Genomic DNA, 274,735 nt, shown 5'->3' with positions numbered 1-274,735 from the left:
CTCTGGAAGATTGGTGTCTCTGGATTTTCATATGGTCAATGATACTGCTGCAGCACCCCCCCTGGATTGGCAGATGTCAACAAATGTTTCTGCAAATTATATATTCATCTAATCCCTTAAGGAGAAAAATAAAGTGAGAGACTTTATTTTCTTGGGCTCCAAAATCACTGCAGATGGTGACTGTAGCCATGAAATTAAGAGACACTTTCTCTTTGGAAGAAAAGATATGACCAACCTAGACAGCATATTAAAAAGCAGAGACATTACTTTGCCAACAAAGGTCCATCTAGTCGATGCTATAGTTTTTCTAGTAATCATGTATGGATGTGAGTGTTGGTCTATAAAGAAAGCTGAGCACTGAAGAATTGATGCTTTTGAACTGTGGTGTTGGAGAAGACTTTTGAGAGTCACTTGAACTGCAAGGAGATCAAACCAGTCAATCCCAAAAAGTACTGAATATTCATTGGAAGGACTGATGCTGAAGCTGAAACTCCAATACTTTGGCCACCTGATGGGAAGAACTGACTCATTGGAAAAGACCCTGATGCTGGGAGGGATTGGAGGCGGGAGGAGAAGGGCATGACAGAGGATGAGATGGTTGGATGGCATCACTGATTCAATGGACATGACTTTGAGCAAGCTCTGGGAACTGGTGAAGAACAGGGAAGCCTGGTGTGCTGCAGTCCATGGGGTTGCAAAGAGTCGGACAGGACTGAGTGACTGAAGTGACTGTCTGAATTCCTTAAGAGAGGGCTTCCCAGGTGGCTCATTGGTAAAGAATCTGCCTGCCAATGCAGGAGTCACAGAAGACGTGGGTTTGATCACTGAGTTGGGAAGATCCCTTGGAGGAGGAAATGGCAATTTACTCCAGTATTCTTGCCTGGAAAATCCTGTGGACAGAGGAGGCTGGTGGGCTACAGTTCATGAGCTTGCAAAGAGTCAGACATGATTGAGCAACTAAGCACTAGCACTAATTCATTAAGGAATGAAAATTCAGTACCTACACATACAGTCGTGTCTGACTCTTTGCGACCCCAAGGACTGTAGCCTACCAGGCTCCTCCGTCCATGGGATTCTCCAGGCAAGAATACTGGAGTGGGCTGCCATTTTCTTCTCCAATACATATCATTAAAAACATACTTCCATTGTTTTTTAGGTCATTGCTGGTAGAAAGGTTTATTATAAGTAAAAAGCATTACCAACTAATAATAGTTGTCGGTTTATATCATATAATAAGCAACAATACCACCACAGCAAAAAATTTCCCATAAAATTTAATGGACATGAAATGCTTAAATGCTCTCTAGCAGGATCACAGCTTCTCTTTTCTGCACGTATTTCTTCTCTTGCACCTAAACTATGATTTCCCACATTACGCTAACTCTGGCAGGGAAGCCTGGCAGCTTGTGACTCAATCCAGACCATAGGAGAGCTGGCTGATAGACCAAGTGGCCCGGCAGCATTGATTATTTTCCTTCTGCAAACAGCGGAAGGAGCCACATCCCCAAATGCTTGTGTGTGAGCAGACTGTGCTATTAGAGCTACCATTCTACATGCAGTCACTGAAGGGAGGTGTTAGTTACCTTGAGGCTAGAAGGGTTGGGAAAAAATGAGTTGCACTCAACTTTAAGTTTTCACTTCATGTTGAAGTGAAAGCTCTTTTCACGGTGCATGAGTCTTGCATGCTTCTAGTAGAGATGTTAAAAGAACAGAGAAGGACCAATAGAGACCTACCAAAGTCATTCACTTCCACGAAACTGTTAATAATAATTCTTTATTAAAAATGGGAAATCTAGGAGAGATGCTAACAAGGGCAAGATGCCAGGACAACAGGCATAAACTGGGACTGTTCTAGGCAATTCCTGATGCGTGATCACTCTGTCCTCAGCTGCTTGAACAGAAGATAGCTTTGAATGACCATGCAAAAGTTGACTATGTCTTGGCCTGGATGCTTTTGCTCTGTAATTTACAGTCTCCATTGCTTGTTGTTGTTCTTCAGTCACTCAGTCCTGTCCAATTGTTTGCGACCCCATGGACTGCAGCACGCCAGGCCTCCCTGTCCCTCACCATCTCCCAGAGCCTGCTCAAATTCATGTCCATTGAGCTGGTGATGCCATCCAACCATCTCATCCTCTGTTGTCCCCTTCTCCTGCCTTCATCTTGCCCAGCATCAGGGTCTTTTCTAATGAGTCAGCTCTTCACATCAGGTTGCCCAATTGTTGGAGCTTCAGCTTCAGCATCAGTCCTTCCAATGAATATTCAAGACTGATTTCCTTCAGGATTGACTGGTTTGATCTCCTTGCTGTCCAAGGGACTCTCAAGAGTCTTCTCCAACACCACAGTTCAAAAGCATCAATTCTTTGGCACTCAGGTTTCTTTATAGTCCAACTCTCACATCCATACATGACAACTGGAAAAACCATAGCTTTGACTAGACGGACCTTTGTTGGCAAAGTAATGTCTCTGCTTTTTAACATGCTCTCTAGGTTGGTCATATCTGTTCTTCCAAGGAGCAAGCGTCTTTTAATTTCATGGCTACAGTCACCATCTGCAAAATAAAGTCTTGCATTGTTTCCACTGTTTCCCCATCTACTGCTTAAGAAAGCAGAGAGGTATGGGCATGAGAAGGCTTCCTGGGAGAAAAACAAGCAGGATAAACCTACCTAGCCATGATGTAATTCCAATGAGCAACAAAGGATGAAAATGAGCTTTCTTCAGACGGGAGTTCTGTAACTGCCCACTGCCCACATGACATAGGGGAGGATATGGGATCAGAATGAATATAATTTACTTTAAAGAGAACCTCTCACTATATGCCCCCCACCCCCACCGTTTCATTTTCCTGGGTAGGTGCACTAGGCTGGCGTTTGTTATTTACTTATTTGGCTGCCTCAGGTCAAAGTTGCAGCCCGTGGGAGCTTTCCTTGCAGTGTGCAGGCTCCCTAGCTGTGGCGTACCGGCGCAGTAGTTGCGGCTCCCAGGTTTAGCTGCCCATGACTTATGGGATCTGTTTCCCAAGCAGAGATCAAACCTGCATCCCTTTCATTGCAAGGTGGATTCTTAACCACTGGACCACCAGGGAATTCCCTCATGTTTATTACTACAGTTTTAACTGCTTTACCCTTCTTGTGTTCAAATTGAAGTGTCATCTAGTCAACTTGGTATGGGATTATAATGATATGGGAGTTATTTTTTTTTAAGGAGGCTTATTTTTCTAATATCATGCAACAAACTAGTCATTGGGTGACTATTGTTCTTCAAAGGAGGGCATTTAAAACCTTGGATGACTACACATCTAATGACATCATCTGGAATGATGTCATTAATAATGACATCATTAATATCATTAATGCTGATATTAATAAAAATGTGAACAATGATAGCTAATATGTATTAAGAACTATAAGTGGCAACCTGTGTGCTGGGTGCATTTTCCAGGTTGTTTCATTTAATCCTCATAACAAACTTGTAAGGCAGGTGCTAGTGTTACTTCACCGATGAGGAAACAGGCCTGGAAAGGATATTAAAAGTAAAGCTTTCAAACGTATAGTAAAGATGAATTCTTCTCAGTGGTTAAGGCACCCAGCTGAGATTCAGAGTCCTGCCTGTGGTTTTAAAGACTGGGATGGTAATCCTGGCCTATGCTGCCTCCCGCCCAGGCCAGTGGAGAAAAGAAGAGGTGGGAAACAGAGACAAACCCGAGGCAGATGAGGACAAAGTGCTAAGCAGAGCCCTGAGGGCCCAACACACTCAGCAGCGGTGAAGGAACGCTCGCACACTGCGCTCGGCGTCTTGGCGGTGCGCCTCGGTCTGCGGTGGCCGCGCACCCCTCGGTGGGATATTCTGGCAGGAGCCTGGGTTTGTGTTTCGTCTCCGAGGTGGCTGCCTGTCTGCGGTCACACCACGGCTCATTGACCTGGGCTCTGAGCAGCCCTTTTTGATTCCGAGATGAAAAGAGCCATGAAGGGAACTTTCATTCACTCCCGGGTTTGCCTGCCCATCAGGTCTGAGGGCAGAGCTGCAAAGGGCCCCTGTGTGCCCAGGGAGGCCACAGCCAGACCAGCACCCTGCCTCCAGAGCCCCGGCCTTCACCCTGCCTCTCCTCCTCCTTCTGCAGGGCTGTGTGTCGACTGCCATTCCTACCCCCTCAACGAAGATCCTTCAGAGATACTGTTGCTTCTACCAATTCTTCGCACTTTTCATCCTTGGGGAAAAAGAAAAGTTAACAAGCAAGTTTAAATATCTCAATATTTATTTGCTTCTTAACTACTGATTCTCTTTTAAAAACATAAGGCTAACAATTATTTGTTTCTCTGAGGGACAGAATAAAATACATTGTGTACGCCAAGTCATCTTAGACTGATGATAGTATATTTTAAATCATACAATGTCTAAGTTGTCAAATATCAGATCAAACCACAGTTGGTTAAAGGTAAAATGTGATGACTTTTAAGGCAGTTCCATAAATAAATTATATTAATTTACTTCTATATCATAAGTTAATTGAACTCTTAAAAATAGATAACTTTTTTTGACCTATCTTTGGCTGTGCTGGGTATTCGCTGCTGCGTGGGCTCTTCTCTAGCTGCGGCGAGGCAAGGTCACTCTTTCTGCGTGTGCTGGCTTCTCATTGCGGGGGCATCTCTTGTTGCTGAGCATGGGCTTTAGGGTGCACAGCCTTCAGTAGTTGCGGCCCATGGGCTCAATAGCTGCAATTCCCTGGCTCTAGAGCACAGGCTAGATAGCTGTGGCCCACGAGCTTAGTTGCTTTGCAGCATGTGGGATCTTCCCAGACTAGGGATTGAACCTGAGTCTCCCGCATTGGCAGGTAGATTCTTTACAACTGAGCCACCAAGGAAGCCCAAGATAACTTTTTGAAGACAGTAGAAACTCAGTATGCCCTAACCTGGAAAAGCAGAGTGTTGTGTAATACAAGGAATAAATCCTTGCAGCAAGGCCTCGGGATAGTCCATGTGAATTAAAATAAGTAGTTAGCAAATAGAAACTTTTGGAACCAGTTGCCAGAGCAATCTGCTCCAAGATGGAGGCCCGCCATCCTCGGGGGCGTGGGCTGAAGCCTTGAGGCCCTTGACCAGAGCAGAACTTCCGACCCCCACGTCAGGCCCGGCTACCCTCACCACTCCAAGCACCTGGGAGAGCTTTGCGCTTTGCAGAGACCACCGAGGTGGGTCAGTTTTAATTTGCTGGGCAAGAACTATATCGCACCCTGATAGCTCATGTGCTCTGAGAGCTTACTGCATCCACTTCACAATTATGTACATTTTACAAGCACGGTTTCACCCAGATTTCACACGTTCCTATGAGGAATGTGTTGTTAGGTAGGAAAACTGGGCTGAAAGACATTAAGGGACTAGCCAAAGTAACACAGATAAGAGAGGGGATTTCATGAAAAGATTTTCGTGAGGCTCTGGCCTAAGTAGTCCCGCTTCTGGGCTCTGGGGTTCAATTAGTAACAATAACAACTCACTGAATCCTCAGCCAGCCCTGTGGATTCCATATCCTTATCAGCCCCCACTGAACAGATAATGTTGTTCAGGCACAGGGAACTGGGCCAAACTCACACAGTTGTTAAGTGTTAATCTGGGATTGGACTACGGCTGTCCTGGCTCCGCAAAGCATGCTGCCAGCCACTACACCACACTGCCTCCAGGTGACGAACGTCCCTTCTGTTGCACCGTTCTGGGCCAGCTTTGGGAGCACCAGGGCGCAGCGTCATGGTGCAGACGTCCCTTCTCATAAAGGGCACTTCACCATCACCAAGATGATTGCCTCAAGCTGCTGCAGCTGCTCTGCCTTTGCAGGGCTGGGGCAAGGCCTGCAGGTGCAGGCAGGACAGCAGTCTGCCCTCACCACGCGACAGGACAGAGGAGGAGCACTTGGGAGCACCTGAGTCAGTGCACATGTGGCAAAGGAAGGACTGGGCCATTGGCAGCAAAGAAAAAAAACTGGAAAAGCAATATTTCAAATGCTTATTTGGAGATACGAAATGTCTTTCCATTTTACAAAGTTTATTTTCTTAATGTATTAGGAACTTTGGGTTGGAAGTGACAGAGACACAGCTCAGAACAGTTTAAATATCCAAAGGGGATTTCACCCAACTAAAATGCCCCAGAGTCTTACTGATGCTAATCTCAGCTTCATCCCAGGGCGCAGATAATGACTTCAGATCCCTCTGCCTCCCCATTCACCCTCCCCTTCCCCGCGCCAGGGCGCCATTCTTTCCTACCCTAGACAGGACCCTCCTGTGGCCAGGTGAGATGGCCCAGCTTAACTGTTCCAGGAGGAAGCACATCTCTTTTCAAATTAACCTGCATCCATTTCCCAAGGGCACTCATTTTACGCTTGTTTGGGTCACACGTTCTTCCTAGACCAGTCACCACGTCTGCCCTGGGTCATATGCCCATTGTTCTGGAGGGAGGGGAGAGTCCCTTGACTGACATACAGCAGGATCACACAGAGGAGGGGGGGGTGTTCCCTAAAGAAAGGGGAGTTGGGGAGACAACATGACCGTGACGCTTCGGGCTTCCAACTGCAGGAATTTACTAAGGAAATTATTACTGATGCAGCTACCCATGTTCTGGGGGAAAGTCAATGCAGAAAAGTAACAAGAACTGCAAGAAGAGTTTGCAAGTTCTCTCAAGGAGCACATACGAAAATCTGTCTAAGACTTAGACGCTAAGCTAAAGCCCTTATGAGAGTGTTAGGGGTTTTAAAATAAATCCTAAAAGAGAAGGAGTAAAAGCTTGCCTTGCTGATCTTTGCAGGTGAAATGAAGTGCAAGCTAGGTGGAAAAATCAGAAGTCGCTCCCAGGCTCTGGGGATGGCGGTGGGAGCCCAGGGCCAGTCCCCTCTGCAGGCCTCTGCCCAAGCCGTTGGCCCCTAGAAGCAGCCTGCAGGGCCACAGCCAAGCCCACCTGCACCTCTGGGGCCGAGTTAAGGACTTCTGCTTCCAGACCTTTCCTCTGCTTCTCACAAGCACTAAATTCACATCTTTTTATGCCCATTTTCCAAAAAAAGGCAGCAGACTTTCCTCCCCCACAAAGCAAACAGAAAACAGTACGTTCTAGGAGGCCTCCTTGACCAATATTTGTGCCCATGTCATTACTAAATACTCCCGCTTCCAACGGCCGCTCACCTCTCCTTAATGACCGCTCTATTTCAGCAGGCGGCCCTCCATAAATCCTTCCGGGCCTTCTACTCTAAACAGGCCTCTTCTCACGCTGAGACCAGCCTCCCTGCCAGCCGTGTAAACACTCCCCAGCTCCCAGGGGAGGCTCTGACGTGCCCAGCCTGGCCTGGGCATTTACGATCAGATCATGGCAGCCAGCGACTGGGGTGGGGTGGGGGGGCCCTCCTGCCCAGGGTTTAGAGAGAAGCCTGGCATGGTCCAGATGGGAAGAGTGCCCCAGGCACAGCTGTAATGAGGCATTTATGGTGTGGAGCCGGCCCCAGGCAAAACCGGGCAAAAGGTGTGGCCTGAGACATTTCTGAGGTATTAATGTATGTTTCCTTCTCTGGGTTTTTCCCTCCCTCATTTCCAAGCAAGTAGTCAGGCCTTCTGTAAGTCTTCACCTCAGGGATTTTCGCTCCACTGAAAGCTCCAAGTATGTGTATCTGGGGGAGGGGGATCTTGTCATGTAACCCTCCCAGCTCCCAGGACAGCTTCTGTTGGAGGTCTTCACACAGAAGCAGGAGGAAACGGAAGACGGTGGGGGTCTCAGGGAAGCTGGACCGCCTTCACCGAGGTTTCTGACTAGACAGTGCTACTGAAACCAAAAGCCCCCCTGCAGGGACCTCACAGCTTGAGTGATGCAACCATTAGGATGGACGGGAGAGTATGGCCCTTCCGCCATGCCCCTGAGGACCTCCCTGACCTTTGTGAGGCAACAGGAGGGAGCTTCAGTTCTGAGTGAGTTTAAATGTCCCCTCAACTCCACCAGCTTGGAGTTCAGAACTGTCTGTAAGTTTACTTAATAAACTTAAGTAAGGTGTGGGCAGAGTTATGCCTCCTCCAAAGATGTCCTCTTCCTAATCCTTGGGCCCTATGAATATTCTGTTTTACTTAGCAAAAGTAAATTAAGGTTGCAGATGGAATTAAAATTGCTCATCAGCTGACCTGGAGGATCTCAATGGGCTTAATGTAATCTTGCACTTAAGAGAGTGGAAGAGGCCTTCAGAAAAACAGAACCCTAAAAAGATTTAAAGCTGTTTTGTGTTGCTGCCTGTGAAGCAGGAAGGGAAGTAACCACAAGCCAAGGAATGCAGGTGGCCTCCAAGAGCTGAAGGAGGCAGGGAGAGGATCCTCCCCCAGAATCTCCAGAAGGGACACAGCCCTGCCAACCCCTCCATTTTTGCCCAGTGAGAGGCCTGTTGGATTTCTAACCTAGAAAAGTTGTAAGAAAATAAAGCTATTGTTAGCATCACCAGCTCAATGGACAGAAATTTGAGCAAACTCCAGGAAATAGTGAAGGGCAGGGAAGCCTGGTGTGCTGCAATCCATGGGGTTACAAAGAGTTGGACATGACTTAGTGACTGAACAACAGCAAAAAAAAAAACTATTGTTTTGAGCCACCAAGTTTGCAGTGACTTATTACAGCAGCCATAGAAAACTAATACAAAAGACAATAAGCAGAACTGATGTTTATTACACCCTGGGGCTCTGACTTGGTCCCCTCCCTGCAGGTTCTCCTCACCTTTGCTATGATCCCTCTGGACTTGCCAGGTTGCTCAGGTCTCTTGCAGGGGCCCCACCAAAATCCAGTTCCAAGTATTTCAATTCCACAAACCTTGTCTGTGTGCCAGTGGCATGCAGAACACCACGAGAGAGCACTGCGGATGGAAACCAGGATATGACGTGGCCACTGTGCTCGGGATAGTGAGCAAGAAGAAGAGATAGACACACGTGGAACTGGTTCGGGTCTGGGGCAGGCTGTGGCAAGCGCAGTTCCAGAAGTATGAGCCAGGTGCTATGAGTATAGAGGGAAGAATGAGATAAATATCAGCAGAGAGAATCTGAATTACTCATCTCATTGAAGAAAAAGCCGAAGGCAGGATTGAACTCAAGCCCAGATGAGAACTACCTGGCATCCATACCTATACCTTGTCCATTCAGACATCACTAATCAATCGTTAATTCCTTTTTTTTTTTTTTTTCCCCGGCAGAGCTCAGATTTTGTCTTGGGATTTTTCTCAGTTTAGTGTAATAGCAGTTGAATGGGTTGGGTACTTGTGGTGAAACCTATTTGCCACATCTATAGTTCAGGTATTTATCACCCTGAGATAGCCAAGCCAATGTGCATGATCAGTCATGTCATGTTCGACTCTTTGCAACCCCATGGACAGTAGCCGGCCAAGCTCCTCTGTTTATGGGATTTTTCAGGCAAAGAATACTGGAGTGGCTTGTCGTTTCCTCCTCCAGGGGATCTTCCCAACTAGGGGACTGAACCCACGTCTCCTACATTGCAAGTAGAAGATGGTGTCAGGCAAATAATCTAGAAAAGGAAATGTCTGAACTTCAATCACTCTTCTCCTCTTTATTACTGCATGGAGATGCCCCTTCTGGGTTACCTGTAGTCTCTAGCCATCCTTAGTCATCCAAGATTGTCTGGTATCTGGGATTTCTACCCCTAAAATGCTTCTGGTTGGTACTGTACTCCATCAGAGCAAGACAATCAGGAATGTCCCTCCTGGGGAAATAATGAAAGAATTCAATGACCTCTCTCTACACTTCATGTCCCAATCTGGGGCCAACAGAGATTGGTGTGAGGTATGAGCAAGAAGATTCAGGAGCTAAATTTTCAAAACTGAGCTTCCAAAGTTGAGATTCTTGCCAGCCACCGAGGTACCCATGGCTGCTACCCATAGCTACTCTTACTGACCCTGGGGAACCAGAGGGAAAGTGACCCAGCGTTCTAAAAATTCCACAGGGGTGGCAAGGTGGACCATGGATGCTGGCACACCCCTGCCTGTACTACCTAGCTTTAATATTTTAATTGTAAATCAATACTGTCTTACATTTTTAAAATCTAAGCAGCAGAAGGATATGAAATTTAAAATGAAAATTTCCTTTTCCTCTAGCTTCTTTCCAATTCCCCAAAGGTAATCTTGAAGTTTTTCTTTTCAAATCCTTCTAGAAAAACTGAATGCGCAGAATGTATGTATGAATAAGTTTGTGGTTAAGTGCCTTTTCTCCTGTGAATATAAGTGGAGTTGTGATCACACTGAACCCACTGTTCTGTAGTTTATTCAACTTTACTGACTGATCTTTCCATAAGATTTGGGGTGGGGACCAGCCTGGTTCTGGAGACAGACCTCCTGGGATAAAATCCTGGCTGAGCACTTATCCCTTGGGTGACTTGGGGTAAGCTCTTTTACATCCCTGTGTTCCCCCTACAAGTGGAGAGACAACTCCAGGAATACTACTGAAAATACACTTTCCTTTACAGAGTTCTTATTTGGCGCCAATATAATATGTTAATATGTTTGTTCACATAATAATTTTTAAGACTCTATGATATCCAGTACACATCACTATCTCAGCTTGGTTCAGATTCAAAAGTAATGCCAGGAACTGGGGTTCAATGGCTCTGCATGAGGGTCACACACCTTCCCCCTCCTCCCTCCAGCATTGGACTACAGACTCCACCCTTGAATGGCCACTGTCTCCAGTGCCCTGGGAAAGTCCCCTTACTGGTTAGCTCATTGGTTGTTGTCACCACCCCTCAAGATGCAGCTCAAGAGCTCCCCTCTCCTAAGCATCAGCATGCCTCCCCTCCCAGGAGAAGTGGTCCCCCTTTGGTTCGGCTGGTCCGTCAGCACACCTCTATTATGTCACTGATCACCTCTGTGTGTGTGTGTTCAGTCGCTGAGTCGTGTCCAACTCTTTGCGACCGCTATGGACTATAGCCTGTCAGGCTCCTCTGTCCATGGAATTATCCAGACAAGAATACTGGAATGGGTTGCCGTGCCCTCCTCCAGAGATCTTCCCAACCCAGGGATTGAACCCACGTCTCCTGCATCTGCTGCATTGCAGGTGGATTCTTTACCATTGAGCCACTGGGGAGGCCCTGGTCACCCTTGTCATGACCCTTTTCCTGGATGTCTTCTTCCTCTACTAGACTATGAATGCCTACAAATCAGGGACTCTGGCTCGTTTACCTTGAGGACCCGCGCATAAACACTTGCTATCTAGAACAGAGGGCCATTCTAGGGGAGTTGAATGAATGAGTGAATGAATGATGGGCTGAATAGATATCTGAGATCTAATATGTACAAAATAGAACTCTTTTTTACCCACACCTGCTCATTCTCCCTCCTCCCCACCCTGGTAAGCAGCACCCCTATTCACCCAGTTGTCCAGATCAAGGACTTTGGGTCAGATTTGACTCCTCTCTGTCACCACCCCACCACATCCCACCCACCACTACATCCTGGGGCTCTCACTCCATACTATGTCCCCAGTCCCACTTCTTCCTGCCATCTGCCTCACCAACATCCAACTGAGAGCCACCGCCACCTCTTACCTCCACTACGCAGCACCTCCCTGACCTGTGACCTTTACCTCCACTACGCAGCACCTCCCTGACCTGTGACCTTTACCTCCACTACGCAGCACCTCCCTGACCTGTGACCTCTTACCTCCACTATGCAGCAGCTCCCTGACCTGTGACCCTGCCTCCGCTCCGCCCTGCTCCCAGGCCCACCTTCATGCAACTGCCGGGAGACTCACCTACAAAGCAAAGGGCATCTTCCTACTCGCCTGCTTCATGCCCAGCTCCCACCCCCAGTGACTTTCCATAGCTTTTACAACAGAATCCAAATGTTTTGCTAGGGGCTACAGGTGAGCTGTTTCCCCCCTTGTTGCAGGAAACTAGTTACATGGGACAGAAGCTGTTCCATATCCTGCCCAGCGGTCAACCCAGCACATAGTACTCTTCCCCCAGATCACAATTCTGCAGACCCCTAGCCTCCTTGAAGAGCCTTCAGCATGCCAAGCTGTGTTCTCTCTTACGCCCTCTGCCTGGAATTGTCCTCCTCCTGACCTCGTGCGCCCCCTTCCCTCCGTCTGGGGCTCAGTGTAAATTCACCTTCTCTAGAAGGCCTCCCTGATGCCCTTCTAAGATAACTCTCCCCAGGTCACTCACCAGCATATCACCCTTTACTTACTTTTGAAGTGTGGTGTTAGAGAAGACTCTTGAGAGTTCCTTGGACGGCAAGGAAATCCAACCAGTCCGTCCCAAAGGAAATCAGTCCTGAATATTCATTGGAAGGACTGATGCTAAAGTTGACACTTCAACACTTTGGCCTCCTGATGGAAAGAGCTGACTCATTAGAAAAGACCCAGATGCTGGGAAAGATTGAAGGTGGGAGAAGGGGACGACAGAATGAGATGTTTGGATGGCATCACTGACTCAATGCACATGGTTTTGAGTACACTCCCAGAGCTGGTGATGGACAGGGAGGCCTGGCGTGCTGTAGTCCATGGGGTTCCAGAGAGTCTGACATGACTGAGTGACTGAACTGAACTGAACTGAACTACTACTTTGAAATCATCCAGAAGGTCAGCCCAGACAGTAGAGACCTCTCCTGTCCTGTTCCATGCTGAATCTTCTCTGCCCAGCACAGGACCTGGCACATAGTAGGTGCTCAAAAATACTTGTGGGATAAAGGAATCATGGTAACATGTTTGGGCCACATTTCCAGAGAGGTTGTGAGGTTATGCCCTGATTTCAATGAGCTTCAATTCCAGTGCTGCTAGGTAGAAGGAACATTGAATTTGAAGAATATTTGATATGATGGTTTTTAAAGCTTGCGGTTTCTGCGGCACTTAGTATCACTTTTCCTATCTTTGCAAGTGACAGAAAGATCGGAGGAGGTTAAAACAGTGGAGAAGGCTCTTTCAAGGATGGAAATGTGTTGGAGCCATGGTGCTGTCCAAAAGCCATTTTGAACTGAGACAATCAAGGAAGCAAAAAAGTGCCTGCCTAATTCTCATTTCTAAATCAGTCATCTTCATAGCGTTGATGTGGTTAACAGCCAATTAAGAAATCTTGACATTATTCAAGATAGATAAAATTGAAATGGAGTCTGAGAGAATTTAGATATCTATAACAAGCTGAAATTCAAGAACCAAGAAAAAGTCTTCCTGATTGAACAGTCTTCCTGAGGAAAACCACAGGACATTCAGACTGATGCGCCCTCAAACCATCTCAATAGGGATTGCATTGCCACTAAAAATAAGAGTCATCTTGTCTACTTTTAAGTGTGGAATTATTCACAGCCAAAAAAATATGTTTCTGGTATCAAGGGAGGCTGGGGCACCCCTCGGGTTTGTAAATTGCGGGCCTGCGCTTGACAAACTTTGTCAAGGGAGCAGCGACCGGGCTTCATGCCTCAGTACCGTTGAGACAGTGTTTGTGGGAAAAGCAGGGGGTGATCCTGTAAACTGCACGTTATATAAAGTGTCCTCTGAAGCACCATCTCATCTGGTGTTTGGAACATAACCAAAATGACTTCTCTCTAGATAACTGCCAAAACAGCCCGTTGAAAATAACAAAATACAGTATCTAATAAGCTAATTATTTAAAAACCAACAAGTTTAGACGTTTCCTACCGTTTTCTGCCCTAAAATACTTGAAAACTATCCCCTATCCCCGACTCTAACCCATTGTGAGGCAGGGTTAGAGGCAGAAGGCAGACTAACCCTTGAAGGGGTGCAGGCTGAAAAGCCTCATAATTTTGCATCCTCTCCTGGGGGTTCATGGCCTTGCCTGCCTTTGCTCCTTGACTCCCCACCAGGGGATAACACCATGAACTCACATTTTTAAAAGGGGATCTGACAGAAAGCAAATCAGTGATTCCCTGCAGCTAGGAGTAGGAGGGAACTGACTATAAATGGTCATGGGGGAACTTTCTGGTACTGTGGAAGCCTTCCAAAGCTGAATAATGGTTGCACAACTATGTAAATTTACTAAAACTCACCCAACTGTACACTTAAAATGGATGAGTTTTATGGTCTATAAATTACACCGGAACAATGCTGCTAAAAAAGTGGATCAAGCCAAACTGTGTATGCAGATACAGTGTTTGGGACAATGCGTCCAAACCAAGCTCAGCTTCTCCACCCGGTTTCTCCAGCAGTTGCTGTCCTCTCAAGGAGCAGCAGGCTCCTGGGTGTCTGCCATCTTTAGCCTTCTCTCTTACCAGCTCCATATGACCAGTTTTACCACTCCAATATCTTTTGCATCAGTTCACGTCTTCCCATCTCTGATACCACTGCCTCGCTGAGCCTGTCATGGTGTCTCCTGAAAGGCTGTCATCGCCCCTTCATGACGGCCTGCCCTCACCTCCCAGTGCATTTCTCCCTCTATCTCAAGGATGAAGTTCTTTCATCGGCTGCCCACAGCCCTCAGGAGAGCACTCCAGATCCTTAGCAGGGTACAGTTTACAAGATCTCCCACAGCCTCACATCTGTTTATTTCTGTAGTCTTATCTCGACAAACCAGATTCTAAGCCAAAGTGACCCACTTATCTTTATTGATTCCCTTGAAACAAGATAAGGTTCCCTTCCCTCCTTTGCTCACACAACCTGCTCTCCACCCACAAGTACTGCTCTGGCAGAGACAACTGGTGGTTGCTCCCAGTAGCGCCTTCTCGTCCTTACTAACAACCCTGAATTTACCAGGACATATTGCTAGATATGGTTAAAGACCTCATTCCCTAGCCTCCCTTGCAGCTATGTGGAACAGTGCGATACATTTTGAGCAATGAGGAAAGTATGGCATAGCAAGAGGCTGCCTTAAAAGGAACAGGCCTTCCTTCCTTCTACCTTTATTCGACCTAGAATGAAGCTGTCATGACTGGAGCTCCTGCAGCCATCCTGGCCCAAGAAATCATGCGTGGCAGTGCAATAAGATAGAAGGGCCTTGAGTTAAGAACACCATTGAGCTTCCCTTTCACCGCTGAACTTTATGTGTGAGAGAAACTAACTTCCTCCTGCTTTGGCCACTATTTGGAGGGGGGGGTAATTTTTGGTTATTTGTAGACAAGATTATTAACTTATATTAAAAAAAAATGCTTTCAAGCCCCAACTTAACTGACTGACCCACTTTACTGTCCATCAAGCTCTTGTTTCTCCTCTAACACTCAGCGGAGGTGCCGCCCACACTCGGAAGCTACTCTGACCTCCCAAAGGCAGGTTGGATGCCCCTCCTCAGGCCTCCACAGCCCTTGGCACTGTTTCCCATCATGACATTGTTAGATCAAATCTGTTCACATTTTGACAGCATCACTGGATTCCTGAAGGAGCACTAGGTCTGGCAGAGTAGAGTGTCAGGGTGCTTGCTAGATGAGAAATTATTTAACACCCAAGTGATTAACCCACAAGAAACAATCATGCTGCTGCTTTGAAAGGGAGTCAGGTGGGCAGTTATTTCAGTTTTATATCAACACCACCTCTCTGGATAGATCTGTAAACAACAGGTCTGGATATATTACATACATCAATAATTGTCACAAAAACAATCAAAACTTCACTTGCAATATTAAGAAACACAAGCTGTGCCTTTGAATTTGTTAATGGTTAGATAAGTCCAAATCTTTCTATCTGAGTACCTAAGGACACGTTAAAAAAAAAACTGTTACTGACTCAGGAAGAAAATATCAAGATGAAAAGAGAAAATAAGTGACCACTCTCTGACGATAACTTGCAAAAACACAGAATAAATATTCAGACACCATATTGATTTAAAATAGATTCCTATTCAGTTACAGACGCCACCTACCTAAAAACACATTAGGCACATGAATCTCAGTATGCCTGATTGGATTTTAAAACCAGACTTATGGTTTCATAACCCTACTAGCTTTTGGAAGCAAAGTGGAAATTAAAGATCTTAAAGGCCAAGCAAATCTAAGATGGAGGTGGGAGAAGCATTTAAAAACAAAAGCAATTATGAAATAAAACTGAAGGCTGAATCAGAGTCAGGTTGGAAAAGGGGGGAAAAAAAGAAACAATGTTGAAAAGACAAATTCTGAGAATTAATATCACCAGCTCAAAACTCACTCTGTATATACTTCAGCAGTTAAGAAACCTCAGACGTCACAGTGCTGCTCACAGTAACAGGGATCTCATTTTAAAAACTGCCTGTTGATACTGACCTGCAGTTGGATTTTGTGGGAAAGAAGTTTTTCTTCCTTATAGAATTTCAGCATCAACATCGAGAGTGTGAGCGGATGCCTCACGTATAAGTTTATGTTGTGATATTTTAACGCACCTAAACTCTAGTGAACATCCTGGAAGGCATCGCAGCAGGGAACCAAACATCAGGGGGCTATTAGCAATTTAGCATCTCATTTCATGTGGGAATGTGAATACCATGTTGTCACTCTGGGCCATGTTGGAGTCTATACTTTCAATTATCTACCCTCATTATTTGACTGCTTCCCCCCATCCCAAAGCCCTTTTCCTTTCTGTGACTCTGCAAGCATCAGGGAGTCTCTTGGGGGGCTTGGTTAAAGCAGATGCAATGGTGTGACTCGCAGTCCTGTTTGCTCAAAGTACAGGGGAAGCTCTTAAGTCAGGAAAATCACCCATTCGAGGGGACAACGTTAAGCCTCAGACTGAAGTTTCAAAGATCCATTTGTTCTAGGGATATCTTTCCTGGGCCAATAGGGGGCCGGGGCTACAGAGGAATTCTAAAAAGCTTTAAAGTTGCATCTCGAATCCTTCTGGTTCTTGGGCTATGACTGTTAGTTCACCATTAGGCTCATAAGAAACCAGAAAGTCCAATATACTTCACTTCTGGAGTCATTTGGAGAAAATGCTTCAGAAAAGCTTTTCAGAGAAAAGCTTGAGGTATACGTGCCAATATTAAACAAATATATTTCCTGCACACTAGGGTGATGAAAAAATTGTTTTGCATTAGAAGTCAGAGGTCTTGGGCTTGAGTCCTAGCATGTCAGTCAGTGGTGTCCCACTCTTTGTGACCCCATGGACTGTAGCCTTCCAGGCTCCTCTGTCCATGGGATTCTCCAGGCAAGAATACTGGAGTGGGTAGCCATTCCCTTCTCCAGGTGATCTTCCCTGCCCAGGGACTGAACCCAGGTCTCCCACATTGCAGGCAAATCCCCTCTCTGTCATGGGGGAAGCCCCCTGAGTCCTAGTCCACCTGCTAAATAGCATGGTGTCCTTGGCCATTAACAGCACTGGCACTAGCATATGCAAGCCTGAATCATGTGACTTTCATACATTGTACATCGTTTTCACAACACTGCAGCAAAACAGACCTTGATGCCATTTCAGATTAGGAAACTGAGAGAAAATTGAGATCTGTAGCTAACCAGTGGTCCAGCTGGGGTTTGGACGCATTCAGACAGTTACACCTGCTTACAGGAATACTGGCCTTGCCCACGCTCCACACAAATCTACCCACCTTGCAGAACTTCGTTTATCACCTGTTAGGTTTTGGCCTGTCTCTGGGGTCACCTCTTGCTGTAAAATGCTTGATTTCCAAATTCCTGGAGTGAACCACCGTCCGTTATTAATTTTTGGTGCTCACGTGTTTCATCGTGCACAGGGATGGATGCTATGGTTTCTAATGAACAGGTTTGTTTGTAAATGCGTGCTTCTACAATTCCAGAGCATTCTTGAGAGGAGGTTGGTCCTCCCGACATCTTGTTCACCCTGTTCATTTGTTTGGCAAACCTTTTTGAATGGAGGAAAAAAATATGATTTGCCATCCCACTGCCGTCTATAACTGTGGCTGGACAACATGAGCAAAAAAACTTAGTAACGTGTGAAATGCGCTCAGTCGGTGGGACTGCCTGTGACCCCAAGGGCTGTAGCCCTCCAGGCTCCTCTGTCCATGGGATTCTCCAGGCAAGAATACCGGAGTGGGTAGCCATTCCACTCTCCAGATGATCTTCCCAACCCAGGGATCGAACCCAGGTCTTCCACATCGCAGGTGAATTCTTTACTCTCTGAGCCACCAGGGAAACCCACGTGGTAACGCAAATCCCAAGGCCCCCTGCAGACCGACGGAGCAGGATTCTGGGGGTGGGGCTCCGGCGCTTGGAGTTTAACATCCTCCGCCCCCACCTCCTTCGAAGAACTCGCGAGGCGCACTCAAAGAAGTTTGAGGACCACGGGTCTAGGACCACTTATTTTTCCACCTGAGTTACCTGTTCCTAAGAGGTGCAGGCGGGGCGGGCAGGCCGGGCGTACGTTAATTTAATAATCAAATGCCATTTTCAAATAGTAGTGCCTTTCTGGGTGCCCTCCGTGAAGCAGGGGAGGACTGGGAGGCGAGGGAAATTGGGGTAGACTCGGGGAAGGTCGGGGTAGGGGTGGGGTTGCGCCGCGAGGCGAAGGTGGGAGGAAGAGGAGGATGCTGCCTAGCCTGGCAATCCAGCCGGTCGGAAACGGCGTGCAGGGCCCCGAGCCGCAGGAGCCAGAGCCAATTACAAGTTTACGTAAGAGACCCGGACCCTCCCGCCTCCGCGGCTCCGCCCCGCGCCCCCGCCCCGGTGGATGCGGGGGGGATCGCCCTCGGAAGCGGGCTGGGATGGAGAGCGTCTTGTCGACCCAGGATGGAGGCTGTCTTTTCTGCCTGCTTGCGGGAGAAACTTCTTGGGCGGCGCTTCGGTGCTCTGGAATCCTCGGGCGCCCCCAGACCTTCCTGCGAATCCGGGGCGGGAGCCGGAGGCGGAGGCGTGCCGGGCGCAGTGAGCTCGTCGGCGTTTATGTAACCGCGGCCCCTCGCGGAGGACCGTGCGAGGCACCGAGTCACGGGCGCGGCGGGGCCGGCCCGGCCTCGCCCGCCCGCGGGACCCGTCGGAGGACGCGCGCGGAGTCGGCGCGGGCCCGTTTACCCGGAGGCGAGAGGCTCGTGATCGGCGTCCGACGTTATCACCCCCGGGTGACATCTGATGCGGGCCAACCAGCTCGGCCCTCCGGGACGCGGCCGTCTGGATGGCGGAGGACCCGAGTGAAAGCCGCCCCGGCCGCCTCCGGATTTTGGTGGAACCGAAGGCGTCTGTGCCGAATCAGGGAAAGCTAGTGCGAAAATGCCAGGGCAGGACGAGCCACGCTTCTAGACAGAGATTCCGGGGTTCTTCTGGACTAGCAGCAGAGGGGCCCGGGAGAAACTATGGGGCGGCCGACAGGCAGCGGGCCACGCAAGCCGCTCCGCAGGTTTCTGGGTGTGTTTCAGAGCTTGAGGGGCCCGACCCCGTTTAAAGGCTGCGACGACCACGTGGGTTACCGCTCACAGCTTCTGCAGCCCCGAGTCTGGCCCAGGGACCAGCCTCGCCCTCACCCAGGCCTCCAGAATCTGCGTTTGAACGAAAACCCAAAACTCGCGTAGGGGTCCGAGGAGCACGTGAATGCGAAGAACACAGGCGTCCTCCTGCGGAGAGTGCGCGGCGGGTCAGCGCGCAGGGCCCCGCGCTCCACGCTCAGCGTTTGTGGGAATGCAGTCAGGGTCTTTGGCCTTTAGTTGATGCAATGAAGATTTTATCAGATCCTGACGTCTACTCAAAACTGTGAAACAATCATCTGTTCATTAAGGTCTGGGGTGGGGAATGGGGAACACCTCAATTCTAGAGAGGACCCAGTGGGAAAAGGGGACTGCGTATAAACTCTTCTGGTTTATATGGTGACCCCGCCCTTGATGGCAAGCACACTCTAGATTATGTACGATTTATTTGTGCGAAAGGATAGAAGAAAAAGAAGACAAGGTGTTTCTTCACCGTTGTGAGGAAGCAAAACAAAACAAAAGAGCCAACTTGTTGCTTTCACTGGCAACAGTTAGCTCCAAAAGCAATTTCCTCACTTAAAAGGAAAACAAATGAAATCAGGTGGTAGGCTTTGGAAAGGAGGAGCAGAGGGTTCAGAGGAGTGGAAACCTGGCTTTATTTACCTGTAGGGCCTTGTTAAGACACATTTGCCTTGAGATAAAAGGTTTTTCTTTTGGGACAATCCCAAAATGACTTAGCTTGATTCAATTAAGCAAGGCCTAATGAAAGAGAATTCCAGCTTGGAGATATGCATCATCTCACCAGGTGAATTGTAAATACATTCTGACCAGGTTTAAGAGGCAAGCTCTTGAAAATTTAATCTATTTTAAAAATGCATATCCTTGCCACAAATTGCTTTGAAGAAGATCACTGTGCTGATTGCATGCTGAGATAATTATTCTGTATCACCACTTAGGGAACAAGATTTTTTTGATAAAGACTACAGTGTCAGTCTTTGTTAATGACTTGGGAGGGGAAGGAGAGAATCAGATACAGCTAGGGCTGAAGGTCTTTTTTTTTCTTTTTTTAAAAATTCTTCTGCCTCCTTTTCACAAACTCCTTTTCAAACTCAGGCTGTGGGAAGCTGGGAGAGGCTTGGGTTATGAACTTTGAACCTCATTGAATACCCATTTCTCACCTGAGTTCCCGTAAAGGTGTGAATCTTGGTGAAATCAAAGCCTTCACAGTCTTGAATCTGAGTAGAGCTGGCTAGAGCAACACTCACTCCATCCTCAAGGACCAGCTCTGGTGTGCACCCCTGAGGGCCTAGCTCTCCATCTCCAGAGAGAGAGCTGAGGATCCCTGCTCGCAAATGTGCTAGTGGATGGATGAGTCTTGACAAGGGGAGAACCTGAGCCTGTCCCCCCTTTTTTTTGAGTGCCGTGGCAACCGGGGCTCACACACACAGGTGCCACCCCTTCCAACATCCTGTGTAGGCAGGCATGGCTCATCTCTCACGCTGCTCTGTTCCGTAGAGCCTGGATGTGGGACCTCAGAATCTTTATGAACACAGCATTACTAACCTTTCATGTGATCATTATTTTCATAACTTAACAATAGTTATTAGGAACCTATTATCACTGCAGATGGTGACTGCAGCCATGAAATTAAAAGATATTTGCTCCTGGAAGAAAAGTTGTGACCAACCTAGACAGCATATTAAAAAGCAGAGACATTATTTTGCCAAGAAAGGTCCATCTAGTCAAAGCTATGGTTTTTCCAGTAGTCATGTGTGGATGTGAGAATTGGACTATAAAGACAGCTGAGCACCGAAGAATTGATGCTTTTGAACTGTGGTGTTGGAGTAGATTCTTGAGAGTCCCTTGGACTGCAAGGAGATCCAATCAGTCACTCCTAAAGGAAATCAGTCCTGAATATTCCTTGGAAGGACTGATGCTGAAGCTGAAACTCAAATACTTTGGCCACCTGATGGGAAGAACTGACTCACTGGAAAAGACCCTGATGCTGGAAAAGATTGAAGGCAGGAGGAGAAGGGGACAACAGGATGGGACGGTTGAATGGCATCAGTGACTCGATGGACATGAATTTGAGCAAGCTCTGGGAGTTGGTGATGGACAGGGAAGCCTGGCATGCTGCATTCCATAGGGTCACAAAGAATCAGACACGACTGAGTGACTGAACTGAACTGAGACCTATTGTATGCCTGGCAGTGATATGAAAAGGGAAGGAAGACAGGAAGGAAGGAAGAGAAGGAAGAAATCACAAAGAGGATAGGTAAATAGATAGACATAGATGATGAAGAAAATTGGTGCTATAAAGTAAATGAAACGGGGCAGTGGTTAGTGATTGGTTAGTTGGAAAGGGTAACTTTGGGTATGATAATTAGGGAGGGCTTCTTAGAGGAGGTAGCCTGAGAGTTATTTCCAGTAGAGGGTGGGGAGCCAAACAAAACAACAGTGGGTACCAAGATCCTGAAGCAGGAATGACATGGCATAGTCCAGGACCAAGCCTGGGGGAGGATAAACCCAATGAACTGTCCTGAAAGCAGGTCTTTGCCGTTTTCGGTGTTGCCTGCTTATCATCCCTAATCCTTGGTGATGTGGTGAAGTGTAAGTTTGATTCACAGATGTGTAGGTCAGGGTTCTGTCTCCCCACTTGACCATCTTCACTTAGGCAGCATTTCTAGTGAAAGTGCAATTGGATTGCATTTCATGGATAACTTCAGTTTTAGCAGTAAGTGTGCAAAGAAGCAATATGGTATCATGGCTGAGAGAGTGAGTTGTCCCATTAGCAGTTTCTGAGGCAGATCCCTCCTCCCCTTACCTGCGCTCTGACTGCAGATGAATCCTTTCACATTCTCTACACCTCAGTTTTCCCATGGAGATAAGTGGAGATGACACTGTCCGTCTCATAGGAATGAAGATAACTCCCTGAGTGCCCAAGTCACTGAAGAGTTGATTCACAAATTTAGCAATTTACCACAGCCCAGCATTGAAGAATATTTCTCCTATATGTTTTAAATGAAAATGAATATTCTTCAGAAATACGTATCCTTATTATATATTTGACATACATTCAGAATATTTAGGAATATAGTAAAAAAAAAAAGGGTTGCTCATTAATATATCCTTCATGAATATCATTATTTAATCAAATAGAATGAGGAATATTAAAAAGTAATTCCCTCCTCTCTATGACTAAATTACTTTCAGCAGTAATCACAGAATCAGGTGAATAACAAAATGGCCAGCAAAGAAGTACAAACACTGAAGATTTTCCTGTATACAATATTTGTTTACATAATCTTGCCAGTACAGAAGAATAAAAATAAAGTAGATATTGGGCAAAGAAGAAAAATATAGTTATGCTTTAGTTTTATATCTTGAGGTTAAACTTTGATTCTTTGGTTATAGACTCTAATATTATTTTATGTAAATAATTGTTTTGTAACTAATAAGTGAATTTTAATAAAGCCATAATGTCTGTAAAAGGTATGATTTAGGCAACTACCATATGGTAGCTTGTAACCATTTAATTTTCTTGATTTGTTCTTTCATTTAAAACAAACAACAATTAGAAATGAAGAATACATCTCGGTGTCAAATTCAGTATAGTGTTTCATGTATGAACTAAAATTTGTACTCACCAGATGAAAATATTGCACCTTGCACTTTTCACTTTGTTTCATTGTTTTAAATTTTAAAACACAAATAAAAACTTCAATGGAATTGAAGTACTGCAAGTTCTGTTTCTGTCTTTGTAATCAGTGTGCTATCTGTGTTTGCTTTTAATTTACAGTTTAAAGGTAGGTATTGGTGTAACACAGGGCTGGAAACACCAGCTGAGCCACTTCAACTATTACAGTGAAAAATTTATCTCAAAGGAAGCCCTGTAGCTGGGCTCACCTGTGGGGAACTGGCTGTAATCAGCAGTTCTCTATATTAACTTTCTCCTAGAATACAATGTTTACTAAAGGACAAGTTAATAAGAATGTGTTCATTTGAAGCTTACACATGTATCACTTAAACTCAATAGTAATCCCTGATTGTTCAGAACTTAGGCAAAAAAAAATTTTTTTGAGGGGAATGTATTTTATCATTGACATTATTTAGAACTGCTAGGATATGGCATGATAAAGAGATTAACTTTCAATTGGTGTTATCACTTTTGAGTTCTCTGTAGACAATGTGGGGCTTCCCTGGTGGCTCAGAAGGTAAAGAATCCACCTGCAGTGCAGGAGACCCAGCTTTGATCCCTGGGTTGGGAGGATCCCCTGGAGAAGGTTATGGCAACCCACTCCAGTGTTCTTGCTTAGAGAATTCCACGGACGAAGGAGCCTGTTGGGCTATGGTCCATGGGGTGCAGAGTTGGACATGACTGAGTGACTTTCACTTTCATAGACAGTGGACCCCTCCTACCACCTTGCCCTCAAGTAAACCATTGCATTTATAAACAGTGACACAATTACTCTTTTAAATTGTGATACCTGTCACAGGCATCAAAGGGTTCTCTGAAGCAGTAGGTGTCTGACTGTAACCAGGAAGACTTCCTTGAAGAAGCCTCTTTAAAAAAAAAAAAGTTATTGAGTATAATTCACATGCCATAAGATTGACCCTTTAAAGTGTACATATCAGTGGCTTAGGATTTTCATGAAGTTTTGCAACCATCCCCTCTAACTCGAGAACTGTTTCGGTAACCCTAAAAGACACCCCGTGCCATAAGCAGTCACCCTTGGTCCCCCACCCCCAGCTCCTGGCAGCTACGGATCCGCTTTGTGTGGTCAGTTCTTGGGTTGTGACCCTGATGGATGAGTACAAGTCACTTTATCGAGCAGTTAGGGCGAGAGGATTTCCGGCAGACAGCTGTATGGACAGCGACCAGCAGAGGGACGACGCACAGTCAAGGAACTCATGGGGGATGTGTGCTGTCAGCACGGAGGGTGCCGGGCTGGCCGTGCAGACCCCTGGAGGACCTGCCTTCTCCTCTAGTGCAGAGGGGCCTGCCGGCTCACATAGAAACTCCCACCCAATACTTGCCCCGAAAATGCTGAGTGAGCAGACAAGTGACTTTAACTCTCACACCCTTTTAAAACATCATAAAGCATCGTCTTATATTAAAGATTTGTAACATAAAGCCAGGCATAAAAGAGACATATATATGTGTATTCCTATAGTCATGGTGTATTCTCACTGTATTTTGTAGCAATCTGGACTTTTATACTAAGCAAATAAATGAACTAAACTTGGAAATCCGCTGTAACTTATGTTCTCAGGAAACACTAACTGCAGAATTGGAATTTCTTACTGAGATTTGACAGAATGGAGGGTGGAATTCAGACTAAGGAATTGGGCTAGGTGGAGATTCAGAGCAAGTTTTTTCTCATTTGAATTTCTTCCTTTTACCTTAAAAAAATGCTTTTATTGAATACCTCTACTTGATTTCCCTGGGAAAGTTTTGTACAGCCCTCATTTGGGGGGCTGGACCCGGACTAAAAGGCTCTGTCCTCCCTGCTCTGACCATTCTACTCCATGTCCCCCATAAACACATTTATTAGTTTCCCAAGTAACCTTCCAATGTTGTTTATGCAAATACATGCCAACATGGATACACATTCTTAATCACTTACCTTCTTCTTTCAGGAAAGGTAGCATGCTATTCTAAAATTTGCTTTCCCCACTTACTATGTTACAAAGAATTTATCCTTCTAAAATATAAAGAACCCCTCATTTTTTAAAAACAGCTGCATGATGGGCCCATGAAACTGGTTTATCTAACCACTTTCCTCTTGATGGACGCCTGAGATGTTTCTAATTCTGCCCACCTCCACCCCCTGCCCCCCTTGCAAACGATGCCACCATGAGACATCTTGTTCAAATATAATTTTGCACAAGTGTCACTGTGCTGAAATTCCCAGAGGTGGTATTGCTGGGTGAAGATAGCACATTAGTCCTTTTGATAGATTTTGAGCACCAAGTTGCCCTCCAGGAGAGATGAGTCATTTTATTTCCACAAGCTGTGTTTGCCCGCAGCATCACCAGCAAAGTGTGTTCTCAAACTTTTGGGTTTTTCCAACTGATGGGTGAAAAGTGGTATCACTGTAGTTTTATTTTGCCTTTCCTTCAGTGAAAATTTTTCATAAATTTAAGAGCCATTTTTGTTTGTTTTGGTGAGCTCTATTTCAAATCCTTTGCCTATTTTCCATTAGGTATTTATTTTTTCATAGTCTCAATTTCTAACAGCTCTGTATTTTAGGAAGGTATGAGTTGCAAATATTTTTCCATTTGTTATTTGTTTTTTCTCTTTGCTATGTCATTTTTTCCTCTCTAGAAATTTTTTGTTGTATATAATAATTTTTAAAATGACTTTAGTTCTTCATATCATAGGCAAGCCTTTTCTACTTCAAGATTCTAAAGAAATTTGTTCATGCTTTTTTCTTATGCTTTTATTATTTCATTTTCACACCTAAATTTTGAACCATTTGGAGCTTATCCTCATGTACAATGTGAAGTATGGGTCCAGGAATATCTTTTTAAATGTTTACCCATTTGTACAAGACCAGTTATTAAAGTGATACCATTTACCTCTGCTGAAATGAGATGTCCCTGTTATCAGAAATGAATTGTGTGTATGTCTCTGAGTCTATTTCTATTATTCTTCTGGTATGTCTGACTCCTTGGTCATTTCCATACTATTTTAACTATTGAGACTTTGCAGTATGTTTTATCTGGAGGACTCGTTCCCTCTCACTGCATTTCTTTTTGGCAATTTTCCTGTCCAGTCTCGCTAGTTTGCTTTTCCCGCATAAATGTTAGAACCAACTTGTCCGATAGCAGGATAAAGAAGTAGCTATCTTTTTCAGGCTTCTATTAAATTCTACTGGTTTTGCTTGATTCATTCACCCCTTGTTGCAGCTGTCTGCACACTGGTGCTCTCCTTCTGCTCTGGTGAGCCTCTTTTCCAAACCAAATCATTTAGGACAGGTCTGCAGAGGTCTGCCTCGACCCCTCCATCTGCCAATTTACCATATTCAGGGATATTGGCATCTGCAAAGCCTGGGGACACAGACATTGTGCTTGGTGTGCTCCTGGCATCCTCTTTAAGATGCTCTCTGCTTTGAGAGAGAATTTTTGCCACTCTTTGCCTCTGTTTTGCCACTGCTTGCCACTCTGTAACGTGGGTTAACTACATTGAGCACAACAGATGGAGAGAGGAACCAGGCAGTGTGTTCTAAGGACCAACTCCGCATATAGACAGTATCCAAAGGATTTTGGACTTGAGGCCCAAGGTAGAGAAGAAATAGCAAATTAATCAACAGCATTGGTCCCTCCACTAACCATTTTGGGGAAAGTATATAAATGGTTAACACGGTAGCCTTCCACTAGGAAGACTTGGGATCTTTCCCCTCTTAAAAGAGGGATCAGACCTGGGAAAGCAAATAAGAAAAGGGGCGTCTTCTGCTCGGCTTTCACTATGTTTCATGTTTTCTGCCTGCTAGACACCCTCGCCCTCTGCTGCACCCCTGACCCCCCATCCCCCCATGAATCAGTGCAGAGCAGATTCTCCTGAGGAGCTGACATTGCGAATTCCGGTGCCCGCCTCTAAGTCACCAGTTAGACCATGATGAAGACATTTCCTCCTTTCTTGCCAGAGCAAAGATGACACACAAGTCATATGTGATTGGGAAACCTTAAATGGAGAAGTGTGTGGGGAAAAAATTATTATGAGATTCCTTTGATGACAGAAATCTTATAGCAATTTTTTTTTCCCAGCAACTACTTTTCTTTTTCTCTTTTTAAATATCCACTTGGGTCCCTAGACAAGGTGACACCTCAGGAAAAGTGGCAGCTGAGAATCCAGGCAAGGAGAGTTTGATCACAGACGCTCTGGGTTTTTTTGTGCACAGTCATTGCCTGGACAAGCACGTTTTCGTAAGCCCTTATAGGCAGGATCTGGTTACCTTACCTCTCCATCCCCCCAACTAGCCCAGTGCTCAGGGCTTTACAAGTCCTTCTTTGATTGATCTGTAGATGACAACTCATTTTAGGCAGGCTTTTTCTTGATTTAGGAGGAATCTCATCAGTACTGAAGAGAGCCCATGTGGTCTGTTGCTTGCTGACTTGGTTCAGAAACTTCTGATACAGACACGTCCTGAGCCCGCAGCGGTAAATCACCTCATGCCTTGGCATATTCCCCTCCGTCTGTGATGTCACTTCCACCTGACGGCTCTGCTTTCTCCACAGAGATCTTGCCACATCTCTCTGCCTCCCCTCAAATCCTGTTTTCAGAATCATCTGATGCTTAAGTCCTTCCTGGGAGTAATCAGCTCAGAGACCTTGGGCATCTGCCAAAGCCTGCCCCCCTTGGCAGGATAGGGGTGCGAGGCCCAAGGAACACGGGACAGGTGTCTGCCTCCCACCCCTGGAGATCGACTGGTTTATTTCAGTGAACACATTGTAACACTTGCAATTTTAGTTTTCTGAAGTTCACATTGCTTCAAAGTTCTACCAGCCTGATGTTTGCAGGTAGCTCTTCCTTCTGGGAAATGGGGGCATAAAAGGGCTGAGCAGGGCAATCACAACGGCTCTCTTCTGCCTTTTGCAGCCAAGAGGATGAAACAGCTGACATCTGTTTAGGGCGTGGGAATCCCACGATACTGGAAGCTTTCGATAAAGTAAACCAAAACATTTCATTAAAATTCATTTCCTTTTCTCACATCTTGCTGAAAACAGAAAAATATTTCAACCTTGGCATAGCCACTGAATTATTCATCTGAAAATTAAAAACAAAAAACAAAAACCAAACTTTTATCCAACTCGGACTGGATCCCCCCACCCCGCCTCTTGTTCCTGGTCACCCTTCCTCTGAAAGGAGGCAGGAGCCCTTGTTCTTCCCTGGGGTCAGTGCCGAGGGGTATCTATCCTCTCTTGTCCTTCTGTGGGGGCAGTACCCGAGGGCCGGGCGTGACCACATCCTGCCCTGAACCCTGGACCCGTGAAGCTTAGGGCCTGGGGTCATGGAGCGCACAGGCTGGGACCTGCCAGGAAGAGGCGAGCATCAGTCAGAGGAGAAAGCTGCTCACGGCTCCCCAGAGCAAGACCCGGGCCAGAAGGAAGACACGGGGCCAGTGGGGCTCTGTTGCTAGCTTTCAGCCCCTGGGCCAGCCCCCCACAGGGCCTATGCCCCCCACTCTCCCTGGAGCTGGATGCTGACATGCCGGAGACCTGGGATGCTGTTTCCAGAGCCGACGCTCGATCGTGTAGGGAGCAGGCAGCTGGGACAGACAGCTGACCTCTGGATGACCTCTCGGGTTATCTGTTAGGACTTCTCTTCCACTTCAAGGCTCACTCTGACCATAAGGCACTTGCCTGGCAGTGCAGAGGAGGAGACTCTGGCCTTTGCTCAGGGGGCCTTTGGGATGGCTGCCCGCCCCAGGCCTGGCTTTCCCCTGGGCTGTGAGCCTTCCTCAGATCTTTGGGAGCACCTGTCGTACTCCACCCCGCACTGTGTCCTCTGGGAAGCTCCCCCCCAAACTCCTCCTTGAGTTTTGCTTCTATGGCAGCCATATTTTCTGAACCTCGAATCAAAACATGAGGTATAAGCCTTCCTAGGTTACTCAGGGAGGTGGACCTTCGAAGTCAAGGCTGCCCTGGGGAGCTGGGACCTGGTGGCTCCCTCCCTGTGTGGAAGGTCTGGGAGCTTCCCAGTGATGGGGACTCCTTTTTGGAGAAGGTCTGCCTTTTCATTTCACTTGCTTCTTAAGTGTCTCCCTCAGGAAATTCAATGATTTCTGTTCTCAGAAATGACTTTGTAAGTAGCAACTGAAGCTTCATGCATGGATGGCCCAGACGCCTTGGAAGTTCTGGCTTACCTGGCTGACATACACAGCCACATCCACGTGTCCTCAAGATGAGGACGGACAAACCACCCCTCACTCTGTCTCCAGCAAACACTCCGCCCCCAAACAGAAAACAGCTGCCTAATTATTCAATGTGACTGTCAGCGTTAATCAGATTATCTGGAAGATACTCAACTCTGTTTCATTTTGTTGCACAAATAAAGCCTAAGGGGAGGAGAGTTCTCTTTCCGGCTCTCCCTTTTTGTGAGAGAAGGAGTCTTAAAGTGCACGTGGGGTCCTTGAATCCTGAGATCAGCAGCAGCTGGATCAGCAGCAATGCCTGAGGACTTTCAGGGGCAGAGACCTGGGCAGTGGGGGGCATGCAGATAGTGGGTTGGGGGGTACAGCTGGATGGGGAAACCAAGGCTGGGACCAGCAGAAAGGGCCTGGCCCAGATGCTTGGAGCAAGGCTTGGCTCAAGCCCTGACAGTGAGCTGGGGTGAGAGCAGGTGTATTTGTTTACTTAGAGCAAGTACCCAAGCTGGTAGGTTTAAGCAACAGGCAGTTATCATCTCATATTTCTGGAAGCTACAAGAATAAGACCCAGATGCCGGCAGGGTCAGCTCCTTCTGAGGGCTAAGAGGGAGAATCTATCCAGGCCTCTCCCCCAGCTTCTGAGAGTTTGCTGGCAGTCTTTGGCATCCCTTGGCTTGGAGACACATCCGCTCATTTCTGCCTTTATGTTCACACGGCCTTTTTTCCTGTGTGTGTCCATTTCCAGATTTCCCCCTTCTATAAGGACAGCAGTTTTTAGGAGTCCATCTGGCTCAATCTTACCTCCTCTCAACTAATTACATCTGCAATGACCTGAATTCCAAAAAAAAAAAAAGAAAGCCATCTTCCCAGGCACTGGGGTTAGGACCTCAACATTCAGATTTGGAGAGAATGCAGTTCACCCTGTAACACCAGGTGCAGGGGTGAGGGGAGCCTGGATGCAGCCTGGACAGTCAGGCACTAATGGGACCTGGGGTGGGGGTCCCAGTAGCAGTCAGGAACCCGGGGTTCTCAGGGGCTGAAGGGTCAAGAGACAGGAGGGAGTGTTCAGATGGATCCCTATACAGTGTAGGGCCATCCCAGCTGAGTTAGACTCAGTCCTGGAGTCCCCCGATGGCGGGGACCCAGTTCCTCTGACGATGAACTCATGGGGACAGTGATGAAGCCAGTGTGCCTGTAAGTAAGGCTGAGACCACAAACTGACGCTCACTTCACCGTCCCAGCTGGGGACTGTGTCTCTGACTGCTCTTGTGTCTTTCAAACCAGGGGGTTCTGCCCCACTACCTGGGAGCTTAGTTCATGAAAAATGAATTTGGTCCAGACTGTTAGTGAGTGTGGCAGAAACTATTAGTTATCCCCCAATATCCATTCTCCTTTTCTTCCATAGTAATAAACCTCTGGTTTTTAGCCAGTCATATGAGTCTCTGGAATAAAAAAAATACATTTCCTAGCTTCCCTTGCAGCTTTGTGACCATGTGGCTAAGTTTTGACCAGTAGGAAGTAAGCAGAAGCTTCTGGGAATTTTATGCTTTGGAGAACCTTCTGCTTCAAGGAACTTTTTTTTCCCTCCTGACTCCTCTTCCTCCAGCTCGCTCATTTAGTTTGACCCAGGCACTCTTCTAAGCATTTTACATACATCAACTCCTTTGTTTCTTACAACCCTATCACAGGACCTCTTTCTCCATCCTCTGGCCATGTGTGGAGGATTCTGAGGCTTTAGGAAAGGGCAGGACCACAGGACGGAAGCCACCTGTGTACCTGACTCCTTGGATACATTTCTTAAATAGGTTTCTTTAACAAATACTAGAGCCTACAATGGGGCTTCCCAGGTGGTGCTAGTGGTGAAGAACCTGCCTGCCAATGCAGGAGATGTGAGAGACGCAGGTTCGATCCCTGGGTCGGGAAGATCCCCTGGAGGAGGGCGTGACAACAGGAAGCTGTGGGCTACAGTCCATGGGGTTGCACAGTCAGACATGACTGAAGTGACTTAGCACACACAGAGCCTGCAATACACTGGACCCACATGGAGGAAAGATGCCTGCAGATCAGGAATACTTAGACTGGACTGTCACATGACCAGGGTAAACAGCCTTTATTGTGTTAAGATGTTAACACCGGGGGGGTGGGGGGGGGTGGGGGGGGCTTACCTGTCACTGCAGCTAGACCTGACCCTAACTAAGTTAGTCCTCAAGACCAGGATGGACCAGCTTGGCCGTACTAACAAACCCCACTTTGTGCTCTTTCCCTGATTTCTGTAAGTCCCATAACTCCTATTGTTAATCGGGATTTTCTGCTAAACACTTGTGAGTCTAATCTTATCAGAGAACATGGCGATTGCCTGGTCCTCTAGATGGCCTCCTATCTTTTTCCCTTGTTTAGTTTCAGTGTGTATCTGACTTTAACCTTTGGGGTTTCTGACCATTTTAGTTTGGCCAGTTTTGACCCTCAGTGCTTCCAAAGTGCCACTCGCTCCACAATTGTACCTTGGTGCCTTCAGCCCAGGTTATTTTGGGTCCTTCTGCCTAGAAGAGCTGGGCACCTTGACTTGCAAAAATCCACACTAACCTGACAGATGACTCAGTTAGCAAGAGGGTGATGACTTATATTCAGCATCTATCATAGCAGCCTCTCCTCTTGTGATCTTTCAGTAGACAATTTAAAACCTGATCTCCGCAAATTCCTAGGACTCCACCTGGCCCATTTGGACTAAAAAGCAAATGAACTAATCTCAGAATGACTCTCATGGAGTCCTCAACATTCCATATGGTTGAAAGGTGGTCTTGCTAGTGGTACTGTGGCTCAACAATTGGTATGAAGCGGGCTAATTCTCACATCCAGGCCTTAAAAACCTCACCATTTCTTTATCTTCTGGGGATCATAGAAAGAAACTAGGAGCTGGCAGCTTGGACTGGGCTCTTCAGTGGTCTTATGACCCCCACTTAGCACTAACACCACAGAAACAGCTGTTAACCATCTACCAGCTTCTGGACGGTTATGATGATAAGACCTCAACTCTTAAGAAACCTTACCTGGCCCATTTGTGGGAATAAATGCTCAGAACTCTAGAAATCTCCCAGCAATAAGACATCAAGAAACCCCAGCAGGGTTAAGAGTGTTTCTTCATTCTCTAATAGTTGGAGAGGTGGGAAAAAAAGAAAAAAAAAAGGCTGCAAATCAGACAGATCTGAGTTCATACAGTGACTTTGCCGACTGCTAGATATGTGAGTGTTTTCAAGGTGTATTATTCCCCAACACTCAGTTTTCTCATGTGCAAAATGGGACACATTCTTATCTTTTGAGAACCAGATGTATTGACTGTAAAGCCTCTCTAAATGTAATTATTTTGGGAGGCGATGGAAACGCTCTTGCCTTGCAGAGTTCCATATGTTCTGACGCTGGGGGAATCTTCATTCTCCTTCGTTCTCATTCCCTCTCTGATATCATCAGTCTCAGAATCCCAGCCCTGTCTTTTAACAAAGTGTGTAGCTTGTCCACATGACTTAACCTCTTCATATGATTCCCTCATCTTTAACATGGGGATAGTGACAGTCCCACAGCACTGTTGTGAGTATTGAATGAGTGAAAGCGTGTGAAGCACATTAAAGGATCAGTTAAATTATCACTCTTATAGGAAGGAATTCCTTGCCAGCTCATCACGTCTCCCCTTTAGGACAGAAAGCTCCTTGGGGCTTGAAACCTTGTCTCTTCACCTGCCACAAACTCCCATTTGCTGTTAAACCTCGTCTTCAGGATGCTCAGCCACCTCTCAAGGACTCACTGGCTGGGAAAGGACAGGATGTGACCAGTCCCTGGGCTGGTGAACTTTGGGGCACAGACTTCGCCCCCGAGCCTCAGATCCCATCTCTAGTGTGGATGCAGCCCTGTAGCACTGGTTTGTTATCAGAAAGAAATCTTGCTGCCAGAGTCTTTTTAGAGGGGGTGAGGGGTCTATTCGTAAATGTTTCTTATTGAGTTGGTGTTAGTCCAGGGTTTGCCTCACACGTGCATCCAGGGATCCCTCTCATTTTCCTTCTCCATGTCCTCTCCCTGGTCCCTCCCTGTTAACCCGACACCACACCATCCCTTTCCCACAAAAAATTCCCAGTCTGAGGGCAGTTGCAGTCAACAGGTTTTCCTCTTCCAGAAATAAGAGGGAGATGGTTTCAGATGCCTGAGAATGGAACCCGACCCAGACACAAAACTCTCTTCTCATAGCTTTGGTGTGAGTACATCACATGGGTCTTTAGCTCATCTTCTCTCTGAAGCCGGCCTCCCAGGAAAAGGATGCTGGGAGGAAAGCATCCTCCCTGGGGTGTGAGTAAAGCTGCTGTCAGAGTCTCATGACACGCGTGACACAAGGCGCTCACTGCCACGCCCAGAGCAGGGTTGGTACTCTGTGGATGTTAGGTCTCCTCCTCGCCCCAGACCCCTACCCAGCTGGCTCTGGTGTCCAGACCACAGACAGGTGCTCCTCTGCCTCCTGTAAAGGGGTAGGTAGGATGCTCACCACGGGTTGCCCCAAGGAACGTGTGGGCAGTACTAGGCGTGGCTGTCAGAGGCGCCCAGCATTGAACCATGAAGCTGGAGGGGGTGACGAGTTCCTCGTGCCTGCTCGGGCTTTTCCCTCTATGCAGGCAGGGCCTTCCCGGGGGTCTGCAGCCACCGCTGCCTGTTCTCCCAGCGCTCACAGCATCAGGAGCTGGAATCTCGCCCCTCCTTCCCCAGTGTGAGGACCACCAGCCAGTGCTGTGTCAGGGGCCTGGACATCCGGAGGGATTTTCCCATCGCGTGCATTCTGCTTTCAAAGAAGGAAACGCGGGCAGATCCACACAGTGTTTTTTCAACCTGACGGTTAAACATGTTTTTTCTCACAATCTCAGATAAGCACCTGAAGCTGCATCGTCTGAGACTGCGTCACTTAGAGAACTACTTGATAGCTAATTATAAGTCAACACCCAATGTCACCAACTGCTAACCAGCCATCAGATGTCAGCAAGGAGACCTGATTTAGCCTTTTCATATGCACCGGGAGAGCAAAGGAACAAGGAGTTAGGGAAAAATGCTAGAAACAAGAACGACACATATGATTAAATAAAGCTGTGACCAGCCTTCAGCGCTGCCAGCTTCTCTGAACGGGCCACACCCGCACTCTCATTAACCTCAGGATGCTGAAAGCAGCTTGTCCAGCGAGGCGCTGGGCATGTAGTTGGAACCGCCACCGTAATGAACAAGGCAGGGCCACCTAGCCCGAACCTTTCTCTCTGACTTCACTCTTCAGCCGTGCTCGGTGTAAATAAACTTGTTTACCAAGTCCAGAATGCGGATGGCAATGAAGTCTTATTTGTGACACTGCAGTGACAAGACTTTGTGCACAGTGGCCCTCGGGAGAGTGGAAAAAATAACCAGAGACTGTATTTCTGGTCAATGGCGGCCATGCAGACGTCTTGGGCCAAAGCTACTAGTCAGTATTCTCTTTTTCTTCTGATTGTGTGTCTGTAACAGAGGAAAACCTTGTTACTGTGCCTGATGTGGTAAACAAGATTATACCGTGTGCAACGAGAAGAAAAGTGAAACAAGAAGCATTGATGACTGTTCCAACGGGTATAATCTTAGTGGCCAGTATGTGGTTTTTTATGGAACGAAGGCATGAATACGAGGACCCTAATTATTGCTTTCAGTTGACAAAGTGTGGTGAATTGGAGAATGTGGCAGGACAGCTCTGGCTGGGTCTCAAGGCAGCTTTAGAAGTAAATATAGAAATTCTTGTGTACACGGCGTTACATAAAAAAGTCGCCTTACAAAAATACCGGAGTGGGTTGCCATGCCCTCCTTCAGGGGATCTTCCCGACCCAGGGATCAAAAGAGACACGTGCACCCCAATGTTCATCGCAGCACTGTTTATAATAGCCAGGACATGGAAGCAGCCTAGATGCCCATCCGCAGATGAATGGATAAGGAAGCTGTGGTACATATACACCATGGAATATTACTCAGCCGTTAAAAAGAATTCATTTGAATCAGTTCTAATGAGATGGATGAAACTGGAGCCCATTATACAGAGTGAAGTAAGCCAGAAAGATAAAGAACATTACAGCATACTAACACATATATACGGAATTTAGAAAGATGGTAACGATAACCCTATATGCAAAACAGAAAAAGAGACACAGAAGTACAGAACAGACTTTTGAACTCCATGGGAGAAGGTGAGGGTGGGATGTTTCGAAAGAACAGCATGTATATTATCTATGGTGAATCAGATCACTAGCCCAGGTGGGATGCATGAGACGAGTGCTTGGGCCTGGTGCACTGGGAGGACCCAGAGGAGTCGGGAGGAGAGGGAGGTGGGAGGGCGGATCGGGATGGGGAATACGTGTAACTCAATGGCTGATTCGTGTCAATGTATGACAAAACCCACTGAAATGTTGTGAAGTAATTGGCCTCCAACTAATAAAATAAAATTAAAAAAAAAAAAAAAAAAAAAAAAAAAAAAAAAGTCGCCTTAAAAAGCAAGGTCAGTTTTTCATACCTTACTGAGTGGTTCTGGCAGATGACTAATTTTGTTTGCTTTTGTTGTTCTGTAGCAGGGACCCACAAACTCCAGCCCATGGGCCAAGTCTGGCCCACGGCCTGTTTTTATAAATAAAGTTTTATTGGGAAAAACTACATTCATTGGTTTATGTGTTGTCTGTGGCTCTTTCATGATACAACAGCAGAGTTGAGTAGTACGACAGAGGCCCTACAGCCACAAAACCTAAAATATTTGTAATTTGGCCTTTTGTAGAAAAAGATCACTGACTCCTGCTCTTTTGGAAACTGTTATTTCAGAGAAGGTCCACAGTCTGTTGGTGAGGTGGTGGCCAGAAGGAGGGGGAATGAAAAAGTCACAGGGGAAGAAAGAAGCAGAAAGAGTATATGCAGGGGAAACTGGGGCCTTCAACTAGGATCTGGGTTCCCACATGAACAGGGAGAGGAATGGATTCTGTGTGTTTTGATTCCATTTTAAAAATAAGCAGTCTATGCAGAGCATAAATCTAAATGGAACAGCTTGGGTACAAAGAGAAATTACCACATAGGCTTTTATAGAGGTATTAAACATTTTATCAAGTTATGGGATCTCTGGCTCACAAATAAATTATGTAAATATGAGAACTACGGTAAAGCCAAACATTTCTTTGGACGCTCACAAATGTAAGGGAAGGATCCTAACTTCCTCTTGCCCACTGCCTGGGGAACCTAAAGCGGCTGAGTTCTCTCATTGTTAGGACTTTGTATGAAGGTCATCACCTACATTTGTTGCTGCATACTGAGAGAAAACAAACATGCAACATTTTTCTCATGCCGGAGGGACCTCTTGCCCAATAGGGCTCATTACATTAGGCCAGTGCCTACCTGTTTAATAATTCTGTCTGGGCTCAGAAGCCAAGCAGGTCCTAAGGCAGGTGCCGGCTGTGGCTTTTACTGGAGGTGCAGATCTTTGAACCCCAGAGCTGGAGGTGTGGGCTCGCTCTGGGTCGACACTAAGTGACGTGACTGTTAATAGACTAAGAACACGTTAGTCCAGACGGCCCAATGTCTGGGCTTCTTAGACAAAAGACGACTTCTAGTTCCGAAAGTCCTAGTAAAACTTTTACTGCTGATTCCCTTTCCTGTTCTCTCTGTGAGAAAGACAAAGCTTGTGTACACAGTCTGGCAGTAGCCACATACTCAGCAGGAACAACAGACAACAGAGGTAGTGGGTAACCCTCAGGGCACAGAGGGGATAAGTAACTTGCCAAAGGTCACATAGAAAGCGCAGGAGCCCAGCAGTCTGACTCCAAAGTCAAAAAGTTTCAAAGGACTTCAGGCACATAGAGTTGGCTTGATTCTAATCTTTGTATGATACACGCTCTCATGCACAGACTCTGGTCTACTTATTTAATTAATGAAGTTACAAATCACAAAAGACACAGAGACATAAGGTCTTAGTCTGGGCTCCCACAGGAGCAGACCCTGAAGGCAGTTGGGGGCAGGTGGCTTATCTGGAAGGTGCAGGGGAGTCAGCAGGAGAATGAAGGAATGAGGCAGGAAAAGAGGCAGCGTATAAAGGGCATGTCCTTACGCAGCAGCCCAAAAGGAGCTGGATCCTACCCTGTGGGCACAGAGCTCGGAATCGCCCCTGCACCTGAGGGGCGCGAGTCTGGGGCCGTTTACACCACTCAGTTAGTGGTTTACAGATGCTGAAGAATGCGGGGCGGGGCTGGGGGGTGCGGGAGGAGGCTTTAAGGACAGAAGCGCACACCTTGGTAGTTGGAAGGTATCTGGGGCATGTGAAAAAAGCAGAATCCAATGCAATGTTTTTCAATTGAAAAAAAAAAATTACTTCCACTCTAAGGAGACTTTTAAAGCAATTTTTCCTAATTGCCCCTGCCCCATCAAATTTTACTACTGTAAATATATTATTGTTATGTACAATTGCCCTTTATGTGTGTGTGGGGTGGGGGGCAAATTGCAAACCAATAAAATACACAAGACTTTTTTTTTTTTGTCCCTGGTATTAATCAAGGTTCTCCAGAGGAACAGAACCAACAGGGTGTGTGTGTGTGTGTGTGTGTGACTTCATTCAAAAGCATGTGTGAAAGTTGCTCAGTCGTGTCCAACTCTTCGCTACCCCATGGAATATGCAGTCCATGGAATTCTCCAGGCCAGAATACTGGAGTGGGTTGCCTTTCCCTTCTCAAGGGGATCTTCCCAACCCAGGGATTGAACCCAGGTCTCCTACAATGAGGGCAGATTCTTTACCAGCTGAGCCACCAGGGAAGCCCAAGAATACTGGAGTGTCCCTTCTCCAGCAGATCTTCCTGACCCAGGAATCAAACTGGGGTTTCCTGCCTTGGAGGTGGATTATTTACAAACTAAACTATTAGGAATTGGCTCCTATGATTATAGAGAATGATGAGTCCCAAGATCTGCTGTCTATAAGACCCAGGATGGTATACTTTCAGTCCTAAGTCTTGAGACACAAGGAAAGCTGATGTTTCAGTTCAAATCCTGAGGAAGGAAAGAACTTCCCAACTCAGGGTAGTCTGGCAGAAGAGAAAGTCAGCCTTTCTGTTCTATTTAGGCCTTCAACTGATGGAGGTTCCCCCCACATTAGGGAGGACAATCTGCTTTACCAAGTCTACCAATTCAATCGTTACTCTCACCCAGAAACACTCTCAACAGACACATTCAGAGTAATAGCTCATCATAACACTGGTCCAAATGTCTGGACAGCCAGTGGTCCAATCAAGATGAAACAAAATTAACCATCACTTGCTACCACCCCTCGTCCTGTATCAGATTTCTCCCAGTTGAAGGCGCTGCTGCCCATGTTGAAGATCCACGGTCCAAGAGACCTGGACAAACTATACACAGCACCTGTTCCCGCCTGCTCTTTTGGTGACCGGGCCTGCGCTGGAGTGATGGGGAGTCCACAGGAGCTGAGAAAGGAGCATAACACATCAGCTCATCCTTCTAGGCTAAGGGGTCCCCAGAAAAGAGAGAGAGAGAGACGGGAGAGGGTAGGACAGATTGGAAGCAAATGATGGACTTTGATAACCCATCCCAGCAGAAGTGAATCTCTGGTTTTCATTATTTTCCAGGATTCTTCAGAACTTCTGATTTTCCCCGAAAGAGCTCCGGTACAAACCAATTAGGCCCTACCTTGGTATTTCGGCGCTGTTGAAATCAGATCCTAGAGAGGATGCGAACATCCTTCTCAGAGCCCGAGTCCCACCACCATCTCGCACCAGTGTCAAGCTAGCTCTCATGTTCCCGACTTGAAAAGCAGTTGAACAGATGGTGGCTGACACCTTTCTCAGGAATCCTGGAAACCCACCAGTCTACCCACTGAGGTATGAAAAAAAAAAAAAAAAAAAAAGAGGGGTTATGGAGGGAAATCCAAAAATGTGGTGAAGAGAGAGAAAGACTGGAGCGGAGTGAGCCCAGGAGAAGACCCCACAGCATGGGGCGATGCAGGCGGAGCGCCCTCCGCCAGCGGGGAGCTGGTGAGCAGGGTGGGCGCTAGCCCCTTCCAAGGGGGGACGTGAGGCACCGGGGAAGCTGAGAGCAACCAGCCTCCTGACCGAGCCTGTCCACTGGCGACGCTCCTTCCCCCGAAGATTCCGAAGACCGGTTAGAGTTAAAGCATTCCAAATCTTTATGATTGCCTTAAAATAACAGAATTTCTTCCAGATTCTAAATGAAAGCTCAAGTTGTGAAAGCTAGATCATAGGAAATGTGAAGGGAAGGAAAAGCAGTGCAGTGTGGCACCTACTTTTTTCTTGAGCGAACACAGCACGCTGCAAACTTGTGTCTAGACCTCATCCCTGAAGGGCAAGCAAGGAAAGTGTTCTGCTATTTCATTGATAGGATAAGAAAAAGAAATTTAAGCAAAGATGGTCTTTTGCGGGGAAAGGAAAAGAGCAGCTTTAACATTAAGTAATACTTTGATAAGCTTCCCTGGTTGCTCAGTGGTAAAGAATTCGCCTGCCAATGCAGGAGATGCTGGTTTGATCCCTGGGTCAGGAAGGTCTCCTGGAGAAGGAAACAGCAACCCGCTCCAGTATTCTTGCTTGGAAAGAGAGGCCTGGATGGCCACAGTCCGTGGGGTTGCAAAAGAGTCAGACACGACTCAGTGATCAAACAACAGCAACAACACCTGGATAGAGTGTATATACCTGTTATTTTTGACAAATGATTTCAGAGTTTTTAAAATGGAGCAGTGAGTTTTGGATATAACCCAAGACATGATGCCAAATTCTTTCCCCTTTTATTAAAACTAAGATGTAATAGCTGTGTGACATTCGTCCTGGTAGCGCACTCATCTCGCAGCCTCAGTGACAACTTTGTGGCTGGCCACGTAAAACTTACTAGAAATTAATCTAGCAGAGTTGCCCTGATTTTTCAGTTCCTACACAATTAAGGCATTATAGAAACCTTCTCAGGAGTGGGGGAGAATCCTAGAACATGGGACATATCACTGTGTGAAGACTAGAGTCTTAAAGAGCGTCACCCCCTTCACTTTACAGAGGTGGGAGCCGCATCCGAACAGCTTGAATAATTTACTGAAGGTTACCAGCAGATCCGCAACAGAGGGTGGGGAGAACCCAGATTTCCTGCCTCAGAGCTAGCCTGCTTACTCCTCTTGACACAGAAAGAGGGAACTACACACAGGTTCACTGGGAAGCCCACTAAATGGAAAGCTAGGACCACTGCTTGACATCTGAGAAGCTTTAAGATGGGACAGTTGCTTGGCAGCACAAGGAAGGTAAACAGTTCGATGGTGGCAGCATGGAGATTAACTTTCCATCTGCCTTGGAAAGAACTGTCCTGTGGAGTCGTCAGAAGGCTATTGGGAAATCCCTATGCTAAAACCTTCAAAAAAAAAAAAAAAGAAAGAAAAACAACCACTCAAATCCCACATACCTGTTTTCAGATGCCTGAAGACCAGGAATAAGCATTTTCTTTCATTTCACAAATAAAAGGAGCTTTTTACACCCATGAAAGTGACATGTTCATCCTCAGTCAAGTCAAATTGTAAACACACTGGAAGCAAGGTTAAATGTGCTGGCCAAGACTCCTGTAGCAAAAGAAAGAGCTAGAAGGACGACCGAACATGACTGACAACAGGTCAGTTCCTGGAGCAGGTTTTGACAGAGCCAGAGGATTCCCAGGCTGACAGAACCCAAATTCAATGAGGGATATACAAGATGATCTTTTGGGCCCATAGAAAGGAAATATTAGACTTTTTGCTTTTTATTTGTTATGTGAAAATGAAAGAAGAAATTAACTTTAATGATCATCTAATATGTGGATACTGGAGAAGGCAATGGCAACCCACTCCAGTGTTCTTGCCTGGAGAATCCCAGGGACGGCGGAGCCTGGTGGGCTGCCGTCTTTGGGGTCGCACAGAGTCGGACACGACTGAAGCAACTTAGCAGCGACAGCAGCAGCTGTGTGGATAACACTACTGCTCTCTTTTGGCCAAACATCCCCAGTGAGTTAGGTACTAGGAATCCTGAGGGCTAAGACAGTCTTCTCATTCTAACACACTGCAGTCTAAGTACCAGATTAAGTGGCTTCTTATATTATAGTATCTAGTTTACATAAACTAGCTCTAATGAAAGGGACAAGTGGAATCTTTGGATGTGTTAGTGATGAGCTATTTGGACTAATGTTCCTACTTTCATAGCTAAAAATGCTAGATAGAGTGGATTTTAAAACATCTTCTTAAAATATTGAGGAATTGGCAACATAGTTAGGAATTACAATGTAATTGAAAATTGATGGAGACATGAAACCCTGAAAACTCGTGTTCTTAAAGTGCTCACTGATCTAGGCATATACAAGCATTAGATTTTACAACCTCTTGGGCAAAGAAGTAAAAAAAAATCAAACCATAATAAACCCTCCCCCGAATAAACTGGGACTCCAAAGGATACTCTCTCTCTGGATCGCCTGGAAATGAACCAACCCTTGCAAAGTAACATCATTTTGGAGGATCAAAACACTGATTTGAATCTCATCTGAAAGAAACTCAGACTGAGGGGCTATAAGGTATACGCAGCGGAAACAAATGAAATGCTCTTGTAAAAGAATGCTTCTTCCTTCTAGATTTCAAGCTATTCATTCAAATAATTCTTAATGCTAGAAAGCAGTACATAATGAAGAATAATCAAGTACATAAGAAAATAAACACTGTGAATGAGAACAATCAAAAACAATATAAAATAGGAACATTTCAAGGTTTTATGTATTGAAACTATCAAACAGATTATAAATCAAGTATGCTTACTTATACTCACTGTCTTTAAAGATAGTCTAAAATATGTATACAAAGAATGAGAAACTGTAAAAGTGACATAGATGATCCAGGAAAACAAATAAGATTTCTACAAGTGAAAATTTGAAGAATTGAAGAACTCAGTAGATGTACACAGAAACAGACTAGATAAGGCCAAGAAAAGAGTTGACAAAATGGAAGATATGTTACAGGACATTTTCCAGGATGCAGTACAAAGAAGCAAAAAAAATGGAAAATACAGAATAGTGGTTACTAGATATGGATAATAAACTAGGAAGGTCTCACATCCATTTTAGCAGAGTCCTTGAAGGAGAAAACAGAGAGATGATCCAAGGAAGTATTTGAAGAGATAATAGACTGAGAATTCAACATTGAATCACTCCATAATTAATTCAATAACGAATTTTAAGTGGTATAAATAAAAAGAGATGCAAATGTAGATATATCAGAGTGAAATTGCAACACATGAAAGATAAGTAGAAAAATTATAAAAGAAGCCAGAGTGAAAAAGATACACTGCCTTCAAAAGAGTAACAGACTTACAGCTAACTTATCAATTCTAACAAAGGAAGTCATGAGGTGGTTGAATATCTTCAATGCAATGAACAAAAATCCTAGCCAGCCTAGGATTCCATACTCAGATATGCTATCTTTCAAGGGCAAAATATGCATACTTTCAGAAACAAATAAACAAACACAGTGACTTTTCCACGGGTAGACTCTCAAAAGAAATTCTAAAGGCAGAAAGAAACTGGTCCCAGAATGAAGAGAAAGAAGGAATGAAGAGCCAAGAAATTTAGAAAATATGTGGCTAATTCTAAGCAAACATTGACTGTATAAGAGAGTCTTGTGAAGTTTAAGAAAGAGACAGAGATTAAGGGGAAATGTAGTGGCGGCCCCTCTTTACTTGATCTGAATCTCTATGTAACAACAGACCATGTTTATAGCAAAACTGGTGACATGACATCCCCTCAAACCCTGAAACAGAAGTGGGTGGGGGAAAACCACAAATAATTCCAACATCTTTATGATTTTGGAGTCTGTGTGAAAAGAAAAAGGGAAGCAACAGAAGAGCATTTGAAATACCTGAGAACAGCAGACCCCAACTGGAAGCTGCAGAAAAGCTTGAAAAACCAGCTGAGAACAGCATCTGAAACTGAGAGGGGCCATCCCGGGCGAGTATAAGACTCGTGAACTCTGAAAGCTGACTTTCTAGGGCTCCTTCCAAGCCCCATGCCAGGAAAATGCACTCCAAGTCCAATTACAATTAAGCCAGATGAGGACAATATAGATGAAGAAAAGAGAAGGCCCAGACCATATAGATGAAGGAAAAAGAAGATAAGCCATCTGGTTTTTGACTCCACACGAAAACAGCGGAAGAGGGAACTTCATGATGTTAGAAAAAATTTTCTGAACGCCGTGTCCTACGTTGGAATGCTATAGCGAAACACCAGAAAGTGGGTGGCTTATTGCTCACAGTTCTGGAGGCTGGAAGGCTGAGGTCAGGGTGCTGAGCCTGTTCAGGGCCGTCCTATAGGCTGCAGACTGCTTGCTGTGTCCTCGGGTGGTGGAATGGGGAGGGATTTCTGCGGTATGTCTACGGGAGCACTGATCATGGGGGCTGAGCCTTCGAGACCCAAAGGCTCAGACCAGAGGCTGTACCTCCTGATACCCCTGCGCTGGGATTTAGGATTTCATCATATCAACTGGGGGTAGAGGAGCAGAAATATGCAGTCTATAACATCCTGCTTGATTCTCAAAGTCAGGAAAATGAATTTCACTGAAAAGTTAGCAACTAAAAAATACGATCAACTTCTGGACAGAGTTAGAATTTAAAAAGCAAAAATAAGAAACAAAGAAATTTAAAAACATAAAAAGGTGTGCTCAGAAAATAGATAAAAATATAATTTCCTATTTCACATGAAGCGAAAATATTTAAGAAAATGATAAAAGATAGGAGAACACATAGAATGACAAAAATTTAGACATGAAGTGACAGAAATAGTTAAGAAATAATTAGAAATAAAAGAAAAAAATCATTTCAGAAATGAAGACTAAACTAGATGGAACATGAGAAAAAATGAGTAACAAATAATGCCTTAAGAGAAACATAAGGTTAAAAAAAAGTTTTCAAATTAAAAATGAAGAAAGGGATTAAAAGGATTTGGGAGAAAGTGACAGATATTAAGGATAAAAAAGAAGACTGAACAAATTAATAATAGAAGATCTGAAGAAGCAAGCCATGCAAGGGAACAAAACAAATACTGACGACTGTAATCCAAAACACTTGTCTAAAATTAGGGAAAAAACAATTTAAATTATATAGTCAATAGAAGATACCATGTACCTATGAACATCAACCAAATGTTACTAACACCTAGAGATATTCTGCTGTAATTATTGGTCTTTAAAGAAAAGATTCAAAAATTATTTGAACATCAGTAAAGAGAGATTGGAATTTTTCAGAGATAATACTAGATTACCATCAGACTTTTTGACAGCAGCACTTTAAGCCAGAATAAAAAAAGTCACATGTTTCTGAAAATGTACACCCAGCATTTGATATCCAGCAAAACTGAATTTCAAATATAAAAGCAAACTGTCATCAACATGCAAGACCTCAGTGAATATTGTTCCCATGAGCATTTTGTGAGATATTTACTAAAGAATAAGCTTCAGACAACCAAAATAACCTTCATGGATGTCAGAGTAGATGGAAAGGATTAAATTTGCAGTAACCTGTAGAACTAAACCTCAGTGATGGCTTAGAGGGGGTGAGTATAGGCTGTAATGTCGTAGGCTCTGACAACTATAGTTATAGTACAACTGCAAACAATAGAGATACGATGGAAAGGGCATACGCAAAAGGATTTATTTTAGTGTTCTAAATAATCATTAAATTCTATTAATTAATTAGGATATAATTATATATCCTAGTTAATATAATTAGGATAAAACAAATGACCTATTATGGGAAATCTTAAATATGTCATCCTTTGTATTTTTTAAAATCAGGATTCATGGTATAGAGGAGAGGAGGTCAGAGTGTAATGGAGAAGTTGAAGAAAATCTTGTTTTGAATTAGATTAGAAGTGTCAATATTGACTCGTGATATTCTATCTTTAAATATATATTTGTACATCTGTGTACAGGACATGAAAAGAATGATATGCACCCGAATTAGAACTCAGAAGTGTGTGTGTCTGTTATATTTAGTTCCATTGGTAAGAAAACCGTGACCAATCTAGAGCAACAGTTATTCCCAGTGCTGAGTTGTGGCCTTGAAGTTCTTTGTTGTTGTTGTTCAGTCTTTCAGTCGTGTCTCTTTGTGACCCTGTGGACTGCAACATGCCAGGCTTCCCTGTCCTTCACTATCTCTCGGAGTTTGCTCAAACTCATGTCCATTGAGTCAGTGAGGCCATCCAACCAGCTCATCCTCTGTCATCCCCTTCTTGTCCTGCCCTCAATCTTTCCCAGCATCGGGGTCTTTTCCAATGGGTTGGCTCTTCGCATCAGGTGGCCAAAGTATCAGAGCTTCAACTTCAACATCAGTTCTTCCAATGAATATTCGGGGTGGATTTCCTTTAGGATTAACTGGTTTGATCTCCGTGCTGTCCAAGGGACTCTCAAGAATCTTCTGCAGCACCACAGTTTGAAATCATCAGTCCTTCAGTGCTCAGCCTTCTTTATGGTCCAACTCACATCTGTACATGACCACTGAAAAACCATAGCTTCTTACTAAGAGGAAACAGAGGACTTGCAGAAGTGCCTGAATCTGAATCTGGGGCAGGAAATACACAAGCTGAACCTGGAGCATCTTATCATACCAGGTTGCAAGGAGTCTTTAAAGACTCATGTTAAAAGGACCCAGGAATCAACCCGAAGAGGCTCCCACGGGAACAATTTGAGCTTCAGTAAAAATAATGTTTAAATTCATGAGTTTAAAATAATATTGAGGAAAAAAAGAATCAGTCTCCCTTGGACAAAGACTGGAAACTAATTCATTATCTTGAAAACCGCCGAATAAAGGAAAACATTTCAGGATTTGCTGCCTTTTCTAAATGAATTATACCATTCTGGGGTAACCAGATAGTAGATGGAGAAGTGTGTTCTTATAATGGTATTATAGCTATCAAGCAGCAAGAACAAAAATTATAGGATACCATCACTTTGCAACCCCCCCAACAAATTACTAGGTTTAAGCATTAAACATCAATAATTGCTAGCATCAAAAAGAGTGATAACTGGACATTATTTACCTCCTATAATCTTGCCAAACTCTAACTAGAGTCTTGCCAAAGGGATCAAACCCAAATCTGACCCCACTACCCAATTTTCTGGAAATATAGAGGAAAGAGAAACATGCTGAACCACGAGGATGTGATTTTTAAAACTCCTGTGAAGCTAAACTACTCATCACACAGCCCAGGTTTTTTGAGACTGTAAGGAAAAGAAAAAGATGGAAAAGAGAACTTACGGATTGAAAGGAATATAAAAACAATTTAATGGGCAATGCAATGTTCTAGTGTGTGGGAGTGTGCATTTGGTTGATAAAACTACTTTAAAAGAAATGCAAGAAAATTATAAGCATTGAAATGAAGGTAGTAACCATGGAAGTAGTGAGGAGGGGGTTATAAGTGAGAAGGAGCATACAAAGCTGCTTCTGGGAGGTCAACAAAATTTTATTTCTGAACTGAATGGTCTTTTCTCAAAAGTTTCGTTAGCCACATATTTGATTCATGTGGCTTTCTGTCTTCTGAATTTTATTTTACAGTAAGAGTACTTAAAAATAGGTTGAACACATGGTAATAACGTTATATAAGGTTGGGAGAAGGGCAAGTAGTGATAAAGTGGTCTAAGGTCCCTATGATGTCTGGGAAGAGGGTAAAAGTGATTAACTCTACACTTAAGTATCCATATTGTGGGTTCGATCCCTGGGTTGGGAAGATCCCCTGGAGAAGGGAAAGGCTGCCCACTCCAGTATTCTAGCCTAGAGAATTCCATGGACTTATAGTACATGGGGTCACAAAGAGTCGGATACGACTGAGCGACTTTCACTTTTTCACTTCACATACATATTGTAATTCTTAGAATAACAACTAAAGAAGTAGAAATAGAATATAGAACTTAGAAAGCAGTAGAAGGAAAAAAATGGAATGATGAAATTAATCCAAAAGAAGGCAAGAAAGGAGAGGAAAGAAGGCATGCCACAGAGGTGTTGTCTGTGTCCCCCAAAAGGTGTGCTGCAGTCCTAACTGCTGCTTGTGAGCAGGACATTATTTGGAAATAAGGGCTTTGCAGACATAATTAAGATGAGGTAATGCTGAAGCAGCATGGGTCTTAATCCGATATGATTGGTTTCCTTATAAGAAGAAAAAAGACACAGACACAGAGGTAACAAGAGAGGCAGAGATGAGAGTGATGCAGCCAGAAACCAAGAAATGCCGAGGATCCACAGCCACTAGCAGAAGTGAGGAGGATCTGAGTAAAGATTCTACCAGGAATCCCAGACGGAGTGTGGTCCTGCCAGCACCTGCATCTTGGAATTCTGGCTTCCAGAACTATGAAACAATAAATGTCTATTGTTTTAAGTCAACCAGTTTGTGATGCTTTGTTATGTAATGTGATGGTAAATTTTATGTGTCAACTTGACTAGGTCATGGGATAACTAGATATGTGGTCAAATATTACTCTAAGTGTTCTGGGTGAGATTTACGTTTGAATTAGATCAGTAGATCAAGCAGAGCAGATTGCCCTCCCCCCTATGGGGGGAGACTCATCCAATCCATGCAGATTACCCTCTCCACTGTGGTGGGGGACTCATCCGACCCATGCAGATTGCCCTCTCCCCTGTGGGGGGGGACTCATCCAATCCATGCAGATTGCCCTCTCCACTGTGGTGGGGAGACTCATCCAACCCATGCAGATTGCCCTCTCCCCTGTGGTGGGGGGACTCATCCAATCCATGCAGATTGCCCTCTCCACTGTAGGGGGAGGGGGCTCATCCAACCCATTCAAGGTCGGAACAGAATAAAAAGCTAGGTAATAAAGAATTCTTTCTCTTTGACTGTCTTTGAGCTGGGTCATGGCTCTTCTGCCTTTGGACTTGGACTCAGGCTGAAATTTAGACCATTGCCTCTCCTAGGTCTCCAGCCTTCTGACTGCAGATCTTAGACTCTCAGTCTCCATAACTGCACAAGTCATTCACTACAGTAAATATAAATACTAACATATTGTTCAGGTTCTTTTTCTCTGAAGAACCCAGACTAATAATGGCAGCCCTAGGAAACCAATACAAGATAGAATTATCAGCACAAAATAAGGGGCCAGATTTAACACAAAAATATCATAAAATATAACTGGTTAAACACTTTAGTTAACTGACAAAGGTAGACTGTTATTTTTCTCTATTTCAACATATGCCGCTTTTAAAAAAATGTTGAAAACAAAAGGTCACAAAAATTGAAAAAGATTACAGCAATGACAAAAAGAAGTTGATGTGGCCATATTAATAGCAGAAAAGATATGCAGTAAGTCCTAGCAGAGCTAAGATGATCACTTCATAGTGATAAAAGGCTAAATTCATCAGAAAGATGCAATAATTTAAAATGTATATGAACCTTATACATGAACGATTATATAGTGGAAGTGACAAATAGACTCAAGAAGCTGATGTGGCCATATTAAGGGACTAGATCTGATAGAGTGCCTGAAGAACTATGGAAGGAGGTTCGTGACATTGTGGCAGTGATCAAGACCATCCCCAAGAAAAAGAAATGCAAAAGGGCAAAATGGTTGTCTGAGGAGGCCTTACAAATAGCTGAGAAAAGAAGAGAAGCAAGAGGCAAAGGAGAAAAGGAAAGATATTCCCATCTGAATGTAGAGTTCCAAAGAATAGTAAGGAAAGATAAGAAAGCCTTCCTCAAATCCAGATCTGAAAGAGACACGTGCACTCCAATGTTCATCGCAGCACTGTTTATAATAGCCAGGACATGGAAGCAACCTGGATGCCCATCAGCAGATGAATGGATAAGAAAGCTGTGGTACATATACACCATGGAATATTACTCAGCCGTTAAAAAGAATTCATTTGAATCAGTTCTAATGAGATGGATGAAACTGGAGCCCATTATACAGAGTGAAGTAAGCCAGAAAGATAAAGAATATTACAGTATACTGACACATATATATGGAATTTAGAAAGATGGTAACGATGGCCCTATATGCAGGGCAGAAGAAGAGACGCAGAAGTACAGAACAGACTTTTGAACTCTGGGGGAGAACGGGAGGGTGGGATGTTTTGAAAGAACAGCATGTATATTATCTATGGTGAAACAGACCACCAGCCCAGGTGGGATGCATGAGTCAAGTGCTCGGGCCTGGTGCACTGGGAGGACCCTGAGGAGTCGGGTGGAGAGGGAGGTGGGAGGGGGGATCGGGATGGGGAATACGTGTAACTCTATGGCTGATTCATGTCAATGTATGACAAAACCCACTGAAATGTTGTGAAGTGATTGGCCTCCAACTAATAAAATAATATTAAAAAATAAAAAAAAAGAAAAAAAAAAAAAAGAAAGCCTTCCTCAGTGATCAGTGCAAAGAAATGGAGGAAAACAACAGAATGGGAAAGACTAGCGATCTCTTCAAGAAAATTCGAGATACCAAGGGAACATTTCATGCAAAGATGGGCTCAATAAAGGACAAAAATAGTATGGACCTAACAGAAGCAGAAGATATTAAGAAGAGGTGGCAAAAATACACAGAACTATCCAAAAAAGATCTTCATGACCCAGATAACCATGATGGTGTGGTCACTCACCTAGAGCTGGACATCCTGGAATGCGAAGTCAAGTGGGCCTTAAGAAGCATCACTACAAACAAAGCTAGTGGAGGTGATGGAATTCCAGTTGAGCTATTTCAAATCCTAAAAGAGGATGCTGTGAAAGTGCTGCACTCAATATGCCAGCAAATTTGGAAAACTCAGCAGTGGCCACAGGACTGGGAAAGGTCAGTCTTCATTCCAATTGCAAAGAAAGGCAATGCCAAAGAATGCTCAAACTACCGCACAATTGCACTCATCTCTCACGCTAGTAAAGTAGTGCTCAAAATTCTCCAAGCCAGGTTTTAATAGTACATGAACTGTAAACTTCCAGATGTCCAAGCTGGATTTAGAAAAGGAAGAGGAACCAGAGATCAAATTACTAACATCTGTTGGATCATCGAGAAAGCAAGAGAGTTCCAGAAAAACTGGTCTGCTTTATTGACTATGTCAAAGCCTTTGGCTGTGTGAAGCACAACAAACTGGAAAATTCTTCAAGAGATGAGAATACTAGACCACCTCATCTGCCTCCTGAGAAATCTGTATGCAGGTCAAGAAGCAACAGTTAGAACTGGACGTGGAACAACAGACTGGCTCCAAATCAAGAAAGGGGTACATCAAGTCTGTATATTGTCATCCTGTTTATTTAACTTATATGCAGAGTACATCATGAGAAATACTCGGTTGGATGAAGCACAAGCTGGAATCAAGATTGCCGGGAGAAATATCAATAATCTCAGATATGCAGATGATGGCACCCTTATGGCAGAACGTGAAGAAGAACTAAAGAGCCTCTTGTTGAAAGTGAAAGAGGAGAGTGAAAATGTTTGCTTAAAACTCAAGATTCAGAAAACTAAGATCATGGCATCTGGTCCCATCACTTCATGGCAAATAGATGGGGAAACAACGGAAACAGGGAGAGACTTAATTTTCTTGGGCTCCAAAATCACTGCAGATGGTGACTGCAGCCATGAAACTAAAAGACACTTGCTCCTTGGAAGAAAAGCTATGACCAACCTAGACAGCATATTAAAAAGCAGAGATATTACTTTGCAAACAAAGTACATCTAGTCAATGCTATAGTTTTTCCAGTAGTCATGTATGGATGTGAGAATTGGACTATAAAGACAGCTGAGCACCGAAGAATTGATGCTTTTGAACTGTGGTGTTGAAGAAGACTCTTGAGAGTCCCTTGGACTGCAAGGAGATTCAACCAGTCAATCCTAAAGGAAATCAGTCCTGAATATTCATTGGAAGGAGTGATGCTGAAGCTGAAACTCCACTACTTTGGCCAGCTGATGTGAAGAATTGACTCACTGGAAAAGACTCTGATGCTGGGAAAGATTGAAGGCAGGAGGAGAAGGGGATGACAGAGGATGAGATGGTTGGATGGCATCACCAACTCTATGGACATGAGTTTGAGCAAGCTCTGGGAGTTGGTGATGGACAGGGAAGCCTGATGTGCTTCAATCCATGGGGTTGCAAAGAAGCGGACATGACTGAATGAATGAACTGAACTGAACTAATATGAACCTAGTATTATACTCCCAAAATGCAAACAGTAAAAATTAACACATTTTATAGAGAAAGAGACAAACCCTCAAATCATGTTGGGGAATTTTTAGCAAAATGAAAAAGCAGGTTTAAAAGATTCTTAGAATATATTAAAATGTTATACTATACACTATATTTGGCATACATTATAATAATGCAAGTATGAGCAAATTAAAGAAATGTGCAGAATTGATCTCTTTCCTACCCTCTGTATGATCTCTTAGTCATAATGCACATTAAAAATAATGATGAGATAATGAGATCAGAGAAGATGTTCAAATAATGTTACAATTTCCAAGAACAGTCTTTTAAACAGGGATTTATAACCACTGTCCTACAAGATAAACATCACCATAAGTGTGCATTGCTCCTGGAGACACTGACTAATGGTAAAATGAAGCCACTGTGATTCATTTGAAACTTTGAAACTTACATCCACTTTTCCGAAAATGGTGCTGGAACAGCTGAACATCAACATTAAGGGGACGGGAAAGAACCCTGACCCCTGCCTCAAAAAATGAATGTCAGAGGGATCCTAGACCTAATGTAGAAGCTACAACTGGAAAGTGTGAAACTAGAAAACACGGAAGGCCATCCTCATAACCAGGAAATAGGATATATTTCCTAAATAGGTCACAAGAGACAACCCATGTAATAAAACCTTTAGTAAATTGAATTTTATCAAAATTTAAAACTGCCTATCAAAAGGCACCATTAAGGAAATGCAGAGGCAAACTGTAGAGTGAGATAAAATATTTGCAGTGCATTCTAAAAATAGACCCAAAATATATAAAGAACTCCTTTGTCAATAATTAAAAAATCAATTTTTCTTTTTAAAACAAATTTTATTGGAAGGTAGTTGATTTACAGCATTATGAGTTTCTGCTGTATAGCAAAATGAATCAGTTTCACACACACATATATATACTCTTTTTTAGATTCTATTCTCCAGAATGCAGAATAATTGAGTAGTAATACAGAGTCCTGAGTACAGTCCTCTGCACTATACAGCAGGCTCTTATTAGCTACGTGTTTTATTTATAGCAGTGTATTTATGGCAATCCCCATCTCCCAATTTATCTCACCCCTTTTCCCCCTTGGTAATCAGTTTGTTTTCTACTTCTGTCACTCCATTTCTGTTTTGTAAATAGATTCATTTGTACCATTTTTTAGGTTCCACATATAAGTGACATGTGACATTCGTCTCTGTCTTACTTCACTTAGTATGACAATCTCTAGGTCTATTCATGTCACTGAAAATGGCATTATTTCACTCTTTTTTATGGCATAATATATATATATATACACACACATAAGAATGAAACAATATATGTATATAATGTGTATATGTACATATATATATATATATATATATATATATACCACATCTTCTTTATCCTTTCCCCTATGGATGGACACATTTAGGATGCTTCCATGTCCTGGCTATTGCATTCAATAAATAGTGCTGCAGTGAACATTAGGGTACAAGTATCCTTTAGAGTTATGGTTTTCTGTGGATATATGCCCAGGAGTGGGATTGCTGGATCATGTGGTAACTCTATTTTTAGTTTTTTAAGGAACCACCATACTGTTCTCCACAGTGGCGGTACCAATTTAGTTTACATTCCCGCCAACAGTGTAGGAAGGTTCCCTTTTCTCCACACCCTCTTTGGTATTTATTGTTTTGATGACGGTTGTTTTGACCAGTGTGAGATGATACCTTATTGTAGTTTTGATTTGTATTTCTCTGATAATTAGTGATGTTGTGCATCTTTTCATGTGCCTCTAGGCCATCTGTATGAAAAAGACAGTCAATATTTTAAAAGGGGCAAAATATGTGAACAAATACTTCACAAAAGAAGATACGGAAATGATCAATAAATATATGTGCCATATTACTCAACAGGGAAATGCAAGTTAAAATTTAATGTGATACCAACAGACACCAACTAGAATGATTAAAATTTAAAAGACCAAGCTCAAGTGTTAGTGGGGATTTGGGCAACTGAACTCATCCATCTCTGGTGGGAGTATAAACAGGAAAGCTGTTTGGCAGTTTCTAATAAAATTAAACATATACCTACTCTGTTAAACTTATTCAACAACCTTTATAACGACGTTATTTATAATTTCCTACAACTGGAAACCAAACGTCTAACCAGAAGAATGGTTAAACAAATGTGATTTATTTATATATGTGTACGTTGGAATAATACAATGCAGCAAAGACAAAGGATGAAGTGTTGATACATGCAACAACCTGAATTTATCTAAAAAACATTGAGTAAAGGAAGGCAGACATAGAAGAGGTATGATTAGTTTAACTAATCCGTGATAGTAGAGGTCAGAACAGCAATTACCTCTGCAAGTTTTTTGACAGGAAAGAGGAACAGTGGAGCTTTCTGAGGCTCAGAAGATGTTCTGAATCTTGATCTGGGTCACAGGTACACTGGCAGGCATGTAGGTAAAACTTCATTCTGCGGTACAAGTAAAACTTGTATGTTTTAGTGGACATAAACAAAATCTAGAACACAAAGGTACACTTTTACAACTTCCGCAGCAATCTTTAATAAAGTAACCTATCCAAACTTGAAAATATTTTGCTAGGTGTAATAGTTTAGAACTGTCTCCTGAAGTTTTTTTGGTGCAAATGATCAAAACTCACATGCCATGTATGAATATTTGTTCTTCTCACATAAAAATATCGGGAACAAAACAAAGAAAAATAAAGACAAACTAAAATACATTCATTTGTCAGCAAACACTGCTGAAAGTCATAGAGCATATTGCTGAAGATTTGAAAGTACAAGTATTTGAAAATATGCAATATGGGACATTTGTTGTACAGTTGGATGAAAGTACTGTGGTTAATTTTACGTGTATCAGTTCATGGTATTTGCTAAATTCTGTTTCAATGATGAAAACATACAGAATTGAGTTGTTTGAAGCTATTAAAAGTAAGATGTAGCAGAGAAGACATGCTGTCAATAGCATTATGACTTTAGTAAAAATGATGTTTTGTGGGAAAATCGTATAGATGTAACCATATCAGGAATGGTTACATTGATTGTAATTTTTAAATCAAAGTTCCAGGGTCGGGTTTCAGAGCTAGCACTGCAAATGAAGATCATTCATTGCATCACCCACAGGCAAAGCATTGCATGAGAGAAGTGAACGGCAAAGGTGTACAAAGTGATTCAAGGTGTCATCACTGTGGTTAATTTTATGAAAAGGAGTTTAAATGTAGTCAAATCTTTATACAAAGGTACAATACCAGGTAGTGACCTTAAGAAACAGGTGTTGTCTTTTTTAACAAAAGGAAAAATATTTCAGATTTTCTGACCTTTCCTGGGATGACAAGTGGCTTTAAATAATACAGATAGATAACAGGTAAAATTGAAGAAAGAAATGGATTACATCTGTATCTTCAAGAAAAGGTGCCACTTGGAACAATGAGTTAGAAATTAACTGCTTTTTGAAAGAAACATGGTAAAAGGAGATCATTTTGAAACAGATATTTTAAAATATTTTCAACATGTTGTGATTTCAAATTTGTTACCAAAAAAAATATCTGTGGTCACAATAAATTTGTCTAGGTATGTATTTTAAAATGTTTATTTTTCAAATGAAATATTTAATTGGGTTTTGTGCTGAATTATTCAAATATAAAACTGCATTATCGTTTAACAGGTATAGAATTTCAGTTTTGCAAGATGGAATATTCGGGAGATTGGTTGCAAAGCATGTAAATGTATTTAACGTTACTGCACTGTACCCTTGAAAGTGGTTAAGGTGGTGGATTTTAGGTTTTGTGTATTCCATCACAATTAAAACAACATAAAAGTGCAATACCTTCCAAGTCTGTTTCAAGAAAAACTGATGAACATCAAAGGAGAATCACTAAATACATTTCACTTAAAAGTTTTGAACAGACTGACGGGTGGGGCTGAAAATGGAAATCATGATTCGCTAACTGCTGACTATGACCAATGCTGTTTGTCATATGACCAATGTTATGACCATGCTGTTTGGCTTGGAATTAGGCATCTTTCAAAACTGTCTTGTACAACTCAACCATTATTAAAACCCAGTATATGTGACTCATACGGTAAAGAATTCATCTGCAATTCGGGAGACCTGGGTTCTATCCCTGGGTTGGGAAGATCCCCTGGAGGAAAGCATGACAAGCCACTTCAGTACTTTTGCCTGGAGAATCCCCACGGACAGAGGAGCCTGGCGGGCTACAGTCCACGGGATCACAGTCGGACATGACCGAGTGACTAAGCACAGGTCAGAACATACAATAAACTAAATTTAGAAGCAGACTTTCACCTTACAGAGTAGGAAACCAATAAAACAAATTATGAAATGTTTTCAATCACATGGCTTTGAAATATTAATAATTAATCTAATATTTTACTGATAAAAGATTTTTAGTTTTGCTAATAAAATGAAAATTAATTTAAACAGGTTTATTCCATCTGTTGCTCATCCTTTTAAAAGTCTATTACTGCAGGCAGAGTTATGATTATTATGGTAGAACATGATATATGTTGGAATGAATGAGCACAGACATGTAGATATTGGCGGTGCAGCCTCAAAGTATTTTCCTGATGGGAGTGCTCAGTCAAAACACAGACTGCCCTTCCAAAGGCTGGCAGACCCTGCCCTTATCCTCAGACTCATCTTCTTAGAGGAAATTCTCCCTCATTTTGGATTGTGTAACACCCCACCCCATTCTTAATAGCACTGACTCTCTTCTAGGGTGTTCCTTGGGTGGTCTTTCTCTGGGAGGGGGCAGCCAGTGCCCAAAAGCTGGACCTCTCTGTCCAGCCTGGGGTCAGCCAGGGAACAAGCGAATGGGATCTAGGACTTTGGATCTTGAGGAGAGAACACAGAGATGTGGGCTAGTTGGAGTATATATCTAACCCCAGGGATCCTCCCAAAGGTCTGCCGTGTCTTAACCCAACACCAACACCTATACTCACAACTCTCGATTCCCCAGCTGTTCCAAGACCTCCCCATCTCAGTAAATGGCATCTCATTTGGCCAAACACCTAGGTGTTCTTCCTGACTCCTCTCTTTCCCTTCAAACACGAATCCCATTAGTACTGTCAGCTCAGCCTCCAAAGATAGTCTCGAGTCTGGTCACTTCTGACTTCTGGCTGTAATGGCTCCCTACCCCCATAACCCGCTGCTGGGACCCCTAGAGTAACCTCTTACCGGGGCATTTTCCCTGGGCCTCTACGATCCATCCTCCACACAGAAGTCAGAGTGACCCTTCCAATAAGTAAACCAGATTGCATCAGTCCCCCTCTTCAAATCCTTGTCAGAGGCTCGCCATTTCACTCAGAGTCCACCATCCCCACCATTAGGCCAGCAAGAGAGCACCCTCCTCTGCCCGTCTGCTGGGACGCTCTTCCACCAGGCTATCTGCCTCCTCCCTGACTTCACTCAGGGTCTCCTCCAAGGGCTCCACTGGAAAGGACTCCCCTGTCCCCCCATCTTAAATGGAACCCATGCTCGACACATCCCTGTGCCCTCCTCAACTCCTTTCATGGGCCCTCCTCACTCGTCACGTTTAGGAGCACTGTCCACAGTGCTCATACTATGTGTGGCACATTGTGGGCACTCAGTAAGCGCTTGAGGGATGAAAGAACAGGGATTCCTGCTGCCTGGAGCCCTCGGGGTCCCAGTCCAGTTCTCAAATCTGTTCCCCCCACCTGCGGGGCTCGGAGAGCATCCCAGTGACTGTCCTTCTTGCTGAAGAGGGCTAGCGTTCCAGTCTGGTATTTGCTCCCAGGAACCCTCATGCACAGCCTCTTGAAAACAAACGCCCTTGTTTCTTCCTCGTGTTCTTCATATGCTTCAACCTCCTCTTGGGCTGGGAGGGCAACAGCAGCAGGCCCAGCGAGGGTCCCCTCATTCTGTCCTTGGCGGAGGTGTGGGGGGATACGGGGTAGGGAGGCCGAGAGCAGAGGTCCCGCTGACTTTAATCCCTGCTCACTCAAATACCACCTCATCAGGCCCAGCTAGCACCTTCTCTCATCTGGACCACCCTTCCTGGGCAAGAACCCCCTACCCAATCTTGTCTTGTGACTCTGACCCTCTCCACATCACACTTCACACTGCAGCCAGGGACTCCTAATGATGGGAGCCGCCCACCTCTGGAAAGCCCTCCCAGGCTCCAGGTAGCTCTCAGCCTCTCATCTCCTCCGTCCGCCCAGAGCAACGCACCAGCAGGGCAGTGCTCTCACCTCCTCCTCGTTCTCAGAGCCCAGGCTTTCTCCAGCCTCTGCACCTTTGCATGCTCTGTTCCCTCTGGCCCACCTCTTTGCCCTTAACTCAGGTAGTGGGTTAGGGCAGCAGATCAGCGCCACCAAGTGGAGTCCCAGGGCTTTGGAGAAGTGGTCCCTATGGGCTGAGAGCTCCCTTTCTGCAGCGCCTACTTCCGTCTGCCTGAAGATCCCCTCTGGCTGCTTTAAGACTCAGCTGGCTCCCCAGGCAAGCTGGAAGTGCTGGGGAGTCAACACCCCTACGAATGCCCTTCGTCAGTGAGGCACCGGAGCTGGTGACGAACACTCAGTCCCGGGGTGCTGGAGCTCTACCCTGTCTCTCAGAGCATGCCCGGGCACCCTGAGCTCAGCTACCCGCAGGCAGCCAGGTCCCACGGATGTGTCCTTTACTGGCTTCCTGTCCTGTCCCACTTCCTCTCGATGTTCACCTTCGAATAAACCACTCACACCCAAACTCAGTCCTAGGGTCAGCTTGTAGGAGAGCCCAGGTGAAGACAGAGCTCCCATGGCAGGCATCACCCCCCTGCTACCCCACCTTCACAGCGCCGCACTTAGTTTGATACATAACACGCTTTACAATGGCCCTAGGAAGTCTGTCTCCCAGTAGATCCTAACCTCCCCGAGGCAGCCTGCTCTGCTCCTTAAGGCATTCACAAGCCCCAGCACCCTGCCCGGCACCTGCGTGCATGCTCAGGTGCTCAGTCACATTCGACTCTTTGCAACCCTACGGACCACCAGGCTTCTCTGTCCACGGGATTCTCCAGGCAAGAATACTGGAGTGGGCTGCCATTTCCTGCTCCAGGGGATCTTCCCAACCCAGGGATCTAACCCGGGGTTAGATGTCATAGATGTATGCATTGGCAGGTGGATTCTTTACCACTGAGCCACCTGGGAAGCCTTGCACCTAGAAAGTGCCCAATAATGACTTGATAAGGGAATGCACAGATGACTCGGGCCAGGACTAAATCTGGTCTCATTTTCTTTCTTTCTGTGTGATTTGGGGCAAGTAACAGAAGAACCTCTTGAAGCCCCAGTTCGCTCTGTGAAAAAAAATGAAGCTAATAATGTTGGCAGCCAGAGAACCAGGAGACAATAGGCTTTCGGGAGAGACTTTCTGTTCGGGGTGGTTTTATCTGCTCCCTGTTCTTGTAGATATGAAACTGAAGTACCCCTGGACCAACCCACACCCTGATTGACATTGAGGGCAATTTTGCTCCTCTGAATGGTGTCCGGAGTCTGTACCCCAGTGATGGGGACAGTGCAGGATGGGGAGTGGGGATAAGGCCCAGAAGGGGATCATGGGGGGCAGGAAACCCCCTTCCCCAGGCAGAAGGTGGGAAGCCTGCCCACTTTCCACTCCTGTCCCTGGGTGCCCAGAAGCACCCTCAGGCCAGAACCTATGGGCCTCAGCAGCCTCGCCCATGGCTCAGGACACATTCAGGGGCAGGAAAGCAGCACATTGGACTTATCCAGTGAACATAATCAAGTTTGACAGTTTGAGAAGTGACCAAAGGTCCGTGACATCTAATAATTTGCCAGTTTGCTCAGGCACTAGTTTGAATTACATCAGATTGGTGCAAGGGACAAATCATCACGCAGCTTGTGACCAACCTAGTCAACAGCCCGGCATCCACCCTGTGGATTGTAATGTTTTATTTATAGTTGTGTGTCTGCTGACTCTCATTAAGGGTCTGCAAGGATCTCTAGTGCAGCTAGTTCAGTAGGACTTTACTGCATTTTTACATTAATTTATATATGATTATAAAAGTACGTATGTACACACAAACTTTTACATATATCTGTATACATTTGTATTATGATAGCATTTTATTATGTACTATATTTATATTATTATATGTTATATTTTTAAAGCATTTTACTGCAGTAGGACACTGAGGAGTTCTAAAGATCTCCCAACACAAGTCTTTGTGACATTAAGGTTTTATTCTATCTTTTAGAATCACCTAGCCTGACTTGAAACTGGAGGCTCCTGTGTGCTCTTGGGTCCTCTGTGTGACTGGAAACAGTTGTAATTACCCTTCCCTTGTCTGTTTGACTTATGAGTGTCCTTTACATCAGAAATGTTCATTATTAACATTTTTTTCTCTATCATATTTCTGATTGATAGGTAGGTAGGGTGGAGTGGACATCGATTATTCCATCCTGTCAACACCCCTAACCTCTTTTAATAAACAGAACCATGATTTTTTTAAGAACCCAAGTTTACTTGGGCCTGACCGATGAGGGTCAAAAAGGGTCAGTGAGAGAGCCAACGTGAGGATAAGTCAACATGGAAAGAAACTAGAACTGAGATATTGAGAAGGCCAAGTCCAGATAATATTATTGAACACCTGGATCGAGCCATGCCTGAAGCTAAACCTTTCCATTATTAGTTTCACAAGCCAATTATATCTCTATTTTGCTTAAACTAGTTTGGGTTGGGTTTCTATCTTTTGCAAAAACAGAGAATTCTGATCAGTACATAGACCCATCTCTAGGCTGGGCTTACAAGGGCCCCAAGAGGCTTTGGGAATTTAGGTAGAGGGCAATCAAGAGACCCAACAGTGGCTGCTGTCCACTGAAAAACCATTTATGATTTTTTCCTTCTCCCTAGATTGTCCATAATCAAAAGGACACACACTTTGGAGTCAGATCCTGGTCCTGCTACATACTATTTGTGTGACTTTGGGAAGTTTACTAAAGCCACCCGAACATGCAATAATTTTATCTACATCTTAGGTTTTCCATGGGATTCAAGTGCATATGTAGAGAGCCTTAAAATAGTTTGCAGCAGACAGCTTACTCTCAGAAAGAGGTAGTTGATTATACTACTCATCAAACATCTATTGAGCCCTTTTCAGGTGCCAGGCCCTGGCTAAGGGTTTTATAGACATCATTTCATTTGATCCTCCCACACGACCCTGGGAGGTGTGCCCTGCTCTGCTCCCGAAGTCCTACATATGAAGAATCATTAAATCTTCATACAGCTGAAGCACAGGAGTTAAGAAGCATGGTTAAATCTGCATAGCTCTGTCCCCCAAGTCCACTCTGGGTGGCTGGATGCCATTGCCCCTCCAGACAGGGCAACCCCTGAGATGACCGGGAGGTGGACTCCACCTGCCACAAGGCATAGGCAGGGAGCAGAATCCAGGCAACCAAATGGAACCAAATCAAGATGTTGGAGAGGGTGAAGTGCAGAGTGAGGTGCAGAGCCAGGGTTCAGAGGACACCACACTCTGGTTTGCCAGCATTTCTGGGAAGGACAAGGCAGCAGCCACGGCTGCCATGTTCTTCATCCTGAGAAGGACCTGTCCCCAGATAGGGACCTGGACTCTGGAATGTCAGGGCAAACCCAGACAGTGCTGGTTCTCGTGGAATCTGGGAACCCATAAAACTATGACTGGAAAGCAACGATCTGAAAGATATTCTTGCTATAATTTTTCCACAGAAATATACTATGTAGCAAGCTAAGTAAATTCTTGGAAACCTGGAAACCCCCCAAAACTGGTAGAAGCAGCCTTTTTTTTTTTTTTTTTTTTACTATTTCATAAGAGAGAGATAGAGAAAAACCACATTTCTTGGATTTAACTTTGTTCGCACAAATCTTTTTTTTTTTTTTTAAAGAAAATCTGGCATTAGTTAATCTAAGTATGAAACTGTCATTCTTGAAACTCTTTTAAAAGTTGCATATAATTGTGTGGCTTGAAAAATTAATTTCTTTCCAGATGAGGAAACATGAAGCAGGTCTCCTAAGTGAAAATTATTGGCACACCCCCCACTCCCTTCCTCAGGAGGCAGATGGAACAATGGGCAGAGGAGGGGAGCCTGTGGGACCTCAGCCAAACAAAAGGACTGCCTGCAACTTGCCTAAAATAGAAAATAAAAGTTAGCACAGCTTCCCCCGTGGCGGGCCCCTCTTTGGAGCCCTCTGTGGAATAGCAGGTACCTCACGGGATGCTGCCCCAGAGGCTCCCTGAAGCACAGCGCACCCAAAGCAGTAAAAGCAGAAGGCTCCAGCCCCCGCCTGGGTCTCCCTCCCACCTGGGGGTGCAGGTTCACCCACCCGAGTCACCTACGCATGATGATGCCTTTTGCTTTGTTCTGGTGAAGAAATTCAAATCATGTTAATCTTTTGGTTCTTTTTACAGAACTCGGGAGAATGATACATATTACAGGAGCTTTATTTGGAATGAACGAGGCAAAGAATCTGCCTGCAATACAGGAGACCTGGGTTCGATCCCTGGGTTGGTAAGATCCCCTGGAGAAGGGAAAGGCTGCCCCCTCCAGTATTCCTGCCTGGAGAATGTCTATCAACAGAGGAGCCTGGTGTACTACAGTGCATGGGTTCCCAAAGAGTCGGTCACGACCGAGCGACGAACACTTTCCGTTTCTTTCTGGAGAGGTGAAACGCCCTTCACTGTGGGGCGGCTCTGGCTCTGGAGTGGAGGACAGGGTTCCGATCCCGGCTGTGCCATCTGTGCCCTGACCCCCGCCTCTCAGAACCACGTGTACGGCGAAGAGATGAGCCCTGGCTTGCGGGTGTGGTGTGAGGGTCCGCAACGAGGAGTAGCGAGCGCGGCGTCGCTCTCCCGGCGCTTCCGGGCCTCGGCTTCCGCCCCTCTCAAACCGCAGAGAATCGGCCTGTGATGCAGGAGACCCGGGTTCGACCCCTGGGTCGTGAAGTTCCTGCGGAGAAGGGCATGGCCACCCACTGCCGTGTTCTTGTGTGGAGAATCCCACGGACAGAGGGAGCCTGACGGGCCATAGTCCGCGGAGTCACAGAGTCGGACACCAGTGAGCGACTAACACACAGCGACCAAGAGAAGGCGTGGCCGGCTCCGCGCGCACAGCTCACCTGCGGCGCGGCCGGGGGGCCCGAGGCCGGCGGGACCGGGAGAGAGCGGCCCTCCGGCCGCGCCAGGCGCCTCACTGAGGCCCCGCAGCAGGCGGCCTCCCCACCGCGCGCCCCTCGTGCGCTCCAGGGTTCGCCGGGAGGCCGCCCGCAAAGTCACACCCTGCGACCGCGGCCGGCTCCCCGGCACTGAGGGCTTGACGGTCGCCGCAGACAGGGGCTTTGTCTCCTTGTCGAGCCGGCCCCCCCGTCACCGTCCTCGCCCCCCTCACCCCCTCTCCCCTCGTCAGCCCCTCCCCCGTCCCCCGGCCCCCCATCACCGCCCCCGCCCCCCTCACCCCTCTCCCCCCGCCAGCCCCTCTCCCCCCGCCAGCCCCGCCCCCCGTCACCGCCCCCTCCCCCCCAAGTCATCCCCGCCCCGCCCCCCGAGGCGCACACAAAAGGCCGCGGGCCGGTGCAGCGGGAGCCGGGGGCTTGTTTACCGGGCGGCCCGGCGCGGCTCGGCGCCGCCACCTCCCGGCGGGACCGGGCACTGCTCCCGGGCGCGGGCCCAGGACCGCGGGCCGATGACCCAACGCCGCAGGCATCTGGGGATAACCTTTCCCCTTTCTTTCCAAGACCAAATAAGGGGGCTCTTCCCTCCGCGCCGGGCCCGCGGCGGCGGGGCCGAGGGGCGTGGAGGGGCGGGGCCGGGGCCGGCGGGCGGTGGAACACCGGCCGCATTGTTCCCGCGGCGGCGGCCCCTCCTCCCCGGCCCGGGCGGCGCGCTCCCTGCCCCGCCGCGGGCGCGCGGAGCCGGGCGGGCGGGGACGGGGCACCCAGCCCCGCCGCAGCCGCGCGGAGCCGCTCCCGGCCCCAAGCGACGGAGGGCAGGAACCCCGGGCCCGCCCCCGCCGCGCTCCCCGCAGACCCCCGGCCCGCGGCACTCGCACTTGGAGCGGGCGGGCCCCTGCGCCTGCGGCGGGCGCAGACCGAGGGGAGCCGGGTCTGGCTGCCAGGCCTCGGAACCCTGGCATCGCCCCCGAGGAGGGAGTCACTGGTGGCTGACAGTGTTTGGTAACCACAGAAACCAAGATTTGACCTATATTTTTGAATATGGCCTCAACCCTAGTTTTCCTTCTAGAAATCAAAGGGAGTCTGACCTGACTTGTTGTTAATTTTCCTCTTGCTTTGTATTCCAGAATGCCACCCAGAAGGCTGGGCGAGTCAGGAGATCTCATCGGCTGGTTTGCCGGTGACTCGTGAGGGTGACAAAGCTCCAGGCCAAGAGGCCGGGACTGCCTCTCTCACTGCCTCCTGCCAACACCAGGTCTCCTGCCCTGCGACGCTGGGGACATTTCTGGAGGGCACTTGGGTGATGCTTATTAGGATTTTAAATATGTTTACCGTTTATCTGTTTCATTCCTCTTGTAAGTTTTATCCTAAGTAGGTAATGGGGGTAGCTCAGCTGGTAAAGAATCCGCCTGCAGTGCTGGAGACCTGGGTTCGATCCCTGGGTTGGGAAGATTCCCTGGAGAAGGGAATGGCTACCCGCTCCAGTGTTCTGGCCTGAATTCCATGGACTCTATAGTCCATGGGGTCGCAAAGAGTCTGATGAGTGACTTTCACTTTATAAGTTTTATCCTAAGTAGGTAGTGGTGGGGAGGGGCTTCCTTGGTGGCTCAGATGGTAAAGACTCCTCCTACAGTGAAGGAGACCTGGGTTCCATCCCTGGGTTGGGACGATCCCCTGGAGGAAGGCATGGCAACCCACTCCGGCTTTCTGGAGAATCCCCATGGACAGAGGAACCTGGCAGGCTACAGCCCATGGGGTTGCAAAGAGTCAGACACAACTGAATGATTAAGCACAGCAGCACAGGTTGTAGGGAATTATGTACTCAGATGATGGTCACAACCCTGCTATATGATGGCAACAACAGTTGGTTTTAATTGAGTGTTTACTATGTCCTGGAAGCCATTACAAAGTTTGACAAATACCTACTCATGACATTTCTCTGCAGTGGGTATTCTTAGTATCCCTATTTTATAGAAAGGGAACCTGTAGTCAGAGGTTAGTTTTCCTCTCAAGAACAGCCAGTTGGGCAGTGGCAGAGCCAAGATGCTTGCTTGGACTGTGGGGCTCCTAACTCCCTGCTCTTGCCTGCAACACTGAATGTTTATCAATGGGGATTTGATTAATTTAGAGTACATCCATATAAGGGAATACTCTCCAGCTACTTAAATATGATGTAGATTGGGAATAATTGGCATGGAGAAACGTCCATGACATATTGTTGAGTGAAAACAGCTGGTTGCACAACAGCATGCAGAGCAGAGTTGCGCGGCTGGGCTGAAGGGCGCCGGTGGCCCTGCTCCGTGTGGTCACCTGGGGCTGGTGGGGCTGCAGGCAGCTCCCTTCACAGGTTATGTTCTCTGTATGTTGCTGAACCCTTTCTGGAAATGAATGTATGGGATTTTCCAGTAGAAAACTATTTTACTTAAAAAAAAAAAAAGAAACAGATAAAGGAAATAACATTCTTCACACACACACACACACACACACACACACACACACACACGTGCCCGCGGTAGAGGCTCTGCTCAAATCCCACTTTCTCCAGAAAGCCTCCCCTGATTCCCAAAATTGGAAGTTGCAGCTCCCCATACTCCTTACAAGTGAGAACTTGTGTCCAGACAGACATTCAGCTTTGTGAGCACATACCAATGTCACCAGCTAAACCGTAAATTCCGGAAGGGTGGTACAGATTGTTCAACTTTGTCAGTACGTCCCGTAGTTTCTTGCACAGCACTTTACCCATTGTGGGGTTCCAATATTGATCAATAGATTGGTATGAATTCATGACAGTGGAACAATCCACAGAAGAATTAATGGCATATTTAGTTGTTGTATAGCTGCTGCTTGGCACACAGTAGTTACTCCATAAATGAAAGTTGCTTCTCCTCCTTTGGGGACCTTTGTGTATAGGTGATTAGCCGTCTATCCCTGGCAGACCCCTCGGGAGGAACTGACTCTGGTTCACTTAGCAGGAAAGGAAAACTCTTGGAATTGATGGGAAGGCAGGGAAAAGAGGTTTGGAGGCTGAGTAGAAACAAAGGAAATCAGGCAGAAGGAAGACCTGGGCGAGGTCATGCCAGGGCTCCCCAGGCACTGCCACCCCCCGAGTAGATACTCCTACTATGGCTAGAGGCTGCTGCAGGAAGTGGGTTCTGTCTGTCCTTTCATCTCAGATAACTTTCTCCAGATTCAGAGCCTCAGATGGGATCAACTGGCTCAGCCTTGGTGATGTGGTTAGTGCCTAGCGATGGGTTGGTAGATTTTTAACCGTCTCTTCTCCAGTGGGAAAAACTCTGATCTGTGGCAACTTGCTGACTTCCATGGTGTCAAAATTCCCACCATGACTGATTTTTATCTGACAACCACTTAACACCCAGCTTAAAAGACTCCTGAGAATTTAGGAATCTCTGCTCTGATGGGCTGGTGAATGTCCCTCCAGCACAGCCCTGCCTGTGCTCTGTCAACTGAGGTTCCCATGGTGGGGCACCCCAACCATGGGATGGAAGGAGGTAAGGTGCCAGGCAGCACGAAGGAAAATGGCAGAAAATAGCCGAGAGCAATCCAAGGCCCTAAACCATAGGTCAATGTGCTGTGTCCTCTGTGGTCAAGAGCAGCTTTTAGGGTAATATCCAAAGGAAGGTGAATGATGGAACTTACGAAGGTGGTGGGGGAGGATGTTTAGAGGCAGAGATGGGTTGTGGAAGAGATGTCTAGATCTGTTCCCTTCAGATCTCACAGAGTGCCCCTGCTATGCTTGTAATGACAGCTATCCAAGAACCAAGAGAGAGTGAATGAGGTCTCTCAGTCGTGTCTGACTCTTTGCAACCCCATGGACTGTAGCCTACCAGTCTCCTCCATCCATGGAATTTTCCAAGCAAGAGTACTGGAGTGGGTTGCCATTTCCTTCTCCAGGGGATCTTCCCGACCTGGCAGTTGAACCTGGGTCTCCCACGTTGCAGGCAGACACTTTACCGTCTTAGTGACCAGGGAAGTTCAAGAACCAAGACCCAGTCCCAAATTATCCAATAAGCAGTCATGAAGCAGTGAAACCTTCTCCCGGAGGGGTTTACCCCTTTACCAAGCCTCACGTCCAAGGGCAAGAATAATTTCAAAGACTACTATGGTGGACAGAGAGCATCCTGTATGCGCCAGGCACTGTGCTGAACTTAATCCTTTTTCTAGGTAGTTTTTCCAAGGATAGATCATTAATTAAACAATCCTACCGGAGTTTGGTTTCTTGTCCTCAAGATTTCCTGAGCAGTCAGTCCACTGGGTCCCCTTTATGGCAAGGGACTCATGTCAAGCACTCCGCTTGGTCTCTTGGAAGCCTGTCTCTTGATGGAAGGAAGGAAGAAGCAGCTCCGCTTCCCTTTCTTGGGTGGGGGAGTGGGTACTGTCAGCTAAGTCTTCTCCAAAGAGACCCTCTTTACAGATCTTTTTTAATATCCAACAGCTCATTCCTTCTAGACTCTCAAGTGGCTCCGGGTTTTGAGAGTCATGTGACTGGTTTTGTGCTCATTACTGAGGAATACAGCCTCCATGGACCTCTGGGTCTCAGCTGGAAGTTACAACAATGTAGCATCCTGCAAGAACTTACCAAGGGCTCCCGGGTGGCTCAGCCGGTAAAGAATTCGTGGGTCCGATCCCTGGATTGGGAAGATCCCCTGGTGGAGGGCATGGCAACTGAGTGATAATTATAGGAGTCTTGGCCTGCTGATCATTTGCTAAATTGTACACTTAGAATTTCGGCATCTTTCTCTATGTGAGTTTATAAAAATACAGACCAAAAGCATTTGAAAATTTATGTATTTTCCACCACATGAGAGGTGGAAGGCACTGGTAGAAAGGGGAATGGATTAACTCTTGGATAAATAGGGCAATACATGTTAATACTAGTTTGAATCAGGCTTCCCTGGTGGATCAGATGGTGAAGAATTCGCCTGCCATGCAGGAGACCTGGGTTCAATCCCTGGGTGGGGAAGATCCCCCGGAGAAGGGAATGGCATTCTTCAGCATTCTTGAATGAATTCTCCAGCATTCTTGCCTGGAGAATCCCATGGACAGAGGAGCCTAAGTAGGCTGCAGTCCGTGGGGGTCATAAAGAGTCAGGCAGGAGTGAGTGGCTCACACAGTTTCAATCATGATCTGGACTCTTAAAGGATTAGCCGAGTTCCTGCGTGGGGGTGGGTGGGGGCTGCTGTGAGTCTGGGAGCACACCCCAAGGGCAGGTAGGGAAGGGGGACCTTGGCTGGTGGAGGAAAGTTGAAATGAAGCCAGCCTGTCTCACAGCCTGGCCATGTTCAGTCTCATGTCCACATTGCCTCCTCTGAAATCTTTCCTCCAGGGTGGTGACAGCTGTTGAAGAGGCCCCCGACCGTGAGGCTATGCTTCTCTGCTCTCCACCTCTGCTGCTCTGTCTCATAAGCTCCTGGAGGGGAAGCTCAGTCGACAGCCATTAGCCATGACCTCTGCTCTTCCAATCGCCTGTCCACTCTCGAAATCTCGTCTGCGTCAGTCAGTTCGGGACAGGCCCTGCCTTGGTAACAAACAGTCCCCAAACCTCAGGGGCACAAAAGAAAAAGGGTTTATCTCTCAATCATGCTCATCCACACTGTTGGGAGTCTGGGGGCTCCACCCCACATCGGTCAGCCTCACTCCAGGACACAGGTCAACAGAGGAGCTGCAGCTGATGCTGCCAGCTGTATGACCGAGGGGAAGAGCTTGGCTCGTGGTTTGCTGGCTCTTAAAGCTCCTGCCTGGAAGTGACACACTTCATCTTCACTCATGTTTTATCAGCAAAAACAAGTTACATAGCTAACCCCGTGTCACAAGGCGAGTCACGGGGCTAACTCCAATCCTATCATCACCTCGAAAAGAATGAACAGCACGAAGCGCGAGCCCAGAGCCCTCCTGCGAGTCCGGTCAGGTGCCTGTGAATGGCCATCTGGGCCAGCAGAGATGGGACAGACCCCAGAAATGGATGAAATATTTGGGGTCAAGAAGTAAAGAACCAAGGAGAAAGTCATGCCTGCAGGAGGTGATGGCCGTGGGTCCTGTGGGTCAGGGGGTCTGAGAGCCGGTGGCTTGGGTAAGTGGGTGGGGATGAAAGAACGCGTTATGAATCCAGGCGGGATAGGAGATGAATGAGGACATTCTCATTATCAGACTCTTGGCTTTTCTGGATTCTCAACAATGGGGCTTTCATTGTTGGTTTAGTGGATTCAGCTTGCAGCCTTAAGGCAGGACTTCTGTTTGCGGAGAACTTGATAAACCTCTTGGGCTCAGGGAGGAAACAGTGGCTTTTCTGCAGGACTCCACACACCACCCTCTCCAGCCCTTCCAGACATGCCGGAGCCCTTGGGGGTGTCCACCTCCTTTTCCCTTAGAAACAAGTGGTAATGCATCCTTGAGGTACTTGTATGGGTCCCTTTATTTAAAAAATAGTATAAAACTTCCAAATACTCAAAAGTAGAGAGACTGGCACAGAGGACCCCCTCACACATTCTGTGACATTTCCTGCAATTGCACTGTTGTTGTGACAGGATCACCGTGCTAAACCCCATGGAAACCTGGGCTCATCCAGTCTGCACAGTAGGCTGTATTATTTGTCCCATTTTACAGATGAGGAAGTGGAGACTCAGAGACTTGGTCAAGGACACCCAGCCAGTGAGGACAGAGCTGATGCCACACCCTTTGTGCCAGGGCGACTGGAACCTCAGGGGTGAAGGGGGCTTGAGTGGAGGCCATGGTGGGGAAGGAGGGATATCGTTCTTAGCCAAGGGCATGGTGCTATGTGAGCTTGGCTCTCCTGCCAGCCTGCTTTGTTCTGGGCTGCTCAATTATCAGGGACTGGAAGAGGAGGCAAAATATGAGAAATCAAAAGGGCCCTTATTCCCCGAGAAGGCATCACCATGAAATGGAGTAGTGTGGGCCCTTGGACAATCATTCACTCTTTTGTTCATTCACCCGGGAACTGTTTACTGAGCGCTCCCCCTGTGCCAGGGAACACAAAGATGAGCAAGTCAGCCTGGAATCGTGCCTCCCACAGGAGAATCCTCCCTATCTAGCTGGTTGACTGATCTCAAATGATGTAATTGGAGCCTCAGTTTCCTCACTTGTGAAATGGGGCATATTAACAGTTCCTACAGAGGGAAACTATATGAAGATGAATGAACTCATGCACATGGATGACTGGGACCCATGAGCTTCTTCCTTGCCCATTGCCATGAAAATATTGAATAACCCAGAAGGCACAGGCACCAACCAATCAGAGGGGACGTCTGACCACAGAGCTGGGTTGGCTACTGGACTATTGTGTTTTCATTAACCAATGTCTGGGGAGCCCCAGTGGCTGGTTACCATGACCTAATGAAGGATGATTGCCCAGAGTTGGCTGGCCTCTGGACCCCTGCTGCCTGAGGCCCGCCTCTGTACTCATGGTCACCAGGGGCTGGGAAGCACGTGTGGATGGACACTATGCCTAACTCCTATGCCGCTCCCCACCATGCCCTCACTCTTGTAAATGTAGGGCCAAGAATATTTGGAGAGTAACAAAAGAATATAGAATAACCAGATCCTCAGCTTGTGCCTAATGCCTATGTCTTTTGCTTCTGTGAGTGCCTAGAGGAGATGGGAGAATACCTTGCTTCTTTCTTCCTGGGGGTCATGAGCCCCTGTCTTGCCTTCAGATTCCCACAGGAGGAAGAGTCAGTCCCAGTGTACCTGCTGGAAGGGTGGACGTATAACTAAGAGTTTCCCCTGGCCGCTGTTAGGAACTCACCTGCAATAAATTAATTTGTTCTGCACTAGTTACAGACGCGTTACAAAGCTTCATCTCTTAAAGTGGCAGCAAAAGTCTTTTAATATTAATGAAGATTACTCCGGGAAAAAAAAGTCTTTAGAAAGGTTTTTTGTTCTTCCAGAACGTTAGGTTCTCCACATTTCCATACTTGGTGAAGACCCTCTGTTCTCCTTCTACATGATTAAAAACCAATTCGTTCCCATGTTTGTGAAGTTATGTGTTTAGACCACATGCAAGAAACCAGACAAAGGCTGGAATTGGAATTGAGGTTGGACTGGGGAGCAAAAAAATCTGCCAGCTCTGTTTGGAGAAACCCACATGGAAAGATAAATTGCAGTGAGACACACTGACAGTTGTGTGAAGTATTAATGCTTCATCGTGAAGTATTTTAAAGCACGTTTCTCAAAAGCATTTCTCCCATTCTGCTACCAGAAAATGGAGACATTCATGTAGGGGGATCAGGGTCATATGGAGTGGTGCAGGGTGGAGGGTGGGGTAAGCCATCTCGCCCCCTAAGAAGCTCACCAGGTTTTAGAAATGCTAATGAATTATGTGACACATGACTCTCTGAAGATGCTATTATTACACCTACGGTACAGATAAGAGACTGAATCATCAAAAAAAAAAAAAAAAAATTCAGTGATCTGCCTGGTGTCAACTCAGAAGTCACTGGTAACAGCTTGAAGGATCCCACTGCTTTACTGATGTGAAATTATGGTCACCCCAGGCCAAGGGTAACAGGCAAGAAGGGGAGGAGGAAGCTTCCTACACTCCAACCGTTCTCCATCATTGGCAGGGCAGGGAAGGAGTAGAAGGCCCCCACCCCTGCGCCCGAACCCGAGCCCACCTGCTGTTGGCTGCCTACTGGTGGGGGAGGGACGTGGACACATTCCCAACTCCCATCCACATTCCCATCCCATGCGGATGGCAGGCAGCATAGCTCCCGGGCTGCAGTGGGGACCACTTCCTCAAAGTTGCCTCAGACGGCTACACCTTCCAAGTATTGGTCCGGAGAGGTTTGTGGAGCTGGTGGGGACGCCAGGCTGGCTCGAACTGCCCCCCTTTCCACTTCAGACCCCCTGTTGAGGCCTGGAGCCCGGACCAGCTGCTTTCCCCAAAGACTGCCAAGTGTTTGCAGCCACATCACTCATATTGATTTGAACTCAGACTGAGACAGAGACCACAATCTGGGTGACCTGGACACGGTGGTGGACCCTGAAAATATTGCCATTTCAGAAATGGGAGTGATTTTGTTTGCAGGAGGTGGAGGCCTAAGTGGATCTTTGGGGAGGTGCTACCTAGGTTCTGGAGAAGCCATTTAAACAACCCAAACATTTAGTGATGCAAATATCTGAACATCTGCCCCATGCAAGAGCAGGGCCTTGAGAACAGGAGATGCAAAGCACAGACTGCAACTTTCTCATATGAGGGGTTGGCCCTGCACAATGTTGTAAGTGAGTTCACGTTTTAAAAGCCGAATCTCCTATTAAAACAAAACTAGCTAAAAATCTAGCATTACTGTCCCTGCATTCTTGTGGGGTCCCAGTTGCCCCTTTGAATGGGGGATGCCCTCTTCCATGTTCCTCTACCTGCATAGCACCCGCATTACCCATGGCCCCCAGCACAGAGGGCTTCCCTTGTGGCTCAGCTGGTAAAGAATCCACTGCAATGCGGGAGACGTGGGTTCGATCCCTGGGTCGGGAAGATCCATGTATGACTATGGGGTCACAAGGAGTCAGACACGACTGAGCGACCTTCAGTTTCATTTTTACCCAGCACAGAAACTGAATATCAACTATCACTTGCCACGTCATTTGCATCACTGTTTTTGTTACAGCTGTGTGCTGTGCTTAGCCGCTGAGTCTTGTCCGACTCTTTGCAACCCGGTGGACTTCACTGTCCATGGGATTCTCCAGGCAATAATACTGGAGTGGGTTGTCATCCCCTCCTCCAGGGGATCTTCCCAACCCAGGGATCAAACCTGGGTCTCCCACACTGCAGGCAGATTCTTTACCATCTGAGTCACAGGGAAGCCCAAGAATACTGGAGTGGGTAGCCTTACCTACTCCAGGGGAACTTCCTGACCTGGAAATCGAACCAGGGTCTCCTGCACTGCAAGCGGATTCTCTACCAGCTGAGCTACCTTTTCCCAGTACCCTGGCCTCTATCAAACAAGAAAAAAAAGTGCTAAACATGTTGATGCTGCTGCCCCTCCTTGGAGACATTTGAGTTTGCCTACAGAGAGTTGCCCCTTCTGAAGGCCTGATGCCAGTGAGGTTTCCTTTGGATAATATTTTTCCTAAGGAAGGATCTGGGCCACCTGCGGCATCCAACTGCTGTTTGTTTTTTAAAGAAATGTTAATATTAAAGCTAATATTTATTGAGCACTTACTCTGTGCCTGGCAATTTTCCAAGCTCTTTACATGAATGAACTTACATAATTCTCTCAAGAATATGTAGTAAATACAATCATTACTATTTTATAGATGAAGACACAGAAGCACAGAGAGCTAGAGCAACTAGCCCGGGGTCTCTCGTTGAGAAGGCGGCAGAGCCAGGTCTCTGGGGGTGGTGCAGTAACCACTGTGCAACCCCGCCTGTGTGTGCTCCGAGTGTCTTCCCCGGAGTAGTTTTCACAGGTATGGTTGTCAGGGTTGACTGGACCGTGCCACAGCAGGAGCCCTCAAATCTCAGTCGCTTAAAGCAACAAAGGTTTATTTCTTGCTTATGCTACATGATTACTGAGGGTCAGCTGACGTGTCACAGTCCTCTAGACAGACAGGGCTGGCCCGTCTGGAACACTTCCAGTTGCCATGGCAGAGGGTAAGGAGCACCGCAGTTGTGCCTCGGCTCATAAAGACCTGCTCTAGGAAGTGGACTTTATCACTTCTGCTCGAATTTTATTGGCCAAAGCAAGGCCATGTCCAAGGGACCCGGGGAATGCAATTCTCAACAGAGAGGGGCTGGTGGCCTCCCCAGTCTGTGGGGGAGACATCCGTGAGCCACCACGGGGCCCCAGGGTACTGAGTTTGGCACAGAGTTAGGAGGGGGGCTCTGCCAGCCCTGCCTCGGCTCCTGCCCTCTGGATGGCTCTGATGGCTTCGGGAACCCTGGGAGGTCCACAGTCAGACAGCTGGCGTGGAAAGGCGCGCGCTCCTCTCCCCAGGGACTTTGCAGAGCTGTTCCCTCTGCCCGACCTGTCTTCCCCACCTCCCCCAGGGCCTGTACACCCTGTCTCAGCCGGCAGGTTAGCTGGATTAGGCCCTCTTGTTATTCTCCTCCATGGCACCCCATGGTTCTGCTTTTCAGCACTCGCTAAGGATTATCACTGCGCGGTGATTTGTGTGGTAATGTGATTTGTGCTTGTCTTCTGTAAAAGCGTGGGAGTGCCCTGAGGGCTGGCTCCGAGCCCGTCTCACCTTTGTGCCCCCAGCACCCACTCTGGCCCAGGACGGGGCACCTTCCCAGGTCTCCCCTTCACACCAACTGAACGCATGACTGGGGTATGCCCTGGGATGGCTGCAGCTGCACCGTGGGGCTGTGAGCTGACAGGGCGGTCCCCTTTGGGAACTAGTTTAGGCGGGATTTCCAGAGGTTCCGAGGTCCTCCATGGAAAGGCGAGTGCTGTCATTGTAGGGGTCCCCCAGAAACAGAATATGAGCTAAGGATCAGAAGCAGGTAATGCAAGTAAGAGGGGATTCCTGGGATGCTCGCAGGGATGGGAGGGTGGGGAAGTGAGGCAAGGATATGCCCAACCAGTGCATCATCAAGCTGCTACTGTGAAGCACTCTGTGCTGCATGCTTAGTCGCTCAGTCATGTCTGACTCTTTGCAACTCTTTGGATTGTAGCCCTTCAAGCTCCTGTGTCCATGGGATTTTTCAGGCAAGAATACTGGAGTGGGTAGCCATTTCCTTCTCCAGGGGATCTTCCCGACCCAGGGATCGAACCCACGTTTCCCGTGTCTCCTGCATTACAGGTGGATTCTTCACCCACTGAGCCGTGAGTGATGAAACACACAAGGCTGAGTTAGCCCATCTGTGGGGTGGGGAGCTGGGGTATTGATACACCAGCTCCAGCTCATCATTGATGAGAGCTGCTCCCGGGGCCTGTTGAATGGACAGCAAACTGGCTCTTGCAGCATAAAGAAAACCTCAGACAGAAATGCAGATGCCTGCAGTTGGGAGGAACAGAGGTTATGGGCAGGACATAGGAGGCATCTGCTTCACTAAGAAAGAGCAAATTCACCTTGTCCTCCCTGTGGCATCTACCATAATGGTGAGAGCTTAGGCTCTGACTCCAGCATCCTTAAAATCTTTTTCAGATTTTCTGGCCTTCTAGGGTGGACTAAGAAGTCCTTGCCATAGTCTCAGGCTGCTGCTGTTGCTAAGTCACTTCAGTCGTGTCAGACTCTGTGCGACCCCACAGATGGCAGCCCACCAGGCTCCCCCGTCCCTGGGATTCTCTAGGCAAGAGTACTGGACTGGGTTGCCATTGCCTTCTCCAAGCCTCAGGCTAGTCTTGTGTAAAATTTGTTTATTGCGTGGCCATATCTCTACTACCCTTTCATCCATCATTCACCATTTGTTGACTAGAACTTCAAACATTTATCTGGTCTCTTCTGTCTGGCAGGCACTGAGCTAGAGGCTGGGGTACAAAATCAGATAAAATGTGGTTTCTGCTCTGTAGTACTTTATTACCAGGATTTGGAGAGGTGCTAATGCCAAACGAGATACTGTGTTAAGTAAGTCTGGAAAGCTTTACAAAGTATCACCTCTTCTTAGATAATCACAAAGTGCATGGACATATTAAAGACTTTGAGAAGGATAGCAGAGAGGAAATCTGCTTAACTATTTTGCCCAGGATTTTCCAGACTTATTTGACATTGGGACCCTTTTATGCCAAATTGCTTGTATTAACAATTTCTAATTTCTGTTCCAAGGAACTAAAATTCTGTGAACACACTTTGAGAAAGCTATTGGATTTCCACCCAACCCACTGAAGGCCCGAACAGAAGAAGAAAAGGCGGAGGAAGGGAGAATTCACTCTCCCGTCTCCTAACTGAGGCACTGATCTTCTGCCTTTGGACTGGAATGTACACCATCAGTTCTGTCAGGCCTCCAACTTGCTGACCTCAAATCTGGGAACTTCTCAGCTTCCATATTACAGAGAAATTTATTATAAGGAATTGCCAGTTCCTCAAAATAAATCATATATATGTGTACACACACACACACACACATGTATGATTGTATAAATACATTCCCTATTGGTTCTGTTACTCTGGGGAACCATGACTAATAGAGATTTTGGTACAGATTTTTGGTAGGATGGTCCACAGGGCCTCATAGTCTATAGACCGCTTTGTGAATGAATAGCTATGACAGAAACCTCAAAGCCTTCATATTAATTTCCTGCTCTGGGATATAGCTACCATCTCCTCCTTGTTCTTTGTTCTGAGAAACATGTAAATTGTACATTCACTAAGAACATTATTTATAAATTCCAATGGGAAAACGTCCAAATAGTGGAAACACCGATACAGTAATTACACTTCATTTTCAGGCTAATTTTATTGCAAAATTTCCCCTTAAATTATGTTTCTTGACTTTGCCCATAATCATTATGAGTTAAGCATTTATAGGAAATCAGCATACAGCTCTTTAATGAATCAACAGTGCATGACCAAGAAGTATGCAGGTTGGTGTTTATTTTGAGATCAAAGGGAGAAAAATCAAGCTCAGAGATACTTGTTTTTTAGAAAAGTCAGACTCTTTTGTGTTAGGGGGATGAGAATCTTAATTTAACAGTTTTCTCCTGATTGTCCTATTTATTCCCACCACTAATCTGAATCTATAAGTAGATTTTAAATACTGCCCTCCTGGCTATTTACTACACAGTCAATTATGTACTTTTAATTAGGAAATTTCCGAAGAGCCTCATTCCATTTTACCCTTGCAGCCAAACAACAGAGGGTGTGGCCTTTCCACAAAGAATGACTTTCTGTAATTCATATCCAAGAAAAGACACAGATACAGGAAGAAACTAAGGAAATGTGTCTCTCTGACTTGAGGGAAAATCAGGCTTAAAAGGTAAAAAGAATTTCTCCCCAGAACTTTACAAAGATGTATGCTGACTACATAATATAGTGTGAGGCCAAAGCCTGGCGAAATACCTAATCACAGATCTGGTCCCTGCAATCTCTCCTTACTTCCTGGATGTTTTCTGCTTCTCCTACCAAAAAGAGTTCTGCAGAAACCTGGTTGCTGAATTACTGTCATGTGCACAATACCCCATCTAGTGGTTAACAGGACAATTGCAAAAACAGCTTCACAGATCCCAAGCCAAACTGTTCCAAAACTGGGCATCAGGTCTAAGTTATCTATGCCAGTGGTTCTTGGACTTTGCTACACACTAAAAATCACCCCAGGAGCCTGGAAAAACCCGATTCACAGGCAACACTCACACCAATTAAATCAGAATCTCTGGGAGTGGGACATAGGCATCAGCATTCCAGAGAGAACAGTGATCTCTGTAAACCGAAAGCATGCATTAATAGGTAGGAAAACTTGTTGCAGTAGTTTCATATCACATGATTCATTTAAAAGTATTTCATATATACAGGTTTCTTTTTTCTTTCTTTTCCTCTAAAATTGGGTCATTTTAAAAAATGGAATCAACATGCAACATTCCAAAGAGGTTACAGATACAGGTGTGATCAGAGGCTTGGTTTCCAACACCAGCTTCACCACACCTGCTGTGTGACCTGTCCGTGCTATATCAATAAACTAGGACTGATGGGGGCACAGCCTCTTTGGTCCTGGTGTTTCCATGTGAATCACTTACAACTGATCCTACTGCCTGATAAATGTTATTACATGTATGTTCAGCCCAGTTCACTCTCAGTTGTATCTGACTCTTTACGACCCCATGGACTGCAGCATGCCAGGCTTTCCTGTCCATCACCAACTCCTGGGGCTTGTCAAAGTCATGTCCATTGACTAGGTGATGCCAAGCAACCATCTCATCCTCCGTCATCCCCTTCTCCTGCCTTCAATCTTTCCCAGCATCAGGGTCTTTTCCAATGAATCAGTTCTTCGCATCAGGTGGCCAAAGTATTGGAGTTTCAGCATCAGTCCTTCCAATGAATATTTAGGACTGATTTCCTTCAGGATGGACTGGTTGGGTCTCCTTGCTGTCCAAGGGACTCTCAAGAGTCTTCTCCAACACCACAGTTCAAAAACAATTCTTTGGTGTTCAGCCTTCTTTATGGTCCAACTCTCACATCCATACATTACTACTGGAAAACCCACAGCTTTGACTATACAGGCTTCCCTGATAGTTCAGTTGATAAGGAATCTGCCTGCAATGCAGGAGATCCCGGTTCAATTCCTGGGTTGGGAAGATCTGCTGGAGAAGGGATAGGATACCCACTCCAGTACTGTTGGGCTTCTCTTGCAGCACAGCTGGTAAAGAATTAGCCTGCAATGTGGGAGACCTGGGTTCAGTCCCTGGGTTGGGAAGATCCCCTGGAGAAGAGAAAAGCTACCCACTCCAGTATTCTAGCCTGAAGAATTCCATGGGCTATCCATGGGGTCGCAGATAGTCAGACACGACTGAGCAACTTTCACTTTCTTAGACTATGTGGACCTTTGTTGGTAAAGTAATGTCTCCCCTTTTTAATATGTGGTCTAGGTTTGTCATAGCTTTTCTTTCAAGGAGCAAGCATCTTTTAATTTCATGGCTGCAGTCACCATCTGCAGTGATTCTGGAACCCAAGAAAATGTATGTTACTTTTCAGTTTGCTTTTTCAATGTAAATATCAATATAATTCATGCAGTAGATCTAAACTCTTCTTCAATAACTGCAAGATGCCATCTGTGAACATAGATTCTTTGAAGTTTGACATCCACCAAGTGAATTTGCTGGATTCAAGATATATATACATTTGACATCTTAACCTATGCTGCCAGTTAGCTTCCTTTACCAAAAGGAAGTAATTCACCCACCTAATAGCATAGTATTAGAGGGTCTGTTTCCTCTATGCCTTCATGAACACTGAATGTGCTTCTGAAGTCTTTCAATCCTTACCAATATAAATGGTGGGAAAAAATGTGATCACATTTGTATAAACTGTAAGTTCTCTGTCTACTAAAGAGTCTGGAGAGATTTTCAACATTTTGTTGGCTATTTAAATTTCCTTTTCCTTGTATTACCAGTCGCACTCTTTGCTCATGTGTCTACTAGGTTGAAATTTTTTAAAAAATTCATTCGCAGGAGCTCCTTGTATTTATATTTTAGGGACATTCACTTATGAGTGAAGAGAAGAGTTGCAAATACTTTCTCCAGTTGGTTTTTGCATCTTAACTTTTGTACTCAAACTCAGTAGTCTTTTCTCTTGCCTATTCTAGATTGCCTGTACTGACTAAGTTTTTCTCCCTTCCCTAGTTGTGAGGCTACTCAAGTTTCCTTTTAAATTGATTCTATTATTTTTTGTTTTATGTTTCAAGTTGTAATCCATTCATAATGATTTTACTCATGGTTGGAGGTGGGATTTTTTGCAGATCAATAGCCAGTTATGCCAATTGCATTAATTAAATAAACCATCTTCTCTGCATGGAGCAAAAAAGCTCTTTATTGTGTGGTAGCTTTTAATATATACACAGATCTTTTTGGCTTTTTGGTCTTCTGATCTGTAAGCTTATTTGTGAGTCAAACTATACAGTTTAAAAAAATTATTACATTTGCATTTTGGAAAGTAATATCTGGTAAGACAATCCTACCTTAATATTCTTTTTTTCAAATTAAAACTTTTTGTTGTCAATTCTAAAACATTTAGAATTTTAAAAATATAAGTGCTAAAACACTTTTGTACAGCTCTAGAAAAATATCACTGATACTTTGATTAGAATTAGCTTAAGGTAAATATTTCTTTGAAAATCACTGACACATTAATGATGATTAATTCTTTCCACCCAAGGACATGCTGTGTATCATGATTTGTTCAGATATTGTTTTTATGCCTTTAACAAAATGTTATGGCTTTTTTCAAGGAACTCTTATAATTTTTGGTAAATTTTTTTATGATAAAGTAAGATAAAACCCATAATGCATTAGCCCAGGCATCTAGCATATAGGAATTATTTAAAATGTCATTTTTATTATTATTTTATTTATTCTCATTAATAAAATCTATCTTTCTATGATTTTATTCTCACAAAAATCATAGAAAAGACAAGGCTTAAAAAACTCCTTATTAATGAGCACAAATGGATCCTCAGTCTCTCTAAAAATGTCAAAAATTGATCTATAGACTCATTGTAATCACAATAAAAGTTCCAGATTTTGTGTGTGTGTGTAAGTCTATAATTGTGTGTGTAAATTCAAAAATTGATTGCAAAATTTATATAACAATATAATGTGCCCCAAATAGTCAAGCTAACCTTGAAGAAAAATATCAAAATAGAGGACTTATACTGAGGCATTATCAAGCCTTGTTATAAAGCTCAATCATTAAGACAATGTGGCTTTGGTGCCAGATTAGACACGTGATCGATGAAACAGAATAGAGAGTCTAGAAGTAAACACACGCTCAGTTTGTGACAAGAGTGACCTTTTTGTCATCAGAGCAATGGGAAAGGATAATCATTTCAATAAGAAGCGCTGGGTCAACTGGAAATCAATATGGGCAAAATTTATGTTGATTTCTATAAACACTTACACAAAAAATCGATTCGAGATGGATTGTGGATCTAAATGTGAAAGATAAAACAGCAAGACATGTAAAATATATTTAGGAGAGTAACTTCATGATCTTGGGATAGCCAAAGATTTCTTATACAGGACACAAAAACACAAAACCTAAAATAAAAGATCGATAAATTGATCTGTATTTAGATGAAGAACTTCTATGGATCAAAGGACACGTTGGTTCAAAGTGAGACCCTCCATCAGTGTAGTATGCCATATTACACCATAATACACCACGTGCTCTGAGCTAGTCGCTCAGGCCTGTCCTACTCTTTTCGACCCCATGGACTGTAGCCCACCAGGTTCGTCTGTCTTTGGGGAGTCTCCAGGCAAGAACACGAGTGGGTTGCCAGGCTCTCCTCCAGGGGATCTTCCCAACCCAGAGACTGAACCCAGGTCTCCCGCATTGCAGGCAGATTCTTTATCGTCTGAGCCACCGAGGAAAGCCCAGCATACCATATTAATAGATTCAAAAATAAAATAGCATGATTATCTCAATAGATGCAGAGAAAATATTAGAAAAAAACCCAATACCTTTCATAATAAAAATGCTCAACAAACTAGGAAAAGAAGGGAATCGTCTCATTCTCATAAAAAGTATCTATGAAAATCTCACAACTCATGCTATGCTTAATGTAGGAAGACTTAATGATGGAATGCTGTGATATGGAACAAGCCAAGAACGTCTGCTCTCATCACTTCTATTCAACATTGTTCTGGAGGTTCTAGCCAGGACAATTAGAAATATAGTGAAATAAAATGCACCTAGATTGGAAAGCAAGAAGTAAAATTATCTTTTTTTTTCTTTTGCAGATGACATGGTCTTGTACATAGAAAATCTTAAGGCGTGCATACCAAGGAAACTTCATAGAGATAATAAATGACTTCAGCAAGGCTGTGGGGTATAGGATCGACATATACAATTCAGTGTATTTCTATATACCAGCAATGACTAATCTAGAAGCAAAATTAAGAAAGCAACTCCATTTACAAAAATAGCATCACGGGGAATAACATACTTGAGATTAAACTTAACAAGAGAAATATAAGATTTGCATGCTGTTAACTACAAAATTTCATTGAAAGAAACTACAGAAGACCTAAATGAAAGGATAGACATCCTCTGTTAATCAATTGGAATATTAAATATTGTTAAGAGGGCAATACTCCTCAATTGATCAACAAATTCTACATAGTCCCTATCAAAATCCTAGCTGTTTTTTGCAACAATCGATAAAAAGATAAAAAATTTGACATAGAAACACAAGAGATGCAGAATAGCCTGAACAATCTTGGAAAAAAAAAAAAAACAAAGCTATAACAATTAAGACAACGTGGTATCCAAAAGGATAGTCATAAAGGTCAATGAAATGGAACTGAGTCCTGAAATAAATCCTTACATTTTTGGATCAAGGATTCCAAGACAATTCAATGGAAAAATTGGTAGTCTTTTCAACAAATAGTGAGGGGACAGCTAAATATCCATATGCAAAGGAATGAAATTGGATCCCTACCTCATACTAAGGCCCCCAGATTCACTCAAAATGAATCATAGATCAAAGCTAAAACTATAAAACTCTTCGGAGGAAACACAGGTGCACACCTTTATGACCTTGGATTAGGCAGTGTTTCCCTAGATATCATACCACAACACAAGCAACCAAAGAAAAAATAGATAAATTAGACTTCAACAAAACTGTAAAAATTTGTGCTTCAAAGGATGCTATCAATAAAATGAGAAGACAACCCACAGAATGGGAGAAAATCTTTGCAAATCATGCGTGGGTAAGGAACTTGCATCCAGAATATATAAATAACTCTTGCAACTCGACAATGAAAAATCAACTCAGTTTAAAAAATGGGCAAGGGATTTGAATAAACATTTCTCAAAGAAGATAGGCAAATGGCCAACAAGCAGATGAAAAGATGCTAAATATCATTAGTTATTAGGAAAATGCAAATCAAAAACCACAAGAAATTACCACTTCACATCCTCTAATAATGAATCTAAAAAGTCAGACAGTAAGTAGATGTTGGCAAGGATGTGGAGAAATTGGAATCCTCATATCTTGCTAATGAGGATGTAAAATGGTGAGACTGTTTTTGAGAAATTTGGCCATTTCTCAAAAAGTTAAACACTCAGTTACCATATATCTCAGCAATTTCACCCCTACCTTTAAATTCCAGAGAATTGAAAACATTTGTTCATACGAAAACTTGTACATGAATGTTCATAGCAGCATTATTTACATTAGCCAAAAAGTGGAAACAACTCAAATGTCCATCAACTGATTTACTGGTAAACAAAATTTGTTATACCCATGCAGTGAAATAGTGTTCAGCCATAGAAAGGAGTGAAGTATTGACACATGTTACAACATGGCTGAACCTTGAAAACATCGTGCAAAGATAAAAAAAAGTCAGACACAAAAAAATGTATTATATGATTCTATTTCTATGAAGTGTTCAGAAGGGGCAAATTGAAAGAGAAAAAAGTAGTTTAGTGGTTGCTAAGGATAGGAGGAGAGAATGCAAAGTGGCAGTAAGCGGGAATGGGGTTTCTCATTGGGCTGGTGAAAATGCTCTGAAATTAGGTTGAGGACATACAACCTTGTGAATGTTCTAATGACCACTGAATTGTATACTTTAAGTAGCTTTATTTTATGGAATGTGCATTATATCTCAGTTTTAAAAAGACACCGTTAAGAAGAGGCAAGACTCAGATTGGGAGAAGAGATTTGTAATACATATAACCAGAGAGGTAGAACCACAGATACAAGAGAGGACTTGTGTCTGAAATATGTAAAAAATGAATCAGTGAGCAAAAGACACAGAACCCTAAAGCAAAATGGGCAGAAGATGTGAACAGACATGTCACAAAAGAGTAGCTAATATGCAAAAATGCTCAACTTCGTTGGTAATCAGGACAATGTAAAACCCTAACGCTACTCTCTGTCCTAACCATAAACCTTAACTCATTATCATAGCCACAGTTTAAAATACTGAACAATCTCCTGGGACACTGCCTTTTTCATAATCCCCAAAGGGAACTGTAGCTCTGACTTCTAACTCCACAGCTAGATTTGTCTGTCTTTGATTGTGCATTCTTTGGAGTCTGGATTCTTTCACTCAGCCTTCTGTTTGTGAAAGCAATCCATGCTACTGCAGGTAGTAACAGGTCACTTGTTTTGGTTGCTGTGTTGTATTACGTTGTATGAATAGATCACAGTTTACTTACTCGTTAGTTCTGTCCTTGAGCACTTAGGGTGCTTCCAGTTAGGAAGTCGGATACATAAGAATGTGTATTGTGTGACTCCATTGTAATGGCTATAGCAGCCTATGGCTTTGAATGGAGAAGGGAGTGCCTGGGATGGGAGATGAGGAATGCTCTGGGTGCTAGCTGTATTCTATTTGTTGATCTTGATACTGACACGGGATGTGTTCACTTTGTGATAACCTGAGGGTTTGTGCTCTTCCACATTGGAATTAAAATCTACTTCAGAAACTCTTAATTTACTTAGAACCAAATTGAGCAATGTATTTCTTTTGCTATTCACAAGCTATTAAAGCCACTTTATAAAGACAGGCAAGCTGGAGCTGCTCCAGATAGAGGTCAGCCCCAGGAGCACATATCTTGGGAATGTGTAGGCTTGAATCTCCCTGCTAGGCTGCCATGACTTTTGGTTTGGTTCCTGGACACCCCACGTTTCCCTGATTCACCAGCTGTGTACCGTGCTGCTTTGGATCTTGGCTCCATTCTCAAAGATGGTGACGGTGGCTTTTCCACCCTTGACTGTAAGTACTAGGAGCTGATCATGTGAAAGGCAGTAGAATCTAGCCATTCTCTTATGGGCTTCCTTTACTGTCAATAAAGTAAATAACTAGCAATGATGGAAGGTTGGGTGAAATGATCGTAAGAAAGGTATATTTAATTGCTCCCAATTCTGTTATATGACATAAACAAAGACATCTGTTCCACTGTCAATTGCTACATAAATCTAAATGAAAGGCCACATGCTAGTATTATTTCAATGGCCCCTAAAGAAATGTATTGGTGGAGCATCTTGGAAGAACTAACACTTATACACATGGACTTTCCTTTGTCTGCATCTTCACTCAGCTTTCTATAGTTAGAGTTTTATAGTTATACATCATGTTAGAATGTGTCTTTTTAAAGCAGTGAGCTGGAAATCTGACATATGTACTGATTTTTATTTCATTGTCACATAAATGTGTTTCTAAATTCAATGCCTTTCAGAAGAGAAGATAGCTGCCTGGAAATTGATATTCAGTTGATTTAATAATATGAACTAAATTGGTATTTCATGAGACAAAAACTTTAATTTGAAAAGATACAAGCACCAAATGCTCATAATGGCGCTATTTACAATAGCTACAAGGAAGCAACTTAAGTATCCATCAACAGAGGAATGGGTAAAGAAAATATGGTGGATAGCATAAATATATGATGGAATGGTACTCAGCCCTAAAAAAGAATGAAATATTGCTATTTGCAGCAACATGGATGGACCTATAGATTTTTCTAAATTGTTTTATTTTGTACTGACATGTAACCAGTTAACAATGTTATGATAGTTCTAGGTGAACAGCAAAGGGACACCATCATACCTATACACGTATCCACTCTCTCCCAAACTGCCCTCCCATCCAGGCTGCCGCATAACACTGAGCAGAGCTCCTTGTGCTATGTAGTAGGTCCTTGTTAGTTACCCGTTTTAATCATAGCAGTGTGTACATGTCCATCCCAAACTCCCTAACTATCCCTTCCCCCATCCTTCCCCCCAGCAACCCGAAGTTTGTTCTCTGTGAGTCTCTGTTTTTAAAGGGATTGTTTTCTGTAAGTCTGTCTCCTTACTTTCTGCAAGCAAGTTCATTTGTATCATTTCCTTTTAGATTCCACATATAAGGGATGTCATATGGATATTTCTCGTCTGACTAACTTCACTGAGAATGACAATCTCTAGATCCACCCATGTTGCAAATGGCATTATTTCATTCTTTTTAATGACTGAGCAATATTCCATTGTGTGTGTATATATATATACATATATACAACACAGCTTTTTTATCCATTTCTCTGTCGATGGACATTTGGGTTGCTTCCATGCCTTAGCTACTGTAAATAATGCTGCAGTGAGTATGGGATTGCATGTATCCTTTCGGATTGTGCTTTTCCCTGGATATATGCCCAGGAGTGGGATTGCATGGTCTGTATGGTAGCTCTATTTTTAGTTTTTTAAAGGAGCCTCCATGCTGTTCTACATAGTGACTGTACTAATTTACACTCCCCCCAACAGTGTAGGAGGGTTCCCTTCTCTCTAGGCATTTATTGTTGGTGGAGTTTTTGATGATAACCAATCTGGCTGGTGTGAGGTGATATCTCATTGTAGTTTTGATTTGCATTTCTCTAATAATTAGTGATGTCGAACATCTTTCCATGTGCCTCTTAGCCATTTGTATATCTTCTTTGGAGAAATGTCTGTTTAGGTCTTCCGCCCATTTTTTAAATTGGATTGTTTGTTTGGATATTGTTAAGCATCATGAGTTGCTCGTACATTTTGGAGACTAATCCCTTGTCAGTCACATCATTTACAAATATTTTCTCCCAATCTGTGGGTTGTCTTTTCATTTTATTGTTTTCTCTGTCATGCAAAACCTTTTAAGTAGGTCCCATTTGTTTATTTTTGTTTTTATTTCCATTATTCTGGGAGACAGATTGAAAAAGATACTGCTGTGATTTAGGTCAGAGGATGTTCTGCTTATGTTTTCCTCTAGGAGTTTTATAGCGTCCTGTCTCATATTCAGGCCTTTAATCCATTTTGAGTTTATTTTTGTATATGGACCTATAGATTATCATACTGAGTGAAGTCAGAAAGACAAATATTATGTGGTATCACTTATACATAGAATCTAAAAAAAATAACACAAACGAATTAATTTGCAAAACAGAAACACACTCACAGACATAGAAAACAAATTTATGCTTACTAAGTGAAAAGGGGGAGGAATAAATTAGGAGTATGGAATTAACAGTTACACATCACTATATAAAAATATTACACATATTTTATATAAAATATTACACATCACTATATATAAAATACATCAAGGGTTTATTGTATAGCACAGGGAACTGTATTCAATATCTTGCAATAACCTATAATGGAAAAGATTCTGAAAAAAACATATGTAAAACTGAATCATTTTGCTGTACATATAAAACAAAACATTGTAAATAAACTTCAATTTTGAAAAACTGGTACTTCATAATACAACCAAGATTCACTTATCTCTAGTGGGAGTGTACATTTAAAAGCAGCTACCCTACCATATTTTTAACCCGCAAGTGACTGCAGTTCCTTGAAGCCACCTGCATCTCGCCCTGCCAGCTCATTCTCCTTACTGCGTGTTCTGATCCTCGATCACCTCCAGGCTAACTCCCTCTCTGCCGCACCGCATCGCACCAGGGTGGCTCCCAGGACGTCCGTCAGATTGGCTGTGCCAACTGCAGGAATTGGAAGCCAGCCTGGACCGCCTTGTGTCCAGGGGCCAAACATCTGGGATGAGCAGACCCCTAACTTAGCAATACAAGCTTTCTCTTGCCCTTCTAGAAAATTCCCCAGGTGTTTCAATAACTAGACCTTTTGCTTTGGTCTCCACATCCCAGTTTTCCAGTCCTTTTCACTCCTGGTATTTGAGAGAGGATGAAATGGCAAACACTAGCAAGCTTGTTCCTTTCCTACACATGAGGCCAACCTCACACTTGATTATCACACTTTGTTTTGCTGAGTGCAGACACAGCCTCATGAAGACGACTATCCATGATGGGTTAGTACAAAGTTTTTGCCAAAATGGGGGAAAGGAGTAAAAAGGGCATCAACAAGGCCTGGAGTAGATAGACCTTTGTCATCACCGGAGGGGCCAGTGTGAAACCCCAGCCCTGAGCTGAACTGTGCCCATTCCCTGGGTGTCCTAGTCTTCTGACATAATCTACAAACTCAGGTGTGCAGGAAAAGAAACTTCCCCGATTTTCTATAAAATCATCTGAGCCTTTTTCACGGTAGATGTGCAATCTCACCAATCTGGGGAGATCCTTGGACTCTTTCTGGCATTGCACCTGTATTTCAGAGGGTTTGCCTGGTGCCCAAGAGTTGGGGGTAAGGAAGGGCATGTGGCGAGGTGAGGCTGGGTAGAGGAAGCCACGGAGAGAGACCCTCTCAGGGACCTTGGTAAGACATTGGTTTTTGTCTGCTCTTCTGTCCAGGTTGACCCAGGACATGCTAATTCCTCCTTGACCCTTTCAAGTTCAGCTTCTTTCTCTGTCTTCTTCCTATCGCCCTGATACATACAGGAAACATACAGGGCTGCCCGTAAGCATTTCTGTCTAGATTCACTGCATATGGGAATCTTGTCACTTTCCCAGACCAGTCATCTGTCCTTCAGGATGCCCCAAGCTCCCTGGCAGAGCCCAGAAGCCCTTCTCTGGGAACCACCGACTCCTAGCCTTCTTAGCAACTCTTCTAATACACCAAGTGTGGGGTATATGTTCTAGTCTGCGGCTGAGGTTGGAAGGCAAAACCCCGTGTTTTTCCTCATGAAGAGCTTTCCCCAATCTGCTGCTTACATCACAGTTCCTTCTGTAACCCCAGAGACCATTAGAAAAGCTAAGGCCTACACCCGAGTCTTTGCTTCTCCTTATTTTCTGCAGTCAGCTCTTCTCTGAGCACTTCTCTAGCAGCTGGAATGGGGAAGGGGCGTTTCACTGTCATTGTAAATATCATCCACTCCCTTCCCTGGGATCTGCCCTGGGTCTCTGTGAATCACATCTCCTCAAACCCCAGGCAACGACCGAGTCTCTACCTGACCCCACAGTCATGTCTTCCCAGGCCTCCTAACAATGTGCCCTGCTTTACAAGGTTCAGCATGACTCAATCCTGGGTGTATGTGTTATCCTGGGTTATCTTTGCTCCATGACCCACCACTAAATAGGCAAGCAAAGAGTTAACTCTCTGCATCTGCTGCCCATCACTGAGATCCCTGTGCCAAACCTTAAGAGGGTCCCCGTGGAAAAGCATATTTACAGTTCAAGACATCTCCTGGTACTTAGTACCCAGCGAATCACTATGACCCATCCTATCACACTGAGCAAGTTGTTAAAAACTCCATGGCTTGGTCTTGTTGCTGCAAAACATCAATGACATTTACTTCCCCCTTTCTGACAGGTATGTTGTGAGGAGTACAGCAGCTTATTGAATACAAGATGCTTTCATTCTATTATCACATCTATCCCGAGACTCAGTTTCAGAATAATTAATCCTCATGTTGTGTGCAAATATCAGTGGGAGAAATTGCTTTTAATACACGAAAAAGTTCCTTTATCTCTCAGAATTCCATTCCCTAGTATTTCCATTTGATAGGCTTTTCTGTTATTCATTCCCCAAACACATCTTTATTCCATTAACAAAGGAAAAACTCATACAGAAGAGCAAAAAAATATGTTCAGCTGCAAGTGGTCTACGATTTTGAAAGGGATCTGTTGAGAGGAGCAAGGAATCTGCAAGGGTGATCTTGGTGAAACAGCCAGATTTTCTTGAATCCTTTGCAGCCCAAAGTCAACCAGACCCCCTTGGGGTCTTAAGTCTCCTGAAAGATTTGACCAACAGTCCTGGGATCCCATCAGCTTCTCCCTCTGCCTTCTCACCTCGTATTTTTGGTCCAACCTCCCACTTTATTTGGTAGCAACACTAAAAGGTCCAAAAATTCCCATCCAATTAAGACCATTAAAACATTTTGTTTTCTTTAAACTTTTTATTTTGTATTGAAAGTGAAAGTGAAGCCGCTCAGTCGTGTCTGACTGAGCAACCCCGTGGGCTGTAGCCCACCAGGCTCCTCCGTCCATGGGATCCTCCAGGCAAGAATACTGGAGTGGGTTGCCATTTCCTTCTCCAGGGGATCTTCCTGATCCAGGGATCAAACCCAGGTTTCCCCCATTTCAGGCAGATGCTTCAACCTCTGAGTCACCAGGGAAGCCCTTGGGGTATAGCCAATTAAGAAACAATGTTGTGATAGTTTCAGGGGAACAGCAAAGGGACTCAGCCATACAAGTACAAGTATCCAGTCTCCCCCAGACTCCCCTCCCATCCAGGCTGCTGCATAACGCTGAGCAGAGTTCCATGTGCTGTACAGTAGGTAAGACCATTTAGATCTTTTTGATCCAAAAGGCAATTAACAAGTTCAAGAAAGGGTTTCTCTAATTGTAGTATTATTTAAATCAGAAAATACTGCAATGATATTCTGTTTGGTGAAGTAGATGCTTTCAGAGGAGCAAACTTCTGTTCTCCCACTGATCCATGCCCCTTTTCCTCATTTCATTTCCCCATTTACTTTTGTCCTTTCAATAAATCTTTGTTGGTGGTCATCTCCAGGAGTCACCAAATCTTGGAATACACAAGTGAGTAAAACAGAGCCATGAGCTTTGTCAGCGTCAGGCATCCTCCTTTGCCTCTTGGCCACTTTTCCCACTCTTCTCAAGCTCATTACTACACTTACTGACTCAGATTTCTGAGGCCATTGGCTATATGTTTTCATTTGGGGGGCTACGTGGGCTCATGCCCTCGACCAGAGGAGACACAATCTCCCTCTACGAACCTTCCACATCCTTAATTTCCTTCCCATCCTTGTTTATCAGGGGGGGTTGCTGCTGCTGCTGCTAAGTTGCTTCAGTCATGTCCAACTCTGTGTGACCCCATAGACAGCAGCCCACTAGGCTCCCCCGTCCCTGGGATTCTCCAGGCAAGAACACTGGACTGGGTTGCCATTTCCTTCTCCAGTGCATGAAAGGAAAAGTGAAAGTGAAGTCGCTCAGTCGTGTCCGACTCTTAGCAACCCCATCGACTGCAGCCTACCAGGCTCGTCCGTCCATGGGATTTTCCAGGCAAGAGTACTGGAGTGGGGTGCAATTGCCTTCTCTGTTTATCAGGGGACCACGGCCTTATTTTTTTTTATCTTCCCAGGTGGCACTAGTGGTAAAGAATCTGCCTGCCAATGCATCAGACACAAGAGACCTGGGTTCAATCCCTGGGTCAGGAAGATCCCGTAAAAGGTAACCCACTCCAGTATTCTTGCCTGAAAAATCCATGAACAGGGGAGTCTGGCGGACTACAGTCCATGTGGTTGCCAAGAGTCAGACAGGGCTGAGCACTTGTGTACTGTGTGGCCTCATTTTAAATAGAAAATCCCTTCCTGCCATTTGCTGTCCTGTCAGAAGTCTTTCCTTAACCCAGGCTGAGGGGGCAGCCCCACTGCCAGCTGTCCCTCTTTCTGAACTTCAGTCGTGCCTCGGGGGGCACGTAGCACGCTGCAGGGTCCCTTCTTGTAATGGCTGCCTTGCCTTAGCCGACACCCCCCGCCCTCCCAGCCCCCAGGATTTCTCTGGGTCCTTTGCTGCCTGGGAATATACGTGCCAGTGTCACCACGGCTCATGACATGTATCTCAAGATGAAGCCGGAGCAAAACAAAGCCAGCCTGCACCTCATTCTTATTCACCACTGGAGGGATGCAAATGTTATGAAGTGAAGAACATTTGCATTATTCCAATCACCTAATTTATCTGTATTTCCACCTTCATTTGTGAAATAAAGGGTTCAGTGAAGCAAAATCAACAAAGCTTTGGGAATGCTTACAAACACAAATAAAATAAATACTGTTACTCCAAAATATATTTTGACACATTTTGCATTCTCTCTTTATGGATTCTGGCTGGGGGGTGGGGTGGGAGGGGGAAGATTGACAATTGTTATAAATCAGGCTTTTCCTGAAAGTGATAAGTTTATTCCGGGGACTTTAGGCTTACAGGATTTTAGAGCCAGAAATGGTCTGGATTAGTTGTATGGCTGTGTCACAGACAACCTCAAATTAACAAATACTTATTACTTCAGTGTCTGAGAGTCAGGCACTGCAAAGCGGCTTAGCAGTGTGGTTCTGGCTCAGGGTTTTCCATGAGGTCCAGTCAAGAAGCAACCATCTTAAGGATGAGTTCACTCCCAGGGCTGTTTCTTGAAGGCTGTTGACTGAGACTGTGTTCCTCACTGCCTCAGCTTTTCAAAGGGGCTGCCCGGGATGAGGCGTCAGACTTTTCTAGAGTGAGGGATCCAAAGGCGAGAAAGAGCGACAAAGAAGGAAGCTGCTGTGTCTTCCAGAACCTGGGCTCTAGGGTGTCACACCGCCTCCCCCTGGCAGGCGAGGGAAGGACTGACAGGAGCTGGGGTCGAGGGGCCACTTGGAGATCAGCTGCAGAGGACAGAGGTGCTCAGAGACGACACCGTCTGATTCCCTCAGTTATGGCCGAGGAAGCTGTGGCCCGGAGAGGTGGAATGAGCTGGCCAAGCTCAAACCAAGACTTGAACCTGGGCTTGCTGTATATTATGACATTTCAGTTTAGCAGTTGTGTATTTTATCTATTAGATGCTTGCCCAAAAGCAACGCCGGGCCAAGCAGCCTGGATTCCGGGGTGAGAAACCAACCAGGGTGCCTGCCCAGGAGGTTACAGGAGCGCTGAGGGGCAGGGTGCCTGACTTGGATTTCGCAGGAGAAGGGAGCACATTTCCTTAGAGACTTCCAAGTGATGACCCCGAGAGTTCAAGAGAGGGCCCGACGTCCATAGGCGCCGTGGGGGAGGCTCATGGACCTGGGGACATGTCAGCTTGGCCTCAAAGCAGAACTTGAGGAATGATGACTAGGGGTCCTGGGCTGGGAGGCCATGATTCGACCTGAGAGCTCCAAACTAACTCTCTGATGCTCAAACACAGCCGTATCAGTCAGAGGTTCACCCTCTGAATCACTGCTTGCCCACTGATGGTTAACCGTTGGGGCTGTCTGGAAGGAGGGCTCTGGCAGAGAGCTCCACTCGCCTTAGCTGCCACTGCTATTTTTAGTGGCAGAGCTGATACTTTGCAATCAAGAAATTAAGGAGCTTCTCTGCTCCCCCCCATGCCCCTTCTCTGGCTCCTAGCCACCACCTTCATTCTCATCGCCCTAAAGCAACCTGACAATGGCTATCTACATCATCAAAACCATCCCCAAAGTCACTGGGAAAAAAACTTAAGTACTGTCGGTAAGTTGATGCCTGATCATTTTGGAGAATCATCCTTGCCCATTGATTTAGCTGCTTGTGAGTCGGTGATTAACTATTGAGGAGGTGGTAAGAGATTGGAAAGAGTGGACTAAGCCTACATTTCCCTGACACAGGCCAGGAACCTTCAGGAAGGGGGTTGCAGAAGGATGATCAGCAAAGGTCAGTGACAGTATGTGTTCATAACAGATCCATTACCTATTGCATTTAGAAAACACATGTGTTGATGAATGCCAGGCCAATGTTATTGATTAACATTGCAGATGACATCATTTAGATGAGGAGCTTTGAAGTTATTAGTTGACTCATTAATTAGTCATAATATTAAATTTGTAGATCCAAATTGGCATTTGAAAAAAGATGAAAATATTAAGGGGATAAGTAACAACTTGTAGTATTGGGCTGGCCAAAAATTTCATTGGGGTTTTTCTGTTGGCCATCCTGATACTTCTGTTTCTGTGACTTGGATGTGTGTTCAATTTAAACAATGCTTCCTTTTCATTGTGGCCAATGCCAGAACAGCTTGAAAGCCACTGATGGATAAAATTTTTGCTCAATATGAGAGGAGAGAAAGGTGGTCAAATCCAACCAATTATGTTGAATCCTTGCTAAACCCAACAGTGTTCACCACAGGAAACAAACGATGGTGAAAGGGGACATAATTTTAGGTAGAAGTGAATGAAAGCATGGAAAACTTACCAGTTACATTTTTTAAAAAAAACTATTTGAGAAACATAGCAAACATTTCAAATGGGTGATGTCACAGATTTTATTGCTTGGTATAAAGGTCTTTATTTTACTTTTTAAAAAAAAGATCAACTTTATTGAGGGGTATTTAACATTCAGTAAGATTCAGTATTTTTAAGTGTATAGTTCAAGGAATAATGACAAATGTATACAGTCATGTTACCACCTCCAATGCCAAAGTATGGAATAGTTCTACCCCCATGAGTTCCCTTACTTCCTGGTTTTAAGTCCATTCCCTTCCCATCACCCCAGCCTCTGGTGCAGCAAGGAAGCCAAGGTGTCTGGAGCAGAAACACAAAGGAAAAGAGGTCTTATGAGTCTATGTAAGATAAGACTCTAAGAGATAGGTCTCAGGGGTCAATGAGGTAGTGCCCTGGAGGCCACAGGGGATCAAGGGCTAGAGTTTACTCTGAGTGAAATGGGAAGGTGTGGGAGGGTTTTGAGCAGAGGAGTGATCTGACTTGGGCTTTAAAAAGATTATGGAGGGACTTCCCTGGTGGTCCAGTGATTAAGAATCTGCCTTGTATTGCAGGGGACCTGGGTTTGATCCCTGGTCAAGGATCAAGGATCCTACATGATGTGGATCAACTAAGCCTTGACTCTGCAACTACTGAGGCCAAGCACCACAAGTAGAGAGTCCTAAGACCCAATGCAGCCAAATACATAAACGTTAAAAAGAAAGAGACTACGGAGAAGCTACTTTACGTGTGCACTAGGGTGGACAAACAAGTGGAAGTACTGCAGAGGATGCGGGCCAGGCTTCCCACTGTTGGAGAAAGAAGTCACAGACAAACGAAGGGAGAAGGGAGGGTAGAATGAACCTGGGATTCTGGAGGGATCTGGAGGCATTCATACGCACTCATGCTTGAGGGCAGATAGAAAAAAAACTATGGATACATGTGTACATGAGTTATGTGTGTGTGTGTGTATGATGCCATCTTAACAGTATGAAATCCTCCAACCCATGAACATGGGATGTCTTTCCATTTATTATACTAAAATCTTACTTAACCTGTGTCAGTGATATTTTGTAGCTTTCAGAGTGTAAGCCTTGTACTTCTTTCATTAACTTTAGTCCTAAGTATTTTATCCTTTTTTTTAATGCCACTGTAAATGAAGTTGTTTTCTCAATTTTGTTTTTGATTGAGCAGGAGGAGTTCCCACTGTGGTGTCATGGTGTGACTGCTAAGACTTTCCCCCTTGGTGAGTTAGGACAGGATATTGGCAGAGGGGATGCACTACTGGTGCATGGACTTTAGAGAAGTCTGAAAAAATGGCAAGTAGAGAGACTGTGGAACCAGATAGCTCTTTGCCAAGTGCCCCTGACTCATTAAGAAAGAAAGTGTCCTCGGCCCTACTGCTAAGCAATTTCAAGCAAAGTGTGAGAGTCAGAGCCACTACTTGGTTGTTTTTCTGCAGGTGAAGTCAGAGGGGATGGGAGGCCAGGCACGGTACTTCCTAAGGGTAAAAGGCAGTACTTCTGGGAAGGCTGAGTTCTCACACCAGCCAAGCCTATGTTGAACTCAGTTCCTGATGGGGAAGGAGTGGGGCTCAGAGACTAGGGACAGGGGTATCTGGGTACCGTAGGTGAGAACCTTGCGCCTCCGTGTTCCCCGGGACCATAGAAGTGACCTTCTCCCCTGTTGGATTATAGAGCCTGCCTCCGGCAAGAAGACCATGCAGAGGCCACAGAAGGAGCAGGTGCCTTCCAGAATTGAGCACCATCTTCTTCCTGGCTCCCAGGACTGTATCTGGGTGGAAACCTCAAAAAAGCCAACTGGAAAATGTTGGAGGAAGGAAAGGATGAACACAGGATGGACAAGAGTGAGTTACCCATCGAAGGTGCTGCAGAGCCTGGCCACGAGCAGTCGCCTGGAGCAGCAGGCCTTGGTGGTCCTGCGGGGCCGGTCCGGGAGCCTGTGGGGTGGGGACACTCCTGTGATGGCCCCGGTGACTCTGCTGGTGTGCTGCTGGGCCAGCCCACACTAACGGAAGCAGAGACACCAAACCTTCCATAGAAAACCATGGAGGAAGGGAGAAAATATTTCAGAAGTGGTGTTAAGACAGAAACCACTGTGGCTGGCCTGGTTCCTTGGGAGGCCGTGTGGACACTCCCATCTGCTGACTTGATGAGGCACCCATGGGGGGAGGGGACGAGGCGTCACTGAGCAGCTCCGTGGTGGCTTCTGCAGGAGGAGGGGCTGACGGTAGACAGGGACCTCTCTGGCGGGGGGTGGTGACAAGGTGGTCGTGGTTCTCAAACTTTAGTGGGCATTAAACTCAATCACAGGGCTTGTCAAAAGCCAAAGGTTTTGACTCAGAGGTTTGGGTTTGGGGCTGGGAAATGTACATTTCTAAAAAGTTCTAGGTCATGCTTGGCACTAGTCTGAGCACCCCTGATACAGTGGTGAGACCCGCTGGGTACAAGCCCGGCGGAGAGCAGATGGCAGCCTACAGGTATCAGGAGCAAGAAGAGAAGAGTCACTGTGACGAGCAGCCACCTGGGAATGGTAACCTGGGGGAAGTGAAGACCCCAGGGATCTACAGGGATGACTCACAGAACACGATGTTCTGGGGGAAAGAAACGGGGCTGGTGACAAAACCATCACAAATAAACAGAGTCATGGAAGATCACGGCCTGATTTCCAGGCCTGAGTCAGCCCTCAGACCTGATCCCGTCGACAGCAGGCAGGACCTAACCTAAGAAGTACATGCGATCTCCAGGGCCTTCCCCAAAGGGAGGACAGCCATTTACACCGGGGAAAGGGGAATAGCTATTTCTTTCCAGAGTGGTGGGGTGCCCACGACCAGGTTCAAATTAACTCTGACACGTAGGGATACAAAGCATCTTCCTGACTCTCCTGTAGGAGGAGGGACGTACCAGAGTTATGTTCTAAACAGTGCCCTGGCCCAGGACACAGTGCATTCAGAGGGGCAATCTGGGACTGAGTCACATGTTTGAGGGTCACTGGTAAATGGTCGGTATTCAAAGCCACGAGATTAGAGCATCCAAGGGTAGACAGGGAATAGAAGTCTCGATGAATGACTGGTGATCTTGCAGAGAGGAGGAAACACAGATTTGAGGCAGCGCTGAGGAAATATGACATTCATCTGAAGCCTCCTGTGCCCCCGGGAGCCCAAGTCCGTGAGGAAAGGGGCTGTGTCTCGCTCCATCCTGTGTCCGCAGTGCCCAGGCCTGTCCTTGGCACACAGGAGGGACTCAAGAGCTGGTTCTGAATTATCGACCATGGAAAATATGTTCAGGGCAGTAGCAGCAAACATGCTGTTCTTTGATGGAAGATTCTTCTTTTTTTAGTTCCTAAGATGAAATATGAGTCCTGCTCCTGTTGGGAAGATTAACCAGGGGATGTCTCTTTCCCACTTGGGACCCTTCCCAAGTTCATTTGCAATGTATATGTCATGGATTTCCAAATTAAGAGAGGGAGGTTGTGCAGGTTAAGTTACTGCACTTTTTTTTTTTTAAAATACGACAAATGCTATTTTTGCACCTTTAAAAAAGGCAACCCCTACTCCAACAAACACCTGTTGTGCTCCTATGAGACAGAGATAAACAAACTAGCTGCCCTCTCGAAATAGCAAGAAGAGCCGTGACAGAGTGGGGAACTTTCTGGTCTCCAAGCAAGTGTGTCTGGATTCAGTTTTCCAAATGAGGTAGGGCATAAGCACGTTGTGTCCTGAAGGCCTTGGTTTCTCTGGTAGTTCAGTGGTAAAGAATCCGTCTGCAATGTAGGAGACGTGGGTTTGATCATTGGGTCAGGAAGATCCACTGGAGAAAGAAACGGCAACCCACCTCAGTATTCTTGCCTGGGAAATTGCACGGACAGAGGAGCCTGGAGGGCTGCAGTCCATGCAGTTGAAACAGTCGGACATGACTTGGTGACTAAACCACCACCATCACCTAAAGGCCTTGCCTTCTCTTCTTTAGTTCTTGCAACGAAGTAGGAGTTTTCTCCACTTTACCAAGCAGGATGTGGACGGTTCAAGGTCTAGTCCAGGCCTCCCTCCTGCTCACTAGCCTCACTCTTCCTGGGGGCCCCACTGAGCCGCCTGCCATCTGCATCGGTCCCCTGGGTCCTCAGCATCTCCTCCAACTCGCCTGAGCCCGTGTGACTCCTGGGCTTCACCTGTGAGGATGACCGACACTTCCTGGGCACTGTGTCCAGGCACTGCACGCTGAGCTTCACACAGTACGATGTGGGGAGTGGGTGAGACCAGGGTGGGCCCACATCCTGTCACTTGCTACTTGCCTGGCCCTGGGCAAGCAGAACACACTGCAGCTCCTTTTCCTCATCACTAAAGCAGAGGTGCTGGAACCTGCTTCCTGGGTGGTGCTGGTGATGTGAGTAAATCCACAGCAAGAGCTCGGAACAGCACCTGGCATGGAGAGGGCTGGCAAGGACACAGCAAGCACCCCAACCCCACCCATGTGCGACTTGGCCTTCACTGTCACACGGATGAGGACACTGCTCGGAGGGGTGGCTGTGTTCACGGCCACGCGACTGGTAGGTGCCAGGCACAAGGCAGCTCTGTCCCCTCGCGTCTCCGTGCCCGGCTCGGACCTCCCAGGCACCCCTGCGTCCTCTTGCTTCATCTGCTCGCTGGCCAGACCTGCCGGGTGGCACGCGTGCCTCCCAGCTCGCAAACCTGGGTGTGCAAGGAGTCACGGCAGATGGATTCATTCTGTGTCTCAACCTATTTTCCATTCAGGGCCCCAAGTCCCAGCAGGGTGATGGAGAGTCAACGTCTATCAGCTGAAGGTTCTCAGTCTCTTTGGGGCTGCACCAGAGACTTACTCAGGGCCAAGGCACAGGGCACTGGGGACCTCCCTGGACCCTGTGGCACCTGTCTGTGCTGGCATCCAAGCCCGGCGTCTTCACGCACGCAGGCAAAGGCTGGGACGGTGGGTCCACAGTTAAGCGGGTGGTCCACTGTACAAATGTAACTGAGGGAGGGGACTGAACCCCCGCCTGTGTTGACCCGCTAAGCTGCAGGTGCAGGGCAGGGCCGCCTCTGAGCAAGGACCACCCGTAGACTAGTTATGGGCCTGGGCGCCTCCGTGCCCCTCTTCCTCACTTGCACGCAGGCACCTGAGAGCTGGCTCTGTTGGCATCACCCTGTCCCTCAGAGGCCCTCCCTCAGGTCCTCTGCCCCTTCTGAAGGGTGCTGTCCTCACCCACATTGGAGGCGGGCACTTCAGAAATGCCCCCATTCCCCTCAGCCTGCCAGCTTCCCAGGGCATGGGGCAGGCGGCCGCGGCTGTTCCTGGACCCACGATGGAGCGTGGCCTGTGCTGTCTCCGTGCGGCTCTGCCCGGGAAGGGGCACGGGGCTCCCCTCCCTAGAGCCCCTCAGGAGCTACCGCGCTCTCATCACTCCCGTCATCGCTCTCCCCTGTCCCCCACCTGAGGGGACCTTTCCTCATCTCTCTGGAAACCCCGTCTCTCCAGCCGCCTGCTCTGCTGTCCCTCCTGCTCTGCTGTCCCTCCGAGCTGTCTCTACTGTCGCATCTCCAAGCCTCTAGAATCTGCGTGTTTAAGATCAAAAGTCAGGAATACCTTTCTGGCCTGCTTTCTGTCTGCCTCCCCTTTCTCTGGTGGATAGGGGGTGGGGGTGGGGCAATCTATTAATTGTCCCCCCCCCCAATTGTTCCACCATGCCTGGGAGGCCCCCCGGCCGTTGGCCACCAGGTTCCAGGTTCTCCATGTAAAGACCAGCTGTTCCCATTTCCCAGCTCAGCCCAGGGGCTGGTGGAAAAGGCATGTCCTCCAGCCCCATGCAGCTTCTGGGGCTTCCAGGGAAGTGGCCTGGGCGCCTGCTCTGCCACAATCTGCCTCGCATAGGGCAGAAGAACAGGCAGAGGAGGGCAAAGGTGAGCAGAGGGGGGCAGAAGAGGGCAGAGCAGGGCAGAGGGGGGCAGAGGAAGACAGAGGGGGACAGAGCAGGGCAGAGGTGGGCAGAGCAGGGCAGGGGAGGGCAGAGCAGGGCAGAGGAGGGCAGAGGTGGGTAGAGCAGGGCAGAGCTGGGCAGAGGAGGGCAAAGCAGAGGTGGGCAGAGGTGAGCAGAGCAGAGGAGGGCAAAGCAGAGCAGAGGAGGGCAAAGCAGGGCAGAGGAGGGCAGAGGAGGGCAGAGCAGGGCACAGTAGGGCAGAGGAGGGCAGAGGCGGGCAGAGCAGGGCAGAGGCGGGAAGAGCAGGGCAGAGGAGGGCAGAGGTAGGCAGAGGAGGGAAGGGCAGAGCAGGGCAGAGGTGGGCAGAGCACGGCAGAGGAGGGCAGAGGACGGCAGAGCAGGGCAGAAGAGAGTAGAGCAGGGCAGGGGAGGGCAGAGCAGGGCAGAGGTGGGCAGAGCAGGGCAGAGGAGGGGAGAGCAGGGCAGAAGGGGGCAGAGTGGGGCAGAGCGGGGCAGAGGAGGGCAGAGGGGGCAGAAGAGGGCAGAGGAGGGCAGAGCAGGGCAGAGGCGGGCAGAGGAGAGCAGAGGAGGGCAGAGGTGGGTAGAGCAGGCAGAGGTGGGCAGAGCAGGGCAGGGGAGGGCAGGGGAGGGCAGAGGGGGGCAGAGGAGAGCAGAGGAGGGCAGAGGAGGGCAAGGGAGGGCAGAGGAGGGCAAGGGAGGGCAGAGTAGGGCAGAGGAGGGCAGAGCAGGGCAGAGGAGGGCAGAGCAGGGCAGAGGAGGGCAGAGCAGGGCAGAAGTGGGCAGAGCAGGGCAGAGGTGGGCAGAGGAGAGCAGAGGAGGGCAGAGCAGGGCAGAAGTGGGCAGAGCAGGGCAGGGGAGGGCAGAGCAGGGCAGAGGAGGGCAGAGCAGGGCAGAGGTGGGCAGAGCAGGGCAGAGGAGGGGAGAGCAGGGCAGAGGGGGGCAGAGCGGGACAGAGGAGGGCAGAGGGGGCAGAGGAGGGCAGAGCAGGGCAGAGGCGGGCAGAGAAGAGCAAAGGAGGGCAGAGGTGGGCAGAGCAGGGCAGAGGAGGGGAGAGCAGGGCAGAGGGGGGCAGAGCGGGGCAGAGGAGGGCAGAGGGGGCAGAGGAAGGCAGAGAAGGGCAGAGCAGGGCAGAGGCGGGCAGAGGAGAGCAGAGGAGAGCAGAAGAGGGCAGAGGTGGGCAGGGGAGGGCAGAGCAGGGCAGGGGAGGACAGAGCAGGGCAGGGGAGGACAGAGCAGGGCAGAGGAGGGCAGAGCAGGGCAGAGAGGGGCAGAGGAGGGGAGAGCAGGGCAGAGGCGGGCAGAGGAGGACAGAGGAGGGCAGAGGGCAGAGGGCAGAGGTGGGCAGAGCAGAGCAGGGGAGGGCAGAGCAGGGCATCCTACCAGGAGCAGCCTTGGAGACCGGTCTGCGCCCGCCATCCTTAGGCAGTGCCACCTGCCGGGAAGTCGAGAAAATTCCCGCTTCTCTGGACTCAAGGCTCAAGGGTAGCGGACAGAGAGAGGGCATCCCACCACTGTGCATTTATACAGCTGGTGACAAGCATCTATTAGTCTACTGAAATCAGTAAGTGAGGCTAAAACGGAACGTTCTTCTCTCCAGTTCTCTGATATCCCTGAGTCCCGTTTTCACCGAAAATCAGTAAAAGGCGAGGTAGATAATTCTGGAGGTGTTTGGCCTGTCAGAGGGGGCTGTGGTTAAAAGAAAAATCTAAACCATCATTTTACCGCAGTGGGGAGCAATTTCTTCTGTATTGCGCCAATTTTAGAGAAAATGTTTACAGGCGATTTTAAAACCCCAAGGTAAAAATGATTTTATTAACCACATACACTTACAGGTAGGTACAAAAAATATATATGCATGTATATATTCTTTCCTACAGCTTAGATTTCCCACTATTTTGAACAGAAGGATGTCAAAAACAAAACGAGGACTGCAGGTCTTTTTTATTAGCTTTAAACTGTTAATATAAAAGTGTATTTGTTTATTATGGCAGCTACATTGGGGCAATTTTACATTTTTATTACAAACAATAATGACATATACTATACTCCTTATCATAAATTCCATATAACAAATTGATTCCTGCAGAATGCGTTCATTGATTTTTTAGAGAACTCTGGTGTCCCTCATCAATCTGCGATTGTAACTGATAAACAAGTGTAGCATGACATGAATGTTGGTTGATATTTTTGTTTACCTCAACAAAAAAAACAAAGGTGAAATAAACAAGAAACGTCATTCTTAACTGGAAGCAACTTCTTTGCTAACTCAGATAATAGTTTTGAAACACTGGAAAGATATTTCCTCAAATTTTTGTGCTATCGAAATTCAGTACTTTCAGACACAACACACGAATTTCATATGCATTATTAACATGTTTTCCATCACTTCTTTAAGTCTAGACAATCGACAGAATAATAAATCAAGTTGACAATTAGCAAACCATTTACTGATTTCTGCAGTCTGAATACTCAAGTACCAAAATGAAGGCAGTGAATGTGGAACTGGGTAGAGACACTCAGTAGCGGGTTATATAGCATTTCTGTCCTGCAGACAGAATAACTTCAATAACTTCAAGACATCAGTAACTTCAAGAACAGATAATAGTAAAATGCACTAAGCTAATTAGGAAGTGATTTTCAAATATTTCAGTTTTGTATAATTAATGGTAAACATATACAATTTAATTTTTAATAATACCTCGCTATTATTTCTGTGTTTGTTCAGTCACCAACTTGTGTCTGACTCTTTGTGATCCCATGGACTGTAGCACGCCAGGCTTCCCTGTCCATCACCATCTCTCGGAGTTTGTCCAAGTTCATGTCCATTGAATTGGTGATGCCATCCAACCATCTCATCCTCTGTCATCCCCTTCTCCTCCTGCCTTCAATCCTTCCCAGCATCAGGGTCTTTTCCAGTGAGTCAGCTCTTCCCATCAGGTAGCCAAAGTATCGGAGCTTCAGCTTCATCATCAGTCCTTCCAATGAATATTCAGGACTGATTTCCTTTAGGATGGACTGGTTTGATCTCCTTGCTGTCCAAGGGACTCTCAAGAGTCTTCTCCAACACCACAGTTCAAAAGCATCAATTCTTTGGCACTCAGCCATCTTTATGGTCTAGCTCTCACATCTGTACATGACTACTGGAATTATTTCCTAACAATAGCTTTTAACAACAGGCTCACAACATTCCTGATAATTTAACAGTTGGGTCTCACAAGCCGTTAGGATCTGCCCCCAACATACGGCACGACGTCTGGGTTCCACACTGACAGGCATTGGCAGGATACCGGAGAGGAGGAAGGTGGAAGGTTTGGGTTTTCCTCCTGCTCCTCTAGGCTCAGCCATCACAGTTCCCTCCCTCTGCCTCTAGGGGGCTAAAGGCTTCTTGCTCTTGCTGGTTCCTGAGCTTCCCCATCACATCCACGCCTTTGCAAGTCGTTTCTTACATCCCACTCATCACTCCCTTCTCTTTGAGTGTGCATCTCTTTTCTGGCTGGACCCTTCTTGCTCAAGTCTGCCCCTGGGATCACAACTGCTAACACTTCTATTCCCAAATGTAGAAACTGTGTGTCTTTAGGCAAGCCGCTCAGCTTCTCTGAGCTACAGTTTTGTGAGGATTACTTATGACGCAGGATGGTATGATTTTGAAAGATTAGCCAGCGGTACTTCATTTTTTCCACCTGTTATTTCCCATAACTTTCCCCAAACTGGGCAGCTATAGTAGTGGATGTTTCTCAGGGAGAAGATTTAAAGAGTAAGTAGGGGAAAAGTTTCAAAATCCAAGACCCCGAGGGCATTGGGGGGAGGAAAAGCTGGTGAATCAGAGCAACGCGTCCTGCTGGAGATCCCCCGGTCCCCGAGAAGCCCCTCCTATCCTGCGAAGCCAGAAGAGGTGGGATAGAAGACGCCCTGATAACGTGGAGAGTTGAAGAAATGAGAACCAATGGCTGCAGGCTGAGAGCCGCTCCACAGTGCCCCAGTGTGGCCCAGCAGAGATGCTCGTGCTGGTGGGACTTCCGGAGTGGTCTGGGTGCTGATATCACAGAAGCCGTGCAGCCCGACAAGCAACGGCCAGGTGGCGATGTGCACCTGGGTGAATGGAGGACCATAACCGGGAGCCCTGCAGAAATCAGTCCTGAATGTTCATTGGAAGGGCTGATGCTGAAACTCCAACACTTTGTCCACCTGATGTGAAGAACTGATTTTTTGAAAAGACCCTGATGCTGGGAAAAATTGAAGGGGGGAGGAGAAGGGGACGACAGAGGATGAGATGGTTGGATGGCATCACTGACTCAATGGACACGAGTTTGGGTAAACTCCGGGAGTTGGTGATGGACAGGGAGGCCTGGCGTGCTGTGGTTCATGGGGTCGCAAAGAATCGGACACGACTGAGAAGCTGCACTGACCTGAGCTCCCGGGCATTCCTTCTGCGAGCCCGCGCAGACTGTCCCCGGGTGGGATGGCTGCGCGGGGCCACGATCATGCCGGCAGGGGGCGCCGCGCGGCCACGGTGCACACTCGAGCCGCGCCCTGATTGGCTGGAGGCCGCACCCACTCCCGCCCTCCGGGCGGACCAGGAGCTGCGGCGCGCCGGCTCGCGCCCCAGTCTGCGGGCCTCCGGAGAGGCGGCGGGGCCGGGGCGGCGCGGCGGAGGGGACAAGACCAGGTTCGGAGTGAAGCAGGCGGCCGGGGGAGCCCCGCACCCCAGCAAGATGCTGTCCTGGCGGCTGCACACGGGTGCTGAGAAGGCCGAGCTGCAGGAGCTGAACGCCCGGCTGTATGAGTACGTGTGCCGGGTGCGGGAGCTGGAGCGCGAGAACCTGCTCCTGGAGGAGGAGCTGCGCAGCCGGCGCGGCCAGGAGGGGCTGTGGGCCGAGGCGGAGGCCCGCTGCGTGGAGGAGGCGCGCGGCCTGCGGCGGCAACTGGACGAGCTGAGCTGGGCCACGGCTCTGGCGCAGGGCGAGCGCGACGCCCTGCGGCGCGAGCTGCGGGAGCTGCAGCTGCTGGGCGAGGAGGCGCGCGCCGCCCGCGGCCGCCTGGACGCCGAGCTCGACTCGCAGCGCCGCGAGCTGCAGGAGGAGCTGGCCGCGCGCGCCGCCCTCGAGGCGCTGCTGGGCCGCCTGCAGGCCGAACGCCGGGGCCTGGACGCGGCCCGCGAGCGCGACGTGCGGGAGCTGCGCGCGCGCGCCGCCGGCGTGACCCTGCGCTACCGCGGCCGCGTCGCTGGCCCCGCCGCGCCCCCGCCGCGCCTGCGGGAGCTGCACGAGGACTGCGCGCTGCTGGTGGCCGAGGCCTGGCGGGAGACCGTGCAGCGGTACGAGGATGAGGTGCGCGAGCTGGAGGAGGCGCTGCGGCGCGGCCGGGAGAGCCAGCGCGAGGCCGAGGAGGAGACGCGGCTGTGCGCGCAGGAGGCGGAGGCGCTGAGGCGCGAGGCGCTCGAGCTGGAGCAGCTGCGGGCGCTGCTGGAGGAGGAGCTGTTGCGGGTGCGCGAGGCGTCCGAGCTGCAGGCCGAGGAGCGGCAGGTCAGTGAGCCGCAACGCCCCCGTCCCGGCCCCGGGCGCCCGGCGGGTGGGGGTCCCCGGACCGCGCAGCGTTCCCCGCCGGGCGGGCCCGGCCCAGGGGGTGCCGCTTGTGGACCCCGGCGCCGAAGGGACCGCCCTACTCCGCGGCGCGGCCTCAGGATCCCGGCCTCCCGCCCGCGCAGCGGGGTCCTGGTCCGCTTGTCAGTTTCCGCAGCCCTCGGCGGGCCTGGGTGCATCCTGACCGATGACTCTCTAGGCTCCAGATTCTTTTTGCAATTTCCTGTACTTCAAGGACTAAGTTCACTGTAAAGTCGGCCAGGAAGCCCCCCGAGGTGACTTCCAGAGGTGACAGCTGCTTCCTCCTCGGCCCCAGCGTTGGGAAGTTTCTAGGCAATGCCAAGCCCTTATCGTGAGTCGTTCAAAGTGGCAGCACCGTTGCGCGCTAGGACGCCTCTGGGGAAAACGTAAATTGTCTTACAAATCGGATTTTTATTTTGGCAGAATGGTTTCCCCGAGGGAAGAAGCTGGTCGGGGCTCCCTGGGCCGCCGCCTTGTTTGTTCTTGGGAGGGGCAGCGGTCTTGATGCAGGGAAGAACTTGATCAGAGATGTTTTCCGCACAGTACACGCTGATGCCAGATCTCTGGGGTAAGGCAGCTCTCTGGCAGGATGTTATTACAAGTGCAGGTACTGTAAACAGTTTCTGGTCCAGAGACGCGAAGCTCAGGCTTCTCACGCTGACAGGGTGGCACTTTATAACCTGTGGGTTATAAAGTGTGGATTTTCCCAGCCCACTCCTACGGTTAGCCCTGGTTCTCCCCAGACTGCGCTAGAATGGAAAATATTCCCAAATCCTGCTATCGTCATTAGTTCCTAGGATGACAGTTTAAGACCACATCCACACAAATTCAGAAATATTTGAAAAGGAAACCGTTTACAGCTTCGAGTTAACAATTTGTCTTGGAGGGATTTTGTGCCTTTTGAAAACAAGTAAAGGAAACACGGCTGTGGCGTGGGGGCCTGTGGTGACGTCATGGGTGTTCACAGTTAATCAGCAGGTATCTGTTGATTGCGCCTGCCCTTAGCGCTGCCCCGGGGCTTCCCTCCAAGAGCTGGAGTCTGGATGGCAAATCATGAAGTGAAATAGTACTCAGTTGTTCGGAACTTAGTCTTTTGAATCGTGGGGTTTTTTGGCCTTTGCCTCCTGATTTTCAAAAGCCAGGGTTGTAACTGGGGTGAGGACAGGACTAGCAAAGTGTGTGCTGGTTTCCAGAACCTACCCTGCACTCACAGCCCTTCCCTTTCCAATGATGCTGGCCAGGGACATCAGTTCCAGAGGGCCCTATGTTCTGTGTTGAGCGAAAGCTAGAAAGTGTCTTTAATGCAGGCTTTCACAGAGCTTTTAACCAAAGGGAAGTGTCTGCCAAGCTCCCTGCCCACTGAACCCCTTTGTAGGGAGCCCCTGCTACACGTCAAGGGTCCCTGCTGTGCAAGCAGGTTTGGAAAAGCTTTCTTTGAGGCGTGTTTCGTGGGCTCACTCCTCACCATTCATTTGCAGTCAGAGCCCACTGGGCTCATTTTGGACCTGGAAGCTCTGGTTGCAGTGTTCCTTTTAGCAGCAGAACCCTTTCGCTCCCTGTTAACTCTTAAGTGCGCCCCAGATATGAAACAGATAGAAGTGGAGTTCCTCTGATTCCAGGAGATGTGGGCGTCTGACATGCAGTTCAGATTACCTTCTTTGACACTGGGACTCCAAAGCCTTTTCCTGGGGTCACACCTGACCCAGAACCAGGACCCCACCCTCCTGTCCCGGTAGTACCTCTCTTACTGGAATTTGCTTCATTCCGCTAGAAGTAAATGAAGATCAAGGAAAACGTTGATAAGGACTTGCAGGTTCTATTGCACTCTGTGTTTCCTTATCCATACCCTGAAGCTTTCATCAGTTAGCTTAAAGCAATCAATCATATTTCAAGTTGCATTCCAAAAAAACTCAACACCAAGCATTAGTGTTTTATTTTTAAAGAGTGTAAAAATGCTAGAAATTTTGTTTAATACTGAGTATTGATGATTTAACCCCAAGTTCCTGACGTTTTCAAATCTAAAGAAGCTACCCTGGGGAGACTGAAAATATAAGACCTGATTTAACTAATTTACTGTAATAAAAGTTTCATTACTAGGAATTAGCTTCTTGTATGCCAGGTACCACAGGTATGAAGCCGATCACATGTGTATTCACTCTCAGTCCTCATGCCAGTCTTAGAAAGTGGGTACCAATCTTTGCTCCATCTTGCAGATGATGAAACTGAGGCCTGTAGGTCACCCAGTTAGTAAGTAGCTAAGCCTGGGTTTGATTGAGGCTTCATTGCTTGAGCAACTAACCACTGGGCAGTGTTCCCTCTCTTCTGTCTGTTCTGTTAAAGATGGACTTTAAATCAGTGTTTGTTTTGCTTTCATAGAATGATGACCCCTGTTCTTCCTAAGGACTAGCAAGAGGTGCCTGTTAATCTAAAATTCTAAAATGCTTTCAGACCCTTCCAGCTGGCTGTTGTCAGAATAGTTTTAGAGTTAAGTCATTCATTTACTGCCTTCTGTTTCCCGTATGGTTTAATGGAAACCCCTGTTTGGAGGCAGGAACCCCCACACCGTATCCAGGCTCTGGGCTGCGTCTGCAGCTCGAGGGGGAAACCTGCTTGCCAGGACTCTCTGGGAAAAGTGGGCCTTCCCAGATAGCCTGCCTGCCTCAGGCCTGTCTGGTAGGCCCCTTGCCTCAGATTTGCCAGAGAACTTTGATGAACTGACATCCAAGTCCCCAGCATTTTTGTATAGTTCAGATTTCTTGAAGCTTCCCAGGTGGCGTGGTGGTAAAGAATCTGCCAGCCTACGCAGGAGATGTAAGATATGAGCTTTTGATCCTGGGTTGGGAAGATCCCTTGGAGAAGGAAATGGCAACCCCCTCCAGTATTCTTGCCTGGAAAATTCCATGGACAGAGGAGCCTGGCAGGCTGTAGTCCATGGGGCTGCAAAGAGTTGGTCACAACTGAGCGACTGAGCTCAGATCACTTGAACCCTGCCTCCCAGTCTGCAGGAAGGGACTTCAGGCAAAAACTGGAAGACATTTATGCTTTACACCAGCCTTACCCATAAACACAGATAAAAGTGTGCTTTTAGCCTCGAGGCCGGCCCTGGACAGCTTCCACAACCACCGAGGTGTGAATGACTGAGAACTTTCTTTCGATTGTAATGGAGTCAGTTTCGCTGCCCTGCGTGGGTCTCATTTCTGGCTCTGCCACTGTTTGTGTCTCCGTTTCCCCATCTGTGAGCTGGGGGTGATGAAAGTAGCCCACATTGAGCACTTGGTGTACCAAGCTGGCCTCTAAAGTCCTGGGGGTGCAGCAGGGAACATAACAGACACAATGGACAAGTCCTTGACCTCAGAGGTTGGAGGTGGAAACAGTGCGGTTTTCAGGGGCGGGTGAGGGGGTGACAGCAGGACCTGGCCTTTGCTCTGAGCATGCGGAAAGCCGCTGGAGGGCTCTGTGCAGAGAGGAGTGGTGACCTGTGTCTTCACGGAGTCTCCTTGGCTGCTGTGTTGCACATGACTTCTTTGCAAAGAAGTTTGTGCGTGCTAAGTCGTATCGGTCATGTCCAACTCTTTGTGGCCTCACGTACTGTAGCAGAGAAGTTTAATTATTGTTAAAATGCTTAGAAAAAATAGCAGACACATTCAGTGCTCTAACTGCAAATCTGCTAAGCAGGTCAGGCTCTCTGAGCCATGCCAAGGAGGTAACACAAAAATTCTCTCCCTCCCGGAACAGTTCTGCGCCCCGCAAAATAAGAGGAGGAAAATCAGACTGTAAGTTAAGATAAATGCAGTTCCAACCACACAGGTGGGAGCAAGGCGATCTCTTTTGGAAACTTTGCCATCAAGACAGGAGGTGCTTGGGGATTGGGCCATGGGCAGCAGTGAAAGGCAGAGGTTGGACTTCACCCTGAAGTTGAAGCCCATAGGCTTTGCAGATGGATTGGATATAGATAGAGGGAGAGAGGGAGAAATCAAGTCCTTTCCAGGGCTTGGGGCCAGAGATGCTGGAGGAACGGGGTTGGTGCAGGAAGGCAGGCTTGGGTGGGAGAGCAGAGCTGGGTTTGAAATGCCTCCGAGATAGCCACGTGGTCTCGTAACATAACATGATGAGCCTGGAGTTCAGAGTGTGGCCTGGGTCAGAGCTGCAAATACTTAGCATCCAGTCAATGCATTGTTATTAGCATTTGCTTTTAGTTCTTGCATCTAAATGAGGTTATCACAGGATTTAAATTCCCTTGAGCTCCAGCATTCAAGGTGACATTTATAGACTCTTCTTCCTCTTGTGTCTGAGTGATGAGCTTCACTAGGAGCTGCTCAAGTTTGGTTAAGAGAAAGGGACTTCTTTGGACACTGAATGAGGCATACTTTCCCTTGTGTAGCTTGCATTTCATCATCCGTTGTGAGGCACCCAGCAGCTCTCTAAAATAGCAACTGGAAAGGTGACCTTTTTCCTCAGCTCTTGTATCACTCGGCAAAACTGCTCTGCCTGGGTTAGAATCTGCTGCTCTGTGTCAGGCTCAAGTGCCTTGGCCTGGTCCAGGGTCTGAAAACTTCTGGAGAACTGGAGGCCAAGTCTGATGCTTTATTCAACCAGCAGGATGGGTTACAATTCCTGTGGAGACTGCTGGGAGCCAGTAATTCTTATGTTCCTGCTTCCAAAAGTCAATGAGTTTTCCTTTGACGGTTTCGGAAGACTTGACTCATGTGGGAATGTGGTTGGAACTGCTCTCATTGTAACTTAGACACAGTTTGATTTTCCTCTTCTTGTTTTGTGGGTACAGAACTGCTCTGGGCCCCTGGGAGGGAGAAGAATCTTTGTGCTACCTCCTTGGCATGACTGGGAGATCTTGACTTGCTGAGGAGGTTTGTGGTTAGAGAACTGAATATGTCTGGTTCTTTTCCTAAGCATTTTAGCAATAACTGAACTTCTCTGCAAAGAAGACATTACTGTATGTCATCAAATTTTAATATTCAGGTAGAATTTCCTCTAGTAGGAAGGATTCGTATGCTACCTTTACACAACATTTCATACTGTAACCTCGTACCTGAGTTTATACTTCCTCTAAAATGGGGGAACATAGGGTTTTAACACTAAGACTTAACTACAGAATATGTGAATGTCATGCATGACCAAATTCTGGTAGCTGTCAATTAAATCAAAACTGGCCAATGGTCTGCTTTGATAAACCTCTTTATTTATAATGCCAGTTTTGGAGGATGTTTACACTTATCTACCCTCAGATACTACCTGCTGCTGCTAAGTCGCTTCAGTCATGTCTGACTCTGTGCAACGCATAGACAGCAGCCCACCAGGCTCTGCCATCCCTGGGATTCTCCAGGCAAGAATACTGGAGTGGGTTGCCATTTCCTTCTCCAATGCGTGAAAGTGAAAAGTGAAAGTGAAGTCGCTCAGTCGTGTCCGACTCTGTGCGACCCCATGGACTGCAGCCTACCAGGCTCCTCCGTCCATGGGATTTTCCAGGCAAGAGTACTGGAGTGGGGTACCATTGCCTTCTCCTCAGATACTACCTAGCACTTCTTAAATTTACTGCTTTGCTTTAAAATTACTCCTTCAGCAGACGAATGGATAAGAAAGCTGTGGTACATATACACAATGGAATATTACTCAGCCATTAAAAAGAATACATTTGAATCAGTTCTAATGAGATGGATAAAACTGGAGCCCATTATACAGAGTGAAGTAAGCCAGAAAGATAAACACCAATACAGTATACTAATGCATATATATGGAATTTAGAAAGATGGTAGCGATAACCCTATATGCAAGACAGAAAAAGAGACACAGATGTATAGAACAGACTTTTGGACTCTATGGGAGAAGGTGAGGGTGGGATGATCTGAGAGAACAGTATCAAAACATGTATATTATCAAGTGTGAAACAGATCACCAGTCCAAGTTGGATGCATGAGACAAGTGCTCGGGGCTGGTGCACTGGGAAGACCCAGAGGGATGGGATGGGGAGGGAGGTGGGAGGGGGGTTCAGGATGGGGAACACATGTAAATCCATGGCTGATTCATGTCAATGTATGGCAAAAACCACTACAATATTGTAAAGTAATTAGCCTCCAACTAATAAAAATAAATGGGAGGGAAAAAAATTTTTTTTAAAAATTGTAAGGAATTAAAAAACTACTCCTTTGCTTTCAAAGCGAAGTAGCTTCAGTTTTTGTTTTTAGCATACTTTATATAGACAAAAAGAACATAACAGCAATTATTAGTTTAGATGTGTAGAACTGCTATGAGAAGCAGAATTATTTACATGCTGATCATGCTTCTTTTTAGGTGGTAAATCTAGTGTGAGACCTTAGTTGCATTCATTCCTTAGTTTCATAGACACTGTTGATTTCGGACGGTCAGCATATTGCCAGGTGCCTTTGATGGAGGGATTATGTGATAAATGAAAATAGATTTCCTTCTCTCAGTAGTCTTACAATTTTTAAATTCCACAAAGATAATTGTCTAAGAATGTAAGCTTTTTAGTTAATTATATTCAGAAATAATTGCAAACCAGAAGTTAGTCTGTGAACTTACTCAAAGTTCTAAAGATTTGTTCAGCTGATTATTCCCCAGCATAGTTATAAAATGCTATGGAAGACTGTTAATGCAGAGTAGCACAGAACTGTGAAATGGTGTAAATGAAACCATTGTGTTTATTAAAATATATTGTTGATTTAAACTGGGACATTTTGAGGAAGGTAATATTACCTTGGTCATTTCATTTTAAATCCAGTTCACCAGTTGTGTGTTGTATGACTCATATGTAAAGGACATTTTTCTAGAGACGGGGTGGGGATGGGGGGAGGCAGGGGAGTGGGGAGTGCATGAGGCTGCAGGCGTCCCTGCGATATCTCCCAGCCGCGGGACATGGACAGATGCAGGTAACCCTGCGGGAGCGGAACTGCCGTGGGGGCGATGTGAACACGTGCCCGGGAGCTCCTATTAACCATGTGCTATGAGAACAGTCATAAAGGTTTATATCCAGGTCTGACTTTTGACATTTATGTCCTGAATATTTTCTTGTCTCATTAATGTAACTTTTCTCCCAGATGATTTTAAAGTAGCTTGTCTAGGTAAAGCAAAGAGGTCTGTATCAGCTTATACAACTGGGGAAATTGTGAGTGTGGGGGAAATTCTATTTCAGATCTGAGTGACTTCTGTTTTAAATATAGTAAAATCCCTGCTTTCTAGTCTTGGCTTATTTTAAATAGCACGTTACTTCGCCAGTGTCAATGTGTTTACTTACCTGTGCTGACTGATGTCTAAGGTGTAGAAATGCTTTACAAGCTTTCATTATTATTAGGGGGTATGAACAGAAAATTCTGTGTGTTATTTATATCTTCCTTATGTGATTAAAAAAAAACAAACAAACCTCTCCAGGTGGGAGAAATACAGTATTTAAAAATTGTCCCTGCAATGATGGTGTTTTTAATCTGGAAATTTTTCATCTCTGTCTGTGTCCTGAGCTGCTGAGCTGAACCCCGCAGAGCTCCAGCCCCCTGACCCCCAAACCTTCTGTTCTCTTTAGAGAGAGATCGCCTACCTGGAGGATGAGAAGGCAGCTCTCACCTTGGCCATGGCCGACCGCCTGCGGGACTACCAGGAGCTCGTGCAGGTGAAGACTGGCCTCAGCCTGGAGGTGGCAACCTACAGGTAAGGGCGTTGCGCTGAGCCCGCCGAGCTGGAGCCAGCAGCACTTTAAGCCCCTGCAGGCTCCGCGCAGTGGCGGTGGCTTTGTCACAGCTGGGAGCAGCCCCCAGGGTGGCCAAGGCAGGTGTCCAGGGCCAGAGCGGGGAGGGGGGCAGGGCCCACTCAGATCACAGAGCGGGTACCCCCTGGTGCTGGGAGTAGCTGAGTTTTGCCCCCTTGCCTGCCCTTTGCGTGTCTAGGGAATCAGTGAAGGGTTGTACACACGCCAGCTCCCTGGATCGTCGGGATTAGGCACCGTGTTAGTCACAGACCTAGGAAGGACAGGACCAGGACTCGGACCCAGAAAGTCTGAGTCCGTCTGCCTGTCGTGCTGTTGCTTCAAACCCCGGGGCTCTGACTGTCTCCAGGGGTCCAGCCTTGAAGACCCTCGTCTCTGCCTGAAGATCATCAGGGAGCTCCAGGTGCCTGGCTTTGTTTATCAAGATGTTGGCCTGAATTCAATCAACCCAGATCAAACAGTCACGGAGCCCTCAGAGGGGCGGAGGCCGTGGCTGCGTGTCCCTGGCGTGACAGAGTGGTGTTTGCCCTCCGCACCCACCTGCCACCAGGGATGCGCCATCACTGGCCGAGGTGGCACCTCCCACCGCTTGCAGCTTTCCTAGCCAATGAGGACTGGACCGGGGGGCCCAGATCACAGATGCTTACAGGGGAAGGACTTTTAGGGACCCAGCTCCCCACTTGTGGGATGACTCTGGGTACTGAGCCCTTCCTGCCTGCCCGACACAGTGCTAAGTCCTTTGAGGCTGCTCACTGCCTGTGTCACCCCTCAGGTGGTGGACGCCATGCACCCCTTTTGCACGTGAGGGAAGGGTCTAGAAGCCGGCATCCAGGCTGGTGTGGGGCCTGTGCCGTACCCACCAAGTCAAGTAAAGGGGACTTGATACCCCCTCACTCCTGGTTGCTGTGAGCGTGAGTCACTTGTGAGTGTGGGTGAGCTTTGGAGCCTGGGCCCTGGCTGATCCCAGGAGGCCTGGTCGTCAGAGCCACATTGTCAGCAGAGGGGAAGTTAGACCTGGAGCGAGGAGGAGGCGACCGAGGTTCACGCCCCGGCTGGGGCACGTGGCCGGGTTGGAGCCCAGCCCGCATTGGCACGAGCTGGGGTTGCCTGTGGGTCTCCTGATCTTACCCTCACTCTGAGTATCAGAGCGACCCTGCTGCTTTGGTGTGCATCTAGAAGCAGCTTTCTTTCTGGCCAGTGTAAGCTGGGCGTCCACACTGGAGCCTGGAGCCAGCCTCACCGATTCTTCACCATCTGGAGGACCTGCCTCAGCCAGCCTTTGGCCAGGGTGCTTGTTACCATCGTGAGGAGGGAGCAGTCTGTCGGGCAGGCCCTGGGCTGGACCACAGGGGTCACTAAGGGGCCAGGCCTGCCCAGGGGCACGGAATTGAGGGATGGTCCCGGGGCCCAGCGGGTGGGGGGTCAGGGCACCGGGTAGGGCAGAGGCGGCACTGGCCAGTCTGTGCTTGCCAAGGTCCATCTCCCCGCGTTCTCCTCGGAAACCTCATGGGGTGAGCAACTGCAAAATCAGATCGGCAGGCTGTTCGAACACACGCTGAGTGAGATAAGCTAAACTTTACTAAGAAGGAAAACGTCAAAATGGTTGGGCTTTGTTTGGGGGAGGGAAGCATTAATTAGGATTTTTGTCACTTGCCAGTGACAGAAGCCCTTCTGAGACTGGCCCAAGTCAAAAGAGGCTCTTGTTCCTCATAGAACTGAACAAGCCCTCTGCCCAGCACGGCGGGTTCGATGCCCGGGTGGCGCCGCTGGCGGTCTGGCCCTGTGTTTCTGGCCCCTTCCTTTCTTGCTCTGCCGCCGCCACGGCAGGAGGGCCCCCAGTGGCTGCAGGCTTTCATTCCTGCAGCCCCCAGTCGCATGGGCAGAGGAGGGGCTCCTTTCTCAGCAGGACTCCCGGGGCCCCTCTGGCTCTGCTGGGCCCCCTGCCTGCCCTTGGCCTGGGGAACAGAGTGATTGGAGGGTCGGCTTCCCCGAGTCCCATGGGCTGAGACGGGGCGGAGGCCCAGCCTTCCAGGGCAGACGCCAGGCTGCCTAGAAAACTCGCACCTGTGCCGTGTTAGCTGAGGCCTGAGGTCGAGGGAGCCTCTTCTCTACAGAGCATGTTGGATCTTCCTGTTTCCTTCCTGTAAAACTCCTGGGTTGGAGTCCAGAGACTCTGACTTTATGCCTCACCTTTCCGGGTTTTGCGTCCTTGCCTCCCCTCCGTGTCCTGTCCCCACTTCCCTGTCGTGGGAAGTCAGCATGTACAGGTGGGCCTTCCCTCCCTGGGAGGTATTCACAGCCCTCCCAGCTCAGCTGTCCTCAAGGCTTAGTGTGTTTCCAGCTTTTCTTTTGGTGGTGAGTGAACTTCTTTCGCTCACATCCGCAGGGACAGAGCTTACTCCTGTCTGTGGCTGGGCGTCCGTTTTTCTCACCCATTAGGGACTGATGTGGCCATCTCCTAGGAGTGTAGGAGGCATCAGTCCTTCCCAGGAGGCAGGTGACTGATGTCACTGTGCCTTTCTGAAGTTCAGGTGAGCTTGGGGGAGATGGGGAGCCCAGCCCTGTGGTTAGAACTGCCGCCACCCCTGCCCCCCAGGGCTCAGCTCTGAGACCGGAGCCGCCTGCAGACCTAGAAGGCATGCAGGCAGCTGAATCTGACCCGGTCCTTTGTAGCAGCCCAGAGCCTGGCATTTCCCATCACTGGTAAGTGTCCTGAAGATAAATCCTTGTCACGTCTCCCGTGACTGTCTCGGTACTTCGTGCTCCTGCTCAAATTCTGAGCCCAGGTCTGAAAACTCCTCTTCACAAGCTCCCGTTTGGTCTTTGTGAACCTTGACTCGCCGTCCCTAGGAGGTTGACCTTCCCCCCGCTGCCTCCCGGAGGGCGGCAGGGACCACGTTGCAGGGGCCCGCGCGGCACAGCTGCTCGCCAGCCCGTCCAGGGGGCTGAGGTGGGCGACGGCTGCGGCCAGCGTTGCTCCCCCTCGCGGCTGGACTGTTCCCGGCCGCAGCCGCCCCCCAGCGCTGCTCGCGAACTGACACCCCGACCACACGCTTCCCACGGGAGGGGCGAGCTGGTCTCCAGGAAGCTGGAAGCGCAGCCCAGCACGGCTGACTCTGCGCTGTGGAGAGGCCAGCTCGCAAGTGCCGCGAACCCTTCCAAACCCAGGTGTCTGACCCTTCACCATAATTTTCACCGTGAAGAAGAAACGTTAAAGTAGTAACAGAATGGCGTAATGCATAATTAATAGATAAAAGCTTATAGTTTATAGCCTCCATCATGGTTCAGTGGTAAAAGAATCTGCCTGCAACCTGACCTGGGTTTGATCCCTGGGTTGGGAAGACCCCCTGGAGGAGGAAATAGCAACCCACTCCAGGATTCTTGCTTGGAGAATCCCATGGACAGGGGAACCTGGCAGGCTACAGTCAATGGGGTTGCAATGAGTTGGGCATGACTGAACAGCTAACACAAAGCAAATATGTAATTTAATAAAATAATAAAATTAAAACAAAATAAACCTCAGAGTCCAAGACTGGAGGATTTCACCAAAGCCAAGTTGGTCAGTTGGTGTCCAGGGAGACCCTGGAGCCTGGCCTGGCAGGTGGACCGAGAATGAGCCCTTTGCCCCAGGTGGCTGGTGATGGTGGGCAGGAACCCCGGGCTGAGCCAGGCCGGGTCGAGGATGCTGGGAGAAGGGGGTGCACACCCGGGAGAAGGGGGTGCGGAGGAGGCAGGTGGGCATAGCTGTGCTTGCTCTCGTCTGCCTGTCGCTAGTCGTGCACAGCTGGAGATGCTTGTCCACCATCACTCAAGGTTTTCCCTGAAGTGGGGGTGTTTGTTTACAAGGGGCTGAGTGATGATGGGGAGATGCTTAGAAACAGGCCAGGGCTTGGTTCTCAGCTGTGTCTGCACACGGGCATCACCTGGAGAAGCTGATGAAGCGTTGGCTTCCGGGCCCAGTCCTAGATGTTCCCATTGACTGGCACAGGGTTGGCCCAAGCGTCGTGCTTCAGCTGCAAGGATGGTTGTCAGGTACACCCAGGGCAGAGAAATGCTGTTCCGGAGCCCTGCCCCGGAGGCCTGCAGACCCACAGTGTTGGCATCACTCGGCATCTCAGGCTTCTGGGAAGCCTTGGGCCCACCCTGATCAGAGTTTCCTATCACAGGATCCCAGGTGATCTGTGCCCACCTTGCTGTTTGCAGAGCTCCCAGGGGCATCCGGAAAGCTCTCAGCCTGTCTCGCAGCAGGCTAGAGGACACGACAAAGAACCGGCAGACCTCGTGAGGGGCTGCTGGAGCATGCAGAGCGGGCTTCCTGGAAGAGGCAGCGCGGAGCCTTGCTGGAGGGGCAGCCAGGAAGAGACCATCAGGAAAGGGCCTTTCAGGCTGAGGGGGCAGCTGAAGCAAGGACCTGAGAACTGAGCTAACATGTCTGTAGCAAGGCCAAGCATTTGGGCAGCTTGGTTTTAGGGGCTGTCCAAGAAGGGCCATGTGTGATGGGTGGGTGAGAACCTCGCCCGTGAAGCTGTGTTCTGTGAGATGGCGTCTGTGCGCTCAGGCTGTTCTGGAGACGGTCCACATGCAGGGAATGATGCCTGCTCAGGGGGGTCACAAGGGTGTGGCCGGGTCCTGAGGATAAGGCCGCGTGGACAGAGGTAGCCTCCTACACCGCGGGACATAAGACACGTCCCCAAGTGCAGGGCTTCTGGAGTCTGAAGGGAGTTGTGAGAATTAGGGGAGGTTTCTCGAGGGAGGTGACGTTGATCTGGGTCTTGAAGGATGGCAGAGATTTGAACATCATATGCAGAAGAGGTGGAGATGGGAGGTGAGGGGGTGTCACAGGAAGGGAGAAGTGTGCTTTGGTGAAAAGTCAAAGATGTTAAAATAATAGAACGCACGTTCCAAGAAAATACTGCACATGGTTTCCTGTTAGTGAATAGGGTCTGGTAACGATGGTTCAGAGAGGGGATGGCGAGCTTCAAGCCAAGGTAGCCTGAGAGCTTTTCAAGGTTTGTGGGATTTGAGTTGGGCCTTGAAGGGCAGGGAACGTGGTGGGTAGGAATACGACAGTATTCAGAACCCACCGTGTCCTGAGCCCCTCGCTGCTGACATAAAGATCAGGCCTACAAGCTACAGATTGAGAATTTGTAGAAACACAGTCGAAAATAGAGAATCCCCTCTCCCCATCCTGCACCAAGAGAGGACAGAACCCCATCATTAGGAGTAGGCTGTTGGAAAACATATTGGGGGGAGAAAAAAGATAGTCAAAATTGAAACAAAAGGTGCAGAACTACCCAGAGAAAGCGGAGTCCAGAAAGGACAAAACTGAGGGTAGGCAGGGGCCCCTTTTGGATTTCTGATCCAGGGTACAGATAATGAAATCTCCATCAGAATTTACAAAGAAGGTTTTGTTTTGGGAGTGGAGAGTATAACAGTTCTAAGTTTCCCCTGGAAAAATGGAGAGCAGGGCCAAAGGATTTCTCAAGTGAGAAACACTAAAGGTAGTCTTGCCTGGCCACATACCGAAGTGTTGTGCAAAGATTTCCTGTCTGGGGACTTCATGGCAAAGTCCTTTAGGGTCTTTGTGTTGATATGTCTGTGCTGGGGGAGGGCGGATAGAACCCCCTTTATCTGATCGCAGTGGGCAGAGTTGCTGGGTTTAAACTGAGAATATCCAGTGTCTAGGTTTACAATACAGATAGCGCCTAATGTTGGTAACTTTATCATTTTAATGATGTTTCTGGTTGCTCCATTATTTTTAAGACCACCTGTACCTTTTTATGTATCTGTTCAAGTGAAAACATTTCTTGGAAATTATCAAGTTCTTGGAGAAATACATTTTGTTATTTTAAAAGTTGAATCCTGCTTTGGGAAAACTTATAAAAATGTGTTAACACTGAGACTTATCTGCTTATTAGGTGGAAAACTTGAAGTTAATAAAATCTTGTAGTTTTAGGGATAGACAGTTAGGATCAATGGATGCAGCTGGTTGTTAGCCCCACATCATTGTGTGAATGAATTAGCCCTCAGTTAACTGTGACTTTAGGTTATCCAGAATCTCTTCCCTTCTTGAATTATTTTGGTTAATGGAAAATCAGCTTTTTTTTGAGGTCAGTAGAAAGTGATGTAGGTGACGACGAAGATGGCTGACCTTTACTGAGCACGATTCTGTGACAACCATTGTTGGGAGAACTTTCTAGTCACTTTATTAATTAGCACCTAGTCACTTTATTAATTAGCACCACAAACCTGTTCCCTGTCAATTACACCACAAACAGTGCTCCCTATTTCATAAATGGGGAAACTGAGCCACAGAGGGTTGAGCAGCTTGCCTGAGTCACAGGACTAGACAGTGGCAGGGTTAAATCCAGGCAACCTGCTTCTGGAAGTTTCTCTGCTCACCACTCCCAGTGCTTTCTCTCTCTGCTTTATTTGTAATCTTGTTCTTTATGTCTGCTTTTTCTGTCTGTCTCTGGATTTGACAAACTTTCCACGTGTGCGTTCATCCCTAGCGCAGAGGCAATGACCAGGTCTTCCACCCGCCCTGCCAGGGGCAGACCTTCTCAAATCCGATGGTGATGCCGGTCCTACAGATGGACTTCCGCCCCCCTTCCTCCAGTACCCTCCGGTTCCCAGTCCCCATCTAGAGTGCCAGGCGGTCCCCTAGCCTCTTTGGAGCGTGGGGAGGGGGGCGGTCAGGGAAGTGCCTTCTCCCAGCCCCGCCCCTCCCCTCCCACCCACCACGTGTGCTTTGCCAGGAAGCACGTGGGGAACCTTCCCTCCACCAGGACCAGGCGGGCCCCCCGGAAACAGCCTCTGCCTGCCGGGCTCTTCTCCGTGCCTAGTGGGCGGCCGACAGCGTGTGTGCCCAGGGCTGTCTGCAGGGTCAGCTATCGCGGGGGTCTGTCGGTGCCGGGCCCGCATCAGTGCTCGCTTCCACCCGTGGGCCTGCCTCAGCGGCCTTGATGAGGCCAGGGACCTGGTTTTCCCGCACACGTTTGCTTGTTTTCCTGCCCCTCGAGGCTGCCAACCTGAGGGCCTTATGAAACGCTCGCTAATAGCCCATGATTCAGGCGGTTGGCATCTCTCACCAGCGCGGTGGCTCTGAGCAGCTTATTCCTCCGCTCCCAAAATAACCAGAGAATGCTTGACCTGCTGCTTAAAGCTGTACGCGTCTATTCCTAAAAAACCGTTCCTTTGAACGCTCTTTTGAGGGGCCGACCCTTCGTGGCCTCGCCCCGCAGTTTTGGTTCTGCCTCTGCCGTAGTCCTGTGGGCAGCCCTGGAGGCGGGGCGGGGCGTGTCTGGGGCTTCACTCAGGCGGGGCGCTGCGTGTCTGGGGGGCTTCACGGAGGCGGGGCGCCGCGTGTGGGGGGGCTTCACGGAGGCGGGGCGGGGCGTGTGGGGGGGGGGCTTCACGGAGGCGGGGCGGGGCATGTCTGGGGGCCTTCACGGAGGCGGGGCGCCGTGTGTCTGGGGGGCTTCACGGAGGCGGGGCGCCGCGTGTGTGGGGTCTTCACGCAGGCGGGGCGCCGCGTGTCTGGGGGGCTTCACGGAGGCGGGGCGGGGCGTGTCTGGGGGGCTTCACGGAGGCGGGGCGCCGCGTGTCTGGGGGGGCTTCACGGAGGCGGGGCGGGGCGTGTCTGGGGGGCTTCACGGAGGCGGGGCGCTGCGTGTCTGGGGGGCTTCACGGAGGCGGGGCGCTGCGTGTCTGGGGGGCTTCACGGAGGCGGGGCGGGGCGTGTCTGGGGGGCTTCACGGAGGCGGGGCGCCGCGTGTCTGGGGGGGCTTCACGGAGGCGGGGCGGGGCGTGTCTGGGGGGCCTTCACGGAGGCGGGGCGCCGCGTTTCTGGGGGGGCTTCACGGAGGCGGGGCGGGGCGTGTCTGGGGGGCCTTCACGGAGGCGGGGCGCCGCGTTTCTGGGGGGGCTTCACGGAGGCGGGGTGGGGCGTGTGTGGGGGGCTTCACGGAGGCGGGGCGCTGCGTGTCTGGGGGGCTTCACGGAGGCGGGGCGCTGCGTGTCTGGGGGGCTTCACGGAGGCGGGGCGGGGCGTGTCTGGGGGGCTTCACGGAGGCGGGGCGCCGCGTGTCTGGGGGGGCTTCACGGAGGCGGGGCGGGGCGTGTCTGGGGGGCTTCACGGAGGCGGGGCGCCGCGTGTCTGGGGGGGCTTCACGGAGGCGGGGTGGGGCGTGGGGGGGTGGGCTTCACGGAGGCGTGGGTTCAGCACCAGCGGCCCCGCCTGTGAGGCCCGTGCTGGGCGGCTGCGGGGTGAAGGTAGCAGCCCGCAGGTCGGGCCAGCGGTCGGGAGGGGCGTCGCCGCGGGCCCGAGTCCTCAGGGAGTGTCCCTCCCCTGTAGGGGCATTGGGACTGAAATCACAAGCGACGTCGGCTGTGCTTCATTAGTGTGGTCTGGAGGCTCTGTCTGCAGGGTTAGATGTACCGTGTGTGAGGCGGCGCCATCTCCGCCCCCGCGGGGCGGCCCAGGCGGCCTGGCCAAGGTCTCTGCCGCTCTGCTCACCATGCGCCACGACACGCGCCATCGACCCAGCATGGGGTTGCCGGGGCTCGGCGAGACAGACGGCAGGGTCGGAGCCTGCTTAGGGTGCCCCATCTCAAGGCTGGCAAAAGCGTTGGGGGCGGAAGTGTTAGGGCTCTGTCACCCCTCGAGGTCTGGTGCCCCTCCTAGGAACCACAGTACCCAACTTAGGGTCCTGCACTCTAGAAGTCTGGTGATGAGTTGGATTTTCCCTGAAAGAGGAACAAAGCCATGGCCCTATGAGGGGAGAAGGAAGGTGTTTTTACCGTGGGGGCATCATTATCCTGAGCACCCCACCCACCTGTCATCTGTTCTCTGTTGGCCGGGACACCCTGCAGGCCCTTTCTGCCTGCCGTGGGCAGCCAGCGGGAGCACCCTGTGGTACCCGAGGCTTCCTCCCGAGCAGGCGGAGGGAAGAGCTGAAATAGGACTTGGCTTCTCGGCACTCCCTGGCCCCTTGGCTATAGGACATTGCCTTTCCTGTTGGTGCCATTCCGGGCGCACCCGGCCCCGCCCCAAGGCTGACTTTCCCGTCAACGTGTGCCTTTTTATCCTATAGGGACCTCGGCATTTTCTATTTGTGGTCGGGGAACCCAACACGCCAGGTCAGAAGGGTGTGGGATTAGCAGGCCGGTGTCCAGTTTCCTGGTCCCTGGGTGTGGAGCGTGGGGCTCTGGGCATGGCCCTGGGGCGGCTGGTGAACCCTCCCGCGCAGCTGAGCTGGAACCCCTCACCCTCGTCTCTGCTTCTCCCTGCGCTGCGGGGTGGGGGCCTCCTGCCCTCTTCCAGCCACCCACGGGGCTCTCGCATGTGGGGGAATGACCTTTGAGTGATTCGCCTTTGAGTCCGTGGAAACAGGACCTGGCACTGCTCTGCCTGACCGCAGAGTCCCCGCTGGCGTCTCTCCCGTTTGGCTGCCTGGCTCTCCGTGGTCAGTCAGCATTTCCAAGTGGGCTCCACTTCTGCTTGCCCTTTGCCCTATGCAGTGTATTTCTTGGAACTGATATTTGTGACCTCACACATTGCTCTGGCAACCGAGCGACTGTTGTGCCCACGGCAGCCCACATCCTAGGGTCTCGGGGCCCTGGGTCTGGCTGACCCACCGTGGAGCACAGAGCCCCTGGGGCCTGCGTCTGCTCTTTCTTCAGGGCTTCGAGTCCTAGATGTGGATAACAATGAAGACTCTACAGTTTTACACTTTTGGAGATAGACATGGCCAAAGAAAGAAACCCCCTAGTCTAGTGCATTTTGCCATTTTTATCAGAGGAGGTAACTGGATGCCGCCTGGAAATGAGGCCCCTGGGGGCTGTGGTGGTGATGGAGGGGGCGTCTGAAGTTCTTCTTTCTCCTCTTCTGCCTGCCCCTTCCATCTCTCCTCCATTGTTTTCATCTCTAAGATGTCCCCATGGAACCCAGTTTGAAAAGTGCACATGCAGTCTGATTGCCTTATTTACAGACAAGTGTCAGCCCTTCCTCTGCCCCTAGTTAACCCCTGACCTGTGACTCCAGGGAGACCCTGGTGGGGTAGTAGTACCTGTTCTGGGGCTCTGTGACCCCGAGTGGCCTGCCAGGCATGGGTCCCTCGCCGCATCCCAGGGAAGCCAGGTCCCCGGCCTCCCCACCTGGGTCCACATCCCTTGTCTCCTCCTCCTCGCCCTGGGTTTGGAAGGGTTTTCTAGAAGGCCTTGGCTCTCCAGTCTTTCTGGAGGCCCAACTCCCTCATTTGTTTGGCTGATAGGCACGCTCTCAAGCCAGGTCTGGCATGCCCTGCATCGTCTGCAGACCTGTGACCCTGTGCCAATGTGTCATCGACAGATCGACAGCTTAGAAGAGGCACTTCTCATCTTTTATTTCCTAATGAGCTTTTTAAAAATAATTTTTACAGAGCCTTACTGGAAGGAGAAAGTAATCCGGAGATACTGATCGTTACTGAGTGCATTGAAAACGTGCCACAAGGTAAATTTAAGGGAAGCTTATCATTTAACATTAAGATGCTGTCCATCTGCGCAGGTTCATTCTATGGATAAAGAGTAAAGTGTCATTTATCTGGAAGAGTTGGGGTTAGATAAGAGTTTTCAGAAAACTCTCATTTCATACTTCTCAAGCACCAAATAGAATTTACTTTAGTTTCAATGGCTCAGGGTAAAGAATCTGCCTGTAATCCAGGAGACACGGGAGGCATGGGTTTGATCCTTGGGTTGGGAAGATTCCCTGGAGAAGGAAATGGCAACCGACTCCAGTATTCTTGCCTGGGAAATCTCATGGACAGAGGAGCCTGGTGGGCTACAGTCCAAACGGTCACAAAGAGTCAGACATGACTGAGTAATTTAGTGTGTGTATGTGCACAGGCATACATACACACACATGTATACACATGCATACACACAGTTTCAATAATAATGCAAATGAGATTGTATAGGAAAGGGCTTCATTAACTCATTTGTTCATCTAGCTAGTGTTTTGAGGGTTCATCCTACCCAGCGTGGTGAGGGAGGAGAGGGCTGATGAAGAGCCGGTGAGAAGGTGGACATGGATTTGCTCATCACACACTTTGGCAGGAACACCCTTTACAGAACAAAGATGTACAGCCTTCACAGGCTCAGCACTGGAAGTCTCGACAGAGGTAAAAGGATTATACCGTTTCCACCAGCTTGTGTCTGCGTGGGCAGCTCAGGGCTATGTGAGCAGCAGTGTCAGCTAGTGCCCTGAGGTTGACCTCTATCCTGGCCAAAAGCTGCAGCATGAAGTCCAAACTTCCTGTGGCTGTAGAACCAACTATTAGAGTTAGTGTTCATTAAAAAGACCCAGAGAACCTGTAGGATAACTGAGAAAAAGAAAACTTCCCTGGACTTGTACAACCTTTAAGAGCTTGCTTTCTTAAGTGAGGGCAGATTCCATTAGGTACAATGTGTTGGGTGTACACCCTACTCGGTAGTTCAGCTCCATGAGTGTTGTCATATTCAGAATCATGGTGCGTTGGGCATACATGTATGTATTGGTTACCACTATCAGGAGAGTGTTTGATTATAACAGCCAATCTGTATAGGTGGTAGATTTAAAAAAAAAAAAAAACCAGCATCCTCCATCTTTATTTTTCAAAAGCAACATCCCAGGTTAGATACTTCACAGGTTGACAGGTCACTGGGTTCAGAATAATTTTGGTTCAAGTCATCTGTGATTGGATGGAATTTGGTCTTAGACAATGTCCAGCAAGTTTGCTGTTGAATTTGAGAGGAAGCTGGTTGGCTGCAGTGGGGGAGACCCAGAGGGTGAGAAGGCTGTATGCATATCAGCAGATGGGTGTGGGTAGGCATGAGTGGGTACCCCCAGGGTAGATGGTCCTGCTAGCCAGGCTACATTCCTACCACTAGAGGCCACTCGTAAAAGCAGTTACCCTGGGGTGTGTGGCCATCCCCAAGGGTAGCATCTCTGTGGATGGGCCAGAGCAAAGCAGGAAGCCCCACAGACAGCCTTCCAATCCTATGACCATGACATTAAGACAGATTGTAGTAGTGGTGACTGGCTGACTTTCTACTTTGGCACCTTTTCAAATGAGATGTTTGAAAAAGGAAAAAAAGTATAAAAGTCGAAATCAGGAAGTTTAAAAAAAAAGTTAAATTCTTCAGTGTTTGTTGACCCAACATGGAAGTCAGTGAAGAAGAAGAAAAAAGAGCATAGTTAAAGGTGGTGGGGTAATACCATTCAATGTTTAATAGTTATATACTCTATCTTTGGTAATTATGAAGCTCTTCTCTGCTCATCAGTAAAATAAAGTTACCTCAACAAAGTGGAAATGAAGGATTCCAAACTGTGAAATTTGTGCCACACAAATACACCCCTAACCTCACTGGCACAAGGTGCTATGCTTTATGATCACGTTTGATATGTTTAAGATGGATGAGTATTTTAAGATCAGTAACTGGAGAAAAGTGTTGTGTGGAAGCATTTGTAGAGCTGTATTTTATTGTCATGTGATTCTTTAAACTACCAGAAAAAGTAATTTGGGAACTGAACATACCTCATTTATAATGACCCTTCTGTGGTAATGGTATATATTATGACGGGATAAGATCTGATCTGTGGTGATGCTTTTAAGATGAAAAAAGGTAATGATGACTATCATTTTAATGTACTGTTCAATTTCTACAGAATTCAGAGACAAGTCCTATCAATATACCACCTCAGTATTACAGAAAGAAAATGAGAGAAATCTGTTTCCAAGGCAAAAAGCACCTCCTGCGAGCTTCCGGCAGAGCCTGGCACCACGTTCTCAGACACCCGTCGGAAGCGATGCCAGAAGAGACGTCCTGCGTTCCGGATACTCTTCCTTCACCACTGCCTGGCAGGAGAATGCTTACGAGAAAACTGCCAGCGGTCAGACCAACTTCAGAGCGTTCTCTCCAACCCCCGGTCTTTTAAGAAATACTGAAGCTCAAGTGAAAACATTCCCTGAGAGGCCAAGAACTGAAGGAACAAAGGCTCCACCCACTAGTTCAGCCAAAGAGTCCGCCGCTGCCCCAGAGTCCTACCGAGAACGCCGGGACAAGATGGCAGCAGCCAAGTCCGAGGGCACGTGGTCAAATGAGAGGACCGTCATTTTGGGCAAGAAAATGGAAGCTAAAGCCACAAAGGAGCAGGAGAGAAACAGACCAGAAACCATTCAAACAAAGCGAGAAGAGAAAATGTTCGATTCCAAAGAGAAAGCTTCAGAGGAGAGAAACTTAAGGTGGGAAGAACTGACAAAGTTAGATAAAGAAGCAAGAAAGAGAGAAAGCGAGCAGATGAGGGAAAAGGCCAGAGAGAAGGAGTCGCTGAAGGAGGCAAGTGTGAAGGGGAGAGAGATACCGATCAGGCTAGAGGTGTCCCAGGACAGCACAGCAAAGGTGGCCCCCCAGGGTCTCCAGACACCCCTAAAGAAGGATGCTGCTGACGGGATAGGGAGAGGGGCGCAAACCAGAGAGGCAGCGTTCTCGCTGGGCGCCAGCGACACAGCCTCTCTGAAAGGCGGTTCCATGACTGAAACCATAGCTGAGAATATAGTTTCCAGTATCCTGAAGCAGTTTACCCACTCTCCAGAGGCGGAAGCGTCCGCTGAATCCTTTCCAGACACAAAAGTCACTTATGTGGACAGGAAAGAAGTTCCCGGTGACAGAAAAGCAAAGACTGAGATAGTCGTGGAGTCGAAACTGACTGAAGAGATCGACATTTCGGATGAAGCCGGCTTGGACTACCTGTTAAGCAAGGATGCTAAAGAGGTGGAGCTGAAAGGAAAATCGGCGGAGCGTTTGATCGGAGACGTGATCCGTCTCGGTCTGAAGGGGAGAGAAGGGCGAGCAAAAGTCGTCAACGTGGAGATCATAGAAGAGCCCATGAGCTATGTCAGCAGCGAGAAGGCAGATGAGTTTTCTACCCTGTTCGAAGTGGAGGAGGTTGACGACGTGTCTCCGGGCTCCAGGGGGCTTGTTGAGGAGAGAGAGGAGGCGGTTTACAGGGAATCAGATGTCACGTGCTCAGGGAACACAGGTCAGGAGGCCAGGCGGCCCCAGGAGAGTGTAACTCACGTGGAAGAAGTGACGGAGGCAGGTGACTTGGAGGGAGAGCAGAGTTACTTTGTGTCGACTCCGGACGAACACCCTGGGGCCCATGAGCGAGAAGAAGGCTCCGTGTATGGGCAGATCCACATTGAAGAGGAATCCACCATCAGGTACTCCTGGCAGGATGAGATCGTGCCGGGGTCTCGGAGAAGAACGCAGAGGGATGACGTCCCAGGAGAGAAGGTCGTGAAGCCGGAGGATGTTCCAGAAGCGTCTCTGGAGGGGGACACGGCATCTGCTCCCTGGAAAGAACAAACTAGAAGTGGCGAGTTTCATGCCAAGCCCATAGTCATTGAGAAGGAAATCAAAATACCCCATGAGTTCCACACATCCATTAAGCAAGGCTCCAAGGAGCCCAGGCACCAGCTGGTGGAGGTGATCGAGCAGCTGGAGGAGACCCTTCCGGAGCGCATGAAGGAAGAGCTGTCCGCCCTCACCAGAGAGGGCCAGGGCGGGCCTGCGGGTGTTTCCTTTGACGTGAAGAAAGTTCAGAGCGCGGGCAGCGGGGCCGTGACCCTAGTGGCCGAAGTCAACCTCTCGCAGACGGTGGACGCCGACCAGTTAGACCTGGAGGAGCTGAGCCGGGACGAAGCGGGGGAGATCGAGAAGGCCGTGGAGTCGGTGGTGCGAGACAGCTTAGCGCGGCGGCACAGCCCGGGCCCGGGCAGCCCGGAGGCGGAGGCCGGCCGCGGCTTCAGGCGCTGGGCCACCCAGGAGCTGTACAGCGCCTCTGCGGGGGAGGTTGACGCGGGCCTGGCCTCGCCCCCAGGCCCCGTGTCGGCCACCGTGGAAGTCACCAGCCCCACGGGCTTTGTCCACGCTCACGTGCTGGAGGACGTCAGCCAGTCTGGGGGGCGCGTCCGGATAGCGTCCCCTGGAACGTGGAGGACTGAGCAGGTCTCGGCTGAGGGCCGCGCGGCCCAGGCCGTGGAGGTAAGTGGGGAGGGCAAAGCTAGTTGGGCAGCCGGCTCGGAGGGAGCCAGCCAGTCTGCCAGGCTCTTTACGTTGGGTCCCCATCAGAGCCCAGTGTCCACAGAAGTCGTCTTCCCAGTGCCTGACGCTGCCTGTCTGGAGGCTGGGGGCACAGAGGAGCCTGGCCCTGTAGAGCTACCCACAAAGCTTCCCAGATCTGGGAGGCACAGCCCATTTGGCTCCCAACAGTTTTATGCTCAGAGGGAAGTTATTTTTCAGGCCCCCGTTTCTGGGGCGGGGAAAGCGGGTGATTCTTCTCAAGCAGAAGGGTCAGCGGGCACCCAGACTTCCATAAAGCACCTCCGATTAGGTGCCCAGGAGGGGCTCGGTGAGCGGACCCAGCTCACAGCCCCCCTCTCAGGCACAGTGGAGCTGGGCGTCAGGGAAGCTTCTGTGCACATGGAAGCGTGGTCAGGGGACGGCTCGTCCATCAGGCATGTCACCATTGGGCCTCAGACGCATCAAACCACCGAGCAGATCGTTCCCCCACCCTTGGAATTCAGCGACTCAGAAAGCAGCACCCACAGGGAGGGCTCAGCCGACGAGACCCTGGCCACCCGTAGTTATACTGTGGGTCGGAACATCTTGATGACTGAAAAGAGCACCTTCCAAAGGGCCGTTTCTGAGTCTCCCCAGGAAGCTAGTGCAGGAGACATGTCAGGGGCAGAAGTGATATCAGGCATGAGCAGATCCTTTAGGCATATTCAGCTGGGTCCTGCGGAAGCCAAGACCTCTGAACACATTGTCTTCCACGGACCCATTTCCAAAACGTTTCCACTTGCTGGTTCGGTAGACTCCCCTGAGGTAGGCGAGGTTGCAGACAGTGGCAGAACACTAAGGCACGTTGCCCTGGGGCCCAAAGAAACTTCGTTTACCTTTCAGATGGACGTGAGTAACATAGAGGCGACTCCCCGCTGGACACAAGAGGCCACAGTCCTCTTCCCTGCAGGGACGGAAGCAGAAGCTCCTAGTGTGTCTGAGCATGGTGCTTGGAGAGATGCCAGCAGTAGGAATGACCTGGCTGCTGGCGTGAGCTTTCAGGGCTCTGCTGGGGACAGACACCAGGCTTCCGGGGAAAGGGGCAAGGAGCAGGCTGAATTTGATAAGACGGTGCAGCTGCAGAGGATGGTAGATCAGAGGTCAGTGATTTCGGACGAAAAGAAGGTTGCCCTCCTCTATCTAGACAGTCAGGAGGAGGAAAATGAGGGACACTGGTTTTGATAAACAGATAATTTGATTTTAAATGCCATCTTGTTTGGTAACATACCAACACAAAGGCCTTTAAGGGAGGGAGGTGAACTCTTTATTAAAGCCTCCCTCCTTTTTTTGTTTTACTTCAAGTACTCTAGGCAGTGTCTTTTTACTTTATAATCTGTAAAGATTTCAAACTAAGTCATGCCTTAAAAGGCATTGGAATTTTATTGAGTTGGGACTTTGACAAGAAATACTTTTATCTTTTTCGTCTTAAAAGTTCCTTTTTCTGGAGTTTTCTTTCCAATCCTAGAGATGATTTCTCCCATCTTTGCACATGGTCACAGAAGTGCCTGGCATCTGTTTGAAAGTATAATTGCCTAGGTAAGACACCTAAATGGTAATGGGATTAAAGTAATATATTTAAGAGTAAATTTTATTCACATGTGCTAACATGAAATAGTAAACTATCATTTTAAGGGAAGAATGAATTCATTTGTCTATTTACAAGGTCTTTTCAAAAAGAAATCATAGGAAGTAAGCAGATTAAAAAAAATTAAATGATTTCTTCTTAGGAAAAAGTTATTCATCTTAGAGATAAATTCATTTTAAGACTTGAATGAATTGCCTTCTATGTGTAGAACTTTTAAAAATATAGTACTTTATTTATGGAGAAGACAGCTCCAGCCTCCTGCAGTGTATCAGATCAGCACACTTGCTACATTTGCACAAGCTCCTGGAACCCTCCACTGGGTCCAGGTGGGGGCAAGGGGTTGGGGAAGGATTACTGGGAATGGCTTATAATACCAGCTTTTCGTGGTACTAGGTCACTAAGTAGTACGCAGTCTAAATACTCTTTTTGGTTTTAACAAGTTCTGGAGTAGCCAGCTCCTACCAGAGTGTACTTGAGCTTTTCTGCACCTTAGCTCTTAGGATCTAAACATTTAATTTTACTGGTGGGAGGTAGACCCTAAAGATAGTAGAAAGGACGCTGAAGCTCAGACTTGTGGGGTGGTCATGCATAGTACGGTTGGAAGCCCAGGTGGGTTGTGCCTCCCAGAGAAGCCCCTCCTAACCCACTGATAATGGGGGTGGAGGCCTTTCTGAGCACAAAGGGTTCGAGATGGAAGATGGCAACCAACCTCATGGAGGCTTTTGCACTTTAGACAGAAATCATGACAGTTGGGGTGTTTTATCCAGGGAAACAAACAATACATTAAACAGAATGAGATGTTTTGGGGAAGGAGCTGGATGCTTCTGTTGCTGCCTAGCCCGGAAGCACCCAGGAGGGGCCCTGGAGGAAGCAAAGGCCTTATTCTCCCAGGCCACGAGTATAGCCCTGCAGATATACACCACTGAATTGAAGATACTAGAATGGATGTGCTCTGTTGGGTGTGTTTTGCACAAAGGTATTGTTTTTAAAGCTTGTTCCTTTAAAGCTGTAGCATCACATAAAAAGAGTATCTCTAGCAGCACAATATTATTTTAATCCAAACTAGTTTCTTTCACTTAATGTTGTCTAAACTGTACCTCCCCCTAACACAGTAGCACAGACCTAACTGCCTGTAGCGCACTGAGGAATGATGGTCCCCGCTTTGTCATCCTCAGGTGGGACGTGGTTACGGGGGCAGCTATGGAAGTTGAGGGTCTTCCCTCTGGGTTCACAAGATGGCCCTCACACCTCCACAGCACACATCTCAGCTGCCAGGAATGGCTACAGCAGGTAGTTTAGAGAGAGTGTGTTTTCCTAATCAGGAAGTGGAGGAGCATCGCAGTACAGCTTTCAGGATGATCTATTTTTAAAACACCATGAAGCAGGGCATAGAAGGAAAGTTGATTTGAATTACAAGTGTAAACTTTTGTTGTCTGCCAGATGAACTGGTGATTGTCAGAAACTGCCAGGGGAGGCTTTTCCACCAAAGACTCCTCATTTCTAATATAAAGATGAGTTGATTTTATGTTGATTGTAATTGGTAATGGTATTTGTATAGGTTATTTATTGGTGAGAATTGGTCAAGGTGACAGCCTGTTGTCTGATGGCAAGACAGACAGATGATGGGGGGTGTCTGTTATGTGTATCTTAAGTGTGGGCTGAGCTCAATGTCACTCTCCTAGCTTGTGACCCTGGGAATGAGTGCTAAGGTGAACAGATAATGTCCTGACCCACCTCCATTGGAAAATAAGTGTCTTAGGTCTTAATTTGTGTCTCCATGTTGGAGTGCACATCTTCAAGAAGTGTCCTGCCAAGAGTGTTTGCCAATATGGAGTCATGAGCTGTGGTTGGTTACTAAGTCTCTGGAACAGCCCAGAGCAGGGCGTGCCCTTGACCCCGTGACAGGTCATCCCTGGTTCCATGTCCTTTAAAACCAGAGACAGTAGTAGTCAGCTTTATGGCGAGACAGGATGAGGACACAGCCAGTCCTTTTGCATTTATTGTTGTGTAGACAGAATGGTGTTAATGGAATGTTTTTCACCTCCCCACTGGTTGTTTTGATATTGTTTGTTTAAAATGTATATTTAGAATGGAATCATCTAAAAAGCTGATCTTGCTGACCTCCTGTTCCGTTTGAAGGGATATATCATAAGAATGTGTAAAAATAAAAGTCTAAGAAAAAACCCCCATGTTGTTCCTGAAGAGAATGAATGTTTTCCAGTAGGTGTTTGTGGTTTTTATTTAAGTTCTAATTAAAGGATATATGTGTTTATGTGCATGTTTTTATGGTGGCAGAGAATCACTGGGGAGAATATATATATGAAAAGGCTCATTTAATTACTCACTTGAATCAGAACTCGATATTGTTAGCACAGAGTGAGAAGGCATGGCATATAGAGCATAAACCACTGGTTCATATTAAAATATAGACTAGACTGTTTGTGGTAAGAATGTCATCATGACAGCCTGCAATGCTAGTGACAACAGTGTGACCAACCATCCCATTTGGCCTTGAATGAGGGGTCTCTCCTGGGACATGAAACTTTCAGTGCTAAAATGAAAACAATCCTGAGCACACCAAGGTGGTTCATTATTAACCTTAAGTGCAAATTGGAGTGGTTAATCATGGCCATTTCTTAGGAGCTTGAAAAAAATTGCATTAGTTTGAGATAAAGGAGTAGATATGCTTACCTGTTTGTAGCCTTTTACAAAAACAAACCAAAACATAAATAGCTAGAGTCTTCCTTTTGTTCTGAAGTTAACACATTTAATAGATGGGAGACATTTGATAGAGAATATTCCCAAATTCATTTTTTCCCCAGAGTGGGGGGCTAAATTAAAAAAGTATTTTAGTTCTTGTGATTCCAAGATACTATTCTATGAGAAATAGAGGAATAAATAACATCAGAATTGGCGGTTTGTTTTTTCAAAAACCCAGCATGGGCTTTCAGTCTGCTCAGGCTGCTACAATAGAATACCATAACAGGACAGAACACCACAGGCTGGGAGACTTAAACAGTAAACACTTAACTCCTCGCAGGTCCGGTGAGTGGGAACCCCAGGTCACAGTGCTGGTGGAGTCCGTTCCTGGTGGGTGTTGTCTTCTGGTTTGCACACGGCTGCCTTCTTGCTGTGCCCTCACAGGGTAGAAAGATCATCTCTCTTGTCTCTTTTTATAAGGGCACTAATCTCATTCTGGGGGCTTGACCTTCATGTATTAATTACTTCCCGGAGACCCTACTTTAAATACTTTCACAGTGGTGTTGAGGGCCTCAACAAAGGAATTTTTGAGTTGCACAAACATTTCTGAGGCAGACTCCAGTGTGGTATGTATTTAAAATGCTTTCCCATCATATGCATCAAAGTCCATGTCTTCACCAAATGGGACACTCGTGACCACATTTCCCACCTTTGGATGTGGCCTTCATCCCACAAGCCTACCTGGGATGGGTGAGTACAAGCAGGGGTGGTCTCTGTCGTCAGCTGCCACGCTGTCAAGGACGGGGGCCCCACCTCCCTCCATGCTGTCCCAGAACTTGGGTTCATTTCCCGTACTCATTCTCAGTGTGGTGCCCAGCACACATGGAGCCAGACTGGTTTTGTGTTTCCTCCTGGGTGTTGAAGTGAGAGGGGACCATGTTGCAACCTGTTGCCATCTCAGCGCCTGCCTGCAGCCCTGCTGGGCCACAGGCCCAAGGGATGAGAGAGGGGCTGCGAAGGGCCAGTGAGAAGGGATAAAAGCCCACTGCCACCCTCTGCATGCTCAACCTGGTCCTGACTCTGGATCTCACCTGGGGAAAGGTGCTCAAAACGAGCCACTCCTGTTCTCAACTGACGACAGCCTCCTGCCAGGGCACTGAAGACGACCGTGGACCTGAGCGCTCATCGAGCCCCACCCTCCACACCCCTGCATGCTGAACCCAGAACAGGGTCAGGAGAGTAGGGGCCAAGGGCCGTGCCAACTCAAAGCAGCGCTCCAGAGCTGCAGCCACGTCCCCCTGACTGGAGTGGAGGCCGCAGGAAGCAGCAGCTGGGCATCGGCAGTCCTTTGTGCCTGCCTTTCTCCTGCCCGGCTCTTTTACACCACCTCCCCCGACCTCTAGGCACATTCAGGGCCATTTATCAACCACCCACTGTGCCGGGCTCTTTCCCTCTGCTGTCCCTCAACCAGCTGCACCGTGATGTGTCAGTGACTCGTGGCCCTGTTGGGTGGCACGCTCTGAGAGGACGGGGACAGGGTCCCGTTTATCGTGCCCTCGGTTCTTAGCACCCGCCTGGTGCCCTGACAAATTCAGTGAGTGGTGGCGTGAACCAGGGAGGAGACACTTCCTCAGGGCCCTTTCTAGGCTCCCAGGAGCTCTGGGGCGGCTTCATTTCACAAACGCATACTGATGTCAACACTGCCAGGTTTCCTTTTACTAGCATTTTCTTCTCAATCCCTATTACCTTCCTATAAGAAAGAGCTCTTTGCCCACAATCTTCCTGCTCCAAATCTGACTCCAGAGCCTGCACAAGGCACAGAGCCTACACCAAATACACATACACGATCAGATGGTGGAGCAAAGCCTGCAACCGCAGCAGTGCTGATGGGTAAGAACTCTTGTCGGCCAGAAGAAACCACTAAGATAGCAGAAAGAAAAATGCTTTATAGAAGGGCAGGTCACCAGGAGGGGCGCCCACTGTCCACACGGGGCCCACGGGAGGTGTGGGGTGGCTTTGCATTCGGAGCACACAGTCGGCCTGGAAACCGGAGCAGCGGCTGTCGAAGGCCCCTTTCCGGAGGGAAAGATGTACTGGGCACCCGGGGGCGCACCCCGGGGGGGCGGTGGGGCCGGCTCAGTCGGCAGCGCTGGGCTCAGTCGGCAGCGCTGGGCCTGGCGCGCCCGGGCACGCTGTGCGGCCGCCCGCCGGCGCAGAAGGCCGCTTTGGCTCCAGGGGACGGCCGCGGCCTCGCGGGCACCTCGGGGGCCCTGCGGACAAGCAGAGGAGTCAGTGCGGCGGCCCCGGCCCCCGCGCGCCTGGCGTGGCGCCGGCCTCGGCGGCAGTGAAGACCAGCGTGGCGCTTGCTGAGCTGCGCTTCACGAGGGAGCCTCAGGAGGGCAGGCAAAGGAGAGGGGGCTCCGCAGGAGCAGAAAGCCCAGCGTTTCTCCTCCCTTTTCTGATTCCCGCGGCCGTGCTCACCAAGCGGACAGTGGACCCTCAGCGACTCAAGGGGCCTGGCCTTGCGGGCGGGGCCTGAGCGGAGGGGCCTGGGACGGCGCCCCCTGCAAGTGGGGCCTGAGTGGCGCCCCCTGCCGGCCAACCCCGCCCGCGGTGCGTCCTGGAGCCTGGGGACCAGGCTCTGCGCCCTCCAGGCTGGAAGGCCGGTGCCGGGGTGAGATCAGAGCGCCTGCAGGCCGCGTAGGACCCTGTGCCCTAGCCCTCCAGCAGGTGATATGACCAGCAGGCAGCCGGTCTGAAGGAGGATGAACCCTAGCCTGTGCTTCTGACGTTCTCCAAGAGCTGATTTCTTCCTGATATCGGACAAGAAGATATTTTACAATTGAGTGTTCAAAGGAACTGGGCTTGCATCGTTTATGAGTAATGGGAAGACAGTCAGTAGACTGTCCTTTCCACGGAAGGTTCCACTGAACCTTACAGAACCAGCTTTCTCTGAGATTCTGACGGCAAAGTAAATAGTGTCGGGAGAGGTTGACTCACTTGGACAGGATGTCCATGGTCTGCTGGGTGGCCAGAGTCCTCTTGTCCTGGGGTCCGTATAAGAGGGTCTGGATCTGAAGACACTGCAGAACACCAAGTAGTAATCCTGAGGTTATGAAAATGTCACAGAGCATTTTTTGGGAAAATCATGCCTCCCTTGAATGAGAGAAAGAATAGCTCATTCACACACCCCTGCTCTGAAGGAATGAGTGCATTCTTAAGGTTTCTCCCAGGAACAGTCTGACCTTCAGTGTAGATATTCTGTGTAATTGGTTCACTTTGTTGTATAGCAGAAACTAACACAACATTGTAAAGTAATTACACTCCAATAACAAAATTGGGGGGTGCGGGGGGGAATTCTCTGAGGGATCTAGGCAACGTGTGCCCAGCTTTAGCACTGTTTCATTGAACTCACTGTGACTGTTCTGTGCTGTGCGTAGTCCCAAAGTCATGTCCAACTCTGCGACCCCATGGACTGTAGCCCGCCAGGCTTCTCTGTCCATGGGGATTTTCCAGGCAAGAGTACTGGAGTGGGTTGCCATGCCCTCCTCCAGGGATCCTCCTGACCCAGGAATCGAACCAGGGTCTCCTGTATTGCAGGTGGATTCTTTACCAGCTGAGCTACCAGGGAGGCCCTACTGTGACTATCTGTATGTTTAAACTATTTTTAAAAGTTGTATTTTTAGAAAATATAGGCAATAACATTGCTATTGCCCAGAGGAAGGGTTTCTAATTTTAAACGACCCTTGCTACAGCTCAAAAAAGCTTTTAAAATGTTTTTGCTTTTTTGTAAACAAATGCTTTATATGGGCTTTCTATATTCATTATACACAGCAATTTCCTAGAAGCTAATTTGTTTGGGAGTTAAATATTCAGCTGTATATTATCCAGGAGTGGCTTGTCTTGATTTCTCCCTACTGTATTGCTCAACAGAGATGAGAGTTGTGCCCCAAATGGTCAAAATAATATTGAAGAATGACATGGAGGGTCTTGCTTTGCTGAATGTCAAGACCTTTTAAAAAACTACAGTAATTAATACAGTGTGGTTTTCATCCAGATAAATCAACAGAACATGGTAGAATCTAACACTTGATAGATGACAGAAGTGGCCCTAAAGAGTCTGTAAGGAAGAGCTGAACTAGTCAGTAAATGGAACTATGAAAGCAGTGGGTTTTCCAAATTGAAGGAAATGGATCCCTTCCCCATATCAAACACAAAAGTTAACTCCAGATAGTTTTGGGAACTAACTGTAAAATGAAAACTTGTAACTTACAGATGAAAATTTTGAAGGATATCTTTCTATGATCTTGAGGTAGGGAGGTATTTCTTAGACAAGATCCAGACACACCAAAAGTAAAAAGCTGATGAAATTTAACTATATTAAAATTCAAAACATCTGTGCTCCAAAATGTACCCTAGGCAAGGTACAGACAAACCAGACTGAGGGAAAATACTTGCACAAAACTGAATAAGGATTAACATTCAGAATACATAATGAACTCTTATTAGGTAATTAGAAAAAAAAAGCTACTAATAGCAAACTGATCAAAAGATAGAAACAGATTATTCAAAGAAGTTGAAAACAGACTGGCTAATAAACACACCTAAGTTCACTACTAACCAGTAATGCAAACGAAAACTTCAGTGAGATTACCCTTTCTCCTAACAAATTGCAAAAATTATAGTCTGATGATAACACCAAGCTTCATCAAAATATGAGGCAACAAGAACTCTTTTATATATTGACAGTGGGTACTAAAATTGGTACAACCAATTTGGGAATATTTTGTAGAATGATTTGGGAATATTTAGTAGTGGATAAGTAAATTGTGATATAGTCTATAGACGACACATACAAATTTTTATTGTATGTAACCACACAGATGAATCTCATGATTATAGAGAGGAAAAAGCAAATTGCAGATGAATGCATGTAATATGTGTGTGCATATTTGAATGTAAAATAAAACTATAGTAAAATAATAAAGATGAAATGATATCTAATTCAGGATAGTAGTTATTTGGAAATGGAGTGGGGCACAGGCTTCAACTGTATGGGTCATGTTTTATTTTTCACACTGAACAGTAAACTCAGAAGTGCTTGTTATATTATTCATAATTTTTCTTATATATGAAATATTTCATAATATATTTTTAAAAGACTGAATTTCTTTTTTACATGGTAATAGTTTGAGTCAGAAAAAAAAAAAAAGTGTGAGGATTTGAGGACTCCATACTAAAGACTGTATTCATTCTTATGGGTCAATCAGAATTTTTTAGGTCTTGGAGAAAATTAAAATGCAGGCAACCAAAAGGCTTTGTTTTTATGAACTGTGGAAAACAGCAAGCCCATCTGAAGGTTTGGTTCCATCTGAGGAACTGAGAATGTGGTTCTGGAATCTGAGAATGTGGTTGTCTTTTGGAGGAAAGGAATACCATTAGATGAAAATATGGGAGACCTTTTTAAATAACAGAAAATATTCCCTATTTCTTAGCTGAATTATATAACACCAAAAAGGAGGACACATTTCCCTGTTATTCTATTTAGTATATAATCCAAATTCCATAAAGGCAGCTCTCCCGAGCAGCAAACCTCACATTTTCTCAGTCTGCATGGAGGCCCTGACCCGGGCTAGGCAACATGCGGCTCACTCCCCGGGATTGAGCTAACCCTGCTTTAATTCACATGGAGATGGCTGTGACCTTGGAAACTTGGGAACCTTGAGAAAGCTCTGTGTTGCTTTGAGGGGAAGGAGATGGGGACACGCTGTAAGCTCTTCCAGCTCTCCTCCCTGTTTGACTCAAGGCTACTGGAAGCCCGGGTGCTTGCTACCGGGACCTGCAGAGGAGGCTCACTCAGGGACAGTGGGTGAGAAGCAATTGAGAAGCTAGAGTGTTCTCCTTCATCCATGTGGGGCTCCAGGGCGAGCGCATCTTGCCAGACAGACTTCATTGCCTCCTACCTGGCCAGGGATACCTTCACTCAGTGTAAAAGATCAGGTCGAGTTTTAAGCCCCCTGCACACTTCCCTGTTTACATATGTATGAGTGCCTCAGATGCAGCTCATTTTGAGATGGGCTGATTATTGACAAATTCAGACTTAAATTGAAGAAAGTAGGGAAAACCACTAGACCATTCAGGTATGACCTAAATCAAGTCCCTTATGCCTATACAGTGGAAGTGAGAAATAGATTTAAGGGACTAGATTTGATAGACAGAGTGCCTGATGAACTATGGATGGAGGTTCATGACATTGTACAGGAGACAGGGATCAAGACCATCCCCATGGAAAAGAAATGCAAAAAGGCAAAATGGTTGTCTAAGGAGGGCTTACAAATAGTTGTGAAAAGAAGAGAAGTGAAAAGCAAAGGAGAAAAGAGATATATCCATCTGAATGCAGAGTTCCAAAGAATAGCAAGGAGAGATAAGAAAGCCTTCCTCAGCAATCAGTGCAAAGAAATAGAGGAAAACAACAGAATGGGAAAGACTAGAGATCTCTTAAAAAAATTAGAGATACCAAGGGAACATTTCTTGCAAAGATGGGTTCGATAAAGGACAGAAATAGTATGGACCTAACAGAAGCAGAAGATATTAAGAAGAGGTGGCAAGAATACACAAAAGAACTATACAAAAAAGATCTTGATGACCCAGATAATCACAATGGTGTGATCATTGACCTAGAGCCAGACATCCTGGAATGTGAAGTCAAGGGGGCCTTAGAAAGCATCACTATGAACAAAGCTAGTGGAGGTGATGGAATTCCAGTTGAGCTATTTCAAATCCTGAAAGATGATGCTGTGAAAGTGCTGCATTCAATATGCCAGCAAATTTGGAAAACTCAGCAGTGGCCACAGGACTGGAAAAGGTCAGTTTTCATTCCAATTGCAAAGAAAGGCAATGCCAAAGAATGCTCAAACTACTGCACAATTGCACTCATCTCACACGCTACTAAAGTAATGCTCAAAATTCTCCAAGCCAGGCTTCAGCAATACGTGAACTGTGAACTTCCAGATGTTCAAGCTGGTTTTAGAAAAGGCAGAGGAACCAGAGATCAAATTGCCAGCATCTGCTGGATCATCAAAAAATCAAGAGAGTTCCAGAAAAACATCTATTTCTACTTTATTGACTATGCCAAAGCCTTTGACTGTGTGGATCACAATAAACTGTGGAAAATTCTGAAAGAGATGGGAATACCAGACCACCTGACCTGCCTCTTGAGAAACCTATATGCAGGTCAGGAAGCAATAGTTATAATTGGACATGGACCAACAGACTGGTTCCAAATAGGAAAAGGAGTACGTCAAGGCTGTATATTGTCACCCTGCTTATTTAACTTATATGCAGAGTACATCATGAGAAATGCTAGGCTGGAAGAAGCACAAGCTGGAATCAAGATTGCCGGGAGAAATATCAATAAACTCAGATATGCAGATGACACCACCCTTATGGCAGAAAGTGAAGAGGAACTAAAAAGCCTCTTGATGAAAGTGAAAGAGGAGAGTGAAAAAGTTGGCTTAAAGCTCAACATTCAGAAAACTAAGATCATGGCATCTGGTCCCATCACTTCATGGGAAATAGGTGGGGAAACAGTGGAAACAGTGTCAGACTTTATTTTGGGGGGCTCCAAAATCACTGCAGATGGTGATTGAAGCCATGAAATTAAAAGACGCTTACTCCTTGGAAGGAAAGTTATGACCAACATAGATAGCATATTAAAAAGCAGAGACATTACTTTGCCAACAAAGGTCCATCTAGTCAAGGCTATGGTTTTTCCAGTGGTCATGTATGGATGTGGGAGCTGGACTGTGAAGAAAGCTGAGTGCCGAAAAATTGATGCTTTTGAATTGTGGTGTTGGAGAAGACTCTTGAGAGTCCCTTGGACTGCAAGGAGATCAAACCGGCCCATCCTAGAGGAGATCAGTCCTGGATGTTCACTGGAAGGTTTGATGCTGAAACTGAAACTCCAGGACTTTGGCCACCTGATGCAAAGAGCTGACTCATTTGAAAAGACCCTGATGTTGGGAGAGATTGAAGGCAGGAGGAGAAGGGGATGACAGGGGATGAGATGGTTGGATGGCGTCACTGACTCAATGGACATGAGTTTGAGTAAACTCCGGGAGTTGGTGATGAACAGGGAGACCTGGCGTGCTGCCATTCATGGGGTCTCAAAGAGTCAGACACGACTGAGCGACTGAACTGAACTGAACTGAACTGATGTTGACATGCACTGGTGTTAACTCATTCACTGAAGCATTAGAATTTTACTGACATATTACAACAATTATTTGAGAAAACCTGAGGTCTCAGGTCAGTCTGCCCTAAGATGGGGCCTGCAGAATCTAAAACTCAGGAGGAATTTACATTCTTCTTTGGTTATTGGGGTTTCTTCTCCCTGGCCTCCCATTCTCTGTGGAAGAAGATATATTAGCTGAATCTTCATGATTCCTGGAAGAAGGACATGGCAACTGACAGTGCAGAGGCGGATCCTCACTGGTTCTACTAGACACCTCTGTCCCAGAGCCTGCGGCTCATTTTTACTGGGGTGTTCTGTAGAGAGAGCGGGGTTAGGACAGAGGGCCACGGTTGGGTAAAGTGACCCTCTTCACTAATCAAGTCTAGAGGGAGGTGAGCCCATCCCGTCCTACCCCCTAAGTCCCAGGAGTCAAGACTCTCCTCTTTCTGGTGTTAATAGGTTTTATTTTTAGGCCATTTATACTCACTAATGGGCTTCCCTTGGCTCAGCTGGTAAAGAATCCGCCTGCAATGCGGGAAACCTGGGTTCAATCCCTGGGTTGGGAAGGTCCCCTGGAGAAGGGAAAGGCTACCCACTCCAGTATTCTGGCCTGGAGAAGTCTATGGACTGTATAGTCCATGGGGTTACAAAGAGTTGGAGACGACTGAACGACTTCATTTTCACATACTCACTAATGAAATTTGCCCAAAACTCTAGCTGAAGAGGGAAGAGGTGTGAAAGGATGTCCACTGGGAGGGAAGCAGACCCTCGGCCGCAGTCTCTTTTGTGATGACAGTCCCAGGGAGGACAAAGCAGGACAGACAGGGAAGAGTGGGTCGTCCAGTAGCTGAAATGGTCTCCAACAGCTAACGCTTCTTAAGCAGTGAAATAATCCATTACTGACTTTAACTAGAAAACACCTTACCTAGCCATACACATATGTACACACATATATTTTTTATATATGTAATTAGCTATATATTTTTATCTAGAAACATAAATTCAATTTTTCAGTGTTCTGTGGCTCTTAGCTAAATTTGCTGAAACACTTTTGTGTGAGGTATTTCCATTCTTTTGTTAAAAATATTGATAGAGATTAAGCCCGAGTATTGTAAATATCTCACTGAACCAAGTAAAGAACTCCTCAGGCCTCAATAAGAGAACTTTCTCCACCAGTAAAGGTATTCTGTACTCTCCCAATTCTCCCAAGGAGTCCAGTACACTGTGATCTGAAATCAGCCTCCAAAGGGTGTTTCTCATTTTTCTTTTAAGTGGACAAAAGAACCCCCAAATTGTGAGGTTCCAGATGAGTTTCAGGAAGCCATACATCTTTTGTGTTCTCTTGATTTTATCTGCAGGGACTGGGAGAAGTCATTTGTGTTTTCATTGTTCGCTAAATACTAAAGAGCTTTTCTGCTCCAGGAAGGCAGAAGGGGACTCAAGCTTTACATTCATCTATGAGCTGTCCCCAAAGGGGCCGTGTCTGTCTTCCTCACCTCTGTGTCCCAGGGCCTTGCACAGTCCTCGGTGCCTAAGTAGATGCAGTATTTGCTAAATTAATGAATGACTAAATAAGTTGAATAAAAGATCCACGTATGAAGTTCTTATATGGGTCTGTAAGACGTGTTTAGACCACAGGACTCCAGTGACACGTCAGCTGCTGAGACGTCTGGTGAGGAAGCTCCATGTGAATGCAGTGTCACAAACTTCTCCCTCAGAATCCAGGCACTCAACAGCAGAAAGTGTGTCCCCCAGGTACCACTTTCTCTTAGGGGCATCCATAATGCCAGGGGGGTTAAGACACAATCTTAAGCATTTGATGAGAACCTTAAAAAGTATATTTGACACGACTTTGAGTTTTGAAAGTTAGGTTTCTAAGGAACCCGGGGCCAAGGAATCTGGGATCAGAGGCACCGACTTGCCTGCTCTGGCCCACCTCCGAGCCCCCTGGCCGGCATCCTTCCCTGTGTGCACACACGGGTGGCTCAGTGGCAGCTGCGGCACGGAGGTTAGCTGACTCAGTCTACTCTGGCTTTAGAAAACTACAACAGTTAAAGACCTGAACTCATAAAGAAGCGTATTTTCTGATTTTGAGGGGATCTCTGCAACTAGTACTCAGGGCCACGTATTTTCATGGCAGCTCCTCTGCAGAAGTGGCCTGATCTCTCCTTTTCTCTCTCAACCTCCAGTCTTAAGTCCTGAAACCATATCAGCATTTCTATTGGGAAATTTCTGACAACTGAAGTGCTGCTGGGACATATCCTTTTTAATAACAGAGGCGATGCAGCTAGGGCTGCAGTTAAGCAGCCATCTCAGTTGCAAGGTACGAGACTCAGTGATGGAAAATGGAGAAAGACATGCTTTTCTTGCCTGGGAGGGGTCTGTACCAAACCTTCAAGCGAGCACATGTATTTTATCTTTACATGAAATGAAAAACAAAGCCTGAGAAAGATAAAATATTTTAAAAGACTCTAACGCTCAGAATCTAAAATCACTGCTCTTCTTTACTCGTATTATCTGATGTGAGAGTGTGTCTGTGGAGGAGAGATTACCCAGGAACACATGGACTGTGCTTCTCATTTTATGTCAGTTCTCAAGGTTAGTATTAAGAAGAAAAGAAGACATCAGAAGTCAAAATACGTGGAAGTAAGAAATGCCTTAAATGTTTAGAAAATCACAATTATGCTTTCATTTAGTAAGCTTTACAAGGCAAGCAGAAGTGATTCCTTAAGTGATGAACGTGGGGAAATGAAAGGACAAACTGAGACACAGCTCCTCAGACAGCTTTTCCTATAAAAACAGGGTCACGCGGGGGCGGGGCTTGGTCTCCCCAGCCCCTCAGACAGTAGCCTCACCCGGATGTTTGCTGAGTACCCGCCACATGCCCACCCTGCGTCCACCTCGGGGTGGGAGCAGCGGAGGGAGGTTTCCAGTGTTGTGCGGGAGCCAGGTATTTAAAAACGTGTAAACAAACATGGCATGACTGCTCGTAAGAGATATGGTAGAGAAAAAAGGATGCGGGCTATGAAAGAATGAGGGGGGGAGAGGTCAGCAGTGGTAGAGGAGGCTTGGGTCAGTGAAAGCCTTTCTGAGCTGACATTCGAATTGAAACCTGCAGGATGGGGAATCAGCCATGCAAAGAGGGTCAGGTCGGGGGCAGGGAGGTGGGGTTCCGGGCAGAAGGAACGGCAAGTGTCTGAGGCAGCATACCCTGCTCCTCTCTGTCTCTCTGTCTCTCTCTCTCTCTCACACACACACATACTCAGACACACACACACACACACACACACACACACACACACACACACTCAGACACACTCCCTTCCTTGGAAGGCCAATGAGTCAGAGACCTGTGGGTTACTGCACAGATGGGTAGGAAGCCTCCCATGAGAGAAACAGATGGAGCGGGCCCAGGGGCCCTGGACAAGGGGACAGGAGAGGAGGAAGAAGGGAGGCCAGGCCTGCCCTCCCCCGGCTGCCTGGACAGCGGCTGAGCAGCACCCTCCCTGAGCGTCTCGAGTGCCCCGCTCGGCGTCCTGCTCTCCCTGCTGTCTCCCTCACTCCCCACCTCGGGGTTGCCCAGGGCCGTGGGTTCTACATCCTTATTGACACCCCCCAACTCCCCCACAACCCTGCTCTAGCCCCTTGCCACTGTCTCGGAGCCAGCTATCACATCTTTCTCCAGGACGACTGCAACACAGATATGCAGAGAACACGGGCGTCGGCCGACTGTGGGCCGACTCGACCACAGACAGGCTTGGGCTTTCTCTCCAGAGGGCGTGGCCAGCTGTTGGGAGAAAAGCTGGGTCCACCTACTTCTGAGCCAGAGAGAGCAAGAAATCCAGCTCCCTTTTAAAACTAAGTTTTCCAAGCTGCTTTCTCTTGGCCGGGCTCCCTCCTGATGTGGACCTCAGCCGTCCCGCCCCGTCCTTCCGGAGTGTGGTAACACTCCTGGCACTCCGTCTTTCCACTTGTTTAAGGTCACACTGAATTTATGTGGTAGGAGATTTTTGCCTTTCTCTCTGTTCTTGGCTGTCTCCCCGAAACCCACAGTTCTCCTGCATCCGGTAAGGTTTTGACAATCCCCAGAAGCTCCCAGGCCAGGATGGTCCGTCCAGACCCAGTCCTGCACCCTGCAGACCATGATGCCAATTTAGGAAGGTCTGAGACATCATGCATCCACCACAAGCCACAGTAAGCATTCCCATATTAGAGGAACTTTGCACAGCAAATGTGGCCTTGTCCTGGGCAGTCTGTGTTCAGAGCTTATACATGTTTTCAAAGGGACAGGGAAGATGGGGGGCTGTGTCTAGGCTGCTATAGTTAGGGGGCTGACCCCGAGCAGAGGAACTCTGCCTGGCAGCTGACGACATAGGGCAGCCTGTGACCAGGAGACCTGGATTCTGATTCCCACTCAGCCTGAGTCAGGCAACGGAGGCTCCACATTTTCCCCACAAAAGGTCAAGCCCTTGACCACTTTAACCACCAGCTCCCATTCTTATACTATATCAACCAATCTACAAACACCTCCAGTAATAAGGAGTGCCTCAAGTGATTTTAAGCACACTTCTCAAACCAAGAACAGGATTCTGTATATGAAATCAATGTCAGTATGACCCTCTTTTCTTTCAGAAGGGATCTGAGGTGGACTGCTGCAGCCCAACAGTGGGTTAGTCAAAGATGATTAGAAAAATCAGGATTAAGGGATCAAGGACAAATCAGACTCTGCCCATGAAAGCAGGATGGGCGAACACGGGGCTCTACGGGACTCCAACCTAGGCTCTGGATTGTCCAGTATCCAGGGCAATGGGGAAAACACCACAAAAGCTAAAGGGAAAGTGAAACTAGGTGGGCCGCTGGTGGAATGACAGGACATTCCATGAATGAATGAATGAATCATGTAGAAGTCTCTGTGTGTTTAGCAGGATGGAGAACAGCAAGGACTTGACCTGTGACCACATAAGACCTGTCCAGGGTTGGCTTTCTCACATACAAGCTATGAATAAGAAACATCTCCTTTCCCTTCTTCAGATGATTCATCATGGTGGGCTTTGAATTTCTTGGCGAGAGAGGTCACATAAAATCGTTATTTTGTGGAAAAGGTTTAATGTCCCCATCTATAAAATCATCAGGTGGTGGACGGAACCCTGATGATGTCAGTACCTAGCAGGGAGACCAGGTCACGATGGGACCCAATTCAACTCCACACAGTACTGGGTCCGGGATTAGTCTGGAGATGCTCCTGACCTAGGAAACAATCTTTGTGAATCCCATTTGCAGCCTTTTACCTGGATGAAAATCTAGGTCTCCATGTAGATAAACGTGAATTTTGTGGTGGAAATTTCCACCTGGAGCCAACAGAGTTCTCCAGTGTTCCCCTGCAGATGCCTTTGAAAGAAAGGCCCACAATGCGGCTTTGTTTCAGTAACTTACTCCCGCTGTCTGCTTTGCTTCTTGTGCCTTCCTGTTCTTCCTGTGCACGGGGCCACGCCTGGGCCTGCAGCGCGGGAGGCACATCTGGAAACCGAATCAATGGATTCCTGCTCCAGAGCTGAAAACTCGGGGCGGGGGGCAGCTGTTGTGGTGGTGAAATAACAGGAACACTGGGCCAGGAGCTTTAGAGAGCTGCTGCTGGCTCCAGAGAGCCCCGCGCTAAATATGGCATCTGAGAAAGTCCAGCTCAGCAAAGCCTGTGTGTGCCCTGGTGTTTGTGGAGCAACCAGTCCTGTCCTCAGGTGGGTGGGAGTGGAAATGAGAGCTGTGTGTACCACAACCGGCAAAACGTGCAACATACGTTTCTGCCCTTTCTCTCTGACTCTGGCATGTGGCAGACAGCTTTAAAATGTCAAAGTCATTGTATTCAGAACTGATGGTTAATGAGGTAAAACTAAAGGAAAACACGTAGGCAACTTCCACTGCAGACTCTGGGAATGATGAAGCCTGGAGTTTCCTGACGCTGAGCTGATTTCCAGCCCTGTGGGTGAGCCTGAGCATGGAGCAGTGATTCTCAACTTAAGCTAAACTGCAGGTCCCTGGGCCCCTCGTGCTTTGCCCCAGATTCTGCTTCAGAAGATGACCCTGATGCAGGGGGTTTGAAACCAATGCTTGGCAAACCAGTGGCACTGAGGAAAATGTGGGCTTTACTTGATGGTAACTTGTCCATAGACAATTTACAACTTCTAAGAGCCTCAGGCCCCTTGCCTGTAAATCACAGCTACAAGGTCTGACCTGGGCGGCTGCTGTGAGGTTTGGAAGTGATGTGCGAGCGCCCCAGCGGCAGCAAGCCTGGGCCCCGTGCGTGGTCAGTAGTGGAACCAAAGCAGCCCTTTTGGAGTCAGCAGGGTGACATGAAGGCTTGTGTGGCCTCCATTCAAATGCCTGCTCGTCCGCTGACATTTGCTGCCTTCCAGCACTCCTGGGTCCCCTCCCCTGCCTGGAGTGGACTGAGCGGAACCCTTGGCAGAGGTGTTCCCTCTCTCATCTTCACTGCTTAGGGGAGAAATGAGGAAGGGGGAGCGGAGAGGAGGCTCCTGTAGGGGGGGTGACGCCTCAGCGGGAATAGCTCCGCCTGGGCCCTTGGGCGTCCTGCGCTCTGCACCCGGGCCTAACCCTGACCAGAGCGGCCCCGCTGGCCTCGCCTCATCCCCGCGTCAGAACAACCGTGGGAGGGAAGTCGGGTTCTGTGTTGCTGTTATCTCCACTTTACAGACGAGATGACGGAGGCCTCTTGCCTCAATTCTTGGGCCACCCCATTCCATTTCCAACACTGTCCTCACAGTGATTAAAAAAAAAGTCCAAAAAACAAATATAGAATGACTGTGCTCTGCTTAAAATTCCATCGGTGGCTCCCAGGTATTAGAGCCGGGTTCAGAAATTTTTTTCTGCAAAGGACAGGTGGTAAATATTGTAGGTTATGTAGGCCGAGAGATAGAAATCAAGCTACTATGTAGGTACTTAACCTAGTAAGAGAGCGAACAAACATTTGTAGGCAAAATTTAAGGTATAATAAGTACATTATTTTTGGTAATCTAGTTCTACTAATGAAAATAATGGGTTTCTTTCTTTTTTTTTTTTTTTGCAGGGGGATAAAATTTCACTTGGAGGAGGAAATGGCAACCCACTCCAATATCTTTGCCTGGAGAATCCCATGGACCGAGGGGCCTAGTGAGCTACAGTCCATGGGGTCGTAAAGAGTCAGACACGACTGAACCAACAGCACAGAATTTCACTTAGCTTGGGTTTAAAGTGAGTGTTCTCCACCATCAAATCAATTTATGATCACCTGTGAAATGATTACAGATTTTATAATCATCTGTAAAAACCATTTTTAACTTAGGGGCCACACAGAAACAGCTTCTTAAACAGGAGTCACTATCTTGTCCCTGAGTCTCCCCTCCCACCTCGTTTCCGGCGTGGGAATTCCCTTCTCTGCTCTTTTTCAGGACTACTTCTCTGGCTACCTTCTCTAGTCCCCTTCCTCCCACTGATTGTAGTATGAACCCGTAGCATAGAACTGAGCACATAATGTCAGAGTTAGGGGATTCGCCTAGACTCTCTTAAGGGGGCTGTGGCAAGCCTATTAGTGCACATGCCCCCAAATAGGGAGGGGCTCTAGTGACCCTGTTCAGGTTGTCTGATCAAAGGACAGCGATTTTTGCGCCCCCTCCACTGTGGGCCACCCAGCGGCCTGAAGTCACCATTGTCTTACCCTGCACCACGCCCCTGGCCTCGGGTACCGGATCCAAGCCAGGCCTCTCAGTCTTTGCCTGAGAACTTCAAGCTCTGACTGAGAAATGGCAGTGGGGGCTGGAAGTAAAGCTCTGGAGGGCTGGCCGCCATCCCTGCTGGCAGGGGAGACGCTGCCATGAGCGAGGAGGAGGAGAAGGTGCAGAGAGAGGCAGGCAGGGTTCCTGAGCAGACAGCGCCCTGGTGCCACTTGAGTTTGGCCTTGACTCTCTCTCTTGAGGCTCCGCTGGGTCTTTGCGCTGCTCATCATACACCTGTCAGAGCTCCCTTGGAAACCATAAGACAATAGATGCTTCTTTATACCTAAGCTAATTTGAGTTATATTGTCAGTGGCAACCCAAAGGCTCCTACTTATCCTATCTTGGCATTCTCTGTACTCTGGTTTTCAAACTTCCTCTAAACACAAGAGGCACCTATTCAAACAGATTCTTATTTGGAAGCCCACGAGGGGAGAGTGATGATAGTGTAGATGTCACAGTATGGGCTGCCTGGTGCTACATCCCCACTCTGACGGCTCCCAGCTTTGCAGTCCAGGCCCAGACACATCCTTTCAGCCTCAGTTTCCCTCTCTGTGAAAACAGAGAGCAGAGGTATCCAAATCTTAGGGTTTCTATAAGGCTTGTATAAGTTAACAGATAAATCATTTAACTTAGTGCTGGGGACGTAAGAGTCACTCAATAAGCATTAGCTTAAAAGTGGGGGTTGGGGAAACCCAGAGCAATTGCCACCCTCAACTCTCTCTCTCATCTCTCCCTCACTGTAAGTTAGTCTTTGGCATCGGTGTCATGTCTAACTTCTCTAAAATGGTTGGCATGATATATCTTCCTGGCTAGACTAGAAAGTCTCACAAAGACAAGAGGCATATTTTTCCTGGCTATTCGTTGTCTTTCTCCATTCTGCCTACAACAGTAATTGGCCCATAGAAGATATCCAATAACTTGTAGACTGATAATGAACATGCATTATCTCATTAAAAAATAGCCAAAATGCATGTTACCAAATCTGGTGACTTTTGCAGCAGAATCAGAAGTCATAAAAAGAGAAAAAGTCTTGACTTAAAAAACAGCTCACTCAGAACTAAAGTTAATTCTTTCGGTTTAGGCAATTATTTTACTTACATAGGTTTTCACCATTTTAAAACTAATTAATGTAATGAAAACACAACATGACAGAACTTATAAATTCATTTAAAGCAATAATAAGAGAATAATTCATAGCCTAAAATGCTTATATCAATAAAAATGAAAACTCAAATGAATTAAATTCCCAATTAAAAAAGGCGGGAAAAATCCCAACAAAGTAAAACAAATAAGTCACAAGGAAAGAAAGAATAAAGATAAAATCAGAAATTAATGAAATAGAGAATTGGAAGGCCATTTATCCATGGAATTCAAATCCCATTTCTAAGAATAATTAACAAAATAGAGAAACCACAAACTCAGTCAAGGTAAAAGCGTGAAAAAAACCAACTAAGAATTAAAATGGGAAAATAACTATTAAAAAAGTAGAAATTTAAAAAGTTCATCAGACTATTTGGCAAATCTTTATGCAAATCAATCTGAAAATGTAAATGAAATAGACAATTAGCCGGGAAAACATAGTTTAACAAAGTGACCCTATTAGAAATAGAAAGCTTCAACAGACCAACTGATTTGTAAAAGAAATACAGAAAACTATCAAGGATATCACCCCACTAAAAGCACCATGCCTAAAGAGTTTCACAGGTGGTGTAAACTTTCAAAGACTAGATAGTTTTAATGTTGTATAAACTCCTTTAGTACATAGACAATAAAGGTAAACTTCCAAATTATTTTTATGAAGAAAAATAACATTGATATTTAGACAAATATCACTTACAAGTATTGGTACAAAACAAAATAGTTGCAAAAAATAAATATTAGCAAACAGAATCAATATCACATTGAGAATAATTCATTAGGACTAAGTGGATTTACTCCAAGAATGCAAGGTTGGTTTGATATTATAATAAAATGCATCCATATTAAGTGATCTAAGAAGAATCATCTCATTATCTCCACTGATGCTGACAAACTGAATTATTTTATCAAATAAAATCCAGCAATTATTTCTAATTAAAAAACACTCATAAACATAGCAATTCTTGGATACTTCCTAACCACAATAAAATATATAAATCTTAGTCCAAAGTCAGCATATATTAAATGAGGAATCACTAGAGACATTTCCACTAAGACCAGGAATGAGGCGAGAATGCCTATCATTCCAACATTATTATTGTACTAGAGGTATGAGGCAATTCAATAAGACAAAAACAAATCAATCAGAGGCATAAAATCTGGAAAACAGAAGGTAAACTGTTTGCAGATGATATAATAGTATACCTGGAAAACTTGAGAGAATCAGTGCTCAAATAACTCAAGTAGCAAAAGAAGCAAGCTAGCAGAACATAAAATTAACACAGAGAAACCTATGGTCTTTGTCTACACAAAATACATAATAGTGGATAAAACTCCACTTATAATAGCATTAAAGAATATAAAATGCTTAGAAATCAATTTAGTAAGAAATGTACGAATCTATATGAGGCACACTTTATTTTTTTTTTTTTTTTTTTTTGAGGCACACTTTAAAATGTTCCTGAGTGAGGCTAAAGTAGACATGAACACAGATAAAGACATCCCTTGTTCTCTGGTAGAACGACTCAACATCATAGTGATGTCTGTCCTCCTGAGACCCATTTATAAGTAACGCAATTCTCCAAAAAATATCACCAGATTTTAATGGAGCTAGACAAGTTGATACCAAAATTCATGTGGAAAAATAAACATGTCAGAATATTTAGAAAATCTGATATTCTAGGGGTTTATAAAAAAATAATGAAGGGAGTCTAACCCTACCATATACCATATACTATATTTCATATGCTATGAAATCTCTATAATTAAGGTAATGAGGTACTGGAATTCAAATAAACAAAGAAAAAAGTAGAATAGCAAGAAATTTGGAAATAGACTCAAGTACATGTGGAAATGTAGTATATAATGAAAGTGTTATCTTAACTCACTAGAGCACAGATGGACTCTTTAATAAAATGGTGCTGGACAACTGGGCAGCCATTTGGGAAGAAAATAACATTAGAGTCATACGTTATGCCATCCACACAAACTCCAATTTAAAAAGAAATAAACATAAGTACTAGAGGAACATATGGAAGAGTTCCTCTGTAAACTGAGTGAATAGAAAGAGTAAAATAAGATTGATGAATTACATTATTTACAAATTTAAAATTATTTACATGGTAAAGAATAATTGATAATTTATTTAAAAATCTATGTGCACAAGAGGATTACTATATCTTTTGCCCCCAAAAGTGTTAGCTGAGATCAACTGCAACACTGATGCCATCTAACCTAAATAAGCCACCTGTAAAGTTTCATTTAAGAAGAGTGTGGTGCAGAGGCAGGAAGGGTGGGAGGATTTTCTTCCGAGTTAGTCGGGCTACAGCTTTACCTTCTTCAGTTTCTTGTGGGCACCGGTCTGGTTCCCCTGTGCCAGGTCAGCCACACCCAGGAGCCGATATGTTTCTGCCACCTCAGGGCTGAAATCACCAAACACGGCCACTTTGGCCTCCAGGGACTCTCTAAGGATTGAAGTGGCTCTCTGCGAAAGGAATAAAAAGCAGCCGGTTAAATAAAAATGTTCATTGCCTCACTATTTACAACAGCCAGGACATGGAAGCAACCTAGATGTCCATCGGCAGATGATTGGATAAGGAAGTTATGGTACACAATAGAATATTACTCAGCCATAAAAAGGAATGCATTTGAGTCAGTTCTAATGAGGTGGATGAGACTGGAGCCTATTAAACACAGTGAAGTAAGTCAGAAAGACAAACACCATATATTAACGCATATATATGGAATCTGGAAAGATGGTACCAATGATCCTACATGCAGGGCAGCAAAGGAGGCACGGGTGTAAAGAACAGACTTCAGGACTCAGTGGGAGAAGAAGTTGGGATGATTTGAGAGAAAAGCATTGAAACATGTACATCACCACATGTAAAACAGATGACCAGGGCGAGTTTGATGCATGAAGCAGGGCACCCAAAGCCGTGCTCTGGGACAACGTGGAGAGATGGGGTGGGGATGGGGGGGACACATGTGTACCTGTGGCTGATTCATGTTGATGTATGGCAAAAACCGTCACAATATTGTAAAGCAATTATCCTCCAATTTAAATAAAAGATTTTTTTTTAAGTTCAAAGCTGGATAAAGAAAATGCCAGTAACAGTGCCTCCTAAGAAAATGGTGTAACTGATACACATGATATACATTTTCATTTTTAGGGTGAATGAGTTTTGGAAGTGTGTCTCATGAGCTGAGCCTACTTACCTTCTCAAATAGGAATCAGGAAATAACGTACATGGGGTGGAGGGGTTGGGAGGGGGTCAGGGATGGTGTGAACTCTGAAGAGAGAATACATAAAAGAACCCTGGAGAAAAAGCCACCTCAGATGTTACAGGAACCCATTTTAGCTGAGTTGAGCTGAGTTCAGTCGCTCAGTCATGGCCAACTCTTTGTGACCCCATGGACTGCAGCACGCCAGGCTTCTCTGCTCATCACCAACTCCCGAAGCTTACTCAAACTCATGTCCATCGAGTTGGTGATGCCATCCAATTATCTCATCCTCTGTCATCCACTTTTCTTCCTGCTTTCAATCTTTCCCAGCATCAGGGTCTTTTCAAATGAGTCAGTTCTTTGCATCAGGTGGCCAAAGTATTGGAGTTTCAGCTTCAGCATCAGTCCTTCCAATGAATATTCAGGACTGATCTCCTTTAGGATGGACTGGTTGGCTCTCCTTGCAGTCCAAGGGACTCTCAAGAGTCTTCTCCAACACCACAGTTCAAAAGCATCAATTTTTTGGCCCTCAACCTTCTTTATAGTCCAACTCTCACATCCATACATGACTACTGGAAAAAGCATAGCTTTGAGTAGACGGACCTTTGTTGGCAAAGTAATGTCTCTGCTTTTTAATGTGCTGTCTAGGTTCGTCATAGCTTTTCTTCCAAGGAGCAAGCGTCTTTTAATTTCATGGCTGCAGTCACCATCTGCAATGATTTTGGAGCCCAGAAAAATAAAGTCTCTCACTGTTTTCACTGTTTCCGCATCTATTTTTCCCCATTGATTACTCCCCCATGAAGTGATGGGACTGGATGCCATGATCTTAGTTTTCTGAATGTTGAGAGTTTTTAGCCAACTTTTTCATTCTCTTGTTTTCTCCGAGAGACTCTTTAGCTCTTCGCTTTCTGCCATAAGGGTGATGTCATCTGCGTATCTGAGGTTATCGATATTTCTCCCGGCAATCTTGATTCCAGCTTGTGCTTTATCCAGCCCGGCATTTCTCATGATGTACTCTGCATATAAGTTAAATAAGCAGGGTGACAATATACAGCCTTGACGTACTCCTTTCCCAGTTTGGAACCAGTCTGTTTAGCTGAGTAGGAAGAATAAAAAGTACCATGAAATGCATTGTGTCCTTTACGCGTCAAGAACTGTGCTAAACAGTTGATGTGTGTGAGCTCTTTTGCTCGCACTCTCTCCTTTCCATAAGGACAATTTTAGTCCTTGTTTGACAGAGGAGGAAACCGAGGCACAGGGCAGTCGAGAAGCTCGCTCAGAGTCAGAGAGCCCGTCAGCGGCAGAGCTGGGTCTGGTCCTGCCCGCTTCAGTCCCTCTTAGTTTCAGGCTCTTCTTTCTCTGGGCACACTGATGTTTGTATGTAAAACTATAGTTTCCTGGCAATTTATCTCCTTACAGAGTATCCAGAATATATTCCAGGGTTTTCTGTTTCTCACAAGAAATACTTCAGGAAATGAAAAGCAAACATTCGGACATGGTGAAAAGTTAAATAGGTCTGACATTCTGTTTGGTTTATCTGACTTATTTATACCCACATGGAATAAAAAAATACGGGTTGGAATTCATCTCTTCAGTCAGACACTAAGACATACAGAGGGAAAGCCCTGCATGTCGATCTCCCATGTTTCTCCAAAATTCTTCCATCATGTCCTCCACGAAAGCATGGTTGCAGTTAGAGAACACAAACGCCCAATTTAAGAGCCGAACAAAGCAGAAATCGGTGAAGAAGCCTCGCCCACCACTTAGCCCTGAAGGCACCCTACCAGCACTCCCCAGACAGAGGAGCTGGCAAAGCCTTCGCTCATTTTATTGGCAAGAATATGAATTAGGTGCTGGGGTCGGGATCAGGGAACCCCAGGAAAGGCACTGATAAGAGAGAAACAATTTGTTAGGTGGAAAGACAAGTCACTGCTGGGGAAGAGCTGGGTCAGTTGTGAAGACACACCTGACCCCCCCTTGGTTCAGGTCTTCCTGATGCTGAAGCCTGTCATGTCCTGTCCCAGGGACCATGAGGCAAGTGCTGGGTTTGGCAGCTTTTCCATGAAAATTGGCTGTCAGGCTTGGAGGAGCCAGTGGGGGAAAGAAGAGCCCAGCTCCTTCTCCTAAAGGATGCTCTCAATGCCATTTACAGCGTAATTGAGGAAGCTGGAGATAGAAGTGCATGTTGAGATGGCAGTGGGAAAGATGCCACATGGACATGGGTATAGAGGAAATCCAGACTGTGACAGTCTCTGAGAGTTAGACAAGTTTAACGGAGAGAAGGAAAGAATAATCAGGATTCAGGTGGGCTAAGAGGCAGGCTCGGGCACCTGGGCACACAGCGGTAGGGGTGCGAGCACACGGCACATTCAGGGCCAGTGAGGGGACGAATGTGACTACAGCCGAGGACAGAAAGCGGAGCAGAGGGAGGTGAGGCAGGCGTCACGGGCTGGGCTGGTAGAGGCGGCGGCATGCCAGGCTGAGGGGTTACGGGGAATAAGAAGTTAGAGAGGGTTCTTGTTGGCAGAGCAGCACAACTAGAAGAATATCTTAACACAGTTCAAAGGAACTTTTTCACTTCCATGTGTGCATGCGTGCCACATCGCTTTAGTTGTGTCTGACTCTTGGAGATTCCATAGACTGTAGCTGGCCAGGTTCCTCTGTCCAGGGAGAGATTCTGGGATTCTCCAGGCAAGAACACTGGAGGGGGTTGCCAAGCCCTCCTCCAGGGGATCATCCTGACCCAGGGATCGAACCCGCATGTCTCCTGCACTGGCAGGCGGGTTCTTTACCACGAGCACCACCTGGGAAGTGCCACCATTATGGTAATACATTACCACACTATACAATTACATTAAACTGGATTCCATGATGAAAAATAGTGGGGACAATCTAATGAAGACTGGGGGAGAGGAATCAGGCAAGCTGGTGAGTTCTGAAGGATGGATCTGCATTAGCCAGGAGATCCATGAAGAACCTTCCAAGAGCAGGAAACAAGTGCTGACACTGCCCAGAAGTGTGGATTAGAAAAGGCCACTGTGCAACACACATCAGGGGAGGGGGCAAAAATGAGACTGGAAATGCCAGCAGATTTCAGATCTTGCAAGGTATTGTGGGCAATGCGGGATTCCAGCTTCCCTTAAGGGCACTGAGAAGCCAATGGAGTATTTTACAAATAGAGGCCTGCTGATCAGATTTGCTTTTTTAAAAGATCACCATGGCTTCCTTATTCAGAATGGGTTAGAAAAGGGCAAGAGTGGAAGGAGCAGTTGGGGCGCAGGGTTTCCTAGAGTGGTCCAGGCAGGAGATGATGACTGGCAGAGAAGAGATGGCAACTGATGGATGGAGTCAAGGGGCCTTCTGCAGGTGACGACGACTGACGAGCTAGACGGGGTGAGGCATGATGGGGGCACACTTCCTGTCAGACTTCTGCCCTGAGCGCTCTCCACAGAGCTTCTAGAGCTCGGGTCTCCACCAGAGACCCCCGGAAGGCCCCTCTCTACTTGGCTGAGTGATCCAGAAAAAATATGGAAACTCCATTTATTATGGTTACTGTAGCCCTATTTGGCCTGAGGAACATGGGTACACCTAGATTGAAAATCCATCCTTAAGCTCACATCAGTTGAGAGAAGGGTAAAGCATTGAGTTGGGAGAGAGCTGTTGGGCAGGTCTATAGAACAGCAGAGAAAATAAAAACGTTTTCCTCTCAAGGATTTACTCTTGATGGGTTAGAGTTGAAAATACAGATATATTTATATAAATCAAGCATGTGGCTGTCTTGTAGCTGTTAGGCTTATTATGGAACAAGTTCCCAAGGGTTTAACTACCCTTGGGATAGTTAAATGACACTAAACTCTGAGTCTGGTTCCATTTTTACCAGCCATGGGAAACTTGTCTGTATGGTTCAATGGACAGTGAGCCATAACTTCTGCACTGTGTAGTTCTTATTAGATATGCAAATTTCATTCATTAGCCAAGATAATAAGACACAATAATTGCTACCTTCTATGCCAGCTAGAACCACAGGTTGTGATAAGCTGGGACTGTCCATCTGGTTCTCAAGGTTTCTAGTCTTTTAGGGTGCTTTGCAGGTGGACATGGCATCTAAGTTCTCATAATTTATTGTTCCCCAAGAGAGCCTATCCAGGAGCTGGCTACCTGGCCTTATGTATCCCTCTCCCTGTGGGGTCTGGTACATGCCTCGTATACAGTAGGTGCTTAAGGCTTGCAGAGTGTAGGAGTTGCCCTTTGGGTATCAACTGGGTTTCCCGAGTAGATAACTGTCAGTTGTGGTCCAAACTCACTCACCTCATCTTGTCCAGTGACTTGTAGGAAATGGCAGTAATCATCTTGAATTGAAAGAAATTTGGCTTTCTCCATCCCTTCAGCATCCTTGAGATTAGCCATGCTATCCTGAAAATACTGCTCAGCCACATCTAAAGAAAAGCACCACAACAACAATTTTGAAAACTACTCACAGATTTGAAATGAAAACAGAATAACTATGCATTTAGTGATGATGAACTTTCGGAAAATAATAAGTAACTGGACAAGATAACCCAGTTAGGGAAACTGTCTTTTCCCATTAATCTGACTGCTTTATCAGACAAGGTCTAGTTCTCAGAAAGATACTGCTATTTATTTTCATCAGTTTTCGTACATCTTGGCCCTCCCAGTGATATAGTAAGCAGAGTTAATGCAAACAGGGAAACTATTTCCCCTAGACCTGACACATCGTTAAGTTTTCAGGTTGATTAACCATTAATTCCTCATAAAGCTCTAGTTGCTCCTTACTGAGGTTAGAACTCCAAGGATCCATTGACTTTAGTGGATGTTATAATCTTGGAATGTAGTTTAATAACACTATAATTCTGGAAAATACAGCTGACATGCTGCTGAAGGATAAACCCCAACTATTCCAAGCACTTAAACATATTGGTTATAATGTAACAAAAATATTTTAGAATATTTGCCAATATTGAAAGCAAAAATCAAAAAAGGAAAATTTCAGATATGAAAAATGAAGAGGAAACTGAAAGCCAGAGCAGGGATGGGGACGGGGAGCGGGGAGCTGAACGGTCCATGAGGGGGTTAGGAAAAAGGTCTACGGTATTCCAAAATGCCTAGGGTCTCATAAGCCTGAGCAGGGTTGGTTACTGAGGCCTGAGGCCTGTGTGTGGTAAGTAAATGACACGAGGCTCCTGCAAAATTCAGTGTCACAGGCAGATTTCCAGGATGACCCCAATGACCCTCATCCTTGATTATGTCCTCCTCATTGATTATGGGTGGAGCTTATAGATAGGCTGAGATATTACTCCTGTCATAAGGAATGTCATATAGCACAATAGACTGTAAGAAAGTGAGATTACTCCTTGGGCCTAACCTAATGTCACCAGAGCTTTAGAAGCAGTTTTCTTTAGTTCGGGGCAGAGAAGGAAAGCGGAAAGATCCAAAATATGAGAGGGATTTGAAAAGGAGGTTCTCCAATCCTGAGATGGAGGGGACCGTGGTACAAGGACCCAAAAGTGGCCCATAGGAGCTGAGAGAGGTCACAGTCAGCAAGAATACAGGGGCTTCAGTCCTACAACATAAAGAACTGAATCCTGTTAATAACAGGGTTGAGCTTAGAAAAGGACCCCATGCTCCAGATGAGAATGTAGCCGGCTGACAACTTGATTTTAGCCTCAGCAGAGAAGCCACTCTTACCATGCTAGACTTCTGACTGACAGAACTGAAAGCTTAAACTGCGTGTTTAAACAACCATAATTTGCTATGCAGCAAAAGAAAACCAGTATAGCCAGGAATTCCTAAAACCAGCAATAGCACTGGTCCAAAGAGAAGCCTTCAGGCTGTCCCTCCAGAGGCCATGGCTTGAAAAAACATCTGAAAGAAACGGGAAGACTGTACGTGGAGTATGCACATGTGTGAGGGCAGAATTTGCACCATCTACTTTATTTGGAAATTCTTTTTTTTCCCCCCCAATTGTTTCCCTTCCTTCCTTCTGCACTACATGGCTCGTGGGATCTTAGTTCCTCAAGCAGGAACTGAACCCAGGCCTATGGCAGTGAAAGCATGGAATCCTAACCACTGGACTGCCACGGAATTCTCTTGGTTTGGAAATTCTTAACCAATAAATTGAAGTAGAAAACTAAGGCCTTAATCTCCAAAATATACAAACAGATAATACAGCTCAACAACAACCAAACAACCCAACAGAAAAATGGGCAGAAGAACTTAATAAATATTTCTCCAAAGAAGACACACGGATGGCTAGTAGGCAAATGAAAAGATGCTCAACATCACTAATTATCAGAAAAATGCAAATCAAACTACAGTGAAGTACCACCTCATACCAGTCAGAATGGCGATGAATAAAAAGTCTAAATACAGCAAATGCTGGAAAAGGTGTAGAGGAAAGGGAGCCCTCCTACCCTCTTGGTGGTAATGTAAGTCGGTGCAGCCACTATGGAGAAACAGGTTCCTTAAAAAACCAAAAACAGAATTACCATATGATCCAGCAATCCCACTCCTGGGCATATACCTGGACAAAACTGTAATTCAAAAAGATACACGCCCCTCATGTTCATAGCAGCTTTATTCTCAATATCCAAAACATGTAAACAACCTAAATGTCCATCCACAGATGAATGGATAAAGAAGGTACAGTACATGTATACAATGGAATGCTATTCGGCTGTAAAAAAGAATGGAATAATGCCATTTGCAGCAACATAGATACAACTAGAGATTATCATACTAAGTGAAGTCAGAAAGACAGATACCATATGATATCACCTGTGTGTGGGATCTGAAATACAACACAAATGAACCTACCTATGAATCAGAAACGGAGTCACAGATGCAGAGGACGACTTGTGGTTGCCCGGGTGGGGGTAGGGGAGGGAAGGACTGCTAGTGTGGGATTAGCAGATGCAAACTATTATATGCAGAGTGGGTAAGCAACAAGGTCCTGCTATATAGCACAGAGTGTATCACAGGGTATAGTCAATATTCCTTGATGATATTGTGATATGGTTTATCACAGGGTATTTTCAATAATAGAAAAGAATATTTAAAAAAGAAACTCTGTAAAGTAGAATCTAGGCTGAAAGTAGAAAAATTATAGGACTCCAGCACAGGGGTCACAAACTTATTCTATAAAGGACCGAATGGTAACTATTTTAGGCTTTGCGGACCAAAGACTTGTAGCACAAAAGCAGCCAGAAATGATATGTGAATAAAGCAGCCTGGCTGTGTGCCAAGAAAACTGTTTAGAAAATTGGGCGGGGAGCTCGATTTGGCCCCTGGGCTGAAGTTTGCTGACTCCTGCTCTAGCAGAGGAAAATGTGAGTGTCCCTGAGGAACAGGGGACCACCCCCCACCACCACAACCGAAGTGCCTGCTGGAGACAACCTTATGGGTTCACATGATGAGCGCACAGTTGAGGCAGATTATGACCCATGCACTCAAGGTCTACTTGACATTTCCATTTGGAAATCTAGTATGAACCATGAACTGTGTAGCACAAATACACATGAGCACAAAGGTAAAATGTTATCTCTAGCTTCTTCAGGCTTCCTCTGTGTTTGATTATTTTCCCTTTACCACCTCTAATTTTGTTTCTGTGCTTTCTCCCCATTTTCTTGATTAGACAGGACAGGGTATTGTCTATTTTAATATTTTTGCAGAGTGGGCCCATGGATTAATTTTTCTCATATTCTGATGTGAACGATAGTACTTCCAAAGAGGAACCACAAACACACTGCTCCAGAACTCACAGAGACGGACGGATGGGGCAAGCCTGTGCAGGAGGTGCTTGTTCCGGGAGGTGGAGAAGCAGGTGGGAAGGAGGGCGGGCCCCAGGGGTCAGGTGCTGCCTGCCCTCAGGCCCAGCCCTGCCGCCGGCCGGCTCTGCACCTCCCAAGCTTGGCCTCCGGTTTCTCATGTCAGAGAGGGGCTTTCGTGCCAGCGCCTCTGTTATAGGGTGGCTGTAAGGAGTAGACGGGTTAATGCCCACAAATAACTGATGACACGCCTGACACCTAGCCAGTGCTCAGGAAATGAAGAAATTTTTAGTTTCAGGGACAGTTTGTGGCTATGGGCCTCCCTCATGCACGCTAGGCTAACCAGCAGGGACACTGGAAGCAGGGATGGACATGGAGAGGACAGAACAGTGCTATGAAAACAGACAGAGTGGTCCAAAGGTCTGAAGCGTGCACATAAATGGCTCCATACAACTCGACAAGTTGAGAACAGCTCTGAAATTCACAATGAGAAATGTGTTTCCGGAAACGATTCAAGTACCTCCCAAGTGATCTGTTGTGGAAAGGAGAGACACAGACAGCTGGGAGACGTGTCTATCCAATCCAGGCAGCCTAAAGAGAACTCAGGTCTGAAAACACGCAAGCGTCACTTATCTGCAAGATCTTCTCTGCTGAAGATCTATGCGGCTGTCGGAGAGAAGTGAGAATTGGGCTGGGGGGTGCTGCCTGTCAGGGAGGTCAGCTGGCCCCAGGCTTTGAAACTTGACAGAAGTCTAGTAAGCTGGGGTCCCGGCTCCACTCTTTCACTGGGGGTCTGTCCACTGCCAAACCAGCAGATGGATTTCTAAAGTAGTTTTCAAACTCTTTTTTTGGTAGTAGAAAATTTTACTACTGTATATGAAAAACGTTACATCACTTTAGTCTTTGTTGACTCTTGGGAGAATATATTACAGATTAAATGTTCGAACTAAGTATCTATTTTGGTTACTTTGATAATCTGATGACAGCAAATGTGGAGATGATGTAGCATTTATATTGTTGATTGTAAAAGCATTACAGAGATGTATGTTCCATGTCTAAAAATTAACAAGTCTACTCAAGAATGGAGTACTGTTAATATTTTAGTTTCTGTTTAACTGGAAATTAACCAGAGACTGTAACTGAGCCATTCTTGAAGAGGAGAGGTTTTCCTGAGTCTCAGCCTTGTTTTCCCAAGATGAACCCTAACTTGAAAGAAGAGCAGATGTAAAGGGCATGGGAAGGAGGCAGGACCAAAAGGGTAAGAACTGAGTTTCTGACCCAGGCTTTTGCAGAAGTGGTGCCAGGCTCAGAAAAAAGGAAGAGGTCAAAAGGGATGGGGAGTGTTCCCCTCCCTTCTTGGGTAAGGAGCTGGTCTTCCAGACACAGGTGGATGTAGCTGTGCCTTCTCGCTTTCCAGGCCCTCATAACGTCCTCCCACCTCTTAGTGCTCCTGTCCCTGGCAGTCGCACGCTGACCCGTCGCCCCCACAAAACCGCCGCATCTGGGCTGGGCCGCGAGTCCCTTCCCTTGTGTGGCTGACCTCACAGGGCTCTGGGGGGAAGGAAGCCGACAGGCCTAAGTCACACTGCTGCGCTAACAGCTCACAGGCTCTAACTCAGGGAGGCCCAGTTACACTTTCCAAAGAGAACGCTCGTTAGCACCTTTGGATCTCTGGAAGAGGGACTGGAAGCGAGGGATTGTGGGGAAGGAAGGAATTTATTACTCAAACCAAGGCCAGAATAGCTACTGAAGTGGAAGAAAGCTGGGCTTTGCGACAAGGCGTCAGAGACCAGCCCTGCCTGAGAATCTGCCCTCGGGCGTCAGCTCCTGAAATTGCTGCTTCTCTTCCCCCATTTCAGAGTCCTCGGCTCCTCAACAGGTCCATGTTCTCCTAATTCTGTTCCTGGGAGTCTCTAGTCAGCAGAGGCAGGGCCAGGGAGAGGGTTCTCTGACACCTGTTGTCACGTACAAGTTGACCACAAGTTGGGGATCCTGTCAGGACGCTGCATTGAGAATAGTCTAGGACTCGGGAACAGTGGAAAGTCCAGGGCACACCCTGCGTGCGCCTTCCCTGTTTCTGTAAGTTTGAAACTACTTTTATTTTTACCTGGGATATAGGAGAGCTCCTTTACTGCAAAACCCTGACTTATTTTCCCCCGTCCCCCAAATTAGCTTCCTAAACCATGAACCCCATGATTAGTCTCTGAGGGGAGAGAAAACTTGCCCTACTACCCCTAGGGACTGACTCCCTGAGAAGCAGAGCTGGTTCTCCCAGGAGCGGGCATCCCCTCGGAGGTCCTTCTGGTGCAAGCGACAGTGGCGTTGCCAGAGGGACAGGTCACAGCCCCTGGGGCGGGATGCCCCTTCCTGGCACAGGCCTTGTGCCTGATGCTGGGTGTGGGTTCACAGGAGCCAGCAGTTTCAGCATTCACACACGTGGCCATTGCTAAGCTTAAAAGCCTCTTCTAGAATCCTCGGCAACCTGACGCCAGGTGGCCTCAGCAAGGGATGAGGTCACTTTCTAAATCACAGGCCATGACTTAGCTTTATAAATCTGAGCCCCAGTGGCACAGGTGTTCCAAGGCCACGGACTTCTCCCATTTTCACTCCTGCAGAACACCGGGGCTGTCTGCAAGTTAGGGTGAGGGGCAAGTGTGGCCCAGTGGGCAGGCTGGCTTAGTGTCTCCCAGAGGCCCCTTCAGATTGTTCCACCTGCGTGTGCATACAAAGGCGTTAAAAAAACCAGGGCTCCATTCAAAGAGCAGGAGGAAAGTGGGGTTATGATTTGGCACCTTAGAGGTCAGGAGGTTTTAATTAAAATAAATTCTGTTAGCCCTGGGCTTATTTTCTTGAGGCTGTCCAAAGGCAAGCTTTGGAACAGTGAGGACAGCTTTCATTATGAGAGAAGCCTGGGTGTACAATGTGACAATTATCCTTTGTAATAGTCTTGGGAAATTGTACTTTGCACTAACTGCAAAAGCTTTAAGGGCCCCAGGGAATTTGAAAATGGAAAGTCTCAAATCTTAGCCTGCTGTTAGCCCAGAGGAGTGCCAATACTCAGCAGACAAACAGATTGAACCCATCTAGACCCTGCTGGGAGCTGCTGGAGGCCCTGTGCCGGCAGCTGCCCTGAGACCAACCAGCAGCCTCGGGGTGGGGGGCATGGGGTTTTCTGAGGACAGACGAAGCCCAAGACAAGCTTTCTCCACACCGAAAGATCACCTTCAAGAGGAACATCGTCCCCGGCATCTGGGAGATGTCTCAGACCTGCTGGTGCTGAGCCCCACGGCCCCTGGAAATCCACGGCCATCTCGGGGGCGGGCTTGCATCAGCAGAGTGAGGTGACCAACGTGGAGGCAGGCTGGTCTCACAGCTCCTGGGGCCCACAGGTCCTGGCAGGGCTCAGTCACCACGGGGATGCCAGCTTCGAAGCCCTCACCATCAGAAGCGGGCCAGGACCGTCCTCCTCCAGCATCGCTTGGGGCCACCCAGTAGTCATCAGGGGTTCAGTAGCCTCAGGTCTGTTGCCGAAGTGGCTTGTCTTGGTAAAGTATATGTGATTTCCATAAGCCGCCCTAATAATATGTTTCAAAGTCAAGTCAGAGTATTGATAACTTAAGCTTTTCCAAGAAGCTGTGGACATAACTTATTAGCTAGTACTAAGTGAAACACTCGCGCCTCATAGAAGTGGTTATCAGAGTTTCATCCTCCCGAGGAGAGGGATAAAGCTGCGGGCTTTGTTCTCAGGCACACAGATGAAATGCAGTTTGCAAGCAAAGCTCGATGAGGTTTCAGTTCTGCCACAGGCTGTACCTCGGTGAAGAGAGACCAACAGCACAGGCTCAGGGTGCAGAAGGCCACCCCTTCTACTTCTCTGCCAGCCTCAAGAGCTGCCACCCCCGCAGCCTGCACGTGCCCCCGCTTTGGGCTCCCAGGCTCCCTGGACCTCTGAGGACAGAGCACCCGGAGAGCCACGCCCTGTCTGATCTGGAGTGTGCTCAGGTGGGCAGTGCCTGGCCTCTGTCTAGACCCCAGTCCTCTAGACGGGCTGTGCCCTAGGGTGCCTTCCAGAGGTTTCTGAGAGGGGGTCCTCCTAGCCCCTTTTCTCCTCTGGCCACACCCACTGCTCTCTCTGCCCCCTCCCTTCCCCACCTGGCCTGCAGGACGCAGAGCAGGCTGGACACTGACACCTGCTTGGGATGCTCGGGTGCCAGGCTCAGCCAGGCTAGGCGTTCTGCACTGAGAGGTGGGCCCTGGGGAGGAGCTGCGGCGGGGTCTCTGAGAGCGCACAGGGCTTGCGGGGGGCAGTGGGAAGACTGAGGAAGAGGGGGGCAGGTGGCCAGCAGCTGTCGGGGCCTCAGGTTGGAAGTGGGAGACGGAGGTAGCAGGGCCCGCCAAGTACGGCCACAGGCAGGGGAAGGCCGCTGGCCACGGCTGCTCCCTGGAGGCCTCGTTACCAGCTGGGAGCCCACTGGAGCTGGGTGTGTGTGTGCCAGAGACGGCCTGACTCCCAGTCTCTCTGAGACACACGGGGCTCAAGCAGCACTGGTAACCCATGAGCAGGGAGCGGGCCTCAGGTGAGGCAGGGCCCGGCATGGGCAACGCTGAAAACCAGGCCACAGGAGGAAGAGTTGAGCAAAGGGGTGACGTGGAGGGTAAAAGCCAGGGGACTTCATGGAGATGCAGGGCCCACCTTTAGACACCCACATATTTCCTGACTACTGTATAAGACGAGGGGAGATGTCAAGATGAGAGAGGGCTGGGGAGACATGCCTGTGAGTCTGTCCACAGAGCTGAGAACTGGGGATCCCACCCCCTCCCCAAGGTAGGCAGGGGCATAGCCCGTCCTCTCCTGTTGTCTCTGAAACCAACAGAGCTCCCAGGCCCAGGCCCCACATGGGGCCACTTCCAAACAAGGCCACCCGAGCTCAGCGGGCTCTGCCTCTCAAAGGTTTACACTAAAATGTACTTGGCTTCAGCCCATTTCATTTTAATGTCCTTTAGGAGAAGAGTTATAAACACAAGGCCAATGCCCTGACGCTCAGCAGGGCTGGGAGAACTGTTAACACCAAGTTTGTCTATGGCTGCTCTGGGAAGCTGGCCAGGCTCAGGTTAGTGACATTTCGCTAGCCTGAATTGGGAGCCTTATGCAATGACAATCCTCCGTGACTTCTAGGGCAGTTTTGTCTGCATAAGGAATGCGGGAAGGCACAGAGCAAAGGGATTCGTTTGAGTGTGGAGCCAGAAACACACTGGCTTCTTGGCCAGTGACGTTTTGTTTATTGGAGGGCAATGCCTTCAATGGGCATTCAGCAAGCAGGCTATGGAGAATCCCCAAATGAGAAATTTCCCCCCATTAACGATTCTTTTAAAAACAAACAAACAAACTGTACTTGGCACAGACAAGTTTCCGCATAGGAGAGTAGAGCTGAGATCCTCGGTGCTCAGTGGAAAGTATGGATTTGCTCCCAGGGACTTCCGAACCACAAGTGACCAAAGTCCAGGCCAGAGAGGCCTGCCTGGGTGAGAGCTGGGTGGGGAGGCCGGGCCCTTGCTTAGCTGTCAAAGATCACTTCCAAATTCTCTCCTTTCCTTTCCCCTTGCTGGAGGTAGCAGAGGCCTGGAGAGCCTCAGCCCTGGGTGGGTTCCTCGTCACCGTGTCAGCTGTGTGTTAAGTGACAGCAGAGAAATGAAACCCAGGAGCCCTGAAAGGCGGTGGGGAGGCACCTAGCCACTGCCCCTGTGGCTCCTGGCTGGAAGGGGGGACCCCACTCACCCCTGTTTTGGGGGGATGCCGAGCGCACACGTGTTAACACGGCTCCTCTGGGCCCAGGCCGAGGTTAGGCACGTGTGGGTAAGACTGGGACAAACGGTCTCAGCAGCAGCCTGCCAGGTCGTCTTCCTGTCTTCTCCGTGCTCTCCGTCAAGGAAACACAGGTTCCTCTGGCAGCATCCTCGAGCCTGTTAACACAGTAGGAATGAGCTGCTGGGTCTCTGCTTTGGCTCTTCTGATGCACCTGTTTCGGGTTTGAGGTCTGAGGCCTTGGGGGCGAGGGCCGGGCTTCTCTCTGCCCCAGCTCCGGGGCTTCCTGCTGCTGCTGCATGGCAGCTGTTCTGATCCGACAGCATCTCTGCCCGGCCTCCTCCTTGCTTTCAAGTAAACGCTTTCTGCCAGTGTCAAGTCATAGACATTTCGCATGTCCTCGGACCAGTGGAGGCTGCATCTGAGAAGGGAGCCTCCTCGGATGGACTGGGGCTTTGTCCTTCTTGGGTAAAGCTGTGAGTTGAGAGTGGACGGGGCTGTGGTGTGGAGAGCTGGCTGGGTCATCTCCTTTGTGAAATGAGACAGGCATTTTGGTGAGAGCGCCAGCACCCGCATCCAACGACGCTTGGTACTGCCGCTGTCGTCTTGTTAATATGATGCTGCTGAGATTCCCGCTGGCTCCAGGCTCCTGGGGGCTCCGTGGGTCAGTGTTTCAAGCAGCCACTGCTCCAGGCCTCAGGCAGAAGCAGCCCCCTCCCTAACCTGCAAAGCCAGCTGCGACTGTCCAACTCCCCGCTCCTGGGCAAGTTTGCCTCTCTCCTTCCCTACTCACCCTCCTCCGATCTCTCAGACACTGAGAGGCGAGCCGGCTCCCCGGGGCCGCTCACCACGTGGTCTGAGCTGCCCGAGAGCCACAGGGCAGAAGCGGGGCTGAGGCCTGTGTGGGCTCCTGGGCGGGCCTCCTTGGGCTGCCTTCACTCTTCCCGCGTCCTCTCCCTCCCCAGAGCCACACACTCTCTGGCAGGTGTAAGTGGGGGGTGCAGGGGGGGAAGGAGGGAAAAGGCAAGTGCAGTGCCAGTCCTTGTTACACAGCAGGGAGGTCAAGAGGCTGGGTTCAAATCTACAGGCCCTGGCTATGGCTCTTGGGAAATTACCTAAGCCTGCATGCCTCAGTTTCTCCATCTGAGACCTGGGGACTTGTATCAACCTCACAGAGCTGTGGTAAGTTACCTTTGTTAGCTCAGTCAGAACCGTGACACTACATACTATGTAAGAATTAGCTATTATTACTAAGTGAGGTCATTAAATTTTCATAGACCTAATTATCTGCATCAAGTAGGTATTAGTAGCATTCTTGACTTACAGGGGAGGCTATATCAACATCATATTTAGACTGGAAAACTTAGAAAAAAATGTATCTCATGCTCCCAGGTCAGAAGTTAGGGATCTAGCCCTCCACACTTGTTTTGCCTCCTTCAGAGCCTGAAACATATTTGGCTTAGTTACCATCAACTATGCATTGATTTCACATAAAACTTCAGATTTCTGCCTTCTCTTGAAAAAGCAAACCTGCCGATACAAGCCTGCCTTCCACATGACAGTGATGGGCCAGAGCTGAACAGCAGTTGCTGCTCGCTTTGGACAGGGGACAGGCTTCCCCAGCTTGTCACAGCCCTCACCACTCCCTATTGCATCTCTCAGATTACAGCCAAGGGTTAGCTGCCAATCATAATTATGCTGCTGCTGCTGCTGCTACTGGTTTCTAAGGACCATCTGCTTCACTCGGATTGCTTACCTGCTCCCTATGGACATGTAGGTTTGTGACCCCTGCTAATGTAGGGGTTTCCATCCTGTTTGCATTTTAAGTATCCTATTAATACTTGTGGCATGGAAGGTTCTCCTGCCTATTAAAGGAATGTTAGCCACCAACAGGTTGGTGAAAATATTGGCTCTCTGCAGGTTTGGAAGTTGGTTGAGGTGTGGAGTGCTCCAGGGAGCTAGAATGAGAAAGGGCGTCTGCCTTCCCTATCCTCTGGCTCTGAAAAGGTGCGCAAAGCTCCTGGAGACCAGAATGAGGGATCGTTAAGGGCGGATTGCCCCACTCCAGTACTCTTGCCTGGAAAATCCCATGGACGGAGGAGCCTGGTAGGCTGCAGTCCGTGGGGTCACTAAGAATCGGACACGACTGAACAACTTCACTTTCACTTTTCCTTTCATGCATTGGAGAAGGAAATGGCAACCCACTCCAGTGTTCTTGCCTGGAGAATCCCAGGGATGGGGGAGCCTGGTGGACTGCTGTCTATGGGGTCGCACAGAGTCGGACACGACTGAAGCGACTTAGCAGCAGCAGTAGCAGCAAGGGGGGATGGGCAGATAGACCCCCTTCCTCAGCTCCTTCCAGGACAGGAGCCCCTGCCCGGTCCAGGGACCTCTGCAGACCAGTCTGCTCCCAAGGTGCCCCCTTCAGCTGCACCGGCCCCCCCCCCCACCCCCACAATCAGCCTTCTCATCTTAGCCAGCGCCTGCTCCCAGAACCTCAGCCTCAAACCTTCCAAATGTTGACTTCTAGCTTGATGCCACACTGGACCTTATTTTCCTATAATGGATAAGTATTTTTATCTGACATCTTGGAATACACCTCAGGTCTTCTTTATGAATCATACTCTTGTTTCTGAATATTCTGGCCAACAACAAGAAAAAGTCATTAGGATAGTATGTTCTTCATCAGTAGAGGCCTACTGTATGCTCGGAGCCCGGGATGGAAGATTAAAAAACTCCCAAGCTCACCACTCTACCTATTATGTAGGACTAAGAAAAACTCTATGACTCATAAGTGGCAACTTCCTTTTGGAATCCTGAAGACGTGTAAGTTTATCCTGATTGAAAGCTCAGCCCTGGGAGGGTCTGAAGGCCGGCGTTTCAAGAGGCCAGATCTGTTGCCACAGTAGCTGCACAACAATCTTTAAAAATAGATCACCTTCGAAAGCCCAGGAGGCCACCCTGTAGGCCCAGCATGAACTCTCTGGGGCTCTGAGAGCTACGTTTGGATTTGCTGTGTTTGAGAGTACAGGTCTCGAAGAAGGCTGAAAATGGCTAGAAACCAAAGGGCTCTGGTGGACCTAACCGAGAATGCTCTCTGAAGCGACCATCACAGCTCCCTTTGCCCGTCCACCCATGCCAAAGGCAGCGAGCCCACAACCCCGCTGTGCATGGTCAGGAGGGAGCAGTCTGCTCTGCCCCTGGGAAGGCTCGCGCTTGCTCTCACCGTGGTGCTCAGGCCTCCCGGAAGCGACAGCGGCACAGGCGACGGTGTGTGCGGACACGGCTGCCTCCTCTCGAGAGGGGCTTCCTTTCAGGACGATGAGATGCGCCTGTCGTCACGAAAAGAAGAAACACGTTTGCTTACATGCTTGGCAGCGGCAGCAGGAACAAACTGTTCTTGCAGCGATAAGCAGAAAGCCAAGGAAACTTCCAGCAACCTAAACAATGTAATTTATGTGGAAGCACAATCAACTCTGGGGGGAGTTGGGTTTTAAAAGCATCCTGCAGTGCAGAAAGAATGTACCAAGCCCTGGACGCTGAGTCCAGATGGCTTGATGCTGTGGCCAGGACTTATTTCTAAGTAAATCATTTAAAAGTCTATCCTCCCATGAGTGCACTGTCAGTAGAAGAAGGAGTGGGGGTTGGTTTCCAGAAGGAAGGAGATGAATTAAAAAGTGCCAGTGCTGCAGCAGAAGTGGGCAAGCACAGTCCCCTACCACTGGCCAGTCCAGAGAGGGGGACTCACCCCCAGTGTCAGCAGCCTCACCCACTGAAATCCTGACCCCATCCCCATGCTTGGTCTGCCAAGCCCATTCAGCTACATCCTCAGCGAACCGGCCATGGGAACTGCCCGAGCACAGTAAACAGCTCAGTTCCTTGAGACGAAGCCCATTTAAAAATTCTCTAATGGAAAAGAACCACTTGATGATATTATGGGGCTCTCAGGTGGCGCAAGTGGCAAAGAACCCGTCTGCCAATGCAGAGACATAAGAGACGCGGATTCAATCCCTGGGTTGGGAAGATCCCCTGGAGGAGGGCACGGCAACCCACTCCAGTAGTCTTGCCTGGAGAATCCCACATATGGAGGAACCGGGCTGGCTACAGTCCTAGGGTTGCAAAAAATCGGACATGACTGAAGTGACTTAGCACACACGCACACATGATATTATGAGCATAAAGTAATAAAATCCTTTCAAATAAAATACAAAATGCATCCCTCCAAATAAAAAGACATTAAGCAAACAAACAAGTAAATAATCCCATGAATCATTCATAGCTCCTGGAAGCTGAAGGAGTCAGGGTGCTCAGGGCAGTGTGCACCAGCCAGGAGGGATGTCAGCATTCATGACACGGTAGAAACAGCAAATCTGAAGGCAGAGTATCAAGGTCTGAGTCTTATCTCCATGCTTTATTACCTGTGAAATATCTTGGGGAAATCACCCCCTCAGCAACCTCAGTTTTTTCATCTATAAAATGAGGATAATACAAATTGTCAAAAATATTCAAATTGATACCACAAATGGAAGAGAATTAAAGTACAGCCTAAATCTTAGACTACATAAACCCAGAGCACTAGAATCCTCGAGTACAGAGACAGCAGTGAGACAGCAAAGCCAGAGAGACTTGCTCCTCTGACTACCAGCTAAATGCATTTCTGAGATGATAATCAGGGTAGACTCTAGACTGTCATCTCATTTGTCATATGTTAAAACCTACTGAGTTACTAGATCTAGACTTCTTATGATGAGGCTACTCCAAATCAAGATTCTTGGTAATAGCTTTTATTGCTGTTAGAAGAATCAGAATTTCATATTTGTAAACATTAACAATAGCTTTTGTTTTAAAATGACTTTTTAAGTTACAGGATATAAATAAACTGGATGTGTGATTTTGGCAAACCATAATTAGTCATTATCCTCAAGTTGGTCTGAAGTTCTGATTGGAAATGCTTTTCAAATTGGAGTCAGAGGGATAGAGTGAGGAATCAAATGTTCAGTGCTCAGGAAATAAAAAAAAACAAGAGAAAAAGCTTGCCCTGCCCCCAATGCAAATATTAATAGATCATGTTTACTTTGTCTTTTCCCCGCGTTTACTATCTCTACAATCCAGAGGGTGAGGAGAGCACCGTCTGATGCCAGAAGAGATTTAACTCATATTGTTACAAAGACCTTTTACACACAGTATTTTAGATTGACTACAGCTCAAATTTGAATTCAAAAAGATTTCATATTTTGTTTCCACTCGGTATTATAATTCAAGTCAATGCAAAAGATGCGAGTCCATCAAAATTACTTTCAAATGAATAATTAACATGTTCTGAGAGCTAAGCTGCTTTTTTGTCTTGGAAACAGGATGCAAAGTTTTCCATGAGCAAAAATGTTCACAGTATCAAGAAAGTGGATCCTAAAATCTTAACAGGGGTCTGAATGTATCACAAAATCTTCATAACTTCAATGTTTTTCTGTATAAGATGCTAACATAAGCGAACATTTAGTATTCATTATTTACTTCAGAAACTCAGTGTCTGATCTAATTTGTTATTTGATGTTCATGAAACTTCTAAAAGCCATATGCTGGAGTAGGGGGTGAGGGCAGTGGAGAAGGGAAACCATGGTATTTAAAATGTGCCACATTAGTATCTCATTTATTCAGAACAATTCAGCCTAATTTAATTCAGTCATATTCAATTCAATTCATCTTAATTATAAAATGCTTTTTGCATGCCACATATTACTCAAACACTAGGAATTCACACAAAAATTAGGCAGAGCTTTTGGTTTTAAAGGCACTTACAGATGAACAACAAAAATGTGGGGCAGCTTGATTTTACCTAAACTCAGACACCGCCCCCACCAGGGTTCTGGCTCACTACCTTTCTCCCCACCCTTCCTCCCGTCATCATTTTCAGGGATCTCCATAAGACAGGCCTGCAGCTATTGGGCAAGAAAAGGATAGTTCAGTTTACAGACGAGTGAGAGAAAGAAGACAATAAAATGATGCTTTGCATGGAGGAAACCTAAGGAAGAGAGTAGAGGACCCTAAACAGGCTGTTTTACCATCAGAGGGAAGGCAAGGGAGGGAGCCTTTGCTGGAATTGGAGAGTTGAGTTATGGGGGAGGGAGCCATGGCCTTCGGTAGAGGGGTGAAGGCCACCTGCATGTGCTCTCTTCCTCCAAGGTCAAGGCTGCATGACTTCCAGGCAGAGGGCAAGCGGCCCACAGACACGGTGCTTGGTGGGCACAGAGAGGGGTGTAGGGTGGAGCTGACAGAGCAAACTAAAACACCCAGTGAATGACCCAGCTAACACCTCGGCCTCCGGGGCTTTGACGGGCTCATTTTCCTCCTCATCCTTGGCCACCCAGTCCCCCATGATCTGTGCTACCTCTGGATCCCACAGTTCACAGAACCTATTTGACTGTGGGGCATCCTGACTTTATCACATCTGTGTGGCTTCCCATCCTCTGTCCACTCTCCACATCTCACCATCCAACTACTGTCCCTTCCCTTCTGGTCTAGCTTAGAGGGCACCATCCATCAGTGTCTATACGGAAAACGCCCTCAACTCCACTAAAGAAATATTTTGAGATGGTGAAGAATGGGTAACCATCTAAATGCCCATCAGCAGGGGAATGAATATGATGTGGTTTATTCATACAATGATTAAACTCTATCTAAGTGTATTAACATGGTTATATTTCAAAAACACATCATTGAGTGGAAAAGCAACTTACAAAGGATTCAAACATCATGATGCCACTGCTTTTCAAGTTTCTGATTTTAAAGCAAAAGAATGCCTTTTAGTCCAAACAGAATCGTCCATGGTTTTGTAACATGCAAGGCAGGTAAGAGTAGAGCTGCTCTCGCTGAAGCAGGTGGAGAGGGTCTGCAAGCCCACCCAGTTGCTTCCATCCAGTCGCCCCCAAAAGCAAACTAAAACACCCAGTGAATGACCCTGCTTGGAGCATGAATGTTGGGGTGACACAGTTTGATAAGCACAGTACCACACGGGCAGGAAACCTCCTGAGGGAGGGGCACAGAGGACGTTGACAGAGCTCGTGATTAGATCACCCAATCTTTCCAAACTAAGCCACTGTTCACAATTCTGGAGCAACGCTTTGGTTGCTAAGATAATATAAATACCCCCGTTACATACATCTGGAGCACGTGAGGACAAATGTTAGAGTGAACCGGGTTACAGGAGTCCTGCTTGCGACTCTGGCTTTATACAGACGCCCAGGTACTGGCCCCGCTGGGGGTCTGCAGCTTGACTACGTTCTCTCTTCCTCATTTTTTTTTTTTTTTCTTCCTCGTTTTTTATTAAGCACCCCAGGGCTCGCACCTCTCCTATCCTTTGATGTTTTTGATATCTTATGGTTACTTGTTTATCAACTGTCATCTTGAGGCTGAGGAGGAATATTTAACATTCTTCAATCTTTCCAGCTTCTAGCATGTCGTCCTGGGTTAAAAACAGAAACATCTTTAATGTCCCATATGCAGCAAGGTCATTAATTGAAAAAACTCATTCACGAGGCCAACCGCCTGAAGCCCTGGCAAGATACAGAGCAGCTGTTGCACTGCGGTCCTCCTGTGTGTTTCTGGGGAAACCACCGGTTCCTGAGCGCCAATCGAGCTGTCAGTAGACACAGCCAGAGCCAGGGCTGGCAGACTCTTATCTAACTGGGCCTGTCCCCGCGGATTTGGAAAATGTGTGATAGTTTTTGAAGAGAAAACTTGATGACTAGTAAAAAGGATGTTTCTATTTATGCAGGCAGACACCATCATATGAATATTCAACTTAAAACACGGGGTTCATTCTGAGTGTGGAACTCCAATTCCTGGGGAGGAGGGAGAGAGATTTCTTTTTTTCTCCTTTTGATAATAATTAGGGGAATCCATGACTCAGAGGGAAATCTCTCCCACAGCAAAGTGAAGAGCACTCGAGTAGCAAAGTACGCTCGTGGGCTGAAACCGTACCTCTTTACACTGGAGATGAGCACTCTCACCGACAGGAAAACAGCAATTGCCAGGATCTCTCAGTACAGCCGAGGGCCGGGGAGGGGAGGGCCTGAGGCACACTGGCTCCACTTAGGCTCAAAATGACCAGTGAGAGTGATGCTAACTGCCTAATTTAAGGATGGGAAAATGAAGTTTCGAGGAGAATAAACGACTGTCTGAAGGTCACAGAGTTGGTTGATGACAGAACAGGGGTTCAGACTAAGGCCTGGGATTTCAAATTGCATGTTTTGCTCATCTAACACCTGGTCATCAAGAGGGCAGAAGTCACAGAAAGGTGATTTTCAAGTCAACATAATGGAGAACTATTAAGAGTCAGAGAACAGTTGCTAAATAGACTCAGCCCAGAACTGAATATGCTGACGGGTGGAAGAGTGAACTGCCAGCCTACGGCATTCTGAGCACTAATGGAAGAGGGACGCCTGGAGGGGTCAGGCAGTGGACACAGGGTGGAGCAGGCGTTACAGTGCCTGCTGTCAGGAGTCTCCACTCACGCTCTGATTCAGATTTGTGCCTTAATTCAAGAGAAGCTCAGTCCACTTGTCACCATGGAGTGCGAGCTTGCCACTGGTTTTATAGCTGACCAGCTGAGAAAGTGCATAGCTATCTCTCTCTGCTCTGCCAGAGCTGGCCATCCCCTGCTTCAGCTTTGAGCTGTCATCCTTGTGCAAGACAGGGTCATGTTGCCGTCCAAGGGTGCCACTTCCTTTCCTCTCCCGTCTCTGCCCAGTAGGGAGGTCTTCCACGGCCACACGCACCACAGGGTATGTGTGGAGGCCATTGGAGGGCTTTTGCTAAAAAAAGACATGGAGCTAGGGATCCCTGCAGGAAAGTAGATGCAAGGAGTGACTGGGTGCAGAGGGCGTTCAAAAACTGATTTCTGAGAGCCCCGGAGTGAGCCAGTTTCTTTTAATAGTCAGAGAAAGGCTCTGTGGCAGCTTTCCAGTTGTCAATTTTAGCTTCTCCAAAAGGCTGGGAAGAACAGGCCCTACTTGCTGTAAGAGTTAGCACCAAAATAGACATGTTGGGGCCTTAGTTTCTTTTTCTTTTGGTTGTGTGTGTCTTCTTAAAACTTAACTAGATTTTTAAATTATGAGTAGTACCTGCATATAATTTTTAAAAAATCCTAAGTGGTAGAAAAGAATAAACAATTACAAATTTAAATGTCCTGTCCTTCATTGTCTATAAGTCTCACCCTCTCTTCTCCCCATTTTCAGTCTGATTTTTAATAGTTTACTCACTACGAACAGTTTCCCAGGTATCTTTTCAGAAATTCTGATGTGCTTATACACACACACACACACACACACACACACACACACGATCAGAGCCTGGCCTCGCCCCCCTCTCACTCAGGGCTCTCACCACGGGGGCTCCTCTCCTCATCCTTTGGGGTGTCTCATTATCAGATCCCACGTCAGGTCAGGCTGCCCCCACGGAGTTCTCGCAGCATCTAGTACCTCTCCCTGTGGCACCTTCACGTTGGTACCTTTACATTCACCTTCACTAAGGTCTTTCTCACTCACTAGGCTGCTGCTTGAGAGCAAGACCTCTGACAACTGAACCTTCCATCACAGTCCCAGACCTAACACTGCGTCCAGCACATTGTACCACTTAGTTGACTGAAAGAACATTCTGGTTCACATCTGGACTTTTTAAATTAAGAATACACTTTGGACACCTTTCATGTCAGAACACGGACATCCATCTCATTCTCTTTAGTGGCTCTACAGTATCCCATCCCATGGACAGATCATAGCTTCATAATCAATTTCCTACTAATGGCTTTTAAGGGCATTTCTAATTTTTTACTCTTGTCCCTAACCCTGTTGCTTTGCAAACTTGTGTGTTAGGTAAGTTTACAGTAGGGAAATCATGGGTCAAAGGGTCAGGGTGCTGTAAAACTGGAGAGGGAATGTCAGTTGCTTTTCCCCCAAGTGGTGCTGATTCCCAGTCCTACCGGCAGGGCACACTGTGTCTGCTTCCCCACCCCTGCCACCATGGAGTGTCACCAGACTTCCGTGGCATCTCCTTGGTTAAGCTGCATTTCTTTAATAACAAGTGAGGCTGGGGATTATTTTTGGATGGTTATCAGCCATTTGTATTCCCTCTTCAGTAAAATGTCTCTTTCTGTCTTCTGCCCATATTTCTATTGAGTTGTCTTTTTCATCTATATTTTATAAGAACTCTTTCTATATTTTCCCCTCATTGACATTTATTTCTTAACTTTATGGTATGTTGTCATGGAGAAGTTTTTCTTTTTTATGCTGTCAAGTTTATCAATCTCTCTCTCTCCCTCTCTCTGTCTCTCAATCTATGCCCACCTGCACACATGCAGAGGAAAAATGCTCAACAAGTGTCACCACTGGCCACTTCTGGGATGGGGCAGGCTGAGATGGCTTGTAGCCCATTTCTCTGTATTTTTCTTTATGGCTTTTATTTTTTATAAAAAACATTATCATTTAATTAAAAATAGCTGTTTTTTTTCCCAAAAGCAGCAGTATGACACCTGGATTTACATCATTCTTAGAAAAGGTTTATAACATCTGAAACCATAATTGCATTCTGCCACTTTTCTAATTTTGTGGCTTCCCAGGTGGTGCAGTAGTAAAGAATCCGCTTGCCAATGCAGGAGACTCAAAAGACTGGGATTTGGTCACTGGATCAGGATGATCCCCTGGAGGAGGAAATGGCAGCCCACACCAGTATTCTTACCTGGAGAATCCCAAGGACAGAGAAGGCTGGAGGGCTATAGTCCATGGTGTCACAAAGAGTCAGACACAACTGAGCATGCATGACACTTCTTTTCTAATTTTTTAAAAAAATAGGCTAATGTTGTTAGAGATTTTGAACATTAAAAATAGCACTCTGATTATTTCTAATAAATTAATTTCACTTTATAGCAAATACAGCGCAATTACCAAGAGCCAGTAAGAAGTGCTGCCCTTTACTAAACAGTCTGCACCTGCCAGGGGCCACGAGTGAGCACCTATCAATCAGCAGCAAGGCCTGACCGAGGCCAGTGACTCACCCAGAGCAGGAACCTGAACCCAGATTTTCTGCCGTTGGTAGAGAAACTGATAAATTATTTCATCATACTTTGCAAATCAAAGTTCTCTAATTTGGGGATTACTGAATGTAATCTGAAAACTGAAAAGAGAGATATACGATTTTAGTATCAGAGATGCGAAAAAGCAGTCCAAGCTAGTGTGATGTTAATTTATACCCCTTGAAAGCACACACCCACAGTCATGTTCTTGCTCACATAAAAGAAATTCTGTAATTTTTCTCCTGGATAGGAAAACAAGGTTCTAGTGCCAAAATCTGCCTTGAAGAGCTTCAGAAGCAGTCACGTTTGCTTGGTTTCCTCACAGAACTCTGCTGCAGAGGACCTGCCGGCCGACGACAGCCCTTTCATCAGTCCCTCTGTGATGGCTCTGTGGAGCTGGCTTTATTCTTCTCCATTTTAATGGGCTAGGTTCTAAAATACTTTGGAACTTTTCTACATTCTACAGAAAATAAAAGGTCTTTTCTCCCTGGGTGTTTCTTTCATTCCAAAGGAATGAAGAGTGAAAAAATAAGAAGGGAAATAACAAAACCCCCTTTCTTTGTGTGTAATTAATAAATGGCTTTTAGGTACGGACTCCTTTAGAAAGCTGTGGCCACACTGTACCTTTCTGTATTTTAGGTAAAGTCAATAAAGGAAAGGGGAGTCTTGATAAATGTTTAACAACTACTATTAATAAATAAAAGGAGCTCATACTGGCAACATGCCAAATGGTTCACAAAGCACTTTCCACTGTGAATCTTTGAGCTCTTCTGTGAAGTGGATAGGGTCTTTCGTAGTTTTTTCTTTTTTTTAAAAAGACTAAATGACTTGTATTATCAAACAACTGGTAAACAGAAGTGTCAGACTCCAAACCAGAGGCTGGTATTCTGATTTCAAATTCAACGCCATCTTTTCATTATTGTTTTCAAGTGGAGGATAATTGCTTTACACTGTTGTGTTGGTTTCTGCCATATAATAGCACAAATCAGCCGTGTGTGTGTGTGTGTGTGTGTGTGTGTGTGTGTGTGTGTACATATATCACTTCCTTCTTGAGCCTCCCTCCCAACCCAACCACTGCCCCACCCCTCTAGGTCATCAGGAGCACCGGGCTCGCCTCCCTGTGTTATATAGCAACTTCCCACTGGGCTCTGCTTTACAGGTGGTAGGATAAACATGTCAGTGCTACTCTCTCAATTTGTCCCACCTTCTCCTTCCCCTGCTGTGTCCAAAGTCTGTTCTCCACATCTGCATCTCTATTCTTGTCCTGCAAATAGGTTCACCAGTACCTTTTTCTAGATTCCATTCAAGTACATTAATATATGACATTTGTTTTTCTTTCTGACTTAATTCACCCTGTATAACAGGCTCTAGGTTCATCCATCTCAGTTCAACTGACTCACGTTCATTCCTTTTTATGGACGAGTAATATATTTCATTGTATATATGTACCACAACTTCCTTATCTATTCATCTGTCAACTCAAATCCAAATGCTACCTTGACTTCATAAAGCTATCTTTTTAATGATCATAGGCAAGTATTTATTTCAACACTCACTAATCTTTATTAACCTCAAGAATAAACAACAATAAAAGCCACCTATCAAAATTTACAAGTATTATAAAAATAAGTGGGGAATACCCTGGTTGTCCAGTGGTTAAGAATCTGCCATTCAATGCAGGGGCTGTGGGTTAAATCCATGATTAGGGAATAAGGACCCACATTCTGCAGGACAACTAAGCTCGTGAACTGCAGCGACTGAGCCTGTGCAATCTAAGCCTGAGCTCCACAACTAGAGAAACCTGTGCTCCAACTAGAGAAACCTGAGCTCCACAACTAGAGAAACCTGTGCTCCACAACTAGAGAAACCTGTGCTCCAACTAGAGAAACCTGTGTGCCGCAACTAGACAAACCTGTGCTCCAACTAGAGAAACCTGTGCTCCAACTAGAGAAACCTGAGCTCCACAACTAGAGAAACCTGTGCTCCACAACTAGAGAAACCTGTGCTCTAACTAGAGAAACCTGAGCTCCACAACTAGAGAAACCTGTGCTCCAACTAGAGAAACCTGAGCTCCACAACTAGAGAAACCTGTGCTCCAACTAGAGAAACCTGTGCTCCAACTAGAGAAACCTGAGCTCCACAACTAGAGAAACCTGTGCTCCAACTAGAGAAACCTGTGTGCCGCAACTAGAGAAACCTGTGCTCCAACTAGAGAAACCTGTGTGCCGCAACTAGAGAAACCTGTGTGCTGCAACTAGAGAAACCTGTGCTCCACAACTAGAGAAACCTGTGCTCCAAGTAGAGAAACCTGTGCTCCAACTAGAGAAACCTGTGCTCCAACTAGAGAAACCTGAGCTCCACAACTAGAGAAACCTGTGCTCCAACTAGAGAAACCTGTGTGCCGCAACTAGAGAAACCTGTGCTCCAACTAGAGAAACCTGAGCTCCACAACTAGAGAAACCTGTGCGCCACAACTAGAGAAACCTGTGTGCTGCAACTAGAGAAACCTGTGCTCCAACTAGAGAAACCTGTGTGCCACAACTAGAGAAACCTGTGCTCCAACTAGAGAAACCTGTGCTCCAACTAGAGAAACCTGTGCTCCAACTAGAGAAACCTGTGTGCCGCAACTAGAGAAACCTGTGCTCCAACTAGAGAAACCTGAGCTCCACAACTAGAGAAACCTGTGCGCCACAACTAGAGAAACCTGTGTGCTGCAACTAGAGAAACCTGTGCTCCAACTAGAGAAACCTGTGTGCCGCAACTAGAGAAACCTGTGCTCCAACTAGAGAAACCTGTGCTCCAACTAGAGAAACCTGTGTGCCGCAACTAGAGAAACCTGTGCTCCAACTAGAGAAACCTGTGTGCCGCAACTAGAGAAACCTGTGCTCCAACTAGAGAAACCTGTGTGCCGCAACTAGAGAAACCTGTGCTCCAACTAGAGAAACCTGTGCTCCAACTAGAGAAACCTGTGTGCTGCAACTAGAGAAACCCACCCTGCAATGAGAAGCCCATGCACCACAGCTAGAAAAGCCCTCACAGTGCAATGAAGACCCAGCACAGCCAAAGAAGAAGTGAACTCTCCCATCTCCTAGATAAAGGGAGATTCTTTTCAGAGTCAATCTAAATGTATAAAGGGAAAGACTGAGAACTTGAAAGCGCTAAGAAAACTTCTGTACGGCAAAAAAACATAAACACACACACAAATTAGAGCTAATAAACAAGTTTAGAAAGGTTGCAGGATGCAAAGTGAACATACTCAAAAATCGTTTGCATTTCTATGCACAGGCAATGGACAATAAGAAAAGGAAATTAAGAAAATACTTCCATTTGTAAAAACATAAAAAACCGCAAAATACTTGAGAATAAATCTACCAAAAGAAGTACAAAACTGGTACTATAAAACATGGTTGAAAGAAATTAAGACATAAATAAATAAGAGATATTTATGAATTTTACGTATTGAAAGGCTTAATACTGTTAAGATGCCAATACCTCACAATTGCAATATAGATTCAATGCAATCCTTGTCAAAATCCCAGCTGTTTCCTTTAAGAAAAAGCTTATCTTAAAATTCATATGAAAATGTAAGGGACCCAGTATAGCCAAAGCAATCTTGAAAAAGAATAATAAAGTTGGAGATTTCACACTTAATGAATTTCAAAACTTACTAAAAAATTTGTACTTGAATCTTCATAGTAGTGTTATTCCTAATATCCATAAACTCACTACAAAACAACAACTGAGATTGTGATATAGGCATAAGAATAGACATACAGCTCAGTGGAATAGAATTGAAAGGCTAGAAATAAATCCTTATACTCTTGGTCAGTTGACATGGACATGGGTGTCAATGTAATTCAATGATGAAAGAATAGTCCTTTTAATAAATGGTGCTGGGACAACTGAGAATCCACATACAAAAGAAAGAAGTTAGACCCTTGCTTCATATCATATAAACACTTAATTAAAAATGAATCAAAGACTTCAATGTAAGAACTAAAATTACAGAATTATCAGAAGGAAACATAGACGTAAGCCTTCATGAACATGAATCAGGCAATGGCTTCTTAGATATGATGTCAAAAGCACAAACAACAATATCAAAAATAAATTGAATGTCATCAAAATTAAAACATTTTTGTGCTTCAAAGGATACTATCAGGACAGTGAGAAGACAACCCACATAACAGGAGAAAAGTTTCATAAATCATATATCATAAGGGTCTAGTATCTAGTATCAGAATATACAAAGAACCCTTAAAGTCAACAATAAAAAGACAAATAACTATATTAAAAATGGATAAAGGATTTGAATAGGCATACCTCCAAAGAAGATACACAAATGGTCAAGTAAACAGATAAAAAGATGCTGAACATCTTTAGTCATTAGAGAAATGCAAATCAAAACTATAAACAGACAATTACAATGGTTGGTAAGGATGTGGAGAAAGTGAAACTCATTCATTACTCATGGAGATGTAAAATGCTGAGGTCACTTTGGGAAATACTTTGGCAGTTCCTCAAAAAGCTAAATATTGAGTTACTACATGATCCAAAAATTCCACTCCTAGACTTAAACACAAGAGATCTGAAAATATACATCCTTGAAAACCTTATATATGAATGCTAATAGAACATTATTCATAGTAACCGTAAAGTGGAAACAACCCAAATGTCAGTCAACTGATGAATGTAAACAAAAGGAGTACTCTACAGTCATAAATAGGAAATGAAGTACTGATACATGTGAAACACAAATGAACCTTGTAAAAATTATGCTAAATAACAGAAGTCAAAGACAAAAGGTCACATATTATATGAACTGTCCATAATAGGCAAATCCACAGAGACAGAGATTAGATGGTGGTTGCCAGAGGGTGGGAAGAGCAGGGAATAGGAATGATTCCTAATGGGCACAAGGTTTCTTTTACGGTGGTGAAAAATTCCTGGAATTAGATAGTAGTAACTGTGGTGCTGGAGAAGACCCTTGAGAGTCCCTTGGACTGCAAGGAGATCCAACCAGTCCATCCTAAAGGAGATCAGTCCTGGGTGTTCATTGGAAGGACTGATGCTGAAGCTGAAACTCCAGTACTTTCGCCACCTCATGTGAAGAGTTGACTCATTGGTAAAGACCCTGATGCTGGGAAGGATTGGGGGCAGGAGGAGAAGGGGACAACAGAAGATGAGATGGCTGGATGGCATCACCGACTCGATGGGCATGAGTTGGAGTAAACTCTGGGAGTTGGTGATGAACAGGGAGGCCTGGCGTGCTGTGATTCACGGGGTTGCAAAGAGTCAGACACGACTGAGTGACTGAATTGAACTGAATGGTTGTACCACTTTGTGAGTACAATTAAACCACTAAATTGTACACTTTAAAAGGGTAAGTTTTATGATATGTAAATTATCTCAATGAAATGCACAAAAATTAAAAAACACAAATGATAAATTGGGTGAAAAAATTTATGACACATAGTGTAATTTATAAAGAAATTTTAACTGTTAAGGCAAACTAGATAAAAATTCTGTTAAATAGTGGATGAATAATATGAATAATTCACAAAAAAGGAAGTGCACAAAAATATACTGAAGTCCCTTATATATATGAAAAGATACTCAATTCCATTTTAAATAAGAGAAGTGTAAATTAAAACTATACTGAGATATCACTTCTCAACTATCAGATGGGAACTAATTCAAAAGCATTCAACTAATTCAAAAACATCTCAACTATCAGATGGGAACTAATTCAAAAACATTCTTCTGAAAGGGGCTGTGGGGAAACAGGCACCCCTACACACCGCTGATGGCAATACAAATGGTAGAAGCCCAATGAAAGGCAACTGGCAACATCCTACAAAACTACCAACGTATGCTCCCTTTGACCTAGCTGTCCCATTTCTAGGAATTTACTCTGAAGATACAACTCCAGCAATACAAAAATACATATGGGTAAGGTTGTTCATTACAACATTATTCTTATTTACGAAATATTGGAACCTAACCTAATGCTAGTAGTCAAGTATGGATATGAGAGTTGGACCATAAAAAAGACTCAGTACTGAAGAATTGATGCTTTCAAATTGTCGTGCTGGAGAAGGCTGTTGAGAGTCCCTTGGACAGCAGGGAGATCAAACCAGTCAATCCTAAAGGAAATCAGTCCTGGATATTCACTGGAAGGACTGATGCTGAAGCTGAAGCTCCAATACTTTGGCCACCTGATGCAAAGAGCTGACTCATTAGAAAAGGCCCTGATGCTGGGAAAGACTGAGGGCAGAAGGAGAAGGGGTCAGCAGAGAATGAAATGGTTGGATGGCGTCATGACTCAGTAAATATGAGTTTAAGCAAAAGTGAAGGACAGGGAAGTCTGGTGTGCTGCAGTCCATGGGGTCGCAAAGAGTCAGACACGACTTAGCGACTGAACAACAACTTAAATGCCAAAACATAAACTATTTGAAAAAACTATAGTATGTACATAAAATAGAGTATCACCCATCTGTATAATAAATAAAGAAGATTTAAATGAATTGTATAAGGTGATTTTTAGGATGCATTGTTAGGTGAAAAAAGCAAATATACACACAACAAATAGATAACCTGGTGAGAAGAGGGAGAGACATTTCAACAGATAAATGTACATAGAATGACAGACAGAAAATCATTGATTTGCAACCATCATGGTAAAGATTGGCTTGTGAAAAACTCATCAATGGATGCTTAACCTAGAGGGACATTTCAAAGAGGAGTAAGATATTTGCATAGTTTTAAAAATGTCTCTTTACAGAATGGTTATTGGCTGCAAACAGAAAAATTGTTATTATACAATGAAGTAGCACACACATCACTGGGAGATAAATTAGTGTCACCAATGAAGGACAAATGGATTTCATGTGCCTCCAGATACAATACCCCAAGAACATATAATGTCCTTTTGTAGCATTCTAGCTGGGCTTGCACTGTCAGAACTAGCCAGGAGGAAGCATCAGATACACCCAAACTAAGGCACAGTCTATGAAATAACTGGCCTGTATTCTTCAAAAATTTCATTGTCATAAGAGACAAAGACAAGCTGAGAAACTGTTTAGATTACAGGAGATCAGAGTCCTTGACAACTAAGTGCAGTACATGATGTATTTTTATTGGAGCAGGAAAAATTGCCAAGAAGGACAGTATTGGGCTAACTGACCAAACAGAATGTGGCCATATCAATCTTAATATTCCTGAATTCACTTTTTCTGGATAGACCTGTGAACTCTCATGAGATTCTAGTGTCCTATGAAACACAGTTTGGGGAATGTGTAAAGCAAGCTCAAATCTTTGCAATGCATACTATTGGGTCTTAGAAGCCATTTTTTAGTCTAGTGAATTTTGTAAGGGGTGATGGCCCTTGCAGGAATACTCTGAGTACATCTTGATTTCTTTTTTTGAACTTTAGGAACTGGTGTAGCAAAGACAGTGCTGAGACTTTGAGGGAAGGTTTGTCCTCAGCAGATCTTTGAGGAAAGGTCTGATAGCAAACATTGAGGGTATATGAACTTGGAAAAAATTTAAATTAATAAAATTTGTTCAGTTCAGTTCAGTCGCTCAGACAGGTCCGACTCTTTGCGACCCCATGGACTGCAGCATGCCAGGCTCCCCTGTCGATCACCAACTCTCAAAACTTGCTCAAACTCCTGTCCATCAAGTCAGTGATACCATCCAACCATCTCATCCTTGGTCATCCCCTTCTCCCACCTTCAATCTTTCCCAGCATCTGGGTCTTTTAAAATGAGTCAGTTCTATGCCAAAGTATTGGAGTTTCAGCTTCAGCATCAGTCCTTCCAATGAACACCCAGGACTGATCTCCTTTAGGATGGACTGGTTGGATCTCCTTGCAGTCCAAGGGACTCTCAAGGGTTTTCTCTAACACCAAAGTTCAAAAGCATCAATTGTTCGGTCCTCTGCCTTCTTTATAGTCCAACTCTCACATCCATACATGACTACTGGAAAAACCATAGCTTTGAATAGATGGACCTTTGTTGGCAAAGTAATGTCTCTGCTTTATAATATGCTGTCTAGGTTGGTCACAGCTTTTCTTCCTAGGAGCAAGCATCTTTCAATTTCATGGCTGCAGTCACCATCTGCAGTGATTTTGGAGCCCCCAAAAGAAAGTCTCTTACTGTTTCCATTGTTTCCCCATCTATTTGCCAAGAAGACCAGATGCCATGACTTTAGGTTTCTGAATGTTAAGTAAAATAATATAAAAAAAGTTGACAAAGTTGGTGTAAAAGTAGCTCAATTAAGAGCAAAGAAAAGCAAATTTCTGGTAGCCAGGTAAATCAAAACCCTTTCGTAGAATGTCAATAAAAATCAAGAAGTATAAAATATTTATGCTTTACCTACCAGTAGTTTAACTTTTAGAAATTTGTATCAGCAAATAACTTAAGGAAAGAAAAAAGTTTTTTATAAGAATATTCAGAATTATTGATACAAACAAAAAATTGCAAATCTACCAGTGTTCTTTTGTGTAGTAAATGTCCCGACCAGCCACAGATAGAACGTTGGTCTAAAGCTGGACCCCTCCATCTCCTTCACCCCCCACATCTGTGCACCCCCCAGGCCTGTCATTTCTACTCTCCATAAATCTGTATCAGATCCGTCCATGTCGTTCCATTCTCATGACACCCCCCGAGTCTGGGCTGCTACCGTCCCTACCTGGTCTGCTGCAGCCATCTCCTGAGCCACCTCCCTGCTTATCTCTCTGCCATCCGGTCCATTCTCCGTGCTGCGGAGCAGCCCTCCTAGACTGACAGTCTGATGATCTCTGCCGTCCAGTCCATTCTCTGTGCTGCGGAGCAGCCCTCCTAGACTGACAGTCTGATGATCTCTGCCGTCCAGTCCATTCTCCATGCTGCGGAGCAGCCCTCCTAGACTGACAGTCTGATGATGTCCTTCTCCCTGCTTGAAAACCCTTAACTGCCCTCAGGATGCAGCTCAAATTCTTTACCATGACTTTCCACACCCATTGCCCAGGGATCAGGAACTCCTCGCAGTTCCCCAAAATGTGTCATATTTTGTCCTACCTTCAGAACTTTCCATGTACTCTGCCCCCTGCCTGGGTCAGTCTTCCCTGCCTCTTGGTACTTTTTGAGGCAGGCATCTGCATATATTACCTTTGCTTCCTCACACCTCACTCACAGTACAATCTGGATTCTGTCCTCATTAGTGCCCCAGTGCTTCCCTCAACTAGGTCCTCAATAAAAGAAAAAGAAAAACAAGAAAAGGAAAGGGAGAACTTTCCAAAAATTCATATATTGCACTAGCAGGCACTGTGCTCAACAGTTCACAAATATTAACTCATTTTTCCTTCCAACAGCTCCGTGTCCTCCATAACAGCAAAAGGTATCAAAAGGAACAGGATATCTCTTTCTTCTTTACTTTTCTTCCTGTTTTTCTGGCAAATTCTTCTTTTTTCCTTTACTGATTTATCCTTCTTTACACAACCAAAGTTCCTCAGGACTGTCATCAGTCCTTTTCCCTTCTCACTCCATAAAGCCTCCCTGGGTGATCTCACTCTCTCCCAAGGCAATTACTGTGTACAAGGGGAGGATTTTTAACCTATTTTCTCAACTCTAGTCCTGATTATATAACTGTCTAGCTGTCACTGCTGCTTGGATGCCTTAGGGCATCTCAGACTCACCATCAAAACCTGAGCTCACCGTCTCATCACCCCTCAGTCACCCCTGCTCCCCCACTGTAAATGGCACACACATCTACTCAGGTGTCCAGACTAGAAACTCAGGAGTCATCTTCGACACTTCCCCTTCCCTCTTTGTCCTGTATCCTTATTTCTATATCTCACAAATTCTGCCTCCTAAATCTCTGTCATAGCCAACTTCTTCATCCTTACTAACGTCATCCTGGTTTAAGCCGGCTCCATCTTCAGCCTTCAGTACTTCAGTCTTCCTCCACCCCGGGCACATGCTCCCCAATCTACTCTCTACATATCAGCCTCAATTACCTTTCAATTTTAACTGTGCATTTAAAAGTGCATTTAAATCCGGGCTATGCCATTTATTGACTGTGTACTCCTGGGCATATCACTCAACCGTCCTAATTCTTGACTGACTTATCTATAAAATGATAATAATAATAAATCATAGGATAGGTATTAGTATTTAAGGGAGATGATCCAGAGAAAGTGAGAGAATGGCAAACTCTAATAAACTGTGCATGGGAGTCTAAATAGTCATACAAATTTTAAAATAAATATCAATAAAGAACTCTCAGTACTACATCATCATATCTCATTTGAAATAAAAAATGAGTTAGTCTATACTTTACAACTTTAATAGGGAAAAGTTCTCAGAAAACAATTTAAAAGGTGCTTTTAGCAGATGAGACCATATAAAAACATCAAACTGACGTGATGGTTAGTTTTATGCGTCAGCTCAGCTAGGCTGTGGTGGCCAGTTGTTAGGTCAAATACTAGAGCCTAGTTGTTAGGTCAAATACTAGTCTAAAAGTTGCTTTGAATGTACTTTGTAGTTGTGATTAACATTTATGATCAGTAGACTTTGAATACAGGAGATTACCTTCCACAATATGAGTAGGCCTCATATAGAACAAAAGGCTGAGGTTCCAGTAAAGAAGGGGGACTGTGACATAGAGACTGCTCGCGTTTTCAGCTGGCCCACCCATCCTATGGACTTCAGACTTGTCAGCCCCCACAACTGTGTGACCCAATTCCTTAAATAAATCCTTCTCTTTCTCTGTGTATAGATCCAACTGGTTCTGTTCTGGAGAACCCTAACTGACACACTCACAGAGGAATCTTTTAGTGATAAAGTGGAACAGCAGCTACCAGATGACAAGTCTAAGTAACTTCAGGTAAAGATTGCAGAATGTGGTAGAAAATAACCCTCATAAATTTGGTCACATAATCTGTACATAGATAAACTTTAAAGAATAAAGAAACTGTCTATGAAACAAGACTTAAATTACGCATCTGCTGTGGGAAAGCCACCTTCAGGGAGTCTCGGGTTGTTTGTGGAGCAGGCACGGGTAACAGAGGACCGGTAATCCCATGCTCGCCCACGTGGGCACCTATGTGAAGATGTTTGTTGAACTTTTACTCCAGGCGGTGTTGAATGTATCTAGAGCACATAACTAAGCCAGACATTCTCAGAGCTGCTATTCCACTTTTATCTGGGAGAAGCAGTGGGTCAGAACAGCTTTGGCGGCCAGTACACTGCAGCTTACCTGTAAAAGGTTGTTGATGGATGCATCGTGAAATCCCAGGGCCTGCTCTGCAGCTGCCAGTTCCCTCAGTATTGGTACACACTCAGGACTTTTTTCACCTCTACTGATCTCAGTATATTCTAAAGCCTCTTGGTAGTGTGGCAGAGCTTCTTTTGATTTCTTCTGACCTTGATAAACCCTAAAAAACAATGGGATTATTTTTTAAATAATTAAAATGGAAGATACTGAAAATAAAAGATGGATTTGACTTTCTGACTCCTGTTCCCCAGGTTCATTTCCTAGGCAGCTAAGCCTTTCTTTCCTCCAAGGAGCAGCAGGGTATAGTGGTTAAGAGGAGAGACATTGGGATAATCAGGAAGATTGAAATCCTGGCTCTATCACTTACTAGGTGTAGGACCTTCAAGTTACTCGACAGTTTTCTCACCTGTAAGTTAACAAAAGGTATCTTAAAAAGAAAAGAAAAAGCGATGCTAAAAGAAAAGCTATGACAAAGCTAGACAGTGTATTCAAAAGCAGAGACATCACATTGCCAACAAAGGTCCATATAGTCAAAGCTATGGTTTTTCCAGTAGTCATGTACGGATGTGAGAGTTGAACCATAAAGAAGGCTCAGAGCTAGAAAAAACTGATACTTTTGAACTGTGGTGTTGGAGAAGACTCTTGAGAGTTCCTTGGACAGCAAGGAGATCAAACCAGTCAATCCTAAAGGAAATCAACCCCAAATATACACTGAAAGGACTGCTGCTGAAGCTGAAGCTCCAATACTTTGGCTATCTGATGCGAACAGCCAACTCACTGGAAAAGCCCCTCACTGGGAAAGATTGAGGGCAGGAGGAGAAGGGGGTGACAGAGGATGAGATGGTTGGATGGCATCACCGACTCAATGGACACGAGTATGAGCAAACTCCAAAAAACAGTGAGGGACAGAGAAGGCTGGCATGCTGCAGTCCATGGAGTTGCAAAGAACTGGACATGACTTATCAACTAAACAACAACACATTAATGATAATAACAGTGCCCGCTTCACTGCATTGCTATGAAGATTAAATTAAAGTGGTTAATATTAATAAAAAGAACATCTAGAATAGTCTCTGACACACAGTAAGTGCTGTGTAGGTGTTGTTTTAAAAAACAAAATATTAAAACAGCAGTAATCAGAAAGCACGCTAAGATGCTGATAAATGCTCCACTGAGAAATTATAGAAATTTCCCAGTTTGATGAGGGTGTAAAGCACTCTCATTAAGTGTTGGGAAGAATGTAATTTGTAAAAGTTTTTCTATATCAGAATTATACATATATATGTACACACATTTCTAACTGCACTTTTAATAGTTTATCTTGAGAAATACTCTGGCACAAGAACTATATATAAGAATGTTTACTGAAGCATTCATTGTAATAGTGGAAGAGTATAAAGCACTTAAAATACCTCAGTAGATGATTATTAAGTGGGTTATAGCAAGTACATCTACATTGTGGAATGCCACATAGCCATTAAAGTTAATTTTGATCTTTATTTATCATCACAGAAGTATATCCACTATATATTATTCAACAAAATGGCAGATTACAAAAACAGTTTATATAATCTTAAAGAAAGTAAAAGTCATGTCTGACTCTTTTTGACTCCATAGTCTATACAGTCCTTGGAATTCTCCAGGTCAGAACACTGGAGTGGGTAGCCTTCCCCTTCTTCAGGAGATCTTCCCATCCCAGGATTGAAACAAGGTCTCCCGAATTGCAGGTGGATTCTTTACCAGCTAAGCCATAATCTTATGTGTGTGAAAATTTTGCATCTAATCTACATGTAAACATATGCATAAAGAGCTATCTAAATGTCACTAAAATGTTAGCAATAGTTATTTCTAAGGAGTTGTGAATGATTTTACTCTTCTTATTTATACTTCATAAATTTCCCAAATTTTCTTCTATAAAAATAATTACTTTTACATGAGAAAAATGTTAATTTAAAGGTGGTAGTGGAAAATAATCTTGTAGCTTCTTAGGGTAAGGGTCTCTCATATAAAAAATATATATATCTCTATATAGTGTTTACCAAACAATTAAAATACAATCTTTTCTGAAACACTTGTGAAAATTATTAGAAACTTTTTTTCATGGAAAATTTTTAGTTACAAAACTCATAATAAAAGAAATCAATCCTTCCTATGTTGCCTCCACCCCAGAATCTTTACTACTAAAAGGCCTTACAATTTCTAATTACCTAAAAACTGAGGTGAAATGTGAGAAAGTGACTAAGAGACCATAAAAATGGGTTTTGTTCTTGACTCAGTTGTAAAAAAAAAAAAGACATTAATAAACAGAAACCTCAATTAAATAGAGTCAGGAGCCCAGAATTGTGAATTTTCCTGCTCTGGGGAGGACAGCAGAGCCCAACAGGAAGAAGAAAGGCTCCTCTTCATTCCTGGTAAGAATTTAGCCAGTGAAAAGTCATGGACTTTTTGTGTACTCTGGCTCTCTCAAATTCTTTCCTCTTCTATAAAAGCATTTTCCTTCCCTTGCCAGGTGGAGTCTTGCATATCGTTCACCATGGTTTCAGACCACCAGACTGAAATTTTCTGCCAATCCTTTATGAACCAAATTTTTTATTTCTGGAGAAATAACTGGCAGCCTCGTTTTTTTGTTTTTGTTTTTTGGTTTTTTTTAGGTCAACATAGTCATTGAATACTTTTCACAACTATTTTGCCCTTCAGTAAATTTCAAAGGAAATGACTAATAGAGTTACTTTTTAGATCTGTGGTTCAGATGATCATAGTGAAATAAAATGTTCATTGAATAGCTTATGAACTGGGATACCTTCTACAATTATAAAGAGGTTGACAACACAAGAGGAGGTCAGGGATATGTTCCTGAACCAAGAAGCATCTAGATTGTAACTTGCAGGGACTCTAACCTTGGAAAGGAAGAGATTAATAGATGATCTAGCAATGCTGGACTCATCTTCTAACTCTCTTAATGAGCTTAGAATGTAGTGGATACTAAGTAGCTTTGCTGTTGTCATTGTTAAGTGGTTCAGTCCTGTCCGACTCTTTGTGACCCCATGGACTCCAGGCTTCCCTGCCCTCCACCATCTCCCAGAATTTGCTCAAACTCACATCCATTGAGTTGGTGGTGCCACTTTGTACATATCATATTTTATATTTTGAGAGAAAATCCACTGGCATCTGTGGTGATAGAAAGAGGCTTCGAAACATATGGCTGGTAACAAATCACTTAGCCAAACAAATTAAGATTCCTGGTAGACAAAGATTAAGTAACTGAAAACAGGAGTCAGCAAACCGTGGTCTATAGACCAAATCTACTCACTGACTACTTTTGTAAATAAAGTTTTATTGACATAGCCAGGCCCACTTGTTTACTTATTATCTACAGCTGCTTTTGCACTACAGTGGCAGAGTTGAATAGTTGCAACAGACACTATAAGGCCTACAAAGGCAAAAACATTTACTGTCTGGGTCTTTACAGAAAAAGTTTGTACACCAACTTTTTGTCTAGAATTTAGAAAAAGTCACAAACTTTTAAAATGATTTCTGATTTTCTTGGACCTAATTTAGCCTAGAGAACTCAGACAATGCCATAGATATTTCATCAAAGGAAAAAAAATTCAACTTCCTTTCTTATCTTCATAAATGATGAAGAGTGTGCCAAGGAAGTAAATAAGAGCTCCTTTGTTTCCAAAGTTGCCTGTAAAAGTCATAGAAGAGTAATAAAGTCAACACAAATACCAAGATGATTTCATCCAGGCAACAACTTGAAAAGAAAGCAATATTCACAGCTTAGCAATTAAGACTATAAATGAGGAAAAAATAGAAAAGTACATGAAACGAGGCATATGTTAACTCATATATCAAAATTCTTCCTTTCCTGAGTTAGAACACTAAAGAGAAGAATTTGGGGGTTTGTGAAGCCATCTAGCAACCATCTTAGCTGAAGCATGCACAGCACTCCAAGTTAACACAGAGGTGTCTTTTCAGGTATCAAAATGTCATCCTTCAGACACACCTGACTCTCAGAGAGAATTTTCTAGAAGAGAATACTGTGTGAGAGGCAGGGCCATCAATTACAAATACTGCAAAAGGAGTAGAAAACCCAAACAGTAGTTTTAGCATCCTTACTAACTGGGACACACAATCCTGACTTGGTTTCATTGTCTGAACACTGGAGTCCAATAGGGTTGCTGTGAGAAGTAAAGAAGACGTCTGAAAGTGCTTAAAACTGAAGCCAGCCATACAGGTTGATATGAAATGCCTACACACAATCACACTTTTACTCCTTCCCTCCCAGGCTGTGGTTTCTTTGGAACTGAGAGGCACAGTTTCAGGTTGTTCTCATGTTGAAACGGGCTCATATGTGGGCTCAGCTTGTTCCCACCTACATAAAATTCTACCCAAATAACAGGTAGAATCAGTCCAACTCATGCCTGCAAGTGAGGCAGGCATTTTCTTATACAACTGGGCTTGTTAAAAAGTTGAGAATAATTTACTATAAGAACTATATATATATTCATCATTAAAAGTAAGAAGAGATATTAAAAATTAAAATATATCAATGTAATCACAACATCTAAAGATGACTGCTATACACTTTGATATATATACTTCCAGTTGATTTTCTATGCATTTTTAAAAAAAAGATCATAATGTTTTAGAACATGTGGCAATGAATGGTATAATATCACTTTTAGTGGCTGAATGGTGCTATATAAAGTTTGATCATACATGTTCAAAATTATTTGAAAGTGAAAGTGTTAGTCACTCAGTCATGTCCAACTCTTTGCAACCCATGACTGTAGCCTGCCAGGCTCCTCTGTCCATGGAATTCTTCAGGCAAGAACACTGGAGTGGGTTGCCATTCCTTTCTCCAGAGCATCTTCCTGATTCAGGGACTGAATCCCGGTCTCCTACATTGCCAGTGGATTCTTTACTGTCTGAGCTACCAGGAAAGTTCCCATCTTCAAAAATATTATTTAGGACATATGAAATAATGGATGGTGAAAAATATAGTTTGTGGAAAAGTTTTACAAATCATATTTCTGATGAGGGACTTGAATCCAGAATATATAAAGAACTCTTACAATAGTAATAAAAGATAAATAACCCAATTTAAAAATGAGCAAAATATCTGAATAGTCATTTCTCTGAAGAAGATGCACACATAAAGAGATGTTCATCATTAGTCATCAAGACAATGCAAATCAAAATTACAACGAGATACCACTTTATATCCATTAGGATCGTGGCTATAATAACAATGATTTTTTAAAAGACAGTAACAGTGTTGACAAGGATGTGGGGAAATTGGATACTCACACACTGCTGGTGGGTATGTAAAATGGTCCAGTGGAAAACAGTGTCATTTTCTCAAAAGTTTAAACATAGAATTACTAGATGACCTCGCAATCCACTACCAGGTATATACCCAAAAGAAATGAAAACATACATTAACATAAAGACTTATACACGAATGTTCATAACTGCACAGTTCATAAGAGCCAAAAAGTAGAAACAACCCAAATGTCCACCAACTAACCACAGAACGAATGAACAAAATGTGGTATGTTCATGCAATAAAATGATATTTGGCCATAAAAGGGAAGTTTTGATATATGTTACAAGACAGATGAACCTTTAAAAAATTACACAAAGTGAAAGGGGCCAGTCACAGAAGACCACATACTCTAAGGTTCCATTCATATGAAATGTCCTTAACAGGCAAATCCATACAGACTGAAAGTAGATTAGTAGTTGCCAGGGGTTGGGGAACTTGAGAATGGGGAGAGACTGGTAATGGAATGAAAATGTAAAATTGCTTGTGGTGATGGTTGCATACTAAAACCCATCAAACCGTATACTTTAATTGGATGGACTGTATGGTATGTGAATTATATCTAAATAAATCTGTTATTTTTGAAAAGTTTGTGAACATTTGGAAGCAAAATGAATTACAGATGAGACTCAGTAATAACCATTAACAGTCATTTTTGTTTAAAGAAATAACTGTACTAAAATTATTAAACAAAAATGAAAATATTTTAAGCTTAACATCATCTGCAAGCTAGACATTACTCCTAACTTACTCATTTAAAGCAGGTCAGAAAGATACATGGGTTTTGGCTCTAAATTGGTCCTGATTCACTGGATGATCCTACCCATCTCTTTTGGGGGGCAGGTTAGGAGAACCGGTCCGGCTGCACCTGACACTCAGCACAGTGGGCATTTCCACAAGAATGCCATAAATCAGGCTTGAACACTGAGCTACTGGTCTCTCTTTAGCCTCCCAGAGCTGTTGGCATGTCTCCTGAGGAGCTCTATGTTCTGGAGATCTCCAGGGGAAAGCCTTGGTCTGTGGAAAGCAGTAAATTCATAGAAAGAAAAGATAATAAAAATATTTTTAATGGCATGCTTTAGTAAATCAATTACACAATAAGTTCAAATATGTTAATATATTTCATATCATGACCTCAGATGCAGAAGAATCTAGTAATAGGTGATAAACCTGGAGTCTTTTCCCGTCAGATGATTGATTCAAGCCAATAAGCTGTGGTTAAGGAAATTAGCCAAGTACTTGTAGGTCAGAGAGGAAAAATAAATTCAGTGTGGCTCCCAACTCCCAGATTAGCAGAATTCACAATAGGACAACATGGGGCTGGAACAGAAACACCAGTCCTGCAGCCCAAAGCTGAGTGAGCACACCTGGCCGTCTGGGGGATAATGAATGGATTTGACGTACCAGTGGCTCTGCTGGGACCCTCGTTTCCCCGAACTTGATGAGTTCACATGACTCATGAGGGTCGTCTGAACATTCCCACTTGGCTTCCATGATGCCGGTTCTCTTTCAGCCCCTAGTTCTCTACGGATCTTTGCTGGTCCTTCTATCTGGAGTGTTCTTCCTTCCATTTCTACCTGGCTAACTGCCATTCATCTTTCTATCATCTCTCTTCCAGTTTCAGTTTGGCTGTCTCCTCCTTAAGTAGCCTTCCCTGCAAGAGCCAGAACTAGTGTGAGACCAGGGAGACATCTAGGACACATCATTTAAGGAGGTGCTCATGCTCAGGGTGGGAAAAGAACAGGGATGGCATCCAAGTGTGAGTGCCTCCTTAAATGGTGTGGTCTGGGCACCTGGCTCCCTCATCCTAGTGCTGGCTCAGTCCGCTGACATCCCAGGCTGGGCTGGGTGCCTCTGTGAACACCCGACTGTGCTCCCACAGAACCGTGAACCTCCCTGCTCTGGATACATCTCTCACATTGAGTTATAAGTGCCTGGAGACTCAGCACTAATCCCTTTAGGGCAGGATTCTGAAAAAACAGAGGCCAAGTCTGCCACATTCATCCTGACATCCCCAGCACCTTGCAGTGTCTAACACACAGTGGGTGCTTGTTGTCTGTGGAAGGAGAAAGGGGGGAAGACAGGGGTAAACCTGCAGATTCACTGACTTTGAGGCTATAGTTCTTACCTTAATTTTCACAGATGTTTGGAATAAATTTTAGGGAAAATATGCAAGAAAGGAACATATTTTCACACTGATTTAGTAGCAAAAATATCAGACTGTTGCTCTAATGAAAGGCTGGAGAAAGTATTGAAACTTTATGAAGGGTTAGGGTAGAAATCTTGTGAGAACCTATTAGGCGTTGAGCTGTATACCCCAACCCAAATTCACCCTAAGTACACCTCAGTCCTCATCCTCAGCACCTCAGAATGGGACTTTACTTGGAGACAGCATCACTGCAGACATAACTAACTACATTAAGAACATGTCACACTGGATAATATTTGCAGCCCCATGGACTATAGCCTGCCAGGCTTCTCTGTCCATGGAATTCTCCAGGCAAGAATACTAGAGTGGGTAGCTGTTCCCTTCTCCAGGGGATCTTCCTGACCCAGGGATTGAATCCAGGTCTCCTGCATAGCAGGAGGCTTCTTTACCATCTGATCCACCAGGGAAGTCCCACTGTAACTGGCATCCTTATAAAAAGGAGAAATTTGGATACACATGAACACAAAGGCAGAGACTGGTGTGATGTATCTGTCAGACAAGGAACGCCAAAGCTGCCAGTTAGGAGAGAGTCGTGGAACACCTTATAGTCCCCAGAAAGAACCAACATCGCCCAGGTGTTCATCTCAGACATCCAGCCTTCAGAACTGAGACAGAATGACTTTCTGTTAAGTCACCTCACGGGTAGTACTTCGTTATGGCAGCCCTAACAAACGAGGGCAGAACTCCTGCTGGCTGACTCCAGGCTCAGAGATTTTCCTTTCATCAGCACCCTACCAGATGAATACTGGGTGTGCTCACCCAGGGCAGCTAGTTAGACAGGGAAGCACCAATTTTTCTTTTTTAAGTCACATTGTGGTCAAGTCCAAGTGGTAACTTTCCATTACTTCACTGCCTGGAAATTTAATTTGAGTATCTGCTGAGAAGGAGAACTGGAAGGAGGCAATTTCAGCAGGAATCAACACATGGCTTTCATTGACAATAGTTTTGCCCTTGTTACAAGAACATCTGCATGAAGGCACAGACCTCATGAATCCAATGACATCCAACAAGCTGTTAGCAGGAAGCCCAGCCCTGAAGGGATATAGTCACACATGAAGGTGACCTGTTACCATTTCTGAACTCTCTAAGTTTAAAAGATTTTTGTCAAACTTTCCTTGGCCTCACATTTCAAACCCTAGAGAATTCTTCAGACTCTTGAGTCCTTGTTTCATCTGTAGGTAAAGCTATTTACCTCCTCACTTAATTTAATAATAATTTTATTCAAAGTGAAAAAATCAGATCCTTCATACCATGTACACAAAAGTTCCAAATGACTTGGAGATCTCAATTTAAAAAGCAAAGCTTTGATCTGTTTGAGAAAAAATATAAGGAAAAGTAACTCCATGATTTGGGAATATGGAAGGGCTTCCATGGTGGCTCAGACGCTAACGAATCCACCTGCAACACAGGAGACGCCAGTTTGATCACTGGGTCAGGAAGATCCCCTGGAGAAGGGAATAGAATAGAAGTATTCTAGCCTGGAGAATTCCATGGACAGAGGAGCCTAGCGGGCTATAATTCATGGGGTTGCAAAGAGTTGAACATTGCCCAGTGACTAACACTTTCTTTTCACTTCAACTCCATGATTTAGAGATAGGTAATGACTTCTTAAATAAGTTACAGGTCATAATGAAAGAGGTTTGGTAAATTATGTCACATTAAAAATAAAAATTCCTGTGCATCAAAATTCATCATAAAGAAAGTGAGACAGCAGACTACACATTAGGGTACACACAATATATGTAAGCAGCAAATAACACATCATCAGAAATTAGAAGAATGTCTACAAGTTAATAAGAAAATGCAAATAGCTCAGTTAAAAGATTGAGTAAAAAAAATGAGTAGACATTTCACAGAACAGAAATTCTAAATGTCCAGCAGATGTATGAAAAGATGTCAAATCTCACTATTAGGAAAACGCAATTAGAGAAATTACATGGTCGGCAAAGACAAAAAGTCTCATAAGATCAAGAGTTGACAAGGATGTGGAGTAATGGCAATTACTGCTGGTGAGAGCACAAACTGGTGGAAAGCAAAGTCAGTAAAGGTGATGATGTGGATACTTGTCAATTAAGCTATTCCACTCCTTTGCAAATACCTCAATGTGACCTAATTTACCAAACCTCTTTCATTATGACCTGTAACTTATTTAAGAAGTCATTACCTATCTCTAAATCATGGAGTTGAAGTGAAAAGAAAGTGTTAGTCACTGGGCAATGTTCAACTCTTTGCAACCCCATGAATTATAGCCCGCTAGGCTCCTCTGTCCATGGAATTCTCCAGGCTTGTGTGCCCATGGAGACATGTATGAGAATGATCAAATCAGAAGCAATCTAGGTGTTCACCCTCAGAGAATGTATAAGTAAATTAAAGTCAGAGCAAACATAATATGAAGGTTTAAAATGAATAGTATCAACTGATGTGGATACATCTCAAAAATGGAAAAGTAATGGGGGGAAAAAGCAAGCTACAGAAGGAAACATATATATGAGGTATAAAAATAAGAAAAATAATACTGTATATTTTTATGGTTATACAAATATAGATTCAGAGGAATTAAAAACACAAAATTCAATATCACAACTGCCTGTAACATGGGGAGAAAAAAACAGCATTAAGAAGAAAGCATAACAGGCTTCCATTTATCTGCAGTGTTCTACTTGGAAACTTGGTGGCATGTACATGTATTCATAGAACAACATCTTTAATTTTATATACCTGAGATAGTCAGTTAAAATACTTGTTTAGTGTGTGCAGAGAACAGGGCACATTCCACCCTTATCCTTTGAAGTTGCTGCCGCATGCAATTCCAGGGTCCTGGCACTACCAGCCAGAAATGGAGGCTATCAAGCTAACGCAATCTACAATGAGCCTTCTGGAGCTCATTGAGGGTACACTGTTCACATAAAAGAAAATACAAAACAGAAAATAAAATTACTTAGCTTCACAATATATTTAATGAAAAAAGGGATTGAGGAGTACTACATCAGGAAATAACTAAATTATAGTCTTACCTCCATTTCCAACTCGTTTAAAGCATCAGTCAATTTCAGGCAATCCTGTTTGTCTCCATCTGCTCATAAGTAATGTGTGGGAGAGCAACACTGTCTCCTTTTCTTTCCTATCTACCTGCCGGGGATGTTTTGAGGATTTATTATCTAGTGGGCCCATAACCTGTTTGGGCAGCTTTAGGAAACACACTAGAGGCAGATGAAAAGAGAGAATTTTGAACAACACAATGTGGCAGTATGTTAATTTGGCAGGTTCACAATTTAAACCACAGCATATTTTATTGAATGAAAATATATCTGTAGTAACTACAGAACACACGGACAAGACACCATCTCATTTCAGATGAGCTTCAGAAGATCTCACATTGTTTTAATCTGCAATGAACAAGTGAAATCTCCTCTGATATTACTAAAGCAATAGGAGCTTTCCTTTTATTTATTTAAAATGCATTTTAGTGGCATTTTATGCAGAATTTGACACTATATTCTGCAGTATAGAAAGTAACTTTAAAAGATCTAAATAGGTATGTGTATCTAGGAGTTAAATATTCTTTAAAACACAAGAATGGGTGACAATGTAGTTGTATACATCCAGTCTTTCCTATCATAACAGATTTTTCTTGGAGAATATTAGTATACTGGTATGAAAATATCAGTTTCTCTTCCAGATTGTGACTTCTTTATCTTTTGCATAAATCTCTGTGCAGCCCCAAGGCTTGTGAGGATTTAAGCGTATTTTTATTTATTTATTTACTTGGCTACATCGGGTCTTAGCTGAGGCACACGGTATCTTTTCTGCGGTGCAGACTCTCTCACGCCATTCTGGCGGCATGCAAGCTCCGTAGTTGCTGCATGTGGGCCTCAGTAGCTGTGGTGTGTGTTGCTCTGTAGCATGTGGGATCTTAGTTCCCAGACTAGGGCTCAAGCCCACGTCCCCTGCATTGCAAGGTGGGTTCTTAAGCACTAGACCACCAGAAAAGTCCTGAGGGTTTCCTTTTAAAAGCTCGAGAATTTGGCAAGAATACTGAGCACCTGTGAAAAGCAGAGGCCTTGTGGGAATGTTGCTGATGATGCAAATCTAATGAAAAATCAGTCTTGAAAGAGGAAAAGTAGGGTTTTCTAGTCAAATGAGAAAACGTTTACATCTGGGTCTCCATACAAAGGTAAAGGCTGTGTTCTATAGAGGGCATGGTCAGTTTTCCATTCTGCACAGTGAATGGGATCCGTGCCGTGGTGAGGTGTGTGGACACCAGAGTTGGACCGAGACCTGGCTCTACTCGACTGCTCCCCAGCTCTGTGACCCTGGGAAATGACCTCAGCTTCTCTCAGCTTCAGTTTCTTCACCTGAAAATGAGAATGTGCAGAGCACCACCTCACAGGGAGGACTGCAGAGTAAATGATGAAATGAGGTCTGCAAAGCACTCAGCAAGAGCCTGGCACAGAAGGTGGTGAAGAAATGCGGGTTGGTGTGGTTGTTTAAAATCATCATTAAGTGTCGATGTTTAAAGGAGATGCAGACAGAGTGTTAGGAAAAGACAAAAGTGCAGTTCTCTGAAACAGTGAAGCTGTCTGAAGAAAATGAAAACACTAATTTGAAAAGATATAGGTGCCCCAATGTTCATAGCAGTATTATTTACAATAGCCAGGATATAGAAGGGGCTTCCCAGGTGGCATAGTGGTAAAGAATTTGCCTGCCGATGCAGGAGACACAAGAGACACGGGTTGGATCCCTGGGTCAGGAAGATCCCATAGAGTAGGAAATGGCAACCCATTTCAGTATTCTTGCCTGGAAAATTCCATAGACAGAAGAAGCTGGTGGGTTACAGTCCATGGGGTTGCAAAGAGTCAGACATGACTGAGAACACATTACATACATACATAAGTTATAGGCAGGTGCCACCTATGTGCCCATCAACAGGTGAGTGAAAAAAGATGATGTGAGATGCCTACACACACAAAATGGAATACCACTCAGATGTGAAAAGAATAAAACTCTGTAAGAGACATAATTATGCTTAGTGAAACAAGTCAGAACAAGACAAGTATACTCTATATTATCACTTATATGTGGAACCAAAAAATAAAAGAATCAGATTAATAAAGCAAAACAGGAACAGACTCACAGGTATAAAGAACAAACCAGTGGTTACCCAGGTGGAGAGGCATGAGGGGACGGACAAGATAGGAGTAGTGGAGTACGAGGTACAAACTACTAAGTATAAAATCGATAAGTAACCAAGATACGTTGTACAACATAGGGAAATTCAGCCAGTATTTTGTAATAATGTAAAATGAAGTACAGCCTATAAAAATATTGCATCAGTATGTTGTACACTTGAAACTAATATAATATTATAAATCAGTTATACTTCAACAAAAAATAAAAATAGTAAAGCTTTAGAGGATTCAATAATAAAAAATGTAGATAAAAGTTTATGAAAGTAATGGCAGGAGGAATCAAGATGGCAAGATAGGAGGATGTGGAATTCATCTCTCTTCACAAATACATCAAGAATTACATCTACAAATGGAATAATTCTCACAGAGCAAAGTATTAGTAGAAGACTTCAGACACCTAAAAGGACAAGACAAAATCTTCTTGCAATAGGTAGGATGAAAGAAAGAAAAAAAAAGAAAAGAGGAATCAGAAAAGAGACCAGCATCCTTAGTGGGACACTAAGGTGAGTAGACATTCCTGCACTCAGAAAAACCCCCTCATGGTGGGGCAGAAAAGAAACTTTTGGGGATCAAAGGAGAACACAGCAATGGACTGTGGAAGGCAAGACAAAGTAAGAATTGCGTGTGTGATCTGTATTGCAGCCTCATGCACCCCAACCTGAGCTGTGTCTCCTGTCCGGGGGGTGTGGGGGTGCTAGGTGCTGGAAAGTAGGGTGTGGACCCAGGGAGGGGAGACAGCTACTGGCTGTGTAAAGCCTGAAGGGACAGGAATAAAAAGCTCCACGACCAGGAAAGTTTGCAGAAGCCCATGATACCACAGAAGCAAGGCATCCCCGAGTGGCACACACAGGCAGGGAGGCCATTGTAACCCGCTTCCCCACCGCTGGTTCTGTCTCCTAGGGCACTTGGAGGGGCACCCATCTGGTCAGGCTCCCCTACTCCTTGAGCAAAGGCCTCTTCCATCCAGGAAGCGTTCAGGGTCATGAGGGCTGCCTATGGCAAAGACTCCTCTGGAATCAGCCCTGGGTGCCCTTGCCTGAGACGGGAACCCACCAGTGCTGGTGGGGTCTGAGTGCTAAAGTGTAGGGTGAGGAGAGTGGTTTCAGGGAGAGGATCACAGCTGGTTGTGGGGACGTGAATGAGGAGCTCTATAGCCGGGAGTGCCGCTAAAGGAAGCATGGTCTGCCTAGGAACCTATGTGTGTGCCATTGTTGAGTGATGGGCAAGGGGTGGAGCCACCCCCACCCCCACACCCCAGCCCCTGCCTCCGTGGGCACTGGGAAGGACCCCACCAGAAAAACCATGTCCCAACTTGGGAAACCTCCTGCAGCCCAGACTCTGGACTGACAGATTGACAGCCTTTTCTTGATTCCAGTCTACTGCACCTGCCTGACACTTGTCTCAGTCTGTTGCGCCTGCCTGCCGGTTTCCACCACCACAGGCCTGTCACATACAGCCCAGTGTGGCCGCCACATCCCTCTCCCTGGCCTAAGCGAGCAGACAGGCAGACAGTGTCACTCTGCTGGGTCTGACTCTTTGTGACCCCAGGACTGCAGCTCACTAAGCTCCCCTGTCCATGGCAAGAATACTCAAATGGTGTGTATTCCCTGCTTCAGGGTATCTTCCCAACCCAGGGATCAGACCTGCGTCTCTTGCATGTCCTGCACTGGCAGGTGGGATCTTTACCACTAGCACCACCTGGGAAGCACCCCACCCCCTAGGTGAGGAAGTGTGCCCCTGCTAGTCGCTGCTTTTGCTCCCTCTTGCCTATGGGCCTGAGGGTGGCGTGCACACCAAGGTAAGGGTGAAATCAGAGATGAGCCCCAGGGGTGGTGCAGCTAAGAGGAAAGAAAGTCTCTCCACGCAGTTGCACAAGCTATGGATTCAATCCCAGCTAGCTGCTTGGTAAATCCTGCATCTGTGGAATATCTGAATGGACAATGAGTGTCCCCACAACTGAGACTGGTCTAGCTTTAGCAGCAGTGAACTTCGGGGCAACTACGTGAAGGAGTTAAGCCAGATCAGAGTCTAAGCTGCTGAAACAGTGCCCACCAGTGGGTCCAGAGATCTACCCAGAGGTATTAAAGAGCCTCCTGGGGAGGCAGGGTTGACTGCGGCTCATGGTGGGAGCAAGAACACTGACAGTAGTTCAGTTCAGCCGCTCCGTTGTGACCCCATGGACTGCAGCACGCCAGGCTTCCCTGACCACGGACAGTAGAGGCCCCAGGAAAGAATTATTATTACTATTATTCTTTTTTTGTTTGTGTCACTTGTTCAGTTGTTTTTATTATTTATTATTTGTATTTTAAAATTATTTTTAAATACATTAAAAATTTGTTTTTGTGTGCTTGTTTTATGTTTCCTTTTTTTTTCTTTTTTTAGTTCATTTTCTGTTTTTGTTTTTATTAGTTTAGTCTTTCTTGATGCTTACATTTCTTAGTTCCTTGTTCTCTTGTTTTGGGGGGCTTTTTCTTTTTCTCTTTGGTTTGTTTCCTTGTTTGTTTCTGTTTTTTTTTGTTTTGTTTTTACCATTTGTCTTTTAGTTTGGGTTGTCTTTGCTTTCCTTTCCTTTTTTCTTTTTTTTCTTTCATGCTCTGCGGCTTGCAGGCTTCTTGATTCCCTGACTACGGGTCAAGCCTGGGCCTTCAGGGTGGGTGCATCACATCCAGGACATAGGACCACCAGAGAATTCCTGGGCCCAGGGAATATTAATCAGCATGTGTTTTCCCAGAGGTGTCCATGCTGACAGCAAGACCTGGCTCTACACAACTGCCTTCAGGCTCCAGTGCTGGAGACCTCATGCCAAACAACCAGCAAGATGAGGTCACAGACCTACCCATCATCAGACATGCTGCCTAAGTCACACTTCGCTTGCAGACACCCCAAAACACCACGTAATGTGGCCCTGACCATCAGAGGGAAAAGTCTCAGCTTCACACACCAGAGCACAGGCACCAGTCCCTCCCACCAGGAAGACTACACAAGTCCCTGGACCAGCCTCATCCACCAGCGCACAGACAACAGAAGCAAGAGGAACTACGGCTCTGCAAGCTGTGCAAAGGAGACCATAAACATAGCAAGTTAGACAAAATGAGATGACAGAGAAGTATTTTGCAGATGAAGAAGCAAGGTTAAAAATACCACACGACCAAGTAAATAAAGATAAAAAAGGTAATCTACCTGAAAATGAATTCAAGGCAATGATAGTAAAGACGACCCAAGTTCTTGTAAACAGAATGGAGGCACATATTGAGAAGACACAGGAAATGTTTAATAAGAACCTAGAAAAACTGAAGAACAAATAATCAGTGATGAATGGCATGATAACTGAGATGAAAAAATACACTGGAAAGAATCAACAGCAGAGCATCTGAGGCAGAAGAACAGAGAGTGAGCTGGCAGAAATAACTGCCATGGACCAGAATAAAGAATGGAAAGAGATGAGAACACCTTAGAGACCTTCAGAACAACATTAAAAGCACCAACATTCAACATATAGAGGTTCTAGAAGAAGAGAAAGAAAAAGGGACTGAGAAAATATTTGAAGAGATTATAGTGGAAAACTTCCCTAACATAGAAAATGAAATAGTCACCCAAGTCCAGGAAGTGCAGAGAGTCCCATACAGGTAAACCCAAGGAGAAACACACCAAGAGATATATTAATCAAATAAAAATTTAAAACAAACAAAAGAATATTAAAAGCAACAAGTAACATACAAGCAAATCCCTACAAGGTTATCAGCTGATTTTTCAGCAGAAACTCTGCAAGTCAGAAGGGAATGGCAGGATATATTTAAAGTGGTGAAAGGGAAACACGTACAACCAAGAGTACTCTACCAGAAACTACCTCATTAAGATTTGACAGAGAAATCAAAAGCTTTAAGCAAAACCTAAGAGAATTCAGTACCACAAACCAGGTTTACAACAAATGATAAAGGAAATTCTCTAGGTGAGAAACACAAGAAAAGAAGAGAATCTACAATAACAAACCCAAAACAATTAACAAAATGGTAATAGGAACATACATATCGATAATTAGCTTAAATGTAAGTGAATTAATGCTACAACCAAAAGATACAAACTGGCTGAATAAATAAAAAGACCCGTATACATGGTATCTACAAGAAACTCACTTCAGATCTAGGGACATATACAGACTGAAAGTAAGGGGATGGAAAAAAATATTCCAAGCAAATGGAAATCAAAAGAAAGCTGGAGTAGCAGTACTCATATTAGACAAAAGAGACTTCAAAATAAAGACTATTACAAGAGACAAGGAAGGATGCTATGCAAAAATCAAGGGATCAATTCAAAAAGGAGATATAACAATTGTAAACATTTTTCCCCCCAAATAGGAGCACCTCAAAACATAAGGCAAATGATAACAGCCATAAAAGCAGAAATCAATTGTAACACAATAATAGTGAGGGACTTTAACACTCCACTTATTCCAGTGGATAATTCATCCAGACAGAAAATTAATAAGGAAGCACAGATCTTAAATGACACATGAGACTAGATGGGCTTAATTGATATTTATAGGACATTCCACCTGAAAGCAGCAGAATACACTTTCATCTCAAGTACACATGAAACGTTCTCCAGAATAGATCACATCTTAGGTCACAAATCAAGCCTCAGTAAATTTAAGAAAACTGAAATTGTATTAAGCATCTTTTTTGATGACACTGCAGCTAGAAATCAATTACAGGAAAAAAAACTGAAAAAACACAAATATATGAAGGCTAAACAACATGCTACTCAATAACCAAGTGATCACTGAAGAAATCAGATGAAATAAAAAAAAAAAAAAACTAGAAACAAATGACAACAAAACTACAGTGACCCAAAAACCTATGGGATGCAGCAAAAACAGTTCTAAGAAGGAAGTAAGCAAACAATCTCACCTCAAGAAACAAGAAAAATCTCTAATAAACAATCTAATCTTATACCTAAAGCAACTAGAGAAAGAAGAAAAAAACCCAAAGTTAGTAGGAGGAAAGAAATCATAAAGATCAGAGCAGAAATAAATGAAATAGAAAAAAAGGAAACAAAGATTAGTGAAACAAAAAGCTGGCTGTTTGAGAAGATGAATGAACTTGATAAAACTTTACCCAGACTTATCAAAAAAAAGGGAGAGGACTTACATCAATAAAATTAGAAATAAAAAATAAGGGACAACTGACACCACAGAAACAGAAAGGATCTCAAGAGACGACTATAAGTAAAATACGCCAATGAATGGAAAGCCTGAAGAAACGGACAAACTGTCAGAAAAGCACAACCTTCCAAAACTGAACCAAGAAGAAACAGAAAATATGAACAGACCAATCACAAGTAATGAAATTGAAACTATGATCAAAAATCTTCCAACAAGCAAAAGTCCAGGAACAGATGCCTTCACAGGCAAATTCTATCAAACATTTAGAGAAGAGCTAACATCCATCCTTCTTAAACTCTTCCAAAAAATTGCAGAGGGAGGAACGCTCTGAAGCTCATTCTATGAGGCCACCATCCCCCAGCACAAAAACCAGACTAAGATACCACACCCAAAAAATTATAGGCCAGTATCACCTATGAACATAGACACAAAAATCCTCAACAAAATAGTAGCAAATAGAATCCAACAACATATTAAGAGGATCATACACCATGATCAAGTGATATTTATCACAGGGATGCAAGGATTCTTCAATATATGTAAATCAATCAATGTGATACATAATATTAACAAATTGAAGAATAATAATTATATGATACTCTCAATAGATGCAGAAAAAGATTTTGACAAAATTCAACACCCATTTATGATAAAAAACGCTCCAGAAAGTGGGCATAGAGGGAACCTACTTCAACATAATAAAGATCATATATGGCGAATCCACAACAAACATTATTCTCAATACTAAAAAACTGAAAGCACTTCCTCTAAGATCAGAAACAAGACAAGGGTTCCCATTATCACTGTTATTATTCAGCGTAGCTTTTGAAGTCCTAGCCTTGACAATCAGAGAAGAAAAAGAAATAAAAGTAATGCAAATTAGAAAAGAAAAATAAACCTGTCATTGTTTGTAGATGACATGATACAATAAACAGAACCTAAACATGCCACCAGAAAACTAGTAGAGCTAATCAAAGAATTTAGTAGAGTTCCAGGATACAAATATACAGAAATCTCTTGCAGTTCTATACACTAACAACAAAATGTCAGAAAGAAAAATTAAGAAAACAGTCGCATTTACCATTGCAACAAAGAATAAAATACATAGGTATAAACCTACTTAAGGAGATAAATGATCTGCACTCAGAAAACTATAAGATACTGATGAAATAAATCAAAGATGACACAAATAGAAGGAGAGGTATACCATGTCCTTGGATTGAAAGAAATCAATGTCATGAAAATGACTATACTACCCAAAGAATCTACAGATTGAGTGAAATCCCTATCAAATTACCAATGGCATTTTTCACAGAATTAGAACAAGAAATTTTACAATTTTTAATGGAAACATAAGAGACCCCAGATGGTAAAAACAAACTTGAGAAAGAAAAACGGAGCTGGAGGAATCAGGCTCCCTGACTTCAGACTATACTACAAATCTACAGGCATCAAAACAGTGTGGTGCTGGCACAAAAATAGGAACATAGGTCAATGGAACAGGACAGCAAGCTCAGATATAAACCTGTACACGGGTGGTAACCTAATCTATGACATAAGAGGCAAGGACATACAATGGAGAAAGACAGTTTCTTCAATAAGTTGTGCTGGGATAACTGGACAACTACGTGTAAAAGAATGAAATTCAGAACATTCCCTAATATCACACAAAAGTAAACTCAAAATGGATTAAAGACTTCAATGCAAGGCGGGACAATTAAACTCTTAGAGAGAAACATGGGCAGAACACTTTTCGACCTAAATCACAGCAAGATCTCTTTTGATACACCTTCTAGAGTAATGAAACTAAAAACAAAAATAAACAAACGGGGTCTAATTAAACTTAAAAGTTTTTGTAAGTGAAGGAAACCATAAACAAAACAAAAAGACAACCCTCAGAATGGGAGAAAATATTTGCAAATGAAGCAACTGGCAATTAATTAATCACCAAAATAAATAAACAACTTACACAGCTCAATAACAAAAAGACACACAACAACACAATCAAAAAACGAGCAGAAGAACTAACAGACATTTCTCCGCAGAAGACATATGGATGGCCAACAAACACATGAAATGCTCAACATCACTAATTATTAGAGAAATGCAAATCAAAACTACAATAAGGTATGACCTCACACCAGAAAGAATGGCTAACATCAAAAAATCTACAAACAATAAATGCTGGAGAGGGTGTGGAGGAAAGGGATGGGGATGTAAGTTAATAGAACCACTATGGAGAACAGTATGAAGGTTCCTCAAAAAACTAAAAATAGAACTACCATACGACCTAGCAATCTCATTCCTGGGCACATACCCAGATAAAAATGTAATTCAAACAGATACATGCACCCCAATGTTTGTTGCACCATTATTTATAACAGTCAGGACAGGGAAGCAACCTAAACGTCCATCAACAGAGCAGGGGATAAAAAAGATGTGGTACACATATACAATGAAAATCACTCAGCCATAAACCAGAGTGAAATTGTGTCAGTTACAGAGACATGGCTGGACCTAGAGGCCATCATAGAGAGTGTAGTGTTAGAAAGAGAAGAAGAAGTACTGTATATTAAAGCATATATGTGCAATCTAGAGAAATGGTACATATGAACCTATCTGTAAAGCAGAAATAGAGAGACAGAGACAGAGAACGATCATATGGACACCAGGTGAGGTGAAAAGCAGGCTGGGATGAACTGGGAGGTTGGGACTGATACATGTACACAACTATGTATAAAATAGTTGAGGGATGAGAAACTGCTCTATAGCACAGAGAACTCGGTGCTCTGCGGCGCTCTCAATGGAAAGGAGATCCAAAGATGACGGGATATATGTGAGCATATGGCTGACTCACTTTGCTCTACAGCAGAAACTAACAGCAATGTAAAGCAATTTATTCCAATTAAAAAAAGGAATCTGTGCCATGTGGTTTTTTGCTTTCCCAAATTAAAAAAAAATAATCTAAAATCTTCTTCAATCATGGGAATATGGGATGATGAAGAAAAACAGGAAAAACCAAGTTATTTCCTTCTTTGTTAAGCACAAAGCATTCCGGATGCAGAGCACTGCATGGGAAGATCTGACAGGACAAACCTCTCCTCTGGGGAGCGGTGGGGTGTTTCCTGGGAGCGGGGAAGGGAGGGGCAGTGTGGAGCACAGGAGTGCTTGTCAGAGCCTTGATGCCCAAAGGATAAGCACCGATAAAGCGATCCTTTAAAGAACCACACCTACAGAGGTGTGACTAAGACACCAAGGACCTCCAAGCGATGGCAGGGACTAAATAACAGAAGCTGAGCAGAAGAAGCAATGCTAGATTTGGAGGTTATTGACTGGACTCATTTAGGGAGGATGACAGTAGAAGCAAAGGCTATTACTGAAACATCAGACATTCACAACAAAAGCCCCGGGAATGCTTTGCAGGGAAGCATGTAGAACTAAGTAGAACTCCATCATCCTAATGAGGTGAATGGAGGGAGACACAGACCACACTCCCCTACTCGCCACTGCTTTCTCCATTACCTCCCACCCCCCTTAGGAAGTACTGGCTAAGGGAGAACCCGCCCCCACGTTCTTGCCTCTTTGGAAAACTTGTGTTAGAATCACTTTGGAAATCTTGTGGCTATAATAAATCTAGAGAAAGAAAGACAAAGAAAACAAACCTGAGCTTAAAGCATACACACACACACACACACACACACACACACACACACACACATATATAATTTTTAGCTTAGGCACTTCATAAGAGCAAAGACAAACAAAACAAAACAGCCCTCTCAAGTCATAGGAAAAAGTACAGGAAAGAATATTGCAAGCCAGGGGCAGTCTTGAAGTACAGTATCTTACTCTGTGATGTAGGTACTACATGCTTTAAAATAAATCATTTCCAGAATGAAATGGCAGAAAGGCAAAAGCTCAGTTAGATAGCAACAATAAAACATTTTTTTTAGGCTTAGGATGTACTCAGATGCTTTAATGTAGGGTTCATTTTACCACCACAGAATGCCCCTGGGAGGCTGATTGGTCCCATTGCAACAGAAAAGGCGAGGGCGGGATTGTTCGGGGTCCTCCAGCTGGGAGGGCTGGAAGGACGCTAACGTGAACACAGGGCCACCTGCTTCTAAGGCCACACTGTCGAACAGACCATGTCACGCTCCTCAGAGACACCAGGGAGTGTCCTGCTGATGCTCTGAGGAGTGTCTATTTATCACAGGCATGCTAGAGAGCTAGCTCGGCACAGCAGGCAAGGCCGGGCCAAGTGCTCTCTGGGCAAGCTGTGGAGGACCCCGAACTCGACTAATCACGCAGTCACAGAGAAGCTAGGGACAGGCCCTGAGGTCCCGAGTGGCAGTCTCAACAGGCCATCATTATCATGCCATGTAGGAAGATTATTTCACAAGGGATGTGTGTGTGTATGTACACATGCATGAAAATCGTGTATCCCTGCTTTTATAAAGACATTATCTGTATCTGGGGAATCTATCAGTAATTAGGATAGAAAATGATACTTAACACTGGAAAAACTTTGCTTGCTTTTCTTAGTGACTATCTTGGCCCCATTTGAAAAAACAACTGTGCACACAGGAACACAAGATTTGGATCCCCTCTCCAAAGTTGGGAAATAATTACTGAATGAAGTAGTGCTGGAACAGAGAAGGGCAGGTGGAAGGAATGATGCTTCAGGCCACAGTTAGGGATGGAAGGGACGGAGCGTGAGTCACTCTGCAGCCCTTATCTGTCAGCTCAAGGAGAAGGGAGCTGGCCTGGCCTGATGGGCACCATAAAAGGCGAGGCAGGAGGAGGACGAGGATGCACTGAAAGATGCCCTTTTAGGAGAAACACAAATCCCGCGAGAGCTGCCTGAGAAATTATCCACTTCCAAGACAGGGCAAAAGAAAAAGCCCTTGTGGTTGTGAGCATAACTGTAGAAACGTCCAAAACCAAAGCCTGTTACTTTCTAAAGCAAATCGGTTTGGACAAAATAGTCACACTTCAGTGGAGAAATAAAGTGCATGAAAACCATGCAGTTTAAAGATGTGTGTTCCAACGAATATGTTACAGTGAAGGACAAAAAGGAGCAGCGAAGTTTAAAACAACTCCCCTTAAATACAGCAACTTCGGAGGACATCTCGAAACATTAGGTCTCCTCAGGTGTTCAGCGCATAGGCGTACAAGGCCTGCCACCTGCTGACAAGGTTTGGTACTGCCGGTTTAACTGGAAAGGGTTCAAGCGGCAGTGGATTTTGTCAGAGGATAATTTACTCAATTCTGTGGCAAGTGCTTCACATTAATTACGAATAACATTAGTCAGGTCTCAACAAATATCAGATCTTGGTCCTCATATCTGTATATTTCCTGGTTTACAATGTAAGACAGAACACCTCTTTCTGGGCAGGAAGAAATTCTGGACTGGTAGCCCTCCCAGTTACTACTCTCTTCCTCCTGTTAGGTAAATGGAATCATACAGCATGAATTCATTTCGGTCTCGCTTATTTCATAAATATCATGTTTGTGGGAGTCACCCATCATATTAAGCATAGGAGTAGTCTGATCATTTTCTTTCTATGAACAGATCACAATCTTATCTACTCTACTGCTGAGGAACACCTGAATTGTTCCTAATTCTTGGCTATTACAAATAGTGCCGCTTTGGACATCCTTGGCTATGTCTTTTGATGAACATATGTCTGCATTTCTGTTGGGCGTATGTTTGGAAGTGATACTGCTGGGTCACAGAGTATTAAGTATGGGCAGAGTAACATGGAAACATGTACTACCATATGTAAAATAGCGGGCCAATGGGAATCTGCTGTGTGGCTCAGGGAACTCAAACTGAGCTTGGTAACAGCCTAGAGGGGTGGGCAAGGAAACAGGTTCAAGAGGGAGGGGGCGTACGTATACCTATGGCTGGTTCCTGTTGGTGTACGGCAGAAACCAACACAATACTAGAAAGCAATTATCCTTCAATTAAAAATAAATGATTAAAAGAATGTAGTCATAAAGCTAACAGTTTTCTAAAGTAGCTATACCAAATACACTCTAAACAACCACATATGAGAAACACATGAGAGCACGCTATACTTGCCAACTCGATGTTATGAGTCTTTTAAAATTTTTAGCAATATTAGTGGAAATGTAGTAGTATCCTGTGAGTTTAATTTTTATTTCCCTGGTGACTAATGAAAGGAATGTCATGTAATAGGTTTAATACGTTTAATAGCTATGTGGGTATCCTTTTCTGTGGAAAGTCTATTGCCTGGGAGTTCCCTGGCAGTCCAATGGTTAGGACTTGGCACCTTCACTGCCGTAGTTTCACCTGGATGGGAAACTAAGATCCCACAAGCTGCATGGTGCAGCTAAAAAAAAAAAAATAAGTGTCTTGCCCACATTTCTATTCAGTTATTTGTCTTTGTTTTATTGACATATAGGAGTTCTGTGCAGATTCTAAGTATAAGCCCTTTGTCAGTTATAAATATTAGAAATAACTTCTTTCTCCTTGTTCTTGTCTATGGTATGAAAGATATGCCGATTTAAGTACAGAACAATATAGCATCAAGCAGAAGGGAAGATGGACTTCCTGGTGGCTCAGATGGTAAAGAATCCACATGCAACTCGGAAGACCTGGGTTTGACCCTTAGGCTGGGAAGACGCCCTGGAGGAGGGCATGGCAACTGACTCCAGTATCCTGGCCTGGAGAATCCCCATGGACAGAGGTGCCTTGTGCACAACAGTCCCTGGGATCGCAAAGAGTTGGATACGACTGAGCGACTAAGCACACACAGAAGGGAAGAGAGAATTAACATACTTAAGTTCCTTACTTAAGAACGCTCAAACTACCGCACAATTGCACTCATCTCACAAGCTAGCAAAGTAATGCTCAAAATTCTCCAAGCTAGGCTTCAACAGTATGTGAACCGAGAACTTCCAGATATTCAAGCAGGATTTAGAAAATGCAGAGGAACCAGAGATCAAATTGCCAACATCCACTGGATCGTAGAAAAAGCAAGAGAATTCCAGAAAAACATTTACTTCTCCTTCACTGACTACGCTAAAGCCTTTGACTGTGTGGACCACAACAATCTGTGGAAAATTCTTAAAGAGATGGGAATATCAGACCAACTTACCTGCCTCCTGAGAAATCTGCATGCTGGTCAAGAAGCAACAGTTAGAACTGGACATGGAATACAGACTGGATCCAAATTGGGAAAGAAGTAAGTCAAGGCTGTATATTGTCACCTGCTTATTTAACTTATATGCTGAGTATATCACGGGAAATGCCTGACTGGATGAAGTACAAGTTGGAATCAAGATTGCCAGGAGAAATATCAATAACCTCAGATACACAGATGACATCACCCTTATGAAAGAAAGCAAAGAGAAACTAAAGAGCCTCTTGATGAAAGTGAAAGAGGAGAGTGAAAAAGCTGGCTTAAAACTCAACATTCAAAAAACGAAGATCATGGCATCCAGTCCCATCACTCACATGAATGGGTCCCATATCATTCACGGCAAATAGATGGTGAAATAATGGAAACAGTGACAGACTTTATTTTCTCAGGCTCTAAAGTCACTGCAGATGATGATTGCAGCCATGAAATTAAAAGAAGCTTGCTCCTTGGAAGAAAACCTATGACCAACCTAGAAAGCATATTAAAAAGCAGAGACATTACTTTACCAACAAAGGTTTGTATAGTCAAAGTTATGATTTTTCCAATAGTCAGGTATGGATGGGAGGGTTGGGCTATAAAGAAAGCTGAGGGCCAAACAATTGATGCTTTTGATCTGTAGTGTTGGAGAAGACTCTTGAGAGTGCCTCGGACTGCAAGGAGATCCAACCAGTCCATCCTAAAGGTGATCAGTCCTGAATATTCATTGAAAGGACTGATGCTGAAGTTGAAGCTCCAATACTTCGGCCACCTGATGTGATCAGAGCCAACTCATTAGAAAAGACCCTGATGCTATGAAAGATTGAAGGCAGGAAGAGAAGGGGACAACAGAGGATGAGCTGGTTGGATGGCATCACCGACTCAATGGACATGAGTTTGAGCAAGCTCTGGGAGTTTTGGTGATGGACAGGGAAGCCTGACATGATGCAATCCATGGGGTTGTAAACAGTTGGACACGACTGAGCAACTGAACTGAACTGAAGTTTCTTATATTATCTAGAAAGTATTTAATTGACTAATTATATTATAGTGTAATATACCAGGGATACAAGCAAAAAAATTCTATGGTAATCACTAGAAGAAAAAAATAATATAATGTATAACTCACCAGTTAATAGATAGGGAAATGGAATGACAAAAATATTTGACTAAACTAAAGAAGGCAAGAAAGGAGAAAGAAAGGAACATAAAACTGGTAGGCAAAAGGAAATTAAAAAACTCAAATACATCAATAATTAAACAAAAAATATGAAGACTGAAAATTAAGAGATAGAAAAAGATAACATAGGAAAATTGATACCTGAAAACTAGAGTGTCAATTTTAATATCAGCCAAAATAGATAGGGAACAAAGAAGAGCGATATAAACTGACAAATAAAATAACAGATTAAGAAGATAGGGTGTTTAACTCTCCTCCCACCCAACAGAATATATTAGAATATATAAAACAATGATTGGCAGAACCATGGAAAGCTATGGATGGATCAATAATTATAGTTCAAAATTTAACAACACTCACCTTAAGAACTAATGTATCAAATTGGCAAAAGAAAAAAAAATATAAATTTGAGTAACAGAATTAATAAAGTCACCATAATATGGAGTTATTAGAACCTTAAACACAACAAGTAAAGAATACAGCTTCCCTTTGTAGCACACTTGGAACATTCACAAAAATTGACTATGGACTAGGTCACAAAGAAGCTTCAGTAAATTTCAAAGAGTTGAGCCTATACAAATATGTTTCTGCACACAATGCAGTAAGATTAGACATCAATAACACCAGAATATCTTGGGAAAAAACCCATATATCTGCAAGCTAGAACACACATCATTTTAATAATCCTTGGATTAAAAACTAATTATAGGCTTAAGTTATGGACTTATTAAGACTTGATGTGAGAGATAGTGTTCCATGTTAAAACATGTGGGATAGGTTAAAGCAAGACTTACAGAGACATTTTGGAGGATATCTTTGATATTTTGGTGGGAAAGATTTTCTAAATAAACCTTCAAGCATAAGGTCCCTTTTGTTTAGTTTTGCTTTTATTTCCAATATTCTGGGAGGTGGGTCATAGAGGATCTTGCTGAGATTCATGTCGGAGAGTGTTTTGCCTATGTTCTCCTCTAGGAGTTTTATAGTTTCTGGTCTTACATTTAGATCTTTAATCCATTTTGAGTTTATTTTTGTGTATGGTGTTAGAAAGTGTTCTAGTTTCATTCTGTTAAAAGTGGTTGACCAGTTTTCCCAGCACCACTTGTTAAAGAGGTTGTCTTTTTTCCATTGTATATCCTTGCCTCCTTTGTCAAAGATAAGCTGTCCATAGGTTCGTGGATTTATCTCTGGGTTTTCTATTCTGTTCCATTGATTTATATTTCTGTCTTTGTGCCAGTACCATACTGTCTTGATGACTGTGGCTTTGTAGTAGAGTCTGAAGTCAGGCAGGTTGATTCCTCCAGTTCCATTCTTCTTTCTCAAGATTACTTTGGCTATTCGAGGTTTTTTGTATTTCCATACAAATTGTGAAATTATTTGTTCTAGTTCTGTGAAAAATATCGTTGGTAGCTTGATAGGGATAGCCTTGAATCTATAGATTGCTTTGGGTAGAATAGCCATTTTGACAATATTGATTCTTCCAATCCATGAACACGGTATGTTTCTCCATCTGTTTGTGTCCTCTTTGATTTCTTTCATCAGTGTTTTATAGTTTTCTATGTATAGGTCTTTTGTTTCTTTAGGTAGATATACTCCTAAGTATTTTATTCTTTTTGTTGCAATGGTGAATGGTATTGTTTCCTTAATTTCTCTTTCTGTTTTTTCATTGTTAGTATACAGGAATGCAAGGGATTTCTGTGTGCTAATTTTATATTCTACAACTTTACTATAGTCATTGATTAGCTCTACTAATTTTCTGGAAGAGTCTTTAGGGTTTTCTATGTGGAGGATCATGTCATCTGCAAACAGCGAGAGTTTCTACTTCTTTTCCTATCTGGATTCCTTCTACTTCTTTTTCTGCTCTGATTGCTGTGGCCAAAACTTCCAACACTATGTTGAATAGTAGTGGTGAGAGTGGGCACCCTTGTCTTGTTCCTGATTTCAGGGGAAATGCTTTCAATTTTTCACCATTGAGGGTGAAGCTTGTTGTGGGTTTGTCATATATAGCTTTTATTATGTTGAGGTATGTTCCTTGAGGTATGTTCCTTCTATGCCTGCTTTCTGGAGAGTTTTAATCATAAATGGGTGTTGAATTTTGTCAAAGGCTTTCTCTGCATCTATTGAGATAATCATATGGTTTTTATCTTTCAATTTGTTAATGTGGTGTATTACATTACTTAAAAGCTTTTGCACAACAAAGGAAACTATAAGTAAGGTGAAAAGACAGCCCTCAGATTGGGAGAAAATAATAGCAAATGAAGAAACAGACAAAGGATTAATCTCAAAAATATACAAGCAACTCCTGAAGCTCAATTCCAGAAAAATAAATGACCCAATCAAAAAATGGGCCAAAGAACTAAACAGACATTTCTCCAAAGAAGACATACAGATGGCTAACAAACACATGAAAAGATGCTCAACATTACTCATTATTAGAGAAATGCAAATCAAAACCACAATGAGGTACCATTACACGCCAGTCAGGATGGCTGCTATCCAAAAGTCTACAAGCAATAAATGCTGGAGACGGTGTGGAGAAAAGGGAACCCTCTTACACTGTTGGTGGGAATGCAAACTAGTACAGCCACTATGGAAAACAGTGTGGAGATTTCTTAAAAACTGGAAATAGAACTGCCATATGACCCAGCAATACCACTTCTGGGCATACACACCGAGGAAACCAGATCTGAAAGAGACACGTGCACCCCAATGTTCATTGAAGCACTGTTTATAATAGCCAGGACATGGAAGCAACCTAGATGCCCATCAGCAGATGAATAGATAAGGAAGCTGTGGTACATATACACCATAGAATATTACTCTGCCGTTAAAAAGAATTCATTTGAATCAGTTCTAATGAGATGGATGAAACTGGAGCCCATTATACAGAGTGAAGTAAGCCAGAAAGATAAAGAACATTACAGCATACTAACACATATATATGGAATTTAGAAAGATGGTAATGATAACCCTATATGCAAAACAGAAAAAGAGACACAGAAGTACAGAACAGACTTTCGGACTCTGTGGGAGAAGGTGAGGGTGGGATGTTTCAAAAGAACAGCATGTATATTATCTATGGTGAAACAGATCACCAGCCCAGGTTGGATGCATGAGTCAAGTGTTTGGGCCTGGTGCACTGGGAAGACCCAGAGGAATCGGGTGGAGAGGGAGGTGGGGGGTGGGGGGAATCGCGATGGGGAATACGTGTAACTCTGTGGCTGATTCATATCAATGTATGACAAAACCCACTGAAAAAAAAATAAATAAAAATTAAAAAAGAAAAGAAAAGAAAAGAAAAAAAAAAAAAAGAAAGAAAGACCAACTATGCCAAAGATTGTCGGGGATATGAGAAAACAGGAACCCGTGTGCCCTGCGAGTGGGAGCGCAGATGGGTGCAGCAATTGGCTAGTGTGGGACTGTGAAGTACTAGTGCTCCCTGTGACCACGCAATCCTATCCCTGGAGCATAAGCCTCGGAAAAGTCTCCCTGAGCCGCCTAAGTGGAGCGGCAGAAGGATATTCATGGCAGCACCACTGCGGGAGCTGGGGACGAGCTGAATACCACTGCTAGCAGGACGGACACGCACAGGAGAGCAGGCGCACCCTATGGAGCAAGGCAGAGCAGGCAGCAGCCCTGAACAGGCAGCAGTTGAAAGCAGCGCCAGGTGGATAAAAGTGAGAAACAGTGAAACACACGCAACAAGTTTACACAGACCTAAAATGTATAAATACAGAAAACAATACTACTTATTATTCAGAGACACAGATTTAAAGACATAGGTCATCGTTTAAGAGGTGTTTATGAGGGACTTTCCTGGTGGTCCAGTGGTTAATATGCTACCTTCCAATGCAGGGGGTCAGGGTTTGATCCCTGGGAGGGGACCTAAAATCCCACATGCCTTCAGATCAAAAAACTAAAACATAAAACAGAAACCAATATTGTAACAAATTCAACAGAGACTTTAAAAATGGTCCACATCAAAAAAATCTTAAAAAAAAAAAAAAGGTATCTAAGATATGTATGAGACAGAATAAGGAGCAGAATGAGAATAATGGAAGGAAAAAACTCAGTTTAAAAAAGGATACCAAAAGTTCTCATGGACTGATGAATCCTCTGTATCCAAAAACACTCCCAAATAAATGAACAAGAGTAGACTTATGATCACAAAAATGTCTTTAAAAGCACAAGTTAAAGTTAATCTTTCCAGCTTCCATTCATATGGAAGCAGTAGGTGTGCTCTTTCAAGGCCCTTTCCTTCTTAAGAGTCCATATAGAGTTATTGTTACCATCTTTCTAAATTCCATATATATGCGTTAGTATACTGAACTTGCATATAGCAAGACAGAAAAAGAGACACAGATGTATAGAAGAGACTTTTGGACTCTATGTGAGAAGGCGAGGGTGGGATGATCTGAGAGAATAGCTTTGAAACATGTATATTATCAAGTGTGAAACAGATCGCCAGTCCAGGATGGATGCATGAGACAAGTGTGCAGGGCTGGTGCACTGGGATCACCCAGAGGGATGGGATGGGGAGGGAGGTGGGAGGGGGTTTCAGGATGGGGAACACATGTAACTCCATGGCTGACTCATGTCAATGTATGGGAAAAACCACTGCAATACTGTAAAGTAACTAGCCTCCAACTAATAAAAATAAGTGGAAAAAAAAAAAAAAGTGAGTCCACTGAGTCCCTGAGGTCTCTTGGGAAACAAGCAGTCTGATTATTCAGTTACAGTGACTCCCAGCTTGGGTTAAGCGTCCCCACGTAGGTCTGCTAGGGATTCTGTTCTTCTTCTAGGACAGACCTTTCTCTGCCCTCTTCTTCCCACAAACACACCCTTTCAGAATGTGCAAGTCCTGTCACCCCACTGCTCTGAGGATTGGCTTGGGGTTGGTCTTTGGAGAGGGATAGATGAGCTGCCTAACCAAGGCTCCTTCCGCAGGCTCCAAGCATTTTCTCTCTCCCACCGGGGTTTATTTGGTGAATGTGGGGTGGGGTTAGGGAGAACAGGGAACAGTCCTCTCATTCTCATGGATTCAGATATCTCTGAGATCTTTCTCCTTTGAGGCACTAATCATAAGATCAACACACTGAAACAGCTTAGACTAGAACGGTGCGGAAGGAAAGGAAAATGGGGCTGGGGAAGGGGAGAGAACAGGAGCGTGAGGAGCGGGGCGGGGAGAGCAGACAAGAAACAGAAACCAGGAGGATGACAGCAGGACTCTAGGAGCCGGGCAGGTGTGGGAGCGCCACACACGTAGTGACGAGCACCACGTGGCTTGGTGTAAGCCTTGGTCGTGGCTGCTCTGACACGATTGTGGTCTCCCCCCTTTTACTGCTGGAAAATGGCTGTGGAGAAGCCACGGCAATGTCATGGAGAAGCTCCTCCTGTCTGAAGACAGCATCTTCTGGCAAAGAGCCTCCAGCGATCACGTACACAGAAGGTCCTAAACTGGAAACTTACTGCGCAAATGACAATTTGATCCGTGCTTGAATTTCCATCCATTCTTCTTTTATGATCTTTCCACACTGGAGCATCTCCTTTGAGAGTATCTCTGCCTTTGTCAAATTCTTTGAAGCTTCCTTGAACCTGAGTTGTGTTCAGAAAACTATATATCTGGTGCTGCATTCTGGGGCCCCAGCTCCTGGACATCCTTGGCTCTCATACTGCCCATCACCCTTCCTGAGCCACCTGTCAACTTTTGATTTGGCCTTAAAAATTAAATGCAAGTGTTATGAATGGTATTTCTACCTGTAAAGATTAGAGGTAAAAGGATACTTTTGAAGGGAGAGTAAGGCTTGCCCCAAGGTATGGAACAGCTCAACCGAACACTTGAAAACATCTGTATTGTCATTGTATGGAGGCACAATGGAGCTGGTGAGGATTTCTTTGGCTTTTTCTGCATGTTGTTTTGCTTGTAGTGACATTCCTGTGGACAAAAAAAAAAAAGGAAGTCTCAGTTTCTCTTTAACTTCAGTTGGATAGGAATATAGTTGATTCTGACCAGGGAATCTAGTGCGGTGACTTCACGTATCTTCTAGGGGCACATAGAGAGGTATCAGGGCAGTGTGCAAACTATCATCACTGGAAGAAACGATCACTGGAAGTACTCAAGACAAACATTTTTCCCCCAAATGTTCTTTTTGGAAATCAATAGGATAAGCAGAAACTGAACAGCTCTGAAACTTCACCAATATCAGACATAAAGTGTTATAAATAATTATAAAAACAAAAGGAATTTACAAAGACTACAGCATTCTGGGAAGGAAATAAAATTTTCATAAATGTTAATCCTGGCTTTGTGACACCAATCTTAACGTAATACTAAAAATTCTGAATCTTCTGCTCACCCATCCATAATCATAACTTTAAAGTTGCCTTAATATAATACAAATGTGATGATATCTACCAAGACTGACAAATAATTCCAATGAGATAAGGGGCTGCTAATGTGCTAAATCTCTTATTTCTATGTGGTAAAGAAATGGAGTTTAAAAACCAGTTACTACCAAGAACTAACTCCCAGCAGGTTCTAGTGTCCTTCCACTGGCATAGTCATCTGTGGAAAGGGTGATATTAGGGGTATATTAGGGAATGAGGCTTTCTCATACCCTCACCTTCTTCCCTACAACAACACACCCCTCCACTCATATCCCAGTACTCCTGGTCTTACATTCTTCATTACATGGAATTGTATCTTCAATCTCTCTAAAAAAAAAAAAAGAAAGCTGTCAAAATGTGAGGTTCATTCTGTTCCTATGTCTATAAAACAGAATAGATTTCCTGATGGAGAAAATCCTCCAGGGTATGCATTTGCTGCATCAATCAGGGAACTCAAACAGGGGCTCTGTGACAGGCTGAAGGGTGGGAGGGGGAGGGAGATGGGAGGGAGGTCTGGGAGGGAGGGGACATGGGTGTACCTATGGCTGATTCTTGTTGATGTATGGCAGAAAAATACAAAATTCTGTAAAGTAATTATCCTCCAATTAAAAAATTAAAAAAAAAAAACAAGAAATAAAAAATAAATAAAGGCAAAAAAAAAAAAATCCAGGGTATGCTATTTTTGTAGGAGCACTTACAGAATTTTGTCTTTTTTTTTTTTTTAAAAAGCACATAATCAACCTACCAGAAATTTATTAGTGCCAATAACATATGCAATATTATAAAAGACACGATCAGTTCAGTTCAGTTCAGTCGCTCAGTCATGTCTGACTCTTTGTGAAGCCATGGACTGCAGCATGCCAGGACTCCCTGTCCATCACCAATTCCCGGAGTTTACTCAAACTCATGTCCATCGAGTTGGTGATGCCATCCAACCGTCTTATCCTCTGTCATCCCCTTCTCTGCCCGCCTTCAATCTTTCTCAGCATCAGGGTCTTTTCAAATGAGTCAGTTCTTCGAATCAGGTGGCCAAGTATTGGAGTTTCAGCTTCAGCATTAGTCCTTCCAATGAACACCAAGGACTGATCTCCTTTAGGATGGACTGGTTGGATCTGCTTGCAGTCCAAGGGACTCTCAAGAGACTTCTCCAATACCACAGTTCAAAAGCATCCATTCTTCATTGCTCAGCTTTCTTTATGATCCAACTCTCATATCCATACATGACTATTGGAAAAACCATAGCTTTGACTAGATGGATCTTTGTCGGCAAAGTAATGTCTCTGCTTTTTAATATGCTGTCTAGGTTGGTCATAATTTTTCTTCCAAGAAGCAAGTGTCTTTTAATTTCATGGTTGCAGTCACCATCTGCAGTGATTTTGGAGCCCCAAAACATAAAGTCTGTCACTGTTTCCATTGTTTCCCCATCTATTTGCCATGAAGTGATGGGACGGGATACCATGATCTTACTTTTCTGAATGTTGAGTTTTAAACCAACTTTTTCACTCTCTTCTTTCACTTTCATCAAGAGACTCTTTAGTTCCTCTTCACTTTCTGCCATAAGGGTGGTGTCATCTGTGTTATCTGAGGTTACTGATATTCCTCCCAGCAATCTTGATTCCAGCTTGTGCTTCATCCAGCCCGACATTTAGCATGATGTACTTTGAATATAAGTTAAATAAGCAGGTGACAATATACAACCTTGACGTATGCCTTTCCCAATTTGGAACCAGTCTGTTGTTCCATGTCCAGTTCTAACTGTTGCTTCTTGACCTGCATACAGATTTCTCAGGAGGCAGGTAAGGTGGTCTGGTATTTCCATCTCTTGAAGAATTTTCCACAGTTTGTTGTGATCCACACAGTCAAAGGCTTTGGCACAGTTAATAAAGCAAAAGTAGATGTTTTCTGGAATTCTTGCTTTTTCGATGATCCAGTGGATGCTGACAATTTGATCTCCGGTTCCTCTGCCTTTTCTAAATCCAGCTTGAACATCTGGAAGTTCATGGTTCACATACTCTTGAAGCCTCACTTGGAGAATTTTGAGTATTGCTTTGCTAACGTGTGAGATGAGTACAATTGTGCAGTAGTTTGAACATTCTTTGGCTTTGCCTTTCTTTGGGATTGGAATGAAAACTGACCTTTTCCAGTCCTGTGGCCACTGTTGAGTTTTCCAGATTTGCTGGCATATTGGGTGCAGCACTTAACAGCATCATCTTTTAGGATTTGAAATAGTTCAACTGGAATTCCATCACTAGCTTTGTTCATAGTGATGCTTCCTAAGACTCACTAGACTTTGCATTCCAGGATGTCTGGCTACAGGTGAGTGATCACACCATCATGGTTATCTGTGTCATGAAGATCTTTTTTGTATAGTTCTGTGTATTCTTGCCACCTCTTCTTCACATCTTCTGCTTCTGTTAGGTCCATACCATTTCTTTCCTTTATTGTGCTCAACTTGGCATGAAATATTCTCTTGGTATTTCTAATTTTCTTGAAGAGATCTCTAGTCTTTCCCATTATATTGTTTTCCTCTATTTCTTTGCATTGATCACTGAGGAAGGCTTTCTTATCTCCTTGCTCTTCTTTGGAATTCTGTGTTCAAATGGATTTATAGTTCCTTTTCTCCTTTGCTTTTAGCTTCTCTACTTTTCTAAGCTATTTTTAAGGTCTCGTCAGACAACCACTTGTCTATTTCTTCAAGTAACTTGAACTCAGCCTACTGGAAGCAGCATGGGTTGAGGTTCAAGAATGCTAGTTCTGAAATCACACTGCCCAGAAAGGATTTCCTGCTCCATCACTTACCCAGAAAATTTGGCCTTATCTTTCTGGACTGTAGACAGAGATAATAACATTACCTGCTTCATAGCACAGTAGTGAAGTGTGTGTGTGTGTGTATGTGTGTGTGTGTGCACGCATGTGTTAACTCACTTCAGTTGTGTCTGACTCTTTGCGATCCCATGGACTGTAGCCCATCAGGCTCCTCTGTCTGTGGGATTCTAAGCAAGAATACTGGAGTGGATTGCCATGCCCTCCTCCAGGGGATCTTCCAGATCCAGAGATTGAACCCACGCCTTTTAAGTCTCCTGCATTGGCATTCAGGTTCTTTACCATTAGCGCCACCTGGTGATGTCTAAGGGAAATTATGTGTGGAAAATAGCATGGTGCCTGGCACTCAATGAGACCTCAGTAATTAGGAGATACTGCTTTTATTTTAATTTGAGTAAAAAGTCCATAATGCAGAAAGGTAGCAGAATGTGGTGAGAAAACATCATTTAAAATCCTAGATGCCAGGACATTTGGTACTGGCAACCAAAATCCTAGATCTGAGTCTCGGAGCAGCTATCTATTAACAGTCTGACCTGGGGCAGCCTGTTTCAAATCAAACTAGCTGTTTCCTCTGAATCTGGAAAATAGGGGGCATAGGGGTGTGGTTTGAACTAGATGATCTCCAAGGTCCCCTCTGGCTCTAATAGTCTTTGATATAACAGGTAGGACCAGTCTATAGTCAGGTTCGGCTAAATTTATTGGGTGGCAGTTGTATGCATAGCATTGTGGTGTTTTTCACTTCAATTCATTTATTCATTCATTGGGCCAATCAATGATGCTGAGAAGACAGCAGCATCGTTACCAATATTATCTCTTTTCGTTGAAGGGACAGAGTACAGAGATGTGCTCTTGTACATCTTGTCCGAGGTTGCCAGTCTATGTTTGTGCCTTCTCTGCATCCATTCTCCCTTGCCCTGTTTTCTTTTGAGGATTCCCCCACACACTCAGTCCATGTGATTTAGCCAAGGCCAGCCTCTGCCCCAGGATCCAAGGGAAGCAAAGTCAGGTCTTACCAATCAGACCACATGTGTATGTTCAATTGCTAGGTCATGTCCGACTTTTGGCAAGCCCATGGACTTCAGCCCGCCAGGCTCCTCTGTCCACAGGATTCTCCAGGCAAGAATACTGGGGTGGGGGTTGCCATTTCCCTGGACTAGTTCTTGTCTTTGGCATACAACCCAAGTCAGCCCAATAAGAATCCCCAAACTGTGAGATTTTGGTAAAGATGCATTCTTTTTTTTTTTCATTTATTTTTATTAGTTGGAGGCTAATTACTTTACAATATTGTAGTGGCTTTTGCCATACATTGACATGAATCAGCCATGGATTTACATGTGTTCCCCATCCTGATCCCCACTCCCGCCTCCCTCCCTATCCCTCTGGGTCTTCCCAGTGCACCAGCCCTGAGCAAGATGCATTCTCTTTTATCCTGGGAGCGCTGAGGAGGGAAACCTGAAGCTGCTGGCAACCTTGCTGCCACCATGTGGGCAAAGTTGGGCTAAGAATGCAGCCTATACAGAGGAAAGCAGAGTCAAGTGCTGGAGAAAGAGAGGAACAGAAATCTGATGGTGTTGTTTGAAAACGTGGATCTGGCTAAGTCTACAGTAAGACCTACCCTTGGATTTTTAAGGTGTATGGATCAACAGGTTGTCTTTTGGCCACTGCCAGCTTGATTTAGCCTTTTATTTTGGGGGAAGGGGTTTGGTCTCACAGGCAAGAGATTTTCCATCAATACGTATATGAATGGATTCTATTTTAGGCTCTGACTCTAGACCCTAGGCCATTTCTACAACGCCTTCAAAGCTAACAAATCAATTTTCTCCTAAGAACTGTTTTTAAGATCGTAAAAAATAAGCTCTGCAGTTCTAAAATCTTCTCTTTTTTACCTATTATATTAGAAAATCGTATGGACTGTGAAAGGAAATGACTTCTCAATGTGTGGAGAGGAGAACATCCAAGAAAACCTGACCCTCCTAAAGTTAAGCCAAGTCTTGGAGAAAAGCAGAAACCAACTGGCTGACCCTCCGCAGCCTGAGGCAGACTCACCTTTCAGCTGAAGATAACCTTTAGCCAGGTTAACATGGGCCTCGGCCAGCTTCCAGTGGGAATCACCATAGCAGATCCTTGTCAGAGCCATGCAGTGCACAAGCTCATGGAGAGCCTTTTTGTACTGAAGGAAGGAAAAACAGGCCCACTAGTTAGACAGCAAGGTACAAAATCAATGTGTCCTTATATCCATTCAATATACATTTATAGAGTGATGATTATGGGCCAGGCATGGTTTTAAATATGTGTGATACATCAGAGAACAAGAGTAAGATCTGATTTGGGTGGCAGGGTATTCTTCTGGTTGGGTGAAATAGACAATATACATTTTTAAAAAAAGGTAAAATTTACAGTACATTTAAGTTTATGGTACAAAGATATGTTTTTGGAGGCAGGGTATATATCTGGTTGGGTGAAATAGACAATATACATAAAAAACAGTAAAATTTATAGTACATATAAGTTTATAGTAAATAGTGGAAAATGTTATGGAATAAAGAAGCTGCCCATAAATGACCAGCTCCTACATATTCAGACACAAGTGGGCCAGTGGTGGTAGTTTTCAAATAACACCCTCTAGTTCTCAATTCAAACTTCTTCTTTAGTAGCTGGGATATTAGCACAGTCCAATGAGGTCAGCAGGACTTTGCAAACAGGTTTTGTTAAAGGAGTAAGAAGCACATTTTCATCCATTGCCAGGAGAAAGAGAATAGTGAATGGTGTGGATTCTAGCTCCAGGTCAGCTTACAGCAACATTATTCTGGTGGTTTTAAAATACAGCTCTGAAATACTTTGACACTCCTTCCATCCAGAGATGGTGGTCTATGTCCCTTTTCTTTGAATCTGGGTTTATGACTGTTGGTTAAACTAACGTGGAGGCGGTGAGGCAGCACCACTTTTCGGGCCCAGGCCTTAGAGAACTGGCAGCTCCTACTCTCTGTCTCCCCTTAGGTACTCACTCCTGGAACTTGCTATGAGCTGAAAGGTGTCTCCCACCCCCAGATTCATTTGTTGGAGTCCTAAGTACTTCAGAATATAACTGCATTTGGAGAGATGAACTTTGAAGGGGTGAAGAAGTTAAAATGAGGCCGTCACAATGGGGGCCTCATCTAATATACTGGTGTCCTTATAAGAAGAGAAGACACGAGAAGTGGGCACACACAGAGAAAGGCCTTGTGAGGACACAGCAGGCAGGAATCAGCAAGGCATGGAGCGAGGCCGCGGAATAAAATCAACCCTTTCAGCACCTTGACCTTAGACTTCCAGGCTCCAGAACTGTGAGAAAATAAGGTTTCTTGGTTGAAGCCACCCAGTTTGTGGTATTTTGCCACGGCAGCCCCAGAAGACTAATAGCTTAACCATGGTTTCACGAGGAAGCCTGAGCGGCCCCAGAGAGAGGCCTCCACGGAAATGAGCTGACGACAGCATCAGTCAGTCAGCTGCAGAGCTCTGCCACCCTGGCAGCGGATGCTCCACACCTGCTGAGCCCAGCTGGTGTTGTATGGAGTAGAGGACCAGATCCCACTGAGCTCTGCACAGGCCGTGGGTTCATGAGCGAAATTAATGACCTTTACACCACTAAGTCTTGCTCTAAGACTGCCTACCCAGGTGGCACTAGTCATAAAGAACCTGCCTGCCAGTGTAGGAGACATAATAGATGAGGGTTCAATCCTCGGGTCGGGAAGATCCCCTGGAGGAGGGTATGACAGCCCACTCCAGTATTCTTGCCTGGGGAATCCTATGGACAGAGGAGCCTGGCAGGCTACAGTCCATAGGGTTGCAAGGAATCCAACATGACTGAAGCGACTTCACACACACACACACACACACGTCTTGGGATGTGATATAGCAATAGATAGCTGGAATAGCAAAAGAGCAGGTAGAAGGTACACAGCTTAAGGGAGTAAAGCAGAGGAAGAATGGTAAGAACAAGGACAGCGATGTATAGAAGACCCAGGATACCCAACCCTTCCGGTCAATGCCTAAGCTCAAAGAGCTTGCACTTCCACACAGTTTCCATGTGGGTTAGAAACACTTTCACTTTGAAACATTCCCTTGACAACAGTACATAGCCAGACACTTGACCCCAAGACAGTTGCTTTTCTGACTTAGCAAGAGACGCTGAGGGCACACTGTGCTCACTCCATAGTGATAAAGGAAGATGGAGCTGTGTTTTTTTTCCTATAGTAACATTTTTCTTACAAATAATATATGCTCATTATCAAAATGTTGCTGTTGTTTAGTCACTAAGCTGTGTCTGACTCTTTTGAGACCCCATGGACTGTAGCCAACCAGGCTCTTCTCTCCATGGGATTTCCCAGGCAAGAATACTAGAGTGGGTTGCCATTTCCTTCTCCAGGGGATCATCCTGACCCAGAGATCAAACTTGCATCTCCTGCATTGGCAGGCAGATTCTTTACCACTGAGTCAACATGGAAGGTCCATTATAAAAATACAAGTGAGCAAAAAAAAAAAAAAAAGAAAAATCACCTGCCATTGAACCTCTTCAAGATAAGTAGGTAGCTAAATCTCTTTCTATTCTTCATTTTTATGAATCTATATATTTTTTTCCTTTTAAAAATAGGCTTATAAGATACATACCTGTTTGCAACTTGTTTTCACAATTTGTGAACATTTCTCTATATCATCTTCTGTGATGATAATTTTTAATGGCTGTATAGTATTTTACTGTATGGATATATCATAAGTGAGTTATTCAACCCACAAATATTTGAGCACTTAGGTTGTTTAAAAATTTTTTTCTCTCTGAAGATCCTATGTGGATAGCTGTGCTCGTATCTGTAAGTATTTTCTTAGAATGAATTCCTGGGAACATGACAATTGGGTAAAGGATATGCAAAGCCCTGAGGCTTTGCTAGAGTTTGCTAGACAGCTTTCATGAGAGGCTGTTTCCACCCATCTCCCTTCCAGCAAGTAATGTGAGCATGAAATGCTCCTTACACAGTGCCCAGCACTAGTTGGGGGTTAATTTGCCAATTTGTCAGTTAACTATTTCTCCTTGTTTTAGTTTTCATTTTTTTTCTGCAAAGCTAGTAAGGCTGAACATCTTCATGTGTTTATTGGCTTCATGTATATGTATTTCTTCTTTTGGGAAACATCTTTTTATGGCCTCTAAGAGCCAGGAAATTTAGGGAATGGCTTCCTTGGACATAGAACAAACGAATACAGTGTATGAGAGAGAAAGAAATTGTAAAAACATTGAGAAGTCTAGATAGACAGTTTGCCAAAAAGAGTGGGGGAGGTGATCTGATGGTAATCTATCCCAACCACAAGATTCCAAGGAAGGGCTATATGCAGCTGAGAGTCTGCCTCTCAGATCACAACCTGGGTCCTCACTACCTGCATCAAAGACCAGGGCACAGAAAGAGTGGCCCGTCCTCTCTCTGCTCTTTTATTTGCTAGGATGTATAGTCCAGATATCCCTTTTTGATTTTCCATCCTTTACCCTGCCAGTTCCAGTGGCTTTAGCCAACAGGCCTGGGTAAGAGGTAAAAGAGAAGTATATGTAGGCAGACAATCTCAGAACTGGAATGATCCTCGGAAATAATCTAGTTGATCTCCTCAATTTAAAGAAGAAATGTAAGACCAGAAAGGTGAGATGATTTACCACCAAGTGGCAGAATCAAAACTCACAGTCAAGCTCCTTGATGCAAAGTCCAGAGCTCTTCCCACAACATCATTCTTAATATTAAAACACGAGACTCTGAGGATAAGTAGGTTTGGCCATACATATTTTTAAATGGACATTTCATGTATAGCTCTTGGCATCTAAATACTATTCTCTACTAGGATGAAACAGCATTCCATGAAACCACAGCTGGAACAGGAAAAGTACAAGATGAAACTGAAAAATCTCGCTGTGCTTGAAATCAAGGAAAGAATTATAGGGACGTATCAAGAACTCAGACGCCAGCTTGAAGGGGCTCCCACTGGCAAATACACAATAATTTTAAGTTTTGCTGATGATAATGGATTGTAACACATTGAAAAGTAGGATTTCTGGAACCCATATTGATATAAATAAATGAACAATTAAGTGTGAAGAAGGGAAAGCTCTTCCTCATAGAAAGAATGCCAATAAACAAACATTGAAAGCATGGCAAAGTCAGAGAATCACCATGTGACAAACATCGCAGCAATAACTGATTCAGGTGAGAATCATCAATGCATGTTAAAAGTAAGGGGTGAAGTTTTGATGAGGAATAGGATATATTCATAGTGTTAATGATTGTCCCCACAGAATACTGATTAATTACAAATGGAATAATAATTCTACAGTGAAGAAACCTTCCAGATAGCACCTTAACCAAGTGATCAAATTTAGCATCATAGTAATGAGACAAACAGACATCATATGCCTCCTAATAAGATGCACTGGAAAGGGCCCTTTCTCAGGTCTGTGGGATTTCTGCCTCAAATGCATAATCTATTCTAGTCATCAAGAAAACACAACAAATTCAAAATGGGGGGTATTCTACAAAACAGTTGGAGTATACGTTTGTGGCACCTGCCAAATTATTTTGTTGAAGCCCTAACCCCCAATGTGGCATGTAGAGATAAGGCCTCTAAAGATGTAACTAAGGTGAAGTGAGGTCATAAAAGTGGGGCCCTGATCCAATAGGATTAGCATCCTTTGGAGAAGATACACCTTTCTCTCCTCCTTCCCCTACCCTTCATGCACAAAGAAGAGGCCATGTGAGGACACAGCTTGAAGGTGGTGGTCTACAGCGCAAGGGGTGAGTTCTCACCAGACAACAGCTCTGCTGGCTCCTTGATCTTGGACTTCCAGTTTTCAGGGTTCTGAGGACTAAATTTCTGTTGTTTAGTCTACCCAATCTGTAGTATTCTATTATAGCAGCCCAAGCAGACCAATATAGTACTTTTCACAAATATCAAAATTGTGGAAGACATAGACAGGCTAAGGAACTGATCTGACAGATGTGTTGGTGTTTTGTGCTCGTGTTCAGCCATGTCTGATTCTTTGCAGCCCGCCAGGCTTCTCTATGGAATTCTCCAGGGAAGAATACTAGAGTGGCTTCCCATTTCCTGCTCCAGGGGATCTTCCTGACCCAGGGATTGAACCTGCCTTTCTTGCATTGGCACATGGATTATTTACCACTGAACCACCTAGGAAGTGCTTTTCAATAGATTAAAGGAGACTAAAGAGACCTTGTGGCTCAGCTGGTTAAGAATCCGCCTGCAATGCGGGAGACCTGGGTTTGATCCCTGGGTTGGGAAGATCCCCTGGAGAATTCAGGAATGGCTACCCACTCTAGTATTCTGGCCTGTAGAGCTAGCTCATGGGGTCACAAAGTCAGACATGACTAAGTGACTTTCACTCACTCAAACTCACTCACTCAAAGAGACATAATAATTCTAGTCAGCATGATTTCATGGACTAAAACATGGCTCTATCTAATATTTTTCCTGTAAAAGATACTACTGAGATAATTGGAGGAATATGAATAAGGTTTATAGATTAGATAATAATAAGTACAAATATTAATTTCTTAAGGATTAAAGATTTACTAAGCATGGCCCCACCCATCAGAACAAGACCCAGTTTCCCCTCACTCAGTCTCCCCCATCAGGAAGCATCCATAAGCCTCTTATCCTTATCCATCAGAGGGCAGACAAAATGAAAACCGCAGTCACAGAGAACTAATCAAGCTAATCACATGGACCACAGCCTTATCTAACTCAATGAAACTTGGGTGCTGTGTGGGGCCACCCAAGATGGACAGGTCATGGTGGAGAGTTCTGACAAAACATGGTCCACTAGAGAAGGGAATGGCAAACCCCTTCAGTACTTTTGCCTTGAGAACCCCATGAACAGTATGAAAAGGCAAAAAGATAGGACACTGAAGATGAACTCCCCAGGTCAGTAGGTACCCAATATGCTACTGGAGATCAGTGGAGAAATAATTCCAGAAAGAATGAAGAGATGCAGTCAAAGCAAAAACAACATCCAGTTGTGGATGTCATTGGTGATTGAAGTAAAATCTGATGCTGCATAGGAACCTGAAATGTTAGGTCCATGAATCAGGGTAAATTGAAAGTGGTCAAACAGGAGATGGCAAGAGTGAACATGGACATTTTAGGAATCAGTGAACTGAAATGGACTGGAACAGGTGATTTTAACTCAGATGACCATTATATCTACTACTGTGGGCAAGAATCCCTTAGAAGAAATGGAGAAGCCCTCATGGTCAACAAAAGAGTGAGAAATGCAGTACTTGAATGCAATCACAAAAATGCAGAATGATCTCTGTTCGTTTCCAAGGGCAAATCATTCAATGTCACAGTAATCCAAGTTCATGCCCCAATCAGTAATGCTGAAGAAGCTGAAGTTGAACGATTTGATGAAGACCTACAAGACTTTCTAGAACTAACACCCACAAACGATGTCCTTTTCATTATAGGGGGATGAAATGAAAAAAAAAGGAATTCAAGAGATACCTGGAATAACAGGCAAATTTGGCCTTGGAGTACAAAATGAAGCAGAGCAAAGGCTAACAGTTTTGCCAAGAGAACGCACTGGTCATAGCAAACACCCTCTTCCAACAATATAAGAGATGACTCTACACATGGGCATCACCAGATGGTCAATATTAAAATCAGACTGATTATATTCCTTGCAGCCAAAGATGGAGAAGCTCTATACAGTCAGCAAAAACAAGACCGGGAGCTGACTGTGGCTTAGATCATGACCTCCTTATTGCAAAATTCACACTTAAATTGAAGAAAGTAGGGAAAACCACCAGACCATTCAGGTATGACCTAAACCAAATTCCTTACGATTATACAGTGGAAGTGACAAATAGATTCAAGGGGTTAGTTCTGATAGAGTGCCTGAAGAGCTATGATGGAGGTTCATGACATTGTACAGGAGGCAGTGATCAAGACCATCCCCAAGAAAAAGAAATGCAAAAAGGAAAAGTGGTTGTCTGAGGAGGCTGTACAAATAGCTGAGAAAACAAGAGAAGCGAAAGGCAAAGGAGGAAAGGAAAGATATACCCATTTGAATGCAGGGTTCCAAAGAATAGCAAGGAGAGATAAGAAAGCCTTCCTCAGAGATCGATGCAAAGAAATAGAGGAAAATAATAGAATGCAAAAGACTAGAGATCTCTTCAAGAAAATTAGAGATACCAAGGGAACATTTTATGCAAAGATGAGCATAATAAAGGACAGAAACAGTATGCACCTAACAGAAGCAGAAGATGTGAAGAAGAGGTGGCAAGAATACATAGAAGAACTATCCAAAAAACATCTTAATGACCCAGATAATCGCAATGGTGTGATCACTCACCTAGAGCCAGATATCCTGGAATGCGAAGTCAAGTGGACCTTAAGAAGCATCACTACGAACAAAGCCAGTGGAGGGATGGAATTCCAGTTGAACTATTTCAAATTCTAAAAGATGATGCTGTTAAATGCTACACCCAATATGCCAGCAAATTTGGAAAACTCAGCAGTGGGCACAGGATTGGAAAATATCAGTTTTCATTACAATCCCAAAGAAAGTTCAAACTATCATACAGTTGCACTCATCTCAGTTGCTGGCAAAGTAATGCTTAAAATTCTCCAAGTCGGGTTTCAATAGTACTTGAGCTGTGAACGTCCAAACGTTCATGTTGGATTTAGAAAGGGCAGAAGAACTGGAGATCAAATTGCCAACATCTTTTGGATCATAGAAAAAGCAAGAGAGTTCCAGAAAAACATCTACTTCTGCTTTATTGACTACGCCAAAACCTTTGACTGTGGATCACAACAGATTGTGTAAAATTCTTCAAGAGACAGAAATACCAGACCACCTTACCTGCCTCCTGAGAAATTTGTATGCAGGTCAAGAAGAAACAGTTAGAACTGGACATGGAATATAGACTGGTTCCAAATCGGGAAAGGCATACGTCAAGGCTGTATATTGTCACCCTGCTTATTTAAATTATATGCAGAGTATATCATGAGAAATGCTGGGATGGATGAAACACAAGCTGGAATCAAGACTGCTGGGAGAAATATCAATAACCTCAGATACGCAGATGACACCACAATTATGGCAGAAAGTGAAGAGGAACTAAAGAGCCTCTTGATGAATGTGAAAGAGAAGAGTGAAGAATTTGATTTAAAACTCAACATTCAGAAAACTAAGATTGTGGCATCTGGTCCATCACTTCATGGCAAATAAATGGGAGAACAATGGGAATAGTGACAGACTTTATCTTTTTGGGCTCCAAAATCACTGCAGATAGTAACTGCAGCATGAAATTAAAAGATGCTTGCTCCTTGGAAGAAAAGCTATTACCAACCTAGACAGTGTATTAGAAAGCAGAGACATTACTTTGCCAACAAAGGTCTGTCTAGTCAAAGCTATGGTTTTTCCAGTAGTCATGTATGGATGTGAGAGTTGGACTATAAAGAAGGCTGAGGGCCAAACAATTGATGCTTTTGAGCTGTAGTGTTGGAGAAAACTCTTGAGAGTCCCTTGGACTGCAAGGAGATCCAACCTGTCAATCCTAAAGGAAATCAGTCCTGAATATTCATGGGAATGACTGATATTGAAACTGAAACTCCACTACTTTGGCCACCTGATGCGAAGAACTGACTCACTGGAAAAAATCCTGATGCTGGGAATGATTGAAGGCGGGAGATGAAGGGCACAACAAAGGATGAGATGGTTGGATGGCATCACCGACTCGATGGACATGAGTTTGAGAAAGCTCCGGGAGTTGGTGATGGACAGGGAGTCCTGGCGAGCTGCAGTTCATGGGTTCGCAAAGAGTCAGATATGACTGAGCGACTGAACTGAAATGAACTTCAATAATTGTAGTGTGGTTATGTTGGAGAAATTTCTTTATTCTTAGGAAATAGGCATTGACATCTTTAGGGGTAAAAGCTCATGTACTTTTTAACTTACTCTCTGATATTCAGAAAAATAATGACAGTGTGTGTGAAAAGTAAAGTAAATGTTAACAATTGGTACATCTTACAACTTTTCTGTAAGTTGATAAGTGTTTTATAGTAAAAAAATTACCAAAGAATGGTATTTCAAGAGGCAAATTAGTCAAGTTAATACTTTCTTAAAAACACTTTAAAGGCTTCCTAAGGCACTTAACCTGAGACTTGGAAAACAGGTGAACTGCCTCTCCAATGGCACTTCACATCAGCCCAAAGCTTCTTCTCATCACTTGAAACATTGTTACGCTGCTTGTGCCAAACAAAAATTTTATGTGTTCTGTTCCCTGTCCCTAGAACTCCTTTCCCTCAGCTCCTCTATGCTGGATCCTTTTCTTCAGGTGTCAGTTCAGATGTCACCTCCCCATAGAGGCCCTCCCTTATCTAAGACAGGCCCACCATATTTCCTCCAGAGCACCTGGCACAATCTCTGGTTAGCTAGTTATTTACAAAGTCAACTGCTCCTTAGCTGCATGGGGGCATGCCCACTGTCTGTCCTGTTCACCAGTGAATCCAGGGATTCTTCATCTGAACTGAACATCACAGGAAATGATTTGGCACCATTCTAGATGGGCTTCCCTAGTGGCTGAGAGGTAAAGAATCTGCCTGCCGATGCAGGAGATGTGAGTTTGATCCCAGGTAGGGAAGATCCTATGGAGAAGGAAATGGCAACCCAGTATTCTTGCCTCAGAAATCCCATGGACAGAGGGACAGTCCATGGGGTTGCAAAAGAGCTGGACATGACTTAGCAACTAAAAAACCACCACCATTCTAGATGCATAGAACAGAAGTTGATTCTTCACATACACCAAATGCCTTAGGGCATTAGGGCTTAATTCTCTTGCATGAGCAGGCTGCCAGCTGAGACCTACACAGCACACAGACTGGCACACACTAGTACTAGAGGACATCTGGTGTGTAATGAATATCAAGACCAAATTCACACCTTCTCTCCCTGTTCCTGCTCTTCTTCCTGTATTCACGACAGTAACAACGGGGACTGACAAGTCCCTGGACCCCAAGCTGAAACCTCGCTCAGGAACTGTATACACCCTCTCGGGCTCACTCCTGCCTCTCTACCTCCTGTTCCCCCTTTGTTACCAGGTTTCACCGATTCATATTTCCAAATTCTTCTCAAGAGATTTCAGTGTTTCCACTGCCTCTGCCATATTTTAGGCCCTCATAATTCCTTGCCTGGATTATTGCGAACGCCCTCTGAACGGGCCCTCCTCCTCCAACTTACGTCTGTGCTCCTCTTCCTCTATTCAGGTATCTGAGGTCTGAGTGATCATTCCAGAAGCTCAGACGCTCATGGCCCTTCCTGGCTTATAATCCTGTGACAGTTTCCAGCACCCTGAAGAGAAAATGTAAACTTTTTCTGGGTGCTGAACACTCTCCGGGCCGTAATCCAACCTCGGTTCCTTCCCTGTATAACGAAAGCCTGCTTCTCAGATAGTTCCACGAATTTACCAAACAGGCTGTGCGCCCTCAGACCGCTGACTCTCGCCCGTCTGCCACCTCTGCTCAGAACACTATTGTCGCCGGTCCGACCTGGCCCTCTCTACTCCCTAAGCACTGTTATCGGTGCAGCCCAAGTAGCTCCCATCCCCACAGCACAACTCAGGCGCTGTTGCTCCTCCATCTCTAGGGTCACTGCTCACGCCGCCTCCCCTCAACCCCAGGTTTGGCATCTGTATCACCTGAGCTTGTGTCTGTCACAGAACTCATGCTGACCATCATTAATTATCTATCTTCCCAACCAGGCCATGAGATCCTCTGAGGCAGAGCTTTCACATTCATGCCCCGAGCCCCTGCACAACACCTGGTACACATCAGAAATGAAGTGAAAGTTGCTCAGTTGTGTCTGAGTCTTTGAGACCCCATGGACTATACAGTCGGTCCATGGAATCCTACAGGCCAGAATACTAGAGTGGGAAGTCTTTCCCTTCTCCAGGGGATCTTCCCAACCCAGGGATCAAACCCAGGTCTCCCACATTGCAGGCAGATTTTTTACCAGCCGAGCCACAAGAGAAGCCCAAGAATACTGGAGTGGGTAGCCTATCCCTTCTCTAGTGGATTTTCCTGACCCAGGAATCCAACCACGGTCTCCTGCATTTCAGGCGGAGTCTTTACCAACTGAGCTGTCAGAGAAGCCTGGTACACACTGGGTATACAGTAAATCTTTGTGAAATAAATAAATGGACAAATTAGGACCCGGCACATGTTGAAGCTGAAACTCCAATACTTTGGCCACCTGATGTGAAGAGCTGACTCATTTGAAAAGACCCTGATGCTGGGAAAGATTGAAGGCGGGAGAAGAAGGGGATGACAGAGGATGAGATGGTTGGATGGCATCACCGACTCAATGGACATGAGTTTGAGTAGACTCCGGGAGTTGATGATGTACAGGGAGGCCTGGTGTGCTGCAGTCCATGGGGTCGCAAAGAGTCAGACACGACTGAGTGACTGAACTGAACTGAACTGAACATAAGAGGTAGTAGAGAAATACATACTGAATGAGTAAATGAATAAAACCCTGAAGAGAGATAGTAAAGACGTATGCAGAGAACAGAAGATTAAGAATTTTAGAAACACAAGCTCCTCAAGAGTAGAAGCTTCATCTGCTTTGTGCTGTGTCCCAGGGCCGAGACCCGGCACACAGGAGGAGCTCAAGAAACACTTACCGACTCACGGGAACCACTTCAGCAGGTCCAGCCACAGCCAGTCCACCGAGTGTGCACCTGTCCAAGTCAGGGCAGGCTCCTTTGCTCCTTTGTGCACTCATTCAGCGAGCATGCTGACTGTGCCCTGAGGTACTGGTTCACTCACACGACGAAAGGTACTGTCACGCATTCTCTCTCATGGCAAGCTCCCGAGAGTGGGAATGCAACCTGAAGTATCCTACTCCTCAGTCACCAGTACGGGCATAAAAAGAAAGGTTCCTTACCTCATGGCTGCTGGCATATGACTTTGCTTTCTCTTCAGAGAGGCGGAGTTTCTCTCGAGGAGGCTGGAACAGGGCTCTCTGAAGCAGCTGGTTTTGCAGTTTCTTTCTAGGTGTTATGCTGACGGCAGCAACAATTTCATCCAGGTGGTTGGATATGTGAGCTTCTTGTGATTCTTGCATATTTTTATATACATTACCCTCTAATTTTTAAATAAGAAAAACAAAAGTATTAATGATAATTTCCACCATTACTTTTAGAAATGCATATTTTTCCTAGAACTTGAGGATAGAATTTAAGAAAATTTCAATACTATACCCATGGCTTCTTTGAAATAATTAGCATCTATCCAAAAAGCTCCTAGTGGCTAGTACAAACTTCTTTCAGATGGATTTCAAGTTTTTAACTAAATCAAACATTCTTTGTCCTATATATGTATCATATGTGTATATATATATGTATGTTTATATACATACATACTGATGTATTTTATATATTATATACAACATATATATATATATATATATATATATATATATATATATAAAATGTCAGTAGGAATCAGCTGAGCTGAAACAACTCTCAAAGAGCTCAGATTAGATCTGTTGAACCCCAAGTAACTTTGAAATGGGAAAAAAAAATGACATGTTAAACTTTCACTTCCAGCTAAGATGAAGGGATGAGATTTATCCTCTTAAGTAACCAACCAATCAACAAAAAACCTACCAAACAACAACAACAAAACAACCCATAGGCAAAAAGGGCATGAAACAATGGTTGTCAAAAGACGACATGTCAAACGACATGAGAAATGGAAAAATGAAACAAAGTGAGACGCTTGATTGCCCCAGCTTGTTGCTCTGAAAAAGTTTCTGAATCATGCAGGGTAACCCAGAAGTTACCCTGTGGACTGAGTTGAGGAAATAGAGTTGAGCACCTGGGGAGACCAAGGAGGCTGGAATGCACAGAACAGATTGCTAGAGAGGATAGGGCTGCACAGAGAAGACCCCAGAGATTAGCATCCTCAAGAAAAGGGTAGAATACTGATAGCATGTGTGTAAGAAAACTACTTGAGTCTGAAGAAAGATTCCTCTAAGAAGACTGAAAGGAGGTATCTGGCGCTCAGCAAGACTGGCAGTGCCTGTTTCCACTGACCAGACTGGAAAAAGTCATAATTCATGAGGCAGAGGGTAAAGTGCTCAGAAAGCTTTTATCTCAGTGTGTTAGTCACTCAGTCACGTCCGACTCTTTTGGACTGTGGTCAAGCTCCTCTGTCCATGGAATTCTCTAGGCAAGAATACTGGAGTGAGTAGCCATTCCCTTCTGAACCAGAGGATCTTCCTGATGCAGGGCTCGAACCTGGGTCTCCTGCATTGCACGCAGATTCTTTACTGTCTGAGCCACCAGAGAAGACCTAAGAATACTGGAGTGGGTTGCCATTCCCTTCTCCAGGGGATCTTCCCGACCCAGGGATCAAACCTGGGTCTCCCGCATTACATCTGAGCCACCAAGGAAGTAGTGGAGAATAATTAGTATAATAATCAGTAGTGGAGAATAATTAGCCCTTGGGTGAGCCCTGCTTATATCCACTTAACGAACCAGGAAAGTAAGACCTAAAAGGATAAAACTGTTTCCAAGTAACTGTATAAGAGGGCAAAATTCAAGGGTATTGATAGGAATACAAAAACAGCCAGCACTCAACAGGTTGAAATTCATAAACTTTAACATCCAAACAAAGATCACCAGGCATGCAAATAGGCATGAAAACAGCTCATAATGAGATGAGTCAGTAAAAACTGACCCAGATATTAAGTTAGCAGAGAAGAATAATAAGGGTTATATAACTGTATTCCATATGTTAAAAATGTTAACTATGTTTAAAAAGTTAACTAGAGACATTGAATATAAAAAGCCAATTGAACTTCTACACATGAAAATTATATGTAAGATGAAAATATACTAGATGAGATTAATGGAAGTTCAGATATTACAGATGAAAAGATGCATGAACTTGCAGATGTAGTGATAGAAACCATCTTAAAAAATCAGTGAGCTGTGAAAGAACTTCAACTTGCCTAATATATATGTAATTTCAATCCCTAAAGAAAAGTGGATTGTAGCGGGGACAGAAAAAAGTGCCTGAAGATATAGTGGCCAAAATTTTTCCAAATTTAAGGAAAAGTAAAAAGTCAGAGATTTCAGGAGCTAAATGCACACTAAACACAAGAAACAGACAGAAAACGACACCAAAACACATTGTAACTAAGCTGCTCAAAACCATGATAAAGAGAGAATCTTAAAAGCAGTCAGGAAAAAGAACATATTAGTATTTTTAAAAAGACGATGAAAGCAGGTTTCTTGGAGGAAATAAAGCACATAAGAAGAGAATGAAGCAACATATTTAAAGTATGGAAAGGAAAACAACGTCAAGCTGAAATTTGATACCAGTGAAAATTATTTCAAAATCAAAATCTGAAAGAATTCACCACCAGTAGATTTGCAGTCCATTGTTCCCAGGAAATATTAAGAGAAATCTTTTAAAAGGAAGAAAAATGATAACAAATGGAAATCTAGATCTACACAAAGGAATTAAGAGCAATGAAAAATGATACTTACATGGACAAACAAGTAAGACTGTTTTCATATTACTTAAATCTCTTTAAAAAATAATCAACTATTTAAATAAAAAGTAATGTACTCCCGGGCTTATAAAATATATAAATGAAATCTATGAAAATAGTTGTGAAAAGGTTAAGAAAAAAATGAAAGTGAAGTCGCTCAGTTGTGTCCAACTCTTTGTGACCCCATGGACTGTAGCCTACCAGGCTCCTCTGTCTATGGGATTTTCCAGGCAAGGCTAAGAGGAGAGGATGAAATTGTGAAGTTCTTATACTATGAAGGTGTAATACTATGTACATGTGAAGTTCTTATGTATAAAGGTGTAATACTACTTGAAATAAGATAAAAATGTATAGTATAAACCTTATAGCAACCATAACATTTTTTAAAAAAGATAAGGAGTTACAGGTGACAGGTGACAATAAAGAAGATAAATATAGAGTCCCAAAAATAATCCAAAAGAGGAAAAAGGGAACAAAGAAGAGTTGGGACAAACAGCAAATACATAGCAAGATGATAGACTTAAATCTGACTGTAACAATAATAACATTAAATGTAAGTGATCTAATTAAGAGAACCAATTAAGAGAAAGACATTGACAGAATAGACAAAAATACAAGACGGAACAATATGTTGCCTATAAGAAATTCAAAGACATTAAGATTAAAAGTAAGCGAAGAGAAAATAATCTGTTAAAATCAGTCAAAAACAAACTTGGAGTCTCTATATTAATATCAAAGTAGATTATACAGCAAAGAATATTACCATAATGAAGATCATTTCATTATGATAAAGGGTCAGTTAGTCAAGACAACATAACCATTCCAAGTGCCTGTATACCTAAAAATAATGTTAAAATATAAGATCTCAAACTGGTGAAACTGCAAAAAGAAATAAACAAATTCTCAATTATACTCAGATATTTAAATACCTTGTAAATAACTGATACACCAAGTAGGCAGAAAATCTGTAAAGAATATAGAAGACCAACTACATCATCAATCAACTTGATTTGGCATTTACTAGAACATTCTAGTTCTAGAAGTTGAGGGCAAGAGGAGAAGGGATGACAAAGGATGAGCTGGTTGGATGGTATCACTGATTCAGTGCACACAAGTTTGAGCAAACTCATGGAGATAGTGATGGACAGAGAAGCCTGGCATGCTGCAGTTCATGGAGTCGCAAAGAGTTGGCCACAACTGAGCAACTGAATGACAATGAAGAACATTCTGATGGCCACAGAATATCCATTCCTTTCAAGTGCACATGGGTCATAAAACAAGTTTTAATACACTTATAAAAATTCAAGTCATACAAAGTATATTCTATGACCACAAAGGAAGTTATAAATCAATAACAGAAAGATATTTGGAAAATGTCCAAATACTTAGAAACTAAATAAGATTTTCCTAAAACAAACAAACCATGGGTCAAAGAGATCAAAAAGGATATTTGAAAATAGTTTAAACTGAAAGACTATAAAATGCAACATACAACAATTTGATAATGTCCCTAAAGCAGTCATTTTAAATGTCTATATTAGAAAGTAAAGAAGTCTCAAAATCATGGTCTTAATTTTTATCTTCAGTGACTAGAAAAGAAGAGCAAATTAAGCTCAAAATAAGCATAAAAATAATTAATAAAATAACTAATAAAACTAGATTCACAAATCAATTAAATAATAATAGAAAAACAGAAAAAAAGTAAAGGAAACCAAAATCTGGTTCTCTGATACCATTAATGTTGATAAATCTCTAACCTGATTAATGAGGAAAAAAGACACAAATCACCAATATCAGAAATGAGAGCGATGAGATCATTATAGATTCTACAAACATTAAAAGATTAATGTGGGAATGTTATAAACACTTATGCCAATAAATCTGACAACTGAATGGAAAAATTCCTGTGAGTGAAGTGAGTGAGTGAAAGTCGCTCAGTCATGTCTGACTCTTTGCAACCCCATGGGCTATACAGTCCATGAAATTCTCCAGGCCAGAACACTGGAGTGGGTAGGCTTTCCCCTTCTCCAGGGAATTTTCCCAACCCAGGGATCGAACCGAGGTCTCCCACATTGCAGGCGGATTCTTTACCAGCTGAGCCACAAGGGAAGTCCGAGAATACTGTATCCCTTCTACAGTGGATCTTCCCGACCCAGGAATCGAACCAGGGTCTCCTGCACTGCAGGCAGTTTCTTTACCAGCTGATCTATCAGGGAAGCCCAAAAGTTCCTGTAAAGACACACAATACCATAGTTCACTCAAGAAAAAATAGATACCTCAATAGCGCTATATTTATTAAAGAAACTCAATTTGTATTTTAAAAATCTTACAAAGAACAAATAAATAAAAATCTCCAGGCTTAGGTGGCTTCAACAGTAAATTCTGCCAGATGTTAAAGGAAGATATAATACCAATTGCATACAACCTCTTCCAGAAAATTTAAAATGATAATATTTCCTAACTCACTCTATGAGACCCTGATATCAAAAGAAGACAAATACAAGAAATGAAAATTTCAGATCAATGTGTCTCAGGAACATAGATGCAAAAATTTAAAGCAAAATTAGCAAGTTAAATTCAGTAATAAATAAAAAGGAAAATACATCATGACCAAGTAGACTTTATGTCAGAAATGCAAGACTGACTTAACATTCATAAAAAAGTCAATGTCATGTTGATGTTTGGTTAGAAACCAACACAATATTGTAAAGCAATTATCCTTCAATTAAAAATACACAAATTAAAAAAGAAAGTCAACATGAAAATTAAAAAAAAGCAGTCAATGTAATTCATAATATAAAGAATGAAAAAAGGAAAACTGCATGATCATCTTGATCAGCATGCAAAAACAACTTGACAAAGTCTAATACCCATTTCTTTTTTATAGTTGAATTTGTTTTTTTCTTATTTATTTAATCAAAATACGATTGACTTACAAAATTAGCTTCAGACTTACAATACAATGATTTAATATTTTTATACCTTACATTACATTTAAAGTTATTATAAGATATTGGCTATAGTCTCTGTGTTGTACAATACATTCTTCTAGCTTATCTATTTTATTTAAAACTTTTAAAATTTATTTTTAATCGCAGAATAATTGCTTTACAACGTTGTATTGGTTTCTGCCTTAATCAATATGAATCAGCCATAGGAATGCATATGTCCTGTTCCTCTGGAACCTCCCCTCCCACCTTCCATTCCACCCCAGCCCTCTAGGTTGTCACAGAACACCAGGCTGAGCTCCCTGCATCATACAGCAAATTCCCACTGGCTATCTGTTTTACATGTGATGATGTATATGTTTCAATGCTACTCTCTCAGTTCGTCCCACCCTGTCCATCCTCCACTGTGTCCACAAGTCTGTTCTCTATGTATGCATTTCTATCATTGCCCTACAAACAGGTTCACCAGTACCATTTTTTCAAGACTCCATATATGTGCATTAATACACAATATTTGTTTTTCTCTTTCTGACTGACTTCACTCTGCATAAGAGGCTCTAGGTTAACTCACCTCACTAGAAATTTATTCTTCTAGTGAAAGACTCCAATTCATTCTTCTTTATGACTGAGTAATATTCCATTGTATATATGTACCATAACTTCTTTATTCTAATATCCATTTCTGATAAAAAATCTTAACAAAATAGGAATAGAACTGTACTTCCTCAACCTGATAAAGGGCATCTATGAAAAACCTACAACTAAATTAGTGAAAAACTGACGTCTCTTCCCCTAAGAACTGAAACAAGACAAGGAGGTTCACACTCAACACTTCTGTTTAACATTGTACCAGAGTTTCTAGCTAGTGCAATCAACAAAGAAAAAGAAATAAAAGGCAACCAAATCATAAAAAGGAAAAAGGAAAACTGTCTTAAGTCACAATAGTATACCTCTATTATCATTTATACAGAAAATCTGATGAACTATGAAGAAAATCTCCTAGAGTTACTGAGTTGAACAAAGCTGTAGGTTATAAGAGAACTATACGAAAATTATATTTCTATGCATGAGCAAATTGAAATTAAAATAAAATACTATATGCAGTAGCATCTAAAAATATGATACAAAGAATAAAGCTGCAGTATTCATTTAAAGATGAATATAATGATTTGTACAATAAAAATTGCAAAACATAGCTGAGAGAAATTAAAGAAGACATAAATATTTACCATGCTCATGGATTGAAACACTCAGTATTGTTAAGATGTCAATTCTCCACAAGTTGATAGATTAAAAGACTTCCCGATACAAGTCCTTGCATGTTTTTTGAATAAGAAATAAAAAAATGTTTCTAAAATTCACATAAAAATGCAAAGGACATAGAATACCCAAAAAACTTTGTAAAAGAACAAAGTTACAGGACAAACACCACTTTTTATCAAGATTTATTATAAAGCCACAGTAACAAAGGGAGTTTGGTATTGCTGTCAAGACAGACAAATAGATGAAAGGAATAGAAAGGAGAGTCCAGAAATGGATGCTCACAAATAAACAACTGATTGTTGACAAAGCTGTAAAGGCAATTTATTGGAGAAAGAATAGTCTATTCAACAAATGATGCTACACCAACTATTCAACAAATGATGCTATAACAATAACATTCCACATGAATGTTCACATGTAGAATCAAAACAAAACAAAAATCTTTGACCCATTCCTCACAGCATGTACAAGAATTAACTCAACATGAAATATAGACCTCTACAAGAAAATGTCTGTGACCTTGGACTAGGCAAAGATTACCTAGATATGATGCACAAAAATTCATAAAAAGAACAAAAATGACAAATTGGACTTAAAAATTTAAAATGTCTGCTTTTTGTAAGAAACTGTGAAAGATGATGGAAAGACAAGTTATAGGCTGGAAGAAAATATTTACAAAATATGTATCTAATAGAGGACTTGTATTTTGAATATATAAAGAATTCTCAAAATTCAATAATAAGAAAACAAACAGGCAAAATATTGTAACAGATATTTCAAAAGGAACACACATCAATGACAAATATGCAAATGAAAAGCTGCTCAACATCATTAGTCATTTTTGTTGTTAAGTCACTCGGTTCTGTCCAACTCTTTGCAACCCCAGGCACCAAGCTCCTCTGTCCAGGTGATTTCCCAGCAAGAATACTGAAGTGGTTTGCCATTTCCCTCTCCAGGGGATCTTCCTGACCCAGGGTTTGAACTTTCATCTTCTGCATTTGCAGGAGAATTCTCTACCACTGAGGCACCAGGGAAGTCCAAATAGAGAGCTACTTAGATATAAAAATTAAAGAAGGAGGACAATCAAAACCAACTCTTGACATTTTCATCCTGAGACTCTAGAATAGGGCTTGGCACATTTTGACAATGGGACAAATCCTGCCCAGTCTGTTTTTGTAACTAAAGCTTTATTGGAACACAGCCCTGCTCATTTACTTACATGCTGTCTAAGGCTGCTTTCACAACACAACAGCAGAGGTGAATAGCCTGTAACAGAAACCTTATGCCCCTCACAGCCTAAAATATTTACCATTGGTCCATTCACAGAAAAAGTTCTGTTGTTGTTGTTCAGTTGCCCAGTCATATCCAACTCTTTGCAACCCCATGAACTGTGGCACTCCAGGCTTCCCTGTCCTTTACTATCTCCCAGAGTTTGCTCAAACTCATGTCCATTGAGTCAATGATGTCATCCAACCATCTCATCCTCTGTAGCCCCCTTTTCCTCAATGCCCACTTTCAAATAAGATTTGAGATGGGCTAGAGGCAAGTGTTGAAACAGTTAGTCTGGATATAGATTATATCTATATTTTATAGTTTACACCAAGGTAAAGTTTGCCCACTCCTTAATCCATAATAGAGTTTTACATTTTCACCAAAAAGGAAGTAGCAGCTTTTCTTTTTTTCATAAAGCAATATAGAATGAAGACATCAAACACAGAAGGAAAGAACTAGCCTAAGGTCAGACTATGAGAAAGATACAGATGAACTATAATCTTGGACAACTGCTTATCCCTGGGTAGCCCTTCAAAATGTGAAAAGCCAATCTTTCAGGTTCAACATCTAAGCTTTGCCTAAACCACACAGTACAGAGGCTCAGATTCTAAGATGCTGGCTGACTTTTTCTTATAATAAGCTCTTGCTCTATTGGCAAGACAAGATAACCAATTCCATAGGTGCTGTGGTCTAGACAAAGAGCTAAAGCTTGAGATGGGGAATCTGAGACTCCAGAACCTCTGCTGACCCAACTACTTATGGAATGTGAGAAATACTAATAACAGATATTTATGTAATTCTTTGCAGCCAAAGATGAAGAAGCTCTATACAGTCAGCAAAAATAAGACCGGGAGCTGACTGTGGCTCAGATCATGAACTCATTGCCAAATTCATACTGAAATTTAATAAAGCAGAGAAAACTACTAGACCATTCAGGTATGACCTAAATCAAGTCCCTTATGACTATACAGTGGAAGTGAGAAATAGATTTAAGGGACTAGATCTGATAGACAGAGTGCTTGATCAACTATGGATGGAGGTTTGTTACACTGGACAGGAGACAGGAATCAAGATCATCCCCCCAAAAAGAAATGCAACAAAGCAAAATGGCTGAATGAGGAGGCCTTGCAAATAGCTGTGAAAAGAAGGGAAGTGAAAAGCAAAGGAGAAAAGGAAAGATATACCCATTTGAATGCAGAGTTCCAAAGAATAGCCAGGAGAGATAAGAAAGCCTTCCTCAGTGACCAATGCAAAGAAATAGAGGAAAACAATAGAATGGGAAAGACTAGAGATCTCTTCAAGAAAATTAGAAATACCAAGGGAACATTTCATGCAAAGATGGGCTCAATAAAGGACAGAAATAGTAGGGAACTAACAGAAGCAGAAGATATTAAGGAGAGGTGGCAAGAATACACAAAAGAACTATACAAAAAAGATCTTCACGACCCAGATAATCACAATGGTGTGATCACTCACCTAGAGCCAGACATCCTGGAATGTGAAGTCAAGCGGGGCTTAGGAAGCATCACTACGAACAAAGCTAGTGGAGGTGATGGAATTCCAGTTGAGCTATTTCAAATCCTCAAAGATGATGCTGTTAAATGCTGCACCCAATACGCCAGCAAATTTGGAAAACTCAGCAGTGGTCACAGGACTGGAAAAGGTCAGTTTTCATTCCAATCCCAAAGACAGGCAATGCCAAAGAATGCTCAAACTACTGCACAATTGCACTCATCTCACACGCTAGTAAAGTAATGCTCAAACTTCTCCAAGTCAGGTTTCAGCAATATGTGAACCGTGAACTCCAGATGTTTAAGCTGGTTTTAGAAAAGGCAGAGGAACCAGAGATCAAATTGCCAACATCTGCTGGATCACTGAAAAAGCAAGCCTCTTGAGAAACCTATATGCAGGTCAGGAAGCAACAGTTAGAACTGGACATGGAACAACACACTGGTTCCAAATAGGAAAAGGAGTACGTCAATGCTGTATATTGTCACCCAGCTTATTTAACTTATATGCAGAGTACATCATGAGAAACACTGGGCTGGAAGAAGCACAAGCTGGAATCAAGATTGCCAGGAGAAATATCAATAACTTCAGATATGCAGATGACACCACCCTTATGGCAGAAAGTGAAGAAGAACCAAAGAGGCTCTTGATGAAAGTGAAAGAGGAGAGTGAAAAAGTTGGCTTAAAGCTCAACATTCAGAAAACTAAGATCATGGCATCCGGTCCCATCACTTAATGGCAAATAGATGGGGAAACAGCAGAAACAGCGGCTGACTTTATTTTTCTGGGCTTCAAAATCACTGCAGATGATGATTGCAGCCATGAAATTAAAAGACACTTGTTCCTTGGAAGGAAAGTTATGACCAACCTAGACAGCATATTAAAAAGCAGAGACATTACTTTGCCAACAAAGGTCCGTCTAGTCAAGGCTATGCTTTTTCCAGTGGTCACGTATGGATGTGAGAGTTGGACTATAAAGAAAGCTGAGAGCAGAATAATTGATGCTTTTGAACTGTGGTGTTGGAGAACTCTTGAGAGTCCCTTGAACTGTAAGGAGATCCAACCAGTATATCCTAAAGGAGATCAGTCCTTGGTGTTCATTGGAAGGACTGGTATTGAAGCTGAAACTCCAATACCTTGGCCACCTGATGTGAAGAGCTGACTCACTGGAAAAGACCCTGATGCTGGGAAAGATTGAGGGCAGGAGGAGAAGGGGATGACAGAGGAGGAGATGGTTGGATGGCATCACTCACTCGATGGATATGGGTTTAGGTAAACTCCAGGAGTTGGAGATGGACAGGGAGGCCTGGTGTGCTGCAATTCTGCAATAAGGGTGGTGTGATCTGCATGTCTGAGGTTATTGCTATTTCTCCTGGCAATTTTGATTCCAGCTTGTGTTTCATCCAGCCTGGCATTTCATATGATGTACTCTGCATATAATTTAAATAAGCAGGGTGACAATATACAGCCTTGATGTACTCCTTTCCCAATTTGGAACCAGAACAACAGACTGGTTCTAACTGTTGCTTCTTGACATGCATACAGATTTCTCAGGAGGCAGATAAGCTGGTTTGGTATTCCCGTCTCTTTAAGAATTTGCCACAGTTTGTTGTGATCCACACAGTCAAAGGCTATGGCATAGTCAATAAAGCAGAAGTAGATTTTTTCTGCTACTGCTGTTGAGAGAGTAATGGCAACTGGCAAACTGGAGAGTGCATCCTGCCTCCAGGAGCATTTGCCTTTTCCCCCGGCTACCCCACCTAATGGTTTCCTGTGGTGACATAGGCCCAGTGTTCATGAGTGTTAGGAGTTTTCAAAGGAAGCCAGAAATCCAGAAATCTAGATCTTTATGTGAAACTATTGATTTTTAAATATGGCTCAATTTTTTAACTGGCCAGAAAGGAAAAAGGAAAAAAAAAAAAAGGGTAAACAGGGTTAGATTCAGATTGTATCTTCTGTTTTAAGGATTTAATAGTAAGAGAGAGCATGAGAAAAACCAAAAGTTGAGAACAAAAGAAAGAAAAAAAGGAAAGTCAATTTCAAAGTTTAACACTGGGTTCAGAGGCCCAGACTAGCAAATACCACAGGGCATATTATGTGTATAGCTTTTAAAATTTAATCTCTGCCTCCTCTAAACTTCCCCAGAGGCTCAGATGGTAAAGCGTCTGCCTGCAATGCAGGACACCCAGGTTCAAACCCTGGGTTGGGAAGATGCCCTGGAGAAGGAAATGGCAACCCACTCCAGTACTCTTGCCTGGAAAATTCCATGGACTGAAGAGCCTGGTAGGCTACAGTCCATGGGGTTGCAGAGTTGGACACGACTGAATGACTTCACTTTCACTTTCTCCCCTAAACAGAAGAAAGTGTGGTAAAATTTGCTCAAGATGTTCTATTTTCTGATTATGAAAATGTGATTACTTTTAAATTACCTAAACTTAAATTCTTAGGTTTACAAAATAAAAGTATTTGACTGCTGCTACTACAGATTGTGATCAATGAAAGGATGGATGATAAAGTGGGAAACAAAAATTATTAAAAGACCAGGGTTCTGATTCTGGCTGTGCAACACAGGACAAGTAATTGAGCATCGCTCAACTTCATAGACTTTATAAACTTCATTTATAAAACAGGGGTAGACATACCTGCCTCTGTACCTCACATGGCTGTGGTAAGGGCCACGTGAGATAAAATATGTGACAATATAAAGAACATCAGTTCAGTTCAGTTCAGTCACTCAGTCGTGTCTGACTCACTGGAAGGAGTGATGCTGAAGCTGAAACTCTAATACTTTGGCCACCTAATGCAAAGAACTGACTCACTAGATAAGACCCTGATGCTGGGAAAGATTGAAGGTGGGAAGAGAAGGGGACAACAGAGGATGAGGTGGATGGATTGCATCACTGACTTGATGGACATGAGTTTGAGCAAGCTCCAGGATTTGGTGATGGACAGGGAAGCCTGGTGTGCTGCAGTTCATGGGGTCACAAAGAGTCAGACACGACTGAGTGACTGAACTGAACTGAACTTCTCTCTATTGACTCCTAGACACAGAAATAACAAAGTAGCTGCCATTTGTCATGTCCCCTGTTCTGTTGTTTTTCTCATGGTAGAAGAATAAGTATTTGTATCTATACCTCTCTTTCAAAGTGCATGGCTGACATAAAAGGATGTGATTTTCAAAACATCTGATTATGATGCTAGTATTTTATAATAATAAGACAGAAACGACACTGCCATTAAACTATGACTTACCATCAGTTGTAACGTGCACTCCAGTTTCAAAGATGTTTAAATGCCAAAAGAAATATGCATCTCCGAATCAGTGAAATGAGGAATGTTACTTGCCTGCCTTCTGAAAGCATTTCAGTCAGTGACCTTGTAGCAGTGGTCCCACATGGGACCTACGGTATAAGGGGCCTTTCCCTCCCTGGCTCCTGCCTGCACACTCCACTGAGACAGATGCTAGCTATAATAGTCCCACTCAGCAGTGGGTTGGGGGACTCTGGTGGGACCTTCTCCCAAGCAAGTGAGCAACTGTCAACCAGCAACCAGTTAACAGCCCTGTTCTGCCATTGCTCAGGGCCACTGAAGGCCCCTTCCCCTTCCTATTGTTATATACAACTCTGTATAATTCAGGATTGTGTTCAGAAGATAATTCAGGAACAACCCTGAATCCTGGCCGAGATAAGATGGTTTTTGGGAGACTTGAGTCTACCATCTCCTCTTTCTGCTAACCTCTGATTAAAGTCATCATTCCTTGCTCCAACAACTCATCTCTCGATTTATTGGCCTGTCATGCATCGAGCAGAACGAGCTTGGGCTTGGTAACAACCTTGCTTTCAATATGTGTGGCACCATACAATAACACCTTTAGCACAAAGACACATTTTTCAGTTCACTTACTTTGTGCTACACGTTTATCATCAGTCACTTTTCTTTTCTTTCTAATAGCCATAGCTGGGATTTAAATTTTCATTAGAAATCAGCCTAGGCCTACACACTGACTTCCCAAATCTCTCAATCCACTGGCCCACAACTCTCAGACAGACATACCCAATCAATTGATGCTATTCCTTCTGCCAGACCTGCCCAGTAGAATGCTGAAGCACATGATCAACACCAGATCAAAGTGAGAGGAAGTAGAGGTCTGAAGTGGGGACTCAGTCTTCCATTTCCAAAAGGTGATGTTCAGAAATGTAATAACTGGCATAGCAGGAGGACCAATCAATCTGTATAGATGACAACGATGTTGGAGTTAGCTGGGTTCTGAATGTCCCCCGCTGTCCCAGGTGTTACCCTTCAGGTGCTGACAGGTGGGGAGTTGTAGGGAGGCTGGAGAAGAGGCAGGAGCTCTCTCAGGGTACTGGCTCTTAGGAAATAATAACCACTATGACTGGATGAGAGTGTACTAGTTGAAAACCAATCTTGCCCATATGTTAAGCTGCAGTATCAAAAAGCTGTGAAATAGAAAAAGATCCCATAAAGATACAGAATACCAAAACTGAATAAAATGGAAACAAAATCTAAATGGAATTATAACAAACAAATAAATTGGTAACTGAAAATATCTACATAAAGTTAAACCTATGCCCAAATAGCTTCAGTTGTAAATTCTACTAAAACTTTCAAGAAAATAATAACGTGTATTTTTTGCAAGCCTCAGAAAAAAAGGGAAGGGAAGCCTTTCCAGCTTATTCTATGAAGCCACTATTATAGAATCAGGAAGCCACTTCCTGATACCAAGGCCAGACAAAGACAACACACAAAAACAACAAACCAATAATGTTTGATAAATATGAACACAAAAAGTCCTCAACAAAATATATGCAAAGTCAAATCTAGGGACACTTAAAAAGGATTATAAGTTATGACTGAGGGAGATTCATCCTGGGAATGTAAGGTTTGCTTAACATCTGAAATCATAATGTAATATACCATATTTTAAAAATAGATGGGAAAAAAACTGCATGATCATCTTGATAGATGAAGAAAAATTATTTGGCAAAATCTAACATCCATTTATGACAAAAACTTCTTCAACCTGATAAAAGATTTGATTTTCAAAACTTAAGGTCAAACATCACACTTAATGGTGAATGTTTGCATGCTTTCATCCCAATGCTGGAAACAAGGCAAGGATGTTTGCTCTCACCACTTGTATCCAAGATTGTAATAGATGTTCTAACCAGTGCGATAAGGCAAGAAAAAGAAACAAAAGGTATGCAGATTAGAAAGGAAGAAATAAAACTTTATTATTCAATGATATGATCCTATATGTAGAAAATCCTAAGGGATTCATATAGAAAAACAAAATAAAAAAAAAAAAAAACTACTAGAAACTACTGAACAAATTCAGCAAGGCTGTAGGATACAAAAGAAACAAGAATTGTATTTCTATCAATCTAAAAATGAAATTAAGAAAATATTTTCATTCACAAAAATAGCATCAAAAAAGAAAAAATATTTAGGGATAAACAAAGCAAAAAAGTTTGATTTAACTTTTTTGATTTAAAAAAAATTTTTTTTTATTTAACAAAAAGAAAGACTTTTACACTCAAAAACATTACTGAAAGTAGTCAACAATATTAAATAAATGAAGAGATGTTGTATGTTTATGGACTAGAAGCCTTAATAACACTAAAATAGCAATACTTTCCAAATATTGATCTATACACTTAATGTAATCTTTATCAAAATTCCAGCTGCCTCTTGCTGCCCCCAAGAATCTGACCTTAAATTCATATGGAAATGTAAGAGACCTAGAAGCTAAAATGATCTTGAAAAGAACAAACTTGGAGGAATTATATTTCCCATTAAAAAAAAATTACTACAAAGCTAAAATAATCAAAAGTGTGGTGCTGACACAGAACTGACATAAAGTTCAGTGGGATAGAGTGGAGACCTACTCCCCGCCACCCCAACTCGGGCATTCCCAGGCCCCTTGGCTGCATCTCCCGGCTGGGAAGTCTGATGTGGGGCCTAGGACCTTCCCAACAGTGCAAGGACTTCTTTGATATCATTGTTCTTCAGTTTGTGGGTTGCCCACCTAGTGGGTATAGGATTTGATTTTATAGTGATTGTACCCCTCCTACTGTTTTGTTGTGGCTTCTCCTTTGTCCTTGGATATGGGGTATCTTTCAAACTCATAGGCCCCTCAGAGTAGGCCCCCATGGAGAAGAGACCATGCTGCCTGCTCATGTGAGGGGCAGGCAGTTGGGGTGGCGAACATCCCACTGCCAGGCCCAGCGCCCCTGATCTGTATGCCCAGTGTGTGTCTCAGGCCGGGTTGCCAGCCTCCTCCCGCAGGAACAGGCCTGTGGCAGAAGCTGTACCTGGGAGGTACCTGGCTCCAGAGACCTAGTTTTGTTCTGTGACTCTCGATAAAGGGCCATACTGCCAGAAAAAAAAAAAAAATTCAATGGGATAGAACTGAGAATCTGGTTAATAAACAGTTACATTTACTGTCAGTTATTTTTTGAAAAGTATGCCAAGACAAAAAATTCAGAAGAGACTAGTCCTCTAATCACTGGCACACGCCAGAGAACTGAGCTGGAGCCTTATATCACACCATATACAAAAGCTAACTCCAACTGGGTCAGAGACATAAAAGGAAGAGTTCAAACAATAGAGAGTTCATAGAACATGAAACTATGTATATGCTTGGGTTAGGCAAAGATCTTAGAACACCAAAGACACAAGTGAAAAAAGGAAAAAATAGATAAATAGGGCTCCAACAAAATTAAAACTTATTGCTCTAAAAGACAACCCATGAAATGGGACAAAATATTTGCAAATATGTCATATGTCTAAAAAAGGAGTTTATTCAAAATACACTTACAACCCAATAATAAGACAACAAATAACCAAATTTATAAAATAGGCAAAAAATCTGAATAGATATTTTACCAAAAAAGATGTATGAATGACCAATAAGCACGTGAGAACATACCATTATATCTTCTTCCAGAGCACCAAAATTGCAGCTGGCTGTTGAACAACCATCAACAGGAAGACACTGGAACCCACCAAAAAGAGATACCCCACATCCAAGGTCAAAGGAGAGGCCACAACAAAACAGTAGGAAGGGCACAATCACTATAAAATCAAATCCTATACCTTCTGGGTGGGAGACCCACAACCTAGAGAACAATGATATCAAAGAAGTCCTTGCACTGTTGTGAAGGTTCTAGGCCCCACATCAGGCTCCCCAGCCGGGAGATGCAGCCAAGGGGCTGGGAATGCCCAGGGAATCTGATTTTGAAGGCCAGTGGGATTTGACTCCAGGACCCCCCACAGGACTGGGAGAAACAGAGACACCACTCTTGACAGACATAAACAAAACTTTGGGCATAGCAGGGCTGAAAGGAAAGGAACACTGACCCCACAGGAGACTGAGCCAGACCTACCTGTGAATGTTTGAGGGTCTTCTTCTGAGGTGTGTGTTGGCAGAGACCCACCACGGGGGCAGAGGAACTGGTAGCAGTGTTCCTAGGAGATATGTCTCAGTGTAGATTCTCTTGGAGGTTGCCAATAGCCCTACAATAGAGCCTGTAGACTCCAGGACTGGGTAACCTCAGGCCAGATAACAAACTGGGAGGGAGCACAGCCCTACCCATCAGCAGACAATTGGATTAAAGTTTTACTGAGCAAGACAGAGCAGGACCAGAGCAAGACCCAGTTTTCCCCACAGCCAGTCCTTCCCATCAGGAAGTTTGCACAGCTTCTTATCCTCATCCACCAGAGAGAAGACAGAAGAAATAAGAACTACAATCCCAGTCTTCAGAACTAATACAACAATCACAGAAAGCTAACTAAAATGAAAAGAAATAGGGTTATATCACAGATGAAGGAATAAGATAAATCCCCAGAAAAACAACTAAATGAAGTGGAGATAGGCAACCTCCCAGAAAAAGAATTCTAAATAATGATAGTGAAGATGATTCAGGATCTGGGAAAAAGAATGGAGAAGATGCACATGTTTACCAAAGGCTTAGAAGAACTAAGGAATAAAAAAACAGATATGAACAATGCAATAGAAGGAATCAATAGGAAAATAACTGAGGCAGAAAGACAGATAAGTGACCCGAAAGACAGAATGATGAAAAACAGAATATAGAAAACAGAATATAGAAAAAAGAACAAAAAGCAATGAAGACAGTATAAGAGATCTCTGTGACAGCATTAAATGCAACAATATTTGCATTATAACAGTCCCAGAAGGAGAAGAGAGAGACAAAGGATCTGAGAAAATATTTGAAGGGATAATAGCTGAAAACTTCCCCAACATGGGAAAGGATATAGTCAACCAAGTCCAGGAAGCACAGACAGTCCCAGGCAGGATAAACCCAAGGAGGAACACACCAAAACATAGTAATCAAACTGACAAAAATTAAAGACAAAGGTAAATTATTAAAAGTAACAAGGGAAAAAAGATAAGTAACATACAAGGGAAATCCCAAAATGTTGTCAGCCGATTTCTCAACAGAAACTCTATAAGCTAGAAGGGAATGGCATGACCTATTCCAATTGATGAAACAGAAGAACCTATAACCAAGAACATTCTACCCAGTTAGACTCTCATTCAGATTTGATGAAGAAATCAAGTTTTTTCCAGACAAGTAAAAGTTAAGAGAATTCAGCACCACTAAGCCAGTTTAACAACAAATGCTAAAGGAACTTCTCTAGGCAGGAAACACAAGAGAAGGAAAAGATTTACAAAAATAAATCTAAAACAATTAGCAAAATGGTAACAGGATCATACATATCAATAAGTACCTTAAATGTAAATGGATTAAATTCACCAACCAAAAGATATAGACTGGCTGAGTGGATACAAAAGCAAGACTGGCTTAGTGGTCTACAAAAGACCCACCTCAGACTTACGGACACTTACAGACTGGAAGTAAGGAATTGGGAGAAGGTATTTCATGCAAATGGAAATCATAAGAAAGTTGGAGTAGTGATACTCATATCAGACCAAATAGACTTTAAAACAAAGACTTTTATAAGAGACAAAGAAGGACATTACATAATGATAAAGAGTCCAATCCAAGAAGAAGATATAACAATTATAAATATATATAGACCCACCATAGAAGCACCTCAATATGTAAAGCAAATAATAACAAATATAAAGGGAGAAATTGTCAGTAACACAATAATAGTAGGGAACTTTTAATAGCCTACTTTCACAAATGTACATATCATCTAGACACAAAATCAACAAAGAAACAGTCTTTAAATGACACTTTAGATGGGTTGGGCTTAATTGATATTTATAGAGCATTCCATCCAAAAGCAGCAGACTACACATTCTTCTCAAGTGCACATGGAACATTCTCCAGGACTGACCACATGCTGGGCCACAAGGTGAGCCTTGGTAAATTTAAGAAAATTGACATCATATCAAGCATCCCCAAGAAACACAAATATGTGACAACTAAACAATATGCTACTGAACAACCAGTGGATCACTGAAGAAATCAAGGAAAAAAATCTAGAGATAAATGAGAACAAAAGCACATCGGTCCTAAACTTATGGGATGCAGCGAAAGCAGGTCTAAGTGGGAAGTTTATAGCCATACAATCTTATCTCAAGAAACAAGAAAAAGCTCAAATAAACAACCTAACCTTACACCTAAAACAACTAGAGAAGGAAGAACATACAAAACCTAAAGTTAGTAGAAGGAAGGAGATCATAAAAATCAGAGCAGAAATTAATGAAATAGAGACAAAGAAAACAATCACAAAGATCAATGAAAACTAAAAGCTGGTTCTTTGAAAAGATAAAATTGATAAACCTTTAGCCAGACTCATAAAGTAAAAAAGGGAGAGGACTCAAATCATTGAAATCAGAAACGAAAAAGGAAAAGTTACAACTGACTCCACAGAAATACCAAGGATCATAAGAGACTACCAGGAACAACTGTATGCCAATAAAATGGACAAATTCTTAGAAAGGCAGTCTCCCTATACTGAACCAGGAAGAAATAGAAAATAGGAACAGACCAATCACAAGCGTTGAAATTGAAACTGTGATTAAAAACCTCCCCCAAACAAAAGTCCAGGACCTAATGGCTTCACAGGAGAATTCTATCAAACATTTAAAGGAGAATTAACACCTATCCTTCTGAAACTTACAAAAATTCACAGAGGAAGGAAAACTTCCCAACTCATTTTATGATACCACCATCACCCTAATACCAAAACCAGAGAAAGATACCACAAAAAAAAAGAAAATTACAAGTCAATATCACTGATAAACATAGATGCAAAACTCCTTGACTAAATACTAGCTATCTGTATCCAACAATACATTAAAAAGATCATATACCATGATCAAGTGGGATTCACTGCTGGGATGCAAGGATTCTTCAACATTTGCAAATCAATCGATGTGATACACCATATTAACAAACTGAAGAATAAAAGCCACATGATCATCTCAATAGAAGCAGAAAAAGCTTTTGACAAAATTCAGCTCTCATTTTGATAAAAACTCTCTAGAAAGTGGGCGTAGAGGGAACAAAGAGAAGTGAAAGTCGCTCAGTTCTGTCCCATGATTTGCGACCCCATGGAGTGTAGCCTGCCAGACCCCTCTGTTTATGGAATGCTCCAGGCAAGAATACTGGAGAGGTAGCCATTCCCTTCTCCAGGGGATCTTCTAGACCCAGGAATCAAACAAGGGTCTCCCACATTGCAGACAGATTCTTTACCAACTGAGCCACCGGGGAAACCCAAGAATACTGGAGTGTGTAGCCTATCCTTTCTCCAGGGGATCTTCCCAACCCAGGAATCAAACCAGGGTCTCCTGCATTGCAGGTGGATTCTTTACCAGCTAAGCTACCAGGGAAGCTGTCAACATAATAAAGGCCATATATGACAAATCTACAGCTAGCATCATACTTAACAGTGAAAAGCTGAAAGCATTCCCTCTAAGATCAGGATCAAGACAAGGATGTCCACTCCCACCACTTCTATTCAACAAGTCCTAGTTACAGCAATCAGAGAAGAAAAAGAAGGGGAATCCAAATCGGAAAAGAAGAAACTGTCACTGTTTATAGATGACATGATCCTATACATAGAAGATCCTAAGTTTTCCTACCAGGAAACTACTAAAACTCATCAGTGAATTTGGTAAAGTTGCATATTACAAAATTAATACACAGAAATCTGTAGCATTTCTATACACTAAAAATGAAAGAATAGGAAGAGAAATTCTAGAAGCAATTCCATTTATCGTCACATCAAAAAGAATAAAATACCTAGAAATAAAACTACCTAAGAGACAAAAGACCCTCCAGAAACTGTAAGATGCTGATAAATTGAAGAAGACATAAACAGATGGTAAGATATGCCATGTTCATGAATTGGAAGAGTCAATTCTATCAAAATGACTATACTACCCAAGGCAATCTACAGATTCAATGCAATCCCTAGCAAATTACCAATGGCATTTTTCACAGAACTAGAACAAAAAAAATCTCAGAATTTGTATGGAGACACAAAAGAGCCTGAATAGACAAAGCAATCTTGAAAAAGAAAAACAGAGCTGGTGGAAACAGGCTCCCTGACTTCAGACTATACTACAAAGCTACAGTCATCAAAACAGTACAGTAATGGCACAAAAATAGAAATATAGATCAATGAAACAGGATAGAAAACCCAGAAATAAGCCCAGGCACCTATGGTCAATTGATCTAAGACAAAGGAGGCAAGACTATACAAATGCTGGAAAGACAATCTCTTCAAAAAATGGTGCTGGGAAAACTGCACAGCAACATGTAAAAAAAGTGAAATTAAATCATTCCTCAACTTCACACAGAAAATAAGCTCAAAATGGATTAAAAACCTAAATGTGACATCAGATACTATAAAACTCATAGAGGAAAACATAGGTAAGACACTCTCTGACATAAATCACAGCAATATCTTTTTCTATCCATCTTCCAGAATAATGGAAATAAAAGGAAGAATAAGCAAGTGGGACCTACTTAAACTCAAAAGCTTTTGCATGGCAAAGGAAACAATAAACAACAAAAAACCCCACAGATTGGGAGAAAATATTTGAAAATAATGTGACCAATAAAGGATCTCCAAAGTTACAAATTGTTTATGATGCCTAATAGCATTAAAACAAACAATCCACTCAAAAAATGGGCAGAAGATCTGAAGAGACATTTCTCTAAAGATGACATACAGATGGTCAACAAGCACATGAAAAGATGCTTAACACTGCTGGTTATTAGAAAAACACAAATCAAAACTACAATGAGATATTAACCTCACATGGCTCAGAATGCGATCATTAAAAAATCCACACACACACACACAAATGCTGGAGAGGGTGTGGAGAGAAGGGAAGCTTCCTGTTGGTGGGAATGTAAATCGATACAACCAGTAAGGGGAACAGCATGGAGGTTCCTTAAAACACTAAAAATAGAGCTACCATATTACCTTGCAATCCTAGTCCTGGGCATATATCCAGAGAAAAACATGGCTCGAAAAGATGTATGCACCCCAGTGTTCATTGGAGCACTGTTTACAATAACCAAGACATAGAAGCAACCGAAATGTCCATCAACAGAGGAATGGATAAAGAAGATGTGGTACATATATCTATATATCTATATCTATATCTATATCTATATCTATCTATATATATACAATGGAATATTATGCAGCCATTAAAAAGAAAGAATGCATTTGCAGCAACGTGGATGAATGTAGAGAGTGTCATACTGAATGAAGTCAGTCAGAGAAGGAGAAACATCATATGCCATCTCTTATATGTGAAATCTAAAAAGAAATAACACGCATGAACTTTCTTATAAAACAGAAAGAGACTCACAGACCTAGAAAACGAACTTACGGTTGCTGGGGGAAAGGGGTAGTTAGGGACTTTGGAAAGGTCATGTACATACTGAAATATTTAAAATGGATAACCAACAAAGACCTATTGTATGGCACATGGGACCCTGCTCAATGTTATGTGCCAGCCTGGATGTGAGGGGGCTTGGGGGAGAATGGGTACATGTTTGTAAGGCTGAGCCCTTCGCTATTCACTTGAAAATATTGTTAATCAGCTATACTCCAATACAAAATGTTTCTGGTGTTAAAGAAAAAGAAATAGAAAACGTACTGTTATTAGTCAGTAAGAAAATGCAAATCAAAACTATAATGAAAATCACTTCACACCCATCAGAGTGACTATAAACAAAAAGACAGACATTTAAAAGTGCTGGTGAAGACGTGGAGAAGTTGGAATCCTCACATAACACTGTAGGAATGTAAAATTGTTAATTCACTTTAAAAAGCAGTTGAGTGATTCTTCAAAAAGTTAAACATATAGTTTCCACATGACTCAGCAATTCTACTTCTAGGTATACACCCAAGAGAACTAAAGGCACATTCACATAAAACTGTGTAAACATCTTCATAGCACTATTATTTATAACAGTTAAAAACTGAAAGTAGTATAAATGCTTATCAACTTTAGAGTGGATAAAACCAAACAATGTCCATACAATGGAATATTATTTAGTAATAAAAATGAGTGAGAATGGAACTGATTAAGATGGTGGAGTGAAACTGAAAATCACTCAGCCGTGTCTGACTCTTTGCTACCCAGTATTCTCCAGGCCAGAATACTGGAGTGCGTAGCCTTTCCCTTCTCCAGGGGATCTTCCCAGGGATTGAACCCAGGTCCCCGCATTGCAGGCAGATTCTTTACCAGCTGAGCCACAAGGGGACACAAAACTCACCTCCACCCATAAATATATCAAAAATACATCTAAATGTGGATGATTCTGACTGAAAATTAACTGGAGACTGGCAAAAATACTCCTATATAAGCAAGCCTGTAAGAAAGATCCACACTGAATCAGGAAAGAAGAGAAGACATGAAATCAAGTCAGTACTCGATTCAGAGGAAAAGGGAGATCACGTGAGTAGCAATCCTCCCTGGGGTGTTCATGGTTTGAGCAACAATATTGGGTGTCCGAGGCTTGGGGTCTGACACAGGGAAGGTAAGTCCCCACAGCTGGTTGGAGGACCGCTGGAACTAAGAGGAGGGCTGTGGGAAGCCTGAACTCCACTCACGAGGACAGTATGCCCACTTGCTCGCTCCCAAGGCACAGCAGAGGAAGCAGACTGAGGGCTGTGCAAGTGTCTGGCTGGTTTCCCACAACCAGCCTGAGCTGAGTGAACATTCCAGTCTTGCTCTGGAGCCTAGCTGTGATATACAGACTTGGCTTAGACCTGAAGAACCATCGAGAAGGATAGGGGCAGCCACTGTTTGTGCTGAAAAAGGAAGCTCATCAGAAGAGCCCCGTCTCTGTCTGCAGCTGGACCACCACAGCTCACATCCTGACACGTGCTGAGAGCCCATACAGGCCTGCCTGCTCTGTGGGGCATCCATTTTCACACTGCAATGGGGGTGGTAGAGGCTGTGGGGAGGGCCCAGCCCTCACAGACAAAGGACACTTGGGCCTGAAGTGGCACGTGAGCATGGCAGCGGGCAGCCATTCCTACTGCTTACACAGGCAGTTCATCAAAAAGCAGTCCAGATACCTGACCCCAGCTGGATGGCCACAGCCCTTGCCCTGACACGCCGAGTGACCACACCAGCCCCTCTTGTTCCAGTGCAGCTCCCCTCTGGGGCAAGAGTGCCAGTGCTGGGAGGGAGGAGAGCAGACACCTGAAGGGAACTGAGGCAGCTTGGACCTGAGCCTTGAGGTTTCTGCTCCAGCAACTTAAGACCTTCTCCTGCCTTCAGTATGCTGGGAAAGCCACTGAGCAGAGGGGAGGCCTCAGCTCACAGCTGGCTCTGACTCTAGCCACTCCGTTTCTAGTCCAACCCCTTCCCAAGACAATAGCTGCCAGTTCACCCTGAGCAAAGACATGACTTCTGTTCATGCCAAATCTAGCTCTCCCAACAAAGCCACCAGGGACACAGACTGCAGAGGGATGCTCCCACATAAGGCCACCCCTTCAAGACTGAAATAGGTAACTATTTCACCTAATTTCATGGAAACAGAGAAGTTAGATAAAATGAGAGGACAGGAGTATTTGTTATAATTGAAAGAGAAAGAGAAAATCCTTGAAAAAACTACAAGAGAAACAAATATAAACAGTTTACCATATAAAGAATTTGAAGAATTGGTAATGTTAGGTAGGAAGTTAGACAAGAGTGACAAGAGGGTGGCCTGGCTGAAAGAGATGCAGGCTGATCTCTAAAACCATCCCAGACACACCCAGGAGAGCTCACAGATATGCTACAAAAATAACCATAGAGACTTTTCCAACTCCTGCACATGCAGCCCTAGGCACACAGTGGATACAAAATAAGCACAGGGGCTTCTCCAAGTAATCTTAGGAAACAAGGAATCCATTAAGGGTTTATAAAAACTGTATATTTGATTATAACAGATGTAAACTGAATTATGGGGAGACATAAACAACGCAGACTACTGTTATATAACTTACAATTGTTAATCAGCCTTGAGCATAGGCCCACTTGCACTCCGCTTCATTGACTGGTTACGGGTACAAGCCCTATTTTGCACAGGGCATGGCCAACAGGAAGAGTCTGGAAGTAAAAAAACAAGGAAGCCAAGAGAGAAAAAAAGAAGATTTCTTTGGGGCCAGCCTCTTCTCATGTCTTGGGAGTGTCTGTCTAATAAAACATCTGTCTGCTTCAGCTGAACTGAGCTGTTAACTTGTGTGTTGTTTTAACCCTTTAGATTGTTGTTCCAAATTTTTGTTGCAACAAGGCAAGAACTGAGGAAGAGAAATAAACTGACCTGGTATTAATGAGAATTATAACTGAATAAAGAATAGATGAACACATGAGAATTTTAACAAGGAACAAAAAAATATTTTAAAAACTGAAGAGTACAATAACTGAAATGAAAGACACGCTAGAAGGAGTTAAGAGACTGCATGATACAGAAGAAAGTGCAAGTGATCTGGAAGAGAGGATAAAGTAAATCACCCAATCAAAATAGCAAAAATAACAACAGATTCATAAAATGAGAACAATTTAAGGGATCTTTGGGATAATAATCATGCTACCAATGTTCCCATTACAGGGTTCCCAGAAGGAGAAGAGAGAGAGAAGCGGATTAAAGATTTATTTCATGAAATTATAGCTGGAAACTTTCCAAACCTGAAGGAAACAGATATCCAAATACAGGAAGCACAGAGGGTGACAAACAAGATGAACCCAAATAGACTGATACCAAGAAATGAACCACATGGACCACAGCCATGAGCCATGCCGTGAAGGGCCACCCAAGACGGACAGGTCATGGTGGAGAGTTCTCACAAAACATGGTCCACAGGACAAGGGAATGGCAAACCACTTGAGTATTCTTGCCATGAGAACCCCATGAACAGTATGAAAAGGCAAAAAGATAGGACACTGAAAGATGAACTCCCCAGGTTGATGGGTGCCCAATATGCTACTGGAGATTAGTGAAGAAATAACTCCAGAAAGAATGAAGAGACAGAGCCAAAGCAAAAACAACACCCAGTTGTGGATGTGATTGGTGATGGAAGTAAAAACAACACCCAGTTGTGGATGTGATTGGTGATGGAAGTAAAGTCTGATGCCGTAAAGAGCAATATTGCATAGGAACCTGGAATGTTAGGTCCATGAATCAAGGTAAATTGAAAGTGGCCCAACAGGACATGGCAAGAGTAAAAATAGACATTTTAGGAGTCAGCGAACTAAAATGGACTGGAATGGGTGAATTTAACTCAGATGACCATTATATATACTACTGTGGGCAAGAATCCCTTAAAAAGAAATGAAGCAGCCATCCTAGAGTCCAAATGCAGTTCGAAATGTCCAGAAAGTCCGAAACACAGTCCAACAGAAGAGTTCAAAAAGTTTGAAATGCAGTATTTGGTTGCAATCTCAAAAATGACAGAAGGATCTCTGTTTGTTTCTAAGGCAAACCATTCAATATAATAGTAATCCAAGTCTACGCCCTGACCAGTAATGCTGAAGAAGCTGCAGTTGAATGATTCTATAAAGACCTACAAGACCTTCTAGAACTAACACCCAAAAAAGATGTCCTTTTCATTATAGGGGACTGGAATGCAAAAGTAGGAAGTCAAGAAATACTTTGAGTAATAGGCAAATTTGGCCTTGAAGTACAGAATGAAGCAGGGCAAAGGCTTATAGAGTTTTGATAAGAGAATGCACTGGTCATAGCAAACATCCTCTTCCAACAATACAAGAGAAGACTCTACACATGGACATCACCAGATGGTCAATACCAAAATCAGACTGATTATATCTTTTGCAGTCAAAGATGGAGAAGCTCTATACAGTTAGCAAAAACAAGAATGGGAGCCGACTGTGACTCTGATCATGAACTCCTTATCGCCAAATTCAGACTTAAATTGAAGAAAGCAGGGAAAACCACTGAACAATTCAGGTATGACCTAAATTAAATCCCTTATGATTATACAGTGGAAGTGACAACTAGATTCAAGGGATTAGATCTGACAGACAGAGTACCTGAAGAACTATGGATGGAGGTTTCTGACATTGTACAGGAGGTAGTGATCAAGACCATGCCCAAGAAAGGAAAAATGGTTGTCTGAGGAGGCCTTACAAATAGCTGTGAAAACAAGAGAAGCGAAAGGCAATGGAGAAAAGGAAAGATATACCCATTTGAATGCAGAGTTCCAAAGAATAGCCAGGAGAGATAAGAAAGCCTTCCTCAGTGACCAATGCAAAGAAATAGAGGAAAACAATAGAATGGGAAAGACTAGAGATCTCTTCAGGAAAATTAAAGACACCAAGAGAATTTTTCATGCAAAGATAAGCACAATAAAGGACAGAAACAGTATGGACCTAACAGAAGCAGAAGATATGATGAAGAGGTGGCAAGAATACACAGAAGAACTATACAAAAAAGATCTTCAAAACCCAGATAAACACGATGGTATGATCACTCACCTAGAGCCAGACATGCTGGAATGCAAAGTCAAGTGGGCCTTAGGAAGCATCCCTACGAACAAAGCTAGTGGAGGTGATGGAATTCCAGTTGAGCTATTTCAAATCCTAAAAGATGATGCTGTGAAAGTGCTGCACTTAATATGTCAACACATTTGGAAAACTCAGCAGTGGCCACAGGACTGGAAAAGGTCAGTTTTCATTCCAATCCCAAGGAAAGGCAATGCCAAAGAATGCTCAAACTACCGCACAATTGCACTCATCTCACATGCTAGCAAAGTAATGCCAAAATTCTCCAAGCCACGTTTCAATAGTACGTGAACCATGAACTTTCAGATGTTCAAGTTGGATTTGGAAAAGGCAGAGAAACCAGAGATCAAACTGTCAACATCTGTAGGATCATGGAAAAAGCAAGAGAGTTCCAGAAAAACATCTACTTCTGCTTATTCACTATGACAAAGACTTTGACTGTGTGGATCACAAGAAACTGTGGAAAATTCTTAAAGAGATGGGAATACTAGACCACCTGACCTGCTTCCTGAGAAATCTGTATACAGGTCAAGAAGCAACACAGTTAGAACTAGACATGGAACAACAGACTGGTTCCAAATTGGGAAAAGGAGTACATCAAGGCTGTATATTGTCACCCTGCTTATTTAACTCATATGCAGAGTACATTATGAGAAACGCTGGGCTGGAGGAAGCCAAAGCTGGAATCAAGATTGCCGGGAGAAATATCAATAACCTCATATATGCAGATGACACCACAATTATGGCTGAAAGCAAAGAAGAACTAAAGAGACTTTTGATGAAAGTGAAAGAGGAGAGTGAAAAAGTTGGCTTAAAGCTGAACATTCAGAAAACTAAGATCATGGCATTTGGTCCCATCACTTCATGGCAAATATAAGGGGAAATAAGGAAACAGTGGCAGACTTTATTTTGTTGGGCTCCAAAATTACTTCATATGGTGACTGCAGCCATGAAATTAAAAGATGCTTGTTCCTTGAAAGAAAAGTTATGACCAACTTAAGCAGCATATTAAAAAGCAGAGACATTACTTTGCCAACAAAGGTCCATCTAGTCAAAGCTATGGTTTTTCCAGTAGTCATGTATGGATGTGAGAGTTGGATTATAAAGAAAGCTGAGTGCCAAAGAACTGATGCTTTTGACCTGCGGTGCTGGAAAAAACTCTTGAGAGTCCTTTGGACTGCAAGGAGATCCAACTAGTCCATCCTAAAGGAAATCAGTCCAGAATACTCATTGGCAGGATTGATGCTGAAGCTGAAACTCCAATACTTTGGCCATCTGATATGAAGAAATGACTCACTGTAAAAGACCCTGATGCTGGGAATGCTTGAAGGTGGGAGGAGAAAGGGACGACAGAGGATGAGATGGCTGAATGGCATCACCGACTCAATGGGCATATTTTTGAATAAACTTCGGGAGTTGGTGATAGGGAGACCTGGCGTGCTGCAGTCCATGGGGTTGCAAAGAGTCAGACACAACTGAGTGACTGAACTGAACTGAAGAAATATTATGACTAAAATGGCAAAATTTAAAGAGAGAATATTAAAGGCAGCAGGAAAAAAAACAGAGTCAAATACAGGGGAACCCTCCATAAGATTATCACTTAATTTTTCTAAAGAAACTTTGCAGGCCAAAAGGAAGGAGTGTCATATGCTCAAAGTGCTGAAAGGGAAACATTCTGTATCCTAGGATACTCTATTCAGTAAGACTAGCATTTAGAATTGAAGGAGAGATAAAGAACTTCTAAGAGAAGCAAAAACTGAAAAAATTTATCAATACTAAAGCTACCCTCTTAAAAGAAATGTACCAAGATCTTCTTTAGGTGGAAAAGAAAATGTTACAACAAGAAGTAAGAAACTAAAGTCAGAATCACTCAGTCCTGTCCAATTGTTTGTGACCACATGGTTAGGGGTCGCCAGGCTCCTTTGTCTATGGAATTCTCTAGGCAAGAATAGTGGAATGGATAGCCACTCCCTTCTCCTGGGGATCTTCCCAAACCAGGGATCCAAACTTGGTCTCCTGCATTGCAGGCAGATTCTTTACCGACTGAGCCACCAGGGAAGCCCAAGAATCTATAGGAAAGGAAAAATGCCACTAGTTGAATACCAACCACTTAAATAAGGTAGTATGAAAATCAAAAGAGAAAAATTGTAAAATCAACTACAATGATAATAATCAGTAAAAGGATAAAAATGAAGATGTAAAATATGACATCAAAAGTAAAAATTTTCAAGTGGATGGAGAGTAAAAAATGTAGATCTTGTAGAATGCATTTGAACTTAAAGGACTAGCTTTAAAAAAACATATGGATATAGTTACAGGTTAATACATATAGGTAACCGCAAATAAAAACCTATAGTAGATACACAAGAACTAGAGAGGAACACAAGTGTACCACTAAAGAAAATCATCAAACTACAAAGGAAGTCATTAAAAAAAAAAAAGAAAAAGAAATAAACAGAGAACTACAAACAACTAGAAAAGAATTAATAAAATAGGAATAAGTACATACCTATCAATGATGATTTGAAATGTCAATGGACTAAATGCTCCAATCACAAGACATAGGGTGACTGATGATAACAAAACAAGATCCATCTATATGCTGCTTATAAGAGACTCAGTCGAGAGCAAAAGACACACACAGACTGAAGGCGAGCAAATGGAAAAAGTTACTTCATGCACCTGGAAATCACAAGAGAGTGGAGACAGTAAAACTCATATCAGACAAAATAGATTTAAAAACAAAGTCTATAAAAAAGATAAAGAATGGTATCAGATAATGATAAAGTGAAAAGCAAAAAAAGAGGATATCACACTTCTTAACATATATGCATCCAACCCAGAAGCACCTAAATATATAAAGCAAATATTAAATGACATCAAGGGAGAAATTGACAATAATACAATAATAGGAGGGGATTTTAACACCCCACATACACCAATGGACAGATTATCCAGACAGAAAATCACCAGGGCAACAGTGGTCTTAAATGACACAACAGACAAGTTGATTTTTAGAGATATCTAACAGGATGTTCATGTGTGCATGTTCAGTTGCTCAATCAAGTACAACTCTTTGTGATCCCATGGACTGTAAGCTGTGTGGCTCCTCTGTCCACGGAATTTTCCAAGCAAGAATACTGGATTGGGTTGTCATCTCCTAACTTCAGGGGATCTTCCTGACTCAGGGATCAAACTCACATCTGCATCTCCTGTACTGGCAGGCAAATTCTTTACCACTGAGCCACCTGGGAAGCCCCATCTACAGGCCACTGCAACCTCAAACAGCAGAATACACATTCTTTTCAAGTGTGCATGAAATGTTCTCTGAGATGATCATAAACCAGGCCACAAAACAAGTTTCCACAAATTTAAAATGATAGAAACTATATCAAGCATTTCCCTGATCACAATGGTATGAAACTATAAATTGTTACAGGAAGAACAATGGGAAAAGCACAGACCTGTGGAGGTCAAACAACACACTACTAAAACTCCCGCCTCTCTTATGTCTACTGCATTGGCAGGGGGGTGCTTTACCACTAAAGCCTCCTGGGAAGCCCAGTCACTAGTAGTGATATTGAATTTGTAATTAAAAAAATCCCGAGAAACCAAACTCCAGGACTGAGTGGTTTCAGAGGGGAATTCTGCCAAACATATAAAAAAGAGCTAATACCTATTCTTCTCAAACTATACCAAAAAATTTAGGGGGGCAGAACACTCCCAAATTCATTTTCTTGAGGCTGTCATTACCTTTGTACCAAAACTAGACAAGGATAATACAAAAAAGGAAAATGACAAGCCAATATTTCTGATGAAAATAGATTTAAAAAGCCTCAACAAAATATTAGCAAGCCAAATTCAACAATATATAAAAAGTATCATATACCATGATCAAGTGAGATTTATTCCAGGGATGTAAGGATGGCTCAATAATTAGAAATCAATCAATATAATAAACCACCTTAATAAAAGAAAGGATAAAAATCACAGGACAATCTCAATAGAGAGAGAAAAAAGCATTTGACACAATTCAACATTCTTTCATGGTAAAAACTCTCATCAAGGTTTTTATAGAGTTATCATATCTCTACATAATGAGGCCATTTATGACAAACTCACAGATAACATACTCATTGGGGAAAAACTCAAAGTATTTCCTATAAAATTAACAAGACAAAGATGTCTACTCTAACCACCTCTACGTAACATAGTATCAGAAACTCTAGGCACACCAATCAGAGAGGAAAAAAAAAATAAAAGGCATCTAAATTGAAAGTGAAGAAGTAAAACTGTCACTATTTTCAGATGACATGATACTATACATAGACAACACTTTTTAGTGTCCACCAAAAGAACTAATAAATGAATTCAGCAAAGTTGCATAAGATTAATATACAGAAATCTGTTGTTTTTCTATATACTTATAATGAACTATCAGAAGGAGAAAGAAAATAATTCCACTTAAAATTGCATCAAAAAGAATAAAATACAAAATAATTAAATTAACCAAAATGGTAAAAGACCTAAACTCTGAAAACTATAAAACAACGATGCAGGAAATGAAAAGATATCGTGTGTTCTTGGATTCAAGGAATTGATACTGTTAAAATGTTCATACTACCCAAAGCAATCTCCATATTTAATGTAACATTCATCAAAATACCCATGAAATTTTTCACAGAATTAGAACAAATAATCCTGAAATATATATGGAACAACAAAAGATCTTAAATTGCCCAAGTAATCTTGAGAAAAGAAGAACCAAGCTAGAGGTATCACACTTCCTGATATCAGACTACTACAAAGCTACAGTAATCAAAGCAGCATGGTACTGGCAAAAACAGAATAGAGAGCCCCCAAAATAAACCCACACACTATGGTCAATTAATTGACAACAAAGGAGGCAAGACTATACAATGGAGAAAAGACAGTCTTTTCAATAAGTGGTATTGCGGAAACTGGACAACTATGTGTAGAAAATGAGATTAGAACATGTCCTCACATTACACACAAAAATAAACTTACAATGAATTAAAGATCTAAATGTAATACCTGAAACCATAAAACTTCTTAATTAAAGAAAACTTAGGCAGAATGCTCTTTGATGTAAATTGTAGTAATATTGTTTTGGATCTGTCTCCTCAAGTAAAAGAAATAAAAGCAAAAATAAACAAATGGAACCTAATTAAACTTGAAAGCTTTTTTGCACAGCAGAGACAACCACTGACAAAATGAAAGATGAGCTACAGAATGGGAGAAAACATTTGTAAATGATATGATCAACAAGAGGTAACTATCTGAAATATATAATCAGCTCACATAACTCAGTATCAAGAAACAAACAACCCAACTGAAAATGAGCATAAGAACTGAATAGACATTTTCCAAAGAAGATATACAGGCACATGAAAGGATGCACAACACTGTTAATCTTTAGAAAAATGCATATCAAATACACAATGAGATATCACCTTACACCTGTCAGAATGACTATCATCAAAAAGACCACAAATAACAAATGCTGGTGGGGATGTGCAGGAAAAGGAATCTTATATATTATCGGTGAGAATGTAAATTTGTGTAGCTACTATGAGAAGCAGTATGGAGGGTCCTCAAAAAACTAAAAATAGAACTACCATAAGATCCAACAATAATTCCATTTATATATCTGAAGAAAACAGAACAAAATATACATGCACCCAATGTTCATAGCAGCATTATTTACAATAACCAAGATTTAGAAGCAACCATTAACAGATGAATACATAAAAAATTATGTTGTATGTATACACACAATGGATTATTACTCAGTCATAAAAAAATAACGGAACTCAGCCACTTGCAACAACAAGGATGGACCTAGAGGTTATTATGCTTAGTAAAATAAGTCAAACAAAGACAAATACCATGCTATCACCTACATGTGGAATCTAAAAGATATAAGAATTGCACGAATATAACAAAACAGAAACGGACTTAAAAATATACAGAACAAACCAGTGGTTACCAGTGCAGAGGGGAAAGCGGGGAGGAGTGAGATACGGGTATGGGGTTAAGAGATATAAACTACTATGTATCAAATAAGCAACAAGGATATATTGTACAGCACAGAAAAATAAAGCCATTATTTTATAATAACTTTAAATGGAGTATAATCTATAAAAATCCTGAATCGCTATGTTGTATACTTGAAAACTAATATTCTAAATCAACTATACTTCAGTAAAAAAACAAAAGGAATGAAGGACCAACACACACGACAACATGGTTAAGTCTCAAAAACCTTATGCTGAGTGAAAGAAGCCAAATGCAAAACATCACATATTGTATGATTCCATCTGTATTAAATGTCCAGAAAAGGCAAGTCTATAGAGACAGAACATTTATTGATTGCCTGGGCTAGGGGTAAGAATGAGGAGTGCTTGCAAATGGGCATGAGGTATCTTTTTACAGTGATGGACATTTTTCTAAAATTGGAATGTGGTGCTAGCTATACAACTCTGTAAAATTTTCTTTAAAAAAATCAGAGTTATATCCTTAGAGTGAGTTTTATAGCATGCAAATTATACCTTACTGTTAAAAAATAGATATGAAACCACCATGCCTTTTTATATGCCATTCTGACTTTAAACAATAAATCTTCTAACTACAAGACTTTTATAAGATAGGGCAGGCAGCCCTGATCCACAAAAACAATATGACAGAGGTTCCCAAAAGATTGAAAACCAATCTTAATATTCAGGCTCTACACATAAATGAGTCACATGGCATTAGTGCCTGACATCTAATAGGCTTCAATATATGTTTACTGGACAGAAAATTAAACCATCTTTACAGTATGACTTTCCCCCAAACATATCATCCACTTGATAGATGAAATGCAGTTGATTAGGGCATTTTTTCCTTAAGAAAACTTCCATGAAACACCAACATCTCCAGGGAAAAAGTTGTCTTAGGTAGCCAGAATCATTTATTAGGCTATGATGAGGTAAGATACTAACCCTTATGTGCTACAGACCCACTTGATTTAGTAGTGGGTGTAGATGGAGGTGGGGAGTGGGAATGTCTGATCCAGAGTCTCTCAAGAGACCTAGGCTGGCCAAGGTTTAACTGTACATCAACAGGAGTCATGGCAGAGTAACAGAGATGGAAAAACTGTGCATGGGCTTTTCACTATCATTGCCCATACATGACCCAACTCACATGCACTAACATTTCATTTGCTCCCTAACTGCAAAGAGGGCTACATACCCAGGGAAGTAAATGAAATACTTGGTGAACATTGCAGTCTGCCGCATCTGCCATCAAGGGGCCTTGTCTCAGGATTCTTTTCCACAGCTAAAGACAACCTCCTTCTCCATCTAACTGATTAAGAACCACTAATCAAGAATTTAAGACTGATGACCTTCAGATTCTTTGAAGCAAATTCTGAAGCAGGAGACAAACATTCTGCTTGGTATCGCTGAAGCACTTTGCTTTTTGGAGAGGAGGTGGTCCTTGATTCACTTTTTTTTTTTTGCCCACTACTGGAAGGATATCATCTGGTACATGGTAGCAGTTCATGGAGAATATGGAATTGAATTTTGTCTCAGAGAAACAGGTCAGGTGAAAGCCTACAGTCTGAGTACAAATATCTCCCATCTTCCCATGGTATTCTTCAGTCACAACTTTTATTTGGTTGACATTCCCTCAGTTCAGTTAAATAGAACCAAGAAACACAGGTAAATTCTGAGGGAAAAGGAGCAAAAACTGATGGAATGTAAACAATCACTTTTACTGTTTTATAGCACCACAACTATCACCTCATCTATAAATAATATTGTTATAAATTATACCTAATAATAAATAATGTAAAAATTTATATTAGTAGTGCTAAACAAAAAAAATAAGATCAATGAAAGAAAGAAATGCATCAAGATTTATGTTATTCAACCATGTGATGGTATTTGGAGAAAATGTCTCATGAGGCTGCTACCAATATATATTCCATTATTTATAGTATTAATATTTTAGCCCCTTAGCTTCTGGTCTCTGCTCTTGAAATGTCATTCTTATCTTTTTCAAATATTACCTTTAAAATCCAGGACCAAACTCCTTAATTCTGGCAGTTTTGACTTTCTGTGTAACATTCTCATGCTTTTTTTTTTTTTGAAAATTAAAACAAGATCCCCAAATGAAACTTCTGTTGCCTCAGAGTTAATTATTCTTTATGCTGCACATATTTGCTAACAACTCAAACACTACCTGAGATGCTATTTCTTTTCTGACTGAAATTTCTACAAAATTTCTACTGAAATTTTGCCCATTGTTCAAGCCCCAAATGGGTCTTAACCCCACCGTGAAATTCTCCCTGAATATTTCTGCTTTACTGGCCTAAGCACCTGAAGAACCTATGGTCTGCAACAGTCATCTGTGCCCCAAGAACTATCCAGAAGTCTTCATTAAACTTTTTGAGTCTCCTTCTCCCAGGTAGATAGAGTATGAGCTTCTTTAGAGACTGTATTTCATCATTTTATATCCCCATATATGGATTAATAGAGGACACTCAAGAAATATTTATTGCATACCTACTCTTGAGTTAGGCCTGTAGAGGAATAAATGTGCCAGTGGGTCTATTTATTAGCTGAATTAATGTTTGAAGAATCATTAAGTTTCTATATTTTGGAATTTTACATTGGGCTGGATTTTTTTAAAATGCTGTTCCAAATTAAGCTTTAATATACATCATCCTCATTTATCAGTATTTCCAGAATTTATATTTTAGTTTTAGTGAAAATATCATTCTTGAAAATATAAATGCTGGACTTGGTTTTTGAGAATTTATCCTTACATTCATCACCTTCTGATTCTATTTCATATACCAAAATTATGTTTTCCCTTGTCATTAGCAGATTTGTCCCTAGATCTCCAAATCTACATTTATACACAAAACTTGGGTCCAAAGATGATATCTTTTAACAGCTGGATTGCCTATTATGCTAGGTATGATAATATACAAACAAAAATATCTATTTCTCCTAATAATTACAATAACATTATTAAGTGTTCCTCTAAATCCATATTAATGCAATAATAAACCACAGATTCTTGGAGTATAAAATAATCTTTAGTAAATTTTATTACCTTGTTCCCTTTACCATTCCAAAATCCATTGCTAATCTGCGAATAATGTTCTTTATAAAAGAAAAACACCCTCTGATAAACCTTCCTCCTGCCATTCTTGCATTATGCCAGCAGTTTATTTGCTTTTCCTTTGACATCTATGCCTTTAAAACTAGCAAAAGGAAAAAATCAGAAAAGTTTAACTCTCACATCTCTCACTGTGTCGTAAAATCCTTTGTCAATTACCCTGTGTGCTTGAGAGTTGTCCGTTTCTTTTTCGATCGAATTACACAGTTGTCTTGGCAGCCTGATTTACCAGTTTGATCCAACGCTGTACTGGTTTTATCAGTTTGGTGATTCTTTTTACAGATTGAGCACCATGATAAAAGTCTAAAGTTGGGCAATTCCAGGCTAAATTGGAGCAGTCTTTTCCCGTAAAGCGACCTGGTACCACACTAAATTCCAGGGAGAATGAATGACAGATTATGCACCAATAGGGAGTGGAGAAGAGTATTTTGTCTAAGTTTGCAAACCAATCCTTGGGAGCCAGAGGAAGGAATTTTAAAACGGGGGTTGGTCTTTTCCTTGGAATTTTCTTAAAGTGGTATCACTGCCCGTTGATGTTAAAGTTTACCAAAGACTGCCGAATTACTGGTT

General features: G+C 44.4%; 2 protein-coding genes and 1 long non-coding RNA gene across 4 annotated transcripts; 2 read left to right on the top strand and 1 right to left on the bottom strand.

Moving 5' to 3' along the window:
- The first annotated feature begins 63,446 nt into the window (after positions 1-63,446).
- On the top strand, positions 63,447-70,537 carry LOC136147314 (uncharacterized). Its single transcript, XR_010659165.1, has 4 exons — positions 63,447-63,570; positions 63,696-63,823; positions 67,022-67,190; positions 67,913-70,537. It is a non-coding gene; the product is annotated as an uncharacterized lncRNA (long non-coding RNA).
- A 33,005-nt stretch (positions 70,538-103,542) lies between these two features.
- SYNM (synemin) lies at positions 103,543-131,269 on the top strand. 2 transcript variants are annotated; one of them, XM_065906943.1, is made up of 5 exons: positions 103,543-104,464; positions 112,092-112,216; positions 122,693-122,763; positions 124,957-127,334; positions 128,256-131,269. In XM_065906943.1, exons 1-5 carry the CDS (start codon positions 103,655-103,657, stop codon positions 128,592-128,594), a joined length of 3,723 nt encoding a protein of 1,240 aa, XP_065763015.1. In that variant the 5' UTR covers positions 103,543-103,654; the 3' UTR covers positions 128,595-131,269. The 2 variants fall into 2 exon arrangements, with proteins under 2 accessions (XP_065763015.1, XP_065763014.1); XM_065906942.1 differs by having other exon boundaries at positions 124,957-131,269.
- Positions 131,270-133,623: 2,354 nt separating this feature from the next.
- Positions 133,624-274,534, bottom strand: TTC23 (tetratricopeptide repeat domain 23). Its single transcript, XM_065906944.1, has 12 exons — positions 274,289-274,534; positions 242,072-242,209; positions 237,362-237,561; positions 225,439-225,562; positions 219,967-220,117; positions 219,652-219,777; positions 187,952-188,129; positions 168,872-168,977; positions 156,367-156,494; positions 151,169-151,318; positions 134,698-134,780; positions 133,624-133,967 (listed from the first exon to the last, which is right to left on the bottom strand). Exons 3-12 carry the CDS (start codon positions 237,539-237,541, stop codon positions 133,853-133,855), a joined length of 1,341 nt encoding a protein of 446 aa, XP_065763016.1. The 5' UTR covers positions 237,542-237,561; positions 242,072-242,209; positions 274,289-274,534; the 3' UTR covers positions 133,624-133,852.
- Between the last annotated feature and the right edge of the window lie 201 nt (positions 274,535-274,735).

Source organism: Muntiacus reevesi, chromosome 15 (genome assembly GCF_963930625.1).
Source record: "Muntiacus reevesi chromosome 15, mMunRee1.1, whole genome shotgun sequence".
Classification (NCBI taxonomy): Eukaryota; Metazoa; Chordata; class Mammalia; order Artiodactyla; family Cervidae; genus Muntiacus; species Muntiacus reevesi.
The sequence above is the reverse complement of the archived record's forward strand: the minus strand, read 5'-3'. Positions and strand labels throughout refer to the sequence as shown.

What these genes read in the sequence shown, in the direction of transcription:
- SYNM (XM_065906942.1), top strand. Translation starts at nt 103,655, where the DNA reads ATGCTGTCCTGGCGGCTGCACACGGGTGCTGAGAAGGCCGAGCTGCAG. An exon ending in CTGGAGGTGGCAACCTACAG is followed by an intron (nt 112,217 to 122,692) that starts GTAAGGGCGTTG and finishes TAATTTTTACAG; the next exon opens with AGCCTTACTGGAAGGAGAAA. An exon ending in CATTGAAAACGTGCCACAAG is followed by an intron (nt 122,764 to 124,956) that starts GTAAATTTAAGG and finishes CAATTTCTACAG; the next exon opens with AATTCAGAGACAAGTCCTAT.
- TTC23 (XM_065906944.1), bottom strand. Translation starts at nt 237,541, where the DNA reads ATGCAAGAATCACAAGAAGCTCACATATCCAACCACCTGGATGAAATT. An exon ending in GCCTTACTCTCCCTTCAAAA is followed by an intron (nt 219,778 to 219,966) that starts GTATCCTTTTAC and finishes AACACAACTCAG; the next exon opens with GTTCAAGGAAGCTTCAAAGA. An exon ending in CGGGAGGCCTGAGCACCACG is followed by an intron (nt 156,495 to 168,871) that starts GTGAGAGCAAGC and finishes GCTTTTCTTTAG; the next exon opens with ATGTGGCTGAGCAGTATTTT.